The sequence below is a fragment of the Pholcus phalangioides genome, unplaced genomic scaffold (assembly GCF_987345545.1).
Source record: "Pholcus phalangioides strain wild (caught in Gottingen) unplaced genomic scaffold, Ppha-v1.0 ptg000017l_1, whole genome shotgun sequence".
NCBI lineage: Eukaryota > Metazoa > Arthropoda > Arachnida > Araneae > Pholcidae > Pholcus > Pholcus phalangioides.
Window position 1 is genome coordinate 21,439,151 of NW_028301610.1, and position 282,299 is coordinate 21,721,449.

The following is a 282,299-nucleotide window of genomic DNA, read 5'->3' on the forward strand; positions in this document are numbered from 1 at the left end:
ACGTGGCAGTCCATGGCCTACTATCGGCATGAAGGTAAACATTGCACTTACATTATGTATAAACACGTGTGTGTCCAGACATTTTTTATGTAAAAACATTGCACATATTTATTATAAGAGCTTATTTTAACTGTTTGAGGTGCATGATGACCCACCATGGGTTTCCCACCAGCAATCCACTAAGCCCTTCATGTTACATAGCAAGGTTTCATTTGATCTCACCCTTTCAATTTTTAAACATAATTTATGTACAAAGTTGTATATCCTATTATGTATTGGGGAATTGTAACAATGTTTTGAAGAATTGTCTGTATATGTTGGAGATGCTCGAACTTTGTTTGCTTTGGCTACCATTAATCTTAGTTTATTGCAAATGTTGGATACTAAACATTCATTCTCATAGATTAGATGAGCTAAATGGAAAAATCAGTAGACTGCAAAATACTTTTGTATTATTTGATCAACTGTTTTGGATTTGAATAAGCAGAGCAAAAAATGTAAAATTTGCACTGTAAACCAATGCTCTGTTACAAAAGCGACGGTATATTTCTTCAATTTCTAAACATGCAGAAAAAAAGACAGAAAACACAATACACCAGTGTATTTTGTATTATGTTGGCGATGAATAGGTTAGAGCGATAAATAGATGCTCAGTTTTTAGTATTAAATTCCTAAACAAAACCTGTTTGCTCCAATGGGAAAACTACATTATCTTATTTCAATTTTATTTTTGTATTTATTCAGTATTTAATATAGATTGATATCAGTCTTCTGAATGTATTATGTTATCCTTATCGAATCTAGCTTTTCCCAGCATGCTGAGAATGGACCAGACTTTCACATTCAATAATCTGGTGTACTTCGATTTTTACATCTTTTTTGTTTTTCTCTGGCTTTTTTCACGATTTGTTACACTCCGAATTTTGTTTCATGCTACGTTGTTTATCTCGCTGAATAAAATTACCATGATGTACCTTGGAAGCAAGGATTTATAGCAATCTTTTCAGTAGACAGGTTGCATACTCAGTAAAAGTCAGAGTAGTCTCCACACACTGTGTGGTATCGAAGTCTCTTCTTGTTGAATCCTTTTTATGTATTTGACCATGTTCTAATATCAGTTACTTGAGTTTGTACATCGTTGCATTAGATGATCTTCACAGTAACTACACTAGCAGGTGGAGGAAATGCATAGAATGGTTTTATTAATTCTCATTCTATGTTTATCCAGCTACCTGCTGGTACTTCGTGTATTCATTTGTTTTTGGTACCACTTTATTTTTTTTTCTAATGATTTTTCGGATTCTGAGGGGAAAGTATAAACAATGATAGTCAGAAGTTTTCTTTCATTTCTTCATACTGTACAGTTAATCTTCCTGTTTTAGAACTTGTCCAGTATTTTATTACATACTGTGTTTAAGTGAATTTCCAAAAATGTTATGTGGCAGGTACAAAGTGATTTACCTATTGCAAACGGAAACAACACTTCAAGTATATTGTGACGAACGGGTTGTCACACAAACTCAAAACATTTAACACAATTCAATCATTTAACTTGGAATTTATAAATTTTGACTAATTATCACTGTGCAAGTCTACTAGTTCGTACTTCCAATCCATGGAGATCAGTTCATCACAATGTTTAGCTCGGGTGTCTGCTCCGCATCGACAGCTCCTTTATTTCCTTGAGCCTTAAACACTGGACTGACATAGTAATCCAACCTGCAACTTGACACGGATTGGTTAAAAAACATGAAGTTCATGTTTTCAACCAATGATTTCTTTCATCGAGGTTATTTTCAACATTTTCATAAATTCTGTAAATATGTATACCTTTTTGATGTTCAATTTTGCCTCTCGAGTTACTGTGTTTAAAATTATAGGTCTCAAAGTGTTTTGGCTCCGGGTCCTCTGAATTCATTATGAGGGCCCTTTTAATTTATCAAAAGCACAGCATTACTACTGAAGCTGGAAAGTATCTCATAGTTCTAAATGCAGCAGCACCGATTTCAGTAGCCAGTGCTCTTTAACGATTTTTTTGGTAGTTTCTTTATAGGTAGTTATTTTCTCAAACTGGTCAGTAGCTACACAGCAAGAAGCTCGGAGGGGCCAAATGCAGCCTGCGGGCCTTGAGTTGAAGATCCCTATCTGTTCAGTATGTACCTGGTTTTAAATGGAATTTGATGAAAGTTGAAGTAAAGAGAGCTACCCGATAACTCAGAGATCGTAACTCTCCAGGTGGAGTTGAAGAACAACCAGTAAAGCAAGTAAGTGGCAAGAGAAAGAATGAGATCTCTCACCGCTGATTTGAATAGCTAGCTGCTGTAGAAATAGCCCACCGACTGGGACCATGAGCCCAACGAAGGTAAAGGTTAAACCCCTATTTAATGGATAAAAAACCTTGTTATAACATATTTTTTGAACTATTTAAAATTTTTATTTCTTGTCACGCAAAACTACAATCCGATTAGACTTTCCAGGAATTGATCTTCAGCCCTTCTTTACAGACAAACAAAAAAGATAGGAATCTGTTCCTACAATAAAGCCATTCAGAATATATGTGGGAAGGTTTCAATGGCCTATTGGTATACACCAATACCATAAAACATGGTGGTGTCTGCATATTTACATTTCAGTAAAGAAATAATGTTACTTTTTTCAAGTTTGTGCTGTCTTGACAAGTAAAGAATGGTGGGCCACATCTGAAGAGAAAACATTTTTCGATTAGCAAAGAAATGACAATTTCGACAAATTGATAAAAATGTTGGAAGTATCAAGCAGTTTTCCCATACATCCTGACTTTATTATTTTTTTAAATTGTTGCTAGAAATAAGTTGTAAATGTAACCCTTTCAAGTAAGTAGCCTTTAAAATTTGTCATTTTGAGTGTGTGTGTGTGTGTATGCTTTTGATCAATTTGATTCTGATTTAACGAATAAAATTATTGATTTCTTCCTATTTGTTAAATTGGGGTGCAACTGTAAATTTTAAATTCTCTGGAATAAATGTTTTAAAAAATATACAAGAATATTCTCTCTGAAAGGGCTACAAGAATAAATATTTCCATCTTAACATTTTTTGAATTATATCTAAAAAATATGTTTAGGAATAAATTTAAAAAACCAATTAATAGTAACCTGATTAGATTAGTAAAAAAACTTTATCTTCGATTTTTCTGCGACTATATAAAACATTTAAGTCGAACATCACCATTCTCAAAGGAGACAGAACTGTTCATAATGGGCACTAACTCACAATAGTAATCAATTTTTACATTCTAGATTAAGATACATTTTTGCAGCATCTCTAAAACATTCATGATTTGCTGTCTCTAATTGTGAAATGTATTAAAATCTGTCAAACTGACAGTATAGTTGTGGAAGCAATTTTTTTAAACTCGACAAAAACTCAAAAAGCTTCTATTAACTTCACTCTTGACTAATGAAGTGAAAATCATTTTTGAAGGTGTATGTAAAAGAATGTAAGTAAGCAAAACCAACATGGCTCAATTGAACAACTTTACAAAGAAATATGAGCGATACAGAATTTTAATGTATGCTCATTGAAGAAGAAAAGTTTTGTATCCTCTTACAATGATAATGATTTTAGGAATAGCTTCCTTTGTAAATAAACTTTGGTTTTATTTTTTACTTTCAAGATTTCCAAAATCTTCATAATAATAACTTTTGAAACCTCTCACTATGATTTCGAGAATATTATCTAACAAATTTGTCATGAGGTGATTATGCCAAAAATTGTTTTGTTTTAAATGTCTCAAGCAATAAAAACTGAATTAAATATTTCATAATACAGTTGAAACCTGTATAAAATGAAAAAAACAAACTATTTTCTATTTTAGACAAGTGTTTGTTTTATAAAGGTGCACACAAAAATATCTACAGTGAATTATAATCCCTTATACATTTGAAATTTTATATATAATTTGCTAATTGTTAAAATTTAATACAAAACATTTTCCTGAATATCAAAATAATAAAAAATTACTTTTGTCAGAAGGAAAATTTTTTAATACTTAAAATAAAAAATTAAGAAATTATATAATTTTTTAAAAATAGTCACAATGAGATCCAAGCAATAACGTTTGTGAAAGAAAGATTCTACATATCTCTGTAACAATTAAATTTTGCTTTTCTTTAGCCTCTATTGACCTGCTGTTTCTTTGTGTTTAAATTCGAGACTTGTTTCTTGCAGCTGTTGACCATCTCTACACTGAATAAAACGCTAACACTGAGAATAATAGTCTTCCTCCCCTATTCCTCTCCCGAACTAATTTAAAAATAGAAATTATCAAAATTTTTCTAAGAAATGAGCGTTTTTTTAACTAAAAGTTATCACTTTCATCATAAATGAAATGCTAAACAGGCTTTCACTAAATTTTGAGTAGTAAAAATCTGCTTCCATTCAAATCAAATCCCTTACTTCCAGAACCAGTTGAGATATAATAGTAAACATAGTTTTTCCAAGAAGTAAACGAGTTCCCTAACAAAAGGGGGATTTGTATGACTTAATTTTTACCCATTCAAAGAACAAAACAGAAACTTTCACTCAGCCAAAAATTCTTTCTATATCAGCAGGTTTATTTATCTGAAAATAGAACTAAATATGCCTTCTGTTTCCACGTTAGACAGTTTCCATCTCAAAGAGGTTTCTCATGATTGAAAAAGCATTAATTATCTAAAAGACTATTTCTCTGTTTCGTTCAAGACAAGTTTCCATCTCATACAGTGTGTCCTAGTTTAACTATATAAACAAAACTATATATTTTTAAATAATGAAAAATAACTATTCTCCAATTTTTACATCCAGGAGAATATTCTTGCCTCATATCTCTAATTTCAACAAATATTAATCTTTTTAGCACTTACTATGGATGGGGTGGTTCATCTCCGACCGCAGGTCTCCACTGTTACAATATATGAGAAAGTTTAACTTTTTCGAAAAAGCTAGGATATGCAGAACACCTCTACAGATGATGTATGAAAAATATGGAATCGGAAAATCTGCCACTTACAATCATCAGAAAAAAAAATTGTCTTTTCAGATCTCAGCAAAGCTTTTAAAAAATGTTTTAAGAATACATATAGGGATTTTTTTCTTTTACGAAAACTATTGTCAGTAATAAATTCTGAATTTTAACATTTGGGTGCTTAAATTATGTCTCTTATTTTCAATTCATCGATTCTGAGTTTTCATTAGTTCTCTAATGAAAGGAATTGTTTAATTTTAAATGGGAATTATTTCTTTCATAAATTTCAAATTGTCTTCAGTTCAAAATTTTTGTTTTTGTTAGTTTACAAATAATCAAAAAGTGTCTATATGTACAGTCAGTCCTCCGTATTCACAGGGATTATGTTCTAGGAGTGACCACGAATACGGGAAATCCGCGAATAACCGAAACCATAATTTTTTCTTGTATATCTTGTTTATTAAACAGCATGAGAAGAACAGGGTAACGCAAAGGTGTAAGGGAATGTTAAAGAGGGTGCAGCGATTTTTGGCGATGTTTTCTGAAAGAACATTGTGATTTATGTTCGCTGTTTCTTCTTCATATCATCAAGTATGTTGGAATATGATGACAAGGCTTCCTCTACCAATTTTTCTACATGTGAAGAGGGTACCATAGAGGTATCATGTCATGAAAACAATCTATTGCTGATTTGAACGTGTGAAGCCCTTCCACTATGTTACTCAAGGTGAGCTTGTCCTCTTCTTGATTTTCTTCATGTGGTACAGTTTCAGGAGCAGTCAGCTGCATTAATTCCTCTTCAGTCAATGCCTCTGAATTTCTATTAATTAGCTGTTCAACTTTTATATCCATATCATTAAACCCTTCTCCACCCACCAGTTTCGTTAACATGACTGTCTTTTAGTCTCTTCAGTTGGCTCTGTAGAAATGGTTGTGTCCTTTATCGCACATTGTGGCCAAAGGTTAATCCAACCTGAGGTGACTGTTTCTCTCTTTGGAACTGCCACGGCTCTAGTGATGACAGTAATGTAATTAGCAAGCCATCCTAAACATGCCAACTCAAATTTTGTAAACAAAACACATGGATGACGATTTCTGAATATTGTGAAAAGAATAAAAAATTTCCAATAAAGGAAAAAACTACCGCGAATACGGGGGGGGGGGGGGGCGGCAACCGTATATATTTTTGTATGGATATTTTCCAACACCTTTGTATATTTTGTAATAATGATGCCCAATTTCCCTCTCCCACAAAATATATAAAATGAGGCTAGAGGAGCCCAAAATTATGTATTAAGATACCTCTGGTCCCACTATTATTTTTGCACCGGGCCCCACATCTGGTAAGGGTAGCCCTGTAAGATGCTAAATCCTACAAAAACACTATTAGAATGGACAATATACAAAGAATACAGTACTTTAAAATGTATAATCAAGAACATCAGGACTTGACAAATTAAAATAAAATTATGCTGAATTCAAATTTTGTAAGAGCCATGCACATTTTTTTCAGAGAAAAATGGTCCAGAAAACCTTAGACTTTTTGAGGACTTAATGACTCATTTCCATGTTTGTAAACACACATATATCCTGAATTTCATGTTCTCAGACCAGGGTTGGGGTTTTGGACAGGACACGCGGGATAAACTGTCCAAAACTGTCTGAAACCTCCAAGTTTCAAAATGTTATGTGGAAACCTTTTGGATTTTTTGTTTTTTTTCATGATACTAACATATTACAAAAAATACTAGCAGAAAATTAAACTAAATCAAAAATATTTCAAAAAGGTGTCATTTGTTTTTTTTCCTAAGTAAACTTTCACCAAATTGATGGTTTTAAGTTGGAAATCTGATAGTAAATTAATATCACGTATATAACTGTTTAAATATAAACACTGTTTTCAGTTTTTTAGTTTGTCATAAATGTTAGTTCTACTGCACATCTTATTTTTCATGTATGATTATGAAGCAGGTACTGTATTTAGTACAGTGATTGTCAAAAACCCTGCCAAATCTCTCCAAACACTTTTCTATAAAAAATATATTATACTGAAGGTACCAAATACGCATAGTCACAGTTAAATAATCATTGCATTATTGTGAAACTCAACATAAATATTATTTTTTATTAGATAGCAATATAATGATGTGAATATATATATCAATGGTGTAGTGTTTATTTGATACAAATTGTTCTGTTTTGACTTTTCAAACTTTTTTTTTAAATTTTAAATAGATCTTTCTATTTTACATTCTCAATTTTTAAAAACTAATTATAAATAAAGGAAAATATATCTGAAGAAAATGAGGCCACTATGTAGCACCTACTCATGACTAACAAAACACAATTTCACAAACACTGATTACGCCTATATGATGATAAAAGACTTCAAGACCAAAATTTTTGTTAAATTTAAATTGCTGCGGTTATGAGACTAGGAGCTAATATTTTACCGAATAAATTCAAGCTATATTTACAATTCTATCATTCAATACTATCAATACAATAGAATTGTACAATTCATACAATTGCAATTCTATCATTCAATACGAAAAACACTGGAAGAAGGCTTATCAAAAGACTGACTTTGACACATTGTTTTTTTTATTTTCATGTTGCCAAGTTATGCATGAATTGAAAGAATGTTTTCAAATTTTGTTATCTTAGAAATCATTTTGGCACAGATAGGGCAGCTAAATTAGTTATGTGTTATATCGAATGTTAAAAGGTGCAGCTGCGCTTGATTATTAGTGCTCGATTATTACGTAAGTTTAATTTCATTCTGTAGTCATATCTATTGTTTTTTTCTGATTTCCATGCAACAACTTTTTATCCCATTCTTGTATCTTTTATGTTTTCATAAATCTGATATCTAACCTCAAGACAGTTCAGTTTCAATTGCTTGATAACCTGATATCAGTCATATAACCCTTTGCACATACTGTTTTGAATTTCAAAATTTTATATTTAATGTAATTTTAATATTATAATATAATTTGTATAATATAAAGTTTATTATTTGATTATAGAAGTTACCTCTTCATCAAATTGCAAAGTTTTTCACTTAGTTATAAATATAAGGTTTTGGACAGATTAGGACAGTTTTGGACAGTACGATTTTATATTTTACCGTACTATCCAAAATCTTGCCAACTCTGGTAAATATTGTTTATGCCTATTCATGCCTTAAAAATACAGAAGACAACTGAATGCTATTGGGTAGCATCAGAACTACCAAACTTAGAATAGGCCTATGTATCCAACGGCTTTGTAATGCAAACTGTTGTTTCACCTATTTGCACCATAATTTTGAATGATGAATGCTAGTTACTGTCCAAGACCATGAAGAGTAATAAATACAAAATTATTTTATTTTCAACCAGCAGAAGTTTTTAATGACTACTATAATTATTGAACCCTCAAACTAAGCAAATGAAAAACTAATAAATCAAATGGTCCACATACACCTCGTCCCCAAATAACCTTTAAAGCGATACAATTTCTGCTTTGGCAGAATCATTAATTGTAATCTCTAACATTTGTAATATTTGGCAATATATCAAGGATTCCCTGCTCAATTAAAATCAATTACATAAATTTTGTTGATAGAATTTGTGGTAAAAGTAGAACAAACCCGAACAAGTAGGACATTTTTCTGAAAAGTAGGACGAGTGGGAGCCCTGAAAATGGGTGCTTGTTGCACACCTCTTGTCAGTTTAATTTCTGACCTCACAGCAAAAAATCATGGCTCTTAATTAATATTCTTGTACTGAAATGGGTATTCTACTACCTCTCTAATATTTGGTCTAACTTTTTGAAACACCCTGTATTGTTTTCAAATAAAAAAAAACATTCAGAAAGTGACAAAAAATTAATAAAATGAAAAATAATTTACACTCTTCATGTTTCCTCTTCGTTTCCAACCCTTTGCATATACTGTTTTGAATTTAAAAATTTTATTATATTTAATGTAATTAATAATATAATATAATTTATATAATATAAAGTTTAATTTATTATAGAAGTTACCTCTTTATCAAATTGTAAAGTTTTTCACTTGCAGTTATAAATAGGAGGTTTTGGACAGTTTAGGACAGGAGGGTTTTGGACAGTACGGTAAAAACCAAGGTAAATACCGTGGTTTTTACCATACCGTCCAAAACCTTGCCAACCCTGTCTCAGACTACAATTTAGGAATCAAACATTTTAAGGACAAACACCAATTTTTTGAAACAGCGATCGTGGAGTCATTTTCAGTATATAATGTTTATCTTGGAGCCCCATGTAGGCCTCTTTTTTTATTTCTCCGTCATATTTACTCATTCAATTAATCTCCCTCGAGCGGCCGCGGAGCTCTTAGGAATACACGGAGCACCGGTTGAGAACCACTGCTTTAGAGGCATAGTGACCCAACGCATATTATTATTTTTAAGAGTTAGTATCATGAAAACAAGTACCTTTCCGTCACACCCCCCCCCCCCTCAGATTCAAAGTAAAATTTAACATTTTTCAAGCCATTAAAAGTATCCTACCTAAATAAGCACATCTCCTTCCGATAAAAGAAAAGAGAGACAATAACTATAACATACACATAAAAATTTCGCATTGAACATTTCATTCATAAACTTCAATGTGAATTGTAAAAATCACAGAGATTGATTATTTAATAATATTTATTCACTAGAAATGTCTAACAAACCCAATGGATTGACGCGTTTTCTTCTCTTTTCAAAAATAGTAAACAAAGCCCATAATCCCTCGCGTACTTTCCCACAATCCTTCATGACGGAACCTTTCACGTGAAGGATTCTGGGATATCTGCTTAATTTTCACTGATGTGTGTGTAGGCACTAGGCAGGTAAGTTTACAGGCACTGATGCTTATTTCGGTTGCCTTGGGTAAGATAAGTGAGTATTTATTGTCTATTTTACAAATTTATAGAATAGTTTTCTTTCCTCTGCACGTGTTTTGATAATTGTAAACAATAATAGTTATTTCGATAAACACATGATGTCTCTGGAATGGGTTCGTACCTAGAGAAGGATTTAGGGTTTTTTCGCCCTTTTCTAATTTTCTTGACCACTCATTCTTCAAATTCGATGCCCCGGGCAATATCTCGCTTAGAATACCCCGTAAAAATGCCCTTGAATTTAAGTCGTTCCTCCATGCTTGCACAATGCCGTCTTAACGCATGCATGGCCGGGGGGGGGGGGGGGCCTCATGTGAAAAAGGGCCTCACAAAAATGAGAACCGGTTGAAATTTTCAAGAACTTGGTACGTAGAGCCTCCTCAGAAAAAGCATTTGGCCCGGGGCCCATAATGCTCTTAAGACAGCACTGTGCTTTCACACTGTCTAGAGGGCAGTGGTTCTTTACCTTGGGAAGCCCAAGGTTCTGTTGATTCCTTTTTTGCGAGTGAAAGGCCCGGTCACCAGTGATGTAACTAGCCATTCCTGTGCAAGAATTTGTATTTAGGCCCATTGTGGGCCCTGTGCGGGTGCACCTGTTGGTCACATACGACTAATGAAAAAAAAATGAGGAAAAATGAAACTGTATCACTCTCGTGGCTTGGTTCGACTAATGTCTCCCTGGTGGTCGAGAAATACTGGTCTAGGTCACTTTTTGGGGGGATTCCCATGCTTTAGGTCACCCTTTTGGTTATCGCAGTCTTTTTGGTTACTTATTGATCAGGTTCATTGCTCTCTAGGTCATCCTATTGACTGTTCAGGTGCTCGCACATGCTCTCTTTTGTTCACCCATGTCCTTGCACACTTTGTTCACTCACTGACCTGGTTTCTCGCTCTTTGGGCAAAGGCAGATTTATGGTGGGTTATAAAAATTTTGCTGCCTTCCTCTCATTCTGATCATTTTCTTGGTCGCTCATTCGCTAAGTTTCTCCATACTTACTGTCTTGTGTTATTGCCCACTGAGCTTCCTGTAAATATGCTACTGTTTGCACTTGATTTTTAAAAATATATAATATGTGAATTTGAGATATTTTGTGTATTTTTTAGGATTATCTTGTTGTGATATTTTGTGTGGGTCACTGAGTACTTAATTTTAGTTTTATATTTGGATTTTATTTTTTGGGCACAAAGCAAAACAAGGACGGCTTGATCAAAGTCAAAAAAGATCTTTCAACAAGATATTGTAATAATGGGGAAACTGCAGTTATGCAGCTAACCTTTGCCAATATTTCAGTTTAAAAGTTTTTATTTTTCACATTTAGAAACATTTAAACCAGCGGTTCTCAACATTTTTGACTTGCGGAGTCCTTTTTAGTATATAATTTCTATGGCGGAGCCCTATTTGACTCGAGGAACCCTTTTTTGTACATAATGTTTATGGCAGAACCTTGTAGGCCTCTCTTATTTACTTATCTATCAAATTTACTAATTCATTTTATTTTCCTCGAGTCGCCACGGAGCACCAAGGGCTCCATGGAGCACCAGTTGAGAACCGCTGATTTAAATAACAGTTTTGCATAAATATGTTCAGAAGCACCAAAAAAACCTTTAAGAGGGATATTTTTTAAACTTTTATTTAACACGCACAACTTATATTTTGTTCTGATACAAAAGAATTACCTCAACAGTGTTTCCACAAAAAACTAAGAAAGACAGAATAAAAAATCTGAATATGAAATTGCAACAACCATGCATATGACCCAGGTTCCAATCTGCGGAGTTGGTACAAAGGTACACAATAAAAGAAACAAATTCTGTATTTATAATGTTGAAAAAATTAAACGATGGAGGTGGATTTGGAAAATTCTACTAGGGTTCCCAACTATTATTACAAAATCTGAATATAAAGAGCCAACTGTAATCGGAACAGTCTGTATCACCATTGTGTTCATTAGTTTCTTCCCTTCTCAGACAGAATAACAGTATGTTTACTTTCAGGTAAAAAAAATTATCCCAAAAAAATATCCCAAAATCTGCAGAACAATTATAGCTGCTACCAGAACAATCTGAAAGAATTTTTAGAAAAGTGCAGCAAACACTGTTATGGGAATCTTTACCACAGAATATTTCCAATCAGCCGAGGTCTCGTTGCAGAATAATGCAGAACATTCTGCTTTGGGAGGGGTCTTGATTATTTTTGTGATCCTATAACTGATAGCTGACTGTGTGCTAATTTTTTTTTCTTTTCTATTTCTTAGAAGCCTTGATTGTATTTTTCTACTACAGACTTGCCAGTCAATGTCAATTGAGAGATAAGTACCCCAAACTTTTATATCACTTTTCTTGTTTGCATTTCGGTTTTACCATATCGATTGTAACGTGTAGACTGCACACAGTAATTTTAGATATTAATTTTGTTTGTGATTTTTTCCCCTTTATATTTTTGCATTATATGTTGACACTCATATTTTTGTGTTTCACTATGTAACTCATTTAATTTTTGACTTATACTCGCCATACCTGGAAAAACATTTTCTTTCGTTTACTAATGTGCCAAAAACTTAGTTGTCTTGGTATTTTACTGTCACAATAATTCTAATACATTGGTGATATTAAATATTTTCTTGGGTTTAAACTAGTTGTCACATGATCGATTTTGACCAATTACGTGACTTGGCTGGAACCCTTTGGGTTGGGAGGTCAAGTTCTCTTCTGCCAAACTGCTTGTTTTCTTTGAAATTTAGTTTAAAATTAATATTATGTAATATACTAGTTTTATTGCCACGTTCTTAGAGGGCAGAGGCATATGGGTGAATTTTGTGTTTTTGTATTGTGAATGGCTTTCGATTCGATAATCTTGGGGTTGATTTAAACTTTTCCTTTGAAAAATTTAAACTTAAGCTATTGCATAGGCAGATGTTATTCTGATTTTAATCATAGATAAACATATATTGTATTCTCTTGCGTTACATGGCATATTGTAAAACTGGAAGGATTTCAGGTTGAGGTCTCTAGTTTGTTCTCAGTATGCTGAGAAAAGCAAAGTTCAAAAGAATCACAATACAATACACATTTAGCCAATTCAATGAATTTTTAAAATAAAGATATTTAAGAATTTTTTTCAGAATTTGTTATTGAAATTTCCAGGCATTCTAATCTTCACTGTATCCTGGCGTGCTGGCTAATACAGTATTTTTCCCCCTGCACTCATTTACTATGTCACACTCACATTATCTCACTTATCATACACATGACTAACACTATCGTGCCAAATGTGGTGCCTTGGTTACGTTTATTTTCTCTCTGCTTGCTTGCTCTGATTGGTTTTTACTATCTTGTTTGCCAACCTGGCCTTCTGCTTAGTGGAATAAAAATAGGAATTTAAGAAATTGAGGGGGGGGGGGCACAAGATATATATTTATAAATGAAATGTAATTGTGGATCAATTTGAAGGTGTAGTGGGGGAGATTGGGTTTACAATAAATATATATATGGTCTATCCGCCTGGGGTAGTGACTACATTACTAACTTATATCCTTTTGTCACTTTGCACAAAAGAATAATTAGTGATAATTAATGATTATTGTACTCCCTCACTAAAACTTTTCCATTCTCTAAATATATTACCACTTCGACATCTCTTTCTTTAAATCAATAGTTATTTTATATAAAAAACAACATTCGTTACCCTTTGAACACCTTTCGTTCTTCTGCAAGAATCAACTCCACCTATTTACTCCCTAGAACCTTTAAAAACGATTGGTAAGAAACATTTTTCATCTTATCCCTAAATTCTATAACTCTTTGCCTAATCAACTCCTTAACAATAATACTTCATTATTAGTTTTAAAAAAAAAATTTAAATGCTACCTGTTTTCAATAAATAATATTGAAGATTTTTTTTTTTGGATGAATTTCCCACCTATAACTTTTCTTTTCCCTTACTACATTTGGATTTACTTTACAATGTAAATTAACTTTTCCCCCCTTATTTTTTTTTCTCTATAATCGAAATATCACCACATGCCTGCGGCCACCATGACCTATCATGTTATATTTGGTTTTTTCTTTTTACTTTCCGTTCACTCATGTTCTGTCACTTATTTTTTATCTATTTTTATGTTTATAAGTTTCATATCAAATTTTAAATTGTGATTGCCAGTAAGGGCTATTTGGCTCCTTGGTAATTTTTTTTTCTCCCCTTTTTTCTGTATTCCTCATTTCTGACTAATAAAGTATTGTATTTGAATATACATAGGTTCACTTGCATCCAGCGCCAATAGTAAATGTCCTGATATCACCAGAGGATTGCTGGATCATGATGCATTTGCTGTATGGAATTTCAGATCCGTGAGGGGTGTGAGCCCGTCGTCCCTGCACTACAGCGCGAGCCATCATAATGAAATAAAAGTGAAAACGTATCCACCCTTTGTGAGGATTCACTCGGTAGAGCTTTTCACTCGAATCACATATGATTTACATCTACAAAATAGTGTAACCAGTTAGGGGCTGTTCAAGTGTTACGTAAGCAAATTTTTAGCCTTTTTTGACCCCCCCCCCCCCCCCGTCAGCAAAATTTCGTCATCAGCTCTGCCCCTCTGAATCCTAACTCATATTTTCATAAAGGGTGGTTGATGAGGTAAGCATTGTCCAAACTCCCCCTCGTCATCAAAAGTCAGCAAATCGGGAAACCCCCCCCCCCAAATCAATGATGACGTATTACTTGAATGGCCCCTTACCTCATATATTGCATGAAGCATTGTATTGCAAGAAAAAAATTCTCTGCAATTGTTATAGCTATGGCAATTTTACAATTTTCTTTTTTTACTTTTTATTTGCATGTTGGTGTGTTAATGATTCGATGAAATATTCTCTGCATTGTTGAATTTTGTCATTTCTCTTTCGTGCGGGTGCTGCTGCTGTACATTCTGGTCTGTCTCATTTCGGCATGATACTTATTTCATTGTTTTTGGCTCCTCTATGATCGCAAAAGTAATATTTTGTCCAAACGCCAGTGAAAGAAATTTAATCCAGTTCTCTGCTTTCTTTCTGCTGTCCTCATCGTTATGAAGGTTCATTGTAACCCCATAAATCAAAGTTGTTCTTTCTATATTCCTGTCTGATTTCCCCCCCCCCCCACATATAATGTATATCTTTCTGCTATATACAGTTGAAGGTGAAACAGAAATCTATTGTAATCCCTCTGTTATTTACTATACTGTTTTTCTCTTGTTTATTTTTTCTAAAATGTGTGAACAAGTCAACCAATTTTATCGCCAATATGCCAAAAAGAGATCCAAATCTCTTGCCAAAAGTCTGTACATGAAAAAATTTTAAACCCAGCGGAATTTATTTTTCTAGTAATTTCATTTCCCATGTTCATGATTTTTTAAATGATTAGTACAAATGTGTCTTCCATTCAATTGATATGAAGCATGTATGGGGCTGAAATGCACATTTGATTATTTCAGATTATATTTTGGTTGGATTATTTACAGCGGTAGGAAAAGAAGGATGCGAAAAACAGTTGAGTGCAAAAAAAACTTTTCTCCCTGTATATTGTTTTGTTGGATTGCAACCTTTATGCAATTTAAAGTCTTGGCACCTATACTTCCATTTCATTTTTTTTCTTTTTAATTTCATTTTATGAAATTTTGTAGTTCTTTTTTCTGACCTTGTACTTGTTTTCTTGCTCTCATCAGATTTCTGTTCTGTTTCATAAATTGTTGGTATCGTAGCTGAGTTGGTTATATCACCCTATAGGGAGATTGTGGGTTCGAACCCCACCAATGCCTTGACTATGAAGCAGAGCTTTTACTTTTTCCCTTGTCTTTTGTTTAGCCTTTCCAGTTATTCATGACTAAAACTTAATATACCTGTGATGCATGTGATGATTGCTTTTTTCCCTGTACTTGGTGAGAACCTCCCCTACACACTAGTCTCGTTTATATCTGCAGTGTCTCTTCACAGAATCTGGGTTTTTAATCCCTGCAGGTGGTACAATGGTTGATCAGTTGAAGTTGGTTTTACTATTTCAAGCCATGAATATGAGCTGATCTCCCATTTAGAAGTGTGTCCACAGAGAGCAGATTCAAACCACTATTTTTGAATCTAAAGACATCACAGACTTGACATGTAACATGACACCCAAACAAAAATAAATATTTTAAGGACATTTTTTTGGTTTTTGTGCAACATTTCCTAGCGTGCACCAATTCCATGGGAGGAGATAAAGGTTTTTATGATTTTCGAGTCGTCACATAGCTGACTTTTTACTATTGTAACAAAAATGGAATACCTAGCCATTCATCCTTGATCATTGCTAAATTCGCTAGCAAGTAGTAAAAAAAACCCAATTCATATATATGTTATATCTATGTATAAAATTGATTTTCTGTGTGTTTGTATGTTCTCTATACAAATCCACAGTTTTATTTAGCCAAATTTTGCATATATATCAAATGGGACCCAACTTGAACGATAGGCTACTTTAAAATTTCGTCAGAGTAGGGCAAGTGCCCCAAATGGGCAAAAAACTGTCGGGCAACAATGGTTTTTGAGCCTCAACAATCACTTCCTGAATGGTTACCGTGGTTCCCTAGCAATGTGTTTCAGACGTGTATATGCCTGTACAATGGTTTGTCCCTTCTCTAATCCTGTTAGTATATGTATAATAATTTATGCCTTAACAATGCACACAATAACATTCATTTCAACTTTTTATATCTTCTCAAGAATGAAAAATAATGTCTCTGTATTGTCTTTTGATATTCAACTGCATAAATTCATATAGATTAGGATGTTTTGAAAGTAATTATGGGCCCATAAAGTACATTGAAGAAATTCCACAGCTTTAATTAAACATTTTTGGAAGCTGAAACAGGCAGATGGATAACTTGAAGTTCAAGGGGGGATCGAAATACTTAGCACCCCTTAAAAAAGTAAAAAAAATATATTCATTTCTACGTTACTTTAAATCTAGATTTGTTTATTTCGTAACTCGTGCAGGAAGTCGCCATATTGGTTAAGTTAGACACAGTTTTTATGTTCCTCAAGCAAAGAGGGAGATATCACGTGATCCAAAAAGCCTCATTGAAGAAAACCTGGGCAGCGCTGGGTGTTATAGCTAGTATATATATAAAATGGTTGAGAACAGTCTTTGTCATCATTGTAACTAATGTTTTATGGTTTGATTTTTCCTATATTTTTCCTTTCAAAAATATAAGATACAGGAGCAGTTTCTAATTTAATTGAGAGTTTAACAAAGCGTGGCAATTATCATTAATAAGCCAATTGATTAATTACATAAAACTGTACTTAAAAAGATTAGTGATAAAACTTCAAAATTACGCCAAAAACTTGGCAAGATAAAAAAAAAAGTAAAATCGCATGATTTTTGTAAGTGCAGAGAAGACATAATAAACCACATGGAATTTTCGTTTCATTCTCCTTTACTACACCCTTACATACACTCTGGACCAGGATGCTACTCCTCAAGAGCCAGAAAGATTTACAGAGAACTTGTTTCTAAATATTTCACCTTCAAATGAGGAGCTTATTTTCAAAAGGGAACGTTTCCATTTTTTTCCCGAAATACACTTTTTAGCAGTTTATGAATATTTGGGATAAGCTCTGTCAGATTTATGCGACTGGAATTATTCAAACTGGAATATTTTTGGTAGAAATTACAATGCAAAGTTAGTCATTTCTATCAAAAGGAAACATATCTACACTTCAATTTTTTTCATCTCCCCGATAATGGACACCCATGGAACTGGAAATCCTCTAATCAGAAGTGTGTTAATGGATAGTAAGATACATTGAGTCCTGTCAATGTAATTTAAAATTGTGTCCATCAGTGGAGGTGTCCGATATGGGAGGTTCCACTGTAGAATGATCAAGTTTCTTATGCTAATGATGAGAGGGCAGTGATGGTACCTTCCTGGGCTAGTTAAAACCTTCTGAAATCAACAAGTGATGTCAAAAATTCTAATTTTTCAGTCTTGACCAGCTCAAATTTTAATCAAAAGGTAACATTTCCACTAGTTTTTGAAATTCAAATGTGGACATTTTACATTAGCATTTCCACAAATTATTTACGTTGACATAAACGTTTTTCATTTACGTTTTTTCAATATTCAAATGTGGATCTCTCTTGAATGTTGATCAAGAAACATGATACTTTAAATGTTTATTTCACTCCCTCTTATGTTACCTATTGGGCTATTTTCCACTTTTGTAAAGCAAATGTATTCCAACAGAAATACGTTTTTACTTCTACTGTAAATTTAGCGAAAGTAGGAATGTTCCCTTTTGAATATAAGCTCCTTGTATCTAAATCATGTTTCGCTTTATGGTATTATTAAATAAAATCTAAATATAATTATAATTTAATTATTAAAAATATCTAATCTAAATTAAATATTAATTTATAAGACATTACAAATCAACATTTCGGCTTTTTGAGGTAAACTTCATATGCCTTATAATTCCCCACAGGGGTGTGCACCTTCAATCTTTTATGACAAGCCACCCGTGTAGGCAATTGTATAATTACAGGGCCACTAAAGCCCCGTTTACATGTGCAAGGTTGGGGGTCACTTTGGTGGTAATTACCGGCATGGCAACTTTTTCCCCCTCATAAGGAAAAAAAGGTGGGAGAGAAGCTCATCACAAAAAAAGCCCATCTTTCTTGGGGTGGATTGGAGGTCGACACCGACCTTCTCTCCCATAATCCTTTGCGCAGCATAAACAACCGTCAGCTGCTTCCGTCGGCCATCTTTACATTTGAAGATCCTTCCATCTTTCTTTTTTTTTGACAGATGGAAGGATGGTGAGGTCAAAGAGTTGTTATCAATTTATGAAGTGTACTCTGTGGAAGGAAAATTTGACGGTACAGTTCGAGATAGTGAGCTGTATCGTTGAATTGCTGAAGAGTTGTCCACGGAAGGTATCACAAAATCCGCTCTTCAAGTTTGCAACAAAATAAAATGCGTGAAAAGGCAATACAGAAATACGCGGGACAATCTCCGTAGAAGCGGTGCTGACGCCATTTCAAACAATTTGAAGAGATGGATCGCGTCATGGGGTGTCTGGATAGCACAACACCCGTGATATTTCAGGACCTGGGACTGCAAGAAGCTGATCCAAGTGTGTGTTAAATTATATCTTTTTAAAAAAATTTAGAGTGTAGAAAGAAATTGAATAACATTATTACCTGTCATACGAAGTTTCACATAATATAATTATAATTATGGTCGCATATTGAGTAATTCAAACTTTACATTGCAAAACATGCCATGATAAATTTTATTTAAAAAGTTGTCATGCTTATATGACAATGTTTTGTGACTGGTAGAATGTGCTTTAAAGTTTTAAAATTTGTTAGAAAATTTCGTTATCTTTTCCATGAAATATTTTTCTTAACATTCAAAACTACTTGACTCATAATTTATAATATACCTCCCTGTGCTCATTTTCTTGTGTAAAAAGAAAAAAAAAAACTTGCAATAATAGGTGCTGTTTGTTAATGTGAATTTCAAAAATTGTTTACGGTTTCATTTATTTCTTCAGATTTAGATATATCCAAAGATTCAGTGATAGGTGGATCTGAACTCGAGGAGTCTATTTTGTCAGAGGACAATGAGTAAGTGCAAGTAATCTTACAAATGCCTTTGAATTGTTGATAAATTGATATTGTAACATACAATTTCAAGGTAATTTTATATCATACTAGATCGGGAATATATAGGCCTGGTAAGGGTTTTTTCATCTCTATGTAAACTCGCTCACTACTGTGGCGTAAGCACTTTATAGTAGCAGACATTTGAGCAAAGCGACAAATATATGAATGAATTTCACAAAAATGGCTGCTTGCCCTATGCCTGTGAGATAAAATGTATACGACAGAAGGAAATTAGCGAGACCTCTAGCAAATTGTTCCTGTCGGCAGGCCCATCGGAAGGGGGGGGGGAACCCTGGCTTTCAAAAATAATATATACAGGCATATATAATATGAACAATATTCACAGACCGGGCCTGCTGCCTGTCTTTAAATGAAATACATGTGCAAGGGTCTCACAGACCCAACCCATGCACTATGCTGTTCTCAAGAACTGTCTGAAGAACATCGTGGGCCCAATAATTTTTCTCTAGCCTGACCTGGCTAATTCTTGAAAATTAAACTTATTTTCCAGAGATCCCTCTGTCATGCTCGGGTGGGCACATACATTGAGACGACACTGGCTGGTTAAAATACTTACCGTTTAAGATGTGGAATCTGGTGCGATGAGACTGACAGAGCACTTTGATAACTGCCCACGTTCAGTAAGGTCAAACAGACTGTTATGCACTTCCACTATTACTTAACCATACATGTACCTCGTCCACATTCCTCTACTGAATCTCTAATGAATTGATGCATGCTGGAATGTGCATGTAACTGTTGTGACTAATGTGAAGTTTGTTACTGCGTAATAATTATGTATAATGGTGTCATCTGCCATAAATTTTTTCCAGTTGAAAGAGTGTACTGATTAAATAATTGTATTGTTGAGACTTTCTGCTGTGTGACGAGAGCACTCTCACACTGAAACCTGCCCAGATTAAGAGATAGATACTCAATTGCGCTAGTGGCAGTTGCAATCAGAAAAGAGAAAATGTGAAGGAATTATTAGATCAGTTCCCGACGAAGGGTTAATACATGGTGAGTGAAAGAAAATCAGAAGACAATATGAAATTATCAAAACTTATGTCAGCTACCGTGGAAATGAGCCCTAAAAGCAGTTTACACAAGTTATGATAAAATGGGTGGCAACAGCCGGTGGTGTGGGTGTTTCTCCAGAGCTCCAATTTACCAACTTATTTATTTCTTTTTTTTTGTGTTTATTTGTTTATTTTTTTTCGATATTATTTGAAAAATTACTAGTGTGAGATTCAGAATGATAACATACACATAGTGAGGTGAAATTTTAATGAATTACTTAATATTAACATAAGAGCTCTGATCAACCATCATAAACAAGAGCGTTCGTTATGGCGAATGATTCGTGTGGTACAACGATTATGATTTCTGATGACAAAATCCAGTGCAGTAAATGTAAGAACACTTTCCATTACAGTTGTGAAAATCTGCTTCGAAAACCCCGAAGAGATCGCCTCACAAATTGGATCTGTCTTAAATGTAAAGAATCGCCCAAACTTACTGCGAACGATCTGACTGTACAATGGAACCAAACAACTGCATCTCAAAATACTGAAGGACCATTGTCCGTTGACGACATTCAAACCGTGTTTCCATTCGACGTCGAAAGCTTACCGGAAGAGGTGAAAAATGTGGTTACCGTAATCAACGAGGCATTCCAATCTCACATCAAATCGTTAAAGACATTCATATGTAATCAATTCAGAGAACTCAGTGATCAAAACAAAATGTACCAGCTTCAAATAACCGATATGCATGAAAAACAGCAAGGATTATCCTCTGAGAATTCTCGGCTAAAATCTGATGTTAAGAAACTACAAATTGAAATCGGTGAACTTCAGCAATACTCCTGTCGATGCAACTTTGAAGTCCAGGGGCTTCCTGAGACAGAAAATGAAGATATAAATACTCTGAAAGAGAACTTGGTGAATTTAATTGAACCGGATCTGATGGAAAATATTACTGTGATACACAGAGTGCCTACCGTGAAAAAGGACAAAATCAAGCCCACTATCATTCAATTTGACAAAAAATCCAATCGAGACTATTTTCTGAGAACGGCCAAGTCCAAGAAATTGCTTGCCTCATTAGTGGACAGCAGACTTAGACCTACATCGATATATTTCAATGAACACTTGTGCCCGTATATGAAAAATGTGTTTTATCACTCTAGAATGCATAAAGAAGAGACTGGATTTAAACATTGTTGGATCCCTGACGGTAGGATTTACATGCGTAAATCAGATGATTCCAGGGTGTTCAGAATCGCCCATGTGGATGATTTAACACACGTTAACTGATTTCTAATATGAATCAAAATTTCAAATTTAACACCCTGGAAGATCTACAAAAATTTTTAACCGTCAACAGTGATAGTTCCAACTATTTTTATATCGCAGTATAATTCTGATTTCAATATAATACATTTAAATATAAGAATATAAGAAGAATATATTAAGAGCTAACTTTGATAATTTTGTAATTTACATAGATAGCTGCCTCCACTATATAAACGTTATAGTCCTTTCAGAGGTTTGGATATTCGATGAGGAAATTGAACTTTATAATATACCAGGTTTTAATCTATTTTCATGTTGCAGAATCTATAATAAATCAGGTGGTATATTGGTGTATAAGTCCTTGGTTTACGACAAATTAACATCCGTCACAATGCAAACAGAGGAAGTAATTGGTGTCCATCAGCCCTCACTAAAATTAACTCTCCTTTGTTTGTATAGATCTCATTCATTCACCATCTCAAACTTCGTTGAAGAACTGGATTCAATGTTAAATACCATTAAAACGGAAAATATTATATTAATCGGTGACATCAATATAGATATACTTAATCCTGCTTCAAATGACGAATCAAATTACATGGATATATTGTCAGGATATGGATTTTTACCACTGATCAATGATGTAACGAGACACACATCTGGTACTTGTATCGATCACATATATTTACGTAATTCATTTAACATTATTGGATATTACTCGTCCATAATCGAAACTGATATTACCGATCACTACCCGATTGTTTGTAAGTTACAATTTGATTCTCCTAACTTAAATAAATCGAATACAGTCGTGCAAGCAATGAAAAGGAAAGTTATTAACTACACTGCTATGACATATCTTTAAAATTACAAATTTAAAACTGATAATTCGCATAGTGGACTTGTTTTCGATCACTTTTTTTCTACTTTACACACTATTGTTCAGAATCACTCAAGATATGTGAGTAATGCTTCTATAAAAAATTATGGGAAACCGTAGGTTACCAACGAAATTCGTTGTTTAATAAAAAATAAACAAAAACTGTATCTGAAAACTAAATACCCTTATGACATTTCAGTTGAATCAGCTTACAGAAATGTAACATCACTAACTAAATCAAAAATTAGAATTGCCAAGAAAAACTACTACTCAACCAAATTTACTAAGTGTCAGAATAATGCTGAACGCTGGAAATTTGTTAATCACATACTGGGTGCAAAACAAAAAACAAATATTCTCCCTGATAATCTTGAACCTCAAAACCTGGTTAATCAATTCAATTCACATTTTATTAATGTCTCATCAAACAGAGGAGTTTCGGATGGTGCTCATGAACAATATATTCAAAACATCAATAACTCCATTTTTCTCTTTCCCTCAGATATTGCTGAAGTAAAAAAAATCATAAATAATTTAAAAACTTCAGTTACATCTTCTGATTCAATTAATGCAAAAGTTTGGAAACATAATAATGTTCCAGATAATGTTCTACATATATTTTCCAGGCTTATCAATGATAGTTTAGAAAATGGAATTTTTCCGGATTCATTAAAACATGCCGTCATAACCCCAATCTACAAAGCAGGCGACAAAAATGACTTGAACAATTATAGACCCGTTTCAGTTCTTTGTGCAGCATCAAAAATTATCGAAACAATTATGAGAGACAGACTTTTTTCATATTTAAATGTGCATAATTTCTTTTCAAACAACCAACATGGTTTTCTTCTAAATAGAAACTGCACTTCTTTTAACTATATTATTGATAATATAGACAAATCAAAGAAAACAATAGCTATCTTCCTGGATATACGAAAATGTTTCGACAGCATTGACCATAACATTTTACTTAATAAACTTCAACTGTATGGAATTAGAGGTAATGCACATAGCCTATTTAAATCATACTTTAAGAATAGGATCCAAAGAGCTAAATGTGGCAAATATATTAGTACTCTGATAAGAAAGGAATTCCTCAAGGATCTACTTTAGGGCCACTACTTTTTATTATATTTATCAACGATTTCTGTAACCTTGATTTAGTTGCTAAAATTATAACATTCGCTGATGATACTGCATTACTTTATTCAGCAATAGATCATCAATCTTTAACAAACACCATAAATCATGACTTAATTAAAGTTCGCAATTGGTTTTCTGCAAAAAATCTTGAAATTAATGTATCGAAAACAAAATATGAGCTTTTCTTTGCATAACAATACAGAAATTAGATACAATATTATTTTTCATAGCCAAAACTGCCCATGTAACTTTACGTTCGCATGTTCATCTTTAGAACAAGTATCTTCATTAAAGTATCTTGGCGTACATATAGACAACCTAAAATGGAAAACACATGCAATCAAAACTTCGATACACCCTATACAAATTCTATTACCTTAAGCAATATGTAAATCAACCTTTTGTACTGTCCTTTTATTATGCCGTTATTCATTCACATATATTATATGACCTGACTGTATGGGGAAGTGATTACATAAGCACTTTACGCCCCATTATTCAAATGCAAAAAAAAAAATAAGAGCACTTACTAATGATTATTCCACTCCTTCACACGAACTTTTTCTAAACCTAAATATATTACCCCATCGTTATCTATATTTTCACAGATCGATAATTCTTCTACATAAAAATCAACTCTATTTACCCTTCAATACTTCAAGAACATCGAGTAGATTTAGCAATACATTATCTATAAAACTTATTCGTAAAACAGTAAAGAGAAATCACTTTACGTTTCTTGTTCCGAAATTTTACAACAATCTGCCATCTGACATTCTTGACTGCACTTCAATATTTGTATTAAAAAAACATCTCAAACAATATTTGCTCTCTATAAATGATATTGAAAGTTATTTTTAATATGCAATTGATATTTTTTAATTGCTATTTATATTTTTTCCCTATTGAGCTCTCGCAAAAAAGGAAAAAACATTACCCCATCACTCAAAAAATTTCTGAATCGCACCTTCCGTTGTTGCCATTATTTATCTTAATACTAATTATTTGCTTCATTTATAATTTATTTTATTTATATTAATAAAACAAATCAATAATCTTAATTCAAATCAATGTAATATTGTGTCTGCGTATATGTGTGTGTATGTATGTCATATTCATTAGATGATTTCTCTGTCTTGCGTTTTTTCATTGTTTTTTTTTAATTATTAGTTTATTATTAATATTTACTATTCGTGTTTGAAAATTAACTTAATAATAATCGTGCCCACCAGTATGGATCAACAACGATCCCTTGGATGGATTTTTTCTTCGTTTTGCCAATGTAAGTTTAAAAAAAAAAAAAAGTTATTAGGTAACTTAATAATTAATTGAAAACTAACTTTTCTGAATTTGAATTTTCATCGTAGTCATGTAATCAAATTTTACAAGAAAGCTTTACTGGCTATAGTGCATGATGTATTGCATTAGGATTCAAAATGCATTGCATAAACTTCATTTCACATTTTTAAATGATAGGCAAAGGACTGCAAATGAAGGCTTGGAGCAGCTCCCTAGCACGTCACAGGAATCAAATACTTTGAGCGTAGCCAGTGGAAATGAGAGAGGTATATCTTTAGTTATTAATTCTGTATAGCTGTTTCATATTAATAACATGTTATTGTCAAGTGTGAAAAGTATATGAAAGATTTCAGCAGGACCACGACTGTGGCTTTTGTGGGGGAGGGGAGCAAACATGATTTTGCTGGTCATTTTTCAGTGGTAAGAGCAGCAAAATTGTTTGTCCCATGAAATAATAAATGGTATTTTTGTTTCCTTGTGATAAAACACATGGTTGACCGGGCGATGCCAAACAAATGAGCGAGATTTCTTAATTCCCCTGAACTTCCCAGCCTTGCCAGAGTAACAGCTACTCGTCTTTCAACAGATAATAGTGTCCTGGTGAGGGTTTTCTTCACCAGTGCTGGCCACAGCTTAGCACAAAGAAACTGGAATGTTGACCTAATAAAAAGAAAAAGGAGTTGAAAAAATATAAATTACACAAATGGAAATATTATTACAAGCACACAATGTAGATCTTCTGTTAAACTATTAAAATAATTGTGAACTGATACAAAAAGGAGGTTATTACTATTAAGCAGAGCCAAGGAGTGGACAGGTTGTAGTTGTTCTTCCCCCCCCCCCCAAAATCAAGTGTCAAAAAAATTAAATGTTTTTGTAAATCTGAAAGCTATTGAATATATGGACCACCCCTTAAAAATTTATTTCTCCACTTATGACTCAAAAAGTGTAACACCACCAAAAAAGTATATGGCCAAAATATATCTTAGCCAATTTGCAGAAGTTTATTTTTAGCTGTATAAAGTAAAATATTGCTCAATCGCTATTTGAGATTTCTTGACAAGAAGAATGCAGGAAAAAGTACTTGATGTTGAAGTTTATGATACTCATTTACTTGTATACCTATGTGAAATACACCAATATTAGCGAATCAAATTTTTCAAAATTTTTCTTAGTCGTAGTCTCCAGGGGGTACAGTGAACCATGTTACACTACTATCCTTAAACAGTATATCAATTTGTAAATATTATGATTTCAATTATTAATATCTGACAACAAATTTCCAAATACCATATTATTTGTAGATTTTAAACACTCTTCTATCTTGAACTAGTATTTAATGAAGTATAGTTTGATTGTCAAAAGGAACTACTCAATTACCAGTTTAAAAATCTTAATTTACCAATTTAAAAACAAAAGGACCAGTTAAAAGGGCACAATTTTTTCCTGCATGTCTTTAAAAAACAGTTTCATCGTTTATTCTGGTCTCATGTGAATTGTTGAACATTGTGACTATAGTAATTTAAATAACTTATTCAGAAATGCACATTTAAAAACATTATTCTTCCTATGTACCCATACAAAAAAGTTATTCAACCTTCTTGAAACTATATAAATAGTACATTTATGTACACTTCAAACCTGTATTTGTGTTGAAAATTTCTATTTCCAGAACATGTGTGTGGGGCACAGTAACACACATTTTTGGTTTAAAAAATACTTTTTCATACAAATGCTGTTCCAATTCATGGGTAAATATAAGTAATAGCGAGATATTCATGATTTTTTTTCATACATGCATAAATTTCAGAGAAAGAAAATAAGAACTTCAAAAGTGGGCAACTGTTCCCCATCTTCCCCTAGTATTTCATATATGCTGGCTTATTCATTTCCTGTTCAAAAATTAACAGGGGAGGGGGCGCAGCTCAAGCAATTTTTCTGCATATATTTCGGTCCTTAACAAATTATTTGAAATTAGCAGAAATTGATTAATGCATATATAGGTTTACTTCAATATTTTAATTCTTCCACAAAATTATTTAATGTTTTTTTTTAAATTTTCATTGGTGGGGGGGGGCGTGAAGCAGACTAAAAGTGCAAATATTTTTTTACGTTAGTAAAAAATATTTTTGTTTCACAACACGCTGAACAACACAGCGTCAAAAAATATATACAATGAAAAAGAGGATTATGTTACGCTCAGAATGAAAGTTATACATATGGTATCCACATATATTTCATAAGTTTTAACAGTATTAAAAAATTAAATTTTTTACCTTTCAATTCTAAAATTCTCCTTCTAGTTCAGGTCTGTCCACGAATTGAGAACTATTTCTTCCCACCAGACCAAGCTTCGGATTTTGGCCCACATTGCTCTTTGTGGGAAGGCTAATGTAAGTGAAACTGCTAAAGTGATTTTTTGTGAAATTCGTGTGTTTCTTGTAACAAGTGTATCATATTTTTTTTGACATAAATTGCTGAAAAGTTGAAAAATATGATTATTTAACCATCATACTTGCACAGTGCTATTTACAGTCTTCCCGAATGCTATTGTCTCAGGTATAGATGTGGCGGCAGAGTCAGCGTGAGCGAGGTAAGAAAACAATCCCATAGATATGTACTGTAGAATGTGACCTGCCATGCAGAAGCGTCGACATGAAGATTGGGAGGGGGCTGAAAGTTGCTGGTTGTCCCATATATACAGGACTAAAGCTTGTATACAGGAGTGGGAGGGTATATTGCATTGTTTTTCTGAAATTATTGGGGGGGGGGGAAGCCAGCCCTCTTACAAAATTTACTGGGGTGTGCTCAAATGTCCTCGGCCCTTAGGTTCCGGCACTTATGCTGCCATGTAGATAGAGTTTTTTCCAACTTTTTTGCCCATGACCATGGTTTCTTTTCGTGGATACTTTGAGACCTTATTGATAATTTATTAACCTGTTTTGAACAGAAAGGCTTGTGGATAATTAATGTTTTTATTATCAATTATTTGCAATCCTCTTTAAGACAAACTGTCTAAAGCAGAAACGGAAGGCATATTTAGTCTATTTTTAGATTAAGAAACTTAGTAAAATGGAATGAATTTTTGGCCAAGTGCAAGTTTTTTTCCTTTGGATGTAAGTTGTTAGACGCCCAGTGCCCAAAAACCCAAATTAAGAAGTCGTTGCCCAGTGTCTCCTGATGCCAACAACAAAAATTTGACATTTTTAAGTGCAATATGTGCTGAGATATTTGAATTCGAAAAATAGAGTAAAGTTGGGGAAAAACTGCATTAAATGTGGGACAAACAGTTTACCTCAACTTTCCTCTATTTTTCAAATTCAAATATCTCAGCGAATATTAATAATCCACTTGGAAACATAAAAATTTCTTTGTTGGCCTGAAGAAAGACTGAGAAACTTTGTAATTGGGTTTTTGGGCTCAGGGGCGTCCGTGTGAAATTTAACATTATTTTAATAACTATACAACCCCTTGTAACATGAAAGACTTATCTGAGTTCTACATGTTATTTTGTTACTTTTCTAATTTCAAGTATGTCTAGGATCAAATGGTTCGCCAGTAAAATGCTGTGTGTGGTGTTACTTGTGCACCCTTTATAAGTAGGCATTGCTGGGAGTTCCCCCCCCTCTTCTGCTATGATGCATTACCCGTAAAGACAGTGTTGTTTCTCTTTTTTATGTTTTAAATTGATTTTTTCTTTTTTAGTTGAAATGTGCTGCAGACCATCTCTGGTATCTAGGATATTTAAAGCTTGGTGGTCGGCCAACCTGTTTATTTCTTTGCGAAACAATTGATCTGAGGGGCAACATCATAAAGGTCAGTGAACTGTATTTTTTCTCTTTTGGAACAAACATTATTTTAAAATATTTTTGTTTTATTGTATTTTTGTGTTTGACTTTGTTGTTATTGTCAGAGAACGATCAAGGAAATCCTCGAGCCAGACTAATTTATTTCCATTTCTAAATCCCTTCCCAGATACCCCTTTTTTCTCTTTCAGAAAGATTTCGAGCCATTTTATGTAAAATGAATTATTAAACTAAAAGAAAATACTTTTGAAAAAAAGTCTCCTACTTGAATGGTTTCATTGTATACGGTAAGACTTTTAACTATCCAGCTAGAGCCCATATGCAGGAGATAAGTGGAAGAAAAGAGAACGTATACACCTGTGCATCTGCTGGAACTGTACAGCCTAGGCATTCTAGGAACATATTTTTTACATATGCATGTGTGTGAGAGAAATGAGCTGACTATATCACATATTGCACCACCTCACCAGGGCCGGTACTAGAAATTTTGCTGACCTTTAGATATGACTATCTGGAAAAAATTCTCTTTCTTCACGTTCTCTACGTTAATGCAGTGGCTTCCCTGGGTAGTGGTGGGTCACATTGATAATTTAGAGCAGTAGTTCTCAAACTTTTACCACCTGTGGCTCGCTTACCATGACATTTATCAGCAGCTTTCTAGAATAATTTAAAAAAAACATTTCAAATGACAGCAATTATCAATGTAATCAGAAACCTGAACCTGAAAAACCAGATGTCGCCATCACTTAAGCAATTTTGAACCTTACTGAAGGATGGAGGCAACCAGAAAAGATTTGGTCCGACTTATCTGTAGAGACTGGCGGTACTTTTTGGAAGTGGCGAAAAGGAGGTATATTGAGATCAATCGACCATTGAATAGCATTTAAAAAGTATTTTATTAACTTGTGCTTATTTACCTACCCGCGCTTTTCTTTCAAAATGATTCCAATGTGTAAATATCTGCAGGAGTGAAAAGAATGTCATAACAAGTCTCATAAGATATGCCACCCCTGTAAACATGCTGCCTCATGACTAGTGCTGGTGCTGCATCTCACTCATTTTTTTTTACAATGGCTCAGGAACCCAGCTGCATAGTACAGGGCTTGACAAATTCGAGAAACATCTAGGCACCAACAAATTATTTTAGGATCCAAGCTTATTTCTTTTGCTGGAGATAGTAATATATACAGGGCGGTTATAAAAAAACTATCCCGACATATGGGCCCCTAACTATCATACCATTCACAGAAACTGAATGAAATTTTGGCATAAGGTATTTTGTTGTATGCGCTCAAGAATGATATTTAAAACAACAGTGTCACTCTAACAGTTACGGTTACAGTGAGGTGAGAAAATTTCGAAAATATCAAATGGCAACACCAAGTTTTTTGTATTGGAATGCGATCTCCATACTGAAAAACACTAAATAGCGTTGGAATGGCACCTGTAGCACGAAAATCCCCGGAGCTTGGACTAAAAGGACTTTACACCAGAGCATTAATGTTTGTTTCATTCGTCACACCGTTTCTTCGGGCTGAGATCCCATCCTGATTAGTCCTCCACAAGGTCATGTGGAAAATTTCTGAAACACAATAAAATGCTTTATTTTATGCTGCTTCTCTGTCCTTATTGGTTGTCCTCACTTTTAGCCTATCTACCGCCGGTGATTTTCATGTTACAGTTGCCGTTTGAACGCTATTTAGGATTTTTCACAATGGCGATCACATTCCAATACAAAAAACTTGGTGTTGCCATTTGATATTTTCTCACTGTAACCGTAACTGTTAGAGTGACACTGTTGTTTTCCATATCATTCTTGAGCGCATACATCAAAATACCTTATGCCAAAATTTCATTGTTTCTGTGAATGGTATGATAGTTAGGGGCCCCATATGTCGGGATAGTTTTTTTTATAATCACCCTGTATATATATAGATAAATAGGTGCCCCAATGTCAATTTTTTAACGGCTATGGGGACCTGGCACGTGGATTTGTCATTCTCTGACATAGTGTAAAATAAAAACGTTCGGTTTTGATCTTTTAAATTCGCCATCCAATTCTAAAGTTATTTATCTCAGCCTTTGATCAGTATTTGTCATTTTTACTGTGTTTCTTAAGTGTTTTAAGAAAATTACTTTGAAATTTTGGGCAGTTTTTAGAATGAATTAAACGATTCTCTATAGAAAATTGTGTTTTGGCTAACGAACATTATTTTGGAAATGAAATATTTGTTAGCCGTGGTATTACTGTATTTTGTTTATAAATAAGTAGATTATTTATTCCAAAATCCATTCCATCTAAAATTACCAATGAATTAGCTGCCTTCTCTTCAATAAGTCATCTTGGTATCTGGTTTTAAAATGATTTAGTATCATAAATATTTCTATGTTTCTATCATCAGCGTTTGACAGACTTTTGTGGTTGATTTAGAAATTTCATTTCATTATTTCATGATATGAACAGTTATAAATCACAAACCAGTTATCTAAACATCAGTAAATCTACTGTAAGAGTTAAAATCTTCAAAATAATTTTTGTTATTTTTCATAACCTGAAAGTTTAAATTAAGAAAATCTCTCAAAACTAGACTTCGTGACTTCTGCTTGAACGTTGACTTTATACTGCAGTAGACTCTTGATAATCTGGCCATACACTAGTACAGCCCATCCAGTAATCCTGCATTTTTAAGTGAGTATAGAAAGCATAGAAAAAGAAAAACATGTCTGTGTATGCAGAAGTTTATACTATGTGAGTAGGATTTTACAATTAACTCCCAGTAATCCAGCACACCGTGGTCTGATATGTGCCGTGTTAGTGAGAGAGTGTTGTACTTATTAATCATTGTTCAGTGGGTTCAAATTATTCTATCAAATATATTTACAGTTTGAATGTTAGACAACATTTTTTCAAATTTTCTTCTGATTCAGTGCCCCTTTTCGAGCTGCGACCCGTGGTGTTTCTTCCCTAAGTCATTTTTGCTTTCTCCATAATGCTTCCATTTACTGTCATAATTTTAAATTGCAGATTTATCTTGTATCAGTAATTAGTGTGTTTGGATCCCAGTTCAGGAATATTGGATGTATTTGTGTAATTTATCTAAACTCTAGCTTCACTTCCATCAATGACAGGAATGCTGAAACTCTACCACCAGACTTGGCCCTTTGCAAGATCTCTTCTAGCCCTGCTTCGTCATATAGCCTCAAACACTTCTGTGTTTATTTGAATTTTTAAAAAGTTTTTTTTTTGGGTTTAATGCTGAATTTTTTTTTTATTGGACAATGAGACAATTTTATTGAGTGTTACCCCATACCGACCCTGCGAGAAGATCCAGGGGACTCATTTGTAGTCACTGTTTTTTGTGAATGAATATCTTCAGTTTCGCGTACGATCGATTCTGATGATTGCATGTCAGTAATAACCGCCGATTAGCAAATTTTGTTGGAACGTTGTCATCTTGAGGTATTGTTGAATTTAATTTGAACTACTGAGATTGTATATTAATTCTCGTGTTTGTCATGATATATATCTGTGTGGAGATGAAGTTGATGAGCAATCCATCTAGGCCAAAAACAAAACCAGTTTCTCTTGTATGGCCCGGCACCTAGGCTCACCAGAGCCAACCAGCCAAGAGTTTCGAGGCAGAATACAAGTACTAGAAAGCAGCGCCCCCCCCCCCCTAGAGGCAATCCTCAAGCGGCTCCGAACAGATACTGTGATCTGAATGCATATTTTTAATGTAAATAAAGCGACCTGGGAAATTGCTTACACAGATTGCTGGAGGCCACAAAGCAGAATGTTTAGCACTGTTCTGTGACGAGCCCTCAGCTGACTGGAAATGTTCTGCGGTAAACCCCCCCCCCCCCCAATACATGTAAGTGTTCTTTGCACTTTTTCTTAAATTTCTTCCAAATTGTTCTGCAGTAGCGCTAATTGTTCTGCGACGCACGTCACAGATTTTGGCACGTTCTGCTTTGGGGGCTGGGGGGTGTGACAGAGAGTGCCTTTGGCCGGTGTTTGCACTCATGGGCTACTCCTGGGCTTGCCTTGGGTAGGAGGGCTGCAGGTTTCTTTAAGGACAGTGGCAGATAGTGTGCTCAGGCCTCATGGCTTGGAGCCCCAGTTGTAAAGATCGAGGACTGAGGACGCTGGAGGTTTGGCATTCAGGCCTTTTGACCCAGTGCACTCAGTTCTCTCCAGCATGACCAAACCCCTCTGGGTGCTTGTATCCCCAACAAGACATAGCCTGGGTCATATCTGGCTCTATAAATTTCTCTTGTGTAAGTAGTGGGTTTAATTAATGTTATCTCTCACTTGAAATTCAGTTCTTTGTCTAAAAATGAGTTAGTTGTTTCAAGGATTGCGCAGAGGTACATTAACCATTAAAGTACTTAACCTTTAACAGCACTAGTTTGAGTCATTTTAAAAATGTAATCATTAATATTATCTACAAAGAACTTATTGTAGAGACCACTAAAATATACCAAGGTCCGTGATTTGTCTAAGGTGCGATGATTATCATGATGTCCTGATACACGATAAGACAACTTCGATTGAGGGAAATATCTGTTTCCCTCAACACTGTATAATGTTGTATACAGTGCCGTCTTGACACATGGGCCCACTCGGGCCTTACAAAAATGAGAACCGGTTTAAATTTTTGAGATTTTGCCAAGTAGGGCATCAGAAAAATCACTTGGCCCAAGGGCCCATGATGCTCTTAAGACGGTCCTGGTTTTATAACTTCATGTTTGCTGCTAAATGTTTCTATCGTGATGATTTCTAACCAAAATTCCATAAATGGTTTTGTGTACTTGAATGTTGGGTCAGCTCAAGAATTGCTTTTCTGTTAGTTCGTCTGCTGTGTGACTAGCACTGTCGATAACTCTAGTTGGGACCTATCAAAATGTGCCATAGTGACTAGCCTGGACAAAATATCACTGTGAAAGGTGAAATGATAGACCTTGGTGAAAAAAATCTGCTTAGTTTCTTGTTCAGAAATGTTTTCTGGTGAATTTTGTCAATCAATATGGAAATTAGGTTTATGATTGTAAAATGTAAAAATAATTTATTGAAGGTAATTGAATTGCTTGTGGTGAAGAAATTGTTTCATTTTAATTTTTTTTCTGATGATATAGGATACATCATTACAACAACAGTAAATTTTATTGTATGACTAAACAGAGTATTGTTCTGTCATTAGAATCTGAACTACTTAGTCAGGGCTTGACAAGTGCCAGATCGACTGAAAAATTGGTATTGACTCCTAAAATTCTCTTTCTGTAGTTATTAACCATTTTCACGTACAAGCTTTTGGCAAAAAATTTGGATGATCTGTTTGAAAAATCACGATAAATCTGGCAATGTTGTCCTAACCTAATTGGATGTTAGAAAAAGCAAGAAGGGGAAAAGAAAAGGAAGGAATAATAGAAAATGAAAACAGTATAAATAGATCAGAGAAGTATAACTGTAGATTTCTCTCTTCACTCTCAACATACGTGTTTTCTTTCCTTCTTACATATAAAAGATACATCTGTGAGGGGAAAAAAGAAACTAACACAGGAGTATTGAAAAAATAAGTGAATAAGGGGGGGGGGAACTTAAGTTTGTAAAGGGTTACAGCGATGAGAGGAAAGAAAACAAAACTGGATTGAATTTATTCCACTGGCATGTGGATGAAATATTTCATCCGTGATTGTAAAGGGGCAGGGTTGTTTGGTTTAAACCATGTTGGTGTAAACCTTGGTTGTAACCAAGGGTTTTTTTTCAAAAAAATCAAATAAAAGTTGCCTAAATATCATTTTTTTTCCTTGAAAAATATCATATTGGTTCATTATTAGCCAAAATGTTTCATTTTTACCACATTTTATATCCTTGGGGTACATTCTGATGGTATATCTTTAGCAAATTCATGAATAAGGATTGCATCACACATCTAAATGTAGTGTATTATCTCACAGGGTTTCTTTTTCCCTTCACAAAGAAGCAGCTACAGTAGTGACACCATCATGCTAGGGACAGGTGGTCGTATAGTCCAATAAAGACACCAGCTGTCCTTAAAGGACAAAGACTAGTGACAAAGACTACATTACCTCACATACATTTTAATTTTCTTTCCCATAAGAAGTAGCACATCTCCTACTGTATATCTCCCAGTCTTAATATTCAATAGTTGTTTTTTTTATACTTTCACACACACGCTGTTAAGCCCAGTTAATCAAGGTTCTACTGTATAGTAGTAACAGATTTATGAAAAATAATCAGCTATATACAGCGTGATTATAATTTAAGTTTTGATTCCAAAACTATACAATAAGTACTGATTAGAATGACTTGAAGATTTGCATGGATACTCCTGGAGCAATGGAAATTTCTTTCGCAAAAGGAAAAAAAGTGCAAGTAGATGATGCTGTACTTGGCCAGCAGTATAATCCATTTTGTGCAACCACATCATTTCGGCACTTCCACAGCATCAGTGTGTGGATAGAACTTCTATCAAGATGCACATTGCAATACCAGCAAAGCAGCTGCTGAAGACCCATTTTGACAATAACAGGATGGCACGACACCTGGCTGGCCGTCAGTTCACTTGACCTTAACCCTTGCAACTTCTGGCTGTGGGAGTACCTCAAAGTGTTATAAACAGTGGTCAGATTGCAAACTTTGGTGAATTGCAATCTCCAGCGCATTCCCTATATGTTAGAAGTTTTTCAGGAATATTAACGGGGCGGGGGGGGGGCACATTTGGTTTAATAAAGCTGAATTACAAGCACATCCACATTATGACCATGGCATACTCCGATTCTGTTGTTGAACAAGAATTTTTGTGCTTTCAACCTCATAGCCAGAACATGCGGTGGACAACATATTTAACATTTCTTAAGTAAGTTGTAGTTATTTGTTCAATTACTTCGTTTTTTGTGATGTTTCCATGAATTGCGAAATGCTATAATTAAGGTATCATTCTGCCATGACTGGTTTCCATTCTGCGGGCAAATTTCCCACATGTTGGATGTCATTAATTTTACATTTTTAAGTATTTTTTCCCATTTATTAAATAAAATTGCATTTTTTCAGGATTATTCATGTCAATTTTCAAGTCATTCTGACAATCATTCTTTTTTTACAGTGTTTTGAAATCAGAACCTTAGTTATAATCACCCCGTATATCGTAAATCATTGCTAATTAATCTGCATTATTTATGCTTCATTAAATACATTATATTCACCTAATTTTTATTACTTTTTGCAAAATAGCTTCCTAATTAAGCATACTGAAAGTAACTGAAGAAAAATCTTTATATATTATATGATTAATAATAACATTAAAAGAATTTTCAAACACAGTAATCCATTGAGTTAAGCAAAAAATAATTAAATTGCAAAAGTTGGTTTTTGTTAAAATGTAATAAATATTTATTGATTAATTAAATATTAGAATAGTGTTAATTATAATAAACATTTTATTCTAATTAATTATTAGAAGTTTGAATTATTTTTCAGAAATTTCATTGTTTTTAATGTTAATACTATTTAAAACAAAAAAACGGTTTAAACCAAAAAAACGGTTTAAACCAAAAAAAACCTGGTTTAAACCAAAAAAACAGGTTTTATTAACAACCCTGTGAGTATGAGAAGAGCACAAAATGTTTGAAATTTATATTGGCATATTTACCAACATGAAAAAGGGTTACATGTCCTGGGGCTGGATTCTCCCCTTGTCCTTAGCAAGGTTTTTCTCCTTAAGCCCGCTGTTTGTCCTTAATAAAGGAAAGGAGAGAAAATTCTGTATTTTCCGCTCTCTTTTCCTTAAATAGGGAAAACTTTTTCCTTAGGGGCCGTTCAAGTGTTACGTAAGCAAATTTTTAGCCATTTTTGACCCCCCCCCCTTGTCAGCAATAGTAAGCAAAACGCTGACCCCCTTCCCCGTTGTCAGCAAAATTTTGTCATCAGTACTGCCCCTCTGAATCCTAATGGAAATTGGTGGGATAAGAGACGTGCATAGGGGGGCTCGGGGGCCCCCCTCCAACGATCAAAAATTAATTTTTTTAATGCAAAAAATAATAATTTTTTTTAAAATTGAAGTTTCGGAAGAAAATACATTTAAATGTTATTATAATCAATTTCTGTTAATTTCAATGTTATTTGAAGGCAATGAACTCAAAATTTATCTTTAATAAATTCATTGTGACCCGCCCTCTAAGCCATATAATGATAAATTGCATAAAGACCCTTGGCCCGCGAACCAAATATGGCCCTGGGGGTTATCTGATGTGACCTGCCCTCTTCAAACCTAATTTTATAAAAATGAACTAAGCGGCACATCTATAAATCGCTTAAATGTCCCGTGGTACAATTCCAGAACACTTATTCCGATCCGTGGCACATTTAGAGATCCCTTGAGTGACGTGACGTAATTTTAGAGCACTTAAGTGGCTTTCCCCAGTGCGGTTCTACATCACTCAAATTAACAGCGGCACCTTCTCAGATTATTTAAGTGATGCGTGGCACAGTTCCAGAGCACTTGGATCCGCGAAAAATTTAGAGATCACTAAAGTGGCTTTGTGTAGGGCACTTATCAATAGGGGGGATGTTACTTCAAGTGCCCACAAACTGTCAAAAGTTTTTTCTCATTTTTGGCACGCAGAGTAAGATGCCATTAAAAATATTTCATATTTTCATAAAGGGTGGTTGATGACGTGAGCATTATCAAACCCCCCCCCCCCCCCATCGATGATGACGTAATACTTGAACAGCCCCTTACTCAAGGGCAAAGATGGCGCTAGTGAAGGAGTGAGGAGATGCTCTCCTTAAGCTTGAGGGCAACTACATTTCTTGTAATGGCGGCGGCGATGCGTGCTCTAATGGAAGATATATTCACATTCAAACAATTGTTTTAGTGTTTTTCAATGCTATTAATTCTTGATATATGCATTTAAGATGATGCAAGGAATTTAGGTTAACAAAAAATACAGTAAGGTGGGTATGTGAGGAGCTGCAGCTGAGATGACAAGACATGCTGTTGAGTGGAAGGTAAGTTAACGTGTGTTTTATTTTTATTAATATGTTTTATTTTTCGTAATATTTTTCGTCATGACATATCACTCACTTTGCATGTTAATATACATTAAATTAGTCAAAATTTTTGGGAAATCCTACTGACTGACCTCGTCATAAAATATGTGCTGATCACATGACGATCTATGTGTGTGTAAGATATATTCGTAAATAATAAATTCCCTTCATAAATAGGAACAGCATGTATTATAGTGATATATTATGTTTGGCCTACCGATAATGGCGCATCTTATATTTGTCTTATTAATGCTCATTTTCGGGCCGTCTTAATGACGTGAAACAGTTCAAGGCTCTCTGAACCCTATTATGAAAATGCCAATCGTATATTTTGGGGGTAAAAGTTGACATGCAAATGTGATACATACACTTGCTATGTGCAAAAGTGCTTAAAAATACCTGCATAAAAATATAATGCATCCTAAAAAAACTACATGCCACCTAGTCAGACCCCACTGCATATTTTGTTAAAAATTTATTTTTTAATTCAATGCAAAATGAGTCAAATTCTATATTTAATTCGCATACTTTCCTTAATTGCTGCAGGTTCTATATGTATCATGATTTTGAATTTTTTTAATGGTTGCATATATAACATAGCTTATTGAGCACTTTATTAATGTATTGCGTGAGTAATTCTGTGGTGTTTGGTCAGAACATAACTCAAAAATCACATTTTTGAGATATGAGCATTTTCATTGCGATTTAAAAATCAAAAATAAATCATACACACAAATACAAATAAAAATATTATACATCAAGATGTTTAGCTGTACGCACATGTTTGCGCATTTATCTCACTTCTAATTAGTTATAATTAGCAAGACTTTCTTTTAGATCAAAAAAACATTTTTTGGAGATATCATGTTCTGACCAAAAACACCACAGAATTAATTTTTATGAGTGAAACTTCAGTTTGAGTGGTATTAATGATAATATTTTGTACTACAGAGCATGAAGAGTCTGGTGTATTCTAAAGGAAATGACAAGCAGATCTTGTATGATTTTTGCAAATTTCTTTAAAGGTAAGTCTAATTTTTCTACATTTTGTTTGTAATTTTCCTGTATCTGACCATTTATAATTTTGTAACATTGAACTCACATAGGAAATAGCATTTTAAAGTTAAGTGTAATTTAGTTCTTGAAATAATGTGTATTTTATTGAGAAGCATGCATTAAGGCGACTGACTACGTGTGAGGTACTTTTTCAAAAACGTCATTTTGGATGAAATGCTTCTGTTTTTAATTTGAATGTGGAATAAAACTAAAAGACATGTTTTTTAACATATGTGAACATGAGAAAATGTTTTTCATTAATATTTGGGGAAAAAAATGTATATTGCCTAGAGTAATTATACGTCTAAAATTAGCATAATTTCAGTATTTATGCAAAACATTGTTTGTGAAATACTACTACTTATATCAACTTGTTATGACACAGTACGTTGCTACAATATTTTTCTGTTCAATGAACTAAAAGTTTTGAAATACAAAAAAATTTTAAAATTTTAAGATATGGTTTACGTGAAAAAAACTTTATTTAAAAAACTCAATATTTTAAATTCAAAATATCATGTAAATCAAAAAGTTTCAGAGATATTGTTTAGATCCTAGTTCATTGCATACTCATAGCTGTACAGAACCCCCGTAAAAAATTTATATCTTGTAAAGTTTTGTAGGCATCAGTTTTGCAGCAGACAAGAATGATGTAAATCAGTAAATGCATTAACAAAAATGTTTCACATACACTCCTAACATTCATAATTCTCCACATTTGTATGACAGAACTTCCTTTGCTTTAAATATCTCTAATTTTGACTTTCTTGCCCTTTTTTTTTTTCTTCTGGTCATTTTTGCCAGTGTTGCATGATATCTCGAACATGTCACACACGCATCGCCCAACCCAGAGTAAATAGACACTAGTTCATCAACTAGAATTCCTAGGTTTCAAGTACAGACAATATGCCTACATAGCCAGAATTAAAACGCAGAACTGCAATAGTCCCCAAAAGCATTGTTTGCAGTTCGATAAAAGTGTCCCTAGAGGCAAAATTGTCCAAATTACACTGTTGTTCTGCAGCGTACCATGCAAGCACTTCGAAACAGAGATTGTGCACAAGGACTCGTATATGTTGGCTTTATTGCATTTTTATGATGTCATTAGAGAGGCCAGCAGAAGATTTATCAGTAATTTTATGTCATTCATATGCAGCTTTCTGATGCTTACACCAACTGTCAGGTCCTCTTGGACATTGTCCACTCATGCTCTTTATCACCGGAGCAACAATGAAAAAATACAGCTGTAACTGTAGACTACTAATAAACCGCACATGTACCTCGTCCATATTCCTTTGCGGGTATTATAAAGAACTGGTACATGTTGGAATGTACGTGTAGTGAAACCTGATGTGGAGTTTGTTTCTGTGTTTATGCTTAGCGCTGCTATCTGCCCCTAGTTTTTCTAACTATGATTGAAGTGTAATGATTAAGTAATTGTATTGTTGTAGGCCTGTTTGCTCTCTGTGGCGAGACTTTTTTAATGGGAAGATTGGCTCACATTTGCACCTCAAAGTTAGGAGCCACAAGAAACCAACTTCAGCCGACCACCACTGTGACAATGATGGGGTTCGAACCCGGTTGCTCATGATACGAGTTTGTCACTATGACCACTCGACCACCACAGATGCTGTAACTGCATATTTTTTAAATTTCCCACATTGCTACAAATAGCAATACCATAGTAATTTTGTAGTTTATCAATAAGTTTATCGGTTAATTTACCTTTACCACTCAGTCCTTTCATGGTTTTCTTCAGTTAACTCAAACGTGCACCAACCATCTTCTGAACATGGCCAATGTATTCCAATTTAGGAATGTTAGTTTTGTGTTAAGGAAGGAAACTATTCATCCATTTTCCAACACATGCGAATCATGTTAAATTCCTTACAGGAATGTGTATATGTGGTTCAGTAGTGCCTTGATAACTCAACACTCTTATAGGATCGAGAAAATTGCCCATTTAAGCAGGTGTCAAGTTAGCAAGGTTTCCATTTTATCTCGCCTTCAATGATTTTTAAAAACTGTTTATGTATGTACCTGTTTATAATTATTGTGAATAGGTATCTTTAATTAGGCAGAGAAATCATATTTTGATTGTCTGAAGATCTTTTATCTCTAAATGAGCAGTGCAATTGTCTAAAATAAGCAAAAACTTGCTCTTTCTCATTTAAAGTGAGTTTGGTCTAGCTTTCCCAAACATCTCCTGCTCAAAAGGTTTCAGAAATCATTCACCCTACCCAAAGATGTGAGAGAATCTTTGACACATAATCAATTGTTGAATGAACATTGAAAAAAAGTTATTGAAACACACAAGTGAGTAATTTTTTGTAAAATTTTTCGAACTGAGCAACAAATGAGCAATTTCTAGAAACTACACAGAAAGAAAATATGAGAGGAATGTGTGTGAAGTGCATATGGTTGTTAGTAGTGTTCCATCACTATGGATACATTGAAATATTATTTGCAACTATTTAAAATATTTTTAGGTTTTTGACTTTGCTGAAGTGAGGGAGTTGTCAACAGAAATGTAATTTCTTCATTTTTATGACGTAGAACTCAGTGCTCATGAATTGTGCTGATGGATTTAATCCATGAATTCCTCAAGTAAGTTGAACCTTCATTTTTAACTCTGTCATTTTTATGACACACACACAAAACTTACAATATTCATTAATTTATCGGTTAAAATGCTGAATGAATTGACCTTTCAGTGCTGACTTGGAAGTTGATCATCATGTATATTCATACGTAGCACGATCATATATGTGCATGCGAAATGCTTTTGATGATACTGTATACAAGTGTATCTAATTAATTTATTCATGAGTAGTAAATACATTGGTCACAAGTTGGCACTCAGGTTTGTATGTCGCTGCAGCACATGATTTTCACAACAGCGACTACACTAGCAGGTGAAGGAAATACATAGAATAGTTTTATTAATTCTCATTCTATGTTTATCTTGCCATCTGCTGTTACTTTGCTCATTTGTTTACGTCGAGTAAGTGTTTATATGATGATAAAAAAAATTATATACAGGGTGCGTAAGTAACAAAGCATATGGTATTTTACTGACAAATCAATGTTGATCCTGGAGGCATATTTCCAGTTGGAAGTATCCAAATAATGTGTAGTACTCAGATATGTCAGTCATGTTGCAAGGTGTTGTATAAATATTAAGATGAAAATATTAGCTTTTTTATATGGATACCCTATGCTCAAGAACCGAATTACAAAGTTGTTGCTCTGACTTTCCTGATACAAAAAAAATCCATGTTTCTAACTAATATTCGCTGAGATATTTGAATTCAAAAAATAAAGCAGAGTTTGGGGGAAAAAATAGCATTAGAAATGGGTAAACCATTTTACCCACATTCAATATCCTTTTTCCCTTTATTGCATGTTACATGGAAAAGATCAGGGCCTGTTTCTGACATGGGCAAATGGTGCACGTGCTCAGGGTCCTAATATTTGCTGCCTTTTGCGTTTTAGGGAATGGTATGAATAGTAAATATTTAGCGGCAGAATAATATAAATTTTCTGAAAATTCATCACAACTATAAGTAAAATTGGGGTTGTAATCAAATAAAATTACTGGTAATTTTAAACTAATATTAAACTTTCAATTACATTTTAATATAAATTGTATAAAGATTTTTATTGCCATGATAAGGACAATCAATTTTAACAATGATATACTGTATTATATTTTAATAATCACAATCAATTTTTTTCAACACTTGTTACAATTTTACATTTAATTAAGAAAATGTCTCGACCATTATTTACTCTCGACTAGTAATGCACATAAAATCTGACCTAATTTCTTATTTTTCCTCTTTAGATGTTCTTAGCTCAATAGGCATCTTGTCTAGGTATATCCTTCAGTTAGTGAACTTGAGTAATTCATGCTCACTTCCGGTTTATTGCAGTAGGATTCTATTTTCAGTTTCATGTTTTCCTTATCCTAGAAATTCACCCTGACATAATCTTTCAAAGAAAGGGATAGACACCAAACAAAATAAAATATAATCCGTAAATTTTTAATTTATGGGAAAAAATTTCAAGTAATATAATTTTTTAAAATGAGTCTGATTTACTTAGATTTACACCGATATTCGATCGAATACCTAGGCATTATTTGGCTGAATACAGAATAATAGCCGAATATTTGTTCCATATCTATTAGGCACAACCCACATGCCCCCTTCTCCTGCATATGTCTGTGTGAAAGAAGACTATATTTAAGGTGCCTCAAAACTTCATTTGTCAAGGTCCCTAATTTATGAGGAACACACACACAGGCTGTGGAAAAATATATCTGCTATATATTTCACTCTCAGAGTATAAACACTAAGAGTCACTTGAAGCTTTAAGCTTTAATTAAATCTTTTAATTATTGGGTAATAATAACCTTTTATCATGTGTGATAAAGCCAGATTACTTAAGTGATTTGTGGCAGAGTTCCAGAGCACTCAAGTGGCCCGTAACATATTTTTAGAACACTTAAACAGTCCAGACACATTTCTGGATCACTCGAAGGATCTGCGAAACATTTAGAGATCACTTAAATGGCTCTATAGAAGACATATCAATAGTTCAGTTGCCGGCAAACTGGAAAAAAGTTGTTCTTGTTTCTGGCACACCCAGTAAAGGTGTCATTAAGAATATTTCATATTTTTATAAAGGGTGGTTGATGATGTAAGCATCTTCCAATCCCCCCTCCCCCTTGTCATCATAAGTCAGCAAACTAGAAACCCCATTCCTCCATCAATGCTGACAATATGAGTTTATAATGCATTTTAAAGGCAGAAAAAGAGGGTGGCCCAAAGTTGTAACCCGCAGGGGTACAAGATTGTGCCACATGAAAAAAATTCGTCCTTCCTTATCAAACATAAAGGGTTTTTTTTTCCGACACATCATTCAATAGGTGAGGGATGTAGGTATAATGAATAAAACATTCAGCAAATAAGTAAATTGAAGTAGATACTCTTTAAAAAGTGGCACAAAGTTGCATCATTTTACAGTATCAAATCTCATCGTGGGCCCCTCCCCTATGGGATCAAAGCCCCAGGCTGTGGGCACATGTGTTAAGACGACCCTAGCTCAATTGGGCTGTTTTGCTTCATTTGTGAAAGTAGTCACATTTTCTTCCTAACATATTTCACTTAGTTTCATTTCTTTGCTTCATGTCTGAATTTTTCATTGCGGTTTATGACCCTTTCCCCAGCAGCTTGTCATGGTTTCACCTGCGGCCCCTTGTAATATCTCAGGGCCGCAAAGGGGCCATAGGTTGAGAAACACTGTCCTAGATTACACAGCACCTGGTAATAAATCAAATATTTTTTAAACTTTCTATGGGGGTCGTAAATACAAGTGGTGGCTCGTAGCTAAAATTAGTGGAGGTGCTGCTCCAGAAAAATTTTAGCCTTTGTTTTAAAATTGGGTAAAAAGAAACACACAACACACGCGGAGTAAAAAAACTACTTTCCACCAGAGCGCGCCAGGGTTGGCATTGCAGGAGCGATGGTGCTGCAGCCTCGTGTGGAGCTTTCTATGTGTGCACAACAGTCAAACACCATGCTGCTGGCAGTGTGAAGTGTACAGTTCCATACAAAGATTTTTGTATCTTTTTCATAAACTGGGGATGGCTACTGACACTAAGCTTAAGGATTATATATTGTACAAGTATAAAGAACTCATATTAAATGTTATCAATAATATCAAGTGGAAATAGGAGGTGCTGCAGTTCCACAGTGCCTATATGTGAGCCGCCACTGGTAAATACCTAAATTATACCTTAAGTCACTTCAAATCCTGACTATAAGTGGGACAACAATTTTCTTCACAAATGTTTTGATTACAGATGATATATTTTTTTGTCAATTAAAAGCCACTTTATACAGGTTGATCCAAAAGTCATGCAACCCGTTACAAAATTAATTCTACTGATTTCTCAAATTCTACTGATTGTAGACATAGTTTTTTCATAGAGGGCAGCACTATACTGTTCACGATCTAAAATATTTTTTTTTAATTTTCTATGTGTGCACTAATACTCTCAGTAGCTTTGTTTGTTGTATGATCAAGATGGTTTTTTTGTCAGAAGCAAATTTTTATGATTGAACAATATTTTTCAACTCATTTGTTAGAAGCCGTTATTGAAGTGTTCAAAAATAAACTCCCAAATGTTTTGTGCCCAATAAGACAACAATTTTCCGATTGGTGTCCCGTTTTCGAGAAACTAGAAATGTTGAAGACCATAGGCTAAGTGAGCATTTGTCTCTACTGAGCCAGCATGGAATGCATGAAAAAAAAAACTAAATGGCAAAGTCACGTTCAAAAAGTGTAAGGAAGTTGGTGTCACAGATGAATATGTCATATGGGACTGCTCAGAGCCCTGAAGAAAGGAGTTTAAAACCTTGTCTCTTGTGGTTGTTCAGGATTTGAAAGCTCCTGGTCAGATCAAATTTTTGAGTTATTGTTGATGGCTCAGATTCTTCATGGACAAAAATGGTATGGATAATCTTGATTCTGTGTTCTTTACAGATGAAGTCTGGTTCCGTCATACAGGTTCTGTAAACAGCCGAAGCAGCAGAATTTGGTGCACTGAAAATCTGAACATCTATCATGAAAAGCCTCTGTATTCGACCAGGGCCGGATTAACCACTAAGCAAAATAAGCAGGTGCTTAGGACATCAAGAGAAAAAAGGCACCAAAAAAAGTATCTAAAATGTTTTTTTTTTTTTGTAAATTTTTTTTCCAACATCCGGCAGAAAATCCAAGCATTTTCGATTGTATAGTTGAAGATATTTTTTAATGAATATCTTCAACTATATTTATGCCATTCTTTCATTAAAAGAAATGGCATAAATACAGAAAAATGTATGATATTGCAAACTAGAGATCACGTTAATGCTTAGTTTTTAGAATGAGATTTCGTGCAATTTCTATAGTTAGCTTGAGCCATTTTAACCTCATCATGGGGGGCCCTTTGACAAATTGATTTTTCTGAGGGCCCTTTCTACCAGCTAAAAATTCTTGCTTACCAATTTGCATACTAACTCTTGCAAATTGTAAACAAAACTACTTGTCACAAGGTCCTCGGTTTGTATCTGGGGGAGACCCACGCAATAATAAAACAAATTATCATTCCCAACTAATATGATAATTGTTAAATCAATACAAAAATGACAAATTTATGAGTAAGCCAAGTTCTACAGACTAAGGATGTGAATTTAAAAATGCTCAAATCTGAGTCATTAGCGGACCGACTGCATGGTTTCAATCTTATAGTTAATTATTATTACCCGTGCAAGACAGTTTCGGTACCTCTTTGTCGTGTAAGTCACTCCAGTAAAATAACCCCAAAAACTTGCTGTGTTCTCAGATGAAATCCGTCAAAAATTGTCGCCTGGCAGTTCAGTGGTTAAGGAGCTAGCCTCTGATTGTGTAAGTCTGGGTTCGAATCTTGGCTCTTCGACGTCTACTAACACTAACAAATTTCCTAGACAGATCTTACGGATCTCTTGAGAGTGTGTGAAGATCACGTTAAAAAAAACCATAGGTTTTTCTGTGAATCATTGTCTAGTACACTCATTGTTTGAAATTTTGCATAAAAACATTATTTTTTTTGCTTCTGCATAGGACACAGAGCTAGAGCCACCTTTTTGTGGTTCGATCTAGAACTCCTAGAATATAGGTATGAAGACACTTTAGTTCGATCCACTGTAGAAGTAAAAGAAATGCTAACAGACTGCAACTCGAAAATGCATCTGAAAGAACAGCACCCAATGATTATAGTTCACCAAAAATAATTTAATATCAACCATCCCAAAATTCAGTGGTTGAGTTTGAAGCTCTTTTGTGAAATCCTAACAAGCAGTCGATAGAAAATATCTTTAAATGATTTTAAAATATTTTGAAAAGAAAGTCTAAAAATTTAAGGTCTGTGTTTTTGGTAAATTTAAAAGAAAAATTCCAAAGCTTTCAAAGATGTCTCAGAAATAAACAAAAATGATTCAAGAGATATCAGTGACTTGCAAGTTGAAAGTCTCTCCTCCCTTTTTTTTTTCTATGTCCATGCTTGAAAAATATTTAAATCATAATTCTTCCTTAGAGTATTTCTAAAATATAAAATTTCATTTAATACTTTTTTTCCCTTTATAGATTTGATATCGAGTAATATATACTTTTAGGATCTGGCCCTGTATTCGACCAAAATCAGTGTGTGTGTGGTGCACTTACCCTGAGAAAATACAAATACAAAATCAACGCCACAACAGGCAAAATGCCCAATGAGGTGGCTGATAAAAAGATGGATGTAATAATATTTCAAAAATACAGCAACTCGATAAAAAATACACAATTACAAACAATATATATATATATGATAGAATATTATATACAATGCCCATAAAGAATACTTATGGTTGGATAACTTCTCGATTTACCCCAACATGTTTATCGTATTTCTTTTTAAATGTGTCAATTGTATTCAAATTTACTACCCCGCGGGTAAGCTATTCCATTTATTAACAATCCTATTAGAGAAAAATTCCCTGTGGCACTATAATTGTCCCTCACCAATCGATACTGGTGTAATATATGGTATATATATAACTACTGATAATATGATACTGGTGTAATATATGGTATATATATAACTACTGATAACATGATACTGGTATATATAACTGTTTCTTCTACATTACACAGGGTGCCAAAATGTGTGTGCTTGCCCAGCACCACCTAGAGATAGAAGGCCTTCGCAGTCTGCTTGTGACGTCAGTAGGTAGTCCATTGTCCCTCAGAATATTCAGTTTAAAAAAATCCCTGCTCATGCTAGTATCATCCATACTGGTTTGTCAGTATCATCATTGTGAGGAAAAGAAATGATCGGGCTCAGAATTGGCAATATCTATGCCCCACATACAATCACTATGTGGTATTTGTGAGCCAATCAAGAAGATTCTACGCCAAAATAAGAAGAAACGAAATAGTATGCTGTGTTTCAAAATATGGCAAACTTATAGGTAGTCAGATGACATTTATGGCAAACAGTGGAGAGGCCTTCTATCTCTAGGAGGTGCTGGCTTGCCCCATTTGAGAAAGTATCTAGTTGCAGCCCTAGATAGATGGCACCACCTACTGAACGTAAAACACGCTGAATGCTGATCGCACACACACAATCACACTCGAGTTTCACCTACACAAATCTGACATATCTCCCATATTCGGGGTGAAAATATGTAAGTTAAATGGTGACAGATCAGAGTGGTGGACCATCAGGGAAGGAAAATAGTCATTTTACCAAGAAATCGCTTTTCAAGGATTTATATGAATAGGGAATCGGAAGATAAGTGTCAGAGAGAATTTCATTAGCTTTAAATTTAATCAGAAGATATTATTGCAAGAGCTAAGATTTTTTAAAGAAATGGAAAATCAATCAGAAGTGAATTAATAAATCAATCTATTAGTAAATGGATGTGTGCCTCTAAGTTAATTACAGTGGATTCTGCTTATAACGTTTTTAAAGAAAATGTAAGCAGGAAAACACTTTAAACAGGAAATCTTAATAAGAATTATTTAGAGTTGGGACGAGAGACGAAAATAAGTCATACTAAGTAAGCATAAATTAATAGGTGGAAAAACATTCTAAATGGGAATGTTATAAGCGGGATCGACTATATATTTGTTTTAGATTTATTACATGCATTAAATTTCACATTTTCAATCCTCAGAGGCTTTTCCTACTAGTAGACAATGAAAGTAAATGAACCTTTGAAAAGAGTGGCCAGAAACTTAGCAAAAAGAATACACGTTTGCATTCACGCAAATGGCTCACATTTTTTTTTTTACAATCTACACACACACACACAAACATATATATATATATATATATACAACATATACTTTTGACCTCAAGGGACATGAATGTCCTTCCAGTAGGTGTCTATAAGGGTTTCTCTGTTGATAATTTTTTTTTAGCAACAGCCTATCATGGTTTGGTTGATAATTTTTCAATATGAAGTATATTTTTTTTATTTTTGTATTTATGAAACAAAGAAATTTTATATACAGATGGATTGTTATACTACGTAGTTGCATTGTTGTTGTAATATAAATTCTAGACTGGTATTCATAGAAAATGTGAATATATTGTTATTGGACCTTATGTCATTGTTTGTATGATTGATAGCATGATATAGATTAATTATTTTTGGAGCGGTGTATCTATAACTCTTTTGGAATGTTTTATTTGTTTTCAGCACTTCATATAAATTATTAAATCTAGATGAGGTTCTATTTTGTTTTGTTTCTAACCAATTATTGTTTGAGAATGAAAATTTTATTAGTCTATAGACATAGTTAGCTTATGACATTCTTTTGGTGGTGTTTGTTATTTGGGATCTTGTTATATAAATTATCTTATCTAATTTTTGTATATTTGTTTGATATGCACCTCCCCAAGCATCGCATGCACTTTGTTTTTGTATCCACAAATGTTGTTTCATTCGATAGAATTTGCAAAAAAATATTTTAGAATGGGTTGCGTGACTTTTTGGTTCACCCTGTATAAAACAAGTTTGAATAACCCATTACTGGCAATTCCTTCAATCATAGGTGGAGATAGACTTGGAAGTCTGAGGGGCAAGGTCATTTTTGCTGGGGGGGGGCGATGCTCCCAACCCCTGTATCTCCGCTCATGCCTTCAATAATAACCTTCTAATTAAGAAAGTATATTACCGATATGGTTAGTTTTCCTTCATCTTCCGTGAGGTTGAAATTTTTGTTTCCCGGTTAATCCATTTCCAGGATAATCAAGGTTCTACCATAGCCCGTAAAGTTATTAAAAGTATTTGGAGGGCTCACAAATATTGGGGGGAGCCCATGGGCCGGATACTAGATTGCGCCTGTGGGTTCTACTGAACTAAATTCCGTGATTTCGTGCGACTCCGAACAAAAATAGTAAACATATCCCATAATCCTTCACGTGGTTTCCCATAATCCTTCATGACGGGACACTTCACGTGGTCGTGAAGGATCTTGGGATATGTTTTCATTTTTCGCCGGTAAGTGCGGATGAGATAAGTGTGTAAATTTTTTTTAATTTTATAATACAACGTTTTTCAATTTGATTGTTCTTTAGATTGTTCAATTTCTATTCGCAAAATATTTTTCATGTCGCGCATCAATTCTTATGAAGTTTCTGGTACGGAATCAGAATTTGTGTTTGAAAATATTTTAGGCCTACCCTGTGAGGCTTTTATATAATCTATTTATTTATCTAATTTAAGTTATTCCCATAAAATTTAATTTCTTTTAGTTTATGTGGTGAAATACCTAAACTTCCAGCGGCTGAATTAAGATTTGAATCGATTTTCTCAATTTTTTTCCTTTTATTTCCCCATCTGATCCTTCTGTTTAGATCAGTGTTTCCCAACCTTTTTAGGCCATTTTGATCATGGCCACCCCCATCCTGGAGCAGGACCCCTTGGCTTTGCTGGCCCCTCTGTAGTTGATTTATAGTGTGAAAAAAATGATAATAGTACCAGTCCCAACCTGTCCTCTGAAATCCTTATGTCCCCCGTCAGGGCTGTAATAAGAACTTTTGTCAGGAGAGGATTCTTCCAGGGCCGTCTTGAGAGGATTCTGGGCAAAGTGATTTTTCTGAGGCCCCTTCCCCTGACTAGAAATGACTGCCTACCAATTAATATGCTTACTCTCAAAAATTTGAACCATGTCTCATTTTTATGAGGCTCCTTTGCACTTGAGGCCCCATGCATTAAGGGGACACTGGACCTCCTTCCCGAAAAAACTTCATAGTTTCATAACAAAGTTGTTTTTTTTAATGTAAAAACTTTTTTTTTGCTTTGCATCCTTTGCCAATCAGGGGCTTTGCATTCCTAAATTTTGCCACTCTGGAGCTTTGCACCCAACTTTTTCCCTGTTACTTGTAATTGTTATTCAAAAAGTACTCTCATGTTGAACAAGTCGAAATGGTCATTTATTTGGTCAAAAGCAGTGATTCTCTTGACCAGGAGACATCTTGAGGAGCCGTGAGCTTGGAAGAAAAAACTAGTTTTTATATTGCTATATACAGAATATTTTATAAAGGTCCATGGCCTTCATTTCATTAACACAAGGTGTCCATGGACTTCATCTTACTCACTGAAACTGTCCATGGAACGTAAAACATTAAAAACACTTGGTCAAACCTCTCCCAAAGAAAATTAAAAAAGGAAAGAAAGAAATTGTTTGAAAAGTATAAATTTGAATTGGTATTAAAAAATGGGAGTACTGAAAATTCCACACACAAGCCTCAATAGAAAAACTCATTCTTGAATAGGTTCCACATTGGAAATCAGTTTAGAAACCATAAATTCACGAGGAAAAAGAATTCATTTTTTCTAGATTTGACCATGTCCATATAAACAACATTGAAACTGAAATGAAAAAATTAAATTTTATTCTTTAAAAACAGGCAATTTAAACAATTTAAATTTATGGCACGAGTTTGCTGAAATCAATTAAATTTGTTTTGTAAACTAAGTTTGGAATCACACGTTCAGGGGAAAAAAATCGCTTTGATGTAAGAATTTTTTTTTCTTCTAATTAATAAAGGCCTGTTTACACATGTTAAGGGATTTAGTAGTTAATTAAATTTTAAGTTGTCAAGTACTTTAAAATGTAGGCATATGCAGATAAGGACAATTTACACTCTGTTTAGTTGGCGAGTGATTAATATATATACTTGTGTATAAGCCAGTCCCTTCACTTCAGAACCACCAAAACTGCAATAAATTGAAAACCCATGTATGAGTAGACCCCCAAAATCAGCGCATTTTAGAGGGAAAGAAACGACGTATATTTTCATGCTTAATTAAAAGTTACAATGAAAAATGATTCAAACTTTCTAATCCATTTCTCCTTTTGATTTTTCAAGCTTTACATCGAAGAAGCTGAGTCATCATAAAACGTGGCATCTATGTCTTCATCTTCGACTGTGCTATCATCGCTGTCGTCACTTTTGAAGAGGAGGGTGCCATATTCAGTTCTGTCCATCTTGTTGCTGATACAACACTTTTTAAGGGATTTGATGATTATTTTGGTGGAAACAATTCCACACCTCATGTACCCACTGGCACACTAGGCCGATGTCAGGATTCGTTAAGGTACTGCTTTTTGTTCTTTCTTTACCTTCGAAATCATTCATTCGGTTCATAAATTCCTTGAATAATCTTTGAAAGGCTAGTTGACGCTCACGTGTAGTGACTGTAAAGTCCACCCCCGGGGAATCAAAGCCAACAACGTTTTCGATTCTTTTGCTTTGGTTTTAACATCATTGGTTCTGCAGTGCAGTATTTGAATATAGATACAAAAATCACTCTACTGATTAGTAATACCATCTAAAGTAGTGTAATGATGTCGCAGATCTTTAAGCTAGCCATGCGAAGTGATATATGGCTTTATGATTTGTTTGATGAAGTGGGGAGGAGGAGGGTCGATATTTTCTTTATAAAAACTGACCAGTGTACACAACTGGATCCATAGGTGGAGATTGACTTGGAAGTCTGGGGGAGCACGATGATGATGTCAGCTCATATATACATTAGATCATCGACTCCACCTTTGATGCTGGGGGGGGGGGGCAATGTCCCCCACCCCCGTATCTCCACCCATAAGCAGATCCCTCCTCTCCAAATTAACAAATTAAAAATTTTGTCAACAAAAAAAGCTTATCTTGTACACGAGTATATGCGGTAAGTGATTTAGGGAAAAACTTTATTATATCTTTTGGTTAAGTAGACCTAGGTGCATGCACCAGTGCCCTTCTATGAAAATCATCTAATCAACGTTTACTAAATCCACTTAACGTGTGGATAAATTTTGGAAACTTGCCAAATTAAATTTAATTAACTACTAAATCACTTAATGTGTGTAAACGGGCCCTAAAACTGCTGTTCATAATCGGGAACATTGATCGTTAAAGGTTAAATAAAGTCAAATGAGACTTGAAAGCAGCAGCCTACTGTTTCATAATGTCAACAAGCTCCTGCCAGTGCATCTGAACTTGAGTTTACATGCTAATGGGAGTTAAATTAATGGGACTGTCGGCTTCAGGCCATATTTGTTATTTTGTCTTCATCTAATTTATTTTTCAATCTTTCCTTTATTTTCTGTTTAATCTCACTTTGCAAAATTTTACATTGCTTTTTCTGACCTCGTACTTGTTTCCTTGCTCTCACCAGGTTTCTGTTCTGCTTCATAAATTGTTGGTATTGTGGCTGAGTTGGTTAAAGCGCCCTTTTATAGGGAGATCGTGGGTTCGAATCCCACCGATGCCTTAACTGTGAAGCAGAGCTTTCACTTTTTCCCTTGTCTTTTGTTTGACCTTCCCAGCTAAGATTTTGCAAGCAGGGTTGTGCCAAATTTGGCAATTATTTTTTGTCGCCAACTGATTGCTTTGTCTATTTCAATATCTCATACTCTAATATCTCAGTGAATATTGCACTTAAAGCATGTAATTTTTTTTTGTTGGCATCAGGAGAGACAAGGCAACAACTTTCTAGTTGGGTTTTGGGGCACACAGGGACGGTGTAAAAAGTTAATTTCTTTTATTTTAACCCTAGAAACTAAAAAAAAATAAGCTGATAAAAACTGCATCTTAACTGCCTTTACCCTACATCTCTGAGACGTAGAGTTAGTATTCTAGGGTTAATAGCTATACAACCCCTTGCAACATGAATGACATATCTGAGTACTATATGTTATTTGGAAACTTTTTCTAATTGGAGATATACCTCTAGGAGCAACGGTACCAGGGCCGTCTTAAGATCATCATGGGCTCCTGGGCTAAGTGATTTTTCTGAGACTCTACCTGGCAAATTCTCGAAAAATGCAACTACTTTGCATTTTTCTGAGGCCCCTCTTCTCTTGAGATCCCCGGACCATGCCCGGGTGAACCCATGCGTTAAGACGGCATTGAACGGTTCGCCAGTAAAATGCCATACCCCCATCGTTTGCTATGCTCCCTGTATATGAATTGGAATTATCATCATGCCCCCATCTTTCATTATCGTTACCCCTCCGCCTTTCATGTCTATCTCTACCTATGCTTCGTTAGTTCCAGAAAAAAGTACCTAATTTCTTTTGTGTCTGCCATTTCAATTAAAGAATTTTATTCTATATCTTTTTATTCTATTCTTAAGAAGTATCTATTAATTATATTTAAAAAACACACAACTATAAATCCGGACTTTAAAAATCTATTGCCCAGGGCATGTAAAAACTTTGACTGGGCATGTATTTTTTTCGGCTATATGCCCGAACAGTTAACAGAATTAAACACACATTCATTTTTTTATTTTTTCCATCAGCAGTACTGTCCCAACACGCTTGAAATTCCACAGAATTCGTTAAGAAGTCATGATGAAACATGTAGCTATTCCATGAACAGTGATCAATTTCCTACGGCTCAAATATTTTTGAGACCCTGTGTTGCCATGGACCTCAAATCCTGTGATTGGGCTGGCTCCGAAACCAGAATTTTCCACAGGCCTTTCTCTGTGGTAAACCTATATAAAACGGAACGTCAAGAGATTAATTATTTTCCGTTTTAGACTGGTTTTCATTTTATAAAGGTGCACACAAAAATATATGCAGTGATTGAATCCTTTTGTGAAATTTGAATTTTGAGAATGTCAACTACTATAAACCAACGAGTATTACACAGAAACATGCATATTATTCTGAATTTTTTCATGTTTTGAATTGTTACACATTTGAAATTTTATTTTTGATGCACTAACAGTTAAGCTTCAGTATAAAATGTTCTCCTTAATATAAGCAATAGAATGAAAAATTTTGTCAAAAATGAAATTTTTTTTTATTTAAAATAAAAAATTGAGAAATTGTGTACGAACTTAAAAATAGTGAGAATGAGATCAACAACCAATAACGTTTTTGAAAGAAAGATTCTACATCTCTCTGCAACACTTGAATCTTGCTTTTTATTGCATCTATGAACTCCATTTTTGAGTTTGATCGCCAATGATTGTAGCACGCATGAGTGATAAGAAGGGGCTAGACCACTGTACAGAGCCACCACTCTACAGCAGCACCAACCTTTTGTGTCCTGGTGAGCTAGGGATGTTCAATTTGTGTGCCTGTTAAGTAAAAATATCTATTCAACTATATTCTGGGAAGCCGCGGATCGATCAGGACAAGGGAACTGGAGTGACAAAAGTTTGAGAACCAGTGCTCTACAGGATTTTGTTTCAACATTACCCCAAATGTTTCTGTAATTTTAAGTTTTTAAGTTTTCTTTTCTGTAATTTTAGTATGAAATAAAAGTATGCTTACATCTCCCTTTTATGCATACTTTTATGTATATTGTTAGTAAAGATTTTAACTAAAACTTTCTTAAAGTTTAAAAAAGTTTATAAAATGAAACTTCATATAAGCGAGTATTTGTTAAAAAATCAATAAGCACAATATAAAATTAGTCAGTACCAATGGTGTATTAACAGAGGCCTTAGCGGGCAGCGCGTTCAGAAGGACAATAGCCAAAAAAATTAATAGAATGGGAGAAGGGCAACAAAATTTGTATGACCCTAAAGATATTCGCCTCTGCCGAGACAGTGATGGACTAAGTCAGTGAGTGACCTAGACAGTTTGCAAGCACATGAGTGTAGAAAAGAGTTACTTAAGGGCTTAAGCACAAGCATGGGAATGACCAAAAGAGTGACCTAGAGAGTGGGAAGCATGTATGATAAAAAAAATGAACTCCACCCCTGAACTCTAGGGATGCACTAATTCCAGTCCATGAAAGCAATCATTTTTGTAGCATTATTGAGCCCCTGGGCCGAGCAATGCACTAAGACCCCCCCCCCCCAACACTAGGTGAACAAAATTTATGGTAACTACCATGTGCTATCAGCTAGGCTACTCATACATCAAGGATCTCCTGGGCAGTCCTCAGGTTCTGGTTCAGAAGGGGCATTTGCTCTTGTGGTTTCCATTATTATCTGTTATCTATCCAATGGACCCATGTCATCTTAAGAAAAACAGCATATCTCAGTGTTTCTTGATCTTTTTTGCCCATGGCCCCCTTTGAACCATATTTTCTTCTTATGGCTCCCCTTGTTTTATTCAGGAGGCCCATCCACCTTTATCCGGGTGCAAAGGTGGAGATATGATTTCACCTCTCTCCTCCTGTTCTAGCCGAACTTCCCCCCCCCCCTAGAGTATAGCCAACACCTTCTAGAGCAAGAAGCCTTCGCCTGCGATTTTTTGATGCTGTGGCCATCATGCTTCGGCCTGTTTTTTCCCCATTGGTAGCTGTTTGTCGTTGTCCCTGATCGCCATATTGACAGCCGTTTGCATGCACGTGTGCACAGTTTTTAATGATAAATTTTTATTTTAAAAATTTATTTTATTCTTTTCTTGGCAAGGTAATAAACAATATTGTTGCATAAGTAATTTAAAAAGAATAGTTGAAAAAAACAACAGCTAATCTGGCCACCAGCGAGCTTCAGTGAAGGAAGTACAGGTCTATCTGTGCAGCTGCATATAAAATCACACAGGTGAGTTCATTTTTTACTATTACATGAAATGCATTAATGAATATTCTTTAATATTATTATAACGAACATTGTTAATCTCATAATCCCAATTTTCATAAACTCAGTGCTATACATAGGGATAGGGCTTTATTAAGTTAATTGATAATATTGGTGCTGTGCTATTTGAATCATTTTTTAATGTTATCTTTCAACGTAAGAAACTTTTAACGAATAAACAGTTGGAGGGAATTTAGAAGAAAAAAAAATTCAGAAAATATATTTCATGCCCCCTTCCCTGGAGCTGGGTTTCTATGATAAAATTTTTAGTGGATCCCACTGTAATATTTCTCATTGGAGCCTTTGATGGAACTTCAAATAATTACGTGAAAGGAAATATTTTATTTCATGCCCCCCTCCTCCTGAAACTGGGTCCATTGGTAAGACCTGCTTGGGTCAAAGCAATGAGAATTCTAAATTTTTTTAATGTTAGAATTTCAACTAAATACATTCACAAATTTAGAAAAAGTTCAAAAGTCTAATGATACTTTTATTTCATGTCAATAGGTGTGTATGACTTGGACAGTATCATGGGATCATGTGAATTTGCTGAACACCCAAGAAGAGCGAGAACTGGAGCTTGCATTGATTGTAACTACCAACCAAACAACAGTCTTGAATGATGTCTTCCATGGGACTTGCCTCGTGCCATATTGCTTCCAACCAAGTCAAGATGTGTGTGTGGGGGGACATAAACAGTGCATGTTGTGAAACATTTTCATTAAATATAATTAACAATATAAAGTAGCACGCATTTGAAATACAGTGAGCTGAACAGTGTTTCGCCGCATCCAAATATCTAATGAGAGCCTTTTGTGCTTATACAATGTCACTACAGGTGCATTCTTATCCCAAAATGTGAATGACCTCAATATTCCTGCATATTTTGAAAGTACAGTTGAACCCCCATTGTAGCACCCCCTGTTGTAGTGCTAACTCTGCTTGCCACCAGAAATTTTCAGTGAACACATCTTCTATATTCGGATTATAATGTAAAAAACATAGGGATTATAATGCAATGTAGAACTAAAATAATTTCAAAGGTAAGTGTAAAATATGTCTCTCTTAAGTTTTTTATCAAGAAATATTCAAGTAATGATGTACAGTTTTTAAAATTTCATGAATTTTTTCTTCTTAAAATTGAATGTGTGTTGAAATATTTATAGAATAACACTAATAAGGCAAAGATACAGTGTTTCATTATAAACTTGTGAATTTATGTAATGAAGCCTCTCTGAAACACTATTCCAACCATTAACCGATATAACGCCAAAATTCTTTGGGACGGGTCATGGCATTATAACTGGGCTCGATTTTATTATATTAAAGAAATGCCTATTTATTTTTCCACACACACACACATATAAATTAACAAATTTCTCTGACTTTATTAGAAACACCAAAAGGCAATATTTCAACTATACATAAATTCTTCACATAGAACAACTTAAAATATTCAAAAGTAATTATTATATTGTTGATATAAATGTGGGAGTAGTGTATAATCATAGAGTATTAAATAGAATTTTGCCCTATGTCTATAAATTTGGTCAGATACATATTTTGCCTGTCTTGAACATATATGGCTCGTTGCTTCATAATGTAATTCTTAAAATTGATCCACGTTTGGATGCTATTGGCTTTATTGTTATAGCCATCGCAACTGATAATTGCATTAATAACAAAATAGTGGATTTGTCCATTAGTCCCCATATAAATTTCTATGTTCATCCTTGCCCTTCAACATACGGGGCCAGACCATTTTTTCCCTGATAGTGCATCTGATTAAAAATATCAGAAAAGCTGGCTGTATTAAAAAATTGTGGTGTTTTTTTTTTTTCCAAATATATATAGAGAGAGAGAATTTTGCCTTGCCTATAAATTTCGTGAGGTTCATGTTTTGCCCTTCTTGAACATAGATCACATGTTGCTTCATAATATAGTTCTTAAAATTAATCTACGTTTGTCAGTGATTGGTACAGAAAGTGCATTTTCGAAATAGACTTGCAATGCGTTATGATAAACAACTTTGGGTTCTTTAGAAATTACAAAATACTGTGTTGATGAATTCGGTTTTCCATGTTTTAACTTAAAAATATATACAAATACTTATTCAGAAGCCAGGTTTTGGAAATATAGACAAGTACTAATAATATTTCTTTGAGGTAAGTTTTAGTATGTGGGAGGGGGGTAATTTTCTGTGGAGTTTTTTCTAACGTAATTTCTAAAGAACCTTCGAATAAAAATGCACTTTTAAAGGAAAATTATAGTAAAAATATTTTATGCAAAAAGGAAGCTGGTGACGTTTTTTTAAAAAAGCAATATTTTTGAAATATATTTTTACTACTTAAATCACATCTTAGCATAGAATTCATGAATCTGTGTATGAATGAGAATCGTACAATCATCCATATCCAATTCCTAGTGGAAGGGGCAAAGCAACGTATATTTATTTCATAAAAAGTTAGTTCCTTTTACATATTTATTTTTTTTATAAATGACTGAAAATATATATTGCATATGTGATGAAAAATAAGGGATATTATATAGTTGAATTGTGGTCTCAAAATTTTCTTTTGGTATTCAATGGATATTTTTTTTTTTAAATCAACAGAAATTAAGTTTTGAAAAATTAATGCTTTTGGGGAAGTTTGAGGTCAAAGGGTAAAATTTTTCAAATATTGTCAAGTTTTTATTAAAACTCTGACCATAATTGATACTTGAAAATAATGAATTATAAGTATAAACTTGTCTATTCGAGTGCTCAATTCTTTACTAAAAATCAGCCTTTTTTCTATAACATAGAGAAAATATATAGCAACGTGGGTCAAATATATAACACATCTGCGCTAGTGTGTGGTGCTGCTGGAAAACGATCTTACAGGGAAGATTGGTTTCGTAGGATGGATCTCAATGACGTCACGAATCTTGGGGGTCAGGCTTTCTGCTCTAGAAGGTATTGGTATAGCCCTCTTAGCCCCCTCCCATTCTCCACTCCTATGTCTAGGGTGGGGGGACTTTCTAATTATTAGATTGAAATTTTTTTTGTAAATTTATAGATAAAAATTTTGTAAATAAGGTCAGACCCCTGGCTTCATCTTCGACCCTGGGCTTCAGTAAGCTTTTATCTTGTGGAAGTTCTATGCAAGGCTGTCTGATCATCATGGGGGCCCCCAACGATAAAAATGTTATAGGATTCATACTTAGCTGGAAAAGATAAGTCTTACATATTTACCCACTTATGCCTACTCTCGAAAATCAGAGGCGTCAGAAGTGTTTCAGACCTGCGGGTACTCGACTTGGTCTTTATGTTGAAGGTTTTGATTTCTGAATTAATTCTGGGGGTACTTAAACCAGTGATACAAAATACTGTGGGTGCTCAAACACCCACTGCACCGCTGGCTGCAACGCCATCACTCCATGGACATAAGGTTCTCAGACTATGCCTGGATGAGCCTGTATCCTGGCCTATAGCCCTGGTTCTATGGGCATTTGGTTCTGCTGTATTGTGAAAGTAGTCACCACAAGGGGAGCCCCAGGTGAGAACCACCGCTGTACGTGTGCTTATTTCATGTATCGCGGATATTTCCCTACATATTTTCAAATAAAATATGTATTTGGTAAATAAAAGCATGAAAATACGTTCCATCTCAGAAGCCCTTTGCGACCCAAGTTTGGGGTCAGTGACCCATAGTTCGAGAACCGTGGCTGTAACGTACAACCTGTATAACCTATTTTGAAAGCGCCTGTGATTCAAGTTTCAGTTTCGACCATAGGCGCCGGAACCTGGGGGCTGCGGTAGTTTGAGCCCCCAACCAATGCATTTTATGTGTGGGATCCTAATAACCACTTCGGGCATGAATCTTGTAAGCAGGGCTGTAAAATGCATTCCTGTTGCTATTCAAGTGGTTTTAGAGCAAGGGTGCTCAACCTTTTGAAGAGTGCGGGCCACTTCGTTCGTTTGAAAACGCGTCTCGGGCCACTTAAGTGATCTGAAACAGTGTCCGGGTGACTCAAGTGACCAGTGAATGTGTTCATTCAATGAAAGAATATAAAATATTCATTATACATCCCAAGGGCTCTAAATCGCTGCACGAGATATGTTAATGGTCTTTCCTGGGGTAGGATGTAGACTTGAATTTTTCTTTTCTACGTATGCTGAATTATATTTGCCAGGCCCGGAGAGGGAGGGGGGGGGTTAGTATTTCTTACCTGTACATTTGCTGCGGGTCACTTGAGTGGTTTGGGAATGTGTTGTGGGTCACTTTAGTGCAGTGGTCCTCAAACTGTTGTCACTCGAGTTTCCCTTGCCCTAGATATGTTATTGCCAAAGCCCTAAGTGCGGCCAATTCGTGATGGCTACTTCTGGAATTGGTCAAGAGTTATGGCCAAAGTCTGAATCGCAGAAATGATTCGGATTTTGTCTGGTCATTTCGCGAAGTGGCAGGGGATCCCTAGCCAAAGCTCGATGTGCCGATGTAACACGGCCCGGTAGGAGCCACATAATTTTTTTTTTAAATCTCCATCGTGACACGTCGATATATAGCAGCTGTATTGGATTAGCTCCATGTGACGAGGAAAAAAAAGTGAAACTGGAGAGAAAAAAAAATTAAAATAATTATATAAGCATATAGTTTTTTCCAGTTTTTTCTGTCAAATTTTGGAGGGAAAAAATTGTTACCGCATCGTGACTGCAGTTTGATGAGTTATAACTAACGTGGACATAATTATCACGGAAAAATACACCAACTTGACGATGATCCCGGATCATGTGATCGGACTTTGGCCAGGGATCACCGGCCACTTCACGAACTGGCCGGACGATATCCGAAATTCGGACATTAACCGGGTCAATATTTAACGAAATTGGCTAATTCATGAAGTTTCGGCCCAGTCGTGGATTGACCAATTTCAGGGCTTTGGCAGTAACATATATATAATATTAAGAAATAAGTGGCAACAGGGATGGAGCTGATAGACAAAAAAATCGGCATTTAGCGGAGTATGCAAGATAAAAGAAGATTACATTACAGTTTCAAACAGGAAATTTAAATTTTCTTGAGTTGACAGCTAAGACGGTTTAGTAGATATTGTGCATTCGTAAAAGAACCAATTCAAAGCGCACACACACACAACAATACTTCCAGCTTGGCGCGATGTCCCTGACAAAGGTTGGCGACTCCCCAAGGAGCAGCGAACTATCTGAAAAGAGTTTTCTTTCTTCACGTCTGTTACTTTAAGAGTGGTTCCCAAAGTGTGGATCGTGACCCCTGTGGAGGGGTGGATCACACTGATGGTTTAGGGACGTAGTTCTCAAACTTTCACCACCCGTGGCATCCTTGCCGTGACAACGTTTATCAGCGGCTTTCCAAAATAGTCTAAAAATGAACCACTTCAAAGCACTAAATAAGCAATCCCCCCTAGGAGCCACGGCACACACGTTGAGAAACACTGGTCTAATCCCATAGAAAAGGCACAGACAATAAATAACCCAAAAATTTAAGGTGTTCTTCGTCGGAGACAAACTTATCTCTAATATAGTGTCGACGTTTCTTTCGATATTTTGGGCTGTCAAATTAAAAGGGACTAAGTCGGGTCATAACGAGCAAAATATAATATTTTTTGAAGCATCGTGAAGATCGCTGCAGAAAAATGACATAAAGCTAGTGGCATTTCATGACACCTTGTTTGCAAGAGGAGTCTGTGTCTGACGATTCCAATAACAGATAGAACAACAGATATAGGTATGCAGCAGTGGTTCTCAAACTTTCCTCGGACGCTGCTTTCTTTCCATAGTAAACGTTCACCCACGGCTCCCCAGAATAGTCTAACAAAGAACCACTTTGAAGCAACGAACTACACATACGAATATCGCAAGCTCACCGCGACTCCTGACTCCCGTAGGAGCCGCGATGTGCACTTTGAGAACCTCTGGTTTTCAAAACGAGCAGTCAACAAATTCCTGAGCCGAAACAGCACTACACTGGAGATACGTCTATCTCTAATAGGTATGGTGTTGGCCGAAAGGAGCATTTGTCGGAAGATGAACCAGGAGTGACAAACGTGCTGAGTGATTCGTTCAAAACGAAAGTCAATTGGGAAAATGTTGATAAAAAGTGAAAAGATATCCTTTTTTTACAAAGAAGAGAAGGAACCAAATTTTAGAAACCAGCTCCAGTTAAGACCTGAACCCGAAGAACCAGATTAGTACCAGTTGCACCCAGGTTCCCATCTCTTACGCGATTTCGAACTTTCCCGGAGGATGGATGCAACCGGAAAGTGCAGAATAGGAAATCTATTGAGAGGAATCGAACATATTGAATAGTTTCAAAAATATTGCGTTTACTTGCGCTTATTTATCCATTCGAGCTTTTCCCTCAAAATGATTTCGACGTGTAAAAATCTGCGAGAGAGTGAAAAAACACCGTCATAACAAATCTGTCATAAGAAAACGCCGATCTAGATGGCTGCCTCGTCGCTTCATGCCTAGCGCCGGCCCTGTTCCCTGGCTGACCAAGCATCTAGATGCCGCCTGCCTCGTAATGATATTTTACGCTATGATTTTCGCTTGATATGGTACTTCTCGCTTCTTACGGGCCCCCGATTAACCACTTTGCTTGGGGCCGCATGGTGATATATTAATACCGTCTTGAGTAGTAGTAATGATGGCCAGGGCCGCAACTAGGAGGGAGCAGGTGGGTCTCGTGCCCCGGGCGCTGGACTCGTGGGGGCGCAAATTTCATTTTGAAACCTCTCCAACATTACAGGGGGGGGGGGAGGCGTCAAAATGCGCGCTTGCCCCGGGTGACCAAGCATCTAGTTGTGGCCCTGGTGATGGCCCCACCACGATTGTTGTCATTCTCTCCATAAATTAATTATAGTAATTATTTCTCTCTATAAATTAATTATAGATAGGCCCATGAAAGATCCTAGTCTATGGGACCCTGCTGCAGGTTGTGGAGACCACGATAGTAGTAGTAGACTGGTGGTTTTCAGAAAGTTCTCCGCAAGAGGTTGCCCACGGTAGCTGTTTTCATCTTTTGGTAGCTCAAGGCCCGGTCAATTTGATTTTTTTAAGTGTGAAGGCCAAATCATACGCACGACGAACGAGAAGTAAATGGGAAATATTTAAAAGGTGAATCATATGCACTTGAATCGTGGGCCCTTGCATTAAGATGGCACTGCCGGTACTGGACCGTGGCCCGGCGGCTGAGAAACACTGCTCTACGGGATGCGTTTCGATACACGACCGAAATTAATAACGGAAATGCGAATGAGTTCCTCGATGTTCGAAGAAAGGGGTCCCCGGGTAAATACCGATTGAAAAATTTCTAGCCAGAAACGAAACTTATTTGGAAATCGCGTTTTCAAAAGAAAAGCAAAAAAACTCGCTAATTCTCTCCTTAAAAATAAATCGTAGCCAAATATTGAAGGAGAACGTGAAAATAGGAGCCAAGACATAGAAGCTTATCTATAAAAACAGGCCATTTAATAAATATAATCTCTGTCTTCCAACATAAATTCAGTAAAAGACAGTATTTTTAAAAATTTAATTCAAAATTATGGAAATCCAAAAATTAATTACGGAAAAATATAAAATTTTAAATTACAAAGTAGAATATTATCGAATAGTTTCGTTTTTTATTCGAGATTGGCTTCTCTAGAAGCTGTAGAATTAAGATCTGATGTTTCTTAAGGCCAGTGGTTATCAAAGTGTGTGTCACGGCTCTTAGGGACTTCACAATGAGCCGAGGATAATATGTATACATAGTTGCCGGTACCTGGGGGCTGAGGCTATTTGAGCCCCCCCCCCCAACCCCAATAATTGATGAATATAAAATGCATAACGCACCACTCCCCCTCCTGCACAAAGGCTTGAGTCCCGTATATACGGCACAACTGGCAACTTTCAGCCCCTTGCCTCTGAATATTTTCTTCATTTCTGCACTTGTGTATGCACCTACATGGTGATTAGTGTGCAGAAAATGGCCATGGTGAGACCAAAACGATCAGTGTAAATCAGGGGTTCTTAGCCTATTTTCGCGACCAAACTTGGGTCTCGGGGGCTTTCGAGATGGGTCACTCAAATTCACTGCCAGCCAGGGGTTCTTGAGCTGAGCAATGACCCAAACTTGATCCGCAGGGTTTTCCTAGATGAGTCACGAATCCATCGTCATCTGTATGGCGAAGGAGCCATGGATGTCGAAAGTTCAAGAACCATTGCCATGTAGATTGATACTTTTTTCCGGTAAAACTTCTCTTTGAAGGGCCACCTTTCTATCAGGGCCGTCTTAAGAGCATCATGTCCCCACCCCCATGCAAAATGGTTTTTCTCAGGGGCTCACGTACCTGACTATAAGAGCATTATAAGGGAAGGGGGCAATTTGAGAATGAAGTTTTTTATTAAGGTTTGGAAACTTTACAGAACTCCCACCATTTTTATACCAGTGCAAATTTATTTACAAAAATTCTTCGACTTTCATTATTCTGTTCTAATGTTTACTTTGGAAGGGAGTTTGAGCGAGGGTTCTTAACGTTTTGTGTTCCGTGAAAAATTTATGCCAGTTCGATGAAATGAAGAAAATTCCAGGATCTCTCCCTTTGCAAAAAATATTCCGTACATAGCAATGTAAAAACAATAAATTAATTGTTTTCTCACATCCAAGCTCACGGACCCCCAGAATTCTCTCCAAAGTCCCTTGGTTAAAAACCATTGCTTTTGACTTAATAAATGACCATTTTTTGGCTCCCTCAAAATGAATAAAGGAGTTGCAATTTTTGTTATTCAAAAGTAAAGTAACTAGGGAAAGGGACAGGAGAATTTAAGGATGCAAAACAAAAAACATTTCTTTTATGTAAAAATCAAACATATGTTAAAAGAAGTTCCCCGTGGGAAGGGGGGGGGGCGGGACCCCGTGAGATGACTTTTTTTTCCTCTTTCAGATATGTTCCATGGGAGAAAACAGAGGAAGAAAGAAACTGATGAGATGCGGTGGATATTTTATTTGAGAGAAACACTAAGGATAAATTTGACACTGCGTGTATTCATAATAAAACTAAGTGAAATCTCGATATAACGATATTCTGTGGACGAAGAAAAATATCATAGTAGAGCTGTTATTGTTAAATTGAAAGACTTTGACATTAAATACCGACCACCAGGGCCGCAACTGGAGGCTTGATCACTGAGAGGCAAGCACAAATTTTATCACCCCCATTTAATGTTCAACGAGACATTAAAGGTGAAGTTTGCGCCACCTTCTGGTCCGGGGCAAGAGATCCACTTGTTCCCCTCACCCCACTTACGGCCCTGTGATCACGGACCATCGGAAACTTCCATACTATAAAATGATTTACTGCACAGCCCTTTTGTGTATTACACAGAAAGTAGCTTCGCGGCAATTTAATAAAAATTCATTCACTCAGCATTTTTTGTCCTTCCCGAAAGAGGTTTTTTTTTTTATTGCAAAAATAAACCATTATCTCGGGGCGGGGGGGCGCGTGAAAAATCCTGGCCTAGGGGCTCGGCGCTAGCATGTGGAGGCCATGGGGGACGGGACACCTGATAAAAGTTCTAGTTATGGCCCTGACGGGAAGACATGACATCAGGATTTCAAGATTCTTTGGTAGGGCATGGCTCCAAAAAAGTTCGGAACCACTGGTTTAGAATAACTCTGTGGAATATTATTCTCCACTATATATAATGTTGTATATATTATTCGTCAAGGAAGTGTCCTTGGCCCCATACTTTTTTCACTTTTTGTCGATAAACTCGATCAGGGTATCGATGGGATTGCAAGCAAATTCGCAGATAACGTGAAGCTAATGGGGGTTAATCGGGAATCAAAGCGATAGGGAGTTGCTCCAGACCAACTTAAACAGGATTGCAGCATGGGCAAATGAATGGAGCATGGCATTTAGCGTTGATAAGTGCATGGTCGCTCATTTTGGTTCGAACAACCCACGGTTCTCTTACGAGTTGAATGGTGTCACTATCCCGGATGCAACTAGGGTCACCGATTTGGGAATTATCATTGACGAGCGGCTTAGGTTTTCTGAACATTGTTCAGCGGTGGTCAAAAAAGCGAATAGAATGCTCGGTTTCATTTTCAAAAAGGTCTCTTCGTGTTCTCCTAAAGTCATTCTTCCGCTTTTTCGAGGCTTAGTTCGTCCTGGACTGTAAGGTTTCGGAGACCATACCTACAGAGGGACATTGACTTGGTTGAAGGGATGCAGAGAAGAGCTACGCGTGTCCTTATTGGCACACGGGGATTGAGTTATGCAAACACCAAACATGGCCCCCGCTCTGTCCCTTGTGGGATATAAGCAGGCTACCTTGCGGCTGGGCCATGCTGGAAAAAAGAAAAAGCCCCGTTAGCCACCAAGACCACGGGCCGACCTCCAATCCACGCAAAGGACTACAGACACTAACACCAAACATGGCCCAGCTCTGAGGCAGATTACCTAGCGACTGGGCCATGCTGGAAAAACTCTCTTGATGTCCGGGCCCGGCAGGCATCCCCGGCTCGTAAGCCACAGGACCCAATCCCGCCGAGGCCCCCATCGCCTCCGACTCACGGCAATCACACCCCCCAAAGTCCCCGGAAACCCCCGCCAAGGAGCCCGGGCGAATCGCCCGCAAGAGGCCAACAAAAACATCCCGAGCCATCCGCCTTCATCACTGTACTCTGTCCCCAACAATCAGCCAATCTGCAAGGGATTGAGTTATGAAGAAAGACTTCATTTTTTGAATATGTTTACATTGGATGAACGCAGGTGTCGGGGAGATATGATCGAAGTGTTCAAAATTTTCAACGGGATGGATAGGATGGACCATGAACTTTTAGTACACCACACCGCCAATCGACTGCTTTTACGAGGGGACACCAGTATCGATTTGTTAGGGACAATGCGAGGTTATGGTGTCGCAGGGAATTTTTCTCTAATAGGGTTATTAATAAATGGAATAGCTTACCCCAGGAGGTAGTAAATTGTAACACAATTGACACGTTTAAAAAGATAAACATGTTGGAGTAAATCGAGAAGCTATCCATACTTATAATAAGACAACCATAATATTCTTTATGGGCATTGTATCGTGTATATATTGGTTATAATTTTTGTGATTGTGTTGCTGTAACTGGGTTGCTGTATTTTTGAAATATGACATCCATATTTGTTATGGGCATCTTTTTCTCAGCCACCTCGTTGGGCATTTTGCCTGTTTTGGCGTTGTATTTGTATTGGTTCTCAACCTTTTTTACGCCTAACTAAAGCAGAGCCACCTAAGGGGTGTGCGACAGGTGCGGTCACACCGAGCCAAAGGTTTGGGAGACCACGCACAGACAAAAAATACATATATATCAAAAAATACATTTTTTTTGTAGAAAACAAGGTGCCTGAGCTTCAACTCATTTTTTTCTGGAATTACTTCTTCCATCAATTCTAAAATTATTTCTTTCATCAAATCCTAATATCCACCCATTCTGTTTCAGTAATTTTGGAATTTGATCGATGCTGAGATTTATTATTTCATTAATTATGAATTTTCATCAATTTAGGGATTTTTTCTTTGACTATTCTGAATTTTCATTGACGCTAAATTTATTTCTCATTCTTAATTCATCAATTTCAAATTATCATTAGTTCGCAGGTCATTATGTCCTAGTTTCCATCAGTTTCGAAATAATATCAAAAGCATTGACTCATAACCAGGGGTCCTTGGAGAGACTTTAGAGCAGTCTTTCCCAATCGGAGTGCCCTGTTATCGGCTAATGGGTGGCGCGAGATATTATGGAGATAAACCAAAAAAATATTACTGTTATTACTGTCCACTTAAATTAGGTCTAATTAATAACTCTCATGCACAACAGATTGTGATTTTTGTCGATTGATTTCGAGATGAATTAATTTATATTGTCTATTTAGATCATTCGAGACCTCCACCTCAACATGCCAATCTCATCATCTTGCCCCACAAGTCTTCTCACTTCCTTTGAAATCCCAAGCTGCGGTCTCCGACCCACATGTGCTACTGGGCGCACGTGCAATTTTCCTCCCTGGTCATTGAGTTCAGCTATCCATTTTTAGTCAAATGGCTTGTACGTCACATCGACTTGATAGCTGTCTTCATAGGGAGAACGACGCGAGTGATTTGATAATTGCGAGCACGGGGGTCACTACTATTAATCTTTGCTCATTTTTCCGACACAACTCTGCCTCTTTTGAGGTAACGGAAGTAAGTTGCTTTGCATCAGTCCGGGGTTGTGAGCGGTTCTATCTGCTTGCATATGGCATTACGGCCAATCCCTCCCGAACATTTCGGTGGTTAGATCAGCACCTCTTAGGGATAGGCCTATCTCTAGGAGGTGCTGGTTAGATTTAGTACGCTCGTTTCCTCACGAATATTCCCGAAACTTCGACAGAACAATCTATAAAAGCATACAAGTTCTCCCGCCGCTTCTAGTTGATTTCTTAGCGGTGATTCACAAGCCCGTTCACATGTGCAATAAAACATCCCGGGAAGTTCCCGGTAACGGGGATTTTCGCTACAAACCATTCACATGACGTTAAGTTTATGCCGGTAATCCCCCTCTTTTTTCCGGAAGTCCTCACTGGTTACGTAGGTTGAACGGAAGTGTGGTTCAAGATGGCTGACTAAGGAGCTTATACTAGTTTTCATGGCGCAAAGGATTACGGGAGAGAAGGTCGAGACTCTTAATGCAGCTTTGGGCTACAGTGTTCTGCTATATATCAGGACAGTGAACACTATATATTCTAGAAACCTTGGGTAATGGGCAAGCCCAAGGATTGTGCAGTCTCTTCACTAACTGGTCATCTGCAGTTCTGGGAGGAGACTCATGAATGGCCTCTTGGAGGGAACGTATGAAGGGAAAAACAAGGGAGCAAAATTGTATGTTCATTAGTCCATGTCTGTGTAGAGAGAAAAATTTTTGACAAATCCGGTAAACAAAACTTCTGGTTCAAAACAAAATTTTCCTGGTCAGATTTAACACAATTTTGCAAGTAAAGTGCACCATAACCTTCTGCTAGTATTATTAAGCGGAGAAAAAAAGGGAAAATAAAGCTATCAAGATGGTAAAATAGAGTCGTTTTTCGTCTTGACCCAATTTAATGGGTCACGACAATGGGATTTTTTTTTTGGTCATTTTCAGATGAGAAGGAAAAAGGGGGGATGATAGAATGAAATATATATAATGTGTATATATATATATATATTAGTAATTGTTAAAGGGGGGGGGGGGAGTATGGCAGAGGGAGATGGAAAATTTTACGTGAGACAAATCAAAAATAGCATTTTTCATCGCTCTTGCATACCGTTTCAGTGGGCATGAAAAAATGAATTGCCATGGCTGAGAATTTCTCTGCCCCGAGGGTCAAATATGTGGTTCCAAGAATATCAGAATTATTTATTTATGAAAAAATCAACGAAATTAAAATGGTGAAGAAATATTTTTGACTTGGTTAACCCATTTGCATCATTCGAAAAAGTGTAAAATTGGCCCATATCACCAAAATTTTTTTTATTGTATAAAGTTAGAAATATTTCAAAATTACTTACACTTTAATCACTATCGTCATTTTCAGAAGATATCGCAATAATACGTCTACGTTTTATAGGTCTAATTACTTCTTCACTACTATTTGAATCAAACTCCTCCATTTTTATCAATTTTTTATTATTGCTTTTACCCGGAAAAATACTTTAATCCATTTGCAATCATCTCTTTCCACTAACTGCGTGCATAGGCGGAGATACACTTAGAAGTCTGGGGGGGGGGGCGGGACACGATGATGTTAATTCATATATACATAAGATCAGTCAACTCCACCTTTGACACTGGGGGGCAATGCCTCCCACGCCCCTGTATCTCGGGCCCATGACTACGTGCTATGGCCATGCGCTCTAGTGTTTTGTTCTTAGAGGCCGTTCAAGTATTACGTCATCATCGATAGGGGAGGAGGGGGGTTTCCGATTTGCTGACTTTTGATGACAAGGAGGCGGGGTTTGGTTAATGCTTACGTTATCAACCACTCTTTATGAAAATATGAGTTAGGATTCAGAGGGGCAGAGCTGATGACGAAATTTTGGTGACAATGGGGGGGAGGGGAGGTCAAGAATGGCTAAAAATTTGCTTACGTAGTACTTGAACGGCCCCTTATGCATAAAAAACTAGCGCGCATATATGCGCTTTGGTGATAGTGGCCAGGAAATTTCCGCGCATATATGCGCTTATGATGCAAATGGGTTAAACAAAAATATATTGAATTCCAGAATATTATTAATTTACTTACACGATTTTTAAGCGAATTAAATGAGAGAAATTTTGAGTCCCCCCCCCCCCCCCCAAATCACTCTTCTCTGTTCCACGTCATCTAGCGAGATAAATCTGGAAAAAAACTAGTTTAGATTTTTTTTTTCGCTTTACCGCCTGGGTTAGAGAAATATATGGCCTCTAGAACAAGCCTTTTTTTGTCATAGATAAATCGCTGATGCAAGAAAGTCGCGTGGGCAGAAAGTTTGAAGAAAAATCCCAAATCAGATGGTCGTAGCAGCGGCATCTGTTATTCGTTAATAGTACGAAACCTGAGTTATCACATTTTCGAATAAAAATCATTATAACAGAGAAATTCATCAATATAATAAAATAAGAAATTGAAGAAAATAAGAAAAAACAAGATTGAATTTTATCTATCATTTTTCGTTGAAGTTATAAGAGTTCTCAATAATGTTTTAATTATGGATTTCATGAATGTACATTTAGAAAAGTCACTTTCTCATATAGGCCGTTCTTGTTTGAATTGTAACGGTCCTGTATCGTATCGTATCGTACGAGGGCTGTAATTTTGAGCAAAAAAATTAGTACGAATTTTTCAATTACAGAATTAAATATAATTGTCTATTATTCCTAATTGTAGGCTTATGAAAATAGAAAACCCATCAGAGCAAGTGATTAACAAACAATAAATTCGGAAAACCATTGTCAGCACACAATGACTATTCACTCAAGGTTTCTAGAATATATATAGGTCACAATGAATTTAGAGAAATTTTGAGTTCTTAGCCTTCAAGTATGGAGCATTAAAATCGATTATAATAGCATATGAAGGTGTTTTTAAAATTTTAATTTTTTTACAAAAATATTTTTTGCAACAAAAATAAGTTTTTGATCTGGAGGGGGGCATGCAGGAGGCTTGTGCCCCCAATCTACTTAAAAGTCATGATTTAATTCACATTTGCACCATGGGCGGAGATGTGGGGGATGCCCCCCTCCCCCAGCATCAAAGGTGGAGTCGACTGATCTAATGTATGACATCATCATCGTTCCCCCCCAGCAATAATGACCTTGCCCCCCCCCCCCCAGACTTCCAAGTCAATCTGCGCCTATGATTTGCACCGGTAGATGGTACAGCTGGATAGAGAGGGTATGTAAAGCGAAAACCGCATTCTAGCACATCGGAAAGCCAAGGATGGTTCGAGATAACGAAGCCTTGTGACTAGGGTTACCAATCGTAGGAGGAGTCCTTTTTTATGTCATTTCAAACATCCTCCTACGTTTCGGAAAATTCTCCTTTTTGTCCTCCTTTTCAGATTTTTCATTTTTTCTAGGGGGAAATTTTTTTTCTCCACTTTGAAACATGTATTTCTTCATTGATACGAGTGTTTTTTTTCTCCACACGCATTCACCAATAGCCGTCGAAAATCCGAGGAATTTTTGTTTCTGCCTTTTTGTAGCGGTTCTGTTTCAGAGTTAGGAAAACTGACTGACTGAATGAAAATGAGCTTCTTCGAGAGTGACAAGCTTCGTGGCGTGTCCGGAACTCTTTTTCATCTCATAAATGTACGGCTCCTTGGGAAAAATTATTGGTGTCCGGTTTTATTTGTCAGAATAGTGATGCCATCTATTGGGAAAATTTGGACAAGTGACGTCATTAAGGATGCGTACTCCGATGTCCTCCTCTTTCTCAGTCTTCGCGTGGATCTCGTAAACTTACTAGTGACAGAAAAAAAAAAAAAACCCCACAAGATCGTGGTTTTAATTATCATAATATTGTAGTGGGAATTATTGTAAACCAAGAACAGCGGCTAAACACGACTTTTCACTGAAAAAATTCGTACTAGCGAGGGAAGCGGTGCATTTGCGCAGGGCCGTAACTAGAGGAGGAAGAGGCAACAGGCGGAGTGTAAAAATTTAGGGGGGTTTTTAGTAGGAACAAAGGACACCATTACAAAATTATCGAATTTGAAAGTTATGGTCGTGGCTGAATCATGTTTGCCCAAGGCGGCAAAAATCCTAGATACGGCCCTGCACTCAGGGCCGTATTTATGTTTTTGCCGCCTGTGGGCTATACAAATTTTGCCGCCCCCTCCCATTTCATTCTAACTTTTTTCTACTCCACCCCCTCCCTCCATCCCATTACTAATAAATCATAAGCAAACAGAAGACAAAAAAGTGGTAATGCATAAGGTTTGCGCCTAAATTGTATTTTTCTATCCATAATGATTGCCATATAACAGGGGTTGGGGGGTGCTCAACCTCCGGGCCGCATTTGGCCTGCGTTTTCGCCAAGGGGTTCCATTCGGCCTGCAGATAGTTAATGCAGATAGTTAATTCCTGAAGAAAGTTATCAATACACACAACACGATGGCTACACCACTTTCTTGCCTCATCGCCAGTTTCTTTCAGTTACACCTGCCAGTGGAAAACCATATCGCCTGTTATCTGGCACGCAGACTGAGAAGGGTTGTGCACCCCAGCTATTTAAAAACGATAAGAATATTTTTACGTTTTCTTAATGCTAGCTTTTAATTCTAGAAAATTATTTTCTTATGAGTAAATTACAGTATACCCCCCCCCCATATCTTCCTTTTCACCTTTTCCAGGTATTAAGCAAAATCCCTTTTTTTTTTAATGGATAAAATATAATATAACCAGAGCAACACCTAGAATGGAAAATTCAATCCGTCGCTTCCGGAGCCGAAATTCATTTTGCCGCCCGCCCTCTCCATGTATTTTTTAAAAACTCATAAAGAGTAAATAAACTGAGCGACCTTCCCTGGTCCAGCACTCGGGACACCCGGCCCTCCTGCCTTTCATTAGTTTTGGCCCTATATATAACTAACCAATAAAATCTGATAAATTAAAAAAAAAAGTAGTTACCTCACTTTTATTGGTACTATCTTCATAAAAGCTTTCTTCTGTGGACAAAAGAATCCCGTGAGCAAAAGAATCTATTAAATCGTCATAATTAATTTTTTTTGTTATCCCTGATTCTATTGACAAAATCGCCAACCAATTTAGGCTGTCGTTCAACATTGACGTTCGTTGATAGTTCTTCATTGCAGAAAAAGATCTTTCTGCGGAACAATTTGTCGCCGGTATTGTTAAAAAAATTCTCAAGGCTATGTTGACGTATGGATAAAGATCTAAGTCCATTTCCACAAAGGAGCTGGAAAAGTCCAAGAAAAGTCTGTGGTCGTTCTCTGTCAGAGCTTCTCAGAGAAGTGAAACATTCATTTTCGAATTCTTCCGGCAAATCATCTTCACAATATCTTTGCTTGTCCTGCAATCGTTTTTCGCTCCAAGTTCATTCCCGATATAAGGAAACTGAATCTGGAACTTATAATTCGTCGTATATTTTCTTGCGCTGAGTCAGCTCAGCTATTAGTCTGTCAACAATAACTAAAAAGGTATTTCCTTGAAGTTGTCTCGCCCATTAAACTCAATTTCATTCTCTCGAATCTCATCAAGTTTTCTTTCTTTTTTCCGTCTGGCTCAATCTTCATATTCACAAATGACTGACTTTACGGGAGCTTTTATCTCATAAGTGTCAAATTCTGGTGTGATACTTCTAAGATATTCACAGAGAGAACTGTACACTTTGGCTATAATGGAAAGGTGGATCTGAGTAGTTTTAATAGTCTTATTGGCACTGTTTTAGCGATCCAATAAATCGCCCCATAAGATTGATAGGATGGTGGTTTCCAATCGTTGCATTTGCTTCAGATACCCCGAGGCTTCGTTTCGTGTGATGGGTTTTTCTGCGTCATCATTCGTGATGAGAGTAAGAGCTTCTATTACTTCATTCCAATCTTTGTTCAGGCTTTTACAAGCATCATGACGAGCTGACCAACGAGTTTTGAATCTTCAAACTCATGTTTTCTTTTTTTTATTAGACTTTTCTGGAGAATGTCCCATCTTTTGATAGAGCATGAAAAAAAAAATTATACAGATTTTGTAGTAGCAAGAAAAAGTTATTGCTTTCTTGGCAGCAACTAGCAGCATGCTTCCCGACCAAACTTAATGAGTGGGCTGCGCAATGTGTGTAGACAGCTGTGGGACTGACCTCGCGTATTCTCATCTGCAAACCACTGTATTTCCCGGACATATTAGAGGCATTATCGTATGATTGGCCTCTACAGTTTTTAATGTTGATATCATGGTCTACCAACACGGTGATCACAGCTTCAAAAAGTGCTTCTGATCCATGTCCAACGGATGGAAGGAAACAAAGAAATCTTTCTGTGGGATTCTCCTGAACATATCGGATAATGACCGCCAGTTCATCGATGTGAGTCATGATGTGTGCTTGAATCAACAATAACTGAAAAGTGTTTTGCAGCCTTTACCTCTTCAACTACTATTTGTTTCGTTACTTTCTCTGCCATAAGTCTAATAAACTGGTCATATGTAGTGTGAGAGAGGTATGAAGTATGGCCTTGTCCTGGATTACCATACTTAGCAATGTGCTAAAAAGGGCTCGGGGCGATTCTCATCATTTTTTGTCTTTTCACTCTATAAATTCACTACAGAAGGGGCCCACAAAATATCCTAGCCTATGGCGGAAGGGGGGGGGGCATGAACACCGTAGAGCCCTAAAAGAGCTAACATGGAAGGGTATGAGAACATTAAATGGAAAAATATCGTAGAAGTTTTATTTATACAATTGTAAGTAGCTCTAACGAAAATTAGCTTATAAATCATTTTTACAAGTAATTTCGTCATTAACGTCAACTGCATTCTCTCAGCATGTATCGATATTAAAATACGCATGTGTAAAAATCAAGTAGCTAAGGAACCTGTAGTTCCTCCCCCCCCCCCCCCCACAGGTTTACCAAAATACCTATACACTCGTACGTGGAATAACATGATTAAGTTTACTGTACCATCAGTTTAGCGTTCTTTGCCTCCAATAGCAATTTCTTTCTTAGTCCCGATTCATCGAAAAATATTGCATTACAAAAAAATATATATTTTCAAGATTAAGGGAGACAGAAGACCATAAGACAAAAAATTATCATTATTTTAATTTATAATGTTCACTAGAAGCATTAATAAACAGCGTTTTTATAACTTTGGTGATTTTGATAATTTTTGGTATAAACACAAATATTTATCTCCCATTTTCAAGTTAAACTGTTTCTCCTTAATTTTTTCACAATTTTAGCAACAATCGGGGATTTTGCTGAGTTATGACAAACGTTTTTAAAGACAGTTGGTGACGTCCCGTATTTTACAGTAATCGGGTCATTTGAATGGTTTTTTTTTCGTCAAATTTGTGTTTACTGCAATTTTTAGCAATCTTTTATTTCTCCATCCTCATCCTCCACCCCCTTTTTACAGTAATTATCAAATTTGTCGTAAGTTGCATTTTGGGCTACAAATTAGTGATTTCCCGTATTTAGGATAGCAATTCCCCGCATTTTCCTACATGAGGTAAAATTAACCTAAGTATGAAGATACAATTTTTATTTGTGAATCCATGTGAATATTACTACAATATCAATTATAATAATTGAATTATTTTCCATCCAGTTAGAATTTAATTATCAAGGCTGCCTGCGGACCGCCTACGCCATCGTCGTGAACCACAGGTTGAGAAACGCTGCCATAGGCTAAAAATTTTATGTTGTCTATGGGTCAGAGGCCTCACCCCCCCCCCCTCAATATTTGTCACCATCCCCGTAATACCGTTTTTAAACATCTATACAGATATTCGTTTTGAGTGCCCCTCCTCCACAAATATTTCAAATAACTTTACGCTTATGCGAATTACTATACGTCAACGGTTCTCAAACTGGATAGCGAGCTTCCCCCCTCCCCTCCGCGGAGTTACGTTAATGAAATGGGAATATAAATATGAAACCATGCATATTCGAAAACAAATTAAGAAAAAAACAAAACCACTTGATTTGATGGCAGTGCAGTCACCGTTTTATTTTGGATGAAGTTAATTGCTGCAGGAGGAGAGGGGAAATCACCGATGAAGTTCTTAAGGGGAGGGGCCACGCTTAAAAAGGAGTTTGGGGAACCCCCTGATATACATAAATACTACTACAACAAAATAGGATCGCTTAAAATATCAAGTAAAGAAATACATATATATAAACACAAATATTACAAATCAGATTAAAGAATTTTTTTAGCACAAAAAACATACAAATACAATACGTAATAACAAACTAACATTACCGCTTAAGGCAGCTACAATATAGTGTGCTAAATAAAAAGCAACGAAGATGAATTATGAAAGCACATTATATATATATATTCAAGAGGTCCTATTGAACCACTTCGTTTTTAAACCAGACTCGCACAAAGTTTTTTGGTCGGGAGCCATATTGCATGCAAAATTACTTTTACGGGACCTATAACGTCTACGTGTCAATGAAAAACACTGATAAATGCAATTGGAGTGTGTTTGATTGGTACTGAAATACTTTCTGCGTACTTGGTTATAGTCCAGCAACAAAATCAATAGTGTGTGGCGTCATCTCTCGCCCCCTTACGCCCATTTCTCTAAAAGTGAATCACATAATTTCTGTACGTTATCTTTAACCGCACGTCCTAAAGTGAATTTTAAAATAATTAAATACTTTTCAAAATTGTTTTGTGGACCGAATAAAATTCTCGAAGGGGCCCGCCAGTGGTTAGTGCAGTGCACTCGTGTGGTTTAAATGTTTGCATAACTTGTGAATATACAGCGTGTCCCACAATCGCCTGACGGTTTTCAAAATAAGAATAGCTAGAAAACGGTGACAGATATTACAGTCATTTTTGCGGAATGTAAATGTGCGAAGTCGGGAATTTCAACTACGTCATTCATGTTTCAAGGGGTTTAAATAAAAAAAAAAAAAAAACTGTTTATATGAACACACACCCTGTGTCCAAAAACCCAATTAGAAAATTGTTGTTTTGTCTCTTCTGATGCCAACAAAGAAATTTCCACGTTTCTGAAATCTTTACACAATGATCAAAAATGAGCCACGTTTAAAATCAGTGACAAAATGATTCACGAAACTTCATATGGTTTCCAAAACTTGATATGCTCATCAGTAGAGCACGGGTTATATGCACTAAAAAGGTGATAAAATACACTCTAACAAAGTGATGAAATATGCACTTAAAAATGCTAAAATATGCACTAAAAATGTTAAAATATGCACTTTAAAATGTTAAAATATGCACTTTAAAATGTTAAAATATGCACTTTAAAATGTTAAAATATGCACTTTAAAATGTTAAAATATGCACTTTAAAATGTTAAAATATGCACTTTAAAATGTTAAAATATGCATTCAAACCCAAAAAATCATGAAAAAGTTAAAAATGCTTAAAAATGAGAAATATACATTTAAAAAATTATCATGCAAAAAAAGCAGATATGCTTTTAAATTAATATTTTCTATTTCTTAGTGCATATTTCATTTACAAAAAATATCCTCCACATATACCTGCATATGCAAAAAATTTCTACATATTTTTTTTATTTAGGCTATTTTAATTCCTAGTTTGTTGTAGCTGCTCAGTAACGAAATACTAGTAACAAAAGAATTTCAACACTTTTTCTAAAAAAATTGAACGCTTTTAACATATCTCCAGAAATAGCCTTAATAACAGAACACTTGGTACTTGGAAAATACGAACATCTCTATTAATTCCCTAAATTCCACCTGCGGCAGAAAAACCGATGTTATACAGTCAGGCCCCCCCCCTTAACGGACACCTCTCAAATGCGGTCACCCTTCTTTTACGGCGAAATAATATTTTCCCCCTTGTATGTTAGAAGTATGCATTTAAAATCCCTGGTCAACGGCCACCTCTTTTACGAACGAATTTCTTTATCCTGGCGGTGAACACAAAAAAGAGAGGTTTTACTGTATTATTAGCAATATTTATTTGAAAGATTATTTAAGCGTAATAACTTTTTTTATAAACTTCCAAAAATATGTACTTATTCTGAAAATTCTTCGATTTTATGCATTTATATGCACAAATGCTAAAGAAGGCTAAAATATGCAAATGCATATGCACATATGCATTTGCATATAATCTGGGCTCTACTCGGTAAATTTCTCTCTCTCTCTCTCCTCCAGAAAATTTTCCATAATTTCACTTCTACAGGTCTGAATAATCAAATTTATTGTATTAAATTGATTCTAAATACGAATGAATATAGGATTTATTGAGTTGTAGTTACTTTTTTTATATTAGAATTAGAAACGAAATGAGCAATAACTTACAGTAATAAATACAGTACCGTATTTCTTGGAAGTAGCACCACATGAACGCATGGGACGGGAAAAAAGAACCATCAAAATGTGACACACTTTGTTTATGAACTTAACATAAGACTGGCATCCGTCGCACATTTCTGATACAAAATTTTTTTAATGCTCATTTTTAATTTCAGAAATGCTTGCCAAAGTAATGATTGTCAAATGCTTGTCCATTTTAAAAATGCTACTCGGTTAATTGACCGTTGAATACCACGTAATGCAATAAGCCAATCTCTTGGAAATTGTATTTTTTGAAACGAAAATTAACATACATACGCGTCGCATCTCTCTCAGTATAAGCACCACCAGTCTCTTTTGAAAAAAAAATCACGTTTTTTCAAAACGTAAGCAACGCGATGCTCGTTCCATGAAATAACGGGGTTAATATAACATTGCAATTAAAATACTGTGCATGTGTAAAAATGTCCATTTTCGTCTATATTGAGATACCGCTATTAATTTGCTGTATTTTCGTTACACTCTATATATTCCTATACGTAAATAGAACATCAAATCCTATTTCAATAAATAACAGCGATATATATATTCACTTTAAAAACACTTCAAACGGCTCTCTTAGAAAATTTCCCTTTTGGCACATGGCACCAAATATCTCCGATATACAGAAATATTTCAAACTGCAAATGTAAAATGTAAACTGTTCACCTGTCGTGTTTGTTCCACATCTGAAAAGCCAGTAAGACAGGACAATATAAAGATCGCAGAGAAAACACAATTTAACTGTATTAAGACCAGGATGTGTGCGAGTCAATTTCATGTGGCTTTGCACCCAAAATGAGACTAAAATACAAGAAATATTCCTTTTTCAATTTAATTTTTTTGAAAGAATACTAGTTCAAACTTTTTCAATTTATCGATGCATCGTGTAAAAATTATTACTTATTGAATACAAGTATTACAGAGAAATCAAAATTACCTAAGATTGAAAATTGTGGCGATTGTTCATAAATTATCATTAAAGAAAGCTCTAATAAAATACAAAACTTATCAGAAATGAGTAGCTGTATTTGACATTTGCTTACTTTATTTTCGTCAGGAAAGCGTGTAATGATGAGGAGCTTTTTTCCGTTTCCCTTGTTGGTAATCCTGCGTTTTAAACCCGAATGTAGTTTTGTAATACTGTACTCTATACAATTCGTAAAAATGTGGGTTCTGCCAAACTCCACATTTGTTCCCCCCCCTTTTTTTTGTTTTCCAGAAAATGTCACATGAGGAGAGCTGTCCTTATTGCCACTTTACACTGTTTTATCCCTGTTTACCCCTAGCCTGTTTGCCCAAATGGTTAAATATAGCCCAAAGACTTTCACCAAAGCCCGACCGGCACCAATAAAAGAATATTTATTGCAGTGTTTTAGTGACATCATAGAGGATATTTTTCCCCCTCGTATTCAGAAAACCTGCGTTGTAGAATGTTCTGTCTTTTTACTTTGAAAGAGAGCCGAAATTAAGCTATGAGATGTTTTTGGTGGTCAGCTGGAAAGGCTGCCTCTGATCACGGAAAGAACCAATACTCCCTATCTATAGGGGGTGTTGAAAGAGTACCCCCTTCATTTTTTTCTTCCAGACCATTGTACCAACACCTTCCAAAGAATCCCCCCATAGGGGATGTTGGCTGAACTGTGTCTTTTTTCCAACACCTTTTGTGTTTCTGAAATGAGTTCGGTTTTGTTTCGCTGGACGCCTACTCACCCTCCCACCTGACAATACTATTTGGGAAGGCCACACACTGTAAATAGGAAGAGGTTAGGCAATCATTTATTCTTTTACTTCAACAGCAGTCTGTGTGGAAAAAACAAACAAATAAAAATAAACAAAATAAGGTTTAATAATTACATATTATTTACAATAGAAATGACACATGGCACTTCCACACTTTGCCGGGAGACGCTTCTGATTGAGACGCAAGTAGTTAAGAAGCACTATGTTAACAAGATAATAACAAATCGATGCTGCTGCTATCTAGAAAGAAAATATTTGAATTAAAACTTCGAACCTGCCGTAATCAGTTCACTAATAGTTTGCAGACAGATGCCAGCGATCATTCTTTCAATCATAAAGTATCTGATGACCATACCAGCCGTAAACCGGGTCATAATCCCCGTTTTTCTTGTATTTTTAATGAAGCTTCTTGAATTTTTGTTCTCCACTGATATCAAATATGACTAATAATAAATGAAAGAAAAAGTCATCTCACATTTTTGGAACGTTGAATTATTTTCTGTATTTGAGAATCTATTTTACGAAGCTGGCCATATTTCCTCTAGAAAAACACGGGAAATTTAGTTCGTAAATACGGGAAAATTCCAGGCATTGCCAAATGTCGCCAAACAGTCGACAAATAACGGTGAATTTGTCAATTATGGTACAAAACACCCAAAACTTTCTAAAATGAGGTAAATACCTGTTTTCAATCCCCAAGTTTGAAAAGATTTTCAGAATTAATTCGTTTTTTTATGGTGATTCAATAATTCCGAATACTTAGTTTCTCCTTATATATTTTTCCAGTGTCGTAATGAAAATAAATCTGGAGGCGTTATTGTTTTTGCAAAAAAATCACTCAATTTCAGTCAAATAACCCTTGTAACAATGCAAACCGCTGAATACGTTGTAATTTATAGTGATCTCTTAAAATTGTTGGTTTTTAGTGCATATAGATCTCATGCATTCTCCTCTGACTGTTTTGTATCTGAAATTAGTCCGATTTTACAAACACTTTAATACCGATTGTTGTCCTGATTGGTGATATGAATACAGATTTATTGAATGTTAATGATAACGTTGTCATTGAATATCTTGATTTTCTCTATGGTATTGGTTTCCAATGTTTCATCAATAACATAACCAGATCATATTCTAATGGCAATGGATCATGTATTGACCACGTTTTCATTAGAATGAGCAGAAACATGTGTTAAATCATTTATCTTCCGATCTAGTTTAACTGATCATTATGCAATTGGTTGCAAATTAAATTTTATTAACAATACTTACAATTCCAACAAATTGAGAAAGAAATTTGTCTCTGTTGATTACCAAAATATTACTGCTTACTTCAGAAATTATGAATTTTCATATATAGAAAGTGATCCCAATTGTGACTCTTTCCTTAAAACTCTTGAAATTATCACTATGAATCATACCGAGTGCTTTGATAAACCGAAAAAAAAATAGTTGGGTTACAAAAGAGGGTTTGGATCTTGTAAAACTAAAACAAAGTCTCTATTTGAAATGTAAAAAATTTCCATTTGATGTCTTGGTGAACATTGCCTATAAATCGGTTACTTCTCGTGTTAAAATGAAAGTTACTGAAGCAAAAAATAACTTTTTTCTACATGAATTTAATAAATGCCATACATCACAACAACAATGGAAATTTGTAAATAAAATATTAGGTACCGATGGGTCAAAACAATCATTGCCTATGGGAAGGGATCCAATTTTAACTTTAAATAATATTAATACCCACTTCATTATGATGTCAAGTGGAAATAACTCTTCATATCAAAATTATGTTCCTACCTATTCAATTAACAATAACCCTCAATCTATGTTTTTTTCTGAAATAAGTTATATTGTCGTCTCGAATATTATATTTGATATATCTCGAGGTAAAAATTGCTCTAACATTATTAATTCAAAGATACTAAGAGTGCTTCCAAATAATGTGGTTTCTTATATGACTCAACTCTTTAATGATTGCATTAAATACTCTATTTTTCCTGATGTTTTAAAAATTGCAAATGTTACTCCAGTTTACAAATCAGGAGATGTGAATGTTTTTAACAATTATAGAGCAATATATGTTCTTCCAACATTTTCGAAAGTGTTTGAGACCATCATAAAAAACCGAGTATTTGACTTCCTCAACAAAGCAAAATTCTTTTCTGATAATCAGCATGGGTTTCTACCTAAAAAAAAATACTGAAAAAGCATTATTAACTTTTAGTCAATTTGTCTATGAAAACGTTGATAAATCCCACAAAGTAATAGCTATATTCTTGGATATAAGAAAAGCTTTTGATTCAATAAATCACGATATTCTTCTTTCGAAAATGTACTCAATAGGCATCAGGAGTGGCGCACACGATTTGATGAAATCATACTTGGAAAATAGAATCCAAAAAGTCAGATGTTCAAGTTTCTACAGTTCTCCTTTATTAATTAAAAGGGGAGTCCCTCAGGACTCGGTTTTAGGCCCCTTATTGTTTCAAATATTCATAAATGACTTTTGTGACATTGATATTTTTGATGTATTATCTGCTTCGCTGATGATACGGTGGTCATGTATCCAAGTAATGATCCACTAGAGGTATTGAAGCAAAAAATAAATGACGATCTTTTAAAAATTCGGAATTGGTTTTTTATTAATAATCTGGAAATTAATATTGAAAAGAGCAAATACATGAAATTTTCCGTAAGAGATAATTCTCCTGACCCTATTCAATTGATATACCATACTAACCAATGTAATTTCACTTCATGCTCATGTAACTGTCTTAAAGCTGTCAAGAGTATTAAATATCTCGGTCTCTATTTCGATAATAATTTAAAATGGAAATCACACGTAAACTTTCTACATAATAAATTGAGATACATGATTTTCAAGTTTTTTCATCTCAAAAGTCACGTCAATAAAGTGTTCATCAGAAATTTGTATTTTTCGTGGTTTCAGTCACACATATATTACGGTCTTTGTATATATGGTGGAGATTACAATAGTAATATTCGTCCTATAATTAATCTACAAAAGAAAGTAGTTAGACTAATATATAATGACTATAACACCCAGTCTAATATTCTTTTTCGTAATGCTAATGTTTTAACTGTTCGCCAGTTGTACTTGCTTAAAGTTGCAATTACTCTGTATAAAAAACAGTACCATTTGCCCATGCGCACTAAAGTAAGTCCACGCAGACCAAATTGTAGTTTTTCTATACCACATGCACATAAAGATATTTTGCAAAAACACTTCATTTTCATAGCACCAAGGTTTTTCAATTCAATACCATATGAAATGCAAATACTAATCTGCCTCATTTCAAAAGAAAGCTTAAAGAATATCTTCATTCAATAAATGATATTGAAATTTATTTTCACATAGTTCAGTAACTGCAAAACTTTTATTAATCTAACTTTTAATGTCTAATTGAAGTAGCATTCCGAAAGCCAGTCACAATATGTACATGTATATAAATTTCTCCCCCCCCCCTTTTTTTTTCTTTTTTATTTTAACATAATGATTTATTATTTAATTTCAGGATACTTGTACTACTAATTAACTTGTTTTGTATTCATGATTATTTGTGTGTTTGAACTTATATATATGTATTTTTTTCCCATGAAAAGGTTATATCAGTTTTTGATTTTTTTTTCATGATTATAACCCCAGTATTGGCAGCCACTTGCCTCTTGGGTAGTGTAATTTTTCTGAGGATGTAACTGTTATTTAATAAAATAACATGAAATGAAATGAAAAATATTAGGTTGTTCGGAAAGTAATTTCGTTTTTTCCAACAGAGGACTTAATTGTATTTTTTCACAGCCAACTTCACACTTAAGCCGCATAATCATTATATATTTTGACAGCTGATATAGCAAGGCTTACTTGTGAAAAAGTGTTCGATCGATTCTACGCAGTAGTTTTTGGTTGGTGCCCTTTCAAATATGGAAAGTGAAAAGCAGCATTTTCGGCATATTTTACTTTTTTACTATAGAAAAGGTAAAAATGCTATTCAAGCAAGAAAAAAAATTATCCGATGGGTATGGAGAAGATGTATTGACAGAACGCCAGTGCCAAAACTGGTTTGCAAAATTTCGATCCGGCAATTTTGATGTTGAAAATGCACCACGTTCTGGAACGGCCAGTTGAAGCTGATGAAGTCACAATAAAGGCATTAATTGATGCAAACCGGACAACACAACGATCAATTCTGAAGTGTACTGTCATCAGCTGGACAAATTGAATGATTCACTTAAACAGAAAAGGGCAAAATTGATCAATAGAAAAGGTGTAGTGTTCCACCAAGATAATGCGAGACCTCATACAAGTTTGTTAACTCGCCAAAAGCTTTTACAGCTTGAATGGGATAATACTGCCACACCCACCATATTCTCTAGATCTGGCACCTTCTGATTATTATTTGTTCCGGTCTCTACAAAATTTTTTAGACTGTAAAACCTTTACTTCAAATGAGGAGGTCAAAAATCACCTGGATCAGTTTTTTGCCAGCAAAGAAGAGGCAAAAGGTATTGGACCAGAATGGCTAAAATATATAATTCAATACAATATATTCAACCTAATATATATAATTGATTCAAATTTATTTTTTCCCATCCCCCCCCCCCCCAGGTGAAGGAAAAAGGCTGCTACTGGAACATTTTCACATTTGTTTACATTTTCACTTGTGCTCTCAATGTGTTTACACACTGCAAAATATAAAAGAGGTTTTTGGTGAAATTCACAGTCCCCTCTCCATGTCTATGTTTTATTTCAAAAATCAACGTTACTTTCAACGCTAAGATGTTGAATTAAATTTATCAAATGAATTCGCAGCTACCTGACAAATGTGAAAAGCAGCAAGCTGTTGGCAAAAGCAAAAATGTCAAAAACATAATACTCTGTATGGTTCATGTATATTGAGAACGAGGGGGCAGCCCCTAAGCTTTTGTTTATATACATAAATTTTTAAAATTTTTGAACACTAAAAATCCACACGACACCACGAGCTGTCGCTCTTTTTGGGCCATATCTTGAAAACGGGAATATTCGGAAAAATCGGGGGAACAGACATGGCCTGGGGCCGTAATACCAGAAACAAGAATGAACTTTATCGCATGCAGTGACGGATTAAAGTCGGTCGAGGCCCCGAGCTCAAAAGAAAATATTGGGCCCCTTCAATTAGAAAAAAGTGTGAAGTTTGGGTTTTTTGGGGCCGTTTAGAAGTCGGGACCCTGGACGCGCGCCCGGTGTGGCCACCGTTAAATCCGCCTCTAATCACATGGGGGCAAACGTTCATTTTGGTTTGGCTATGGGAACCCATATCCTACAGTGGCGCCTCTTAGGCCGAAATCTTTGGTGGGCACCCAGGTCAGATTTTTCCCGGGCTCTCAATAGTAAATTTATAGTGGGAAAAAAATGAGAATAATCCCGAGCTAGAGCTCTATAAGCTCCACCCAGAAATTTTCTAAGAGCGGTCAAATAAAGGCAAAGAAAGTTTAGGTTCTCACTTGTTCGAGGTCTGAAGCCAACTATCTTAAAGCATGGGCTCATTCGGGCACGGCCCGGAGGCCTCAAGAGAAGAGGAGCTTCAAAAAAATGAGAATTGTTTAAAATTTTCTAGGCCCTAAGTAGGGCCTTAAAAAAATCACTGGGCCCGGGTGCCCATGATGCTCTTAAGAAGGCCCCTTCTGAAGCACCTGAAGACCCTCACACTTCCTTAATTTCTGCCTTGGGAACTTTGGGGTTGATATTTTGGCGTTAGCAAGCTGACATAATTAAGAACAGTGAAATTAATCTTGGACAGACACACACAACAACAACACAGGACAGTATGATCTATTTTCAATGGTTAACTAATAATGATGCGCGGCTTTAAGATTATGTAACTAAAGTAGATTATGTATCTATGTAATTACATTACATGATTATGCATCTAGATATCATTATATTGCTGTTGCATGAAGCCATATCGTTTGTGCAGATTCAGTTAAATGTTTACTTTCCATTAGCACAATCAAGTGCAAAGATTACGGAAACAAAACCACTGACAAATCAGAACAGAAGCGTAAAAGATTATCAGAACCATAATTGATCTATCGGTATCCCAAATATCGCTATAATAGCAGTCGGTTATTTCGTAAATACGAAATTTACGTATCCCTAACCATATTATTTATGGATTTTGAACACTGCGAGGCAAGACTCATTTGTTTACCTTTGAAATGATATTCAGATGCTTAATGTCTCGAACAGAAATTGTGAGTTCATATGCATTGGTATGTTCAATATTGCATGCTGATCACCGGTACTTGCGCGTCTTTTTTTATAGAATAGTTATTTTTGAACTATGCCCGGGCATGTCGAAGCTAGAGGTGGAAGACCGCAACGGTTCTGACGTGCAAATTGAGTTACTTAAATGATATGGAATCACACCGCGGGTCACTAAAGTGGTAATGTGTCGCTTAGTTTACTTTCATAAAATTAGTTTTGAGGTCACGCGGGTCACATCAGATGAATCGGATGGCCAAATTTCACGAGTAATATAAATTGAGCACGTATGTTTTATTTCGAAAGCGCTATCTATCGAGCTATTTGTGAACTTCAAAAGTATGGTAATTGCTTCGAATATTTAAGTAAAATGAAACGCTTTTTTATGTAAAAACGTTATTTTATAAAATGAAATAAATAATTCAAAGTATATAATAGTTTTTTAGTCAGCGTTCTTATTTCAATGAAGTATTTTAAATCAATACTTTCTTTCTTGATAATTTCTTCATTCAAATACGACAAACCACTAGTTCAACTTATAATGGATGGCGCCTTTTATTAATTGAAAGGCTTCTCGTTCGCAGTAAAACCATTTGTTTGCCTAGAGCAGCGGTTCCCAATCTGTTTCACGCATTACAGTTTTCGGAAAACTTAAAAAGAAATGGTAATATGTTGAATTAAATTAAATGGTCTATTTTTTTTCTCATTATTTAGCTTTTTCATTTTTGAAGTAAGCAAACAAATTAACACAAAGATTGGGGGAAAAAAAATTAATGTGATACTTCCGACTGTATTGAATTACAAAGTTTTGAAAAATTAAGCTCAAAAGAGGATCAATACAAACTCAAATCCGGAGCTGCGTTCATTTTGCTTCTATATTTATTTTTTATACGAAGACGGTACTTTCGTCGACTTGGATAGAAAAAACATTCACACCCTTTGACGTGACTTATGACTGTGCTCTCTACATCGTCTGGCATGTCCTGTATTCTTCGAGACACCGTGTTATTTGACAGAGGTATAAAGCTCTATAAGAGCACTTTCCTCTGCAAACATGCATCTGACAGCATATTTTCACCAATAGTGGGATTTTTTTCCTCGTCTCGCAATACGATAGCTAATGGGGGTTTCGGTAGCTTTGGCAGAATCACTTTTGGAAGATTCAAAATATGTTTTCACGTTTGCAGGTGCACGGTGTTGCATTTTGGTGTTTCAGTCCGCTTCCGCACAGATTAGTTTTTAGCCACTGATCCATAGCGCAAATCGCATTAGTAGGTGCTTGGAAGAAAAGTTGACGCAGAAAATTGTGGGAATAACACGCACAAGCCTCAATATAAACGCCCACAACAAAGGTTAAATAAAAACACGAATTAATTCTTCGCTTTTATGCACAGCCCGGAATGTGTCAACGCTAAAATCTAAAACACCGAAGAAAAGTGAGCCGAGAGGAAGGATTTCACGAATCCCGATCATAGGTTGGGGGGGGGGGGGTGTCCGAATCTTCAAGCGGACACAACCCCTCTATTATAGAAGATATTATTGATAGGGAGGCCAATATATTACAACTGGCAATATTAGTAAAAACCTCTACCTACTTTTAAAAATAATTTTTAATGTTTTTTAATAATTTTTTTTCAAATGGATGGCCGCCATTACCATTTTCTTTTCGCGTACCCCCTAACGGCCTCTCGCGTACCCCTGGTTGGGAACCGCTGGCCTTGAGAGTGAGACACTAGATCAGTGAGTGACCAAACGAATGACTTATAGGGTTTGCAAGCATGCGAGTGAACAAAATGGCATGCAAGTAGCACGTGAGGGATCAAAAGAGTGACCAAGAGAGTGAACTAGAGATTAAACGACCAGTTCAGTGAGTGACCAAAAGACTGACATAGAACATGCAAGCATGTAAGTGACCAAAACAGCGTGTAAGCATGTGAATGACCCAAAGAGTGACCTAGAGAGTGAGGGACTACGTCAGTAAGTGACAAAAAAGAGTGACCTAGAGAGATCGAGCGACCACGTCAGTCAGTATTACTGACTCAGTAACAAAAAGCCAGACCAAGAACGTGTGCAAGCATGTAAGTGACCAAAACAGTGTGTAAGCATGTGAATAACCATAAGAGTGACTTGTGGACAGTCAAGGTCAAAGGGCTGCCCGCGAGCCACATGTGGTCCTCGAAGCTTTTTGCAGTGGCCCGTCGACGGTTTACGTAGTTACAGAATTTATGGAAATGCTGGAAAAGAACATCAATGAAAAAATACCTTTTGCAAAATTTGTGAAAGAAGTAATTTTTTTCAAGTTTCCTTGTAGACATATTTTCAGAATTAATAAAAAATTATTTTATAATTAATGAAGATTCACATTTGATGAAAATATCATCTCAAAATATATAAAATCCTCAAATAATATAGGCCCTCCAGGGAGCCCCTGGGCTCCGTTAGGCCCACCCGTTTAAACGCAACTTGTATGAAACTAGATACCGCATTTTGTCTTGTTGGCCATCCGGCGTCATGGAAATTTTTTTTTTAGGCCCGCAATGCTGAAAGGTTGAAGACTATAGATATGAGTGCCGTGGGTCACTTAAGTGATTTGTAAATGCGCCGCATGTCACTTTACTGTTCTATAACTGAGCCGCAGGTCACTGAAGTGATCTGTGAAAGTTCCGCGGGTAGTTTGAATGAGCTGTAACGGTTCCGCGGGTTACTCGAATGATCTAAAAATGTTCCGCGGGACATTTAATTGATCTGCAACTGTGCCACGGGTCACTCAATGGGTCTGAATGTGCCACCTCCGCAATCATGTGGTATGCAGCCCGTTGGCTCCCACTAATACAGCGGCTCCGATTCTCGGGTTCGCCCGACCCTTCGGCATCCTGCTTCCATAGCACTCGGCTTGAGTGACCGTAGCGTGACGTGTGCCGGGTTGCATTACCGCGGGGTTGTTGCGAACCTCCGAGTAATGAATAGCACAGTCCACGGTGGAAATCTGCGAGGGAAGAACACGACGCGACTACTATGGCTGCTCGGGGCAAGTCTCTACCTAGACTAAACGAAAGCTGGTTGATTCTTTCATGTGCTTGTGTCAGAGTCTGTACCATGCAAATCTTTCAAGCGGCTTTGGTGCCATGCATGTTAATGTGCAGGTGCAATTCTAGAGCTAACACATGCCGCATTCCAATCCCGCAGGGAGACTAGCGCTATTGTTAGGCATGTCCGTCGCTGTATGGGGAGACGAATTCGGTGATCACGCTGATGAACGTAATCTCGGCAAAAGTAAAAAAGTAAAGTCTCGTAAGTCTCCGCGAAGAGTGAAAAGAATCGACGACAAGAGGGATTCGAACGGCTGAGGCCCCTTGCTACTGCCCCTGCATTCTTCTAGGTCAGTGGTTCTCAACTGATCCGGCCAATGGCCCCCGGAAGGGGGGGGGGGGTTCGAATTTGCTGACTGTAAATGACAAGGTGGGTGTTCAAATGATGATTGTGTGAGCAATAGAGGTAGGAAAATATGAAATTGGGTTATATGTTGGGCTGGTATATGTGAAATGTTGGTATATATATTTGGTTGGTAGATATGAAATGATAAATACCGGAAATCATATATGTAAATTGGACGGCCTTATACTCAGTGCCGTCTTACCACATGGGCCTCAAGAGAAAAGGGGCCTCACAAAAATGAAATGTGGTTGGAATTTCCGAGAATGCACCACGTAGGGTCTCAGAAAAATCATTTGGCCCGGGGGCCCATGATGCTCTTAAGACGGCCTTGCTTATACTTCTGCAATTAGGTAGTGGGGCCCCAGAACATAAGTCGGCCTGGGGGCCTGCCTCATGATGCTCTTAAGTTTTAAAGACATGGGTTATAGCAAGATCGGGGTAGGACGGGGCAGGGTCATGGTGACAATCTAGGAGTCCGCAAATTTTAGGGGGCGGGGGTTGCTTCCAAGTTTTCCTTTGGGGAGCCACACTGGTAGATCGATTTTTTTTTCAATGGATTAAGTTCCATAAAATCAAAAAATGTATTTCAAAAAAAAAAATGCCGAATCTCTGAAGTAATACCGCACTATTGCGAAAATTGGCTTCATGTGTGTTCTGTCAACCTTATAGCTAGATGGCTATCTCTAGCTATAGATATAACGCTGGTTCTGTTCATTCCCAGAACCACTCGAAAAAGGATCGACATAACTACAGGTTTGTGTCAGAGGTCCTCAGTCTTTGTAAACCATGTACCACAGTGGTCATCGGCTGAAGTTGATTTTCAACTTCGAGCCGTGAATGCGAGTCGAGCTCACGTTAAAAGTCTCGCCACTGAGAGGAACAGGCCTACAACGGTTCAAATATTCAGTCTCACTACGCTTCGCTCCCAATTTTAAATATTGATGTCAGCACTGCAATATCAGGCACAACACCTTATACGCACTAAGACTGTAAGGCACACACTCACATTCCCGGCACAACTCATTCGGTAGTAAGTTCCTCATGGCGATAGACCGGAGTTGTGCTCGGTTTGAAAAAAAGTCTTTGTAAACGTCACAACTATTGAAATATCGGTAACAATTCGACGGACCACTTACATCCGTGATTTTTAAAAATTGGAGGGGTTGGACCATTGATTGCTGTAGAAATTTAAAAAAAAAACAAGTGTATATACGTATTATAGTACAGTCGAATCCCGTTATAACGAACTGCAAGAGACCGGTGAAATCACTTCGTAATAACGAAATTTCATTATAAAGGAATTCCAGTTTTTTTACATTGCTCGTATGTGAACTTATCTGAGGAATTAGAAAAGTATTCGTTGAAACGAGAATCGACTGTATATACATATCGCGAGAGACTGCTGACACTTCAAATTCGTGAATGGGGGGATGGGAGTTGATACTTTCTATTTTTATACTCACCAAGAGGTTGGCGCGCTAACCCCTCGATGTGGGAATCCCTGGGATAGCAATCTTATTTCTGTGGTCATGTCGCCGTTTCTGTTGCACCCTCGTCAGGAAAGTTTCTGACGAGGATGATCCGGGTATCGAACTCGCGACACCTCTAAACATCCTACGGCAGTGGTTCTCAACCTTATCGAGCCCGCGGCCCGTTTTCATTCATTTTTGAGAGTCGAAAGACCGGTCAAATACATAGCTAACGGGAAAATGAATAAGGGAAAAATGAAACGGTGATCAACTCGCTGCCCGGTATGAATGAGATCAGGGCCCACCAACAACAAACATATGGCCCCCGCTCTGTCCCTTGCGGGATATAAGCAGTTCACCTTGCGGCATATGCTATGCTGGAAAAACTCTTCCAGTATCCGGGCTCAAGTGGGCATCGCCGACTGGCAAGCCGCAGGTTTCACCCCCACGCCACTCCGCTGCTGTCTCTTCTGGCTAGAAGTCTGATAGCTGAAACGAGAGCATAAAAAACATGCATACATACAAAAATCTGCGATAGTACAAACCGACTTAGTGAAAGATAAAGCAAATATTGATATATCTGATTCCACAGGACAGTATGACAGTTTCACAGTTCCAAGGAATGGAAGGGACCGAATGTGATGACTAGAGCCCGGATTATATGCACTAAAAAAGTGACGCGCGAAATATGCTCTAAAAATATGCAAATATGCACTTAAAAATGTCAAAATATGCACTTAAAATTAGTCAATTAAATGATCTGAGTGATCTGAATGTGCCATGGGTTACTTAAGGAATCTGGTTTTATATATGCCCTCTCTCTTTCTTATTTCATATTTACGAAACTAAGTTCGAGGTCACAGGTAACATCAGATGACTACGAGGGCCACATTTCGCCCGCGGGCTATGGGTTGGGGATGTATGTTGCAACAGACAAGTGGGACTCAGACCACTAAGTAGTCATGCACCAGGGCCCTTGGGCAAAGTGATTTTTCTTCTACCAATTAATATGCTTAGTGTCGAAAATTTGATTCAGATCTCATTTTCGTGAAACCTCTTAGCACTTGTCACCCCGCCCCCCCCCCCCCCGGGCCCTGCTCGCCTATAATTACTTATTTCAATTATTTTAATTTCGTGCATTATAAATTTGCCGGAATAAATTTTTGAGAATCCTCTAATATAGGCCCCTCGTTTTTTTTGTACAAAATTGGGTTTGAGGGGACAAGCCACATCAGATAACCTTCAGGGCCACATTTGGTCCGCGGGTCAAGGTTTTACCATATAAGGGTTGGTCGCAATGGATTCTCGTTGCAGGTCGACCCGATTTTAAACTTTTTTTTTAAGCCATTTAAATTTTTATCTCTATTCGATTGAATTATTAAGTATACTTCATTTTTATTTGATTAATTGCTCCTCTGTTGATGATGCCCGATTTATCCTGGAGAGCTGCGATTGGAAATTTTCATGCAATTGCTATATTAAGTGCTAGTGCGTCAAAAAATTTGAAGCACCGACTTTTTCCAGAAAAAATAAGCCGATTTGTTTGGTTTTTTTGTCTCTCGTCTTGAGCTGCGTTGAGGGATGTATTATACAGAGCCTGCTGCTTCGTGGTGGAATCGAGAGCAACCCGGGTCCCAATGATCTACCGAAAGGAAAAAATCTGAGTCAACCCAGAGTCGATGATATTTTCAGACCTAGCAACAACCTCGAAAGAACACCACCTTCTCCTCATGGTTTCGAAAAATGCTTCCGTCGCACTTCAGAGAATGGCGAATTTTCGGATCATTCGTGTTCGGGCGTCCAAGGTATGAATCACTCTGCTGATTTCTCTGAAATAAAGTCACTACTCATTCTCATAACAACAATATGCTCAAGGCGTTAAATGATCGCTTTGTGGATTTTGAAAATAGACTATCTGATGTGTGTTGACAATTGGATGAAGCCAGGTCCGAACGTGCTGAAGCAAAGAGATCCACAGAACTACTTGACAAGAAAATTACAGTACTACAGCAGCGAGCCGACAATTCGGAAAATTACAGTCGTCGCAATAATTTAATTTTTCGTGGACTCTGTCTCGACGAGAAGTCTACTGCACCAGAATGCACCAATTCTGTGATCAGTTTTATTCAAAATTCACTCGAACTTTCAGCAGATGACTTACTGATTGATAACGCTCATGTGATCCCGCCGAGATCCCGGAAGGGTTCGGACAACTCACGCTATCCTGTTATAGTGCGTTTTGTTCGGCGTGTTGATAGAGACAATGTGCTTAATTCTTTTCGAATCAGGAGAAATACAATCAATCGTGCTGATGATCGTCGGGGTAGGGATCTGGAGTTTGTGCCAGTGGTGGACGGTGTCTCAATTTCCGAGGATTTTGAATTTTTTACGCGTAAAAAACGGTCAAATCTAATCCCATTCATGACCACCTAATCATTCACCCCTTTTACATTTGATTTGCAAGCGAACGAGTTGATGAAGATTAGTGTTGATTCTGTTTCTTCTCAGCCAACTAATAATTGACTAAATTGTGTGTGTATGATTTCCCAACCCGATTCACGCTCTAAGAATTCGTTTTTGCCACGTGAAGACATTAATGTAAGTCATTCAAATTTTAATATTTCCTCTCATGTTCGTTTGAATTGTATAAAAAAGTTTTCTTCGCCAGCGTGTTGCTTAAATGATGAGCTGCCGATACAGCACAATAGTTCTGTTAATTTTGCCTCAACTTGTACCCCTTGTATTTCTCGTCCATACTTTTGTGCTTTGAATAGTAATTTTATTGTGTGTAATAATGATCGGTCGAGACTTGCCTCTCTCTCACCCCGTACGCCTGGACGGAGTGTGGTCTCGGTTGACAAGGGGGGGGGGGGGTCACGGTTCGGGCTTTCTAATTTATAATGTGTCAGGTATAAAAGGCAAAGATTTTTACTTCGACTTCTGCAATAACAAAACTTGACGCCCTATTCTTGTGTGAGACGTGGCATACTCATGAGATTTCCTCTCGATTCACCAGATACTCCATGAATTTGCTGTGAAACCACCTTCCCTGGGCAGACCCAGCGGTGGTTTTATATTCTGTTTTGCCAAAAACAAAATAACAATTAATTTGATCATACTAAAAAATCGTTTTTTCATTTTGCTATGTGATGACTACCTGAACTTGAAAAATTGTCTTTTCGCTTTCATTTACTTTCCACCTGACCCAAGTTTTGACCTAGAATTTATGGATTTTTTTTATCTGTGATTTCTAAGCACTTGGAGGAATATGTGCACGTTGTAATGGCTGGTGATTTCAATGCAAGGGTGGGAACAAAGCGTGATTTCGCGATCTTTCGTTGTGATGAAACTTTGACACGAAACTCAATGGACAAAATCACAAACTACAGGGGTCAGAAGTGTTATGACCGGGCTATACAAAATAATTTAATATTACTGAACGGTTTATCGCCTTCGGATCGGGAGGGTAGTTATACATTCTATAGTAATAGTGGTGATGCAAGTTTTATAGACTTATTTTTCGTGTCGGAATCTGTATTTCTGGACTATATATTGGACTTTGAGGTTATGAATTTCCCATTTTCTGAGCACTTGCCAATATTTGCTAAATTCTGTTTCCCGGCCAACTTGACTTCCGACGATTGTATTACACTACCAGCAAGAGGTACGTGGGCCGAGGAAAATAATAACACTTTCGTAATTAATATTAATTCCTTTCTTTCTAACATAAATTTATCCGAAATTAATTATGCTTTATTTTATAACTGTATTATCCTATCTGCTGTAGAAGCAGGAATGGTTCGCCGGGAAACTCGCTTAACTCGCAAAAAAATTCATAAAATTTCAACAAGCAAACCATGGTTCGACAGTGTTTTTCTCTTCGTAAAGAAGTTATTGGTGCATATCGTTCTTTACGCCATAATTTCAGTCCCGAATTCGCATACAAAATACGTGCTTGCCCCGGTTGACCAAGCATTTAGTTTCGCCCTGTACAATCACGCGGATATGTTAAAAAAATAATAAAATTAAACAAAATTCCGAAATGTGTGCGTATATATATATGTTTATGAAATAGCTCACTGAGTTAGGGAGGGGCCCAGACACGGCCGTAGCGTGCCTTCTCGGGCCTTCGGCAGACTTTTTCTTGGAGCCTCGTGAAAGGGTTATCATTATGCGAAATAAGGGTGGTAGGGAATTTTGTGGGAGCTCATTCGGCTCAGGGCCCCAAGACACTGCTCCGGTTGCCTCAGCTAGCTACAAGCCTGGACCCAGAAAATTTATTAGAGAACCACCCTTCTCTCCCCTTGAGCTTCGGCCCTGATTTAATGCATTTTTTTCGAGGAGTCGGCATTTTATGAATTCTAATAGAGAGGCCCGTGAAAGATCCCAACCTATGGGGTGGGGGGAACCCTGATGCAGGGTGTGAGAGACCATGGTAGTAGTAGACTGATGGTGTTCATAAAGTTGTCCGCATTAAGAGCTTTACGGCATCAATTTTCAACTTTTGGGAGCCAGAGGTTAATTTGATTTTTCAAGTGGAAGTCCAGGTCATACGCACGAAGAATGAGACGTATTAAATGGGAAAAACTTGAACGGTGAATCATCCGTGAATCGGTACTCATGGGCCGTTTTAAGAGCAGTATGCCCCATCGGGCAAAGTGATTTTTCCGAGACCCCCAACTTACTAGAAAGGCCTCTGCTTACCAATTTACATACTTAATCTCAAAATTCTACCCAGATCTCCTTATCACGAGACCCCTCTCTGCACTTGAGCCTCCTGAGCAAAGGGCCCATGTATTAAGATGGCACTCCCAGTACTGGGCCACGGCCCGGTGGTTGAGAAACACTGCTCTACAGGATGTGTTTCGAAACAAAATACCTGAACTGCAAATGGGTCCCTCGATCTGGGAATATACCGCGAGTAACTTGAGCAACAGGAAACTGTTCCGAAGGCCACTTACATCTTGCGGACTGGTGCAGCGAGCCGTCTGAGTGATCTAGGAAATGTGCTGCGGATCCCCGCGTAAGTGCCGATTGAAAAATTCCACCAAACAAACGAAGCTTATTTGGCAATAGGGTTTTCATAAGGCCGGTATTACACTATAAAAGTTATTTGTCAAAGATCATTTCCAAAATAAGTTTGATAGTGTTTCTTTTACCAAAGTCAGCCTCCTCATCCAATATTTGAAAAAAGATTAACGCTGATGCTTTCTATATGCTGCAGTTTCAATTGCTCAAGTTTACATACTATGTACTTTGCGAGTTGATAAAGTAATAATAAAATGAGTGGTAGGTATCAACTGGATATCCAAGTTTTCGTCTCGATGAATTGAATTTCTCTAGTTCAATGAAGAAACAGAAACAAACGTTTGGATGCGGTTATCGGTTATAACGAATTTAATTCCGTCCTAGTGAACCTGCGATACAATAATAAAATAATGTTGAAAATATATCGTTATATAACGAATGGGCATATTTATATCTATGGGATGTAAGGGGTCATCTTATTTTTTTTTTTTTTAATTGGACAAAACAGAACGTTACAAAAGAAAGACAGATGACAAGACAAAAATACATAATAAATAAACAAAAATGCATAAAAAATAAACAAAAATGGACATACATATACATCCACTCTGTGACCCTCAAGGGACTACTTGTCCTTCCACACAGAAGGTCGAATAATTTGTAAGCAACCTTCATTATTGTTCTATTATCATAAACAGTAATAATTTATGCTCGTGTACACGCACAATGATTGGATTTTTGTAACGTCACAAAAATATGTTGAACAAAATTTCGAATTAAAACAAAAATTATATCTTGTTCATAGTATTATCTCTTCGAATTTTGATTAGTGTTCATGCAAATTGTTGAAAATATAGGTATTTATGATATAGATATCTCTATGTACAAAAATTAAACACATGTATTATAAAAATTGGAAAAAAATATTTTTCAATGTAAATATTTCTATTGTATTAGTGTTTCAAAGACAATGTTAATTCTTCAAGTAATACATCACCAATCGTGTGGGGGGTTCACATTTGCTGACTTTTAATGACAAGATGGAAGGGGGTGTTCAAATGATGATTGTGGGAGCAATAGAGGTAGGAAAATATAAAATTGGGTTATATGTTGGGCTGGTATATATATTTGGTTGGTAGATATGAAATGATAAATACTGTACTTTCGGAAATCATATGTAAATTGGAAGGCCTTTTATATACTCAGTGGCGTCTTACCACACGGGCCGGGGTTCTCAAGAGAAAAGGGGCCTCACAAAAATGAAATGTGGTTGGAATTTCCGAGAATTCACATAAGTCATCAGAAAAATCATTTGGCCCGGGGGACCATGATGCTCTTAAGACGTCCCTGCTTATACTTCTGGTACTTTTGCAATTAGGTAGTGGGGCCCCAGAACATCACTCGGCCTGGGGGCCTGCCTCATGATGCTCTTAAGTTTTAAAGACATGGGTTATAGCAAGATCGGGGTAGGACGGGGCAGGGTCATGGTGACAATCTAGGTGTTCGCCAGTTTTAGGGGGAGAGGTTGTTTCCAAGTTTCCTTTGGGGAGCCATACTGGTGGAACGATTTTTTTTCAGTGGATTAAGTTCCATAAAATCAAAAGTTGTATTTCAAGAAAAAAGCACGAATCTCTGAAGTAATACCGCACTATTGCGAAAATTGGCTTCATGTGTGTTCTGTCAACCTTATAGCTAGATGGCTATCTCTAGCTATAGATATAACGCTGGTTCTGTTCATTCCCAGAACCACTCGAAAAAGGATCGACATAACTACAGGTTTGTGTCAGAGGTCCTCAGTCTTTGTAAACCATGTACCACAGTGGTCATCGGCTGAAGTTGATTTTCAACTTCAGCCGAAATGCACATATTCATGCACATATTTTTTGAAAGGTTAATGAGAGAGAGAGTTTATATGCTAATGGTTTTTCCCTTTGAAGTTGACAGTATTTAAGTTGACAGGAACTTAATTCCTGGTCCCGCGGCACAATTTTTGATGGCCGTTCTGCCGGTCTTAGCAGTGGGCACAAGAAGTACTTGGTCTATTTTGTTGTGTAAAAGTGTGTGTGTAGCTGTATGTGTAAAAATTTAAGTCAAAATCGGGACTCTAAGCTCATTTAACAGATTATTGCAGGCAAAATGTCATATTCACAACTGAACATCTCTCGGGGAGACTTTAGGTTAGCAATTATCCTCAGCATGAAGGGGGGTGTATTTCTTCGCCATGGTTTTTATATTAAATGCAGTTTAAAACGAAAAAATTGGAAAAAGGCATAAATGAATAATGAAACGTGTATTTACAATATATACAATTTGTACATTTACCACGGGCGAAAGAGAACATTCTGCGGCCGTCCATACCTGAGGATGACCGCTGGATTATAATTATAATTAATTATAATAATTATAATGGATTATAATCCACAATTTCAGATAGATGTCGATACTCTGAATTTCTGATGATTTCATATTGAGACTCTGCGAGTTTCCTAATGTGATCAAGATAAGTATTCGTGCATAGATCCCTTCTCAGATCCAACGGGCTCTTGTAAATTTTCGATAGCTTTTGTTTCGAAGATTTGAAGTTTGTGAACATTTTTCTTTGTGTCGAAGGCCCAAACTGGGGCAGCATAGGTGATAATAGGTCTAATTACTGAGTTGTACAAGTACATATTGTTTTTCAGTGAGAGGCCGCTCTTGGGGAAAAATGATTTTATTGAGCATGCCTATAGGTTCTTCGTTGCTAATTGTACAATTAAAAAAATACAGAAAAAATAATCCCACTGATGTGTTTAAGGAATTCACCAATCAATAATAATACACTTGAATTAGCCAACCAGTATTCCACCAATTTTAACTTGAATTGAGACCACCAATAAAAAGATCACAAAGTTATAAAAACAAGTAAAAATTCCATAATTCGAAAAGCATAAGACGATACAGTTCTGCACAGGAATACAGGATTTTATTAAATGTCAAAAATTTCATTTCCAAAATAGTTGCATTTATTAACGACAGATGGCGCTAAACTTGTTATATTATAATATTCAGGGCTATTTCCATTCCATCCATGTATGTTGGCGTTTATTGAAAAAACTTAGGTCTATATATAAGATATCACCCGTATACAAGGAATGTTGTCCATAAAAGGCTGTTTTTGACTATATATTTTCCTGGGTTCTTGTTTATTTGCAGTGTTATATCTGGTTATTTTTTTGGTTAAGCCCGTTTTTTTGGTTTGTTATATCCACAGTGTATGTTATAAGCAGGGTATGTTATAACAGAGATAAAAATGTATAGACGTGAATGTGGGAGAAATTTTAAGGATTTCACAACCGTATTTTTTACCCACCGGTATAAGTGTATCCGACTGTATATGCAACTTTTTTGAATTTCGGAAAATGTTGCTATAAAAAGCATTTGCAAAATAAGGTTAAATTAATAGAAAATAGATACTTTTTTTTTTAATGCGAAATTTTTGATTTAAACCGTTTCATTTATACGAGTTGTTCTTGTTTGTGTGTGTGAACGAAAGTGAAATTTTTTATTTGGAATTCCTTATTGTATGAATAAATGCGAAACTTCTGACCTGAATTTTCTTTCGCGAAATAAATGCGAAATTTCTGATTAAAAAAAATTTTTTTGGGGAAATTTACGTATTCCTATTGATGATACATTTATTTCATTATCATCTGAGATGATTGACGGTGAGCCAATACATTACATGAGGTGTAAAATCTTTTATCCAACATTGCCTCTTCATCGATGTTTGCTGAAAGAGTTACGCTGATGCACTTCCTAAGACGCCTTCATATACTATTAAGGAGTATATACTGTTAAGGTGTATTAAGGAGTTCTAGCACTTCCTATCCTGCACTGTGGAGTATTAACTGTTCAAAAACCTGTTCTCCGTCACCTTCTCCTCTCACTTGCCACTCCCTTCTCTGGGGAGAAACAAAAAGATTCTCTTCAGGTTTGTATTTCTTGGATTAAAAAAAACGTGTTTTCAACAATAAATGCGATAGAATATCGGGAACGTATCTAGGCTGGGCAACCTGGGCGGGCACTGTCCCAGGGCTCCGAGCCGAATGGGGCCCACAAAAATTTACGCTTACCAGGGGTCTGTTCATCCAAAATTTTGGTCCGTTTTCAGGACCCTTCACAAAATTCCGGATCAGAAAAACGAACTCTTCAGAAATAATGAATCCATAAATTTGAAATTTCATTTCTTTTGCGATACATCAACTAGATTATTTCGCTTCCTACAAAATTACTTATTTCTCACAAAATTGATGACACATTTCACAAAAATAAAGAAAATTTTAACAAAAACAGGACCCTGCAAAAATGTCTGGGCAGACCCTTGCTTATCCCAAATGGAAGTCTGCCCCGGGCCTCGTAAAGGCACAATAAGTCCTTATAGGAAAATGAGTTTTATGTCACCCGCGGCTCACTTATCCAGTCCATGGTTCTCCTGCTGCTCCCCAGAATAGTTAAGCAGTGCCGTCTTAAGGCATGGACCCACCCGGGCACCTCACAAAAATGGGATCTGGTTGAGATTTTCGACAATTTGCCCGGTAGGGCCTCAGAAAAATTATTTGGCCAGGAGCCCATGATGCTCTTAAGACGGCCCTGTAGTTAAGTGGTGTTTTCAATTATAAAAGTACCAATTCAAAGCAAAAAGAGGCACAAAAATGAATATCTTCATCTCGCCGGGATGCCCCTAGAAGCCACGGCGCACACTTTGAAAAACCCTGTCGTATCACATCACTGGAGTTGAAGGTTCACATTAATGATACATTTATTTAATTATCATCTTAGGTGGTGGAGATTAAATTAATCTATTATATCATGGGTGGCCAACTTCTTTCTATTCGAGGGCCAATATAATGTTCAGTTGCTACGTCCATTCCGATCTATATGCCACGGTCCATGGTAAAAGCACGGAGACAAGGTGAGATGGTAAAAGTCCGAAAAATGATGCAAAAACGTTTTTATTTGGGATTCATTACCACAAGTCAAAGCTCGTTTTTGTTCAGTCAATAAACCACACGACGGACATTAAGCTCGAATCTGCCTCGGCTGGCTCTCGATTCGGGAATTATTTCCGTCTCGCCCAGTCAGATTTGTACTGAGTAGGATGGCGCCGTCCAATTCACTGTTACCTGAATATCCTTAGGGGTGGAACAGGGATGTGATCATGCAATCTCCATGTAGTGTCACTTCCGGATATTTAACAATTTACTACGAAGCTCAAAGGTTACCTACCGTGCTCCTCACACATAACAACTAAATCTGTGCTTTCATCATACGTATATATATATGGGATTTTTTTTCTAAGTAATACCAACCTAGTTATTTCTTTTGCCTGTTCTCTGTTCCAATGTGGCCGTCTTGAGATTACAGGAACGAATTTTCGAAAATCTCGGAGGTTTCCGTGGTCCTCGTAGTCAATAGAGACGTGCGTTTTGCTTTTAAATAATGAACAAAAATTTCATGTTTCCATGAGTAAGGTTGACCCCTGATTCAGTACGGGGGCGGGGTCTCTATGCGGTGCATTATTTTGGCCCTCGGGCAAAATAATGTTCTGAGGCCCCCGTACTTTTAGCTAGAAGCAACATCTTACGTATTTACTTACTCTCGCAAATCATGGTACCAGATCTCATCATACAGGACCCCCATTGACATCAAGTGCAGGGCCATTCCTCCGGTTAAGACAGGGGTTCTTAACCTATGGGTCGCGACCCAGACTTGGGTAGCAGAGGTTTCGGAGACGGGTCGTTGTCCAAATCCGCTAACATGCAAGGGGTATGGGTCCTGACCCAGACTCGATTGACAGGGGCTTCTGTGAGATGGGTCGTAAAAACCCACTTACAGTCCTGTCCTGTTATAAATGCATTTATTGTGTCACTGGTTTCACTGATTTCAAAAAATTATGTGCCATGGGTCAAGAAGAATCTCAGCATTGCCTTATTCGAATCTTTTCCACCCATTATTACCTTATTTCTTTATCTCCCTCGGGACCACTCCTGGATAGGGCCCATGCGTTAGGATGCACTTGGTTCTATGCAGGGGCAATTTAGCAGCATCAGACGGGGCTGGAACTACGGGGAGGTTAACTCGGTATTTTATTTGCACTCATATATTTCACATTAATAGTGCGTTCGACCGGGCCCCTTCCACTCACCAAAATAAATCACCGGCCGCGGACTTCCAAAGGCTATTAACCGATGCTCTAGCATCCACAGTATTTTGTGACACGGGTCTAAGCAGGGCCGAAACTAAGGGGGAGCAGGCAGGTCTGGTGCCCTTGGTTCTGGACTAATGGGGGCACCGATTTTACCATTAAACTGCTCTTTCTACATTATAAGGGAGTGCCAAAATGTATGCTTGTCTCGGCTAAGTATCTAGTTACGGCCCTGGGTCTGAGCAGCCCCAGAATTAATTCAGAAATCGAAACTTCTGAAATAATGATCAAGTGGAGCCCCCACAGGTCTAAAACATTTTCGACGCTTGTGCGACCCTTTGTGGCTCCCTTTCACCTTGATTTTCACCTGTGATGCCCTTATACTATATCATGACCGCAAGGGGGGCCCCAGGTTGAAGAACACCAAAAAAGAAAACACTTTAGTGATCTGTGAATGCGCCGCTGGTCACTTACGTAATCTGAGAATGTACCACAGACAACTTGAGTGATCTAGAACCGCACCGCAGGTCACTAGAGTGATCTGTAAATGTTACCTAAGTAATGTAAAAATTATTAAGTGAGTGGAGTTGCACCGGGGGTCACTTAACTGGTAATGTATCGCTTAGTTTATTTTTACAAAATCAGTTTTAAGGCCACGTGCAGTGGGCCATTTAAGTGGTCTGGGAATGTGCCACGGACCACTTGAGTTATGTGGAACTTCACCGTGGGTTCACTTAGGTTATCTGTAAATGTTCCCTAGATCAATTAAGAAGTCTTTTCATGTTTTGTGGGTCACTTAAATGATCTGGGAATGTGTCGCGGACCACTTAAGCGATGCGGAATTGCACTGCGGGTCACTTGAGTGGTAATGTGCCGCGGATCATTTAAGTGATCTTGGAATGTGCAGTGCTCAACCTGGATCATGGCCAGCCTTGCGGCAATTACTGGAAAACGAAACCAAGTTGCCTATAGGCAGTATTGTTATCCAAGCGACAATTATAGGAAAACGAAACCAAGTTGCATATAGGCAGTATTGTTAGCCCAGCCAAAGTTATACGAAAACGAAACCAAGTTGCCTATAGGCAGCATTCTCAGTCCAGGAGGCAATTATAGAAAAGTGAAACCAAGTTGCCTATAGGCAATATTGTCAATTCAGCGGCAATAATAGGAAAACGAAACCAAGTTGCCTATAGGCAGTATTCTCAGTCCAGCAGCTATTATAGGAGTACGAAACCAAGTTGCCTATAGGCAGTATTGTTAGCCCAGCGAAAATTATACGAAAACGAAACCAAGTTGCCTATAGGCAGTACTCTCAGTCCAGCGGCAATTATAGAAAAACGAAACCAAGTTGCCTATAGGCAGCATTCTCAGTCCAGCGAACATTATAGAAAAACAAATCCAAGCTGCCTATGGGCAGCATTGTCAGTCCAGCGGCAATTATAGGAAAACGAAACCACGTTGAACTGCATAGGATATTACCTGTGGTGGATGGAAGGATCCCGTACTAGTCACATTGTTTTCCACTCTCAGTCAGGGTGCCCTTACCACATGCGGGACCCACAGCGGAAATTACTAGCGGAAGTGGGCCTTCGCCCTTATTTAATATACTCTATGGGAGAGGGAGAATCGAAAATTCAGAATAAATGAAAGAAATAATTCCAACACCCATGAAAATCAAGTATTAGTGGCACTAAATTTAAGTATTAGTACTTGAAGAACCAGTGCCGTCTTAACGTATGGGCCCATCAAATGACGCATTTACGGGGGCGCTTTGCGGGCTCAGGGTGGCAAGTTCAGAGGGCTGGCAAATTTGAGGAATGATTGGTTAAGAAAATTGATAAAGTGGGAAAAGGACGGCAAAGGTCAGGCAAAGACCTTTACCCCGTCTACTCTTCTCGGTTCGGTGGCTTCATGTCGCTGTTGGAGTAACAATGGGTCCAGATCATTTAAGCGACACTCGGTGCAGTTGCACGTCACGTGTGTGGCCAACCACATATTCTCAGATCACTTGAGTGTGTGCGGCAAATTTATAGATCGCTCAAGTGACCCGCGGCACATTGTGCCACGGGTAGCTTGAGCAATCTGTCATTCAGATCCACTGAGTGACCCGTGGCACAGTTCCAGATCAGTTTAAGTGTCCCACGGAACATTTTTAGATCATTCGAGTAACCAGCGGCGCCGTTACAGCTCATTCAAACTACTAAAAAAATTTTTTTTGAATAATTCTGAAATTATGTCTAAAAATAAACTTGAAATTTCTTCTTTCACAAATTTTGCAAAAGGCATTTTTTCATTGATGTTGTTTTCCAGCATTTCCATAAATTCTGTAACTACGTAAACCGTCGACGGGCCACTGTAAAAAAACTTCGAGGGCCACATGTGGCTCACGTGCAAACCCTTTGACCTTGACTGTCCACAAGTCACTCTTATGGTTATTCACATGCTTACACGCTGTTTTAGTCACTTAAAAAATTGCACGTTCTAGGTCAGTCTTTTGGTCACTCGCTGACGTGGTCGCTTGATCTCCAGGTCACTCCCACACTTTTTGAACACTTACTGACACGGCCCCTCTCGCTCTCCAGGCCACTCTTTTGGTCATTCACATACTTATACACTGTTTTGGTGGCTCTTTTGATCCCTTGATCTCAAGCTCACTCGCCGTCAGCTTCTTTGCTCTGTTGGTCACTCTTTTGATCCCTCACGCGCTACTTGCATACCATTTTGTTCACTCGCATGCTTGCAAACCCTGTAAGTCATTCACAGGGCCGCAACTAGGGGGGGGGGGTCTCTCGTGCCACGGGCGCTGGACCAAAGGGGGCACCGAATTCACTATTGGACTGCTCGTTTAACATATAAAAAGGCGGAGGGCTTCAATTACCAAAAGTTATAGGAAGGAAATGCATAGAAAGGGAAAAAGGAAAATAGAAGTTCCACTTTTTTTTTACAGTGACAATTATAAGAAAAGGACTCAAACTGGATCATTTGATCATTTTTGTCGCACCACGGTCATTTTCTGCACACGAGGGCTAATTAGACCGGGACCTACAATTTATTGCCGATTCCGAACGGCAGGCTTGTTTTTTATACTCGTCGAGAGGTTGGTGCGCTAACCCCTCGATGGAGGACTCCCTGCGGTAGCAATTTTTTGCTGCGGTCAAGTCGCCGTTTTTTTTTTTGTTTTTTTTTGTTGTACCCCTGTGTCAGGAAAGTTTTCGGACAAGGACGAACCGGATATCGAACTCGCGACACCTCTACACATCCTTTGGTACTTGAGGCGAGTATCTTATCGACCGGGCTACCGCTCAAACTGGAACGAAGGAGTTCGTCCAGTTTCTTTGATGAACAATGGCTCCCTATCCTTTTCTCATAGCGCAAACACAACGATTTCTAGAAAGAAGACAGGAGCTGATGGGGGGTGATTGCTTTCAAGATACCGATCGTCATTAATATAACATATAAAGGTATTTTCTTTCGAAATTTTAATTTTTTTTTTAATGTTTTGTATTAAAAGAATAAAATTTTGATTGTCTGGGGGAGGCATAGAGGACTCGCCTCCCGCCCCGTGTTCGTTTCTGATTCCGCCAATATGCGTAAGGAGGTAGGTTGCAGAGCTGACGAAGTTTTGCTGACTGTTGCTGATCTGGGGTCAAAAATGGCTCAAAATTTGCTGACGTAATACTTGAACGGCCCAAATGACATTGTTGAGAGTATACATACACTTAGAAACTAGATCCAATTCAGCAAAACCAACACTTGTTTTGAAAAATCGGCAGCCTTTATATACCCTAAAACCATTAAAATTTCCTTAAGAACTTTTTTTTTGTGAATGTAATTTTGGAGGACGCAAAAAAAATGTTTTCTCTTCGGGACGTAAAATGTTCAAGTACATTGACATACCGGTCGGACACATTCAGCACTCTCCAGCACGGACCAACTCAGCTGAGTAAATGGCTTATATCCTTAGCGGGACCGAGCTAGGTCCCTGCCTGGTACTTCCGGGTAATACTATATTCAGTGTAACCACACATATTAATCGCTATGTTTTGGTGTTTTTGTACTTGCGCTGATTTTCAGGTGAACACCAGATCATTTCTTGACTTTGGGGTTGTATCTGTCACTCGGAAATACTAGAAACAATGTTCTCTGTCCCACCTACAACATTTGAGGAGTGTGGCTGTTTGGGGATGGCGTGGGGCTCCGGCCGATGTGGATCCTGTGGCCGGGCCTGGATGCCGGTAGGATTTTTTTTCCAGCATAGCCCAGCCGAATGGTGAAACGCTTATATCTCGCAAGGGACAGAGTGGGGGCCATGTTTGGTGTTAGTGGTGGTACTCCCGGGTACTTCCAGGTCATTTCAGTGGCCCGCGGAAAATTTACAGATCACCTAATCGACTCGCAGCACATTCATGGATCACTCAAGCGATCGGAAGCACATTTGGAGATCACTTAAGGTATCCGACTACCTTTCTTGTCACTTTTCTTTAAAATGGTACTGGAGTGTAACATTTTTTGATAGAAAGTGTCTCGAAATGGTGAAAACTGCGATAAATTTTGGTCTACCTATGACATTTTCTATGAAAACGTCGTTTTTATGTCAAATTTTAGGCAAAATTCATATGATATTCGAAACACGATTGCAAAAAATTTTATCAATGAAATGCTTTGTGATTTTCACAGTGCATTTAGCTAGTACTGTTGCAGGTTATGATGCAAAATTTAAAGGATTGCGGGATATGCTCATAAGTTACACCAAAATATGTTTAAGTACGTGTGAATTTTTTGAAATTTCATCCTATATTTTGTCTATAAAACACTGTAATTCAAAAAATATATGCGAAAAACCTTAGACTTTGATTCATAACCTCAACAATATATAGCAAAATATCACATTAAAATTTCGTAAGGATGCAATGAATAGATTTTTGCAAATCATGTCACAAACTCAAGTAAAATGTCAAAAAAATAGCATTCTTCGTGAAACACGTTTAAATTTTTTATTCGCGTATTACTTCTATGTAAAAACGTAACACTAAAGTGAACGTAACTTTGATTCTCAAAACAAGGCATGTTTTGGAATTGCAACAAACAGGGCTTTTATAAAAACTAATAAAATGAAAATCTATATTTTCTTCCAAAATGACGTTTTCAACGTTGTCGGATACCTTAAGTGGCCCATGACACGTTTTCAAACCAATGAAGTGACCCGCACTCTCCAAATGGTTGAGCACCGTTGCCGTAAGGGGTGCTCTCTGTTCGATGATAAGTATAAGCAGTGCTCCTGACTGGGAAAAGGTTGAAAAACCGTGTTGTAGGGGGTCACTCAAGTATTACGTCCTGAAACTGCGCCGTGGGTCACTTAAGTGATATATGTTTGTGCCGCGGGTTGCTTAAGCACTATGGAACTGTGCCGTGGTAATTTGTAAATATGACACAGTTCACTGAAGCGATATGCGGCTGTACCATGGGACACTCAAGTGAGCTAAAAAATGTGCCTTGGATGATCTGGAAATGTGTCGTAGACACTCAAGTGCTATGGAATTGTGTCACGCATCACTCAAGTGATCCGTAATTATGTCGCAAATCACTTAAGTAATCTGGGAATGTGCCGCGGGTAACTTGACTGATGTGGAGCCGCACCGGGGGCCGCTCAAGTGCTCTAAAACTTTGCCACATGCCACTCAAGGGATCTCTAAAGATGATGTATTTGTGTAGACCTCTGGGCTTGCTTCTTTGTGAATTTGCCACTCGATATGGTCCAGTGTGATGTGGTCGTTTATAAGAGTGACGTCAGGAGACGCTGTTTTTCCATCGTGGCAGTATGTGATTCCTCCGTCATTGAGTATTGTTAGATTAGAGCAGCGGTTCTCAACCGGTGCTCCACGGGGCCCTTGGGGCTCCGTGTGCACTTCCCAGGGGCTCCGCAGCAGCTCTAGGAAAGTAAAATAAATCAGTGAATTTGATTAATAAATAAATAGAAAGACACCCGCCGGGTTCCGCCCACATATAAGTTATACTATACTAAAAAAGGCTCCTCGAGACAAACGGGGCTCCGCCGTAGAAATTATACGTTGAAAAGGGCTCCGCGAGTCAGAAAATGTTGAGAACCGCTGGATTAGAGGCGGAGATTTATGAAAGGGCCCGTGAAAAATCTGAAAAAAAGAAAGGAAACCTTTGTTTTGGAAACTTTGGTTTAAAGCCTAGGGGCCCCTTATGCAGAATGTGGGCGGCCATGCTTATAACATTTATTCGTTTTGTCTGTCCACATTATTTCAGTTGCCAACAGGTTTCGTTTTCCACATTTTACGTCCCGTTACAAAAATTTCGAAAAAAAATTGCAAAATGTGGTCCTCGGAGTCATCTGATGTGGCCCGTGACCTCAAACTTAATTTTGTAAAACAGAACTAAGCACATAACCAAATTCCTTAAGTGACCCCCGGCGAATTTCCAGAGCACGCAAGTAACCCACCACCTAAAGTGACCCCAAACTAGACTTTACACGGGACCTTCCAAAGTCAATTTATAGCATGAAAAAACAAAAAAATATAAGTACGTTTTCAGGCCCAGGGCTGAAGCCCTGTCGGCCCCATCTTTGTGGGGGCCACGAAGTGACCAGCAGCAGATTTCACGATAGTTTAAGTGACCCGAGGCGCATTTATAGTGAGGCTTAATAGAGCCATTGTACATTCGCAGACCACTCAAGTGCCCCACGGCTTATTTATAAATTAAGTGACCTGGGGCATTGTTTCAAATCACTTAAGTGGCTCGCATTTTTACGCCACTCAAGTGACCCACGGCGCACTTCCAGATCACTTAATTGACCCGTGGCATATTTCCCAGACAACTTCCGCAACACATTTCCTTACCACTCAAGTGAATCGCGGCACATTTACCGATAACTTAATTAACCTGGGCTATGTTTCAGATTTTCACATTCTGAAATATTCTGGCGGCACATTCCCAGGATTGCTTGAGTGGCCTGCGGCACATTAACAGATCACTTGTATGGCCCGTGACACGTTTGTTTCAATGGCCCTCTGAGTCATCAGATGTGGCCAACGTCCTAAAACATAATTCTGTGAAAATAAACTAAGTGTACCATACCGTATATCACGCAAGTGATCCGTGGTGCAGTTGCACATCACTTAATTATGCTGAAATGGCCCTGCTCCAGGATGTGGGGGTCATGGCTGTAACCAGGAGCGGCTTAAGCGCATAGGCGGAGATAGGCTTGGAGGTCTGGGAGGGGCACGTTCATTACTGCTGGGGGGGGGGGCACGATGATGATGTCAATTCATATATACATTTTACATACCACCTTTGAAGCTGGGGGCAATGCTCTCCCCCTCCGCCTATCTCCGCCCATGCTTAAGCGAGGGTGTAAGTGATGCGGTGCACCCGGGCGGCAGGTTGTAAGGAGCGGCAGCCTAAGCTTTTGTTTTTTCTATATACGTATAAATTTTAAAACAGCTTCATTTCTTGTGGTGGACATGCCCACTTTTGCAGGGTCATGCTGGAGGGTCCTGGATCTTATATATGTCACGGTAAAAGCCCGTAGTTACCAAGGCGAGTTGGTAAAAGCCCGAAATACGCTTGTAAACGTTTTCATTTCGGACTTTTACCAAGTCAAATCAAAGCCCGTTTTTAATGAATCAGTTAACCATCAATGAACTTCTTCGTTCCTGACTCTTACTAATTTGTTGATAATTGTAATTATTCAATAATAACAATTAATTAATAATTGGCTAATAAATTAATGAACTACTATGAACTTACCTGTTTCGACGCTAGCTATGTTAGCAATTAATTGATTTCGTACTTTTCGAAGTAAATTAATTTACTGCGAACAATAAAAGCAAGTTTCAATAAACGTATATTAAATAATTATAAATTAATTGATTAATAAGCGTCATTGATTCATTAAATAAAGGGGGCTGCTACTGTTAAAGTAATAAGTAAGTAAATCAAGTGGCAGGAGGGGCTAATGATGGTTAATTGATTCATCTAAAACGGGCTTGGATTGGTAACGTCCGAAATGAAAACGATTACAAGCGTATTTTGGGCTTTTACCAACTCGCCTTGGTAAAATTTAGATCTTCACGGTAAATCCTAGGTTTTACCATCTTCGGGTTTTTACCGTAACGTATACACGACGGTATTTCGACATAATCAGCAAGGATACCCTATTTTTAAAGCGCCATCTATCGAGCGCTACTTTGTAAACATTCAATACAATAATTAATATTAATAATTATTTTAATACAATATACATGAACTTGAAAAGTTTTTATTAAATAAAACAAATAATTCAAAATATGTAAAAATTTTCGTTGACTGAATTTTTTCAACAAGGTATTTAAATTAATACTTGGTCCTTTTTATACATGTGAGGAATCTCTGGAACTACATAGTAAGTGACTTTAACTATGTCAGGCTCGTAGACGGGCCAATGGCTCAACCCGGAGACTAATGATTCTGCAAAGAAAGATGGGCCAAGCTGTACGCAGGGCCGTCTCACCAGCATCAGGGCCCCCACCTGGCTGGAGATGTGTCCGTTATACCAAATATATACATACTTATTCTACAAAAACATAGCATCAGATTTCATTATCATGGGGCTTTCTACTCGCTGAAGGGCCCCCGAGCTGTGTCCGGGTGGGCCTATGTGTCAAGTCTTCTCCCCAGACTGTGTTCAAGTGGGTTCTATTGTTAAGACGGCTTCATAGGCAGTTTTATGTCATTCTGAAAGAAGTCGCACTTTTCCCCACCATATTTCACTTAAACACTTTTATTTTTTTGCATCTGAATTTTTGTTCACGGCTGTAGGCAGGTCTCTTTTACAGCCTGTCAAGCCTACCTTCCAACTGGATTCTTCCCTGTGTTCAAGGGCAGTCTTAAGATCATCATAGCCCATGGGCACAAATGGGCTCTCCTTCTCGTTAACTAGACAGAAACATGGCACCCACGAATTGGGTGGGAGCCTGATAGGGGCCCCAGACCTTTGGCCCGGGACAATAATGCTATAAATTCACTATTAAAAGTCTGCCAAAGATCCAGTGGCCCTGCTACAGGATGTCAGGGCCGACCAGAAATATGTCTGCCTACCACTTAATACGCATACTCTCGAGAACTGTAACTACATCTCAACATCATGAGCCCCCCCCTCGGCATTTGCGGACCCATGCCTTAAGACGGCACTGCCATGGTCCCTCTCACATATATCATGGCTGCAATTTCAGAACCAGTATAGCAAATTTTTAGGGTAAAGGGGCGGCCGTTCAAGTATAACGTAAGCATTTTTGACCCCCCCCCCCCTTGTCAGCAAAAGTAAGCAAAACTCTGACACCCCGTCAGCATTGCCTCCTACTTCCTAACCCATATTGGTGGGGATCAGAAACGTAAGCGGGAAGGGGCACGGGGGGCTCGTGTGCTTCCCCCGCCCCCAAGACGAAAAAAAGTATTTTTTGATGTAAAAAATATATCTTAAAAAAATAAACATTTCGAAAGATACCTTTTTATATGTAATTATAGTCGATTTCTGTTAATTTCAATGATATTTGAAGTGTAAGAACTCAAAATTTCTCTTTAAGAAATTCATTGCGACCCACCCTTTAAGCCATATATGGTAAACCCTTGACCGGCGGACCAAATGTGGCCCTGAAGTTTATGTGATGTGGCTTCCCCCCCCCCCCAACCCAATTTCGTAAAAATGAACTAAGCGACACATTTACAGATCACTTAAATGACCGTGGTACAATTGCAGAGCATTTAAAAGTGACCGGTGGCTCATTCAAAGATCACTTAAGTAACCCGCGACACATTCAAAGATCACTTAAGTAACCCGCGACACAGTTCCAGAACACTTGAACGATCCGTGGCACATTTAGAAATCCCTTGAGTGACGTGGCAGAATTTCAGAGCACTTAAGCACCCCCCCCCCCTTCCCAGTGTGGTTCTACACAGGGCCGGACTTGTGCAGGTGCGAAAGGCGCGGTCGCACCGAGCCGCAAAAAAAAATGAAATTGTTTTTTGCCTCGGTTAAATAAACAGTAATTTGTTTTAAAATTTAATTTTTTTCCGTAAAATACTAATTTTGGTTGGAAAAAAAAAATCTGATTTCCGATCCCACATAATTGTTCAGGAAACTGAGGGAATAGCTTAAGGCAAAAAGTAGGGTCTGGTTTTCGCTCAGAAGGAGCTACAATGTGGTGATTCAAGTAGCAGTATACTGCACATCAATCTAAACCTTTTACAAAGCCGCTCTCGTTCAGAAATTTCGTAGCCCTCCAGGGAATTTTAGGCAGTTATTTCTTTTCTTTTCAAATGTGTTAGCAATTTAGAAATACATTTTGAATTTCGTTTTTGGTATTTCTAATTCTATTAAAAAATAAATTATTGTTAATACCAAGTAATTTTTTAAAAAGTTCATTTTTGTGAGTGGCGGTAGAAAAAACTGACCTGACGTGGCCTCATGATATTAATTTCTCACCACACTTTAACATGTTTAGTTTATGAAAAAGGTGAAATTAGCTGCTAATATCTGCTACTCCGCTGATCCCAGCGAATTTTCTTGAACATGCCATAGCTGAGACTTGCCTATACAAAAGCGGAATAGATTTGAATTTGAGAAAATTTCTTTAAAAATAATAGATTATTGCTCTGATAACCGCAGATTATTTGAGCTTTAACATTGAAAAATGAAAAACATGCCTCAGATTTCTTTTTTTTGTCTTTTTTTAGTTTCAAACTCAGGGTGCTCCACTCTGAAAAAAAAATAAATAAAACATTTTTAACGAAATACTTATAAAGGATCATAGCAGCAAGGATTTTAAGCAGCAATGCACCGATTTAGAAAACCGCTTAAAGAAATGAACACAGAATGAAGTTTTTTAAATGCTTAAATTAAGTAAAATTTGAAGGATGTAGAGAAAACGCAAAAAGAATGAATTGCAAGACTCGAATTGCCTTAACAAACGTTCACATTTTTTGCAAAGTACTGTACACAGAAGTAATCGGTGGCGAACACATATCAGAATTTAATGGGACTAAGAGAATAAAAATGAAGGAAAATGACCGATTCATCAGGGAAACAGCGCAAATACATCAAAAACGTAAATAAATTCGAAAAAATTCTTGGAAAAATTCTCAAGATGCATCAAGTAATAATCTTTTTATGATCCATTCATATTTAGCATAAGGAAACAAGAAAAAACGCAAAACGTCTTCAATAATCCATTGATTATAATGATGATGATACTATTAAGGACACCGCTAAAACTAACAGCTCGCCTGTAAAGTGCCATACGCCCTGTTACCCATGCAGCCTGCATAAACACGTAAAAAAAGTTTGAGACGAAATACAGTAGACTCTCGTTATGACGGAAAAATATCGTTTTAATGAAAACTTTTATAATCCCCCCAGAAAAGTTTACATAGGAACAATATAAAAATCTGGAATTCCTTTGTAACGAAATTTCATTATTACGAAGTGATTTCTCCGGTCACTTTGGAGTTCATTATAATGGGGTTTGATTGTATTCCCCCAAATGAAAAATCTGGCATCTTTGCACTAACGTAATTGAACTTCAGTAATTTGATCTGAAAACAGTCTTTTTCACTTTTACAAATTTAGGAAGGAAACAAAAGGAAGAAAGGGTGGGGAGAAAAAAAAACAAAGAAAAATGGCTCAAAATCCCACTTGTGCGCAATGGCATTCGCGCCTCACTCCCACAGTTTTATGACAAAATTTCACATTTATGAGACGTTTGACTATACGGTCACGATTAATCTCTCTCTATATATATAGCTTTCAATATTAAAATATTTCATTTATACGAAGCACAATTTCATTATTTGACATTTTCATTTTGACTCGAACTCCAAATCTTTGGCATTTAGACATCATTTCCAACTATCAAATCCACGCAGTTTTTGCAGATTGTGAAAACGCGTCGCTGAATTGGTTTTGCATGTATATTTGCGTATTATCAGCACTAAAAACCATAAATTTTAGGTTGACAGATACAAAGAGACGCATTGAGCCGGTTATGGACATTTCAAAGTGAAGCCTTACGTGAGAATTTATTGCACTTTTCTTAGAAATCAGCAGAAGCAGTGAGTCTCTAATAAACGGATTTAAATTGCTTTAAATGTAGTCATACGCCCTTTTAAAATTTATTTTCTAATGTCCACAACATTGTTCTTGCAGGATAGGAAAATTGCATTGAAATTATTTGGGATGTTGTAGGGCTTAAGTAGTAGGGCAGTCAATAGGAAGCATTACAGTATCGATTAAAAAACTCTAAAGATGTGATGTGAATCTTAGAGGAAGTCCCAATCCATTATCTGCCTGGATTGAATATAGAAACCAATCAGCAAACCAAATGACGTTAAGACCGTCTTAAATATGTTTAAAATTTCGTTTTTCTTGTTAAATTGAAAGGAATAGCATATGAACACTTGCGATTGAAACAACCGTAATTTTATGCAATTACAGTTTCTTAAGTTAATACAGCAAATGTAGTTTTAAAAAATTAAAATTCGAAAATTCGGAATGCATGAAAACGATGGGGTTTTTTTACAAGCTTTCATTTTTCATCCATCGACTTCTTGGATTTCTTCTACAAAATTTTCTGTTTTTACAGTTACTTCGTTTTGCCTAAACCTTTTCTATAGTTTGTGTCAGGGCCTACCGTCACCCCCAAGTCGTAAAACCATCCAGGTTATACATGAACAACTTATTTTATTTCCTTCCTCATATTAATGTTACTTGAATAGGGGAAAAATTGAGAAAAAGATATTCTATACATTTTGTTTGAAATTAAATTTTTTTAGTCAGAGTGACTAAAAAAATTTAATTTCACAAACTTCTTCATGGCCCCCGTATCAGCAGCCATGGCTCCCCTTTTGTGAGATTTTCATCCGTGCCCCCCCCCCCCTGGAATATCCTAGGGCTCCCGGTTGAGAACCACTGCTCTAAACTGTCATCATCACCATCTGATTTCTGAATTTCTGAATCATCCTTTCATATATGTGTGTGTGTGTGTGTGTATACACGTGTGAAGGTTCTTATTTTTTATTATTTTGTTGCTTCGTGCTTAAACTTGGTAAGTACCTTGGTAGAAAAGAATTTCAAAAGGCAGGAGAACTTTTATTATCCGGGGTAATGATGAGGAAGAACATGGGAAAACGAAAGCCACAGTTATACTACCAGGAATAAGAAAACTAGACTTGACAAACCCCACGAGCCAGGTCGTAATGACGACTAGAAAACTGGTACATTGGCACCTAAAATTTTTATACGCAATTGCTAAATTGGAGTTTAAGAGTTATATTATCCCGAAAAGTCGAGAGAACATTATTTCGAACCACTTTTCTTGAGCAAAAACTACGCTCGGGTCTTAAGGAATTTGGCTGGTGTCTAACATTTATTTTTCAAACATTGGTCAAACATAACAGTAATCACAAAATAGTTTGAATAAAACGCATATCAATATATTTTGCTTGTTAAAAATAAATATTCATTGTATTCTCTAATGTTTTTCATGTCAAACAATCACATTTGAATTAAAGCAAAAATACACAAAAACTACTTCGTATCCAATACCCGTAGTTTTGTACCAGGCCCGATTTCTGCATCGAATATGGCATTTGTTGGAGCGTTTATAATTTTCGACATTAAATTTAGATAGCATTTACTTCATTCCTTTAGAAGCCAAATACTCTTGACCTATTTGGGCGGAGGGCTCTAAATGCTCACTTTTCCCAAGGCCCCTACAAGTCGAAGGTCATGGCTGCCAGTAAAGCAATAAAATTTGGGTTTGTCCTTTGAATAGTTTATTTTTCTGATATTCGGTTTCTCCCTCTATTAGAGACCGCTGTTTACGTAAAAATAGTTTAAATAGTGTACATATAATCATAACTTCAATAATAATGCTGCTTCTAATTACCAAATAAAATATTATTCTCAACATTATGTTATCTGAGCAATAATTTCATGCTCGGCTATCCATAGTTTTGGAAATTTCGTAACTCGGTTGATCAGCTTCCCAGAAAATCCACCTCCTGAATAATTGAGATTCTACTGTATGTAAATTCTGATATCTGCCCTTGTTTCCATCGATGATGGTCGTAAAAGCTTTAGGCCTCTGGAATATCTGAGTAAACGTTTTATGCATTCTCGAAATGCCCCCAAAATTAGAGAAACTCCTTTAGAGCAGCGGTTCTCAACCTTTGAAAGCCCGCGGCCCGGTCAATCTAATTTTCCAAGTTTAAGGCTCAGTCATACACACGACTAATGGGGAGTAAATGGAAAAACTTGAACGAAATTACTCGCGGCCCGGTATGAATGATGTCGGTGCCCGTTACTGGAAAGGACGAGATGCGGAGATGCCATTATGGTTGACTACACAAATTGGTGAACACTCAACGATGTCATGGATTAAATGAAATGAGACTGTATGTGGACGTTTCTTTCTCCTCTCATCCATACACCATCGTTTTCGATATCGTTGATTTTTTACAGAAAAATGCCTCACATCTTCGTGTAGAACCATTTATCGGCTACCACCTTTTGTTTACTACTTAGAAGAGGTTTTCGGCACACACAGGTCCAGTGAACTATTCTTCTGTGAACCTTTCGGCCATCTAGACGCTTTTCATTCTGTGTTTGTGTTCTGATGCTAGTCTGTCTGGACACCATAAAAATGTAACATTGTGCTGGTGTTGCCTGAAGGAGGAGTGAGGATTAGAGAATACAATGAATATTTATTTTTAACAAGCAAAATATATTCATATGCGTTTTATTCAAACTATTTTGTGATTACTGTTATGTTTGGCCAATGTTTGAAAAATAAATGTTAGACACCAGCCAAATTCCTTAAGATCCGAGCATAGTTTTTGCTCAAGAAAAGTGGTTCGAAATAATGTTCTCTCGACTTTTAGGGATTTAATATAACTCTTAAACACCAATTTAGCAATTGCATATAAAAATTTTTAGGTGCCAATGTACCAGTTTTCTAGTCGTCATTACGACCTGGCGCGTGGGGTTTGTCAAGTCTAGTTTGGTTATTCTTGGTGGTTTAACCGTGGCTTTCGTTTATCCACGTTCTTCTTCCTCATCATTACCCCGGATAATAAAGGTTCTCCTGCCTTTTGAAATTCTTTTCTACCAAGGTACTTACCAAGTTTAAGCACGAAGCAACAAAATAATAAAAAAATAAACCTTCCTCATTCAATACAAATACGGTAAACCCTCGCTACAACGATACTCGATATAATGATAAATCCCCCTACAACGATACGTTCTCGAATCTTGTTTGGCATTGTCTATAGTGTAATGTTAAACTCTTCTCCATACAGCGATATACAGGGCAAAAACTACGAGGGAGCAGGCGAGTCTGGTGCCCCGGGTGCCGTAGCCGAGGGGCGCCTTTACACCTCCTCCAACTCAACATAATAAGGGGGAGGGTGCGAAAATTCGTGTCTGCCCCGAGATGACCAAGCATCTCGTTGCGGTCTTGTATACTTTAATATGATAAATCCTTCTATAATGATATTTTTTCATGATATTTCGAAACCGCTCTCTTCTCCAACAACATTTTTTTATATTTCACTCAAAATCACATTCTTTTTTGAAGTGTCAATGAAGTTGACGATTTAACTCTTTGTTACTCTGAAAAGCTCTTCAGTTAACTTGAGGAATAACATGCAGAGAACGATCTTAGCTCAATTAATATCTGGATTAAAAACAATAAACATTTCTTTTACAATTACACAATTAAATTACTCATTTCTTGGATAATGAACTTATTGTGGATATTTTGATTTTTAAAATTTAAACTGACAAGTTTGCAAAATACATGGATTATTTTTAAATGAAATAGATACAGGTGCTGTGCGTTAGATCACATGTCATGAGCAAAAATATTTATCTTCCCACTTAAATATTTTTCTGCAATCATTGTTGGTATGACTAGTGCAGGGCTAGTAAAATCGGAAAAAGCTTAGACGCCAAGATTTTATGTCCCGTCAAAAAAAAATCCACCCGAAATAATGTATTTTTTTTTACTTCTCCGCGATTTTGGGACCCTTTTCCCGTGCTGGCAGACATACTAACAATTTCCAATAGTTTTATGCTGTTTTCAGACTTCGTTTCAGTTATCGTAAGTAAAAAAAAATTAAGCGCCAATGTCAACCTTTTAGTCGTTATGGTGACCGTGTGCATGGGATTTTTCAAGCCCTGGACTCGGGGGCGGCTAAAGCGACGGTGCAAGGAGTGCACCCGGACGTGCAGGTTGTTAGGGGCGGCATCTTGAACTTTCATCGGACAAAAAAAATTTTAAAAATTTCCAACAGTAAAAATTCGCATGACGTCACGCTTTACAACGAAGGTGTTGATGTAACTTGCGAAAAAAGACAGGGCCTAGGACAGTACGTATCACCAGAAATAAAAATGCACTATCACAAGAGGCAAACAGTAATTTTTCCGGAAGTCAAATAAGGCAAAAGAAATAATTCGTGTTCTCACTTGCCCGGTCCATGAAGCATCAGAAACGTATTTGAAATAAATTTCTTTATAAAAATCGCCTCGTTATACATCAACTTTACAGCATAAGTGTATGTAATGGTGGCCCATCAGTAAGTGCTGTTTTGTGAATTATCTGGTATAAATGGTAAAATAACGAGAGAGAAAAAGACAACTCTATTTTGAAAACGCATTTTCTTCTTTTGAAGAAAATGCGGAAAATATGGTCAAGCGCATTTTCTCGGCGGAGAATTGTGTGCGGCTTTCTCCTAAAAACAAAATAGGTTTATCCCAAGGTCTCCTAGGATACAGTTCAGTCAGCCTCCCGCCAGGGTCATCTTTATGGGCGACACATAACGCTTTGCACCCGGACGGTGGGTAAGCTCGAGCCGCCCCTACCTGGACTAGCAGCATTATTACTTCCCACGTAACAGCATTGTATGAATTCAGCTAAATGTGATTCAAGAAGATTCCAGATGTGTTTTATTTCCTATTTCACAGATCGTTACGCTAATAAATTTGTAAATTCTGGAAAATTCGAAACTGACTAATACTAATTACAGTGGTTCTCAAAGGGTGCGTCGCGATAAACTGCGACATTGATGAGTTCTTGTTCTGTTCTTTCGAAAAGTTCTTTTTTAAACGATTATCATTTCTTACCATACTATTCTGGAGAGCCACGGTTAAATGTTATCATGGCAAGGGAGCCGCGGGTGACCAAAGTTTGAGAACTACTGACTTATTAGGTAAGTTTGAATAAGGTTTGACAAATATAGAAAAAAACAATCAAATATTCACAACTATAGCCAAAATACTCGTACGTGACTTGCAAAGTTCGTAAGTCGAGGAATGGCTAATTATTTTTTTGGGGGGGGGCGCAAAATTATTTTTCGCACCGGGCCGCGAAGTTCCTAAGCCCGGCCCTGGTTCTACGTCACTCAAGTTACCGCGGAACATTCCCCAGATTACTTAAGTGATCCCCGACATAATTACGGGCGGCCCGGAAACATTTGCTGAGCACTTGAAGGATCCGTGAAACATTTAGAGATCACTAAAGTGGCTCAACAGGGGACTTGTCAATAGGGAAAATGTTAGTTCAGGTGCCCAATAACTGTCGAAAAGTTTTTTTTGTTTTTGGTGCACCGAATAAGATGCCATTAAGAATATTTCTTATTCTCATAAAGGGTGGTTGACGTAAGCATCATCCAAACCCCTCTCCCCCCCTTGTCGTCAAAAGTCAGCAAATCGGAAACCCCCTTCCCCCCCATCGATGCTTACGTAATACTTGAATGACCCCAAAAGAAAAATATATAATAATGAGAATCATCCCGGTGCCCAAAGCTGTGGACCTATCAGCTCTACCCTCATGGCCCCCACATCCTGTGGCAGAGCGCTTATACTGGAATCTTCGATGGGCCCCCAAACCAGACATTTTACGGGCCTTTCTACAGTGACTTTATAGCATTAAAAAAAAAAAAAATTATGGTAATTGCCGCGGTCTCCAGGGCTGGAGCCCTGTCAACCCCACCGTTATGGCGAGGGGGGGGGGCATGCTGAAAACCAATGATGTTGAGAAATATATGTGGTCCTGGTTTTTCTATGAAGGGACATTTCAGCAACATCGGCAAGGATACTTTAAATAATAAAGTGCCATCTATCGAGCTATTTTGCCATCTTTATATATGTTAATTTTTTTTCAAACTATGTAAAATGCAACTTGTTTTTTAAATTTAAAGATATAAAAACGTTTTTTTATGAATTAAAATAAATGATTCAAGGTACATAATGATTAAAAAAAACTTTAACTATTTCAATGAAGTATTTTTAATCAATACTCAAATATGACTGTAACATTTATGAAATCTCACTTGTACATCTTATTTTGTCTGGTAGTGCAAGTCCTCTCAACTCTTGAGAGGGCTTCGTGAAAGTTAGTCTTCATCAAGTGATATAGAGCGCCAGATCAATTAAAAATTTATTTCTAGATCTACATCTCCTTCATCCTGGGATTCACTACTAGCGTGAAACATTGATTAGACATTATTTAACTCATTAATTCAATCCCCATTTTTTTTTTTTACGTTACATAGCTCCCAGTCTCATTACCCTTCCGTTTGTGCTATCCAGCCATTACGCAGGATCGGTCAATCACCATTATTTTGATCTCAATCAATCGTGGTTTATTTTATTAAACAAAATATAACATATTTTCAATCATTATTTTCTATTATCAATCACTTGATAAACATTTCAGAACATACATATTTTCTTTAAATATGAAAAAAATGCTGAATATTATAGTAATTAAATTTCTTACCATTATAAATAAAAACTGTCAAACCCAAAATATACACATCTCATGCATTTCCTATAATTCAATCATTATCCAACAATAATTCAATATAACTTGTAATACTTATAAAATCATACATTTTACTTATATCAATATTCTAGATAATTCAAAAAAGGCTATTTACATATAACTAATTATTTTTAAGTCCAAATAATATTTATATTACATACAGAATTTCTCTGAATACTTACTTCCAATTTTTAGTAGCTTTCAGAATTCTTTTCTGTATTGATTAATCAATATATTCTTAGGTCTGACATGAATCAGTCTCTCATCTTCATTATGCATCGCTATTTCACTAAGGCAGCGGTTCTCAACCTTTTTTGACTCGCGGAGCCCTTTATAGTAAAAAAATTCTATGGCGGAGCCCTGTAGGCCAATTTTTTAATTATTCACCAAAGTTACTGATTTATTTTTACTATTTAAAAATATTTATAATAATTTTTTTTTTAATTTTACTGTTTTTTTTATTTTCCTAGAGTGGCCGCGGAGCCCCTGGAGAGTGCACAAGGAGCCCTAAGGGCTCCGCGGAGCACCAGTTGAGAACCGCTGCACTAAGGTGTGACAAATTTGAATTATACCCAGTTTAGCATAAAAATTCCTCCTTGAAGTCCTCTTTAAAGTTAGTCTTGAAGTGGGAGCACGGCCACTCTACAGAAAATTTTTAGCGTGAAGAAACGAAATAACAGTGAGAATCATCCTGCGCCCCAAGCAGGGCCGTCTTAAGAGCATCATGGGGCCCCCGGGCCAAGTGATTTTTCTGAGATCCTACCTGGAAAACTCCCGAAAAACTTCAACCACTTCCCGTTCTTCTGAGGGCCGTGCCCGGATGGGCCAATGCGTCAAGACAGCACTGGCCCCAAGGCTGGAGCTATGTCAGCCCCGCAACCTCATGGTCTCGCATCCTGGAGCAGGGCACCAAGCTAGACTTTTCACGGGGACCCTTCCATAGCGAATTCATAGCATGAAAAAACAAAAATTGATGGTAATTGTCTAGCGCCCCAGGGCTGCAGCCCTGTCAATACCTACAGGGACGCAACTAGGGGGTGGGCAGGCGGGTGCGGGCGCTGAACCAAAGGGGGGCGCCGAATTCACTATTGGACTGCTCGTTTAACATATAAAAAGGCGGAGGGCTTCAATTGCCAAAAGTTATATGAAGGAAATGCATATAAAGGGAAAAAAGAAAGTAGAAGTTCCACTTTTTTTTACAGTAACGATTATAAGAAAATGACGTTTTTTAGGACACACAAACTGGAACAAAGGCGTTTGTCCAGTTTCTTTGATGTTCCCTTAAGCCGGGTTTTCCTAGGAGTAGAACTTTTGCGCCGTGTGCAGCGTGAAAATGCTGATTGGTTAAAAACCTGATTATTCAGGTTTTTTGGACCAATCAGCGTTTCTACGCTGCGCTCACTGTAGAAACCTGCTCCTAGGGAAACCCGGCTTTAGCTCTACCCTATGAGAATGGGGTGCAGAACAGTCTGGTCTTCCCTCAAAGAACTTTTTCCTTCTTTTTTTTTTTGTAGTGCGACTTTCAAGTAGCTGTCATGATTGCCGGCACCTTTTAGGAAAATTAAAGTGCTCTCTCATGTTTGCCCAAAAACCTCCCGTAGCTATATGGGTGTGTGTGTGTGTGTGTTTTTTGTTATACATATAGTCCGTCGTTACTATAATGGAAATATTGTTAAGTAAAATACTACTTTATAATTTTTTTTGTTGCATTCATTTTATTTGTGAATAAGTGTGCAAATTTGAATTTCATCATGAGTAAAAGACAAGGAACTTTGTTCAGTTTTGGAGTTAAAAAATCCCGTATCGAAAGTGAAACTAAAAATAACACTGATTTTCCAGAGTTAAGCCAGCAGGACGGTCATAACGAGGCAAAAATAGCTAGTATCACTCAGAAAAAAAAGTCAGCGTTCATCCGTAAATACAATGACGATTATTTGAAATTTGGTTTCATTCTTTGCCCTGACACCGACCAATTAACAAGACCTCAATGTGTTATTTGTGCTACTGTTTTGGCAAACGAAGCCATGAAACCATCGCGTCTCATCCGACATCTCAGCACGAAACATCCTGATTTTGCGAACAAACCTATTGACCTGTTCATGCGCAAAAAAGGGGCTCTTCAAGCAGAAAAGATAATTATTTCTCGAACTTCAACGACTGACGATTCACTACTAACGACATCGTATTTGATATCGTTACAAATAGCCAAATGCAGAAAACCGTATGCTATTGGCGAAGAACTCATCTAGCCTTCTTTAATTACTGCTTGCCGAGAAGTGTTAAGGCCGGTTTGGGGAAAAGAGGGAGTGTCTGCGATAAGATGGTGTCGTGTAGACGGAAAAAATCGACGGTCAAGTGGTTCAAGGTCGCGTCAAAAAATCTGGTGGCCGAGCAATAGTTTCCGTGAAATCCTACGATAAAAGGGTGCGTGTAAACGCGTTTCCGTTTTGTCGTCAGTTTTTTCCCTCCTCGCACCCTTTTTTATGGAATGAATTTTCGTGCACAGTCGATCCCGGTCATAACGTCCTCATTTATAACGTTTTCGCGCTTGATGCAAATAATTTTGGGGGGGTCTAGGTGATTCTCATTAAGATTTCCCGTTAAAAGCGTTTTCCCGCTTACAACGTTTCCTCATGGCGGTTTTTTGAAAAACGTTATAAGCGGGATCCACTGTGTTTTATTTTAATTTCCTGAATTTATTTTTCCCAGTCAGACTTATTTATAACGATCGCGGTTTCAATGACAATTTTTCTATAGCAACAATTCTTGGCGGAATGACTAATTCCCATACAGAAGAATTTTCATGAACGTTGCTTACAACGTCGAAGAAATTCAACGCCCTCGGTTACAACGATTCATTTTCTTGTCACTCTTTCTTTTGTTTTTATGGCATGTCTTTTTAAGAAAATTCTCCATTTTTCCCAATTTTCGATAATTCTACCTACAATCGGTTATATTTTTAGCAAAAATTGGCGATGTCTCGTATTTATGATCCCAATTCACCGTACTGTTCTAGATAAATTATGTCGCTCAATTAGTCGCTAGAATCGAGAGTATGGCGAGTGAAAATAACTTAATATCAACGCATTGTTTCATTCACAGGCAAAACCTGGCTTCTAAAAAAATGATTCCTGAACTTAACGAAGTCCTGTTGCAATCTATTAAAATAGTTAATTTCATAAAAAACAGTGCTTTGAATACTAGATTGTTGAGAGTATTGTGTGATGAGATGGGCACCGATCACAAAAATCGACTTTTTCATTCGGCAGTTCGTTGGCTGTCCCGAGGTAAAGTTCTGAAGAGGATATATGAAGTTCGAAAGGAAGTTGAATTGTTCCTTATTGGTAAAAAAAGTGATATGTACCACTTGTTTCAAGATAAGAAGTGGATTGGCATACCTCAGCGACATATTTTCTTCCATAAATGAGTTGAATTTGAAACTTCAAGGGTCAGAAACAACGATGTTTCATTCTTGGTTGAATCATTTAAAAAGAAACTCAAACTCTGGCTGAAAATGATTGGTGAAAATAATTACGAAATGTTTCAGTCATACTCGGATTATGTTATGGAAGAAGATGGCTTGCATTCAAGCACCTTGATTCCAGATGTTATTGAATCGCATTTAAAGATGTTGCTACTGTCGTTTGAAAAATATTATCCGGAACACGAGGACCCAAGGGAAAAATACGCATGGATCCTTTTCTTGAATACAAAACAGCAGTCCTTTCTTATCAAGAAACCCTTGAACTAATTGGATTGTCATCCAACAAAGGATTTGAAAGTACTTATAATTCTACTAGCCTTGCAAAATTCTGGATAAAAGTAAAAAACGAATTTCCAAATTTGCATGAGGTGACGATGATTCTTTGTTTTTCTGCACGTATCTTTGTGAAACGGCTTTTCTACTATAACTGTGCTGAAAACAAAACAGAGAAATCGTTTACAACTTTCTGACTGTCTCCGTTTGGCTGTTACTTCGATTCAGCCCAGGATTAACGACTAGATAACGGGCAGAAAACAACAGCAAAGGTCTCATTAGTGTCATAATCCATGGTAAGTCACTGTTTTTGAAGTTCTAATTTTTGCTAAACTGAAGTAATTCGTTTTTAAATTGAAATATTAATTTGTGCTGGTAGCAATCTAACCCATAGGATCCTATGTTATACCCGTAGCTTCTACCGCCCACTTGGAACTTTCCATCGGCCCCAAGGAGGTGTTAACGCCCACGTTGGGAATCACTGGTCTAAACCCCATAGTTTCCCAGCCTTTTTGTCCCTTCTCGCTCCCTTCAGAAATTTTTTTCCCATCGCCCCTTCATCAGAAATTTTTTTCTCCCATCGGCCCTCAACGCAATCTAACCCATAGGATTCTATGCTATACCCGTAGCTTCTATCAACCCCCCCCCCCCCCCCTGGAACATTCCATCGCTCACGTTGGGAATCACTGATCTAAACCATAGTTTCCCGAACTTTTTGTTTCATCGACTCCTTCATCATTATTTTTTTTCTCTCATCGTCCCCCACTCAGGTGAACCCATAGGATCCTGTGTTAAATCTGCAGCTTCTATCGCCCCCTGGCCCATTCCATTGCCCATCAGGGGGACGATATTGCCCACTTTGGGAAATACTGGTCTAAACCATAGTTTCCCAAATTTCTGGTTCCATCACCACCTTCAGAAATTGTTTCTTCTCATCGCCTCGCCCCGCCCCAATTCAAGTCAACCCATGGGATCCTTTACTACAGCTGTTCTCAACCTTTTTTGACTCGCGGAGCCCTTTCTGGTCTATAAAATTCTCTTGCGTAGTCCCCATAAGCCTATTTTTTATTTATTTATCAAAGTTACTGATTTTTATTCATATTATATTTATAATTATTACTTTTTTCAAATTTACTGGTTTTTTAATTTTATTTTCCTCGAACGGTCGCGGAGCCCCTCGGGAATGCACACGGAGCACCGGTTGAGAACCGCTGCTTAACTAAATCCAAAGCCATTTACTCAGCTGAGTTGGTCTGTGCTGGAGAGGGCTGAATGTGGCCGACCGGGTCGCCCTCGAGATACATTCGATGGCTCCCCGCTCCGGTACATCCAACCCTCTATCCATGGCCCCCACAAGGGGTGGGCTGACAAGGCTCCAGCCCTGGGGCCCGGGACGATTTCCCCCATTTTTTTGCTTTTTCACGCTATAAATTCATCATAAAGGGGCCCCGTGAAAATGTGGTTGGGGGGCCCCGCAAAAGATCCCAGCCCCTGGGCCATGCCTCTATCCTCCCTTATCCATATTGAGGGCCCCTATCGCGTCCCGTCCCATTAAGCTGGCATAGCAGCAGGCGGCGCCCCTGTGGGCCACTCGTTCCGACTTGTAAGATATGATGAAATTCTGCCATCCGGATTCTTACCAAGCGGTGAACCCCCGATGCTGCGCATGCGCACCACCCAGCGAAGCCCCCCCACCTCTGCATGTGGGTCCCCACCGCATGCCCCCCCCCTCACTATTCATCAAGTTGTATTTTCTACAATTATATACAAAAGCCGATGCTGGCACCCATATTAGCGAGGCTCGTGAGGTGTTTTGCTGCCGTTCGATCGTTCTTCTTCCGGGGATTCTGACATTTCATGTGTTTTCCGCCCCGCGACAGCATGCCACCTCAGGGCGCAAAAAAGATCGTATTCCATACCAATGTTGTTTTAAATAGTCAGATCTGGCCCTCCCGGGGCCCGCTGGAGAAGTCTCCAAAATGTCACAAACTGCCTCGCGAGCATTCGCCACCTCGGGGCGCAGTTTTTCGTATGTGCAGTCAATCCTCCACCCAGCGCCGTCTTAACGCATGGGACCACCCGGGCCTCAAGGATAGAGGTGCCTCAGAAAAACGAGAAGTGGTTGAATTTTTCGAAAATTGGCCAGGTAGAGCCTCAGAAAAATCACTTGGCCCGGGGGTATTCTGACTGTATTCAGAATCGCATACATCTCTGCTTGGAATACCAAGGTCTCGTTATTGAGTTTATGGGCCCATTTGTGTATAATTTCCTGTTTCTCGATGATGACGAGTGCTGCCGCCGTGCCCTCGTCCATTCTAGATCCGTTAATCGCTTTTTGTTGCTCCTGTTTCAGAGAGATTTGTCCCTGCTGCAGTGATGGTAACCTCTCCTCCAGAAAAATTTTCCTTTTGACTAAATTTTTCCCACGAATTCCAAAAATGTACTGCCATCTGGCGGGGAAAATACGAATCAAGTAATTTTACAATAGAAAAGTATTTTACTGCATTAATTTCTTTATTTTTTCAAAAAATCCTTTTGTTTGATGAACTCTCAAAATTTCCCATAAATGCTAAGAAATTTCCCCCTTGGACAAATTTTGGCCAATTTTTCCCTCGAAAATGGGAAATTTCCCACGAGTTACCATCACTGCCCTGCTGGGTACTGGCAGCTGGGTGGGCCGACCACAGAGTAATAATACTATGTATTAAGAAAGTATGTAGTAAGAGTAATACTACTTTATATCTTAAGTCTATGGGGCCGACCATCCTGTGGCCTTTTGCTCGATTTGTGAGGGCGTGACTATTCCGCTTCTTCTCTCCAGTCTGGTGGGTCTTTTAAGCCTGGGCAGCAGTCCCACCTTGGCTTCATACTCTGTCCAGAGACTTAGGGGAGGAAGACCCGTGATCGTCTGAAGGGCGTTGGTAGGTGTCGTGGAATACGCTTTCGTAATGTAAGAAGCCCCTTTGCGTAGAATCCAGCTTCTTTTTAGCTTGTTGGGACAGTTTTTTCCCCAGACTGGTGCCGCGTATGTTAGGATTCTTTGGATGACTGATGTATAATATTCTCCACATTCTGCTGTTTATTCCCCAGTTGCTGCCCGCACAGCTGAGTAGAGTGGGGAGAATTCTGTTGGCCTTGTCTCCTTGTTGCTGAATGTGGTCCACAAACGACATCTTTCTTACTGAGGTATTGAAGTACCTTAGTTCTCTTCATTAATGAGCCATTCATTCTGAGCGACATGGGGTTTTTGGAGGAGATCCATAAAAATTTATATTTTTCTGTTGCCATCTGTAATCCGTGTGCCTCCATCCAGTTATGAATCGTGTCGAGGACCCCCCATAGCCCTTTTCTTTGGTATGATCCGATATCAACACTGCAATATGATACGTTGTGTTATGAACTTATGATCTTCTCCAGTGTTTTTCCGATAGTTGGAAGAAGATGTATGTCCCGTAGATCCTTATCTTTCTCGAGGATTAGGAAAATTTCCCCCAACTTGAAATGCTGAGAGAATACACTCAGTTGTAGACATTTGTTGAACATAGCGTGAAGGAAGGCTTATTATTGATTTGGTCGTGCCCCGGTGCTTTCTTGTCATTAAAGCAATTAATAATTCCAGAGATTTCTGGTTTCGAAATCGGCCTTTCCCTCATTGTATTGTTCCTGGAGGCATTCAAAAGTTGTTCGAGATCGGGTTCCCTGCATGTGTTGCTTGCGGGAAACATCCTCTCCAGTTGGCGTTTTGCTGCGTCCATTATCGTGAGATTTTCTCCCTCCTCCATCATAAGTTGGGCTGGTCTTGCTCTTCTTTTTACTGTGCCTTTATAAGTTGCACCATATGGGTCCTATGCTTCCGTGTAAAACTTTTTCCATTGGTCTCGTTTGGCTTTTTTTATCGCTTTTGTGTAAGCTGCTCTAGTTCTGCGGAATGTTTCCTTGGCCCAGATTTTTTCCTTGGCTATGTCGTACCGTTTTTTGCAGGCCTTTTCCTCATTTCGAGATCTTGGCTCCACCATGGCGTGCGATCTTCTTCTATCTCTCTGGAGACAGAGTTCATTTTCAGTATTGGCCCTGTTGAATTTTTGTGTCAGCCCCTTCACCTGTGGTTTAAGCTTTTTGAGAAAGTTTTCGATCCGCCTTCTTGAGTTTGAGAATTTTGTTATTGATTCTGTTTTGGGGTAGACCTGGGCTTGCTTCTTTGTGAATTTTCCACTCGATGTGTTCCAGTGTGGTGTGTTCGTTTATAAGGGTGACGTCAGGACGTTTTTCCATCGTGGCAGTATGGGATTCCTCCGTCATTGAGTATTGTTAGATTAGATCTTATAAAATCCAGGAGTTTTGAGCCTCTGGGTTTTGTTTTCTTGTATCCAAGCACCGTACAGGGGCCGTTGAGGTCTGCACAGATGATGGTTGGTGTGGTGCCAGCTCTTCTCATTACTGTGTGGAGTTCATTTGTGGTGTCGTTTAGTTTATCGTATGGGGACGAGTAAGCTGATGTAAATATATGACCAAGCATCTACATGCGGTCCTGCTCCCCCCTGGACCCTTCTATCGTCACTGGGGGCAATATTGCCCACTTTGGGAAACACTAGTCTAAACCATAGTTTCCTAACTTTTTGTCCCATCGCCCCCCAACTCAAGTGAACCCATAGGATCCTGTGTTAAATCCGAAATAAATGCGAAAATTCACGAAATAAATGCGAAATTTTCCAATTTTGACGAATAAATGGAAAAATTTGAATTTTTACTACTTTACTGTGAAATCATGATAATTTAAATTTTATCGTTAATTTTCCGTGTATTTCCAAGCTATAATGTTGACACCTTAAAAGAATACGAACTAAATACGAAAATAAAGGATCTAGTATCGGACTCCGTGCGTTACATGAATGCGTGCTTCAAATTATCAAAAACACTTCTTGGTGACAACATTTTGCACTACCAATGCTGCTGCTGAATCAGACATGCACTACTAATGTTGGGCGCATAAAGTGAATCTTGTGGGTGACACATTCATTGAAGAATTCAAAGAATTTAATTCTGTTGTGGCCAAGACGAAGATAACTTTTTTACACTGAAGAAAAATGAGCAGTGCGTATTTAAGCTACCAAAAAGAAAAAAGAAGTTTCACTGTATAAGTAGGCTATTACTGGCAGAAAAATTCTTCTGACGCCTGCCGTAGCCAGGCAGAATTCGTGGTTCAAAGGTGTCGTTCATCTCAGCGAATATCATATAATTGCTGCTTTTCTCAATAAATATGAAGACGATTACTTACTCCAGCACATAAGTCTCTTAAAAATAAGTTTTGACAATGAAATTCTAGCTCCTAAAATACGGGTTCAGTTGAACTTTCGTTTCCGCGTTCTGTAGGAAAATTATGCTAATCGACAATTTGAAAGGATCAAACTTTCCATTCGCGCATGTTTTATGGAGTAAGTTAGTAGATCTGAAATCTTTTGGGCTCAAATTTCAAGGGCGTTTTTACGAAAAAATAAAAAATATACAAATGAGTACAGTAGAGTCTCGCTTATCCGACATAAACGGGCCGGCAGAACGTCGGATAATACGGAGGTGTTAAGGAAAAGCCTATTATACGTCAAATAGGTTATAATTTTGCACATTACGAACCTAATAATCATGTTCACAGAAAAACAACAGAAAAAATCAAGTGAGAAAATGAACTTACAGTTACAGAATATTTTGAAGTTAAATACAGTACTTAAAAAAGTTCAGGCCTGGATGATTTAAAAATATTTTTGATCGTAGTCTGCTTTCCTGACGAGTGCCGTTTCTCCGCTGCCAAATCTCGTCATCTTTGCAGCATCATTATGTCGATTTCTGTAGCTTCTTGTTGCTCAATGTATTTTATTGCAGTTTCTAGAGCCTTAAATCCGTCGTTATGTGAAATTCTGAAAGCTCAATAGTCTGTGCTTGATCATTTTCTTTTTTGGGGTGGGAGACGTCCGATAATACGGAAGGTCGGATAAACGAGATTCTACTGTATGTTGGAATTGATGAACGACATAGTATTCTGCTGAAGACACATTTTTATTTCATTTCATACCGTGCACCGCCCAGGCTCTATCGATTTTTGCCATTGCCCCGGATTAGGGGGCTGGGCGGTGTCGGGTGCTTTATTATGCATATAAAATACATGAATATAAAAACACATTAAAAAAAAAGTATATACAGATTTAAATATTTCTATTTTACAATGAGCTCTTCTGATGTCTTTGTAGCTCTATTGAGCTTGAGCCCTTTGTTGTTCTCTGTGGCCAAGCGCCAGGTCCTGAACCACGTTTTCCCTCATTGGCTTGTTGGCTCGGGTGAGCCTCCTCCGTGGCCAGGCCAGATCCTGGACCACGTCATCCTTCGTTGGCTTTGCTGAAGACACAGCAGCAGAAAAAGAGTTAAAATAAATTGACTTTACACATGACATTCCAACTAGTGTCGTCTTAATGCATGGGTCCGACCGAGCACGGCCCAGAAACCTCAAGTGCAGAGGGGCGTCATGAAAATGAGATCTAGTTCGGATTATCGAGAGTAAGCATTTCTAGTAAGGTGGGGGAAGGGAGATCTCAGAAAAATCATTTTAGCCGAGGGCCTATGATATGCTATTTTTTTCAAATATATTATTTTACTTATTTTTTTAATTTTTATTTTTTGCAAAAAAATAAATTCATTTTTTGTGAAAAAAATACGAAATTTCTGACCTGATTTTTTCTTTTTTTTTTGCGAATAAAGGCGAAATTTCGGATTTTTTTTTTTGCGAAATTTACGTATCCCTATACATCATGGATGTACTAATATAGTCGAATCCCGTTATAAGAAACGCCAAGAGACCGGAGGAATCACTTCGTTACAACGAAATTTCGTTATAAAGGAATTCCAGGTTATCTAGCATTGTTCCTATGTAAACTTAATTGGGGGATTAGAAAAGTGTTTGTTAAAACGAAATTTTCGCTATAACGGTATTCGTTAAAACGGGATTCGACCATCGAGGAGAAATAAAGTATTTTCCTCTAAGGATTCGACTGTAATTACGAACAAATATCTCTATTTATAAACAAATCCCATAATTCCACAGTTGTGTTTTGCGCATGTGCAAGCTTTCGCAAAGTGAAAAGTTATGGAGAAGAATGGGTAGTGTCGCGCCATTATTTTCGTCCTTGCGTCCTGCTCGTGGTGAGTTCGCTAATTTATTTAGATATTTATTTAATTGGGATTCAATTTTTTTATGTTTCTTTTCTTTATAAGTTTAGTTTATATCATTTGTAGGGCATTCATGAGCCACACAGGTTTTATTTATGATTATGCCGACCGTTATCTATTCTTGACCACTGTTTCCTCACGCTTGCCGGCCTAGGCTATAGCATGCTTAGCCCCCTCCAGGGCCGGATTGGCCCTAAGCACTTGAACAGTTATGGTGCCCAGTCTCAAATAGGATTTCGTTATGTGAATACACCCCTGTTGTTCTACATATCTCCCACCCAATACCCAAGGAATCCGACCAGGCATCTTCAACCCGTTGCTCCCTGAAACACCCTGAGTGCTCGATGCTTGTGTCAGATTTTGTGCTCGTGAGCACTTGATCAACGTTGCAAATAAACACCTTGTACAAGTTGCATTGTAGGGTTGGAAATCATCCTGATTTCATGCATTGGTATGTCAAACTTGTTGTAAGGGTGCTCTTTTGATGATAGGCAAGTGCGTAGCGGGGGGGGGGGGACTTTGGGACTCTGCTCTCCGAAATGTGAGAAAATGACGCAAAAAAAAAAGCCAAATCTATTCTATCATTTGCCCCCCCCCCGAACGAAATTTCTGGCTACTGGCCTGATGATAGGTATATTCAGTGCTCTCGTGACTTAAAAAATTGTAGACAATTTTTTAGCACCAATTTTCTCATTGTTTTAGCGGTGTCAATTGTGCTTCTGTAAGTGGTGCTAATGTGTGCCGAGTTCAATTCTGTGGATACGATAATGTGGTGAGTTCACTATCATGTTGAAATCTGAGCCATCATTGACATTTTAACATCTGTGGGTTTTAGATGCTGCCATATAATTAGAACATTCTCTTGATCGCTTAAGTGATAATGGTTTCTATTGTGCTCTATTTATGTGTTGATAGGTTTCATCCCTAAGTTTAATTCCAAGAGATTTTTTGATCATTACCTTTAGCTGCAAGTCTGGCTTTTTATTTTTACATGGTGTTTGTATTTTAATGTTATCACTCATGTGGAACAAAAATGATCAAAGATCAACTTCTTGACTTTTGGTCTTTTTATCTGTTTTGAATGACCTTTTGTGAAATCATGTGGTGCTTACCCTGATCAGTCAAAACATTGCGCACGTTTTTGTCTGTTGACCTGCTTGAATTCAATTCCTACTTTCTCTTGTTCCCTGGGAATTTCTGTTCTATTGCATAAATTGGTGGCACTATGGCTTAGTAGGTCGAAGCACTTGTCTAGTAAACAAGAAATCGTGGGTTCGATTCCCACCAGTGCCTTGATTATGTAACAGATTATTTTTCCTTGTCTCTTGGTTAGCTTTCGCTCTCATTAATTTACTTTAATAGCCTATATGGTAAAACCTAGGGCTTGATAAATACCAGGTGCCATGGTGACTGGAAGACTAAAAATAGCAACTCTCACTAAAAAAACTGTCATTTTTATAACTTGCACCAGAATTTCCTGTAAAATACTGATCACATGGTCCCCCCCCGCCGATGATTTCCTGGTAAAACAAATAAATTTCACGTTTTAATATTTCTTAGCCGCTGGGAAACATATTTTCACTTGATAAAATGCTGAGGTTATATTCTAAACTTTTGTGAAGTCATTTTTTAAAATAAAAAAATTTAAATACTGAATTTTTAAAAATTCAAAATTTTGAGGTGTAATTTTCATCCTTAGGTACAAACAGGGTTGGGTTTTGACATCAACATGTTTAACTATCACAAATTTTATTTCTTATCAATTGCATAAAAAATTACCATAAATTAGTAACAGTAATTTCAATTTATAATTTTTTTAAAAAATGAATAATCCACCTAGTAATAATAAGCTTTTGTAGAAAAAACTGATGGTAGCACTACACATAACAAGCATTACACAGAAACAAACTTTACCTTAGGTTCACAACGCAGGCACACACACTCCAACATGTACCAATTTGTTAGAAGTTCTGCAGAGGAATATGAACGAGTTGCATGTCTGGTTTAGTAGTGTGAGAAGGCCCATACTGTCATGTGGAGTTGGGGCAGCTTCTTTTTTAAAAATTCAACAGATTTTAACATGAAGCTCTCTGGGTTTCAGGGTTTTTAAAGGTTCTTGAATTTGCAGAACTCTAAAAGAAACTTTAACGGAACCATAGAATATACCAGTTAGAAATCTTTGCTTTAGTGGTGATACTCTTATTGGTCTCTGCAATCCAAGCTGCAGGACCTGGGGCTCGACCATCTACTTGTCCCGATTCTATAGACTCAGCGATTTCTCGTTATGAACGATAAAAGGGAAATTTTTGTGACCATATTCTTTGTGAACAATAATGCGGATCGTGTGGGAAGGACAATTGTAAACGAGAGCCAGGGGCTGAATTCTTTCCTTGTCCGCTGTTTGTCCTTAATTAAGGAAAAAAGAAAAAATTCGGTATTCTCCGCTCGCTTTTCCTTAAATAAGGAACTTTCTTTCCTTTGTTAAGAACAAAGATGGTGCTAGTGAAGGAGTGAGAAGACCCTCTCATTAATGTCGAGGACAACTGCATTTTCCGTAATGGCGGCGGCGATGTGTGTGTTTTGATGGAAGTATTCTTTGATTCAAAATTATTTTCGTGTTTTTCGATGTTATTAATGCTTGATGTATGCATTTAAGATGATACAAGGAGTTTAGATTAACAAAAAATACAGAAAGGCGGCCATGCGAGGAGTTGGCGCTGAGATGAATACAATACTTGCTGTTGAGCGGAAGGTTTGTTGACATGATGAAACCGATTTTTTTAATATTTTTCTTAACATGACATTTCACTCACTTTGGATGTTAATGTACATTAAATAGTCAAAGTTTTTGGGAGGAAAAAAATCCTATTTACCGACCTCGTCGTAAAATGTGTGGGCTTCTGATCGCAAGATGATCGTATATGTAAGTTATATTCATAAATAATAAATTAGTTCATAAATATGAATAATATATATGTATTATAATAACAATAAATATGTATAATATTTTCGGGCTGTCGTAATGACGTAAAGGAGTTCAAAATTTTCTAAGCTCTATTTCTGAAAATGCCAGAGGGTATGCATTCTGAAATGCCACGTCTGACATGCAAACATGATACAGACGTGCAATGTGCAGAAACGCTTAAAAATACCTGCATGAATATATAATGCATTCTAAAAAACGTGCCACTCATTCAGACCTCCCTGTATATTTTCGGCAAAAATAATTTTTTTAATTCAATGCAAAATGGGTGTCAAATGCTATATTTAATTCACATATTTTCTTTAATTGCTGCAGGTTCTAGGAGTATCGTGATTTTGAATTATTTTTTAATGATTGCATGTGTTACATAACTTATTAAGCACTTTATTTATGTGAAACATTAGTAATTGTTATGAGTGAAATTTCTGTCTGAGTGGTATTAATGTTGATATTTTGTACTACAGAGCATTGAGAGTTTGGTGTATTCTGGAGGAGATGACAAGACAAGCAGATATTGTAAGAATTTTGCACATTTCTTTAAAGGCAAGTCAAATTTTTCTACATTTTATTAGGACATTATATCTCCAACCAATTATAATTTTGTAATATTGAACTCGCATAGGAAATATTATATTGTTTAATGTAATTTAGTTCATGAAATAATGTGTATTTCATTTAAGAAGCATATATTAAATCAGTTTCCCAAACATTTTTGTTCTGTCACCCCCCCTTCTTCAGAAATTTTTTCCTCCAGAACCTTCAGTTCTTGGCATTTCGCTGACTAAATTTTACCACCGAAACTTACGCTTCTCTCAAAGTAAAATTTTAGAACTTGGACAGTTTACAGTTTATACACATTACTTGTTTAGCTAAGCAGCAGAAAGAAATGGTGAAATGCTGTATCCAGGAGGAAAAACTTTATCTATTTCAGAATTTAATTGCTTACAAATATTTATTAGGGTTTTTGTTTTTTTAATCACAGTTCTAATAAATGCTATGCTCCTTCTTATCATTTGGGAACAGTGTTTCTCAACTAGAGGTGTTTGAACTCTTAAAAATTAAATGAACAGGTCAGTTATTTTCCATGTTTCATAAATCAAAAGTCTTCTGCATGTCATTCTGATGCCAGCTGATTGATTACAGATGTTTTTAATATTATTCCAACAATAGCAATTATTTTGTTTTGTTGTTCATCTGTCACCATTAAATTACTGCTGAGCTCTCTTAGTGATAGGGTGGTTGCAGACAGATTGAAAAATATCCAATATTATAAGTTCTATATGAAATCTTTCGATTTACTCACTAATTCAATATATTTCAATTTGTCATTTGTATTAAACAATGCATCTAAAATTGGTTTGTATAATTGCCATCATTGGCGTACGCAAAGGGGGGTTTTGGGGTTCTAACCCTCCCAGCCAAGATTATAGTGTTATTTTGCAGGAAGAAACGTAAATTCCCGCCCTTCAGAAGAGAAAAAAATCTGAAAACTCCCCTCGAGAAAATTCTTTGTATACCTATGAGATTGCCACGTTTTTTTATGAACTTGTTCAAATCACTGGAACAGATAAATTTAAGGATTCTTCAGAACATCTTTTTCCCCACAATATATAAACATGTCATAATAAATCATAAGCAATAAATTCTTGACATTAATGGGTCTATAGAGAAATTTGAGAAAACCATAATCCTCTATACTATTGGTGACCTCCTTATTAGGGAGGCGCACAGTAACAAGTGTTCAATATAATTGCTCAAATGGTATAATTTACTTGAGGATAGGTAATTTACTATTCATTGTCTGGGGTGCGTTTTGTTCTATTTAAAAGAATATATATGTCTATTCAAGAACCTCAGTATGATATTCGGAGAGCACAAAAATTCAAGCACTTGCCTTAAACTTTCAGTAGGTCTATAAGGAAGATGATGGTTGGACATATCAAACATGCAACAGTGGTCACAGCGATGGTTACTGAATTTGGTTTTCTGTGGTTCTTAACTTTGAGGCTCTTTCGGTGTTTGTATATAACACTCAAATACGCTCAACGCATGTGGTTTAGTAGTATAGTGGAACCTTGATAACGATACCCTTATATGATCAAGAAAATATCCACTTAAGCAGGTGTTAAGTTACGGAGGTTGTATTTCATCTCACCTTCAATGATTTTTAAAAACTATGTATGCATATGTACCCGTGTATAATTAAAATATTCTAGACATTGCATATCGTCTACAAATCCATAAAATCGTTTGATCTGCAACTTTCTATGAAAATGTTCTTTATTGTGAATAACCTTGAATTAGGCAGAAAAATCATGTTTTGATTGCTGGAAGATCTTTTATTTCTAAATGAGCAGTGCTAAGCAAAACTTCCCTCTTTTCACTCAAACTTTTTGGTTTATCTTTCCCAAACATCTTTTGCTCAAAAGTTTCAGAAAGCATTCACTTTAACCAAAGATGTGTGAGAGAATCTTTGACGCATAATCAATTGTTGAATAATCATTGAAAAAAAAAAACAATTTTTTTGTGAGCAATTTTGTAAAGTTTTCAAACGAATCAACAAATGGGCAATTTCTAGAAATTACGCAGAAGAAAAATGCGCAAGGAATGTGTACGAAGTGCATGTACGCTTGAGTAGTAGTAGTGTTCCATCTCTGTGGATACATTGAAATATTTTTGGTAACTATTTAAAATGTTTTTTAGGTTCTTGACTTTGTTGAAGTGCAGGAGTTACAAAAATTAAGACATTACATTCCTGTTGAAGGACTCTGTGCTTATGAAGTGTGCAGATGGGTTTAATCCATGAATTTCTCAAACAAGTTGAACATTTTTCATTTTTAACTCTGGCATTTTTATGACACACACACACAAGGCTCACAATATTGATTCATTTATCTATTTACCCCCCTCTATTTCAGGTTAAAATGCTGAATGAAATGACAAAAGTGACCTATCAGTGCTGACTTGAAAGTTTTTCATTATCATACACAGCACAAGCATATATGTGCATGCGAAATGCTTTTGATACTATTGTACACACATGTATCTAATAAATTTATTCATTAGCAGTAAATGGATGTTTTATTTGTTTGTGATTGTAATTTGTAGTTAGAAAAAATGTGTATGTATATATGTTAAATTATTGCAAGTTCTTTTTTATTGCAATGAATTGGGAGGGAGAATCAGTTGTATAGAAAACTCAAACGTATTTTTAATAACTAGATGGAATCAAAAAATATTTTACTCAATCCAAATTAATTATAATTTTTTTGCAGCTGAAATAATGAAATGAGCAGTTATAAATAATCTTAATCTAATAACTTCTGTGCAACATTATATCATGCAATTACATATTTGATCACTACTGCAAAATAGCAAACAAGCTGATCCTGCCTAAGAAAAATCCCTGTTAAATACATTTTCCTGAATGAAAAATCCCTCTTTTCTCGAAGAATGTAGTTTTCCCCAACTGACGCGCTGATATTGTATAAGCTTTAATTGATACACCTATTAAATGGGATCCAATGTACTCTGCATTTGTTTAAGAAAACGATATCATGCCCCCCCCCCCCACAAGGGTGGGGCTAGGGACAATTAATGGGTTTTTTTTTTTGTTCACGCTATAAATTCACTGTAGAAACCCATGAAGTCTGGTTTGGGGTCCTGCTCAAGGATGCGGAAGCCCTGTAGGAGACATGAATTCAAATCTCTCTAACATTGGCATTAAATTCAGAGACTGAAAATGTTGATTCCCCCCCCCCCCCCCCCCCCCATGATTGAGCATGAAAACTGCTACATCAACCTCTAACTTGTTATGTCATGAAGAAGCTGTGTTATATTTTTGTTTATTAATATAATTTAGGTGTTTCGTTGTTTGCCTTGGGTTTTTACATCATAAAAGAAACTCAAAATTTTGCTTAAAAAAATCTGAGTAATTTATTTATTCCAATATATTCTCTATAGATTCTTTTTTTTTTAAATAAAAAATTTTTACTAAAAACTTATTTTAATTTGTGAACCTTTTTAGGCTTATGAAAAATGCTATGAGAAAAGTGTGCAAGGAATTGCATCCGATGTTGGATCATAGGTCGGAACTGAAGACACCGCTGACAGTTGAGAGAAAGGTAAGCTTCGTTGTTGTGGTGTTTTAAGTCATTTTGAATGAATGTTTTTTATTAAGAATGGAAGAATCAAGTGCTTAACATAACTTAAGCCTATTTAGGCCTATACATTTTTATGTTCACGATGTTTTCAGATAATTTTGATTTTTCATTAAAAAAACACTAGGCTTTCTGAATAAAATTATTTTAAACTCATGCACAAAATGTGTAATCCTGTGCAGTGCCGTCTTAATGCATGTAGGGCCCCATGGGTGGAGATAGGAGGGCATTGTCCCCAGCGTTAATATTGGAGTCGACAGATCTAATGTATATATGAATTAACATCTTCGTGCCCCCACCCTGACTTCCAAGTTTATCTCTGCCTATGGCACGGCATAAGTGGCCTCCAAAGAGAGATTTGGTGCTATGATTCTATTTGGTGCATAGAAATTTATAAGCTGCATGTTCTTTTCAGTGCATTAGGGGTTCCAGAATATAACTGCCTGAGGACCCAAGGGTGGGGCTGAATTGGCCCAGGACAATTTCTATCATTTTTCATTCTTTTACATTCTAATTTCACCTTTTTTGGAGAGGCTCGACAAAGACCCGAGTGTAGGGGTCCTACTGCAGAATTGGGGGCAGGGGCAAATGGACCCATGGTGTTCTTGAGACAACCCCAGACCTATGATTCCAAAATTTTGCAGGGCAGCTAAGAAATTGCCTATTTTTTCCCATTTGTCAAGCCTTGCCTGCGTGTGTATATATGTGCAAAAATTAGTAAGTACCCGAGACGAGTTTACAATATTCTGTTTACGTCACCCTTTGTCCATCACAGTTGTTCCAATATTCACCTAATGCTGTGAATAGTTGTAATATTCACTTAATGGTTTACCTATTCTTGTAAGTACTGAAGTAACTGCACACTGCATGGATAATAATATTCGCTTGTATGCCCCTCTCACTTATGTATTTTTTTTCTTGTACTTTTGCGGTATTTTTTTTCTTGTACTTTTGCGCTATGGGAATGAGTGAGAGATAACTGTATACAGTCTAGGCTCATTATAATGACCCCATTTGATAGCAACCATTTTTGTGCTTTCTCAGACTTCAATTTAGTAACCACACTTATAAAATTTTAGGTGCCTGAGATTTATGAAGCCCTTACAAATTGATTTATTAGTAAATATATAAATGTGTGCCTACCTTAATTATGTTTTAGATTTATTCCATGTGTTAAGTTCCATATGTTAAATTCTCAGTATTAATGGGTTTCTTTGCAAGCTTTCTCTACTACTGAACCAGGCATGCACCTCATCTATATTCCTCTGCGGAATTTCTAATGAATTGGTACATGTTGGAATGTGTGTATGTGTAGCAAACCCAACGTGAAGTTTGTTTCTGTGTGATGTTTGTTGTGTATAAGTGCTTCCATCTGCCATCAATTTTTCTAACTATGAGTGAAATGTAATGATTGAATAATTGTATTGTTGTAGGCCTGTTGCTGTCTGTGGTGAAACTTTTTAACAGGCGGCTCGCATTCACACCTTGAAGTTGGAAACCACAAAAAAACTTCAGCCAACCACCAATATGGTGACGGTGAGGCTCGAACCTGGGTCCTTGCAATGTGAATCTGGCACTATAACCACTCGACCACCATAGCAGTAAAAAGTGATGCCAACAGCACACTGTGTGTTCATGTGGTCACCCTCCCAAGTACTAACCGTGCCCGATGCTGCTTAACTTCAATGATCGGACGAGAACCAGCGTTTTCAGCATGGTATGGCCATTGGCAGCTTTCTCTACCAGTAGACAATAAAAGTAAAAGAACCTGTTATAAGCTGGTAAATTAACCTTTCCTTCAATGAAACTTTAGATTGAACATGTTTTTTAGGAATGAATTATTTGATTCACAGGGATAACAGTGAATGAGGGGGTGGATCATAATTTAATTTTCTTCGAGAGAGACCCACTTTCCCTTAAAAAGGACTGGATAACCTGGATCCCAAGTAAATTAAATTGCGGAGACATCTTTGAATGTGTGTATATTTGGGCAGACATTATGGGTAAGAGGAAAACTTTAATACTGAAAGTCGTTGCAGCCAAAAATAACGCCAAGTGTAAGCAAAGGTGCCAATTAATACTAAAATCACTGAAAAATTGTCAATCATTAAACAGGAAGCCCTGCTGCAATCCTTTAAAATGAATTCTGGGGGAGTGAACATGCAATACATGACAAAAATGTGAGATTATAGTCATAATTATCATATAATTTGTTTAAAATCAAGGATAAGATTTATATAAAAAATGAAGCTTCAAGGAGGCTTGGTTGAAAAAAAAGGACATTTTCATTAGTCTGGCCTTCAAAATTACATTAAAATATAGGTCATATGGTCACCATAATCATCCAGTGGTCTTTCTCTGTCAAATTTTCTGAACCTTTCAATTCACTAATGAACAGAGAATTTGGTAAGACAGTGAAACTGAGTTTAATTACTCTTATGGGTGCCAACTTGGCTAGCAACCCAATGCATAATGTAGGGAAATAATCCACAAATCAGGATTGGCAAGGTTTTGTACAGTACGGTAAAAACCACAGTATTTACCGGGTTTTTACCGTACTGTCCTAAACCTCCTATTTATAACTATAAGTGGAAAACTTTGCAATTTGTTAAAGAGGTAACTTCTATAATCAAAAACTTTATATTATATAAATTATATTATTAATTACATTAAATATAATAAAATTTTGAAATTCAAAACAGTATGTGCAAAGGGTTATGTGACTGATATCAGGTTATCAAACAATTGAAAACAACTGTCTTGAGGTTAAATATTAGATTTATGGAAACATGAGAGATACAAGAATGGGATAGAAATTTGGCACATGAAAATTAGAAAAAGCAATAGATATGACTACAGAATGAAATTAAACTTACGTAATAATCGAGCACTAATAATGAAGCGCAGCTGCGGCTTTTAACATTTGATAACACATAACTAATTTAGCTGCCCTATCTGTGCCAAGATGATTTCTAAGATAACAAAATTAGAAAATATTCTTTCAATTGATGCATAACTTGGGGGACATGAAAATAAAAAAATAATGTGTTAAAGACAGTCTTTTGATAAGCCTTCTTCCAGTGTTTTTCGTATTGCTGGCCCCCATATGATAGAATTGTAAATATAGTTTGAATTTATGCGGTGAAATATTAGCTCCTAGCCTCATAAAAACAGAAATTTAAATTTAACAAAAACTTTGGGTCTTGAAGTCTTTTATCATCATATAGGCGTAATCAGTGTTTGAAATTGTGTTCTGTTAGTTATGAGTAGGTGCTGCATAGTGGACACATTTTCTTCAGATATTTTCCTTTATTTATAATTTGTATTTTACATTCTCAATTTTTAAAAACCAAGTTAACTTGAAAATTTAAAGAAAAAGTTTGAAAAGTCAAAATAGAACAATTTGCATCAAATAAAAACTATACCATTGATATATATTCACATCATTATATATTGCTATCTAATAAATAATAATATTTATGTTGAGTTTCACAATAATGCAATGATTATAACTGTGACTATGCCTTTTTGGTACCTTCAATATAATGTATTTTTTAAAGAAAAGTTTTTGGAGAGATTAGGCAGGATTTTGGACAATCACTGTCCTAAATACAGTACCTGCTTCATAATCATACATTGGTTGCGAGATCGACATATTATCTTTCTGCAAGATGTTTATACCAGTATTATCTTTCCTACAGATCTTTTTTGTGCTACACGATCACGACTCACCGTTTTTTCTCTACTGTTCCCGTACCGAAAAAAACATCGCCGGATCATCTATTGCTGATCTGTTGTCCTCAACTTCCAGACGCAAGCCATGTTGTTCTTTCATGCTCACAGGTCGGCGCGCCTCCCCACACTCAAAGTGGAATCTCTCCTCACCTGATGCTCTCACCTGGAACCGGTTCTCTCCCAAACACGGGGGCGTTCCCCGGCTGCTATATAAACGAATTTCTACAGTATGTTACATGTTGCGAGATCGACATATTATCTTTCCGCAAGATGTTTATACCAGTATTATTTTTCCTACAGGTTAGTTTATTTTTCTTATATATCAATCGCGGTATTCTATTTGGTTTTCTTAAGTTTTTTAATTTAAGTTCACTCTTGTCGATCTCGCATCCTTTATCTGAATTTCTCATGTACTTTGTTTTTTGTTCTTCCCACAGCTCCATTACCTATCACATGTCTGTTTTTGTCTTGGCCTACCTTAGTCATTTTTTGTTTAGGGTTGTTCCTCTCGATAAGCAGTTCTTTGGCCTACCTACCCACCTGTTTCTACTGCTTTTGCTCTCCGGTGATATCGAGTCACACCCCGGCTCAAGGGTCACCCATTTGCCCAAAGCTTCCCAAATTCAAACACGATCACGTTCCCTGTCTGACCCTTCGAAAGCACCAGACAATCCTCCCCCCTCCGATTCCTCCATCCTTCTCAATATCCAGGATACCCAGCTTGCCATACTAAACCAACTCAAGCTCCTATCCCAAAAGCAAGATTCCTTTAGTGTCCAACTCAATGGATTATCTGAACGTCTGAGTGCAGTAGAGGACAAATTTTTACCTATTGAGGATCTCCAACAACAAGTCTCCGACCTCTCCTCTGACCTCGCCAAACTTCGTTCTTCTCTCGCCTCAAAGGTTATCGACCTAGAAGACCTCTGACGTCGGTCAAACCTAATTTTTCGCTGCATACCGGAGGAGACCTCAGACATTGAATCCACCACGACCCTCGAATCTAAAATACTTAAGTACTGTTCAGACCTCCTAGAACTTGAAATTTCCGACATCGACCGATGTCACAGAATTGGCTCTAAAAGAATCCCAGGTCCCAGACTTTCAATTATTAAATTTAATAAATTCAAAACCAAAACTGAAATCCTTAAAAATTCATTTAAATTAAAAAACACTAGCATCTCAATTTCAGAGGACTTTTCACCTGAGACACGCAGGCTACGTGGACAAATCTGGGGGGCCTCCCAAAAATACTGTGAGTCCGGTCTGAAAGTTAAACTTTTTCATAACTTTGCTCTTATCAATAACATCAAATACATCTGGGATCCCAGCCTTAATGATATTATCCCGCTTTCCCAAACCCCTCCCAGCATTACTCCTCCTTCTGACCTTTCCCTACCTTCACCTCCTCTCCCTTTAGTCCCCACCCCTCGAAACCTCACTCCTCCTTAATCTCCCATTCTCCTCAAATCAGAAATAATCTCTTCAGAATCGGAACAGTTAATACAAGAAGCATAATTAACAAAATATCTTCCTTCGAATCCATCCTACTAGCTCATAATCCCAACTTTCTTGCGATTACAGAGACTTGGTTGCACAGTAATATCAGCAACACAGAATTTCTACCACTGAATTTCTCTGCCTTTCGTAAAGATAGAAACACACGTGGAGGAGGCGTTGCCCTTGTTTTCAACAGTTCTATACCCCTAATTGAAATCCCTCTTGAATCAAATATTGAAATTGTCGCTGCCGAATGGCACCATCACAACTGCACTCCCATCGCAATTTTCTCCCTTTACATACCCCCTGCCTCGGACCCTCACTACTTCATTGAACTTGAAACAATACTGGACCGATTTCATAATTCTCATCTTTTAATTTTAGCCGGTGACTGGAATCTACCCGGTATTGATTGGCATAAAATGCAGTCCCTCTCGGGAAACCATGGTATTAACAATAGAGTTCTCGACATTTTCCTAAAATTTAACCTCGTCCAAACCATCTTGGAACCCACAAGAATATCCAATCACTCAATCTCCACATTAGACCTAATCGCAGTTTCCAACAAAATTATGGTTTCCAATTTTTCAGTTTTTGATGACTGTTCCGATCACAAAATCCCTTTTTTAGATTTCTTCCTTCATCATACCATCCCTCCCTCCCTTTTTTCGCGCCAGAAAACTTAACTTCAACAAGGCCAACTACCCCCTCATGCAAAATATCCTTCGTACCCACTTTCCTGACTTTATCTCCTCTTCCAACAATATTCAACGTCTCTGGAGTAAATTCAAAGCTGTTATCGATAAATGTAAAGCCACTGTTCCTACCAAATGCTCTTCATCTAAAAGCTTCTTTAACCCTTGGATCAACCGTGACATTATCCATCTCAAAAGAAGAATTCGACGTGACGTCTCTAAACTCAAATTTAACGATTCCTCTACTCAGAAACAAAATCTCGATCTCCACCCGTAACCTCAAAGACCTTATTTCTCGCCACAAATCCAACTACTTATCCCACTCATTGCCTTCCTATCTCAAAACTAATCCCTCAAAATTTTGGAATTTTCTTCGCCCCAAATCAGCAGGTACCTCCTCACTCAAAACTTCCAACTTGGATCTAACCTCTCCCCTCGATCTTGCCTCCGAATTTAACCGGGCCTTCTCTTCTGTTTTTTCCTCTGATCCTTCACCCCCCCCCCAATACGTCTTTTTCGATTCACTTCATAACTCCTGTCCCATTTCCTTTTCTAAAGCCGGTCTCCTGAATCTCTAAAAAAATTAAAACCCCACTCTACTGGCCCAGATGGGATCCCCAACCATATCCTAAAATTCTGTGCCAATGAAATTTGCAACTATCTCCTCATTATATTCAACGTCTCACTGAATACTTCTAACCTACCCAATGACTGGAAAATTAATAAGATAATTCCTATCCATAAATCTGGCTCACTCTCCCACCCTCTCAACTTTAGACCTATTGCAATCGCCTCCTCTTGCTGCAAGCTCTTTGAGCACATAATTGCCAAGAATATCCGTACCCACCTCGATTCGATTAACTTTTTCTTCCCTAACCAACATGGTTTTCGATCATCATTATCAGTATCTACCCAATTAACACTTTTCATACATGACTCCATTGATAAAAACCTCCAATCCGACATAATTTTTCTAGATTTTTCCAAAGCATTTGACAGGGTGCCCCATAATAAACTTCTACTAAAACTTTCATACCTTGGACTAAATGTTCAACTGCTGAAATGGGTGGAGGCCTTCCTTATTAACCGTAGCCAGTTTGTCTCGTACAAGAGCCAGAACTCTCCTTTTCTTCATGTCAAATCTGGCACGTCCCAGGGCTCGGTCCTCTCACCTTTATTATTTTTAATTTCCATAAATGATCTACCCGACTCCATAAACTGCCGCATTAGACTCTTCGCTGATGACTGTGTCATCTATAAAACAGTGTGCAATCTTTCTGACCAAGAATCTCTCCAACACAACCTTAATATTATTTCCAAATGGTGCTCAACCTGGGAATTACCCCTCAATTTCTCAAAAACTGTTTTTATGAAAGTGACCCGTAAAAGAATCCCTCACGAATTCCCCTATTCTATAAACGACTCTTTGATCTCTGAGGTTTCCCAATATAAATACCTGGGCATTATAATCTCTTCCAATCTCCGCTGGAACCTTCACGTTGATTATATCTTTAATAAATGTCTCCAAAAACTGTTTTTCCTTCGCCGTAACCTAAAATACTCCACTCGTCATGTCCGTCACTTGTGCTACCAAACATATATTCTCCCTGCCCTCTCCTATGCCTGTGAAGCCTGGGACCCCCACACCCAAACCAACATGGACAAATTAGAATCTATCCAAAATAAGTCCACTCGTTTCATTTTCAACTGTTGGTCTTCACATGTCTCTATAACGGAACTCAAGCGACAACTCAATATCCAACCGCTCTCCTTCTCTTCGACTTATCTCTCGTTTAACTTTTCTTTACAAACTCCTCCATGGGGTTTTTAATATTGACACATCCAATATTCTAATCCAACCTTCACATTTCTCTGTTAGACTCAATCATTCGAAAAAATTACAGCCCATCTTTGCCTCTTCGGATTGTTGCAAATTTAGCTTTTTCCCAAGAACTATTATCGACTGGAACAACCTACCATTAAATATTGTAGATTGCCCTACGATTTCTGAATTTTCGCGTACCATCAATCGACACTTTTGCCATATATAATTCCGCATCCTCTTGTGTAGGCCTCGGCCAAACAATATTGTATAAATAAATAAATACATGAAAAATAAGATGTGAAGTAGAAATGACATTTATAACAAACTGAAAAATTGAAAACAGTGTTTATTCAAACAGTTATATACGTGATATTAATTTACGATCAGATTTCCAACTTAAAACCATCAATTAGGTGAAACAATTTACTTAAAAAAAAACAAACAAATGACACCTTTTTGAAATATTTTTCATTTAGTTTTATTTTCTGCTAGTATTTTTTTTAATATGTTAGTATCATGAAAAAAAACAAAAAATCCAAAAAGTTTCCACATAACATTTTGTAACTTGGAGGTTTCGGACACTTTTGGACAGTTTTAGACAGTTTATCCCGCGTGTCCCGTCGAAAACCCCAACTCTGCCACAAATATATCCACACATGCATTGATGAAATTGAATGGACATTACACTGGTACTGCAGAAATTTAAAAAAACAAATCGCGAAAATGACAAATTAAAATTCACCTAAAAAATAAATTCTGCAGGGTTTGAAGTTGCCAGGCCTTGGCCCAACAGAAGTAGTTTAACACTGTGAACAATGGAGGAGGATTGGTGATGAAACATTACTGTAAGTAAAATATGCAGCAGCACCATGCACGATGTGTGAAAGCAAAATGAGAAAGTTCAGCAATGCAATAGTGCTAAGAACATTCCGTTCAATTGCTAACATACCTGCATGTGACTATGCAAATGAGACATAAGATGAAACGTAGTGAAATTGGGACAGCTATAACTATGGATGTGATTTCGCTTTTATTTTGTCATGACCCCTTATCCTCAACTATAAATAATAATATAAAAAAATGAATAAGAAATGCAAATACAAATGCAACACCACAACAGGCAAAATGCCCAACGAAGTGGCTGAGAAAAAGATGCCCATAACAGATATGGATGTCATATATTTCAAAAATAAAGCAACCCAATTAAAAATGTAATTAGAAACATTATAAACAATATATACAATGCAGCAGCTTACCGAAATGCAAATGTATTGGAATATTTGTGAATCAATTAATGATAGCAGGGCCCACCATCACTAGTCATTATTGTCAACTTGATGCAGTTAAACAGCATTTGGATTAAATCTGAGAAAAATGAAAGTATTTTTTAGTGAATTAATAAATCTTTTCTCAGATGGCAATATGTCATAAGTCACTTTTCCCAAAAAATTGAGATGTTTGCATTCTGGCAAAATTTTCTCTCATTCAGTTTATGAGGAAACAATGGAGGCAAACTGTAATACATCAAAAACTCACAGTATCGCATTTTGGCAAAATATTGTTTACAAATTTGTCATAGTTAAATTTTGACAAAGTGACATAAAATTTTGTCATCTGAGCATAGAAATGATAGCAGGGCCCAGCTTCACCTGCTTATGCCTCTTCGTGGAGACAAGGCGGTGGCTCATGTTCTGGGTAGGAGGAGATATCTCTGTGAATCAACTAAATAATTTATTTCTAAAAACATGTTCTATCCAAAGGTTCATTTACTTTCATTGTCTACTAGTAGGAAAAGTTTGCGGAGAAGCCCATTAACAATGAGAATTTAGCATAAGGAATTTAGCACGTGTAATAAATCTAAAACAGTCAATTGTATATCCAGACAAAGCGGTTAGCGGTCATGAGACCATTGAGGCGGATACTGTTTACCACAAAACGAAGAACATCTTTGGTTTGGCTTTGAGACTGGAACTAAAACTAAACTCTTCCCCCCCCCCCAACTCTTAACGAAGATCTTTCTTATACTGTATTGCTCGCTGACTCTCACACAGAAGCATGTTCAGTTTGTCTGGTTCTTATTTGTGTCTTATATTTGTATCTTAGTAATTTGTGCTAAAATGTTTAATAAATTCATGTTATGTATACGCCAAGGCTTCAGTGGTGACTCTCAAATGAACAGAACCTTCTGAATAAACTTTCTGGTCGTATCTCCAAGCTCTGGATTATTTTCCCTTTGCTTCCATTGGACTGATGGGATCTTCTCACGGTGAGATACTGTTTTCGCTAATCTTCCGGCCTTTATATACACTCATTGCCATAAAAATTTGCGCACCAAGAAATAATTGTGGGATCGAAACGAAAGTTAGCCTGAAGGTACATGTCGAGCAGATATGCAAATGATTAGAAATGCAACGTGATTGCACATTGCGTAATGCCACTAGAGGGCGTTGAACTTCGTTCTCCTTGGAGTATAAAATAGGTAAGCAGAGCTTGCTGGAGTGTATTTAATCGTTTGCAAAGGAAATGCTGAGGTAGACATGCCGTTACGCCGCCGTCGAAGACCATATGAGCAGTTGTCACGGTTCGATAGGGGAAGAATCATCGGGATGATGGAAGCTGGGTGGTCAGCTCGGCGAGTAGCTCGTCAACTAGGCCGTTCTGATTTTACTGCGACCAGGTGTTGGGACCAGTGAACAGAAGAGACGTCATTTACACGGCGACCAGGTTCAGGACACCCTCGACAGACCAGTCGTCGAGAAGACCGTCACATCATCCGAAACGCACGCTTAGAGCCAACTGCCTCATTGGCCGCTATCCAGACACAGGCAGCAGCTTCACTACGGGCCCCTGTGTCTTCCTGAACCATCGCAAGGCGCCTGGCTGAAGGACATCTGGTATCGCGGTGCCCATTACGTGTGCTGCCAATGACACCCAACCACCAACGCCTCCGTTTGGAGTGGTGTCGAGCACGACGGGATTGGACTGCAATGGAATGGAACCAGGTCGTCTTCAGCGACGAATCGAGATTTAACTTGAGCAGTGATGGCAATCGTGTTCGTGTGTGGAGGCCCCGTGGTGAACGCTTAAATCCTGCCTTCGCTTTACAGCGACACACCGCTCCCACAGCTGGTGTCATGGTATGGGGTGCCATTGCTTACGATACACGGTCACCCCTAATATTGATCCATGGCACAATGACAGCCCAGCGGTACGTCCATAACATCCTTCAGCCACATGTGTTGCCACTCATGGCAGGGCTCCCAGGAGCCATTTTTCAACAAGACAATGCTAGGTCACACACAGCAAGGATGTCACAAGACTGCCTCCGCCACATTACCACCCTTCCCTGGCCTGCTCTATCCCCAGATTCGTCACCAATCGAGCATATCTGGGATCATTTGGGACGGCAAGTTGGACACCCTACGAGGTTGGTCCAACTGGAGGCGCATTTACAGCAACTGTGGAACGAGATGTCTCAGGACATCATACGGAACTTGTATGCCTCAATGCCCGCTCGTATCGCATCGTGCATTCGCGCTAGAGGGGGTCCAACAGAGTACTAAAACTTCTGTTCATCTGTACTTTTTTCTGCAATAAATGATCCTTTTTCTTAGATTTTCTAATCACTTACTTATATCAACGTAGTACTTACATGTGTAAAATTTTGTTTCATTTTGACGACTTCTTCTGGGTGCGCAAATTTTTATGGCAATGAGTATATATATTTTTTCTTTTAAAATTCTAATTGTTCGCATGAAATAATTTTAGTTGGAATTTTATCCTAATTTTTCTCCATCTATTTTATTATTGTTGTTACGAGATGGATGATGGCACGGATCCCATGGTGGTCGCAAGAGTATCTTGTAAACTACCTCCAATGGTGAATAAATAATATTGCTTTATGGTTTATGCAAGTAGAAGCTAATTTCGCAGTAGCACAAATAACTTCCAATGTAACGAAATATAACACTGTTTTAGCAGCTGTAGATGCTGACTTACTTCCTTCGGTTTCAGACTTGGTACTTAATCCACCAGCCGAAAACAAATATGAAGCACTTAAACAAAGGCTTATCGCTGAATTTACAGTTTCTAAATCTATACAAATCCACAAACTGTTGTCTGAATTGACTCTTGGGGATAAGAAACCATCCTCTCTACTGAGACAAATGAGAGCGCTGGCAGGAAATTCAGTAACTGAAGATTTTCTAAAAACTATTTGGATGGAAAGGTTACCTTTGAACTCTCAGGCCATATTATCAGCGTCAACTGATTTAATTGAGTTGGCCACACTAGCCGATAAAATTTCCGAGATACGACCAATACCGAGTATTTCCGTGATTTTTTCACAGCCAGGCCCTTCATCAGATTCTGTGAAATGTGCGTGTACGTGTAGTGAAACCTGACGAAGTTTTTTGTTTCTCTGTAATGCTTGTTATGTGTAGTGCTGCCATCTGCCACCATTTTTTCAAATTATGAGTGAAGTGTTATGATTGAATGCTTTATCGTTGTAGGACTGTTGCTCTCTGTGGCGAGACTTTTTTAAAGGGGAGATCAGCTCGCATTTGCGCGTTGAAGTTGGGAACCACAGAAAACCAACTTCAGCCGACCACCACTGTGGGGTTCAAACCTGGATCCTTGCATCGCGAGTCCGTCACAATGTGATAGATAGTTCAGAAAAATTTCAAATGGACTTCAATTTGTTAAGGAACTTGTTTAAGATTATTCATTCAAACATTTTTTTAAAAATGTTAACGTTTCAGTGAAAAATTACACCTTATATTGCCGATTTTTGTCCTGCTCCATTTTTGGAATTTCTGCTCCAAAAATGGATGTTTGCTGCTCCGAAATGGACGTGTGGCACTTGCACCCCTGATACATTAATGTGTGCCTTCAGCTGTTAATTAAAGTGGATCCTGCTTATAACGTTTTTCAAAAATTGTCATAAAAAACATTGTGAATAGGAAAACACTTTAAACAGGAAATCTCTATGAGAATTACTTATTGTTAGGACCACGTAAATAAGTTCTACTAAGTGGAAAAACATACTAAACAGGAGAAACATTATAAGCGGGATCAACTGTATATTTGTTTTAGATTTATTACATGTGCGAAGTTCCATACATTAAGTTCTCAGTGCTAATGAGCTTTTTTGCAAGCTTTTCCTACTAGTAGACAATGAAAGTAAATGAACCTTTGGATAGAACATGTTTTTAGAGATGAATTACTTGATTCACAGATACCTTCTTTTCTTACCCAGAATATGACCCACCGCTCAGTCTCAATGAAGAAATATAAGCAGGTGATCAAAGACCTGGGGCATGTTGGAAGAAAATTCATAGGGATACCAGTGAATTATGGGGGGGGGGGGCATAATGTTTTTCAAGGTAAATTTTTTTTCAGAAGGACCCATTTTCACTCAAAAAGGACCCAGATTTTGCAAATAACATGGGTCCCGGGACCCAGGTAAATTAAAGTCCAGTGGCATCTCTGTTACATAATACAAATACAAGGCCACAGTAGGCAAAATGTCTAACAAGGTGGCTGAGAAAAGGATGTTCATAACAAATATGGATCTCATATGCAGGGTGTTCTGTTTATTGGCCGACAAACTCAAAGGGTTGTTAGTAGGCATAGAATAGATTGTAATTGCCTGGTAATTAAATGGTAATTGCCTTTGTTAAATTACATTCGAAAGCTAGTTTGTGGGAAGGGATAGAGTTTTGAAGAGAGAAATCAATGAATGGGATATTGTGATGAGAACGACCTTCAAAGGTATAGGTATCAATAATTTGGATTCAGTTAGAGGTTGTGATAAGATTGAGGTGGAGCTGAAGTGAATAGTAGTTCTTGTTGCTAATAAATTGGTTTGAACCAGATTAAGCTTATAGTCTGTTGATTCTGTGGTTACCAGACAGTGATTTCATATTTTTCCAGTCGATTCCTGGGAGGTTCCAGTCTCCAGAGATAAGAAGGGGATGTGTATTAAAGAAACTTTCAAGGATTGATTCAAGTTGAACAAATAAGTGAAAATCAGAAGCTGGCGGTAAGTAGAAAATAAGGCCAGTGGGAAACAGTTAGGTTGGCGCCATTCAGCTCCAACGATTTCTAGGTCAGAATTTAAAGGGATTTCAGTAAGGGGAATAGAATTATTGAAGATTACCATGACACTCCTTTTCTGAGAGTTTCCTTTTTTAGAAAGCATTGAAATTAGCTACTTTTTTGGATTCCATTATGTAGAGTTGTGATGTTTCAGCTTGAACATGAGTTTGAAGGTTACTATTTGGTCCGAGCTTGATAGGTGGACAACACCATTGCGGACCTGAATGAATACAATATGTTTGGTTAACTTGAAGCCATCAAGAAAGCACAGCACGCGGATTGTGTGGGAACTATGTATACTTAGATTTTTTTGACATTTAAAAATATTTTGCAACATTTTTTGCATGTTTATTAACAATTATTACAAAAATCACTACTCAATACCAGGAGGGGGGGGGGGGACAAGCAGTGTATAGTACTCAAGAGTTTTAGACTAGGGGGCAAATCCACACTTTAATTACACTGTTGCACCCCAAAATGGCTGGTTGCCACGGCTGACTAAGTGTCTCAATCGTGCATACTTGTTTGAGGAATAAAAAAATACTCTGCAGTTCTATCCATATCTCAATTCAACTCTTCAAATTGTGTTTGCCTGTCCAATTCACAAGTTATAGTCTGGCTACGATAATGAAGATGAAATCAAGATTGCTGTGTAGAAAAAAAACCTTGAAGCTCAACCTGTTTGAATGAAGTTGATAAAACAGATAGGACCTTAACACGTATAGAAACAAGGTTCTAGTCTGCCACTTCAGTCTATTCTTAGAGTCCAAATATTTAAGATTTAAGAATCGCTCTGAATCTGTAGTTCTTATCTTCTGGTATGCTAGATAATCAAAAATTTTCACCTCAAAATTCATCTGTTCAATGTGTAAGAATACTATCATTCATAGTTTTGTATAAAAGAGAGAATATTTGCTGTCCTGATCAAATATAAATCTTGATATGTTTTTTTTTAAATAAGTATTGTATTACATGCAGCTTTTGGGAGGGATAATACTTGATGAATCTGATTTTTTAGAAAATATTTGGTTATTTTATGGTTGGGGAAAAAGTTATCTGATAGTGAAATCTTTCAGTCCAATATTGTAGGAAACCTGCAGTAGTATGTCTCTTATCCAGAAAAACAAATTATTTTTTACATGTGCACATTGAACGTTATGTGTAAGCTGGTTGGGTGTATGTGAGGTCAGTGACCAAGGGTTAAGTGCAAATAATTTGTGAAGTAAGTAATTTGATTTATGTGAAATTATGTGTAAAAAAAATTCCTTTTTACTTATAAATTTTTAGCTGTTTATCAGTTTCAAAGTCTTTATTTCAGCTTTTTTTAAAGCTTACTAGAATATTTACTCATATTCTAAATATTCTCTATATATCCAAATTGGGCTTACCAACCCCCCCCCCCCCATTTTGGTCAAGAGAGGTTGTACGGAAAATCTGTATGCTGTCTAGTTCAAAATAGGTGGTGCCATCTGCAAATCTCAAATTTATGATGAAAAAGTGGATGATTCCCCCCCCCCCTCAAAAAAAAAGGAATTTTTATTATTTTTCAGTATCAAACACTTAATTGGTTGCTTGGTTTTAGTTTTTAAAGGCCTATTTTAATTTCCTGAAAAAAAAAAAGAATAGCAATAGTTGAAGTGTTCGGCTTGTCTAACATATCACAAAATATTCACAGGGGCTGTGAGCAATGTTTCGTCAATTTCTTTTTAACCTTCATGATTTTTTTGTGTGCAAGATAAAACAATATGCTATACATGTCTCCATTGAATTTAGTTTTTTGCATTTGTGGCTGTGTGCATGTATAGCTGAGGGGAGAACATTAGTCATGAGTTTGATGCCTACTAGTGCATATCTGAATCTTCCCTAATTAAAGGCGCAACAGAAAAGGCACCAGGATGACCAGATTGCTACCATAGGAGGTCCACCACACTGAGTGGTTAGTGCAACTTCTTCATGAGAGACATGGACGAAATAAAAATTGTAGAACATCATATGGAAACAATAATTATATATCCTGGTCTAATAAGCGCTAATGTACAAAAATGACCGTGATATTACATAAATGGTTGAATGACAGTTGGGGTGACTAGTTCAGGATGCATGTAAAGTTTTTGCATTAAGTAATAAGAGAAAATTTGCCAATCTTATTTTTTGTGCTGTTCTAAAAAGTTACATGTAATTTGTGTTGCATTCAAAGTGATTGGTGATTAGCTATGTTACACAACAGAGGTTTTCAAATTGTGAGATGTGTGCACATTTTGGGGGAAGAACAAAAATTTTCAAATTAGCTATTTCGGTGCTAAGCTTTGGGAGCTGCATGCAGGAATTGTTTCATAACAGAAAGTTTGATAGCTGGTGTTCTGCACAGTTATTGTTATGCACCAATAGGTTTTAACCAGTGAGTTTCTGTGCACTCTTTGTTTTCAGACGTTTTATTCACAGAAATCTCTTCCTTTTCACATAGATGATTTCCGCCCTGAAGACAGTGATGAAGACAATGAAGAAACAATTGACAAAGAAGGAGCTGTAGGAGATGAAGAAATTAAATTATTGCAAGAGGAGAGCATGCTTCCGCTTAAAGATTTGCTTGAGACTTTACCCAAAGAAATATTGGAGAAACCAGCACCTCTTCTGGACAGCTGTTCAAATCATTCCGAGAGTGAAGAGAGTTCCAGTGACGAAACTGATGAAAGGGTAATGATTTTTAAGCTGTTTTTTTTTCTCAGATTTCCTTTCCCCCCCCCCCCTCCTCCTAGCTGGTACATAATAGTACACTATGCAGAGTTACCAATTGCCACGAATTGTTTGTAGTTTCTATGGATGGCCGCAATAAACTATATACGGAGCTACAGGAGATACTCTCAATACTATGGAAATAGGTTTTTAAAAAAATCAAGTCTAGGTTTCTTTCGGTGTTTTAGTTATTTTTATTCTTATTTTTTAAAAATTGCATCAATCTTTACCATAAAGGTGAATTTGTATATGTATGTGAGAGAGTTCGAAAGAAGACAAACTCGGAGCTGATCTGTTTTGCCTGTGTGCGGAAGGCAATCTGTAAAGCCGCGTCTAAACCTTCTGCTCTACCATAGGCCCAAGCACACAAAAATTTGTTTTTCGTCAAAACTGCCTCGCAATAAAAACAGGTTTTTGAGTGGTTTAAGGTGGAGTGGACAGGTTTTTTGTGGTGGGTCCAGACCCGGCTTCATTCGTATGGTGCATGGTCTTGCATCATGAAACCAGCAGAACTTGTATCGGAAAGAATGTTTCATCATACTTGCGGTAAGAGCTCTGATACGAAGAATACCCCCCCCCCCCCAATTATAGCGACCATTCCATTACAACAACTGGTAGGATAATTCTCAAATGTTTTCATACAGCTACCATGTATGTTTTCCTTTTGATATAAACAACCCTCCTTTATACAGTCGATTCCTGTTTTAACGAATGCTGTTGTAGCAAAAATCTTGTTTTAACAAAAACTTTTCTAATCCCTCAGATAAGTTTACATAGGAACAATGTAAAAATCTGGATTTCCTATATAACAAAATTTTGTTATTACGAAGTGATTTTTCCGGTCTCTTGGAGTTTGTTATAACGGGATTTGACTGTTTTGGGAGGGTTAGTGACAAAGAAAGAGCTGTAAGAGATGAAAAAAGAAGAAAATAAATTATTGCAAGAGGAAAGCTTGCTTCAGTTTGAAGATTTGCTTGAGGCTGATATAACAACCTTCCCAATATAATGTCCATTTTCTACGGAATGAAGGGGGATCGTTATAGAGAGCGTTGACTGTTATTTCCTGAATTTCAACCCTGATTGTGAAAATCCTTACTTTTGGGGGGCAAAGTTTATTCTCAAAGAATTTACCCACTCGAAACCAAAAACTGGGTTTTCAGAAAAATCAATTTTTTACCAACCCTGCTTTAACACTAGAACCGCGGCATGTTCAGTATACCTAGAACCGCGGACTGGGTCAAATTGACCCAAACTGTGAAAGAACAGTGTTTCATAGCAAAAACAGGAATTTATTTTCGGTTTCTGGGTTTTTCCCTACTCTTATTCAATGTTGTTTAATTGCGTATTCATAATGGAAAACTATATTTGTTTATGAATATAAAATAAGTCTTCAAAATTAGCTAGAAAATGATGTAATTCAGTAAAAATAAGATTTAGTATATATTATTTACATTGCTCAGTACAAAAACTTTTTCAGTAATCCCATAATATGACAAAGATGTAAAATAAGCGTGTCAAATTAAGTATGAGAATGTCTATAATATGATTCTGTCAAATAAGTATTGATTTCTTACTGATAAGTGGAATTTATGATGAGCCCTAAAGCAGAATGTGCCGAAATCTGTGACGCACGTCGCAGAACAATTATCGCTACTGCAGAACAATTTGGAAGAATTTTAAGAAAAAGTGCAAAAAGCACTATTACATGTATGGGGATTTTTACCGCAGAACATTTCCAGTCAGCCGAGGGCTCGTTGCAGAACAGTACTAAACATTCTGCTTTGGGGATGATGAGCAGTTTGGAGCAATTTTTTTTCATTATTCTTGCACATTCATCGCATGTTGAAGTTGCACATCGCATGTAAAAATTAAGTTTTGTTTCCACATTTTTATGTTACCTGACATCAGACTTGTTTATTTTTATTTACTACTATCATTATTTTATTGTTTTGATCGCTCACAAACAGTTACATGACCAAGAGCGCACGAACGTTTCCTTCAGCGCAAGGTCAACACGTATGATGAACGCAGCTCTTCAATAAGATTTTAGAGGAACTGCTTTCGAAAAATAGTGCTCGCCTTCTGTACTGCTCTATACAAAATACAGGAATATTTTTATAGTGAGATCCAGGATGTTGTAGAAAATGTCTGTGATGCCACCTTCACCGAACATTTTTTGGGCATTTGATCGCTACAACTACAATCGTTACACTTTGTTGAATTATAGTGTGAAATAGTTTCTATGTGTGGAAGCTTTTTGGGGCTACTACTGCCAGATGAAGTGTGCTGAGTAATGAAAAACTTATATCGTTCTTTCCTTGATAAATTGTCATTGTGGCATCTATGATCCAAACTGCAGTTTCACTATCTTTATTGCGTCAGATAATATTGCTCTTCGATTTCGTCTTACCATCTTTACTAAGCTCATATTTTTTGGCTTTTAGCATTGGATCCAGCTTCAGTGTAGTGAAAAAAGGTGTCGTTGAGGCATTTCTGCCCTTGTTCTCAAATGGCTTGATCAGTTGCATCATTATGTGCTCTGAAAGAGAGATTCGTTGGACGCTGATACTTCCCAAGGTTTGGAAATTCGAGCAAAACGTATTTGGTTGCAAGCCAAAATTTTATTCTTTTTCCGTGACATCATTTTGCCTACAGAAATTTCAACTACATGTTTTTTTTAGAGTTAAGATTTTACTCTCTCGAAATCTTTCTTGAGTCCCGTCAGAATTCCAGGTATTCAAGTTTACATAGGAAAAAAATTATTTAGCTCCACTTGTGTGCCATTCCCTTCATTGAGAAAAAAAATAATTTGCTCTGACAATGAATTGGCCTTGACCTTGAAAAGACCTTTATTCTTCACTATCTTCATTTACAAATACTTTTAGAAAGGGTAACCACTTCCACAAAAATTCTACACCCCTTTTTTCCTATAGAATATTATGTTGGGTCAAAATGACCCAAACCGCAGTTCTAGGTATAAGTGCTTATAGCCCTGAAACACGAAATGTGAAGATAATAAAATTTTCGTGAGTTAATATTCATATGATATCATGAAAAGTCACAAAATTTTTTAACATCTGTGCCTAAGTTTTCGAGATAAATGAAAACGAAGTTCGATTTGGGTCAAATTGACCCACTCCGCTGTCCTAGTGTTAAAGTAGCCTATCGTTCACGTCGGGCCTTGTTTGGTATGTATGTAAAATTTGGGGATGATCAGTCTAAAGTTGTATATTTGTATAAGGAACATACAGGTAGACAAAGAAATCAATTTTATATAGATTCACACATGTATTATTCAAAAATCAAATGCATTTTCTTTTATCAATTCTAACTCTCTGAGATAAAGCATTCAGATTGTTTATAATAATACTTGTATGTATTTAAAGTGTAAAAATCAGGATTTGGATAATGGAATGAAAAAAGGATGAAGATGATGAAGAATTTGAAGTTCCTAGCAGTGAAGCTGATGAACCAGATGATGAAGAGACTCTATTAGAGCAAGAAGAAAAAGAAAAAGACGTTGATTATTCTTGTGAAATAAAACTCCAAGAAGAAAGTAAGTTATTAAGATATGTGAAGATTGTTCTGAGTTTGCAATTGATCAAAATGTGTTTAATTTTTGGATTTAAAAAAGTTTGTTAGCTATACATTATTTTTTCCTTCAGTTTTATCAAAAACTTCTTTGCGTAAATAAATACAAATTAGTAGCTCCCATTGCTGTACGTCAAGAAACATTCATATATGTACGTATATTCATTCACACAAATCTGAGTTTCTGATTGAGATTTTGATTAAATTGTCTGTCTCAAAAATCATCTGATTTTAACAGGTGAAGTGCCAATAGAGGAACTTTTCAAAAAATATGAGGATGCTTTTGGTAGCGAATGTGAAATATCTGGGCTTGAAGACATGTCTGAAGATGATGATGGTATTTGCTATTTTATTCCTTTTTTTTTTCTTTTCTTTACTCTCTCGTTGTTTGGTTTAAACCAATGCTGGTTTTAACCAAATGGTTTTTGTTTCTTCTAAAAATCAAATAAAAGTGGTCTAAATATAATTTTTTTTTCCTTAAAAAATATTATATTGGTTCATTGTTAGTCAAAAAATTTCATTTTTACCATATTTTCTATTCTTGAGGTACATTCTGATGGTTTATCTTTAAATGGTATGTGTTTTTCCCCTTCAAAAAGTCTCATAAAAGTGGCCCGAATATACACAAGTGAAAAATTGGAACAGACAAACGAAACAGAACAAACTGAAAGAGTAAATGGAATAGTGAAGTCTTTCTGAAGGAGAAACCCCACATTGTCCCAAAAGCAAATATGTTTCTGATAAGCCAAAGATATTCATTATTTTATTATCCATTTCCCCTGACATTTTTTGCGAAACAAGCTATGGAAGTCAAAAACATGAGAAAAAGGCAAAATTGAGATATACAAAAAAAAAAAAAAAATCGCTAGAAAAACCATGAAAAATATCAGTTACACAAAATTCACGAGCACTACCTAATAATATGTGTTCCATTAAAGGTTACTATGATAGGAAATTCATCTTTTAAATGGAAATGTCACAAGAGTGAAACAAAGATCATTGACTAGCATTTCAAAAAACATGGGTAAAGTTTGAATCCCATGAAGGAAGTCAAACCTTGTTAGTACGTCACCCATGTAACGCTTCACTCCCTTTACTGAGTGACTTTTTGGAAATCCAAATTGTTCCCTATGGGGTTCTAATGTTATTAAACTCCTGAGAGTTGTGGTTTTTATGCAGCTTTTACTGGAAAAGCAAGTGTCCATAACAGAAAATCAGTTTTTTTGTCTGTTTTTTTAGAGGAAAAAAAATTTTAGTTTATGGGGCGAATTCAATATTTTTGGCTGCTTTTTGACGTTTGAAGCAAATCTTTGCTGGATAATTGTCGAGCATCTGTAAGCCTGATGTTCACTACAGAAAAAAAAAATCACGAAGTGTGTATTTTTCTAGTATTCATTCACTAGAATACTGTCCGCTCTCATCATACTGTCAGAATGTTCTTGAAAAATTTAAAAAAAAAAAAAGTTTGTTAACCATTAAAAACAAAACAGCTATAGGGGTTGAATACGAAAAATCAGCAATGACAAAAGTTGTATTCACAAACATCATGGTTCGTACGGTCCTTGAAAACCTTGAAAAGTCCTTGAAAGAAATTTCTTTTAAGAATTCTGAGAGTCCTTGAAAAAAAAACCCCAGTGTTTTCCGAAATAGTTTGTGCCACTTTTTTTTTTACTCCGTCAATGACGTCCTTAAAAAAGTGCAAAGCACAGGGAAAAAGCCTTAGCAGCCAATAACCCTGGATAATTTTATTTAAAGCACGTTTTTTTCCCCCATTATTCTTAAGCCGATGTTGAGAACATCGCTTCAAGCATCCTACTCTGGACCGTTTCCGGTGATCAACAGAAAAGAAAAGAACTTTAAAGTTCTGAGAGATGGAAAACCAACAAATTTATGTATTGATCGAATCAAACCTGCATTCACAGTGAATGAGGATGCTACAACTACAACTACAATTTCAAATACAGAGTGTCCCAAAATTAATGTGCTTCCGAAACCATCAGACCGCTTCACGCGTCCCGGAAGTCAGGTGCGCTATCCTGTGAGATTCAAAAATGTTGTCAGACTGTGTCGTTAGTCACTTGGAAGGGGGGGGGGGGTACTGAGATGGACACTTTTTACCGCAAAACGAAGAACATCTTTGGTTTTGAGACCAACTAAAACTAAACTCTCTTTCCCCCCCCCCCAACTCTTAACGAAGATTTTTCTTATATTGTATCACTCACTGAGTCACACACAGAAGCATGTTTAGTTTGTCTAATTCTTAGTTGTGTCTTGGTAATTTGTGCTAAAATGTTTAATAAATTTGTGTTATGTGTACGCGAAGGCTTCAATCATCTTGGGAGGGATTAAAACACTTGGAGGTCCTAAGCACTTGAATGGTTTTGATGCCCCCTGTATCGAAAAAGTATATAGGCCTATTACCGGATATCAAATTTATAAAGAAAAAAGAAGCATTTAATGAAATTTTATATTGCAGAAGTAAAACTAATCTATGATTTCAATATTTCTAAGCACACACAGACATAAAAAAATTAAACACTCCTTGTTTTTTTTCTTCTCGGGGGGGGGGGGGGTTTACGTTTTTTCCTGTAACATAGCACTATCTCGGCTGGGGGGGGGGGGGGGGCTTTGCACACGCCAATGCTCTTGGATCATTTTTGTTTATTATTTTTCAGACATCTTTGAAAGATTTTGGAATTCTTCTTTCACATTTCCAAAAAGATGGACCATAAATTTTTAGACTTTAAATTTTTCAAATATTTTGAAAAAAGATATTTCTCCCATTGACTGCTTGTTACGATTTCACAAAAAGGCTTCTAACGCAACCACTGAATCTTGGCATGGCTGATATTACATTATTTTTGGTGAACCATTATCATTGGGTACCTGTTCTTTCAGATGCATTTTCAAGTTGCAATTTATTAACATTTCTTTTAATTTTACAGTAAATCGAATTAAAGCTTTTTTATACCTATATTCTAGGAGTTCTAGATCAAACCATAAAAGGGTAGCTTTTCTCTAGGTTGTGTAGCTCATGCGGATGAAAAAAAAATTAAAGAAAATTAATGTTTTTATGCAAAATTTCAAACTTGAGCGTACTGGACAGTGATTCACAGAGAAACCAGTGATTTTTTTTACGTGATTCTCACTTACTCCTAAGATTTCTGTAATATCTGTCCACAAATTTTTTAGTGTTAGCAGACACCGAAGAACAGGGATTCGAACCCAGACGTGCACAATCAGAGGCTAGCTCCCTAACCCCTGTACTGCCAGAAGACAATTTTTGATGCATTTCATCTGTGGGAAAAAAGCAGCGAGTTTTCAGGGTTATTTTACTGGTGGGACTTATTCGCCAGAGAGGCACGAAATGTCTCACACAGGTAATTATTATTAACTTCAAGATGAAACCATGCAGTCGATCTGCTAATGACTCAAAGATTTGAGCATTTTTTAGTTTACTACCTCATTCTGTAGAACTTGGCTTACTCTTAAATGTCATTTTTTCTATTGATTTAGTATTCATCTTATTGATTGGGAATGATAATGATTTGTTTTATTAATGCGTGGGGGTCTCACCCGGAAACAACCCGAGGATCTCGTGAAAAGTAGATCTGTTTACAATTTGCGTGAGTTAGTATGCAAATTGGTAGGCAGAAATTTTTAGCTGGTAGAGAGCCCATCAGTTTGTTAAAGGACCCCCATGATGCTGTTAAAATAACTCAAGCTAAATTTTTTAGAAATCTCAAAATCTGATTCAAAAATTTCTCTTGATGCCCTAAGCACGTGCTTATTTTGCTTAATGGTTAATCTGGCCCTGGGATTTCTTATTATTTGATTTTTTTTTACTTAATTATTTGATATTAATGAATTCTTACATCCAATCACTTGTAGAAGAGATTCAATTCTTTCTCTCCAAGTATGGAAGTTATCGTTAAACACAGGGATTTTCACCTGCCTAATGCTGCTCCCAATATCCTCCATATCTAAGCCAGCCATGCTGTCGGCCATCTTGATTCAGTCAGCATAATGTCCAAGATTTTTCAAGGCTCTGGGCCCATAACCATTTCTTGAGTTCATTTCCAGTCCAATGACTTACAGCAGAGTAATATTGATGGATAACATGTTTATTTCTTGGATAAAGTGCACAAGATAAGCCAGATAATAGATTAAGATAATAAATGGTAATAAAAATAGCCAGACTAAATTCTACTAAACCTCCTATCCAGGGCCGGATTAAGACGTTTGAAGGCCCTAAGACGGGTGATTTTGGTGCTCGTCCCCCCCCCCCCCATCATAGGTATATATTAGTAAAAATATATTTCACGCAATATTGGAACTATCAATGAAATGATAGTTCAATCATTTCAAATAGTTCAATCTAATCAAACCATGAAATATTTTTTTTTCCAAAGTAATGAACATCTGAGCCAAAATTTGTAATATGAATATTTCTAAATATGCACTTTATTTATTGAAATGTTTTCTTTTCTTTGGCGCAAAATCCTTGATTAAGTCTTCGAAACCAATGCTCTGCAACACATCTGTTTCTATGCACAGTAAAGATAGAGCATCGAGCCTACCTTGTTGCATAATTGTTAAGATTTTTAATTGAGAAAATTAACACTCGGCAGAGCAATTCGTAATCATCAATGTTAAAAATGTCCCGAAACCGGTTTCAACATTCGGAAAAGCTCACTCAATATTGTCTTCTACAAGTATTTTATATAGTTCCGATTGTGAGTGAATTTTGTTTTTACAGTATTTGTTCCATTGAATCTATGCCGCACATAAGAATGGAATTAGTGTAGCTCAGCTGCTAAGTTCTCATTCAAGTTCTGTGGATTGGTATCAATCAGTTTTGATTTTCATATAAAAAATTTGTATGAAAATTAATCAAATTTTTTTAACAAAGCGTTGCTCAAATGATTAGTTCAAGCATTCACCGTCAGTCGAAAATCGCTTCACCCATCATATCTGACATTATGAAAAGTAGAATGAGAAGCAAATTATAATAAATTAAAATAAATGTGTAAATGTAATGATGATAATAACTGTTTATCATGTAAATTATTTGGTAGGTCATTTCAGTTCTAATTAAAGACAAAACAAATAATCGAACGTGGTATTTTAAAGTATCGTCTTTATGTAAAGGGTTAAATTATGTTTCTGTACATAATATTTTAGATAAGTGACCACATGTTGAAAATTATTTTAATCAATATTTTGATCCAATTTTTCATCATGGAGAATGAATACAAATTGATTGAGCAGAAATGGATGAAAAACTAATTTTCAAATTGAGTCTGGCGGGTGTTTAGAAGACAAGCCCGAAATTTACTACCTCCATGGTGAAAAGCAGTTTTCATGTGTTCGGGAAGTTCCTAGTAGGTCATCCAAACACCCTCTTTTAGACAATTCCCCACAGTTTTCTAAAGGAAACAAGCAACACCATGAAGATTGAAAGTAGTTTCGGAATCAGCAGTAGTGGGAACTCTGCGCCAATTGCGCCGCACTGCTGCAAAACTAATATCTTGCGCCATCCTGCTCCAATAGTGTATTTTCGTATTTTTCTGCGCCAAATAGCGAATTTTGCTTCAGTATGCCCGGAATTTCGGAAAGGGCGGAAAAAAAATTTTGCTCCTGCTTGCTATGAAACGATTCTTTCCGAGAAGAGCGTGTTTTATTCCACTATACCTAAACTATTGCCTTAAATTATCGGCCCCTCATCGGGCTTTCCATCGTGAAACCCCGATATTGTCCGTGATCGTCAAACTGAAGATGGTTTGCAATGTCTTTCAGCGTCAAAGTGCAAATGCGAGTGTTTCCGTTTAAAAAAAAAGTCGCCACTGGAAGCAGCAGAAATTACTGTAGTCGATCGTCATTGTGTTAAATCCTGATGTTTCGTGAAAAAAAATTTCATTCCGGGAGTAAAAAGCGCATGTCCGCCAAATTACAAATGTTAGTTTAGAAACTTTGGCGAATAACGAGCGTTAAATCGTCAATATTGCCAAATAACGAGTGTCAGATCGCCAATTTTGCCAAATAACGAGTGTCGGGTAGCCAATCTCGCCAGATAATGAGTGCTGAATCGCCAAACATTGTGTTGATTCTTCCGAAATTCTCTCCCATTTTGCAACAAAATCTTTCCAAGTATAAAAAAATTGAAAACTTATAAAAATGTTTTAGCTCATTTGAAGTGCTGCTGTTCAAGGCAGCAAATAGTGCCCTCAGTAAGCAAAAATCATCTTAAATAGACTGGTGTAAAAAATTTTATGACAGCCGCTCTTTCAAACAAGGTGTCAGAAGCCTAAAACACCAAAAACAAAAATCAAGCTGACGAAAAGAAGTTTGATATCAAAAGACAGTGCAGTTTTATTTTGAAAAGGGTTGAGGGTTAACGAAAATATTCTTGTTAATTTCACTGTTCTAATTTATAAATATCTGCTCCGAATCCCATATTTTACTGCTCCAAATCCTGAATTTGCTGCTCCAAAACTGCTCCGATTCCTGAATTTTGCTGCTCCAAATCCTGAATCTTGCTGCTCCAAAGTGGACTTAGTCACTTCCCACCCCTGGAATCAGTGACTAACCTAAAAATAACCGATTTTCTAAAAAAACTACAAGATCCAAGTGAATAATATGACGATGCCAATTTATATGTATGCATGTATGTTAGATCAGCGAGAGGCATATCTCCACCCAAGATTTGATAAATATGTTCAGTATATCAAATTTCTCTTTCAATGAGCGGGAAGCCTCGACTGCTTAATACTTCATCTATTCCTATATTTGTTTACAGCTAGCGAATGCACGTGAAATGAATAAAATATTTCTTATAGCATCAATTAATATTACAAAGTTACCAATACTGCATTTGTTAAGAATGGTTAGAATTTCAAAATATTCCAGTAAACATTCCTGATTAACTTATCAAAAATTGTAATCTATTCCCAGGCCTAATATATACATTTCGCCGGTGCAAAATAAATATTCATTGCACCTAGTGCCGTCTTAACGCATGGGCCTACCCGGGTGCCTCAAGAAATGGGTTCTCAGGTAGGGCCTCGGAAAAATCCCTTGACCCGGGGGACCATGATGCTCTTAAGACAGCCCTGGTTCTAACCTCTCTTTAGAAGAAAAAAAAATGAAAAGCCCTCCCTCGAGAAAATTGTGCATATGTAGCCGACTTTAAATAAGTCGGCTACATGTTTAATGTACATAGAAATATACGCACAGGAGTTTTCACATAGGAATGCATTGAAGTGACATCGTGCCCCCCCCCCTCCAGAGTTTCTAGTCTTATCTGTGCCAATGTTCATAGGTGGTTCAACTGAGTTGTGTCGGTGAATGTCTCCTGAATACGAAATCAAGTATCTACTCTCAATGATTTAAGTGAGTCTCCATGACATCCCCCTCACACACACACACAATGATAGCATGGTCTCGGGACAAATATTTTTTTTTACACTATAAATTTGCCCACCAAAGTACTCAGTCTAGGGCGACCTATGTCCAGGATGGGGGGGGGGCACCATTAGTGAGCATCGAGACGCTCGCTCAGAGAAAGAAAAAATTTTATTCTTTCATGAAATGTGCCTTCTGACTTTTTTCCCCCAGATGAGAAGAGAATTTTTAGAGGGGGGGGAGGACCACAGAGCAGTGAATGACCAAAAGATTGATTTTGAGAGTTTCTAAGCATAGGAGTGACCAGGTCAGTGAACGACTGTAAGATTGACCAGAAAAGTGTGGAAGCGAGTGAGTAGCACACCAAGAGCCCCTAGTAGTCCTTCAAGTAAGTTATGTGTATAAAAGATATTTCATGCAAGGAAGGAGAAGGGGAAAGAAGTCCCAAAAAATATTTTCTCGTTCCCAAACTAAACTATCCTGAACAGGGACGAAATTTGAAATTTTTCTGGTAATTGATTAAAAATATATATAAATGCTGTATATACTCGTGTATAAGCCGACCCCTCCCCCCTCTTCAGGGCCACCAAAATCACAATAAATTGAAAACCCATGTATAAGCAGCTAACCCCAAAAAAACCATGCATTTTAGAGAAAAAGAATTCTTATATTTTCATGCAAAATTAATAGCTTGCGGAAATTTACAATAAGAAAATGATTTGAACTTTTTAATCCCTTTCTTCTGAGTCTCCAATCGTAATCCATCAGATCATCATAGGGGGTGTGGCATCTTCATTTTTATCCTCATCTGGGCTGTCATCGCCATTGTCACTTTCAAAGAGGATATCTTCTTCAGTTCCGTCCATCGCATTGCTGATGCAACACTTTTTGAAGGATCGGATGATAATTTCGGCGGAAACAGAATTCCACGCTTCATGTATCCATTGGCACACTAGGCCAGTGTCAGCTTTCTTCAAGGCACCACTTTTTTGGAGTTTCTTTATGATTGGAACTCATCATCAATTTTTTTTTTTTTTTTTTAAATTTCAAAAAGAAATTGAAGTCTTTGCTTTTCCTGCAGTATTTTACTTTGCCGCTGTGATGGTAGACTGGTCATAGTGACGGATTCACATCGCGAGGACCCGGTTTCAAACCCTACCGTCGCCACACTGGTGGTCCACTAAAGTTGGTTTTTTGTGGTTCTCCCAACTTCATGGCACAAATGTGAGCCGATCTTCCTATTAAAAAGTCTCGCCGCAAAGAGCAAAAGGCCTACAATGGTATACTATTCGATCAATTACTGATATAAGAAAACAGTCCAGCATGGCTCATTTTGTCGAATGAGAAAAGCAGGGTTCGCACATCCTTACAAACTCCTTAAATACTCCTAACTTTTCATTTCCTTCTGGAAGGGCCCTTATAACTCCTTACTTTTTGCAGCCACGCCTGAAAAAGTCTTTTTTTTTTTCTCTCTCTCTGAAGGGATGATCTTTCTTAGAATAGGCATTCCCCATGGTGATGAATAGCAAGCGTTGCCTAGAAAAATAAGAGGAAGCTTCCCCCGAATATAAGGAGGAAGAAAAGAGAAAAAAAAACGCTCTCTCCCTTTATAATAGGAAATGTGAAAGCAGGGGATGGTATTGGAACATCCAATGGTTGTGCATACCTGCCAACCGGTACGATTTTGTCGTATTTAGTAAATTAATACGATTATACGCTTTTGCTTCTAAAAATACGATTTTTTACCGAATCGCTAGTTTTGACGTGTTTTCCTGAATATGTCGCAAATTGGTCAGCGTTGGAAATCGATGGTCCGTAGAACGACATCACTCCGCTGAACCAGTAGCCGAAAATTCCCCCATGCCCAGTGGTGAGAAAGTTTTTACTAAATGCGGCGAAACGATGTCTCGAACCTCCTATATTACGCAGTATATTGCGTGCAGACCTCGCAGCTTTCCTATTTTTCCTATTTTCCTAATTTCGCCGCAATAGTCTTTTTTTTACTGCAATTCTCTCCTACTATTCCTATTTTATCCCTCCTTCCCATTTGCTTACAGCCAATATCTCACTACGAAAATTCCGAGAAACCGCGAAATGTCATTGCTTTCCGCAGTTTTTTTTGACGTGTTTTATTCACATTACAACTCGCTGCTGAAAAGAAATGAGTTACATAATGACGTTACGCATTTGCGTTTTCCAAGCGTGGCGCATCGGCTCAGGACGGCTATATAGTATATGACCCTGACGTCATATACTCTATCGGCTGCATGCTCCGGTTTAAAGGGAAGATCGCTGAAACACGCGGCACACGACGCTTAACTCCTCCAGAAGCAGTCTGCCAATCACGCCTGACGTAAAGCGCTGTCGTGAGCCGTATTGCGCTCTGTAGGAAAACAGTCGTACTGCTTTTCATATTGATGAATAGACGGCGTGTCGCGCTGGGTGATTCACGTTGCGCGCGGCATAGAAAACCGGCTTTTAAAAGTGACAGCCCGAGCCACGTCTGGTTTTACAGGGGGGGGGGGGACGAGCCGATCAGCCGCTATTACTGAACCCACTTTTTTTAGCTTCAGAAAATAACTTTCGGGTATCTTTATGTTAGGGGTCATTCAAGTATTACGTCAACATGGATGGGGGATTTTCGATTTGCTGACTTGCTGACGTGGAGGGGGGGGGGGTTGGATGATTCTTACGTCATCAACCACCCTTTATAAAAAATATGAAATATTCTTAATGGCGTCTTACTCGGTGCGCGAAAAACGAGTAAAACTTTTCGCTAGTTTGTGGGCACCTGAACTAACATTCTCCCTATTGAGTCCCCTACAGAGCCACTCTAGTGATCTTCAAATACTTAGCGGATCCAAATGCTCTGGAGCTGTGCCGCGCGTCATATAAGTGATCCGTGATTATGCCGCAGATCACTTAAGTAATCTGGGAATGTGCCGCGGATAACTTGAGTGATGTAGAACCGCACTGGTGGCAGGACCAATGCTCTAAAACTTTGTCACATGTCACTCAAGGGATCACTTAATGTGCCACAGATCGCTTAAATGGTCTGGAATTGTGCCACGAGTCACTTAAGCGATCTGTAAATGTGTCACTTGGTTCATTGTTACAAAAATAGATTTAGGGACAGGCCACATTTGGTCCACACAGGCGGAATGCTTACCACGGGTCAAGGGCTTAGAGAGGTAGGGTCGCAATGAATTTTTTGAGCAATTTTGGGTTCTTAGCCTTCAAATACAAAAATATTTTGTGGATTAAAAAAATAAATTTTTGATCATCTGGGGGGAAGCCCCCAATTCAGATTCAGATTCCACCAATAAGCGTTAGGAGGAAGGGGGCAGAGCGCTGACAGGGGGAGGGTGAGAGTTTTGCTGACTTTTTCTGACAAGAGGGGAAGAGTCAAAAATTGTTGAAAATTTGCTGTCGTAATACTTGAACAGCCCCTTATTTAAAGCATACATGTACTCAACACATGGCCTAAATGTGGCCTGTCTCAAGTGGCTCGTGGCAAATTCTTACTTCAATTGAGCGGCCCGCGGCACATTCCCAGATTGTTTGAGAGTGATTTCCGGGGGTGGGGGGGAGGCTTTCTTTCAAACCAAGCACAACTAGGGTCTATTACCATCTATGGGCAATTTACTATCAAGGAAGTTGTGCTGGAAGTGTGTGTGTGCCTAGAGTTGCTGCAAATATAAATAATTTTGTAAGTAAAATCTTTGTTAGTTGTGGTTTTTATTTTGAATAATTGGAGGGGGAATGAATATCACTTTTAGAATTTTTATAATTTATGTGATGCTGTTATGAGTTATATTTTTGACTAATACTTGAAGGTTTTAGAACACTTTGGTGACGACAGAAAGCATGTATGTGGATTGATTATTTTATGAATTCTTATGATGCTGGGTAACAAATCAAAACTTGTAATTTTTGAACCACTTCTACATCTATATTTTTGAGAAGAGGGAAAGTTTGTTTGCAAATTAAAAATAAATTTGCATATGTGCCCCGCCCCTTTTTTGCCGTAAAACTTGTAAGTTATGAAGTTTGCCATGACTCCTTAAAAACCGCTTGAAACTCCTTAAAAAGTCCTTAAAAACTCCTTACTTTTCATTTTGAAAATTTTGTATGAACCCTGAAAAGGTCACAGAAAAGTCACCAAATTCTACTTTTAGTATTTGGTAGAGACACTGAAAAGAAATGTGTTAATCATTCAAGTATTATGATTAAAAAATAATTCTATACATGTTTAAGACAGGGTTGTCAAATTTGCTCCCTGTGTAGATACCCATTTCCCCCCCCCCCAGGCTGGGTTTTTTAGCCTAAAAAACCCGGGTTTTTTGGGGGAAAATGGGTTTTTTTAGGGAATGTTGTTTGTTTTCGAAGAAAATGTGTTACTTTCAGGTTAAAATTTTAGTTTGAGCTTAGTTTATGTATTCCAAAAATTGCTGCATAGTGTAGTGTTTAGAATATGTATATTTTGAAATATTTTTTAATGATTTTTTAGGAACAAAAATGTGATGATAAATAATTTCTTGGAATCACAAACACCCTTTTTATAATTCTTCTACCTTTTTTATGTAAGCATTTAGGTATGAGATCCACATATTAAAATATTTTACAAGAAATCACAAACAGAAAATTGTAACCATGGACCTTCGTTTAAAAAATATACCTGATATATGTGATAAGCATACCTACAGAAATTTATTTATAATACACAATAATTTTTCACACACACAAATCTTTGTATAAATAAATTGAAGCATCTGTGAAGAAGCGAACCAATGTATGTAAACTGAATTTTCATTCAAAAAATATTTACATGTTTTTGCAATACTTTATAAGTTTTATACAGGTACATCAGACTTTCATAACTGAAATATCAAGAGACAAAAATAACATTATTTTATAGTGAAAAGAAAATAACTGTGGGATTCTTAAACTGAACATTGGCAACGAACATCTTCAATTGAAACAGAACAAAAAGTATAGTTTTTCTTATGTGAAAATAACACCTAAGCAGAAAATAAGCCTTAGCTTGATTTTTCAATATGCTGGTAATATAAGCCCGACCCAGAAAATTTGCCTGTTAAAATCATCAGCCAGATGAAGGCATTCTGTAGGTCTGTTGCTATACATGACAGGTTTCTTGTATAAAGTGAAATTAATATATAATAATGTTATTGACATTTATGTTGAATGATAATTCAAGTTATTCTGTGGTTTTAAGTTCCCAAAAATGGCTAATTTGGACAAGTGGAAAACACCTCCAGAGTAATGAATCCTCAGAATGACTTATCTCCTCCTCTTAGCCAGATCATTTTTTAATTATCACTGCTCCTTTAAAAATATTTCAGAATTTAATTTAATGAAGTAGGGATATTCTTTAACAGTGAGGAATTTAAGAAAAAAAGAAGCATGAGAGACTTTAGCTCCTGAAAGTTTGGGTTCAATTACATAAAAAAAAAACTGTGGTTCTGGTTACACAGCTGAAAGGTTTTATTTTTGATTTATCAGGACACTTTTGGTTACATTTTCTGCGGGGTCTGAAAAATTTGGAAAAAAAAAAAATTCAGGCACCATTCTGATTTCTCAGAATTTTCAATATCTCCAAATTCATTTGTTTCACCACAAACAATTTTCTTGCTGCAGTTCTGCATACAACTCAAAGTTCAGATATAATTACACTGAAGTGGGTGTGTTTGTGTGTGAACAAGTATTCCCTTACTTATAATCATGGTCAATTTTATTGATCAAATACATAGTTTAACATTCACCAAAAATGTATACTTAGACATAATATAAGATGTACACATAAAGGATGTGCATTAGGTGGGTCAAAAAAAAAATTTTTATTTGGAAATCGCTATAGTGCGGAAAAGTAGCCTCCTTTAATAAAAAGAAAAATGACGTAAAAAAATTTAAAATCGATTGACATCTTGCATCGTACTTGAAGTTTATGAAAATTGAAAAAATTGAACATTTTTCATAAATTTTTTTCATATTACTTAAAATTTGATGATCGATGTGCAAAAGTTTCTTATGCTTATTTTATGGTTCAATAAAGTAAAATAAATTAAAACATCATTGATATTGCAATGTTTATCGGTCGCACAATGTGTTCGAAAAACTGGAATTGACAAAATTTTTGCAAGTTTCATTGTACAGCTCTTTGCATGCTTTGTCAGAACAAAATGACCCAGAATTTACCATGAAGAGGTGGCTGCACATTGAGTTTCACCTACACTCTATCCAATCAACCATTCAAAGTAGGAGAGTGTATGTACTTTACATTATAGTTACCAAAATTGACTAGAATTTACTGGTTTACAGTTTCTTCTATTGTTTCTTTTCCAAGTGTTCACGTTTAAAGTCTAACTTCTGCACAATGAAACTTGCAAAAATTTAGTCAATTCCAGTTTTTCGAACACATTGAGCGACTGATAAACATTGAAATATCAATGATGTTTTAATTTATTTTACTTTATTGAACCATAAAATAAGCATGACAAACTTTTGCATGTCGATCGTAAAATTTTAAGTAATATTAAAAAATTAAGAAAAATGTTCAATTTTCATAATCTTCAAGTACTATGCGCGACCGGAAGATATCAACTGATCTTAAAATTTTTTATGTTGTTTTTCTTCTTATTAAAAGAGGCAACTTTTCCTCACTATAGCAATTTGAAAATGAAACTTCATTTTTTTTCAACCCACCCTGTTGTACATACATGTTTAAGTTACATATTTTGAAATTGTGGAAAAAGAAAATTCAATTTTCCTCCCATTTTGCCCAAAAATCCCGCCTGGGCTGTAAGTGAACAATTATTCTCTTATTTTATTATTCCCAATTTTATTAATCAAATACATAGTTTAACATGCACTAAAAATATATATTTAGGCATAATGTAAGATATACAAATACAAATACAACGCCACAACAGGCAAATTGCCCAACAAGGTGGCTGACTTAAGAACATCATGGATCCCCGAGCCCCTACCTACTAATGCTACACCACACATGCACCCCCCCCCCCGCGGAACCCCCCAATGAATCGGTACATGCGGGAATGTACATGTAGTGCAACCTGACGTAAAGTTTGTTTCTGTGTAATGCTTGTTATGTGTAGTGCTGCCATCTGCCCCCAGTTTTACTAACTATGAGTGAAGTGTTATGGTTTAATGATTTACCGTTGTAGGACTGTTGCTCTCTGTGGCGAGACTTTTTAACGGGGAGATCGGCTCGCATTTGCGCCTTGAAGTTGGGAACCACAGAAAACCAACTTCAGCCGACCACGATGTACACCAAGATGTACACATGTTTAAATTAGATATTTTGTGGTTGCGGAAAAAGAAAATTCAATTTTGCCCAAAAAAACCTGGGTGTTTTACAACCCTGGTTTAAGATGTAAACAAGTGAACTAACCAGTATTCAGATTCCAATTGGGGGGTAACAAAGCCCTTGGGCTGGGGGAATTGTATTTCATGACCGCCATCTTGGATTAAAATTAACAAAATATAGTATATACAGACCTAACAACTCTCCCGATTTAGGCGGGAGACTCCGGATTTTTCATCCTTCTTCCCGCTCTCCGGATTTGTTAAAATTTCTCCAGATTTTGACAGAAAATTAGATTTTACGTGAGCTTTCACGTTGTCGTGACGTCAATAATTACCGTCGCATTAGCGAAAACACCTATTGAGGATATTTGCATCGAGCAGCCTTAAAAAAGTCTGTGACCACATTTAAGCAACTGGCAAAGACGTGACTTTGTTTACGTAGCGTTTATCAGCGGGAAGCCCTTGGTTGCCAAAATTCCTGTATAATCGTCATTGTATTCCATTAACAGCTGTGCTGTAAACACGTTTTTTCATCCACAGCTTTGTAATCTGAATTTTTTTAAATTGTTTCTTCTGATTAAACATCTTCAGAAAGAAAATATAAAACTTTAAGCTATATAAAGCTTTTAAGAGTTCATATACCCAAGATTATCAATCACTGATAGCATCCACAAAAGGAAACATTTATGTTATGTGAACAGTATATAAGATTTCTCTATACAGATTTCTCTGTCCTGCATGGAAAGACTGACATGGAATTATATTCTGCTCAGGGGCAATGCCGGACGTGCCTTGGGGGGGGGGGAAGAAATGTAACTTTTCTTAAATTGGTTAAAAAAAAAGAAAAACTCAATTTTTTTTTTTTTTGATAGAGTCTATGAGTGTCGGGGGGGGGGGGGTCCCCTCACGGGAGAATCTCCGGATTTCTGTATTTCAAAAGTTGGCACGTCTGCATATTATACTTCTCTCCTCGTCTTGGACAGAGGGGTACTTCTGACAAGAGCATATTGAGGCACCATCTATCAGTGGTCACTTGCGCCCCATTCTTTATGGTTGGTATTATAATCACAAATCCCATTATAATTAACTTGAAAAGATCAAAAAACTATCTGATCCAATGAGAGATTATTTAAAAAGGAACCAAATATTTTATTTGTTATAAGCTATATTTGCTACAGCAGTGTTTAACCAAATTTTTAGGATAGTAGAATGTTGTAAATTGTTTGGGTAACACACACACGCACAGGTGCAGTGTTGTCCAAAAAAGTAATTTTAAGAAGAGTTATTTTCCTCTTTTCCAAAATTTTTTAAGGAGTAAATTTGTAAAAAGCTGGATGGTTTTTCAAAATGAAAGATCTTGAGCTAGGAAAAGCAATGCATGCATATTTATTTCTATTTTGCCATTAATAGGGTAAACAGAATTAGAAAAATAATTTAACTCAAATGGTGTTTCTGAAATTTGAATCTCTCATGATTGCACCACAATTAGTTTTTTTCTTATTTGTGCATTGCTATTCATTTAATATTTTAGTTTAGTTGTTTGACTGCTATGACATTGTCTATCTACAAAATTTGAATATTTTATTTATTATTATTTTTTTAACTTTTCAGATTCGTTTTGCTTTTGAACTTGATGATATGAGCATTGAAATGAACAAGAAAAGGAATCGAACTGATGCGAAAGATACCAAGACCTTATCCAAGTTGAAAATAAAGTGAGTTTTCCAATGATTTATAGAGTCATTAAAAATGATTTAAGGGCGCGGTAGCCCGGTCGATAAGATGCTCGCCTAAAGTACCAAAGGATGTTTACAGGTGTCGCGAGTTCGATACCCAGTTCGTCCTTGTCAGAAAACTTTCCTGACACAGGGGTACAACAAAAAACGGCGATTTGACCGCAGCAAAAATTGCTACCGCAGGGAGTCCCCCATCGAGGGGTTAGCGCACCAACCTCTCGATGAGTATGAAAAACAAGCCTGCCGTTCGGAATCGGCAATAAATTGTAGGTCCCGGTCTAATTAGCCCTGGTGTGCAGAAAATGACCGTGGTGCGACAAAAATGATTTAAAAAACTTGATAAAGTAGAACCTCTATATTTCTAGACTCTATAATCGTGAGAAAAAAAATTCTGCCTTTACTGTACTAAATCATTGGTTCCCAACCAAAGTATCTCTTAAATTCTAATGTTCCCCCTTCAGGGCCGTAACTAGAATTTTTGTCAGGAGAAGTGACCCCCCCACCCCCTCAGTAAAACTTTGTAGTTCCATAACAAAGGTTTTTGTTATGTATACCCTTGTTTTTTCTTGTTTTACACAAAACTTTAGTCAGAGAAACAGTAGTTTTGATGCCTTTTTTGTGCACACGCACTACAGATATGATTGCAGCATGAATTTTACAGAGTTGCCAGTGTGTGATATGGCTTCCCTCTGCACCATGTTGTAACCAGAAAAAATCTGATAAAATTTATTATATTTTATAATGAAATTTAATATTAATTTTCAAATTTTTTTCAGTGAATTTAATGTACTATCATGTAAAACGTATCATTAAGGCATATTATCAGATTATTTGAAATCAAAAATTTAATGACAGTGAATAAACGCAAATAATAATAATTACGGTATTTAGCGTAAGTACAATAAAAATATGGCTAAATAAGTGCAAATAATAATAAATATGTATAAAGATTGCAACGATTGAAGATTGAAAAAAAACACGTGAGAATGAAATAGGACGAGCCGTTAATGCCAAAAGGCGCAGTGACACGATTGGCTGGTGGGGAACTGACTTATCAGTTTGTCATATTTGGCAAGAAATCATACTTTTTCATCATTGAAACAAGTCGCCAAGATGACTTTGTGTTGCTGTCTTTTAAGACAGAACTCTGTCGGGAAACCTCATGACCATGTACTCTGTATTTTACGGAACAAAATTACATAGAACTCTGAGAAAATTTTAAATTTCCCGTTATCACGTCATTTCTAGTAAAAGTCATTTAGTGGATTTTCGTCTCTGAGAGAAATTGGGTGCATTCAATACCACTCTGCTGTTGTTACATTACGCATGCTCAACCCATGGCCCGCAGGCCAATTTGGCACTCAGAGTGATCTGATTTGACCTGCGACCTCAAACTTAATTTTGTAAAAATTTACAGATCAGTTGAGTAACCCGCCGTACAGTTCCAGTGCACACTTAAACGGTCAGTGGCACAGCACTTAAGTGACTCGTGGGACATTTACAGAGCACTTGAATGACTCTTGGCACAGTTTAATATTACTCAAGGGACCAGCGACACATACACAGTTCACTTGAGCAACCTACGACATAGTTCTAGAACACTTTTGAGTGGACCCGACATATTTCCAGATCATTTAATTATCCGCGGCACATTTTATATCACTTAAGTGGCCCGTGATACAATTCCACAACACTCAAGTTTCCCGCGACACATTTATAAACCACTCAAGTAACTCACGACGTATTAACAGATCAATTAAGTGATGTGCGGCACAGTTCCAGAGTAATTAAGGGATGTGTGGCATAGTTTCATAGCACTTGAACGGCCTGCGATGCAGTTTCACATCACTCAAGTTACCCGTGGCCTAGCTCTAGATCACTCAAGTGGCCTCCGAGGCATATTTCGACATGAACTAAGTGCCTCGTGACACATTTTCAAATAAAGTGGCCACTCTTCCCCCAAAGGTTGAGCACCATTGCATAAGGGTAATTGAAGCGAGGGGGTCCATGGAAAAATTCCAGTTGGTCCATGTAAGCTTGGAAGTGAAAACATTTTCGTCATTATTCTTATCAGTGGTGTTTTAACAATAAGAGAGACACTAGATCAATGGACCCCAGCGGCGAACAGTTGGTCTGGTGCCACGGACCAGTGGGGATGAAAATTTCATCCTTTAACCTCACCTTCAACATTATAAGGGGGTGCCCAAGCATTTAGTTGCGACTCTGCCTAGGGCTGTAGCCAGAAATTAATTTCGGAGGGGGGGGGGGTGACAAAAAGTAGAACAACAGACGATTGTACCATGTTATTACATATATATTGGCCTTTTCTTACATTTTGAGGGGGGATGGAACCAACCTCACCCCCTTCCTCGCTGCGGCATTGATGGACAATTGAAGAGGCTTTTATTGATTCACAAATTTTTTTCTCGAAAATTTGCAATTTTCATTTTTCATAACTGCACAATTTGCAGTCAGTCTCATAAATTTTTAAGTACGTATTTTTTTCCATTCATTCTAAAATTTCAACAATTGGGTTATTGGAATTAGCGCTCACATTAGCTTTTAATCACGTATATCCTCTTTTATCAATTCTGAATTTTTATAATTTTTTATTTATTTTGTATGTTCATATTTTTAATTCGAAGTTTTCTTTTATCATTACTGTGTATGCTTACTAATGTGCAACATTGAAAAAAAGTGCAGAACCGCTGACATATATAAGAACAACAGTTCTGGGATTCAAGCCCCACAAGCAGAAGCCTACGCAAAGAGGTGCTCAGAAGACCATGCCTTCCCCCCAAAAGTTATAAAAAAATTTAATATTTTGGTCAAAAACAATTTTAAAAAATATCGAAAGAAAATACCCTTTATATTATGCTTTGGGGTTTTGCAATTAAAGTATAGGAAATATTACGCAAATAAATTGTGAGCTGTTCAAAATCTTCTCTCTGCTTTCACGTTTTACCTAATTTTTGTGCTTTAATCACTATAATTATTAGAGGAATGATGGCTTGGAGATGGGAAAACAATCACCTCATTTTTTTTTATATTTCTATGTACTAATTATTATTTGGGAGAGTTCGTGGCCTTCATTTCATGGGTACTGTGGGTTCACGGAACACCCTGTTATAAGCACACAATGTAAGAAATATCCTTATCCATTGGCATTTCATCAAGAACAGAACTACTACCATGGTCCATCAGATAACTTGGATAGATCCCCTTAGACATTTTGAAAACCCAGAAAGCACAAAATTTGGTAAATTTTTTCTTGCTGTAGATATTTTTAATCTAGTGAGTTTAGCCCCGACTGTAGGTGTGTTATTGTTGAAGTCAGGTCTGAAAGGGTAATAGCATTCTTTTTTTAATAGGCTACCATTCCTGTCAGAAAGCGATACACGAATTCCTTTGTATTTCTAAAATTCAATGTCATTTTAAATATCTTTCCACTTCTTGAATATCATCAAAATTCAAGAACCAAGATCTGGTGAATATAAACAAATTAAAACAGTAATGAAAAATAGGCATCAGATATATGTGTAGAAAAAATTTAAAGCTCTAACACTCTTATAGAAGCACCCCCCCCCACTCTAAATCCTAGCAAGTCTTGAGAGTTCAATGGAAATTTCACATCATTTTTGTAAACAAATCACAAAATAAATTTAAACTGAAGTATTTTATTGATGAAAAAAATATATATCAGCTAACATTCATTTACAATGTATACGACTGCAGCCACTATGCACATACAAAGGACTTTTGATCATTTTCGCTTTCTCAGCATAAAAGTGTCAAACATCTGTTGTTGATGTCTTTTTTGGTGATTGTTTCCTCTCCAGAACTGAAACTAACGAATCTCTGATATCATCTAGTGTTTTGTGAAGAGAGACTCCCGCTTTCATTTTATCTGGAAAGAGAATGAAAACAATTGTAACAATTAATAACACAAATACAAACTCTACGGCCACAACAGGCAAATTGCCTAAGTGAGCTGATGCTGGGAATAGGGTTTTAACTCAAGCAAGGGTGAGCAAACTGACAGTGTTTCAAAAGAGATGGGCTATTTCTAAAAAGATGGCAGAACAGGTGAAACAATCTCATTTTCCCTTTAGCAATGCATGGAACAAAAGAAAAATGCTAAATGGCCAAAATTCTACTTACACAATACAGTAGACGTGGTTTATTGGAATCATGTATAATGTTATCATTTGGTATTGGTTTAACCATATCTTTTTCCCCTCCCCAAATTATCATTGTCTGCAAACTATGTAGGAGATTAGGAAGTGTAATACTCCCCTTCCTGACAAACATTTCTGTACTCTGGATAATGATTTTTGCTTGCACATGAAATTGATAGGCTATCTGATTATTATTAGCAGCTATAATCCCCGTACGTGTGCAGCTGCTTTTGCAATTAACTTCCACCAATGGAGGCAAACAAATGTATGATCAAAAAGAAACTTCAGTTCCCTGTTAATTGTCCAGATTCAGTTTTTGTTTGAAAAACTTTCTCAAGGGAGCTATGGAACACACGGTACATGAATTAAACACCTGATGACTGAATTAAAAAAATTTTTTAGCTTAAAGGGAAAAAAAAACCCCAAGCATGATTTTTCCTCGAAACAGTCCTAAATAATGTTTTTCTTTTTTTCAGAGACATAATGACTTCTCATGTTGCAAGACACACTGCAATGAAATCAGAAAATTTTGAGTCACCCTTAGAAAAACTAAATTTAAATCCTCCTGCTTAAAATTAAAACTCCCTTTTAGCAATCACATGAATTTCAGACGGAAATACCAATTTTACAGTTGCCATGTCGACTAGGATTTATGAAGCCTTGAGCTATGGGGGAAAGCGAAACAGAGTTGGTCAAACAGGACTTTTGGTCAGCATATTGGCTTCTGGGGTTCTTTTGGCTATAGTTATCAATTGGTTATTGTTATGAGAAACCCAGTCCTTATGTGATCACATTAACCAAGTTTTTGGCTACAAATTTGGATGACTACAGTTGAACAAGCAGACCAAAATTTAAAATGGTTTTCTCACTGTAATCATTTAAAATCAAAACTTCATTTCATTTTATATAAATTCTACAACCTGAAATTATATATGTGAACCAATCTTTTTTTATTAATATTTATTTATTTCAATGTTCCACACAGACTTGCTTTATGGTCTGCCAATCTGGGAAAGTGATGACTTAACCAATATTGCTCCCATTATTTCTTTACAAAAGAAAAAGGTTATTAGAATTTTGATAAACAACTACATAGGGTACAATGATTTAAATCAGCTTGATTTAAATTCTGTTTTTCCTTTTCATAACTTATATTGAAGTGAAAGTAACCTAGTATATATGGTATACATGTTATTGAAATGTGAAGTTCTTGATTAAAATAAGCATAGAAGATCTTTGGGATAAAATATAGACTTAAACTTAATCCCTAGATATAGAACAGCTTTCTTTCTGCACTTTTTCTAGATTTTGTACATGGAAAAAAATTGTAGAGAAATATAGGGAGTTAAACTTAGCACTTAAAGAGTTCCCCTGATTAAAAAACAAACTATTTTTTGTATAAAGCCTTGAGTTCTGCATACTAATTGCTGATTCAAAATAATAGATATGTTGTTCCAACATAAATACCGTTGGACTTTACATTTTAATACAAAAAGTGGAAAAGGTGTAGTGTTTGTCTATTTTTTTTAACAAAAACTCATTAAATATGTGAAACAATGAAAATGTGTAAATTACTAAGCAACATCATGCAAGTTGGAAACACATCATAATAAATGCATCCATCTATAGCGGAAGAAACAATCTTATCAACAGAATGATTTTATTTAGTTGATGCCGAATAGAAGTTCAGAAGTGTAATGATTAACGTATGGAATTTCGCACATGTAATAAATCTAAAACAAACATACAGTTGATCCCACTTATAACGTTTCTCCCATTTAGAATGTTTTCCCACTTGATACAACTTATTTTCATGGTCCTAACAATAAGTAATTCTCATTGCAATTTCCTGTTTAAAGTGTTTTCCTATTTATTACGTTTTTTTATGACGGTTTTTGAAAATCGTTATAAGCAGGATTCACTTTAATTAACAGTTGAATGCACACATTTATATATTTACTAATAATCAATGTATGGATTCCCTTCTGATTGATTTTACGTTTTTTTTTTAAATATCTTAGCATTTTCAATATCTTCTGATCAAATTTAAAGCAAATCAGATTCTCTCTCTTCTCCAGACACTTATCTTCTCATTCCCTATTCATACTTTGGTTATCCTGCTAAAATGATTTTATTTTCCTTCCCTGATGGTCCACAACTCTGATCTGTCACCATTTAACTGCCACATATTTTAACACCTGAATGTGGGTGCTATGTCAGATTTGTGTTGAAGAAACTTAACAGTGTGCTTATGTGTGCGTGCCCAGCATTTGGAGTGTTTTGTGTTCAGTAGGTGGTGCTATCTATCTAGCGCCACAACTAGATACTTTCTCAAACGGGGCAAGTACACATTTTGGCACACCCATATAATATAGAAGAAGCAGTTATAAAGTGTGAATTTGGTGCGCCGCTCTAGTCCAGGACACTAGGCCCGCCTGCCTCTCCCAGTTGCGGCCCTGTATCTATTCTCCAATCTGGTAATGCATGCATTTGAAGTTCAATGTATGCATATTTGTGTTGTAGGTCTGTGTGATCGCCATGGCAACCAGAAGCTTTTTCAAAGGAATAGCCAACTCCAAATGTGAGATCTTTAGAAAATCACATTTTTAGTCAATTACCATTGCGCAATCGCAAGTTCCAAACACGAATTTTCACAAAAAGCAAAATTTGGGGGGGAAGTTATAAGGGGCCTCTTCCTTCCCCCCCCCCCTCCCAGAGATCAAAAATTAAAAATATTTTTGTAGAGAATTAAAATATTGGAATAAAATAATTTATTTTATACTATCTGTGAAGAATTAGATCCTTGTGCCCCCTCCAATTCTGCTTACACACCCATGATTTTTGCGATGCGAAATGGTGACTACTGCATAGCAGCTAGATGACAAAACTGGATATTCAAGGTAGAGTTTTTACAGATTCAGTTTCTTTCCACGGTATCGGGAAGGTTTTACAATTTGAACGGGTGTTCCAATCCTTTATGATAAAAAAAAAAAATGTGCATTCACAATATTGTAGGAACAAGACGAATTTACGCCGTATAAACGCGGTCTTTGAATGCTGGCCGATAACCACGAAAGTCCCATTATTTCCCATATATAGCAGGAAGGGAGAAAATTTGCAGGGTAATAAAAATCCGAAATTTGAAACTTCTGTACATGGTCCCTCATTCAGAGATGCAACCAAAAATATCCCTCATCTTCAACAACCCACAAGTATATCAATACAGTAGTGTACAAAGTAGTAAAACCAGTTTTTCAAGGTCGAGGGATCATGATACACGTTAAAAAAAAGTTGGGAGCTTTTTCCTCTCTCTACTTTTTTCTTCCAAGAACTAAGAAAATGAACGCATCCCGGAGGACGTGTGAATAAAATTTTTACACTTCCTTTTCCGAAATTCCGAGTATTTGACGCGTTATAATGCGTCAATGGCGTCTCTGCCAGTCAGGGACACTGCTGCCAAATGTGGGGGGGGGGGCACTTGTAGCTTAAGCGAGGCTACAAGGGGTGCGGTGCACCTGAGCAGCAGGTTGTAAGGGACGGCAGCCTAAGCTTTAGTTAGACATCAAAAAATTTTAAAACCTCGAATATTAAAAATTCACATGACCAGAGGCAAATTTACAGTTTAACTGACTGTGGGCTACAAAAATTTAGCCACTTTCCACTCATCCTTGTCAAATTTTCTTGACCATTTCTTTCTTAAATTTGCAGGGCTATATCCTAGTATCAGCCAGTACTTCTCAACCTGTAAACATACCCGTTTCTTACTTTTTTCAGGGATGCTTGCAAACTCAAGGCCACTATTTTTGGTCACTCGCTGACTCAGTCCCTCTCTCCCTGGGCAGAGGCGGATGTACATTTTTGTCAATTTCGGAGTCGTCCTCCCATTATACTAATTTTCTTGTGACTATTTATTTCTTGAATTTGCTGTCCTGGGCCTGCTAAGCCCCTCTGTAAATACGGCTCTGGGGCCATTCAAGTATTACGTACGCAAATTTTCAGCCATTTTTGACCCCCCGCCCCCTGTCAGCAGCTTAGAATATTTCATATCTTCAAAAAGGGGTGGTTGATGACATAAGCAACCTTCAACCTCCCCCCCCCTCCTTGTCATCAAAAGTAGGCAAATCCGAAACCCCTCTCCCCTCAATGCTGACGTAATACTTGAATGACCCCTCTGCAAATGATATATCGTGCTTTTAAGACAGACCTTTCTGATATATTTGTTGAGAAAACTTTAAGATAGAGCTTAGGGACAGTGATACCAGAACAAGAATGTACTCTATCGCCCTTTGTGATAGAGTACATTCTTATTTGATGTCATCGAGTAATTTTACTGAATGTCAAATGATGAATTCAAATTCTGATTCTTAGTAGTCCGATCTCTGTACAACAAAAACGGCTTAAAAATAATTTTTTAAATAAAAGTTACCTCGTTATATTTTCTATTTATAAAGTGTCAGCAACGATGACTCATCAACAAGAGCTGAAATGTGAATTGAGTTATCTGGCAAAATTCCATACCTCGGAGCCATACTATCATATGTGGTTCCGAGGTACAGAATTAAGAACAGTATAATGATTTGACTCTTGCCTCCTGCAGCGGGAGTCTTCTTTAGGTGTGGCACATGAGGCTTTGCATCCGGATGGCATTTAAGCTTGAGCCGGCCCTAGTGGAGGCCATGCTTCTATTATTTCTAAAATAACATTGATTTTTAGATTGTTTGTCTCGGTAGTTTTCATGTCTAGCATTTCTGAAGAAAAAAAGAAAGAATTGAATGTAGAAAAATTTAGGTGTGTTAATTAGCATGTTAATGGCTCATTGCTGCCAACATAAAATATTAAACAGAGGTATAAGCTCAACAAATACAAAAGATGCATTAAAGGGGGAAAAAACGACAAGTCATATCACTTGCAATTTCTTACCTCTCTGCTTTGATAAGAGAATTATTGTTGTGTCCCAAGTAACTTTCCTAGTGCTGCACTTGAAACATTCTGGAATTTTCAAGTAATATTATTTCAGCAGGAATTCATCTTTCTGCTACCGTGACTTTTGCAACATCTCTGGCCAGTGCATCTGCTGATCTATGACACAAAGGGCTCCTTACACATTCTTTCTTTTATGTCATTCTGATGCTTTTGATAGAAATATTTTGACTGCCTTACCAAAGATTAAAATCTAAAAAAAACCAACAAAAATCATGCATTTCAAAAACACAGAACAGCCAGAACTGGGGTGGGGAGGGCAAAGGGGAAAACAAATTCAAAGGGGCAGCAAATTTTTGGTGGAAACAAAAACACAGGTGTAAAATCATATATCAAATTCTAAAGTGGCGGGAGCAGAAAAATCACATTTGGTCCTCTCCCCCACAAAAATCGCAGTTAACCCTCACAGTGACAATCCCGAGATTGATCTGCTTTATTTCGGTCATCCCAAAATATCTCAATTTCTTAACAGCTTTTATTTCTAATGTGACAGTTGCAATGCCGACCAGGAAAATTTGAAAAACTACTTAAAGGGTTAAGGCCTGGCATAACTTCACTCTTCACTTATTTTAAAGTTATTTGACTCACTGACAGTTTGTTTGATTGTGGGGTGAACAAAAAATATTTTTGTCTCCTGGAGAGTAACAAAAAATATGCCAATTGCAATAACAGCTTTATAATATTCGAATACTGCATTCTCCTGCACACCAGGAAACAGTAACTGATACCAGCATGCAGAGAATATTCATATTTTCCACCATGCTTGGCAAATTTTAGTGACCAATTCCTGATATAGCATCTGTTCTCAACAGAATTACAAAAATTACCTGTATAATTCAAAAGTGACCTTTCTTCAGTATCGGAAAGCGTCAAACAATGTACAGAATTTAGTATCTGCATTTCGTATTAAAGGTTGATAATTGAAGTAGATCAATATGTAAATGTTAAATTTTCATTATCACTATCAAATTCTTCAATGTTTCCTATAGTGGGAAAACCATTACTTTATTCCAATTAGCTCATTTGTTCAATATAAATTGATATCAGTCTTTTGAATATATCACGTTATCCTCATTGAACCTTGGTTTAAAACACATGCCGGGAATGGAGACTCCAACATTCAAAAAACTTCCCCGATTTGCCTGGAATGACAGTTAAAATACTGGGAATACTGTTATTTTGATAGCAGTAACAGAGTCGTCTTAACGCACGGGACTACCCCAGTGTGTGTGTGGGATCATAGCGCTCCTTCTTGGTGCCCCAGGGCTGACATTTTCTTGGAAGGCCCCCTAGGCCTTAAAAGGGAAAATATTATGCAAAATAAATGTACATTATTTGTGAGGCCAACTTTTGGCTCAAGGCCCCCTGGTCTCACCAAACCCACTGCCCCTGTAGGACTGGGGTCCTGGAGAGCGGCATGAATGTGACATTTGGTTTAAATTTGACAGTAAACAAGGTTATTGCTGGGCAACAATTTCTAGCCAGATGGAGGAAAAATTGTTTGCATGGAGGGCCGTCACAAGTGTTCGATAAATTAATTTTTGGTCAGCTTGGGGAGGGGCAAGGCCAGGGCTCAACTAGATACTTTGTCAACCGGGGCAAGCAGGCATTTTAGCACGCCAATGTAGAAATAGTTAGAGGGTGAATTTGGAACCCCTTTCCTGGTCCGAGCTCCCGGGGCACTCGACCAGCTCCCCCATCCCTGGGCACGTCCCCCTACACTGTGTACGCCCCTGGCTAGCAAATTTAATGAGTCGTGTAATGATTTCCCGGATTTAACGAATTTTTTTTACGTAGCTTTCAGTCAGATGATTGCGAAGAATATTTTGTGTCGCATACTTTTACATTCTGAATGCACTAACAGTAGCCGATGTTGGCAGTTTATTTTGGTCATTGAACGACATATTTACAAAAAAAATAAATCCTCAATTAAAAAAAACCGCAAAAAGTGAGGGAAAAGTGGCGGATAGATCAGCGTATATGAACAAAATGAAATTTTGACGCCAACCATGCACTGCCAGTTTTTTCACCAAATTGCTTTCAGCCGGCAACCTATTCATTTTTGTTGCATCATCAACAGCCAATCGTTGATCAACAGGGTTGATAGAGGCAGTAATAATCCGATGCGGTGCTCGTGGTAATAAAAGTAATGAATCAAGTAGAGCGCATGCTCAAAAAAATGCGAGCAAATAGTGGTATCGCCATCGCGCATGCGTGGAGCTGATGATCAAAAGTAGTGTTTCTGTGACTATATGCTATATTGTTTTACCTCAAATTTTGCCAACACCACTTATAGAACAAGGCCTCCGCACAAAGCTCATGACGTCACTGAAGAAGGCCATTCACCTATTGCCATTGGATATAGCAGGTCAACGCATGCGATATATTTCCTTTTTTTTTGCAGTATATCCAATGGCAATAGGGGAAATGGCCTTCATTGATGTCACAAGCTTCGTGCCGAGGCCTTTTCTATAGGTGGTGTTGGCTTTGCACCCCCCCACCCCCACCACCCTAGTTCTGTTCCTTTTCTCCAACAGTGGTTCATGTACTGTAGAAAAAATATTTAGGTCGGATAAACCATGGTTTTTAAATAGGGGACATTCAGGTATTATATCAGCATCAGTGGAGGTTTGGAATTTGCTGACTTGATGATGGCGGGGGTTCGACTTGGCACATCACGCCAAATGATTCTATCATTTTGTAGGAGGACAAGCCACGCGTGAAAGCTCAGTCACTAACAATCTATTCTTGATGCACAATTGTTTTACCAAAAAGAATTGAATAAAACTTTCCTGATGTGACATGATGTAGCAAAGTCTCATCTCATGGTTAGAGGACTGTTCTTTTTTCCATTTCCTTTTATGTGACTTCTGTTTCATACTTGAAAAATATTATAGCATATATCCTTTAAGTACTTTTTCTATTCAAGAATGCTTCCTCTTTTGATAAGCAGAACCTTGAATGACAAAGGTCTTACTGTAATTTTTTTAGTGTTTAATTTCAAAGTTGATTGTAATTTTTATTTTTTGGTGATGCTGCCAAGTTTTGATACTTAATGTTTTGCCAGAAATTGTTTCCACCTGTTGAACCTCTTGCTTTGATATTTCAGGCATGGTGACACTTTGTGTGCAGTGTTCAAAAGTTCGCATTTAGATCCCTTGTCGGATCCTCCACCAGCTTCAAACTTGAATTATGTTCCTCAAGTGGCAAGGAGCTCATTCAGTGGCTCCAATTCATTCACTAGTTCAGCCCCTTCTGCCTCATCTGTCGAAGAAGACTAAGTTGATGTGTTCCTTTATGTGCAAGATGGATACATCCAAAGAGATAGGGACCCAAAGCTGTGAGTATAGCTAAATTACTGACATATTTTTTGCTTGAATAAGAAATATATTTTAGCCCGCTTATATAACAAAATCAGGTACTACAAAGTATCAGTTATAACGAATTTTCATTTATGAATATATTTGTTATAACTAGATTGTTTGCAAGAATTAAGTTTTTTTTCACTGGATTAAGTTCCATAAAAATCAAAAGATGTTCAAAATATGAAGAAGTACTGTATTATTCCAAGAACTTGCTACAGATGTGATTTGTAGACATTGCCATCTAGCTATAACATGACAATCTTTAGCTATAGATAGTGCTGGTTCTGTTCATTTCCAGAACCGCTCAAATGAAGAGAGGTACACATAACCACATTTTCGTTTATGCCAGAGTTTCTCAGTCTTGGTATATCCCAGGACCATTAAAATATTAGTAACCAGGGGTCTGTCCAGCCAGATTTTGGGTCTGGAAAATGGACCCTTCACAAAATAAAAGTTAATGAAACCATTTATTTGGAATTTCATTTCTTTTGTGATAGATTAATTAGATTACTTCGCTTCCTACAAAAGTACTTACTTTTCACAAAATAAATGATACTTTCCACTAAAATAAGAAAAATTTTCCCAGAAGCAGGCTCCTACGAAAAAAGTCTAGACAGACTCCTGGTAACAATTGGATGGACCACTTACAGCCATGATTCTGAAACTTTTGTCATCTTCAGCTCTGTTGTTTCAGTCAACGTTTACTTGGCTCCCCAGAATATTATAAGTACTGAACAGGTACACATCAATATTGACAGCTTGCTTGTCTTAATGTCCCTAGTCTGGCGGTACCTCTAGAACAGGGGTGCATAACCCCCCAGCCCGCGGGCGAAATGCAGCCCACCCAGGGGCTCCATCTGGCCTGCTAAATATACCATCATAATCAAGATCATTTTGCTAAAATTTTGTGGTTTTCTAAAAGTCTAAAAGTATTTTTATGAGACCAGATATATAACATATTCAAATATTTTTCTCGTACAGATTTCAACATGGATCTCATGGGAAATGTGTTCACTGTGTTCCTGTTGAGGTGAGATGAATTTCTATGTCTGATATTTTATTGTAGTAGCATTTCTCTCTCTGCAGATTCAAGTATTTACCATCTTGCTGTATCAGTTTTCAAAATATGAAGACTGATGCAGCACCAGTATAACACAAAACAAGCATGAATTTTGACAACATAAATGCTTTAGGGACCACACATATACTCAGAACACATATTCCAGCATGTACTGATTTGTGAGGAATTGTAGTAGTATGACTGATATTTTTTTTATGCTGTCATGCTCACAAGTGGATACAGGACCTGCGACAGATGAAGGGGGCGAACCACAGAGGGCATGTGTATAGTGAAGGGGGGTTCATCTTCACCACCTTTCCTATGCTATCTATACACATTTTTCAGCGAACGAGGATAGGGCGATTGCCCCGTTTGTTTCCCCCCTCCTTGTATCTGCTTATTGCCATGCTTCACTGATTTGATATAGGTGATTAGAATAAAAACAAATAACCATGCAATCTTTTTTTGTGTTTGCAGCCATATAATGAGGGATATTTAAAAGAGCACAACATATAGCATTTGTCGTTCCATTCATATCTTTGGAAGTTGACTGGAGGTGCTGATAAGTAAGTTTTTTTTATACAAGGAAACTTATAAGGATGGCTTGTAATTAATTTAAAGGTGAGGGTTATTTAAGGTAAAATAATTTTTAATTACTTGGGAATACATGAAAAGTTTCTTTGGATTATAATGTTTTTGAACTTGTAGGTTACAAAGGCTGGTTGAAAAAGAAAAAGACCGATTTACTACTCACAAACTACATTAGTTGGAACCTAGCTTGGTGGTCTTATTTTAAGTGTTTCCCCTCCCTTGATGATTTGCATGCACTTAGCTCACAGTGTTTGTCATACAACATAATGCTGTTGTTGTTGCAACATACAGCTGTTGATGACATTGGTGGTGGGTCCAGCCACTTTAACCCCCACCCCATAGTAATTTTCATGATCCCAAAAATGTATGAATATACAGGGTGTACATAAATGAATATCCCAACTTTGCAGGGCTATTGAAAGAAAACTAAACGAAGTACAAACTTGTTCATTGGAAATCAAAAATAACAGTTGAAAGTTAAAATTTGACACAGTTATAAGTGTTCAATGTGAGCCCCTTTAGTAACACGGAGGATATCGGGGAGGTACGATTCCCACACTCTTTTCAGCATGTCTGGCATGGTGGTTTGAAAGGCTGCAGATATGCGTGTCTTAAGTTCTAAGTTCGTTAGCGTCATTTGGTAGCTGTGGAACAAGCACCTGAAATTTTGATGCAGCTCCAGAAAAAAATCTCACGGAGTGATGTCTGTGCTGTGAGGCCATTGATGAAGAGCAATAGGGGTGCTCGGCAACCAATTCGCCATTCTGCCGATTTGTCATTTAAAAACCCATGAACAACTAAGTGCCAATGGGGTGGTGCACCATCCTGCTGTAGAATGAAATCACCTGATTCTTCTAACTGTGGCGAGAAATGAATCACTTACGTTAAACTTGCAGCATTCAATCTGATGGCCTCGTGTCACCATCTATCCCAATCTTCATGAACTTTCAACTGTTATTTTTGATTTCCGATGAACAAGTTTGTACTTTGTTTAGTTTTCTTTCAATAGCCCTGCAAAGTTGGGATATTTATTTATGTACACCCCATATAATGCAATGTTCGCCATCCCTTACCCTGTCAGACCTGCCAACACGGATTTGGTGGGAGACTCCGGATTTTTCATCCATCTTCCCGCTGTCCAGATTTGTTAAAATTTCTCTGGATTTTTGCAGAAAATTAGATTTTACACGAGCTTTTACGTAGTCGTCACGTCAATGACTGCTGTCATCATTAGGGGAAAAAACCCATAGAGGACAGCCGTGGTCATTCCCATCAAGCAGCCGTAAAAAAAGTCTTGTTGACCGCATTTAAGCAAATGGCAAAGACGTGACTTTGTTTACGTAGCGTTTTTATCGGCAATCATTTATCAGGGGCATGACCTTGGTTGCTGAAATTCCTGTATAATCGTTATTGTATTCCGTTAACAGCCGTGCGGTAAACACAAGTTTTTTCGTTAGCAGCTTTGTATTAAGAAATTTTTTAATTGTTTCTCTCCTCCGATTAAATATGTCTTCAGAAAGAAAATATATAAAACTAAGCTATATAAAGGTAAATATAAAGTTTTTAAGAGTTCATAAATCCAAGATTATCAATCACTGATAGTATCCATGAAAGTAAACTTATGTTTTACGAACAGCATATGTCGATGTGATTTCTATATTCGGCTCGGGGGGGGGGGGGGCAATGAAACTTTTTCTTAATTGATGAAAAAAAAAATTTTTTTTAATTTTTTTTTATCGAGTTTATGAGTGCCGGAGGGGTGGGGTACCCCCCTTCGGGAGAATCTCCAGATTTCTGGATTCTAAAAGTCAGCACGTCTGCCCTGTGTAAAATTCTTTGTTTTTAAATTGTATGTATACATAAGGCGTCAAACAATCCTGGTTCTCCCTCCAATGTTTCCTTCGCATCATCTTGCTTGTCCAGTGATAAGCAAAATCACTTGGCCAGCAGCTTCAATTTCATTCATTGGGGGGGGGGGGGAAATAACCTAAGTTATACAGAGCCAAAGGCGTACACGAAGAGGTAATGGTGGGGGCATGTGCCTATGAGGTGCCAAAACAATCAAAAATTGAAAATATTCTGGGAAAAAAATTAATATATGAAAATAGAATACCTTTGTACGTTATCTTAATTTCTGTTGATTTAAAATCTTTTTGAAGGTTGGTAACTCTTAATTTTTTAGGAAGTGATTTCATGTGCCCTCTTCCAATTCAAATGTCAAACCTGCGTAGGTTCCTGTATGAAGCATAAGCATGTCTGTATGGTAGGGACGTTATATATAAAATAATGTGTTAGGCAACAGCATAAAGGCATGTAGTAATTTCTAACGTTATTCGTCAGTGATGAAAACTTCTCACAAAAGCAGATAATTTTTTTTGTGAAAACATAATTTTATGTAGTATCCAGTTTTTATTCAACAGAAAAAATGTTTGAACTATAACTAAAATGTTCTTGCCTGTGGTGTCTTTGGTATCATGCAGATTTATTTTATAAATCTGACACTGGTGTGGTGGTGCTTTTTAGTTGAATTTTCTTTTTTTTTTAATCTAACTAAAAAATTCTTAAAATTTCCATATATGATCTGTTTTATTTGTAGAGGAAAATTTGTGGCATTAAAAAATGTCAGTTGCAAAATACAAGATGGCTGTAAAGAACATCTCCCATGGCCAAAAGGTATCTGCACAAAATGCCAGCCCAGTGCTGTCACTCTGAACAGACAGGTGAGGAAGATTTCACATTATAAAGCAGTAGTTTGGGTCATAAACTTTAATTTTATGAAGGAGGATACATAATTTTTGGAGGATGGTGTAAGCAGTCTGCAAAATTTTTTCACGTATGCAGGGGACCATCTAGCCGAAATTCTGGGCTGTTTTCCGGACCCTTCACGAAATACAAATTAGCAAAATCATAAATTTAGCATTCATTTCTTTTGTGATAAAATAATCAGATTGTTTAGCTTTCCACAAAATTACTTACTTTCACAAAATGAATGACCATTTTCACAAAAACAGAACTCTTAAAAAAAAAGTGGTCAGATCCTTATATGTTGAGTACCTAATTCATCAAAGCGTTTTGATGTAATGCCACAGTGTTATATTGCTTTTAGTGAAGAAGTAAGAAATGATTATTTATGTAAGAGACATTACAACAGTATATCCTTCAGAAAACTCTCTTAAAGGTACTTTGATGAAACATAAAAACTCCTTTTCAAAGATGTACATGTCTTTGAAGACATGAAAGCAGATTTCAAACCCGTGAAGACTATTGAAAACCATATCAGTTTACATATTTCTTATTCATTATAGCCTTACAGGCACGTTGACAATGTCGTGTTCGAGAATCCATATCTGGTAGAGAGGTTTCTTAACTACTGGCGCCGTACTGGTAATCAGCGAATAGGTTTCCTCTATGGCAGATACGAGCACCATAAAGATGTTCCTCTTGGAATTAAAGCTACAGCGGAAGTTATATACGAACCTCCACAAGTAAGTAAACTTAATATACAGTTTAGCATAGTTTGCATCTTCAATCCTGATTTTTTTTTTAAATACTTTGTATAGATGTATGAATATGCAATTTATATTGCTATCAAAAGTTTTTCTGTTTTTTCGTAATTTATTACAGTAAAATCTCTTTAATGGCGAAACTGAAAGAGCCAAAGAAATTGCAGTGAACTTCGCTCAAGTTCCCTTTTAACATGTTTAGGAAGTCTCATTTCTCGATTCCCAATTCTATTTCTCGTATCAAAATATTTCTCATTTAAGAAGTACTCATTTCAGTTTATGAGAGCACTATTGTTGGGAGAATAAAGGTCAGTGGCTGTACAGGAAATAGTATGATACCCTTACTATATTTCCTGTAAAATCATAATTTAAAAAAAAAAAAGTTTTTTTAAATTTGAATTAACTGACTGCTTATTAACTAAATAAATCTTGTTAATCATTAAGAATATATTTTTTCACCTAATCACTCAAATTTAATTCAGTAATTAATGAATGAACTTGCAAACAAACTAACTAACTACAGGCAAGAAATGTGAGCACCAGAAATTGATGTTTATTTAACACGAAAGGCTGTTAAGCCTGAGATCCTGAGTTAACTTGGATAATCGATCTCTGGATGGATTTCTCTTATAGAGTGCTTATATTTTCATAAGCCTCCTCCCCTTTTAAAGTAAATCCCTTGTAGAAATAAATTACTTTTTGGGTGAGGTAATACACATGAGAACAACATAATTTTGGGATCATTTACATTGTAGTTTCTCGCGTATTAAATCCCTGGTGGCAACTGTATCAAATATGGTGCATGTTCTGCATGTATTTCAAACATATTAACAAGATTGTTTCTTGTACAATTGATGAGTGCATTTAATGTGTTTCCGACTTGCATTATGTCGCTTAATAATTTACATATTTTTTATTCTTTCACAGATTTAATGAATTTTGGTAAAAACGAGCAATTTTTAGATTTTTTCACTTTTTGTAATAAAATTAGAATTCATATTAAAATTATGCAACAGTATTTATGTTGGTACAACATCATCTTAACTTATAATAGGGCAAAAGAGAGAGAGAGAGTGTGTGTGAGAGAGAGAGAGAGTTTATTCAAAAACTAATTTCTTTTTCGAGATCAGGGGAACCCTAATGTCCCATTGTAATGCATTGCAAACGCGTTTATTACAGTTGTATCTGAGTTTAGCTCCCTATATCTTTCAGCATTTTTTTCATATGCACAAAATGTAGAAATAATAGAACAGCTATCTTTCTGCACTGTATTTAGGGATTAGGTGCAAGTCTATATTTACCAGATCCATATAAAGATCCATTTAAATTTACTATTTAAATCAATGATTTTTGAAAAAAAAAATCAAGTGATTTTAAATTGTGGTTATAATTATGATTTATGTAAATCCTGTACCCTGAATATAGTCAAATAAATTCATGCATGAATTTGTAGATTATTGTACATCAACAAACACAAAGATATCTCCTGAAAATAAGCCCTAATGTATTTTTTGGAGCAAAAATTAAGACATTGTTCTTATTTTTGGAAAAACATTATTAAATTCTCTTCTTAAATACTATTTGCATGAAATTTATATCAAAGATTTATGCATCATACATCATTTATACCTGCAGTGTTGAACATAATTTCAATTTAAGGCAACAAAAATTTTGTTTTGAACTTGATTGTCATTGACTCTCACAGGATGCATCCAGGGATTTATTATGTCTGTTGCCCGATGAAAGAAGCGACTTGGTTGATAGCATTGCTAAGAAGCTTGGCTTGGTTAAGGTGGGTTGGATATTTACAGATCTTATTGCAGAGGATGTGCAGATAGGAACTGTCAAAGATTTACGGAATGCTGTAAGTATTTTAATGATTTCATATAAGTTAGCTTTGATCACTAATCAATTATTTTTTTAATGCTATGTTTGTAACGAAATCTTGAACTGGGAAGTTCTGTATTCACAACACCGTTGCTAAAAAGAAACAATTTTTTTGTAGTTAGTAACTTCAGATTTTGAGTAACATGAAAATATCTCAGATTTTGGTCTTTCTTTTTCCAGTCATCATATTTTCTGAGTGCTCAAGAATGCATAATGGCGAGTCATTTTCAAAATGAGCATCCAAACAAGTGCAGATTATCCCCGGATAGGTATTTTGGCTTAAAATTTGTCACAATTAGTGTCACAGGTTTGTGTTTATCCTCTTTCAAACATTTCTACTTTTCAAAACATTTTTTTTTAGCGTTATACTTATTATCATTGATTGTTTTTGCTTTTGATCTTTTGACAAATGTTATTTCATCGAAAAAATTTACCAAATCAATTGCTGGTGAAATATTTTTTACATTTCTACAGTTTAGCTCAAAAATGTTTTTTGTTGAATTAATTTTAACCCACCTTTGGGCATAACTGATCTAAGGCTTGAATTAAACTATAAAAGTTATTTAATAAAACTTCAGAAATGTAACCAATAAGCACATCGGTTTCATCCGAGTGAATATAACTAATAAAATAGGCTTATTGGTTATTTTTTCACGTTTAGTAAAAGGGCTTTATCAAACTTTTATAGTGTAATCCCGGCCTAAAAGGCATAGCCTTCACGCATTTTCCTCTTCTCTCCTAGAAAGCACTGGCATCAGCGCTATCGAGTAGCTGTCTCTTATCTATTCAGGTTTGAGTGCCTAACAGTCAGTTTGCTCAAAACTTTATTGAACAGGGGTGATAACCAAAGTGATCTGCTACTCTCATTGCTCCTGATTATGCACCATTTTGAAATTTAAGTATTTAACCCTCTAGTGTACGGGTTGGGTCTATGAGGCCCATGCACATGTATTTCTATCATTTACTGACAAGTGACTGGAACAATTTTCTTGCATAACGTGGGAAAAAATTCATTTATAGTTATTGGGACTTGGGATAATGCTATTAAATTTTTTTTTTGCACATTCTGAAAACATTTAACCAAAATTAATATTTTGTCCTTGTAAGTTATTTTTATCAAGCTGCAGGACTATATAGGAGGGTAGAAGGTGTTCTCCCCCTGTTGACAAACATTTCTGTACTTAATGTCATTATCAGTCCATAGTTTTCGCTGTGATCCATGTGCAGAAGTGGGATTATTTTGCAATGGTTTCCCTATAATGAAGGCAACTGTATGACAAAAAAAAAAGAAGTAATTTCTTCCAGTTCTTGATTAGTTTCTTTCACATGGCCGGATTTAAATTTCTTTTTCTGAGAGTTTCTCAAGGGATCTATTTTATCTATCTATCTGAAACGTATTGTGTACATTAAAAAAAAATATCGTAATTTTGTGATATACATTACACAATTTCACTCTAATGCCTCACGTGGATGATTAATAAAAATGCAAAATATTAGCTTATGGGAAAAAAAGAGGTCCTGTTTTAAGATAGAATAAGAAAAATTGAATGATTGAACATTTTGGAACAAATTATGTGGGAAAGAAAAACAGGACAACTGTTTTACCAATACCGGTATCCTGATGGAGGAGTTTATAGAATAATGATCATGCGAGTTTCACTAAAATAAAATATTCATTAGAATAAAATTGATAAACATAACATAATTTGAAGATGGCTGTTGCGCATGTTCTTTCCGCGGTGACAGCAAGCGGAAGTGTGTGTATATGGGAAGTTTCTCGCGTAGCAAGCTTACATCTTGCCAAACATCTGTGGCTTGGCGGCATATGCTACACCTGTTTGCTGTATGTCCTATTCAAGCAAACTGGGTCTATGGTCACTGTACTTGTGAACAGGATTTTTTCAGATACAGTTATCATTCAATTATTGTTATCAGAAACTCCAAGTCCCTACGTGATCACATTACGTGGCATAGACTGTATTTTGTTGTCTTTTTTTTTTTTTGTAACACAAGAGCATGTCAGTTTCATAATTTATGCAACATACTGGTACAGAATATTGTGATATATATTCTTGATAAAATAAAGAATTGTCCATAAAACTGAAATGCTTTATTTTTTCATGTACATGGTTATGGATAATTAATTCTTCCTTGTACCTAATCCATTTTTGTGAATACTGTGTAATAATGTTTCTCATTCAAATTACAGGCGATATGGATAACCATGTTCATATGGAGGGCTATCAGGTATCAAATCAGTGTATGGCTCTTGTGCGAGACAAATGCTTGGTTCCAACACTAGATGCTCCACAACTTGGTTATGTCAAAGAATCTACAAATGAGCAGTATGTTCCTGATGTATTTTAGAAGGTAATTAATACAGTTTTCTTGACCAACTAATTTTTTTAAGTAGGAATGACAGTTTAGTCTAAAACACGGTAGGACATCTCTCTTAACTGGCCTTTCTTTTTAAAAGATGTTTTCCTAAACCAGCATTTAAAAAATCCAGTTCATTACTTGATGTTGCGAGTGATCTTTGTTGCATGTGTGCACTGCAATTCATGATATGTTATTCCTTATTGGCTCTATAAAACATGACTTCAAATTCTATTTTTTGGACCAGTTACTAGCACCTGAGTGGCATGGTGGTAAGATGCTCGTCTACCATCGTGAAGGTTGCTATCACGGTCCAGGGTTTGAATCCGAGGGAGGATATAGATAAGATATTTTCCCTAACAAACTTGAAGTGACCACCGATAGACAGAGCCTTCATTTCCAACCCATCTCATTAATGGCAGTAAATTGCAATATAGCGATATGGCCAGAATTGGTGTTTCGTGAAGTAGTTACTCCCAAACTGCAGGGTGTGGTTCTGCAACAACATTAACACATACTTATCTCTTACATTATAGGTATTTTCTTTTTATAATAATTTGAATTATTTTTTTATTTTAATAATCTAGTCACATCATAACTGTTAGGTAGACCATCTACATAGGTTATCCAGAAAGTTACGACCGATTGTGCAGCATATGATGTCTTCATCATTCAAGATTGTCCATTTTCTGTAACTATTCTCTTTAATCTTCTGTGAGTATTGCTCACAAAAATTTATTTTTGCAGATTTCGTGCTAATTTAAAATGAACTCTGATTAAAAATCCCACCAACTGTGAAGTGTAGGTTAGTTATCCATAGTTGTGTCCCTACGCCAGGTAGATTGACGAGATCAGAAAAGTGGCTGGAGGCAACTGGATGGCTAAAGCATCAGACAGTGAAATGGAAAAATGTAGAGGAGACCTTCATCCAGCAGTGGAATGAAAATGGTTGATGATGATGAGGAATGCAGTAGAACTTCTCTTTCTGAGCATATTTCATTCCATAAACATGCTCGCAATTCCAAACACTTGTACATCAAAGCAAATATTCCCTGTGAAAATCATGGAAACTCAAATGATTCACTCCACATGTCAGCTGTGATTCCTTTCAGTGATAATGTTTGTTTAGATGATTTGTTTGTTTTAGGTTTTTTTCATTATACTGTATATTATTGTATTATATCTTTACTTCATATTTCATATCAAAACAGGGTTCACACATCCTTACAAACTCCTAACTTTTCATTTCCCTCTGGAAGGGCCCTTATAACTCCTTACTTTTTGCAGCCACGCCTGAAAAAGTCCTTTTTTTTTTTCTCTGAAGGATTGATCTTTCTTAGAATAGGCATTCCCCATGGTGATGAATAGCATTGCCTAGGAAAATAAGAGGAAGCTTCCCCTGAATATAAAGAGGAAGAAAAGAGAAAAAAAAAACGCTCTCTCCCTTTGTAATAGGAAATGTGAAAGCAGGGGATGGGATTGGAACATCCAATGGTGGTGCATACCTGCCAACTGTTACGATTTTGTCGTATTTAGTAAATTAATACGATTATACGCTTTTGCTTCTAAAAATATTATTGTTTACCGAATCGCTAGTTTTGACGTGTTTTCCTGCCTATGTCGCAAACTGGTCAGCGTTGGAAATCGATGGTCTGTAGAACGACATCACTCCGCTGAACCAGTAGCCAAAAATTCCCCCATGCCCAGTGGTGAGAAAAGTTTTTTTAAGTTTTTACTTATGCGGCAAAACGATGTCTCGAACCTCCTATATTACGAAGTATACTGAGTGCAGACCTCGCAGCTTTCCTATTTTTCCTACTATTTTCCTACTTTCGCCGCAATCGTCTTTTTTTTTACTGCAATTCTCTCCTACTATTCCTATTTTATCCCTCCTTCCCATTTGCTTACAGCCAATATCTCACTACGAAAATTCCGAGAAACCGCAAAATGTCTCTGCTTTCCGCAGTTTTATTCACATTACAACTCGCTACTGAAAAAGAAGAAAGTAAAAAAAATTTCAGTTCCACTGGAGTAAGGGACGACGACAAGCGTATCTTTTCACCGCCGCGCCTTAAAGTGCTAAAAACTGAAGTCCAGTGGGGAAAGCGAATCTGTTTCGCAGATTGGTTGCCGTAAATAAAAAGGCAAAAAAAAAGAGGAGCAGGCTCTATCCACACACAAGAGATTCTATGAGAGACAATGGGTTTATCTCTCCCGGGATCCCGTAACGAGCATTCATCCCTGAAGCCAGGTTTTCCTAGGAGTAGGCTTTTTGCGCCGCGTGAAGCTAACTGGATCATTTCGTGTCGGCGGAAATGAGTTACATAATGACGTTACGCATTAGCGATTTCCAAGCGTGGCGCATCGGCTCAGGACGGCTATATAGTATATGACCCTGGCGTCATATACTCTATCGGCTGCATGCTCCGGTTTAAAGGGAAGAGACACAACACGAAAATGAAGGGAAGATCGCTGTGAAACGCGCGGCACACAACGCTTAACTCCTCCAGAAGCAGTCTGCCAATCACGCCCGACGTAAAGTGCTGTCGTGAGCCGTATTGTGCTTTGTAGGAAAACAGTCTTACTGCTTTTCATATTGATGAAGAGACGGTGTGTCGCGCTGGGTGATTCACGTTGTGCGCGGCATAGAAAACCTGCTAGTAAACCCGGCTTTTAAAAGAGACTGCCCAAGCCACGTCTTGTTTTACAGGAGGGGAGGATCAGCCGCTATAGCTGAACCCACTTTTTTTAACCTTCAGAAAATAACTTTCGGATATCTTTATGTTAGGGGTCATTCAAGTATTACGTCAGCATGGATGGGGGATTTTCGATTTGCTGACTTGATGAGGGGGGGGGGGTTGGATTATTCTTACGTCAAATCAACCACCCTTTATAAAAAATATGAAATATTCTTAATGGTGTCTTACTCAGTGCGCGAAAAACTAGTAAAACTTTTCACTAGTTTGTGGGCACCCGAACTAACATTCTCCCTATTGAGTCCCCTACAGAGCCACTCTAGTGATCTTCAAATACTTAGCGGATCCAAATGCTCTGGAGCTCTGCCGCGCGTCATATAAGTGATCCGTGATTATGCCGCAGATCACTTAAGTAATCTGGAAATGTGCCGCGGATAACTTGAGTGACGTAGAACCGCACTGGTGGCAGGACCAATGCTCTAAAACTTTGTCGCATGTCACTCAAGGGATCGCTTAATGTGCCACAGATCGCTTAAATGGTCTGGAATTGTGCCACGAGTCACTTAAGCGATCTGTAAATGTGTCACTTGGTTCATTGTTACAAAAATAGATTTAGGGACAGGCCACATCATAACGCCATGGCCACATTTGGTCCGCACAGACCGAATGTTTACCGCGGGTCAAGGGTTACCAAGGGCTTAGAGAGGTAGGATCGCAATGAATTTCTTGAGCAATTTTGGGTTCTTAGCCTTCAAATATTATTGAAATTAACAAAAATTGATTATAATAACATTCAAAGATATTTTGTTTCGATATTGTAAAAAATATTTTTACAATTCTTTTAAAAAATATTTTGTGGATTAAAAAAATAAATTTTTGATCATCTGGGGGGAAGCCCCCAATTCAGATTCAGATTCCACCAATAAGCGTTAGGAGGAAGGGAGCAGAGCGCTGACAGGGGAGGGGGAGAGTTTTCCTGACTTTTTCTGACGAGGAGTGAGTCAAAAATTACTGAAAATTTGCTGACATAATACTTGAACAGCCCCTTATTTTAAAGCATACATGTGCTCAACACATGGCCTAAATGTGGCCTGCCTCAAGTGGCTCGTGGCAAATTCTTACTTCAATTGAGCGGCCCGCAGCACATTCCCAGATTGTTTGAGTGAGTGATTTCCGGGGGGAGGGGGGGGGGCTTTTTTTCTTTCTTTCAAACCAAGCACAACTCAGGTCTATTACCATCTATGGGCAATTTACTATCTAGGAAGTTGTGCTGGAAGTGTGTGTGTGTGCCTAGAGTTGCTGCAAATATAAATAATTTTGTAAGAAAAATCTTTGTTGGCTGTGGTTTTTATTTTGAATAATTGGAGGGGGAATGAATATCACTTTTAGAATTTTTATAATTTATGTGATGCTGTTATGAGTTATATTTTTGACTAATGCTTGAAGGTTTTAGAACACTTTGGTGACGGCAGAAAGCATGTATGTGGATTGATTATTTTATGAATTCTTATGATGCTGGGTAACAAATCAAAACTTGTAATTTTTGAACCACTTCTACATCTATATTTTTGAGAAGAGGGAAAGTTTGTTTGCAAATTAAAAATAAATTTGCATATGTGCCCCGCCCCTTTTTTGCTGTAAAAGTTGTAAGTTATGAAGTTTGCCATGACTCCTTAAAAAGTCCTTAAAAACTCCTTACATTTCATTTTGAAAATTTTGTATGCAAAAGCTTGAGTATTTTTTAAATGGTAGAAAGGGCATTACTTTCGAATTCTTGCTTGCATTGACTTGCAACAGGAAGATGAGAGAGTCTTTCATGGGCTTATGCTATAAATGGGGGGAACGGGACGTAACTATTGACAGTTTTCATATATATTTTTAAATTTGACCTTTTATGAATTAAAATATTGACAAAAAAGTCTGGTTCTGAACTCATTAAGATGGCCTTACACTGAATTGAGAGAAAAATGAACAGTTTTGTAGTTGTGATCACATGGCATTAGTCAGACAAAGCGAATATGCTAAGCTGCTCATAAGAGTTGAAGGATTTTGACTTGAAATATCGTACAATAATCTTACTTATCCTAATTTATATCTATAACATGACATTATTTATACCTTACAGGACAAAGATGGCTATGGGCATGAGATTTCCCGTCTAGCAAGGCCGCTTCCCATTGAATATTTGCTTGTTGATGTTCCTGCCTTCACACCAGTTGAACCACAGTTCGCATTTTATGCAGACTCGAATATACAGCCTTTTCCGGTTGAGAACAGATTGATTGATGAACAAGTGCAAGTAAGTAATATGTGGATTTTTTGAAAATTCCTTTCCTCTGCTTTTTTGTTATCATTTAATAAATAAAAAATTGCTGATATTTATGGGCTCTTGGTAATTTAATTTTTTTATTCAAAATTTTATTTCATTATTTTGAAGGTTTTGATTTTATGCTGAATTCTTTGATAGTTAGAGATTTACACTTTATTGTTATATAAACTGAAGAGCCAAAAAAGCTGGTACAGGCATGCGTATGCAAATAAAGAGATATGGAACCAATCGGAGTACGCGCTGCGGTCGGCAACGCCTATATAACACAACAAGTGTCTGGCATAGTTGTTAGATCGGTTACTGCTGCTACAATGGCAGGTTATCGAGATTTAAGTGAGTTTGAATGTGGTGTTATAGTCGGCGCACGAGAGATGGGACATAGCATCTCAGAGGTAACGATGAAATTTGGATTTTCACGTACGACCATTTCACGAGTGTACCGTGTATATCAGGAATCCGGTAAAAATTAAATCTATGACATCGCTGTGGCCGGAAAAAGATCATGCAAGAACGGGACCAACGATGACTGATGAGAATCATTAAACGTGACAGACATGCAACCCTTCCACAAATTGCTGCAGATTTCTATGCTGGGTTATCAACAAGTGTCAGCGTGCGAACCATTCAACGAAACATAATCGATATGGGCTTTCGATATGGCCCACTCGTGTACCCTTGATGACTGCACGACACAAAGCTTTACGCCTCACCTGGGCCCGACAACACCGTGTTGAGGACTGGAAACACGTTGCCTGGTCTGACGAGTCTCGGTTCCAATTGCTTCGAGCTGATGGACGTGTACGGGTATGGAGACAACCTCATGAATCCATGGACCCTACATGTCAACAGGGGACTGTTCAAGCAGGTGGAGGCTCTGTGATGGTATGGGGCATGTGCAGTTGGCGTGATATGGGACCCCTGATACGTCTAGATACAACTCTGACAGGTGACAGGTACGTAAGCATCCTGTCTGATCACCTGCACCCATTCATGTCCATTGTGCATTCCGACGGACTTGGGCAATTTCAGCAGGACAATGCACTACCCCACACGTCCAGAATTGTTACAAAGTGGCTCCAAGAACACTCTTCTGACTTTAGACACTTCCGCTGGCCACCTAAATCCCCAGACATGAACATTATTGAACATATCTGGGATGCCTTGCAACGTGCTGTTCAGAAGAGATCTCCACCCCCTCTTACTCCTACGGATTTATGGTGTCAATTACCTCCAGCATTACTTCAGACATTAGTCGAGTCCATGCCACGTCATGTTGCAGCACTTCTGCGGGCTCGCGGGGCCCTACACAATATTAGGCAGGTGTACCAGTTTTTTTGGCTCTTCAGTGTATTTGTTAATACAGTTAGACCTTATTAATTATTAATGGGTCACCTGGATCACGTGTCACTCCACTTTTTGGATCACTTTTCCTCATTCCTGTGGCCGCCTTATTTAACTCCTGATAATGCGTCTTCACACTCTGCTTAAGGGGTCACTTTTATGCAAGTACCCTTTATAAATTTTCATGCAAAATTTATATAAAGGGTACTTCCAAATCTTATTTTATGTTATCTTATTTTGTATGTGTGTGTTTTTTACACCATAAATTTATAACATGGTGGCACGCCAAAAGTCTTTCCTGCCTTTAGGCCCAAATCTAAGATAAGAGAAAGTACAACATGGTCTTATGTTTTTCTAAAATAGTGAACTAAGCATACTCTAATAATTAGTGTGAAAATCATGAAAATAATTTCATTGTTTAAGGATAATATTTTGATCGGTATTGCAACCCAGAAAAGGCAGTTTCCAAAACAGAAAGCCAGAAATGATTTCAATCATTAAAAAATGAATACAAAAGCTTATTAATTAAGAATCTTAAAAGAATGAGGGCAAATCGTTTTTTGTACTCCTTTTGTGTGTTTTTTTATTAACTTGTATAGTAATTTTAATTATTCCTGGCCTAATAAGTTTATTTTTTAATTTCTTTCAATAAATTTGATGGCCTTGAACTATTATTTTATTATTAGAGCAGTTTTTGGCATGAAACTGAAAAAAAATTGACTGCAATCAAAAGGACCTTACCTTAGGCTTTGCAAAATTTCTCATGATTTTGGAATGGGGAGAAAAATTAAGATAAAGTAGTATGAATTAATATAATTGAATTGAATCTATAAATTTCCAAAGTTGAGCTCGTTTGACTAATGCAGACCTGCCAATTCTCCCAATTTAGGCGGGAGACTCCGGATTTTTCATCCTTCCTCCCGCTCTCCGGATTTGTTAAAATTTCTCTAGATTTTGGCAAAAAATTAGATTTTACGCAAGCTTTCACGTGGTCGTGGCGTCAATGATTACTATCATCATTAGGTAAAACACCCATAGAGGACAGCGTAGTCATTTCCATCAAGCAGCCTTAAAAAAAGTCTCTGTGACCGCATTTAAGCAACTAGTAAAGACGCGACTTCGTTTTCGTAGCGTTTATCAGCAATCATTTATCAGGGGCATGACCTTAGTTGCCGAAATCCCTGTATAATCGTTATTATATTCCATTAACAGCCATGCTGTAAACACGTTTTTTCGTCTGCAGCTTTGTAATTTGAATTTTTTAAAATTGTTTCTTCGCTTCCGATTAAACATCTTCAGAAAGAAAATATAAAACTTTAAGCTATATAAAGCTTTTAAGAGTTCGTATACCCAAAATTATCAATCACTGATAGCATCCATGAAAGGAAACACTTATACTTTATGAACAGTATGTAGATGTGATTTCTCTGCATGGAAAGACCGACATGGAATTATATTCTGCTCAGGGGCAATGCAGAACCTGCTTTGGGGGGGGGGGGGTATGTAACTTTTTATTTAAAAAAATATTTTTTTTTTCGAAAACTTTTTTTATGAATTTTTTTTTTGATTGAGTCTATGAGTGCAGGCCCCCCCCCCCCCCCACTCAGGAGAATCTCCGGATTTCTAGATTTCAGAAGTTGGCACGTCTGTATATAGGAAATTGGAGCGATTTTTGACTTACCTGTTATCTTTCGGAAAACTACATATAGATTGCCGTTCTTATGTTCATTTTACCAACGTCATACCTGCAATAAAATTTTGGATACCGAGACATATATCTAATAAATATAACCCCTCAAGCTGTGCAGAGAATTTTATTTGGTTCTAAAAAGCACCTTTTTGATAATTTTAGAGATTAGCCTAAAAAAAACCATTAACAAGCGACCTAACCTAGCGTCCCCACATGAGTAAACGAAATGGCATCTGGGTGAGAAAAGATGGCTTCTCACTCAATGCTAGCAGCCAATCTCAGGCCAGTGTAACATGACAGCCTCCGAGTCAAGTTTTTAATACTAAATCTTAATATCAAATGAGAATTCTTACCTTCAGACCCCTGGGACCGCTTAACTACCGGAAACCACAGAAGGTCTTGCTAGCGTTCCGGTATGGGCTAGTTTGTCCGCTTAGTCTTTCTGCTGGAGGGTGGGGTCTTCCAGTCACTAGACAAGACTGCATGTCATGCTGCTAATGTCTCATCAAAATTAATCAGTCGTCTATATTGTTTTAATTTATGATTCCTTAATACTGTAGGTTCCTCCCGACAGAGGTGTCACCTGGTCTCATTGGTCAAACTCTGGCAAGTTCAACTATGGCAATGCCGCCTCAAACTGAACTTGCTTGTATCACATTTTGCACGCCTCCCTTTTGGAAAATGCTTAAATATGGTTTATTCAAGTCGAATCTCAATTTCGGGTTTCTGGCATCACTGACGACAAAACGAAATTTCACAACGTCATCACTGTATTGGATAACAGTGTATTGCTTTCCGTTAGTGACATTGTTCGCAACCCTCCAGACGAAGGTACTTATGAAACGTTGAAAGGTCGTATAATCAACCAATATGCCGAATCCGAAAATTCTCGATTACGCTCTCTCCTTCAGGACTTCCAGCTTGGTGATAAGAAATCTTCTCAGCTATTGCAGCAAATGAAGGATCTAGCTCAAGATCATGTTTTGAGATTGTTGTTTTTACATCGACTGCCGGTCAACATGCAGCAAATCTTGTCGGCCAGCAAGGATTAACTGACAGAGTTGGCATTAGTGGCTGACAAAATTGCCTAAGTCACCGATTTTTCACCAGTTATCGCTGCTGCTTCTACCAACACAGTCATTCAAAACCTCGAAAAGAAACTGGAAGCTCTTACCGAACAAATTGAGTTCTTGTCGTGAGGGCCTTCACTGACAAACTTTCAGCACCGAAGTAGTTCAAACTCAAGAAACAGAAACAGTTCACAAAACAGTGTTTCCCCCGAATGTCTCTGTTGGTATCATAGATGTTTTACTGCAAAGGCTCGCAAGTGCATCAGCCCCTGTAATTTTTTGGGAAACGTGCAGGCTCATCAGAACCAGCGGCATCTGATGTTAGCCACTTCAACTGCCGCTTATTCATTCCGGATCGTAACACTGGGTTGCATTTCCTGGGTATTGTTCGCCCATCTTCAAGTCCTTGGGCAATTCCCATTCATCTCGTGAAGAAAAAAATATCGGTCCTGTCGTGTCTGTGGTGACTTCCGTAGACTCAACGCTGTTACAATACCAGACCTTTATCCACTGCCACACATCCAAGATTTTGGCATGGAGCTCAGTGGAAAGAAAATTTCTCCAAACTGGACCTTGTGAGAGCGTACAATCAAATTCCTGTCAACGAAAAGTATGTTCAAAAAACAGCTTTCATCACTCCATTAGGACTCTTCGAATATATTCGCATGACCTACGGTTTAAGAAATGCGGGCCAGAATTTCCAACAAGTTAAGATGAAGTTGTTCGTGGTCTCAATTGCTATGTTTACTTTGATGACATTCTAGTGGCTAGCGAAGACGAAACCACACATCTGCAGGACTTGCGTAAAATTTGTGAACGTCTCAACAAGTATCGCATTATTCTCAACGTCAGTAATTGTGTGTTTGGCCAAACCGAATTGCCGTTCCTTGGTTACCTCATATCTTCGATAGGTATATCACAATTACCTGATGAGGTTAGTGCTATCACCGAGTATCCAAAGCCTACCACTGTGTACGATTTGAGGTGCTTCTTGGCTCTCATAAATTTTTACCATAGGTTTTTGGACCAAGCAGCCGAAAAGCAATCTGCACTCCACGACCTGGTGAAAAGTAAGAAGAAAAAAGGACAAGACTCCTATTGCTTGGACTCCTGCAACTGAAAAGGATTTTCAGACTTGTAAGGACATGATTGCTAATTCTGCAATGTTGGCTTACCCTAAGCAAGATGCCGAACTGGTTCTTATGACCGATGCCTCAGACACAAGTCTTGGAGCGGTGCTGAATCAAAAGCACTCCACTTCAGTTGAGCCCATTGCTTTCTTCTCTCGCAAGTTTACTGCAACGGAAAAGAACTACAGTGTTTATGACCGAGAATTGCTGGGAATCTATTCTGCTGTTTAACACTTGTCATTTCTTGGAGGGCAGGCAGTTCACCATATTCTGTGACCATAAGCCTCTGACCTATGCCTTCTGCCAGAAGACAGACAAGTGCTCTCCCAGGCAGCTATGACAACTTGAATACATATCCTAATTTTCCACTAACATACAGCACATTTCTGGTGAGCAAAACAGTATTGCTGATGCATTTTCTCACATGGTAGTCATAAACGTAAAGTGTTTGTAATTTGTGTTAATTGCATTTTTAATTGGGTTGCTGTATTTTTGAAACATATGACAACCATATTTTTATGAGCATCTTTTTATCAGCCACCTCGTTGGGCATTTTGCCTGTTGTGGCGTTGTATTTGTATTTGTATTTGTATTTGTAAAAATGCCCGGTAATATTGACTATCACCTGATGGCACAGGAACAGCAACGTGATGAAAGTTTGCATTCATTACAGCTTGACAGTTCCGGACTAGACATGAAACCGTTTGCTCTTTCTTCTGATGGTCCTGATCTTCAATGTGACATCGCAATTGGCGTTATTCAACCTCTTGTACCAGAAAGCTTTCGAAAAGCTGTTTTCCACTCTATACATTCGCTGTCACACTCAAGTGATTGTGCTACAACAAAGTAGGTGAAAAGCAGATTCATATAGCCATCTTTGGAAAAAGACTGCATGCATTTTGCTAAATGTTGCATGACTTGTCAGAAGAGCAAGGTCAGCAGACATGTCAAGTCACTACTCAGACAGTTCCTATTATCCAAATCTCGGTTCAGGAACATCCACATTGACATCGTTGATCCTTTGCCACCTTCACAAGGCTACACGTACTGTCTCACATGCGTTTACAGATTTACTCGGTGGCCTGAGGTGTTTCCTATGGTTAATCAAACTGCTGAATCTGTTTCTGAAGTTTTCTTTGCAGGATGGATTTCATGATTCGGTGTCTCAGAGGTTGTTACTACTGACCGTGGTGCACAATTCTAATCTGAGCTGTTCCTTTCTTTCACTCGTCTACTGGGCACGGAGAGAACAAAAACCACTGCATACCATCCAGCTGCTAACGAGATGATTGAGCGATTCCACAGACAGCTAAAGGCTTCCATCATGTGTCTTCAGACCAGTAGCTGGACAAAAGCATTGCCATCCGTCTTACTTGGAATCAGCTGCAGCCTCAAGGAAGATGTTGGAGCCAGTCCTGCAGAACTCGTCTATGGTGAGACGTTACATTTACCAGGGGAATTCTTGCACTCTTCTAAGATCTTTCCACGAGCTGACCAAAACCGTAAACCTTCTTTCCCTCAAAGATGGAGGATGGTGAGTCTACTCTTTCTTACCCCTTCATGGTATTGTACACGTTAAGGCACATAGCTGCCGATGCCTGACAGTCCAGTGGTTAGGAAACTAGCCTCTGACCGTGCAGGTTTGGGTTCGAATCCTGATTTGAACTACTAGCACTAACAAATTTCCTAGACAGATCATGCTGATCCCTTGGGAATACATAAGGATCACGTTATTAAATCTAATTTAAAAAATATTAAAATTAAATTAAATTTTACTTTGCGCGCGCCACTGAACATGTGGCTTGACACATCTGTTGACAGCCTTCGAGACGCTCCTGATAGGGCATTTAATGACTTTGAAGGCATTAACAAATTTCTTTTTTTAGAATTCAAAGTCACTAAACTCTTTCTTGACTTGTATATAAGAATGTTAAACAATACTAAACATCATTATATGACTATTATCATTACTATCTATTAACATTCGCTGAGTCAGGTCACTAGAATGTGTATGCTTCTGCATTACAGGACATCCATCGCAATAGTGAGTAGCCACTAGTAAGTGGAGGAAATGCATAGGATAGCTTTTCATTCTCATTCTATGCTTATCCAGCCACTTGCTGGTACTTTACTCAGCTTGTCTACAGGCCTTATTTCTGTGTCAAGTATGTTTAAATTCATAACAAAAAACAAAATAAAAAATTCACAAATTTTCCCACTGAAAAGTGGACTTGTCCTCTCAGCCCATGCCCATGAATTCCCAATTCAGACAAATTACACTGAATTCTCAATGCTCGTGGCTGTCAGGCACTGTTCTTTTGATGTTATGTTGATGGTGCTCGCATGTCATCTGTATTCCATTTTTGAATTATAACAGCTATCATAAACAATACATATAAATGAGTCGCAGATAACCCAATTAAGCTATTTAGATTTCGTAAAGAACATCCGGTTCCATCAGGAATGATCATGACATAAGTTAACACTAAAGTTTGCAAGACATGAGCCCTTTTTTCTAGCAAAGTGTAAGACCCTGTCTAATAAGATCTCCAGGTGCTATTCTAGTCTGTATTGAACATGACAGGAATTTCCATGTAGAAGAAATGGATATTAAATCTAAACACAATAAAACCAAGACACAACCACATCAAATAATAATCATATAATCATGAATGTAAAAATCCCACGCAAAAATACATGACGTATGCATCTGGAAACAAAAATAAACATAAGCTGTTCTTGCCATGGTTCTGATGCCAAACAGTCTACCAGTTCACAGCTATCGATCAGTTTCATTTGTTGAAATTGTGGCGGAGAATTTCAACTCTAGTCTCTCATGAGAACGTTTGGCGTTCAAATTTCTCAGTGGTCCATACACAATCTTGGACTGCTGACAGAGAGGCTCTGGTTCTGCACAGTCTCCACGAGCCCACCACTATTAGTCAACTTTCTTTTTTGTTGTTGGTGGTGTGGAATCGAGTAAAGCGATTGGTGCTGTTGACACCCGAATGTCTTCGACAATGGCGGTTTGCATTCGTTCCACCAGAGTCATGTCATTCATACTTGCACAGAGGTCGATCAAGGTCTTACCAGCACTGGCCTTGAGAAGTATATCATGGAGCAGCTTTCCATCAAAATATGTACTTGGAAGACACACCTCCCGTGATATAGGGATCCCACACACTTCATTTGCAAACATTGCATTTTCAACTCCCTGCATAAATAAAGATGCCAGGAGCACTCCGTGGGCAGTCATCACAGGCAAATGGAGCTTTTCTATTCTGCAAATGTCATCACCACAACGACGAGGATCAACAGCCTGGACTAGAAATGCCAAGAGTTCGAACTGCTGAAGAAAGACACACTGCGGATTGGTGAGAATGTATCTAAGAATGGTACATAACATCATGAATTTTTTTGGCACATAATTTCTATCCGACATTAGACAAGTGTTACTTCTCATGCAAGTAAGAAATGCTTTTAATTTAATGTCACTAAGTTCAGCATCGAACCACAGTCTGTTGATTGATGGGACGGGCCAATCCATAGCTATTGGCTGTACAATCTCAGCTTTCACAAACTTGTCGTCGTTCCTCCAGATTCATTCTCTGATGACCGTGGCTGAAAGGGGATCAGCAACGCTGCTGTATCGATCCTCATGCTGGTAATTAAAGAGCAATGCGTACGCTCTCTGTCGAAGTGACCGGAAGAACATTCCAGGACAAGGTAGTTGCGAATTAGTGATGTCTTCAAAACCAACCGGAACCAAATAGTCACCTGTTGACAGAACTCGATAAATTGCTGGATCTGAGAGTCCGTTCCGATGACACTCATGGGTGTATTGCATTACCTCGACAGGGACAGATGGCTTCTCCAAGGACAGGTCTTTCAGGGACTTGAGTTTCTTCTGTAACAGCAGGTTATCGGTGGTGCTGCACATGCGCTTCATACCACGAGGTGTGACAGTCGCCAAACACTGATCGTTAGAAGACGTTGATTCAATGCTACCAATATCACATTTTATAGAAAATATTTGCGACAAAGTATCACTATTGCATTCAATTGGCAGTTGATGGTATCTGGTCTCATCTAAATCAACAGCCGCTGCCGCTTCCCCAACACTGGGTGGATTTGTCGCTGTCTTTGTGGTCTGTTAAGGCTCACGAAGAGAATAGTGCAGGACGGCTTCCTTGAATTTCTCTTTCACCTCCAACTTGCCATCACCAAAAACCATTTTGGAGATCAGGTCCAGATCATCGACGGATCGCAAAAGACGGACGTAATTAACAACGGCTTTGATGACGACAAAATCCGACTGGCCTTTCTTCATCTCGCTGCATAACCTTCTATGAAATTCTGTCAAATCTTTGGCAGACATGATGCGATTCTCGAGAAGCGAGGCCACGATGAGGATTCTGGCTCGTTTCAGGTTTAAAGCCCTCTCAATTTTATCCATGACGAATTCTACAGCCTGCGCAGGGCCATCGTGGGTCATCTGTAACCTCCCCGATGAAAATAATCTGGGAGGATCAAACTCCAGGTATTCTGGATCATCTGATATCACTCCTTGGCATTAATGTTTCTTGACAAACTTCATGACCTCTAGATTGTGGTCGTTCACTTACTGGACGACATTCACTCCCAGCCATTTTAGCACGATCCTCAGACCCCCCTACAGGCCGTTCGGTCGCACCCAAAGCTGTTTAGGTGGGGGGGGGGGTGTTGAGTGACAAGTGTTCCTGAACTTGTTTCATCTTCTCCTTGATGGATGCTTGTTCATGTTGCCAGTCTTTAATGTGGATGGAGTCAGACATCCCGTCAAAGAAGACAGTCACTTCGGTGTTGTTTTTCCGCAGAGTTTCGGTGAAGAATTTCAAAAAACACACCATTTTCGAAGCCACTGGCCACCGCATATCCAATCACCGAGCCATCCTCCATACAGTCTCAGAAGGCTCCACTCACCAACCATGACCAAATGGGAGGAACGCCTGCTGCCGATGGCACTGTTCGCACTAGATGCGCTAAAACTTTTTGCTGGACTGCCGAATTAACAAATTCACGGGAACGCACGACTTTGCATGGTTTTTTTGTATATCTTTGCGGAGATCGGAGGACGCCATGTCTGCATTGTTGATAAGCTAACAACGTAAATAAACAATCAAATCTTCATTGACTTTTGAGGTCGCTATGACTAATTAGGTCCTTTTAACAAAATTTAATTATCGCATCTTCTGCAAGGCTTTCTTTCACTCCAGATAGCGATCAATTACATATCTGTTGCCACTGAGCTATAAGTAAACTGGAGTGAAGACTCCCTATATGCAATAATACAGACGTGCGCGAGCCCCCGCCAAGGAATACAAAAGTGGGTGTGACGGAGCGAAATAGGCAAAACATTGCTTATTTCAGCATGTAAACAATGGGGGAATCTTCCATCTTCAGCATTTTTTTCCGTTGTTTTCATATTTCATTAGTATAGTTGTCCATCTGCACATATAGAAATGGTGATATCGTGTTCTGCCTATAATTGCACCAACCGATGGGGAAAATTGAAGGAAGATGGAAATAAACTTCAGTTTCATAAGTGCACATGGTTTTATATTAAAAGATGGATTTATTTCTATACTACAATTGTAAAATTATATGCATGTAGATTTCATTTCACATTCAATTTTTGTTTTATGAGCATAATTCAAAATAACGAATTAATATCACATGAATTTTAAACTTCAAAATATATTTTGAAATCGTGAAGAAATTGCTTATAACTATTTGGGTTAGAATTTTTATGACGGAAAAACTGACGAAATATGCTTCATTAAAAATTGCATTTATGTCCTAAAAAAACAAAATGCCTTTAAAGAACTAAAATTATCCCTTGTAAATTAAAGAAACAAAGGACCTAAACTTTTCTATTTCTAGTAAAAACAATGGTGGAGAAATAATGTGAGAATGAGGAGTAGTAAAATGCAATTAATATTATTTACATCATCAGTTTTTGCGTAAATATGAAAAGCGAAATACGCAAAATCATAATCATTACAAAGTGTTAATTATGATTATAATATCTAATTATATTGTCAATGTATTATAATTATCAAACAATTATCACATTGTTACGCTGCTATTACAAGCAATGATTGATTGATTGATTCTATTGCTTTCTTGAAGCCTGGTAATGAATACACTTTTTTTTAAAATAAAGGTTTCCTCTTCGAAACCCAGAAGTTCTTAAACAATGGGTGGACGCTGTGAAAAGAAAGTCTTGGCATCCTACTAAAGCATCGGTTCTTTGTGCTGAACATTTCACAACTGACAGCTACAAGTCTTCTTCTCAATGCTATTTGAAAGATGATGCTGTTCCTACTATATTTGATTTTCCACAGCCGTTGCAGAAGCGACGCGATCACTTATTGAACGCCCTCCATCAGTAAGATATTAAGTTGGTATTTTTTCCTTGTTTAAGTGTTTTTCAATTTTTAAGTACAATCGGCCTCACTTAAATGGTTATCAACAGCTCTGGCACATAATATTTGATTAACCACTGTATTCTGTTATGTGGCGAACAATCAAATAGCCATTGTGCACCGTAGTACACAGCTTTTATATTGAAAAAAATATGTATATAATAATTATATATGGCATATATAGTTATAAATATATATATAATTTTCAAAATTTTTGGTAAATTCTGTTTTTCACCTAGAAATTCTATGGTGTTTGGTCAGAACATGATATCTCCAAAAAATGGCTTTTTTGATATAAAAGTAAGTTTTGCTAAATGTAACTAGTTATAAGTGAGATAAATGCACAAATGTGTGCATGCGGCTAAACAACATGCTTGTGTATGATATTTTTATTTTTATTTGTGTATATGCTTTATTTTTTATTTTTAAATGACAAAGAAAATGCTTATATATTAAAAATGTAATTTTGGAGTTGTGTTCTGACCAAACACCACAGAATTAGAAACTAATTTTTTGCAAACTATAATGGAAAATTACAGTAAAACCTCTCAACAACGGCCACTAACTGGACCATCCGAAATAAATTAAGTTGTCTTTCCAGGGCATTTTTATGTTTAGTGCGATAGCTGAAGATGTTCTTATGAAAAGAACATTGACACATCCCTCCCAAAATATTTATACCCTGGATATTTCTATTCATTTGCTATTTACGAAGTATATTTTTCGGATTGACCCATCCCTTGAAGTAGGGAGTGCCACATAAAGCTTTTCTAGTAATCTGACAGCTTGTATATTCCCCCTTGTGATTAGTGTTGACAGCATGTCTTCTGTTGTCCCCTATAATCTGTTTTTTTTTTCTCTCCACTGCTTTCAACACCCATCTAGCATTTATATCCAGGAAAAGAAAGCATACACACATAATCTTCCCATAGAATTTGGGGGGGGGGGACTGCCTTGAAAATTATTTTTCTCATTGCGCTATGCATATTTTTTCAACTCTGCGTCAAGTGATCATTCGGAAATAAATTGGATTAAACTGATCGGAGACTAATTTGGTTTCAACAAAATGTGGCAGTAGTTCGGAGGTGGCCATTATGCTATGGCGTCGATAGCCATCGCTATCAGATGAAGCCGGAGAGTTGCAATTTCCTGCCCAATATAATATAATAATAAGAGAAAAGGGGACTTTAGCCATTTAAATGTACAAAACATGCTCTTTGCCTCCATCATCAACACTCCTTAATTTTATGGCCACTTACTTAAGGGGCCCCTTCAAAGATTGCGTAATAGCCGCTCCGTATTCTTCTTTTCTCTCTCTCCCCTATAATACTGAAACCTATCTCTTCATCATTGTAATTGCCACCTGCAGGCAATTGACTTTACGACTTTATTTCTTTTATTTTACGCATCCCTTCCTGGGAATATGTGCCTTTTCTGACTTTCTTGCTTCCTCTCTTCTTTTCTTTTCCTTCTCTTTTTTTCTTGTGCAAATACCCCCACAGAAAAAAATGTCTTCCTCCCATATGCTTCGAAAGATCGTAGGGGGGTGAACCTTGACCAATGATGTTAATATTAATACTAATTTGTACCTACGTAATCCTCATCACCCAATGGAAGGATCTGTCTTTGAAGCTGGACTACCAATTGAAAAAGGGGGTTGGTACCCCTCAAAACTTTACTTTTGGAATCTTTGAAAAATTAAGGTAGATTGATTAGTGCAAGCTAGAAATCAAGTTGAGAAAAGATGTAGCACTTAGAATTTGTTTTTTTGACATGGTAATCGATTTCCCATCAGGAGCGGTGATCATCCGTGACAAAAGGGATGGAGGAAAGGTAGGAAAGAAATTCTTACCACATTTTAAGTAAATTATGGAGGTTTAATTGTACCTAAATTATGAGGAATTAACAGGGGGCAGATGGCGAAATTAGGTATAAAGAGTGATTAAAAGAGAGTTATTCCAATATCAAGTTAAAATTATTATAATTGAACATATAGTATTCTGTCTATGTATTTATGCAGATTTATGCGTGGAAATGGTTTTTTTTAATTGACTTTTTATTTGTGTAAGTATAACTCGTTCTTTTCATATGATCTTAAATATTAAATGCTATTGAAATTTGACTGATTCTTTCTTTTCATGAGTCATCGTTTTATTCTAAATGTATATTTGACCACTAGGAGCCTGGGTTAATCTAGATAATTACATATATATATATATATTCTTCCAGTGGTTCAATATAACAATTAGGAGAGGTTTTACTGTATATGAAATTAATATTTTAATTAGGATTTTTTTTCCAGATTTCTAAAAGGTTGAAAACTGCTGTTCCCCATCGTGAAAACATGGCAGAAACTGATGAATCAGCTGGCCAAAATGAATTTGAAGCAGCTACTACAGCATTATCGGAACTGGCTACAGTCGCTTTGTCCATGGAGGATAGCACTAATTTTCCAGGCCAGATTAGTTCTGAAGTGCCAAAGTCAGGTACTCCTACCAAAGCTGAACTGAGGCGCAAAGTAAAACTTCTCCAGCAAAGATTGAAATGGAGGGACAACAAAATATTAGATCTCACATCAATTTTAACAACGGCGCAAAAAGTGTGTGGAATGCCCACGCAAACTGCTACATTGTTGAAAGACACTTTTGGAGATGTCCCATTTCAACTCTTAGTACATCAGCTGAGGAATAAAAATGTGAAACCAAGTGGGAGACGATACACATCGTGTATGAAAGAATTGGCTCTCACATTATATTTTTATTCTCCTCGTTCTTATAATTATTTGCGAAGAAAGTTTACCCTTCCCCACCCAGCGATGTTGAGATCATGGGTGAGCTCTACCAAATGTTACCCAGGTTTCATGAGTGAAGCTTTTTCATATGTTGAAAATGTTGCACAAGGATGCACTCCCCTGGATTGTGCCCTAATAATTGACTCTCTGTCTATTAGGAAGCAAATTACGTGGGACAAAAGCAGGCACAAATACTCTGGTTATGTTGAATGTGCTGGGTTAGTGGATGGCCAAGAGCATTGCCTAGCTTCCGAGGCATTGGTTTTTGTCATTGTGTCTTTCACCAAGAACTTCAAAGTACCGATTGCCTACTTTTTTGTAGATAAGATCAATTCTGATGTTTTATGCCAATTGATAAATGTTAGTCTGGCAAAACTTCACGACATCAATGTCAAAATATGGTCAATTACAGCTGATGGTGCTTCGTGCAATGTTCGTGCTTTTCAGCATTTGGGTTGCAAATTTGGTTGTGGCACTTCAGTTGAAGACTACCAAACATACTTCTTGCATCCAAGCAATCGGGCGCCTGTGTATGTAGTGTTTGACCCGTGCCATATGCTGAAATTAGCAAGAAACACATTGGAAGAGAAGCAGTTGACCTTAGAAACTGGAAATTTACATTGGCTTTACATCAAAGCCTTGAATTCTCTTCAAGATGAAGTAGGATTCAAGTTTGCTAATAAGCTTGGTGGTGCCCATGTAAATTTTCGAAATAAGATCATGAATGTTTCTTTGGCTGCTCAGACATTGAGCAGTGGAACTGCTGATGCAATGGAAGTTTTGTTGCATTCAAAAAATGCATCATTCCTTGGATCAGAAGCCACTATTGAATTCATCAGAGTAATTGACCGCTTATTTGATTTGTTAAATTGCAGGAATCCTTTTGGTAAAGGATTTAAATCTCCTTTATCTCTTAGTAATCAAGTGTGGTGGAATGGTATATTTTCTGATAGCATTGATTATTTGTCTTAAATAACATTGGAAAAAGTTGAAATTTTGAAAACTCCTGAATATGCCTGGTATACAACAAATTGTTAAAAAGCTTAAAAATTTACAAATCATTGTAAATTTTTAGTATTTTTAATAATTCAATGCCTATTTTAATTGTTCAGCCAGAATGCATTGTGAAAATTGTGTACCACTTGATATAAATTGTGTTGTTTAACCTCTGGAAACAGTTTCTTCTAACAAATTCTAATGAAAATAGGTTTTGCCAATACCATATAAATAATTGGGAAACAGTTTCATTACTGATGATCAGTTACAGTTTCTGTAAGTCAAAAAATTCTACAGTGATGCTGATTCCAGAACAGAGGAATAATGAACCGGGTATCAAACTCCCGACACGTCTAAACATCCTTCAGTACTTTATGCAAGTATCTTATCGGCATGGGCTACTGTGCCCAATTTTGCTTATCATTCATTCTAATGCTATCAAGGAAATATACTTCCATCAACAACAACGCAATCTGAACCTCCCCATACTTTCCATACTCTTAATGATGACAAAAAATGTTTGCTGTCCCCTTCATTGATCATTTTCTGCACACAAGGGCTAATTAGATTGAGATTTACAATTTATTGCCAATTCTGAACAGTAACCTTTTTCATGCTCATCGAGAGGTTGGTGCATTAACCTTCTGATGTGGTACTTGTGTTTTTCTGTTATCATGTCGGATTATCTTGTGTACCCCCTGTGTCAGGAAAGTTTTCTGACAATAATAAACTGGATATTGAACTTGTGACACCTTTGGTACTTTAGGCAAGTATCTTATTGACCTGGGCTATTGTGCCCCTGCTGTCCCCTTCACTCTGAAACTTGGGTGCTGAGGTTATTTGAGCTCCCCGCCTCCCAAAAAAGTCACAAAAAATTCAAAATTTTTCTTGTAGATAATATGATACGAAGCCGTGCCAGTGGAATGTTAAAGCGAGTGAATCGCTAGAAGAAATAGTTTAGTTCTGCAGCTCTCCGAAGAGGGCGATGTCAGTGAGCGTTTATGGCTTTCCTACAGATATTTTTTATTGTCCTGTACAATTTTTTGTGACTTACATGTTCTTCCATATCAACTCCCCAATTAATGAATACACAATGCCCTGTTTTCTTCGTGTTGGCACCTCTGGTCTCCCTTGAGCTTCAACTGCATAATTATGAAAATGTCAGTTTAATACAATTTTTTTTTTTTTGGATAGTTTCAAGTTCATTTAAATTCTAATGTATCGCCTGTGAAATAGTCTTTTATTGAAATTTTGGGCCACCACCTGGTCATTTTCCAAAATGTGTTGATTACTGCTGAGCTATGTATGTAATATTACAGTGTCTTAATTAGAGGAAAAGGTGTTAGTTTCTGGCACCCCTGTTTTGCAATGTGAGAAAAAATGGCATTATTATTACTAGTCATGAGGAAAATAAATCTAATGAAAATGTTGAAGAATTTCTTATATGCTGTGAATAATTGCATATGTTGGAGGGAAAAATGTCCCTTCTAATTTAGAGTTTTTGTATAAAATACTAGACAAAAGTTTGCATTGTAACTAAGTAATTATTTGATAGCAAACATATATAAGTGCTCTTGTGCATTGTGATTTTAATATTCCAAATTATTCTATGTGGATCTGTTTGTAAATTGTTTATTGAAAAACTTGTATGTGTGCATTGCTGTATATATAATGTTGGAAAAAAATATTAAAAATCGGTTTTTTTCCTCTAATTTTTATTTTATTTCTTGCATTGAAAGTTCTTTTTAATTAATTCGCGAAAAATTCGCTGCTAGTGAAGTGGAAGCCTTCACGAAAATGCAAAACATAATGTTAGAAATGTATATTGTTGTTTTTATAAAAAAATAGTTCCTCTTAAGTTTTTGAAAAAAAGGTATTTTTCTTGTACGAAAGGAAGTATTCATTTTTATAAAAAAAATTTAAGATAAATAATGCATAATTATTGGCCGAAAAGTGAAAAAAAAACAATATACAGGTCTCGTATTTGGAATTGCCCCATTGGATTAACATGTTCAGGAAATGTTTTGTCTATCTCGCTCAAAAAGGGTGACGCGGTCGCGTAGGGCGACCTAGTCTTTTAAAAGCATTCAACAGTATTTTCTCCCATTGACGGCTTTTTAGAATTTCCCGAACCGGCTTCAGGAGGAACCACTGAACCTTAGCATGGCCACAATATTATCCACAAGTACTGTACCTTAGTTAATCGCCATCATCGGGTGCCTTTTCTTTTTTGATATATTTTCTGAGTTCGCTTGCAATCTAGATCTGGAAGCATTGCTTTTGCTTCTACGGTAGGTCAAACTACGCAGTTGATCCACTTATGATCCATATACGAGTATACTCGCAGATTTGCACGTATTGAGTTCTCCTTATGTCCTTGTTCTGCATAATTTGGCTCACTCGGCGCCTTTTCGACGCATGGGATAACCTGGCCATGCCTCAGGGAAGTGCCGAGAGGATCTCGTGACAATTATATCTATAGTTACAATTTTCAAGAGTAAGTATGCAAATTGGAAGGCAGGTAGATGGGGGACCTCGAAAAAATTGCTTTTGCCCGGGGGCGCATCAAAAGCGTACACAGGATCGACCTTTCGAGGAGCACAAGGAATCTTCCCAGTGAAATTTTGAGTTACTAACTTAAAAAAAAAAGCGTTTTGAATTAAGATATTGATTTGATAGCATATAAAAGTATTTTCTTTCGATATTTTAATTCGTTTTACAAAAATATTTTCAATTTTTTAATCGTCATATGGAGGGTACGGAGGGGGTGATGGGAAACGACCTCCTCTCCCAAGAGCCGAAAAATTTGTCTGTCCCTGAAAATACGGGATGGCCAAACGAATTTACACAATTCGCCGCCCCGTCACAACGTCCTGGATCCGCGCCTGAATGCGTTGGCCTTACTTTATGGGAAATTTTGTGACATCTGATTCCAAAAACTCAGCATTAACGTGAACTCTAGTTTTCAATAAGAACTCTAATTTCAATATTGTTGCTGTGGAAATAGCATATGCGTCTCATCTTGCGTCAAAGAGGAAATTTATCCCTTTAAGCGGCAATTAGAAATCACTGAACCCCCTTCCAAAATTCCGGTTTTTTTTTTTTTTTAATAAAGTAGGTTTTCTTTCGATTTTCAGCTGGTGTAAACTATAGGAGGTATAGAAATAAGTTTTCCATTGAGAAATCATTTTTACAAAATATCTGGGCTTGTCAATGCTAAAATGAGAGGTTTTTATGAAAACGAGATATCTCACCATATCCGCTTAAAAGGTAAAGATACTTTTATTTCTAATACGATCTTCGAGAATATTCTACCGAATGTACCGAAAAAGCCAAGATGGAACTTATGTAAGAGTGAGATATAGAACCTATATACAGTAGATCGTCGGGGGGAAAACCCTAAGGACGTCCCACTGTATATGCTCTATCACACTCTCACATACTTTACTCTGCCGCCTGGCAGTCGAGTAGTTAGGGAAGCTAGGCTTTCACTGTGTAGGTCTGGGTTCGAATCCCGGTTCGGGCATGGATGTTTACTAACAAATTCCCTGGATGGATCATGCTGATCTCTTGGGAATGCGTAAGAATCACATTATTTAAAAAAAAATCCAACTTTTTTTACCCCCTTCAAATAATTAGCCACATAAAGGTTTTATAACTTCCAATTAGGAAGTTGTTGCTCTGTCTTTTCTGAACCCAGCAAAGAAAAATTCCATGTTTCCAAGAGTGCAATATTGACTGATATATGTGAATTCAAAAACCGGAGAGAAGTGTTGTCCGTTAGTTTATGCTGTTCTTTCCCAAATTTCCTCCGTTTTTTTAAATTCAAATATCTCAGTGAATACAGCACTTAGAAACACGGAATTTCTTTTGTTGGCCTGAGGAGATCTAGTAATGTGCCGCGGGCCGATTGAGTGACCTAAAAGTATCTCGGGTCACTTAAGTGATCTGAAAGTGTGCAGCACTTCTTTAATTTTTACAAAATTAGATTTGAGGGTGCGGGCCACATTGGGCCACAGGCCATTGGTTGATATTTACAGACCATCGATTTGAAACATGACAGCAACAGAAAGTTAAGTTTATTAATCTCAACCTAGAGAGTAAATTACACACAACACACGTAGACTAACTCATAGGAGGTGAAACTATAAATCTGCCTAGAGAGCAAAGGACTAGGTCAGTGAATGACCTAGAGTGTTTTCAGGCATGAGAGTGACCAAATGATTGACTTATAGAGCAAGGAACCAGGTATGTAAGCGACTAAAAAAAGTGACAGAGAAAGCGCACAAGAGAGCTTGTGAATGAACAAGACGGTGTGGAAGCATGTGACCAGAATTATAACCTAGAGAGCGAGGGACCAGGTTGGTGAATGACCAACCTGGCATATGCAAGCATGTGAATGACCAAAAAAGTGACCGGAAAAGTTAGAGGCCAGATCAATAACTTAAAGAATGAGGGACCAAAAGACTGACATAGGGAGAGTGAAAGACCTAGAGAACGTGTGAACATGGAAATGACCTTAGTTGGTCCCTCGTTAACCAAAAAATGACTATGGAAGTGATCAAAAGAGTGATTTAGAGGAAGAGGCGTTCTCTTCTAACGGTGGGAGCTAAGTGCGTTGTAGACTAGGGAGGAAAATTTGAGGAATGCGACTCACGATATAATTCCAGATCCTTTGAGCATCTCGCGCTCATTTACAGATCACTTAGGGCCGTATTCCCCGACATGGTTTAAACTAGAGTCGAAATTTTTTGATAAGAGATCCACACGGATTGGTTAAATTCAGGTTTTTAACCAATCTATGTTGATCCCTTATCCGAAAATTGTGACTACAGTTTGAACCATGCCGGTGAATACGGCCCTTAAGTATTCCGCAGCACATTAACAGAAAACTTGTGTAGCTTGCTGCAGATTTACAGATCTCTTAATTGGCGTGCGGCGCATTTACGTACTACTTAAGTGGCCTGCAGCAAATTTTCATATCACTCAAGTGCCTGTGGCACGTTTAAAGATCAATTAATTGCTCAGGTCTATCGCCATGGGCAATTTACTACCTCGTAGGTTGTGCCGGAAGTGTAAGTGTTTGTAACAGTCTGAATGCGTATCCAGTGTTGTGTATGATTTTCAGTGCTGCCATCTATACTTCAGAAGTGAATGATGTGCGGTGAGTGAATATTTGTACTGTGTGTAGGTCTGTGGCGAGAATGTGACGGCTCGCATTCGCCTGCGAAGTTGGGAACCACAAAAAACCAAGTTCAGCCGACCACCACAGTGGGGCTCGAATCCGGGTCCCCGCGTTGCAAGTTCGTCACTATGACCACTTGACCACCACCGAGTTGGACTACTGTAGTCTACGGCAGCTGGTGTTGGAAATAGCTCTCTAGGAATTCGACTTTTTTTTTTCGGCATTGCATTTTTTTTTTTTTTTTGACGACTTGCCCAGTATCCGCGGCATCAAACTCGCGTATACTCTTGGTTCGGAACAGTGTGTTTCTCTTATGGGCAAGTGTCCAGGAACCCACAAATTCTGAGGGGCCCCAAAATTGGCTGTCTTCTGTGTTTTAGACACGGGCCACATGTAGTGGCGGATTGAGAAAAAATCTCTGCCAGTGCGGGATTTATTTTTGGTGCCCCCGACCACGATTTTTCGACGACAAAGCTTTGCGGCCCTAACTAGAGAGCGAATGACCAGATCAGTAAATGACCAAAAGAGTGACTTAGTAGCAGAGTGTTTACCAACACGGGAAAGTCACGAAATGAGAAAAAGGGCACGGAAGTCCCGAAAAAGTCACAAAATATGAGTGAAAGTCACGGATTTGAAGGTCACTCTTGGGAGCAATATTGGTTTTCCATAGAAAGGACATGATCTTCCCCCCACATCATGGAGCAGGGCTGTTGGATTTTTGGCGGGTCCGCAAGCCGGAGTTTTCACTGGGGCGGGTCCCTGGCATTAGAGCTGCAGCCCTGTCAGCCCCATCCTTGTGGGGGACAGTGAAAGAGCACCAATTTTTCCTCCGCAAAAGATTTTTTTTTAATTATCATCCATTTTTTTTATTTATTTTGATTGCGTCGATCTTTACAGACTAGCTATAGCGAACGACGAAATCGTAAAGTATACGCATGCGACAGAATGAGAGAGTTCAAGAGAAGACCGACATCGGACTCGTTCGCCATTAATTGTGTTGTGACATATAACTTTTAGGCCGAATTAAAGTGTGCGTCGCGGCTCCTAGGAGTGTTGTGGCGAGCTGAAAATATTGATTTGTGCGCCTATTCATGCTTTGAAGTGGTTCTTTAATATCGGGAAAAAAACTGCCAAACTTCTTGGAAAGCCGCCGATGAACCATGAATTACGCAAGGGAGGCAGCTGACAAAAGAGAACCTTTGGAATATTGTAACAAGCGTGCGATCTAGACCAGAGGTCTTTAACCTTTTTTCAGTCGCGAGCACTGCCTGTTTCCATCATCAAAAGAAGAGCACTCTTATGTCATGTTTGACATACGAATGCATGAAATACGGATGATTTTAATAATTGAATGTAATTCGCACAAGGTTTTTAAATGAACTGTTGATCAAGTGCTCGCGAGCACCAAATCGGACACGAGCATCGAGCACTCTGGGTGCTTCGGGGACTCACGAGCAACGGATTGAAGTCTGATCTAGACGGACATCTAAGCATGACGATAAAGCAAATAACAAGCGTCTAATATTGAACTTCGAAAAATGTGAATAGGAAAAGGAATATGGGAAATCCGTCCTTCGAAAGAGCCCTTGGTTGGTCTAGTGCATTGTTCCTCAACCACCGGGCCCTGGCATCCGCCAAACGGGGCTGTGAGTGGTTTATTTGTTTAATTTTTACCCATTTATTTCCCATTAATCTTGTGTATGCCCAGGCCTTCCAATCAAGAAAAAAAAAATCAACCGTGACGTGGGATTCCAAATGTTGAGAAACACTGGTCTAGTGGTCCTACATCTTGCAGTAGGTCCCCCTAAGCTGAGATCTTTGACGGGCTCAGGCCAAATTGTTCACGGGCCCCGTGTGTACTGACGTATTAGGTAAGTTTGAATGAGGTTTGACAAATATCGACACAAACAACCAAATATTCACAACTATGGACAAAATACTTCTGTTCGTGACTTGCAAAGTTCGTAAGTCGAGGAGTGGCTAATTATGATTTCGCGAGGGGGAGGGGGTGCAAAATTATTTTTCGCACCGGGCTGCGAAATTCCTAAGCCCTGCCCTGGTTCTACATTACTCAAGTTACCGCGAAACATTCCCCAGATTACTTAAGTGATGCCCGGCATAATTACGGGCATCCCCGGAAACTTTTCCTGAGCACTTGAAGGATCCGTGAAACATTTAGAGATCACTAAAGTGGCTCAACAGGGGAATTATCAATAGGGAGAATGTTATCTCAGGTGCCCAATAACTGTCGAAAGGTTTTTTTTTTCGTTTTTGGCGCACCGAATAAGATGCCATTAAGAATATTTCTTATCTTCATAAAGGATGGTTGATGACGTAAGCATCATCCAACACCCCCCCCCCCCTTGTCATCAAAAGTCAGCAAATCGGAAACCCCCTCCCCCACATAGATGCTTACGTAATACTTGAAAAGGAAAATCTATCTATATATATATAAAATTGATTTTCTGTGTGTCTGTGTGTGTGTGTGTGTGTGTGTGTGTGTGTGTGTGTATGTTCTCTATACAAATCTACAATTTTAGATCGATCGTCGCCAAATTTTGCATATATACCAAATGGGACCCGACTTGAACGATAGGCTACTTTAAAATTTCGTTAGACCAGGGCAAATGCCCCAAATGGGCAAAAAACTGTCCGGCAACAATGGTTTTTGGGCCTCAACAATCACTTTCCGAACGTTTACTTTGGTTACCGTGGTTCCCTAGCGATGAGTTTCAGACGTGTTTATGTCTTTACAATGGTTTGTCACTTCTTTAATGCTGCCAGTTATGTATAATAGTTTATGCCTTTATAATGGTTTGCCACATTTTCAATACTCTCAGTAATGAGGCTTTTTGAATAGACGTCATAATCATCACCATCATCGCTTTGAGGGTCAGGAAAAGGGTGATCCTCATAGAAATCACTATTAAAATTGCCGATTTAACTGCATAAATACGGAAATTTAGTGGGGGGGGGGGGGTTCCCTGCCACATCAATAATTTTAAAAATTAAATTGAATTCTCGATTTTTGAAATATGGAATTCACTTGGAGATACGAAGCCCAGAAAATTAAAAATATGAATAATTTGCCGGATCTACTTTTGAGTTGGATATCCATGTAATAACATTGATTTCAACTTTTTATTTATATCTTCTCAAGCATGAAAATTAAGTTCTCCGTATTGTCTTTTGATATTTATTTGCATAAATTCATATAGTTTAGGATGTTTTTAAAATTAGTTATGGGCCCCGTAAAGTGCATCGAAAAAATTCCACAGCTTTAATTAAGCATTTTTGGAAGCTCAAACAGGCAGAAATAGATAACTTGAAGTTCAGGGGGAGGGAATCGAAATACCTAACACCCATAAAAAAAAGGAGGGGGGGACTATTCATTTCTACGTTTCTTTAAATTTAGATTTATCTCTTTCATGAGTCGCGCAGGACGTCGCCATATTGGTTAACTTAGACACGGTTTGCATGTCCCTCAAAGAAAGAGGGAGATATCGCATGATCCAAAAAGCCTCATTGAAGAAAACCCGGGCAGCGCCGGGTATTGTAGCTAGTATATAATAATGAGAATCATCCCGGTGCCCAAAGCTGGGGACCTGTCGGCTCTACCCTCATGGCCCCACATCCTGTAGCAGAGCGCTTATACTGGAATCTTTGATGGCCCCCAAAAACCAGACATTTTACGGGCTTTTCTACAGTGAATTTATAGCATAAAAAAACCAAAAAAAAAAAATTATGGCAATTGTCGCGGGCCCCAGGGCTGGAGCCCTGTCAACCCCACCCTTATGGCGGGGAGGGGGCATGCTGAAGATCAATGATGTTAAGAAATATGTGGTCCTGGTTTCTGTTCAGGGACATTTCAGCAACATCAGCAAAGGTACTTTGTTATTTAAAGTGCCATCTACCGAGCTATTTTGCCAGCTTTATATATGTTAATTTTTTTTCAAACTATGTAAAATGCAACTTCTTTTTGAAATTTAAAGATATAGAAACTTTTTTTATGAATTAAAATAAATGATTCAAGGTGCATAATAACTAAAAAAAAACTTTAATTATTTCAATAAAGTATTTTTAATTAATATTCAAAAATGACTGTATTTGGTATAATATCACATTCGTGCGACTTAATTTGTATCTTAGCGCGAATCCTCTCATCTCCTGAGAGGTCGTCGTAGGCCATTTTCTAAGACATTTAAACCGGTGGGTACTAGACAAAAAGGGCACTCGAAGCGGAGTCAGCTCCAGTGTGTTCCGTACAAATGACATAGCATGTAAAAATTTCAGTTTAATAAAATTTTTAATACTTTTATTAGTTAATAAAAGTATTAAACAATGAAATTATTAAACACATTAATTAATTATAACACTCTTTGTTTCTGTGTTAATGCATAACATGTAAAACAAGGAGGGTGATGTACAAACTTGAAAAAAAATATAGCAAGAAATCTAAACAGTTTACAGAGCGAGCTGCAATCAAAAATTTATGCACAATGACACATTGTGTTGGCATTGATTCAAAACAATATAAAAAACATATGTGAGGTAGGAAATTATTGCATGTATAAAATTCGTGTGCGACAGGTTTAAGTGTGGCCTCGTACCTTATAACATTTTCAAGTTCTTTTTTAAAAGCGTTATAAGCGGGATCACTGTATATATGTTACGGTAAATGTGATAAATATTGTTATTACACATATTAACCTGTTATTATGCATACACACCAAGCATTCTGGTAAGTTTGATAAATTTCCTTAAATTTATAACTTTTACTGGCGATTATGCATAATACCGAAGCGTCGCGCGTCATTGGTAAACATCAATTCATACATGTATTGTATCATTATATCGGGGTGCGATTGTAAAACTTGTTATCATTACATCGGAGTCCGACTATAGTCATCACACACTAGATTTATTTGGAATATTTTTCGTATTCATCTAGTGCACCAATTACACTTGTATATTATGCATAATCACAGATAAAGGCAATAAATTTCAAGTATTTACCAACGCAGATTATTTACGTTTTAAGTATTTACCAATTAAATTTACCAACGACGCTTGGGATCGATGCATATTCGCCAGTAAAAGTGATAAATTTAATCAAACTTACCAAGACGGTTGGTAAGTATGCATAATAACCGGTTACTATGCAAGTAACCGACTTATCACATTTATCGTATATATAGGTTACTGCCAATTTCGTTAAATATTGACCCGACCAATGCCTGAAATTCGGACATTGGACAGCCGGTTCGCGAAGTGGCGAAAAACAAATGAATGGAAAACAGTACACTAGACAAGTGTAAGAGATATACTTATCTTTATATTATACTATACTCTCTCTTATCTGTAAGTATTACAGATAATAGACAATAGAGTAGGTACGAAGTAGATTTCTCTTTTCACCCTCATCTACCTGTTCTCTCGCTCTTAGATGTAAATAGTAGTAGAAGGATACATCACGGAGGTAAAAAGAACTACATTTTTTTCTCTTAGGGTTGCGACAAATCTTCGCGGTGATGAGGAGAGAGGAAAGAAAACAGAACTTTTCTGAATTTATTCCACTGGCGTTTGGACGCAGTTTTACGTCCTTGATCGTAAAGTGGTTAAATTTCACTTTTATTTCTCTCGTCACATGGAGTCAATCCAATATAGCTTCGATATATATAGACATGTATCTCACGTTGGCGATTGAAAAAAATGGATTTCTCTCCTACCGGGCCGTCTTGTATCACTACATCGAGCTCTGGCCAGGGATCTCCAGTCGCTTCGCGAAATGGCCGGAAATCCCTGTTCAAAGCTGGATGGCAGCATTACGCATATATATAATAAGCATTACACAGAAACAAACTTCAAGTTAGATTCACAACACAAACACTCACATTCCGGCATGTACCAATTCGTTAGAAATTCCGTAGGGGAATGAGTACGAGCTGCATGCACGGTTGAGTAGTAGTAATCTATTTCTTGCATTGTATTTTATTGCCACCATAGCAGCTGGCATAGATATGATGTTGGAACTGGCAAAAGTGCGTTAATTGCTTTTTTCATTATATTAGGACACTCAGTTTCTCTGTTAGACTCTCTCTCAGTCCGAGCCAAAAAGTAACAACCGACGCACAGTGGTGCATTTTGCGAAAATCGTGGCCAAAACCCTAAAAAAAAGTTTTGCCGTTCGACCCATATTTTTTCACAGAGGGAGAGTGAATAACCCCCGGCTTCTCGACGTATGTTTTTTTTCGTTCATCACCTATTAGTTTTCGCTCAGAAGGAGCTACAATGTGGTGATTCAAGTGGCAGTATACTGCACATCCATCTAAACCTTTTACAAAGCCGCTCTCGTTCAGAAATTTCGTAACCCTCCAGGGAGTTTTAGGCAGTTATTTCTTTTCTTTCACGTGAGTTAGCAATTTAGAAATACATTTTGAATTTCGTTTTTGATATTTTTATTAAAAAATAAATTATTTTTAATACCACGTCATTTTTTAAAAAAGTTCATTTTTGTGAGTGGCGGTAGAAACAAGTGACCTGATGTGACCTCCTGAAATTCATTTCCCAACATACTTTAAGATGTTTAATTTATGAAAAAGGTGAAATTAGCTGCTAATATCTGCTACTCCGCTGACCCCAGCGACTTCTCTTCAACATGCCATAGCTGAGGCTTGCCTATACAAAGGCGGAATAGATTTGAATTTGAGAAAATTTCTTTAAAAATGGCAGATTATTGCTCTGATAACCGCAGATTATTTGAGCTTTAACATTGAAAGCTGCAAAACATGCCTCAGACTTTTTTTTTTTTGTGTGTTTTTTAGTTTCACACTCAAGGTGCTTCACTGAAAAAAATTTAGATTTTTAACGAAATACTTATATATAAAGGACCATAGCTCAAATTTTAGGCAGCAATGCACCGATTTAGAAAATCGCTTAGAGAAATGAACACAGAATGAAGTTTTTTAAATGCTTAAATTAAGTAAAATTTGAAGGGTGTAGAGAAAACGCAAAAAGAATGAATTGCAAGACTCGACTGGCCTTAACAAACGTTCTCATTTTCTGCGAAGGACTGTACACAGAAGTAATCGGTGGCGAACACATAGAATTTAATGGGACTAATAAGAGAATAAAAAAAAGGAAAATGACTGATTCATTAGGGAAACTGTAAATAGTACATCAAAAACTTAAATAAATTCGAAAAAATTCTTGCAAAAATTCTCAAGATGTGCGATGCATCAATTAATAATTTTTTATGATCCATTCATATTTAGCATAAGTAAACAACGAAGAAAAAAATTTAAGATTATATATATATACCGCAAAACGTCTTCAATAATCCAAAACTAGTTTTGACTAGATTTTTGATCGATCGTCCCCAAATTTTGCATATATACCAAATGGGACCCGACTTGAACGATAGGCTACTTTAAAACTTCGTCAGAGCAGGGCAAATGCCCCAAATGAGCAAAAAAACTGTCGGGCAAGAATGGTTTTTGGGCCTCAACAATCACTTTCCGAGCGTTTACTTTGGTTACCGTGGCTCCCTAGCAATGCGTTTAAGACGTGTATATGCCTTTACAATGGTTTGTCATTTCTTCAACGCTGTCAGTATATGTATAATATTTATGCCTTTGTAATGATTTGCCACTTTTTCAATCCTCCTAGTAATGAGACTTTTTTAATAGATGCCATAATCATCATCAGCATCACTTTGAGGCTCAGGCAAAGGATGATCCCCATTGAAATCAGTGTTAAAATTGCCGATTTTACTGTGGCAATGCGAAAATTTAGTGGGGTTTTCCACTACATCAATAATTTTAAAAATTGTATTGAATTCTCGATTTTTGAAATATTGAGTTCGCTTAGACATATACGAAGCCCAGGAAAATAAGTATGAAGTAATCAGCCGGACCTACTTTTGAGTTGGATATTCATGCAATAACATTGATTTCAACTTTTTATTTATATCTTCTCAAGCGTGAAAATTAATGACCATGTATTGTCTTAATATTCAACTGCATAAATTCATATAGTTTAGGTTGTTTTAAAATTAATTATGGGCCAGTAAAAAGTACATCGAAAAAATTCCACAGCTTTAATGAAGCATTTTTGGAAGCTAAAACAGGCAGAGATGGATAACTTGAAGTTCGGGGGGGGGGGGATCGAAATACTTAGCGCCCCTTAAAAAAGGGGAAAAAAAACAAATCTAGATTTGTTTATTTCATGAGTCGCGCAGGAAGTCGCCATATTGGTTAACTCAGACACGGTTTACATGTCCCTCAAAGAAAGAGGGAGATATCACGTGATCCAAAAAGCCTCATTGAAGAAAACCCGGGCAGCGCCAGGTATTATAGCTATATAGTATACATATAAAATTGATTTTCTGTATGTCTGTTTGTGTATATGTTTTCTCTACAAATCCACAATTTTAGATCGATAGTTACCAATTTTACATGTACTCGTAAACGAAACAGGACCCGACTTGAACGATAGGCTTCTATAAAAGTTCGTTAAAACAGGTCACATGCCTGAAATTGTCGGGCCATAATGGTTTTTGGGCCTCAACAATGACTTTCGGAATGTTTACTTTGTTCACCGCGGTTCCCAAGCAATGCGCCTCAGACATGTTTATTTCTTTACAATGGTTTGTGACTTCTTCAGTGCTCCCAGTATGTTGAGAAAACCTGGGCAACGCCGGGTATTATAGCCAGTTGTTAATAAATCATAATTATGATCATAATATTATTATGATACACATTAATATATAGTAGTAGTGACCATAAGATTTTACATCCAGACTACGACCAGAAACATTTTTCCATCCATTACAAACTTTTTATTATAAATTTCTGTGTTTAAATTACGTTTTATGCTTATTTTAACTTCCTGGTTTTACTTCTTTTGAATTCTTAATCAATTTTTTTATGCAGCATTTCTATGTTATTAGTTTTTTAATGCATCTCAGCAATAATCTTACATGTTACTGCAATTCAAATGTCATATATATGATGACATATCGTGAACAAATCCATGCTACGTTTTTTATCACAATTCTATCAATAGCCATAATACAAACATATCATTTTTTATCCATTTCACATCCTTAAAATCTTTTTAATCATATAATCTGCTCCCTGCCGTTAAAAAAGCATAATATTTATTGTTCCAAACTGTTTTCAAGAATATGCAACGGATTTCAAGGCGAGTAAAGAGTTTTGGCCACGTTTTCCATTAAACGCACCACTGTACGACGCCTCACTCTTGGTGAACTTACCTTTGAGTGTGAAATTGGCGCAAAGATCAATAAATTCACCTCGTTCGCAAGCAGTGCGAAAAAAAAATTGTTTTCTCCTGCTCAATCAAATGGTGAGACAACGAACCCAATTGAGATTCTCAGTAGCAAGCGATGGAAAGTACATATCTATTGCATCTTCCAATCTTGATAAGCGTTCCCAAATGAGGTCTTTCAGCTTATCCAAAGGTGTGTGATGTTACTCTCGCTATTACTACGAAGGTTTCGACAACTGGCTGATGCGAAAAAATAAATCTAAGAAAGAAAATTCAACTGGCCTTGCGGGGAATCGAACCCACGTCTTCTCACTTGCCTTGTGAGAGCCTTAGACCACTAAACTACAAAGCCAACAAATCCTCTTTCCTTGGAGCTTGTGTGCGCTGAACCAACACCATCTATATCGGAAAGTCCCCACGCGAAGCTTTGATGTCACTGAAGAAGTTCATTTCACCTGTAGTCATTAGATATAGCAGGCCGCGACGCTTGCGGAATCTTTACGTTTCTTGGAGTATATCCAATGACTACAGGTGAAATGGACTTCTCCAGTGACGTCACGAGCTTCGCGCGGAGACTTGCTGCTATATATATGGTGTTGGCTGAACGGGGCCCTACATGGCCAGCCAGATCTAACTCAGGCCAAAGCTCACATTGCTGACACTGACACCAGATGGCGACATATCTGATGCGTGTGTCATGCATGAGAGTAATTAATTCCGCTTAATTTATTTTAAGACCTTAAGTTCATTAATATTTTCTTATCTCCATAATATATAGCGGCACCCTATGGCGCCGGGGCACACCGGTTGGGAAACACTTTTTAATTGCATCTACGAACAGTCGCACCAACCGAAAGTTTCGGACATTGCGCGCGTGTTATGAAAATTTATTACCTGGAAAATATATAAATAATGAAAAAGTATTTTTATTCCTACTTTAATACCTTTTAAAAAAGTAAGGAACATCCTAGAATCTAGTTTCAAAAGACAAATGGTCGAATTTTGTGAGATTTTAATTTCATCAAAAAAAAAATAATAATGAAATCAAAAATTGTCAAATATGCCATTTCTCACATTGCTCGTAATTACCACCTTTTGTTGTTTTGTCCCACTAGATGGCACTTTATGATCTTCGTTAACGAAAAACGTTTAAAACGTCATTTTGGGAAAAAACATCGATTTTTATTCTTTTTTTTCATGAAATATCCCCCTTTTTTCGAGATTGCACAACAGGCCTTGTTTTGTTTTTATGGCGCTTAGAAGTTACGTCCACTTTAAAGTTGCGTTTTTGCGTACAAGTAATTTGTAAATAAAAATTTTTAACGTGTTTTACGAAGAATGCTATTTTTTGACATTTTAGTCATGCATGAGAGTAATTAATTCCGCTTAATTTATTTTAAGACCTCATAAGTGGGTTAATATTTTTTATCTCCAAAATATCTCGTGGCATCCTAGAGTGCTGGGGCACACCGGTTGAGAAACACTGCTCTAGTCCATACATGCTCAATAGGGTGGAACGAAAAAGGGTGTTTTTTCACTTTTTTTGGAAATTGATGTTGCCTTAGTGTTCAAAAGATGCCTTTCTAGGTTTTAAGAAGTTATACCAAAAAATCTAGGAAAATATTTTAAGGGGTGTCACGACCCCTGAAGTCGAATTTTCAAAAATGACTTCAAAAATACTTCATTCAAATGCAAATAAAATACTAAAAATTTCGTGTCAATCGGTTAATTTGCTCTTTCATAATAAAAGAAGAAATGCTGAATTATAGTATAAACGTATACTAGAAAAAAAACACTTTGAACACGATTTTCTCAGATTGCAGTTTTTGAGCTCATCCGTAAGATTAAAAGAAAACTACTGCCCGAAAATTCTGAAATTTTGCAGAAATGTTTATTCAATATGTGTTAGTAAAATGAACCTCGAACTTGAATATCAGACGTTTCGTTAGAATTTTATGAATTTTTAAAGTTTGAGAAAATACATAAATTTCAAAAATCCAAATTCAACATTTTTTTAAAAAATACTTTCCACCAGTCAATTGCTATATCCGAGGTTCATTTTACTAACACATGTCGAATAAACATTTCTACAAAATTTCAGAATTTTTGGATCAGTAGTTTTTTCTTTAATCTCACGGATGAGCTCAGAAACTGCATTCTGAGAAAATCGAGTTCAAAGTGTTTTTCTTGTATACATTTACACTATAATTCATTATTTCTTTCTTTTATTATGAAAGAACAAATTAACCCATTGACATGAAATTTTTAGTATTTCATTTGCTATTGAATGCAGTATTTTTTGAAGTCATGTTTGAAAATTCGACTTCAGGGATCGTGACACCCCTTAATATCTTGAGGTTCCTCACAGACCCTGTAGGTCGAGCAGAAACTTTTCTAAGTACACATTATAAAAATATTTTCAAACATAAACGAAGTTGATGATTTTTAAAAAGTATTTTTAAAAAAAGAAAAACATTTAATTTAAAAGTTATTCAGTACATGAGAGGCAAAACTTAATATATATATATATATAACCCAGAAAAAATACTCACAAGTTAAGAGTTCCATGTATAAGTTATAACTGACAAGCATATATTTGCTTATTTGCAGCTGTCATGGCAGTTGAAAGGAGAATTTTTCAAGCTCTCCGAATATAGTGATTGATAGAGGGAGATGAAAATAAACCCTTTTTTTGGGTGTGGGAACAAAACTATAATCATGCTCCAAATTTAAAAAAAAAAACATAGTTTGACGATATAGGTGTGAGGAGAATGCTCTATTGCTTCCTCTGTTATCACACTGTTATTACATTTCACTTTTTTGCAAAATAGTCCGTTTTTTTTTTCCAAACGATGGAAAAGTACTCTATGATTTTATTCTGGCTTGAATGAAGCCTTCACGACTCTCGGTTGTTGATACAGCAAGAAATGCTTCAGTTACGAGTCGTAGTTCAATTGTTTGTGTGTGACACGGAAAATTCGGTATAGATGGAAAAGCAGGTTCAGATCATTTTTCTTTTTTTTTGGTCTATTTCCTGATTTTTCATGATAGGTGGTTCAATCACTCTCACTTGAACCCATGAAATTAGTTCCGGATAGTCCTTAACAGAAAAGTTTATTTTCGGAACATGGAATGTGCGAATTTCTGCTTCTGATAATTCTTCATTTCTAATTTTCATATTGAAATTATTGGTCTATTGTCATATTTGGCTTCTCTTTCGTCAATAACCCAACACTTCCAGCACAGCATTCGCAATAATTGCAGCTGATCGATCAGACACACCAGTTCTATCATAAGCAAGAGGAACATTTGGTAATTCAGTTCTCATCTGAGAGGATGATGGTAGAACTTCAAAAGCAAATGAAGTACGTGCTTCGGCACCGATTGATGGACCAGCTTCAGTACTGGTAGATGGAAATGCTAACTTCAACGGCAAACTGTGTTTTGGCTCATATAGATCACTTTTCTCAGAATCGTTGGATATAGATGAGTTTTCTGAGGTTGATGAACTAGTTTCCGTCGTTTCTTCTTGAGATGACTTCAATTGGGATACCATTTTCATTTTTCTTTGTTCATTTTTTTTCAATTTCTTCGTTCTTAAGACATCTACTCGACCAATGGTCATCTTGCGTGTACTTCTTTGATCTTGCAAGAAATCTCGCTCTAAATTTGGGACCTTATTCAACTTGTTACACGTAGTCTTCAAAATCACATTTGCATGCTGTAATGTCGAACAATTTCCGTGATTCGCACTGAAAACATTCCAAAAGTTCAACTTAAAAGTTTGAGAATCTTTCCTTGCTTTCATATTTTTCTGAAGATTCTTGTATTTACAGTAAAAGTCTGAAAATTTTGCATATCTGTCGGTAAGAAACCGTAGGAATTGAAACAGTTTTCCAAATATGCTCTGTCTTTGGCACGATAATTTCAAGAATGTTTGCGATAGCTGGATCTTTTCTTGATTGTTGCGCCTTCATACTGCGTCAGCAAATAACTAAGCTTAACATCACCATAGGTGGGCGAGACCCGAGAATCCCACTCTTTAGGATTTCCTAAAATTTCACAACGATAAAAGCTTCTGGTCATCATTTTGACTGCTATACACTCTCTCAGTTAAGGGGTAAGATTGCAAATGAATACTGAAAACAAGGGAAAACATCGAGTTCACTGAACGAATCACGTGTTCAGGGAAATAGGAAAGCCTCCTCCACGGTGTCATGTTACAGAATTCCACGCGTGCATAAAACTTTAGGGGCGATGAGGAACCTCAAGAAGTTTGAATTTTGGGGAAAAAAAATGAGGAATGACATTTTTCCACATAAAGGCATATTTTAAATTCTATTACAATGGCAATTTCGAAAGTTTTTTTTCGCTCCACCCTAATGCTCAACCCATGGCCCGCGAGACAAATGTGGTGGAGTCATTTGATACGGCCCATAACCTCAAACTTTATTTTGTAAAAATGAACTATGATGACTAAAAATGAATTGAAGCAACACATAACAAAATTCTTTAAGTGACATATTTCAGAGATCATTTAAGTCACTCGCGGCACAATTACATTCCAATTAAGTGAGGTGTGGTGCACTTTCTTTCAAATCGAGCACAACTCAGGTCTGTCACCATCTACGGGCAATTTACTACCTAGTGAGTTGTGCAGGAAGTGTACCTAAACAGTCTGAGTGCGTATGTAGCTTTGTTTGATTTTTCAGTGCTGCCATCTATTTTCAAGAAGTGAAGTCAGTGAAACAGTGCACTGAAAGACTGCGGTGGAACAGTGCACCACCACAGTCGCTGTGGTGGTGCACTGTTCCATATCACTCAAGTGTCTCATGGCACATTCTTACTTCACTAGTGACCCATGACACTTCTCGAGATCATATAAGTGACCCTATGGCATTTTCCCAGACCACTTGAGTGACACACAACACATTCCAAAACCAATTAAATGTGCTGCGGCAAAATTCCAAATCATTTGAGTAGCTCGCGGCACCTTTACAGATAGCTTATGTTCTTCAAAACAATAAGCATCCCTGCTCTAGTTCTTGCTTAATCGTATTAATCTTTTCTCTAGCTCCCACTCATTCTCTCCTCGTTTTCCTATGATGGCCGCTGGGCTTTGGCAATGCTGCCTATAGGCAACTTGTTTTCGTTTTCCTATAATTGCCGCTATACTGATAAGTAGAGACTAGTAGCCTCTCAACTTCAGGAATGCGCCACACGCCACAGTGCGTGAATTAAGGAAGGCAAGGTCGTGTCTCCAGTGGTGTAGATGATAGCATGCTTGCCCGGTATGCAAGAGGGCCTGGGTTCGAGTCCCGGCGGAGACAAGATGACTTTTCTTTCCGAATTCACCTCAGCATACTATCCAGAAAATAAAATGTTTCTTTGATAACTTGGTTTCGGTTTCCTATAATTGCCGCTATACTGATAATGCTGTCTATAAGGCAAGTCTCGATTCATCCTTTATATAGGGAACTTGGTTTAGTTCTCCTATAATTGCCGCTGGACTGAGAATGCTGTCTGTAGGCAACTTGGTTTGTTGGGCTGGCAATGTTGGTTATATATATATATACACACATATATATATGTATGCAACTTGGTTTCGTTTTCGTATAATTGCCACTAGGCTGGAAATGTTTCGTATAGGCAACGTGGTTTTTTTTTTATTATAATTGCCACTGGGTTGGCAATGTTGCTTACAAGTATTTATTTTTTTCAAATATTAACAATATTCTTTCCTCCCCCATATACATGGTGTCCTTTAAGTCTCGATTCGGCCTTTTTCTCATCAACCTGTAAAATGTTATTTTAATCGCGTGTTTCTCAATCTTATTTCTTGTGTCTGACCAGTGCTGTCTTAACGAAAGCCCCCCATCGTCCCTCCAACGGGCACGCCCTGGCGCTTAAGAGAAGAGGAGCCTCTCAAAAATGGGATCTTTATCAAATTTTCGATATTGAGCGTATGTATTTGCCAGTGAGGGCCTCAGAAAAATCATTTAGCCCTAGGACCCTTTTGAAACGACCCTGGCAATGTAATGTACAGGGTGCATAGGTAACAAGACGTATGGTATTTTACTGACAAACCACGTTCACCCTACAGCAGCATAACTCAACCGGTGCTCCGCGTGCATTCCCCAGGGGCTCAGCGGAAGCTCGAGGAAAGTAAAAAAAACAGTGCATTTGAAAATATATATATAAATATTTGAACATTACTTTTAAGACAAGGGCTCTGCTTTTAATGACCTAAAGACGAAACGACGTTTCATCTTTAGGTCATAAAAATCAGAGCCCTACTTATGAGAAATTGGATGAACGCACACAAAAATGTCCTTGTGCTTGTTTTCGTGAAACTCTTAAAATTTTTGATATTTCAAGTGCTAAATATTTCATCTTTCAACTACTCAAATCCTTATGCCGGCATTAAAATATCTGCCAACCAATCAAAAATCAATCAAATCTGTATGTTAACGTTACTGAAATAGGGGGAAAATTTTGTTTGAAATTCAATTTTTTTTTGGTCACTCTTTTAAAAAATTTCTTCATGGCCCACTTATCAGCAGCCATGGCTCCCCTTTTGCGATATTTTCCTCCATGCCCTCCCCCTTGGAATATCCTGGAGTCCCCGGTTGAGAAACGCTGCTCTAACCTGTCATCTACAGGTTATCATCTACATCCATCTGATTTCTGAATCATCCTTTTTCATATATATGTATACACAACTCCTTCAGGCAACACCAGCACAATGTTACATTTTTATGGTGTCCAGATATGGTTTCTGATCCCCAATGTAGATGGCTATTCGTCTTTAATTGCATGAAAACGATGGGGGTTTTTTTTACAAGCTTTCATTTTTCACCCATCTACTTCTTGGATTTCTTCTACAAAATTTTCTGTTTTTACAGTACTCCGTTTTGCTTAAACCTTTTCTATAGTTTGTGTCAGGGCCTACCGTCACCCCCAAGTCGTAAAACCATCCAGGTTATACATGAACAACTTATTTTATTTCCTTCCTCATATTAATGTTACTTGAATAGGGGAAAAATTGAGAAAAAGATATTCTATACATTTTGTTTGAAATTAAATTTTTTTAGTCAGAGTGACTAAAAAAATTTAATTTCACAAACTTCTTCATGGCCCTTCTTCTTCATCAGCAGCCATGGCTCCCCTTTTGTGAGATTGTCATCCGTGGTCCCCCCTGGAATATCCTAGGGCCCCCTGAGGCCATATGGCTCCCGGTTGGGAACCACAGCTCTAAACTGTCATCATCACTATCTGATTTCTGAATCATCCTTCCATATATATATATATATATACACAACTCCTTCAGGCAACAGCAGCACAATGTTAAATTTTTATGGTGTCCAGACAGACTAGCAACAGGACACAAACACAGAATAAAAAACGTCTAGATGGCCGAAAGTTTCACAGAAGAATAGTTCACTGGACCTGTGTGTGCCGAAAACCTCCTCTAAGTAGTAAACAAATGGTAGTAGCCGATAAATGGTTGTACACGAAGATGTGAGACATTTTTCTGTAAAAAATCAACGATATCGAAAAGGATGGTGTATGGATGAGAGGAGAAAGAAACGTCCACATACAGTCATTTCATTTAATCCATGACATCGTTGAGTGTTCTCATACCAATTTGTGTAGTCAATGATAATGGCATCTCCGCATCTCGTCCTTTCTCCTTGTACTCCAACAAACTCAACTGGAAGCAGATCACAAAATAGCTTCGCCGTCCATTACTTAATTTCGGTAAGTGCTATCTCAGCTGCTCCACTCTATAGCAGTGTTTCTCAACCGAAGGGCCGTGACCCAGTAACGGGCACCGACATCATTTATGCCGGGTCGCGAGTAATTTCGCCGTTCAAGTTTTTCCATTTACTCCCCATTAGTCGTGTGTATGAATGAGCCTTCCACTTGGAATATTAGATTGACCCGGCCGCGGGCTTTCAAAGGTTGAGAACCGTTGCTAAAAGTTTTACTCGGATATTCTTGAGGCCTAAAGCTTTTACGACTATCATCGATGGAAACAAGGACAGTCCACCTCCAGATCCAGGAGGAGGACTTTCTGGGAAGCGGATCAACCGAGTTACAAAATTTCCAAAACTACGGATAGCCGAGCATGAAATTATTGCTCAGATAACGCGTAATGTTGAGAATAATATTTTATTTGTTGATCAGAAGCAACATTATTATTGAAGTTATGATTATTATGTACGTTATTCTAACTATTTTTACGTAAACAGTGGTCTCTAATAGAGAGAAACCGAAGATATCAGGAAAATAAATTATTCCAAGGACAACATCTATGAAACCCAAATTTTATGGCTTTACTGGCAGCCAGGACCTTCGACTTGTAGAGGCCTTGGGAAAGTGAGCATTTAGAGCACCCCGCCCAAATAGGTCAAAAGTATTTGGCTTCTAAAGGAATAAAGTAAATGCTATCTAAATTTAAGGTGGAAAATTATAAAGGCTCCAACAAATGCCATATTCGATGCAGAAATCGGGCCTGGTACAAAGCTATGTATTGCATACAAAGTAGTTTTTGTGTATTTTTGCTTTCATTTAAATGTGATTGTTTGACATGAAGAACATTAGAGAATACAATGAATATTTATTTTAAACTGGCAAAATATATTGATATGCGTTTTATTCGAACTATTTTGTGATTACTGTTATGTTTGGCCAATGTTTGAAAAATAAATGTTAGACACCAGCCAAATTCCTTAAGATCTTAGTTTTTGCTCAAGAAAAGTGGTTCGAAATAATGTTCTCTCGACTTTTCGGGATTTAATATAACTCTTAAACTCCAATTTAGCAATTGCGTATAAAAATTTTTAGGTGCCAATGTACCAGTTTTCTAGTCGTCATTACGACCTGGTTTGTCAAGTCTAGTTTGGTTATTCTTGGTGGTTTAACCGTGGCTTTCGCTTATCCACGTTCTTCTTCCTCATCATTACCCCGGATAATAAAGGTTCTGCTGTTGCGTTTGAAATTCTCTACTACCAAGTTACTTACTTACCAAGTTTAAGCACGAAGCAACAAAATAATAAAAAATAAAGATTCCTCATTCAATACAAATACGGTAAAACCTCGCTACAACGATACTCGATATCATGATAAATCCCCTACAACGATATGTTCTCGAATCTTGTTTGGCATTGTCTATAGTGTAATGTTAAACTCTTCTCCATACAGCGATATACAGGGCAAAAACTACGAGGGAGCAGGCGAGTCTGGTGCACCGGGTGCCGTAGCCGAGGGGCGCCTTTACACCTCCTCCAACTCAACATAATAAGGGGGAGGGTGCGAAAATTCGTGTCTGCCCCGAGATGACCAAGCATCTCGTTGCGGTCTTGTATACTTTAATATGATAAATCCTTCTATAATGATATTTTTTCATGATATTTCGAAACCGCTCTCTTCTCCAACAACATTTTTTTATATTTCACTCAAAATCACATTCTTTTTTGAAGTGTCAATGAAGTTGACGATTTAACTCTTTGTTACTCTGAAAAGCTCTTCAGTTAACTTGAGGAATAACATGCAGAGAACGATCTTAGCTCAATTAATATCTGGATTAAAAACAATAAACATTTCTTTTACAATTACACCTGAATTAAATTACTCATTTCTTGGATAATGAACTTATTGTGGATATTTTGATTTTTAGAATTTAAACTGACACGTTTGCAAAATACATGGATTATTTTTAAATGGAATAGATACAGGTGCTGTGCATTAGATCAGATGTCATAAGCAAAAATATTTATCTTCCCACTTGAATATGTACTTTTCTGCAATCATTGTTGGTGTGACTAGTACAGGGCAAGAAAAATAGTCCCGACATAATCCGCCCGAAATAGTGTATTTTTTTTACTTCTCCGCGATTTAAAGACCCCCTTTCCGTGCTGGCAGACATGCTAACAATTTCCAATAGCTTTATGCTGTTCTCAGACTTCGTTTCAGTTATCGTAAGTAAAAGCGCCAATGTAAGTAAAGCGTAAGTAAAGCGCGTAAATTAAGCGCCAATGTCAACCTTTTAGTCGTTATGGTGACCGTGAGCATGGGATTTTTCAAGCCCTGGACTCGGGGGTGGCTTAAGCGAGGGTGCAAGGGGTGTGCCCGGGCGTGCAGGTTGTTAGGGGCGGCATCTTGAACTTTCATTGAATACAAAAAAATTCCAACAGTAAAAATTCGCATGACGTCTCGCTTTACAACGAAGGTGTTGATGTAACTTGCGAAAAAAGACAGGGCCTAGGACAGTACGTATTACCAGAAATAAAAATGCACTATCACAAGAGGCAAACAGTAATTTTTCCGGAAGTCAAATAAGGCAAAAGAAATAATTCGTCTTCTCACTTGCCCGGTCCATGAAGCATCAGAAACGCCATTGAAATAAATTTCTTTATAAAAATCGCCTCGTTATACATCAACTTTAAAGCATAAGTGTATGTAATGGTGGCCCATCAGTAAGTGCTGTTTCGTGAATTATCTGGTATAAATGGTAAAATAACGAGAGAGAAAAAGACAACAACTCCATTTTGAAAACGTATTTTCTTCAAAAGTGGGAAATATGGTCAAGCGCATTTTCTCGGCGGAGAATTGTGTGCGGCTTTCTCCTAAAAACAAAATAGGTTTATCCCAAGGTCTCCTAAGATACAGCTCAGTCAGTCAGAGCCTCTGCAATCCAGCGGCTCCCCCTCTTGCCCAGCGCCCGGGACAGTAGACCCAAGCTTCCCGCCATTAATCAAGTCCTGCCGGTACGGAGGTGGCCAGCTGAAGTTTATTATCTAGGGATTTGAAGCCTCAAGGCACAAATTGTTGCCCGGTCCTTACCCGTGGGTCCCTTGCTCATAAGCCTATGTTTCCTTTACCCCCCCCCCCCCGATTTATCAGCGCATCAATTGACCTAATAATAACTTACCCCAGGCTCTGTCACCCCTTGACTTCCTTTAACCACTCTACTACTTCCTCTATCCTCGTCCCAAAGACCCGCTGTCCCCTCACTTAATGATTAACCGCTGCTCTCTTGCCCCAGCCCTCATTAACCCACTGGTTTATTGCTTGCTCCCAATGGTCATATACCTGTGGGTCCCTTACCAACCGACCGCTCATTTCTCAAATTTGCCGTCCTGCGATATAGGCAACTTAGTCTCCGCCCCTGTAAATGCACCTCTGTCTCTAAATCACTCTTTTGGTCCCTCACTCTCTAGGTCACTTTTTTGGTAACTACAATGCTCAAACACCCTGTAGGTAACAGTTTTAGACTTTTGGCCACTCCCATGCTCACAGACCTTGCCACTCACTCTGTAGGTCACTCTTTTGGCCACTCCCGCGTTCACACACCCTGTAGGTCACTCACTTTCCAGATCCCTCTTTTGGTCATTTATTTTCTTGCTCAGTGTTCGGTCACTCAACTGCTTGCACACTCTTTAAGTAATTCTTTTATCGCTCACTCCCATGCTCACACACTCTCTAGGCCACTGTTTTGGTCGCCCAACCCGACCGGGTCCCTCATTATCTAGGTTACTCTTTTGATCGTTCACATGTATGCACACTGTTTTTGTGCACACTGTTTTGGTGATTTCGGGAAATGAATAGCCTCTAATGCTCAACCCTTGGCCCGCATGTGGCCCTCAGTGTCATCTGAAGTGGCCGTGACCTCAAACCTGATTTACTAAAAATTATGTGTTGTGCGTTTCCAGATCACTTGAGTGACCCCCCCCCTCCCGGCATATTCACAGAACACTGGTGTCCCGCGACATATTTAGAAATCACAGCGTCACAATTCGAGAGCACTTTAATGACAAGCAACACGTTTAGAGATCACTTAAGTGACCTGCTGCACAATTTTGGATTACTCAATCGGCCCGTAGCACATTTCCAGATTACTTAAGTGACTTGCGGCATAGTTTCGGATCACTTAAGGGACTCGTGGCAGGGCCGTCTTAAAAGCATCACGGGCCCCAGGGCCAAGTAGTTTTTCTGATTCCCTACCAGGTAAATTCTAGAAAATTTCAACCAAATCTCATTTTTGTTCTTGAGGCCCCGGGCCGTGCCAGGGTGGGCCCATGCGTTAATACGGCACTCACTCGTGGCACAGTTTTTGATCGCTTAAGTCACTTACGGCACGATTCCAGATCGCTTAAGTCACTTACGGCACGATTCCAGATCGCTTAAGTCACTTACGGCACGATTCCAGATCGCTTAAGTCACTTACGGCACGATTCCAGATCACTTAGAGATCTGTGGAATCGATTTCGGATCGCTCATTCTTCTATTACTGCCGGATTGGTAAAATTGCCGAGGGGCAACATAGTTTCGTTTTCCTATTATTGCTGCCGCGTCTTGTATCGCTTTATAAGGGACTCTTTCTTTTAAACCGAGCACAACTCTGGTCTATCACCATGGGCAATAATTTACTGCCTAATGAGTTGTGCCGGAAGTGTAAGTGTGTGTACCTAACAGTCTGAGTGCATTCATAGTGTTGTCTGATTTTTCGGTGCTGCCATCTATATTTCAGATATGAAGTGTGATGATTGAATATTTGTACCATCGTAGCTCTGTCTTTTTAACGGAGACACCCGCTCGCATTCGCGCCTCCCAAGTTGGGAACCACAGAAAATCACCATCAGCCGACCACCAGTGTGGCGCAGTGAGGTTTGAACCCGCAGCGGCAACCTTCATACCCACAGGCGAAAAAACCATAAATCATACATGCTCAACCCATAGCCGGTGGGTCAAATATGGCCCGTGAACTCAAAATTAATTTTGTAAAAATGAACTGAGCAGCACATCACCAGATTACTTAAGAATCCTGCGGTACATTCCCAGGCCACTTACGTTACCCGCGACACATTCCTAGACAGCTCAAGTGACACACGGCACATTTACAAATTAATTAAGTTACCTGGCGCAATATTCTAAATCACTTAATTGACCCACGGCACAATTTTAGTTCACTTATTTCACCCACGGCACAATTTTAGTTTACTTAATTGACCCACGGCACATTTTTAGTTCACTTAATTGACCAGCGACACACTTACAGATCATTCAAGTGACGAGCGGCACTTCCCCAGACCACTTAAATGAGCTACACCGGGCCGCAACGAGAGAGTAGCAGGCGGGTCTGGTGCTCCGGGCACTGGACCGGAAGGATAGCCGAATTTACCCTTCTGCTTCTACTGCTTCGTCTACATGCAATTGGTGCCAAAATTCCGGCCAGCCTCGGGTGACACCACCAAACCAAACATGGCGCCTGCTCTGTCTCTTGCGGAATTACCTTGAGGCTCGGCCATGCTGGAAAAACACTCCCGACTCAGCAGGCATTTCGATTCAAGAGCCACGGGTGACAAAGTATCTAGTTGCGACCTCGGAGCCATGGCACATTTACAGATCACTTCAGTGGCCCGCGGCACATTCTTACCTCTATTCAGGGCCATCTTAAGAGCATCATGGGCCCACGGCCAAGTGGTTTTTCTGAGGCCCCACATGGTAAATTCTAGAAAATTTCAACAGGATCTCATTTTTGTGAGGCCCCTCTTCTCTTGAGGCTCCCGGGCCGTGCCCAGATGGGCCCATGCGTTAAGACAGTTCTGCCTCTATTTAGTGACCCACGGCACATTTTCAGTTCACTTAATTGACCCACTGCACATTTACAGATCATTCAAATGACGAGTGGCACTTTTCCAGACCACTTAAATGAGCCACGCCGAGCCGCAACTAGAGTGGAGCCGGCGGGTCTGGTGCCCCGGGCACTGGACCGTAAGGGGAGCCGAATTTACCCTTTGACTGCTTCTCCTAACATGCAATTGGCACAAAAATTCCGGGTGTCAAAGTATCTAGTTGAGTCTCCGGAGCCACGGCGCATTTTCAAATCGCTTGAGTGGCCCGCGACACGTTTTCAAACCAATGAAGCGGCCAGCACTCGAGCACCCGTGCGTCAGATGAACGTAGCTGCTTCATATATTTAGTTCAACACTGCGTGTGTAAGTATTGGAAAAAAAAATCGTTAAAAATCTAATACGGAGTAAATGTTCAGATAAAAAATATTTTGGTGTTTAGCGATATTCGGGGCATCCGCTCAGAAAATTTGGTGAATTTTCGTTAATTAGAAATGTAGATAAAAATTCATTAAAAAAAACCGCGTTTCTATGCGTTGCGTTTCGATATGAAAGGGTCACGTGATGTCGACGAGTTTCCTTACGTAGAGAGAAAGTCGGAAAGGAAAAGTGTTACGACGGCAGGAAGAAAATGGTGAAGTGTCTGTTTTTTGTGCCGTCGTTAAAGCTTGCTCTCAGGAAGAAATACTCCCAGAATCCTTTGCGCTTGATTCCGTGAGGGTTACCACAATAGGTTGCTTATCGCTTGAAAATTTACCGCCAAGATGGTTTTTGGTAGCTGCTTAGGGAAAACTTCCGCGAAATTCCAGCTTGCGGCCCGGAATGGAGCTCACTGTTTTGTATTTTAATACAATATCAATCAAAGGGCCCATTTCGAAGATGAAGGGCCCTAGTTTTTATCTTTAGGACAGTGCCAGAAAATATTTTATTAGCTCCGCATTGTGAATGCTAACCGCCGGGGAAGGGCGAAGGCGGTTTGAAATGCATCTTTTTTTTTTAAACACAATCTCTGCCCAAGAGTCCGGACCCAGGATGAGCCCCGGTTTTATTTCTATGAAGGGTTGTGGAAAATATTACTTTATTCGAGGGACCCACTTGATAATTTTTGTCGCATCACGGTCATTTTCTGCACACTTAGACCGGGACCTACAATTTATTGATGATTCTGAAAGCCTTTTTTTTTAATACTCACAGAGAGGTTGGTGCGCTAACCCCTCGATGTGGGACTCCTTGTGGTAGCAGTCCTTTTCTGTGTCATGTCACCGTTTCGAGGGCCCCCACCTTGCGAATGCTATAACAATGCTTGAGGGCCCCACGTTTTTTACCGTAATTTCGGCCAAAGTGTCCGGTTCCGGGATAGGCCCAGTTTGATTCGTATGGGCGGTTCCAGAAAATAATATTTTATTATCGGGGGTCCCCACATTATCCGACAGAGTTTAAAGTTGGGGGCCCTGGAATAAATCTCTTTTTTTTTCTTAACACATTCTTGGACAATTGATCCGGTTCCAGAAAAGGGCCCTAATTCCATTCGTATGTACAGTAGCAGCTAATAATATTTTAATCGAGGACCCCCCCCCCCCCCTATTGGGAAGGCTGACAAGGTTCGAGCTTAGGGGCCCCGAAATGAATCCTATTATTTTATTTTTCACAGTGTCGGCCCAAGGGTTTATTACCAGGATATAGGCACCAATTTAACTGTTATGAACAGTATGAGAAAACAACATTTTATTACAGCGGGTCCCCAGATTGCGCATGGTGACAAAGTCGGAGAGTTTGCAAGCACGTGAGTGAGCAAAAGAGTGACACCAAAACAGTGTGCAAGCATGTGGAGGTTAAAAGAGTGATACCAAAACAGTGTGCAAGCATGTGAAGGTTAAAAGAGTGACACCAAAACAGTGTGCAAGCATGTGAAGGTTAAAAGAGTGACTTACGGCGCGCACATAGTGCGGTGATCAAGAGGTACGGGAGTGTGTAAGAGAGACTAGTGACGAAAACAATTGTATTGTTTTGTTCTACACCGAGGCAAAGGAGAGAAAGAGGCCACTCAACGAGGTACGCGATTTGAACAAACCTGTTTGTTTTCACCTGGATCTGATGATTTTCGCTATCCGCTGATTGGTCCGCTTCTCTCTTTTTTTTCTTTCCCTCTTCTGTGGAGGGATAATCATCATCCCGCCCTTACATTTCAGAACACCTCCGGTCATTTTCTTTATCCTCCTGCTCCTTTACTATGTGCGGACATTTCTTCCTCCACCCCTATGCATTTTCTTCTTCCTAGTCGGAATTCTTGTAACTTGTACTTCTTCGCCTCACTATGAACGCAGTCTTGGTTTTCATCTCGATCTGCTAATTTCTGCTACGTGCCGATTGGTCTGTTTCTCTCTTTTTTTCCTTTCTTTCTTTAAGAAAAAGAGCTTCTGCTAAGAGATCATCATCATCATCATCATCATCACACCCTTACGTTTCGGAACCCCTTTGGTCATTATTTCTTTCTCCTCTACTATGTGTGGGCATCTCTACCACTATGCGATTTTTTCTTCGCAGTCACACTTCTTGCATCGCGTACCTATTTGTTCCAGTATGTGCGCTGCCTAAGGCCGAACACATAGTGAGGCGACCACGAGGTACGGGAGTGCATAATAGCAACTAGCAACGAAAACAATTGTATTCTTTTGTTTTAAACCCCACATACTCGAGAGGAAGAGAAAGAAGCACTCAAAGAGGTGCGGGATTCGAACAACCGTGTTTTTGTTTTCACCTCGGGGTGGTGATTTTCGCTATCTGCTGATATTGGTCCGTTTCTCCTCTTTCCCCTCCCTCTTCGGCGGAGGCACATCATCATCATCACACATTTCAGAACGGACGTATGCGTGGTCGTCTCTTCCTCCAGCCTACGCATTTTTTTCTTCCTAGTCGATTTTCGTCTAGCTTATCTCTTCGCTCCACTGTGAACGCAGCCTTAGTTTAGTGTGAGCATCGAAATGACTAAAAGAATAACTTAGAGATGCCGGAATATTTACAATGGGGGAGAGGTCGAGCGGTTATAGCACGTGGTGGCAAGTTCAAGGAAAGAGTAGTCAAGAAAATTACACTAAAATAGGAAAAGGGGGGCGGCAAAATTCGTATAGCCCACAAGCGGTAAAACCATAAATGCGCCCCCCTGGCTTCAATATAAAAAAAATACGTACAGTAGAGTCTCGTTTATGTGACCTTCGCTTATCTGACGTCCCAACGGAAAAAAAAAAGATTGAGCACCAACTGTTGAGCCTCTCAGAATTTCACATAACGATGGAGTTTAAGGCACTAGAAACTGCAATTAAATACATTGAGCAACAAGAAGCAGCATAATGATGCTGTAAGGATGGCGAGACTTGCGGCACTCGTCAGGGAAGCAGACTACGATCAAAAGTTTCTTTAAAATCATCACAGAACTGAATTTTTCAAGTACTGCATATATATTTAACTTCAGAATATTCTGTAACTGTAAGTTAATTTTTTCTGTCGTTTTATTATGAAACATGCTTATTAGGTCCGTAATGTATAAAATTATAGCAGAGTTTGACATTTAATAGGCTTTTTCCTAACACCACCTTTTTCATCCGACATTTTCGCTTATTCGACGTTCTGCCGGCCCGTTTATGTCGGATAAGCGCGACTACTGCATTTGAAGACACGCGTCACCTCTTTCTGAAAACTTGAGTATTCATATCGAAATGAATAGAAAGGTTTCGAAACTCAAAACAAAGCAATATTTATGTAAATAACAGGTGTCTTGTAGGACACGTAATCACTACTTCCAAGCACTTCCTTCGCATCTAAACAACAAAACGAGAAATAAAATTTAAGAAATTTTTTTTAACTTCGCAATACGTTCGGATGATGGTAGTACAGATTGTTTCTCTGAATGTTTTGTGTTGCTTTCAAATAGAATATAAATTATACTGGGTGTCCTATAAGTCCTAATTCGGTCTTTATCTCATCAACCGTTCGTCGTAGAGGTATAGTTTTAACTTAAAAAATAGTCAAAACATGTTCAAAAATCACGTCTTACCATTTTTATACGGTTGTTCTGTTCTCAAACTTCGGATCAGAATGTTGTTGTCCTTTCTCTCCTGAGGCCAACATAAAAAATTATACGTTTCTAAGTGCAATATTCGTTGAGATATTTGAATTCAAAAATTTGAGAAAAGTTGGAAAAGTAGCACTGGGATTGTCAATCAGTTTGATAAGATTTTATATGAATTAACATCATCATGTTATGTTCACAACAGCAGCGGCCCCGACATGAAAAAAAAATTGGAGAAGGGACAGAAAGATGATGGTCGTCCCGTATATGCGGAACTCAGTGCGCGTATGCAGGAGGGGGAGGGTGCATTGCATCGTTTTTTCAGAAATTATTGGGGGGGGGGCGCCTCAAATGGTCTCATCCCCTAGGTTCCGGCGCCTATATGCACAACACATACAAGTACATTCCAACGTGTACCAATTCGTTAGAGTGGGGTGCTGAACGTTTTGAAAAGTGCGGGGCACTTCATTGGTTTGAAAACGTGCCGCGGGCCACATAACTGCTCTGTAAATGTGCCATGGGTCACTTAAGTGGTCTGGGAATGTGTTGCCGTCCACCAGAGTAGTTTGGAAAGTGACATGGGTCCCTTAAATGATCTGGAAATGTGTCACGGGTCCCTTAAGTGGTCTGAAAATGAAATGTGCCGCGGGTCATTTCACTGATGTCGCAATGTGCCGTGAGTCAATTAAGTGGTCTAGAGCAGTGCCTCAGGTCATCATTATACTTTACTCAATTCACTTCTGAAATATAAACTCCAATTCAAAAAATTAGAATATAGTGAAAAATGTATGTTTGATGTTTTAAAATAAATTATATCTCGAAAAAAAAACAGTGCTCTGAAGACTTGGAAATATCATATATTATTAATTAAATCCCATGATTCTAAGTGCGATATTCACAGAGATATTCGGAAAACGGCGGAAATTTGGGAAAGAACAGCGTTAAATGCGGAAAAACCGTTTTACCAGCATTTAACGCTGTTCTTTTCAAAATTTCCGCCGTTTTTCGAATATATGTGAATATCGCACTTAGAAACATGGGATTTCTTTTGTTGGGCTTAGAAAAGACTGGGCAAAAACTTTCTAACTGGGCGTTGGAGCACAGGGGGGACCGTATAAAAATTTAGATTTTTTTTTTAATTTTGTTACACACTGTATTTTCACTCTCAAAACTGGTACAGGGTAATTTTTGAACGCCCGTTGAGCATTTTTTAAATTGGAATCATACCTCAACAATGGACGGTTGATGTGTTAAATCCCGTGCTAGCACTTACAGGACACCCTGTATATTGTGACCCACACGACTGCTTACAGCAAAGGCAACAGGTGCGATGAGAATTACACGTGTCTTAACGAACGAAATTGAATAGAATAAATTATTTCTTCAGATATTTCTAACTCATTATTCATGCAATCAATTTCCAGAAACAAACAACAGGTGGTAAGAGGTTCATCGTGTATATAAGCCAAAGCAACCAATACCAGAGTATCATTTGACAAAATCGAATCATCTGCTTTTCCTGATAAGAAGTCAACAGTTCCAGGTCTTGTTCAATCCAAGACAACTATCTCTATTCAAGGTAATTCGTTTCCATTGTTTTCTATTGTTATGCTATGCAATTATTGAAATACAGTGAAACTCAATTTATAACGACCTCGGTTGTAATGGCACCTCGGCTATAACGTCAATAATTGGTAGTATGGGCTGACTTCCATATAGAATAATGTTAATGAACCTTGCTTATAACGTCGAGGAAAAGCAACCACCTCGGATATAACGAAAACCTTTTCGCGAACTTTGTTTCCGCATCAATCAGGTCCATATCACAAGGGTTGTCTCATGGCGCGCCGAGTCGGTACCAGCTGACGGAACCGGTCAATTGTCATTGGCTACCCTGGTATTTCAAGGTCGAGCTCTAGTTAAATATTTGCACACCGATCGAATCCTAGTGCTATGGAAGAAACAGCTACAGTCAGCCCTCGGTATACGAAATTAATTCGTTCTTGAAGTCCGTTCGTAAACCAAATTTTTTTTAATGAAATTTCCCGTTTTCTCTCTTACTTTCAATGAGGCTTACTTGAACTTTTGATAATAAGTTGTCATAATTATCATAAAAAATAATTTATGTCATAATTAGGGATACGTAAATTTCGTATTTACGAAATAACCGCGATAAATGCGAAATTTTACGAAATAAATGCGACAAATGCGAAATTTGCCAACTTTGACGAATAAATGCTGAAATTTGATTTTTTTTTACTACTTTTTCACGAAATCTAGGTAATTTACACTTTTTGAAGTGAAAAAGTAATTTTGCTCAGTACTTGTGAGCGTGCTTGAAAGGGAAACCACAAGCACTTTTCCCCTTTGACGTTGTGTAATAAATACAGTCGAGTTCGGTTATAACATAGCCCCTAGATGTAATGACCGACGTGTTGTCATAAGGGAGATATTGAAATTAGATTACTTAGCAATGGCATATATGCATCATTGAGATTATCGTGGAAAAAATAAGCTTATGCCTCATATAATTGAAATATAATGTAGCATGAATATAGTTTTTGATTGGTATGTGAAAATTTTGGAAATTTATTTGGAAAAAGAGATAATAGACAACATGCACACATTTTTTGAAATGTTAATGATTTTTTTGAGCTAATGGTTTTTCCCTTTGAAGTTGACGGTATTGTACAATTAAAAAATATAGAAAAAATAATCCCACTGATGTTCATTAATTCACCAATTAATAATACACTTGAATTGGCCACCAATTTCAACTTGAATTGAGAGTACCAATGAAAAGATCACAAAGTTATAAAAACAAGTAAAAATTCCATAATTCCGAAAAGCATAGACGGTACAGTTCTGCACAGGAGAAGACAGGATTTTATTCAACGTCAAAAGTTTCATTGCCAAAACAGATACATTTATTATCGACAGATGGCGCTAAAGTTTGCCAATTATAATATTCAGTGCTGTCTGTTGGTAAGGCAGTGTAACTATTCCATCCATTTATTTTCCCGTTTATTGAAAAAATTTAGGGCAAGATATCCCATGTATACAAGGAATGCTGTCCATAAAAGGCTGTTTTTGACTATATATTTTCCTGGGTTCTTGTTTTTTTTTTTGCAGGGTTATATCTGGATTATTTTTTTTGGTTTTAAGCCCGTTTTTTTTGGCTTGTTATATCCACAAGTGTATGTTTTAAGCAGGGTATGTTATAACAGAGATAAAAATGTATAGACGTGAATGTGGGAGAAATTTTAAGGATTTCACAACCGTATTTTTTATCCACCGGTTATGTTATAAGTGCATCCGACTGTATATGCAACTTTTTTGAATTTCGGAAAATGAATGCTATAAAAAGCATTTGAAAAATAAGGTTAAATTAATAGAAAATAGATACTTTTTTTTTAATGCGAAATTTTTGATTTAAACCGTTTCATTTATTCGAGTTGTTGTTTTTGTGTGTGTGTGTGTGTAAAAGTGAAATTTTTCATTTGAATTCGTTATTGTGAATAAATGCGAAATTTCTGGTCTGAATTTTTTTTTGCGAAATAAATGCGAAATTTCTGATTAAAAAAACTTTTTTTTGCGAAATTTACGTATCTCTAATCATAATTGATAATATAGTCATATAAACATATTCATTTCACATATTTGTCAAACATATTCATTTCACGTATTTGTCAAACATATTCATTTCACATATTTGTCAAACATATTCATTTCACATATTTGTCAAACATATTCATTTCACATATTTGTCAAACATATTCATTTCACATATTTGTCAAACATATTCATTTCACATATTTGTCAAACATATTCGTTTTGTTTGGTGAATTATAAATTTTCATCCATTGCGTCATATGTACTTCCAGCGATTGGCAATTTTTCAGCAATTTTATCGATAGTTTGCAACTTTACTTGCCTTTGAAATTTTTTTATGGCTATGATTGAGAACTTAACTTGCATTTGACAATGTTTGTGGAGATAATTTGTGATATCCTGTATAGATCCCGATTTTCTATTTCCCGTATTTTCATGAAGAAAATATGGTCAGCCTAGGTCAAGGGCGTAGCGGGGGTGGGGGGGAATTGGGGGTCTGGTCCCCTCCCCTCCCCCCCGAAATGTGAGAAAATTAAATTAACTGTGGGGGAGTTAAGTTAACCAACCTCACTCCAATTTACTTCGCTCATTTATTTAAGATGAATAATTTCTTAATGTATTTTTATAGTATTAGGACTAGCAGATCCATCAAGCATAATTGCTATTGAAAATTTATCTCCTTGTTTACCCAATGTATTATTTTTATTTTTCTCACTAATATTATACCAAGAAACCCACATAGAAAATGATTCTAATGCAATTCCTTTAATTTTTAAAGGAGTCGAATATTCAATTGTAAAATCTCCAGATCTAGAATTCAAAATCAAATAACCCATTTATTATTCGACAAAATTCTCATTATAATTACTAGGCTCTTGAGTGAATGAATACAATATATCTACAGGCGATTTATTTTTATTCCTTTCAGTTTTATATATCTCATACAGAAATATCCACATTTATTTGATGTTGGTTTCTGTAAAAAACTAGAATTATAAGATTTAAGATATCTAACTATATTATCTGGAATTATTACATTGTTAAATTTTATATTATCATATTCATATTCACCAAAAGGATCAAAATATTCAACAAAATTGTATTTAGGGTCATTATAGTAGCACACCCAATGAGTTCCAGGTCCCGTAACATATATCTAAATTAACAATACTATTTTCTAATTTTCTTATCTTTTTAGGTAACAAATCAGAAGGGAAGACGCCTCTAAATCCTTTTTCGTTTCTCATGTTTTTTTCTATTGTTATGTTCGAAATTCCCAGTTTTGATATGGGTCCTTTCCAACTCGTTTTCTTTTTATCACATCCAGATCCAATAGCTTTCTTTGTTACTTTATTTCCAATTACATAAGCACTACCAGCTAAAGCTGCAGGACCAGCAATTTTAGCAGCTGCTATTAATGCAGGAATTGGAAATGGTAATATGCCACCATTTTTATTTGAGTTTTACTGATTTTAATTCTTTTACCATTATTAATTTGATTCAGTTGAGTATTTGTCAAATACATTTCATAGTTAGGTGCTTTGGATTTATCTTATTTGTAATGAAATTTCTTCTTTATTTTTGTATGCGCTATTCAATTTATTTCTTTGTCCATCACTGAGATGAACTTTTGCTTTTATATAATTACTCATTTATTTAAAGTAAAAATTGTTTATAATATCGCTTCACATCTTCATTAGTCATTTTATTATTTTTCAATAAAATATCTAATAATTCAACTATATTTTTATGCAATTTTTTACTTTTATTTTCTTTACAAAGTTTTTGAGTCAATGATTTTAAAACATCTAATTTATTTAATCCCTCACCAGTGTAATAGTTACCTTCTTTGAGAGTTTTCAAAGCTTTAATATATCGTCTCACCTGTTCTATTTTATTATTATATTTTTCTATTGTAACCTCTAAGTTTTGTTTTCTTTCCTCTTTTGCATTTTCATATTCCTTAATTTTAGGTCCTTTTTTCCTTCCAAACTCTCTGTTTTTGTCATTTGCTTTTTTTATTATTTCGTCCAACTTTTCATCAGTTTTATTTATCAATTCTGTGGGTAATTTGAAATCTAGTTTTTTAATGAAATTCACATCCAACCCTTTATTCAAGTTAATTTGAATAGGTGAAAACATTCTTTCAAAGCTCGGACTGTAATTTTCTTCATATTCTAATTCTGAAATGACCCTAGAAGATTCCAATTGAGGTATATTTTAAATTACTTTTCTTAATTCACCTAATGCTTCGGTTTTATGTACTTCCTGTTCTTTAATTTTTTCAATAACAGGTTTATGAAATTCAGTTAAAACTTCTTGAATACCTAACTTTTCTTTTAATCTTTTCTCATTTCAGCTTGTAATTTTACATTTTTTAAATCATCCTTTAATTTAATTTCTAACGTTTTAATCTTATCGTTCTCTATTTGAATCATGTATTTACTTGATAAATTTGCTTACAAGTAAAAATAATTTGTTTATAAATAAATGATTACGATAAACGGTTACACAGAACCTGAGGAGTTCCAAGATCAAAATCAAAATCCTTTACTACCCGTACATCCATTCAGACTTTTAATTGCAGGAGCTTCAGAATCAGGGAAAACAAATTTACTATTGAATTTAGTTTATGACTATTTGAATTTTGATAATTTATATGTTAAGGATATATATGAACCTAAATATTCAATGTTACAAGAAAATTATTCCATGTTTGAAGGAATAGAAAGAGAAGATATACTAAAATGTAAACATTTAAAAAATAAAAATACTTTATTGAATCTATTTGATAAGTTTAATAAAGAAACATAATTTTCTTCAGATTTGAATGATTTTATTACTGTTGTTGATTTAGATCTATCAAATAAAAATCTCGTAATTTTTTATGATTGTGTAACTGAAAAAGATCAGCGAACTATAGAAGATTTATTCATCAGAGGTAGAAAGAAAAATGCATCGATTATATATCTATCTCAATCTTATTATTATTCTCCTATAAACATTACAAATAACTGTAATTACTTTATATTTTTCAAGCTTCAACCAAGAGAGATTCAGCAAATCATGAGAGAAATTGATGGTAATTTAACTAAAGTAGAATTTACTAAATTATACAAAAAATCTGTTCAAAAACCATATGACTTTTTCATGTTAGATTTAGTAAATCCAAGTATGAGATATCGAAGAAATTTTGAATTTAAATAAATGGAAGAAAAGCTGGAAGGTTATTTATACGTTTATAGAAAAAGCTATATTAAGTTTTATGGCGATATCAGTATATCTTTATCGGTCGGTAAGTTTTTATTTTCTGCTTCAAGTTTATCTGCTTTCGTACTCTTACCTCATTGAGTGTAGTTGCTGGAGTAATCGGGATAATAGACAAGTCGTTAAAATTGTCAGAAAGGAAAGAAGAATATAAATACTCATACAAGTTTTATAGACACCTACTGAATTCTTTGAAAGCTAAAACAATTACAGAAGAACAAGTATTAATAAAAGAAAAAGAATTCTTGAAAGATTTAAAATATTTTCCACTTGAAAAATACTTAAAAAAGAAAGGATTAAACAGTTACTAAGTTTTACATATTGGTTAATAAAAGAGATATATATTTAAAGAAATTAAAGGATCTGGATATATAGGTGTCGTAGGTGGTGATTTAGTAGGATGGATGCAAGATAAATTAAATCCACCTGAAATACATTTGCCAGGCTATCAATATTGTGGATCATTTACAAAATTACAAAAACGTTTAGTCCGAGGAGATCCGGGAATAAACAGAGTTGATAAAGCTTGTAAAAAACATGATATTGCTTACAGTAAAACAAATGAAACTAAAGAAAGACATATTGCAGATCAAGAATTAATCAATGATTTAAATGCGATTGAAAATCCAACCATAGGTGAAAGAATTTCTAGAGGAATAATTAAACCAATAATAAAAACTAAGAAAAAATTTGGTATGGGTGCTAATTATATATACTGTGTAAAATGTAAAATTCATACAGAAACTGCAGATTTACAAGAAGTAACTTCTAAAAATAACAAACCTATGGTGAAAGGCATTTGCGCAATTTGTGGATCTAAAAAGAGTTCTTTTTTAAAAAAACGAATCTCGTAAAAGAAGTATATTATAATCCTGAAACAGGTTATTGTGGTATAAATCGAAAGAAAACGAATTTAAATCAGAAAGAAATAACGGACTTCTTACATCAACAAGACGTTTATACTAAATATAAGCCTTTAATTCGTAAATTTAAAAGACGTAGGACTTATGCATCTCATATTGACGATCAATGGCAAGCAGATTTGTTATTCATGAAACAATTTAGTAAACATAACAATGGTATCAATTATATTTTAACAGTTATAGACGTATTTAGCAAATATGCTTGGGGTGTTCCAGTTAAAAGAGAAACAGGTGAAGAAGTAACCAATGCTTTCAAAAAAATATTTAAAGAAAGAATCCCAGAAAAGATTCAAACCGATAAGGGATTAGAATTTGTTAATAAAGATACTCAAAAATTATTTAAAGATAATAATATTCATTGGTTCACAACTGAAAATATTGAAATTAAATGTGGTGTAGTTGAAAGGTTTAATCAGACAATAAATAATAAAATTAGAAGATATTTAGCTGCTAATGATACTAAAAAATATATATATGTATTAGATAAAATATTAAAAAATTATAATAATTCATATCATAGATCTATAAAAATGACACCTGTTGAAGCTAGTGAAAATGAATTGGAAGTTTATTGTAATTTGTATACTACTAGAAAAATAAATAAACCAAAATTTAAAATTGGTGATGAGGTTAGAATTTCAAAATATAAGAAAGCATTTACCAGAGGATATAAACCTACATTTACAGATGAAATATTCATAATATCAGAAGTATTGAAAACTGATCCAATTACGTATAGAATTAAGGATTTGAATGATGAAGAAATCAAAGGTACTTATTACGAAAAAGAGTTGGTTAAATATAATCAAGAAGTATTATAAGATTGAGAAAATAATAAAAAAAGAAAGGTAATAAATTATTTATAAAGTGGTTAAATTTTCCAGATTCTTATAACAGTTGGATATACGAGAAACATATATACAATGGATAGTTTTCAGCCATTTATAAATTTTGAAAATACATAAATGAAGAAAGATTTAATGATATAGTAATTATACATGAAATACCTTACGAAAATAGAATAAATTTTGATTTAATAGATAAACAAAGATTTAAAATAAGAATAAAATAATTTGAAAAAATGTTTAAGATGTTAATTTACTAAGTTTTTCAATATCATTTATAAATCTATCAAGTGAATAATTTTCATGTAATCTTATTCCATTACAATTTGAATCTTTCTTTTTCTGTTTTAGACCTAAATATTAACTTATATAATGCAGATTCATTTATTGTATGATTTTGTAAATTAACATTAAATTTATGGGGGGGGGGGGAGTGAATCGCCCCCTCGTTATATATCGGAATTATTTAATAAAATCTTCAATGTACTAAAGCAACCGTTAAAGCATAAATTATCTAATAAATAAATGTGTTTGAAAAAAATATAACTAAGGTTTTAAATCCAAATATAAGTTTATTCAATTAACAGATTTTCCAAAAACATTTGGATTAGAAGAAATAGCAAAAGGTTATTTTCCTCATTATTTTAATAAAGAATGTAATCAAAACTATATAGGTAAGTATCCTGAAAAACATTACTATGGATGAAATCAAAAGAAAGAAAAGAATTCTTGAAATGGTATGAAACCATTAAAGATGAAATGTTTGCTTTTCAAAAAGAATTCGTTAAATACTGTAGATCAGATGTTGATATTCTAAGAAGAGGATGCTTGGAATTGAGAAGATTATTCTTAGAAATTGCTAATATAGATCCATTCAAATATGTAACTCTAGCAGGTGTATGCATGGCAATTTATAGAAATAAATTCCTAAAAAAAGATACAATTGCTATTGATGATGATACAATTCAAAAAGATAAATACAGTAAAACATCTATTGCTTGGTTAGATTATCTATCTAAAAATAATAATATAAATATCCAACATGCATTAAATGGTGGAAAGAAAAAATTGAAATTAGGTAAGAAAACTTATAAAGTAGATGGATTTTATGATAACATTGTATTTAAATTTCATAGATGTCATTGGCATGGATGTCCTAAATGCTACAGAGAATCGACTATAAATGAACAGAATCAAATATGTATGAAAGATTTATATAAGAGAACTAAAGGGATTCAAAAGAAGATTTTGAAAGCTGGATATGAACTGATTGTTACATGGGAATGTGATTTTAATAATAATAAGGAAATTAAGAAATATATAAAAAATGAATGGAATAGAGATTTTTTAGAACCTTTAAATCCTAGAGATGCTTTTTATGGTGGTAGGTGTGAGCCAACGAAACTGAAATATGAATATATGAAATAAATTTGGCAATTAAAAAACTATATAAGATTTTAAAAATATATGAGGTTTGCAATTTTGAAAACAAAACTAACGAATTATTCAAATATTATGTTAAAATGTTTCTGAAAATCAAACTAGAAACAGATGATAAATGGTCTGAAAACTTTAAAAGTGAAAAGGAATATAAGAGAACAGTTAAAAAGAAATTAGGTATAAAATTGAAAAAAATGGAAAAGAATCCAGGTATAAGATTTATAAGTAAGATATGTTTGAACTCATTGTGGGGTAAGTTTGGACAGAGAAAAAATATGAAAAAGACTCAATATGTAATGGAGTTAGAAGAGTTTTATAAAATAATAACAGACAATATTAAAGAATTGAACGTGATTTTTATGAATGATGATTGTGTAGAAATGAATTATTAAATGAAAGATGAATATGTTCAAAATAATTTTAATACTAACGTTTATATAGCAGCTTTTACTACTAGCTCTGCTAGAATTAGATTGTATAAAATGCTTGATAAATTATGTGATAAGGTAATTTATTATGATACCGATAGTATAGTTTATATAGATGATGGAACTAATAAAATTCAAACTGGGTGCATGTTAGGAGAATGGACTGATGAATTAGGAGATGATAAATATATGAAATCTTGGATAGCTGGAGCCTCTAAAGATTATGGATATATACTAAATGATGAAACTGTAAAAGGAAAAGTTAAAGGATTCAAAATGAGTGATGAGAATGAAAACATTTTGAATTTTAACGATAGAATGAAAGTAATTACAGGTGAAACAGACTATTTAGAAATATCAAATAATCAGTTCAAAATCCAAAAAGATAGAAACATAATAGTAGATACACTGAATAAGAAATACATGTTTGGATTTGATAAAAGAAGAATTTTAGATAATTTTAATACAGTTCCATTTGGCTTTAAAAAAATGGTTTGAATATAAATAATGATGATTATAAATATTCAAGGGTTTATACTACCACGTCGTAAGATAGCAAGAGAGATAAGTTCGGTGCATTCGAAACTGAATATTGGTGAATGAAACGATATCAGTATTTACACCTGATTGTGAATTAGATGAACAAGAATTAAGTATTGTACGCAGGTGTTTTTTAGATGTGCATGGTTTGAGATTTAAAAGATATCCAAATAGTAAAGAATTGTGGACTAATAATTGTGAGGTGAAAAACTATATTAAAAATTTATATGAATTGTATGATGAAACATTTGCGTATAAAGGAGGAGTTATACTGTAGAAAAAGAGATCTTCGAAGAGTTAAATATTCCATCTATTGATCTTGAAATATCTAAATGTCCAAGAGTTTTAGGACCTGGATGCTCTATGTATAGATGTGTGCATTATAAAAATTGCATTTCAAAAAATAAAAACTTATAAATGGATTTACTAGGTGACCTTAGAGCTTTATACCGTTCTTCAGATAAAAAATATAGTAACGAAATATCTCATATGGCTCATTTTTGTGATGATTTGATTCATATGTATAGAGATGATTATAAATTTTCAGATATTCTAACAATGGTTTATAAATATTTAAAAAAGATAAAAAGAATAATTGATAAAAAAGAAAAGAATGAAGAAATTAAAAAGAAAGGATTAGAAATATTGAATGAGTTTGTGAGTTATTGAAATTTTAAATTCTCATCAGCTGTATTTAGAAGCCTTTAAAAAAATGAAATATAATAAATGGAAGAATTCAACTGTATCAGATCATTTCCTGACACCTATAAATTAAGAGATTTAAATCCAGTTAAATATAAATTGATATCTTTGAGAAAAATCCAAACTAAAAATGGAGATTCAACGATTGCAAAGTTAGAAGTTGATGATGCAGAAAAAGAATATTTTAAAAAAAAATGTCATGGTAAACTAGCAGATAAAACAATTAAGAAAATTAATAAAGGTAATCATATTTTCAATTTGAAAGGTAAAATAGATGATAAATATTATGATTATGAATTGGAATAATCCTTTGAATCTTTATTAAACAATTTTTGAATCTTTTTTTTAAACAATTTTGCAAAGTATGAATTTAAAATCGTTAGTTTTGCATTGATTTTCATCATTAAATCCTTCATTTTAACACTTTTTAATTCAAAGCTATTCATGAATGTTCAAAGAAATATTCGATTTTCATCAAAATAGACTGTTTTTGATAGTGTGAAAATTGATGATTTTGAGAGTTTTTGATTTTTATTTTCGAAATTGCTTAAAATTGACAATTCTATAGTAAAAAGAGGTATATAGAGTGTTAAAAACACCTTAAAATCACTAAAAACATTCAAAAATGTTTTGGGTCGAAAATGCAAAAAACGCTTGATTTTGAGGTTTTAGGGCTGTTTTGATGTGTACCATAGTACTCCCTATATACTACTTATATATATAGAATATGAAACAATACTACTTATATACTACTTATGAAATATAGTCTAAACTAGTTTAGGATTATTGAAGACGTTTTGCGTTTTTTCTTCGTTGTTTCCTTATACTAAATATGAATGGATCATAAAAAGATTATTATTTGATGCATCACATCTTGAGAATTTTTCCAAGAATTTTTTCGAATTTATTTAAGTTTTTGATGTATTTGCGCTGTTTCCCTGATGAATCGGTCATTTTCCTTCATTTTTATTCTCTTAGTCCCATTAAATTCTGATATGTGTTCGCCACCGATTACTTCTGTTTACAGTAATTTGCAAAAAAATGTGAACGTTTGTTAAGGCAATTCGAGTCTTGCAATTCATTCTTTTTGCGTTTTCTCTACACCCTTAAAATTTTACTTAATTTAAGCATTTAAAAAACTTCATTCTGTGTTCATTTCTTTAAGCGATTTTTTAAATCGGTGCATTGCTGCTTAAAATCCTTGCTGCTATGATCCTTTATAAGTATTTCGTTAAAAATCTAAATTTTTTTCAGAGTGAAGCACCTTGAGTTTGAAACTAAAAAAGACAAAAAAAATCTGAGGCATGTTTTTCATTTTTCAGTGTTAAAGCCCAAATAATCTGTGGTTATCAGAGCAATAATCTGCCATTTTTAAAGAAATTTTCTCAAATTCAAATCTATTCCGCCTTTGTATAGGCAAGCCTCAGCTATAGCATGTTGAAGAAAAGTTGCTGGGGTCAGCGGAGTAACAGATATTAGCAGCTAATTTCACCTTTTTCATAAACTAAACATGTTAAAGTATGTTGAGAAATAAATTTCAGGAGGTCATATCAGGTCTTTTTTTTTCTACCGAAAAAAAATGAACTTGTTTTAAAAATGACTTGGTATTAACAATAATTTATTTTTTTAATAAAAATATCAAAAACAATTCAAAAAATGTATTTCTAAATTGCTAACTCACGTGAAAGAAAAGAAATAACTGCCTAAAACTCCCTGGAGGGTTACGAAATTTCTGAACGAGAGCGGCTTTGTAAAAGGTTTAGATGGATGTGCAGTATACTGCCACTTGAATCACCACATTGGAGCTCCTTCTGAGCGAAAACTAAGAGGTAATGAACGAAAACAAACATACGTCGAGAGAAGCCGGGGTTTATTCCCTCTTCATCTGTGAAAAAAATCAGGGTCGAATGGCAAAACTTTTTTTTTGGGGTTTTATCCACGATTTTCGCAAAACGCACCACTGTACGACGGACGCTTGATAAGATAAAGGCCGCAATAGCACTTAGGGGCCATTCAAGTATTTACCATTTTTTACCCCCCCCCCCCCCTGTCAGCAAAAGTCAGCAAAACACTGACCCTTGTCAGCAAACTTTCATCAGCAGCTTAGAATATTTCATATCTTCAAAAAGGGTGGTTGATGACGTAAGCAACCTTCAAACCCCCCCCCTCCCCCCTTGTCATCAAAAGTCAGCAAATCCGAAACCCCCTCCCCCCCTCGATGCTGACGTAATACTTGAATGACCCCTTACAGGATACTCTGTATAGTCATGGTTTCAATGACGTTTTTCTGAGAAATTCCAAAGATTAGACTTGACCACATATAGGGAATGTTAAACTGTTGTGCTATTTATACTTAACATGCAACGTCAAACGTGACGACTTGCTCATGACCACTATGCGGAACAATTTCCATATAATTGTGCCCTTCCCGATTTTTTTTTTCCATAAAAAATGTCCGGTTTTTTTTGTTTTTTTTTATTCATGCTTTAATTTCCAGTCTAAACTAGAAGAAACGAAGATAGCGTTATAATTTATAAATTGCGTTATAATGAATATTACTATAAGTCAGGGGCGGCTCGAGCCTAGCTGCCGTCCGCGTGAGAAGCATCATGCGCCTGCCCTAAAGGCGACCCTGACAGAAGGCTGACAGGGCTCCAGCATATAGAGGACCTCGAAATAAATCTGATTTTTCTCCGACCACTCAAGTGACGCACGGCGCATTTCCAAACCACTTAAGTGACCCGAAATACATTCCGAAACCACTTAAGTGACTCGAATCACATTTCCAGGCCACTTGAATGGCCAGCGGCATATTTATAGATCACTTATGTGGCCCGCGACTCGTTTTCAAACCAATGAAGTGGCCTGCACTCATGACAAAACGTTGAGCACTCATGATATATATATATAGCGTATATATCAAGTTTTTCAGTGGAATACGTGCACCAAAACGGGCGCTACATAGGTCGGAGTAGTTTGAGGGTATACTGACACTACTCAAACCTATATGGTATAACCCGTTTTGATGGACGTATTCTGTTGAAACTTGGCATATACGCTATACGGACCGTGGGAGGGAAAAAAGTGCAATAAAAACTCGACTTTTTCAGCTAGTGATCGAAAATTGAACTTTTTGTATTGCATCAATCTCTCTCCCATGGTCTCGTTAAGATATCCTGAAAATTTAGCTGTACTCGATTGAGTAATTTTTTGAGGAGAAAACATTCAGCGTACGGGAATTTTAATTATACAAACATATCCTGCATGCTAATTTTTCATCTCTGAGTATCATGTATATAAAATAATTTTCTTTTCAGATTTTGTGAATACCGTGAAGAATTTTGAAGGTAGACGTGATTATTGCCAAGGTATGTATGCCATTTAAAGAATTTTTTAATTATTTAGAAACTAAACTCGCGTAGAAATGCAGGTTTTTGAATTCTTTTTTTTTAGATTTCGGATGTAACGCGTGAAATTTTATAAATTTTATCCATTAATTCCGTCTTTTAATGCAATGACTTCGGAGTTTTTATTGAATTATGTCATCGAAACTAGGTGGACTATGTGGTGTTTATCGGTCGTTTTATTTTGCAGGTTCCTGGAGCCAAAGCATGGAATACGATCTCACAGATCCATCTCCAAAAGTAAGGTTCTGTAAGATTATTACAGATCATTTGAGGAACCCGCGAAATATTTACATTTAGGTGACCCCCGCAACACATTCCCAGACCACTTAAATGAGACGCGGCACCGTTTTAGACCACTTAAGTGACCCGCGGCACATTCACAGACCACTTGAGTGGCTCTCGCCACATTTACAGATCACTTATGCGGTCATTTACAGACAACTTGAGTTACCCACTGCACTTTTTCACGCCACTTAAGTGATCAGCGGCACATTTACAGATCATTTAATTGGCAAGCAACACATTCAAAGACCACTTAGGTGACCCGCGGCGTATTTGCAGATCATTTAAGTGACCTGTGTCACATTTAAAGATCACTTAATCGAACTACGGTACTTTCCCCGACTACTTAAGTGACCCGCAGCACATTTGCAGATCATTTAAGTTACTTGTGGTATATTTACAGATTACTTATGTGATCCGCGACACGTTTTCTAACCAATGACGTGGCCCACACTCTTCAAAACGTTGAGCACCCCTGGTAAAAAAATATTGTCACACACCATCTTAGAAGCCATTCAAATAAAAACAATATTTCTGGAAAAAAAGCGAAAAAAATTTAAATTTTTATACAGAGTGTCCTGTAAGTGCAAATGCGGCCTTCATCTTATCAACCGTCCGTCGTAGAGGTATAGTTTCAATTCAAAAAATGCTCAAAAGGAGTTCAAAAATTACCCTGTATAAGTTTTGAAGTGAAAATACAGTGTGTCACAAAATAAGAAATCTGAATTTTTATACCCCCTTCTCTAACTTCCAATTAGAAAGATGCAATATTCAGTAAGATATTTTAATTCAAAAATCGGAGTAAAGTTATAAAAGAACAGCATAAATAAGGAGAAAGGAGCGTTGTCCATTAGTTTTTGCTGTTCTTTCATAAATTTACTCCCATTTTTGAATTCAAATATCTCAGCGAATATTGCAACTTAGAAACATGAATTTTTTTTTTTCTGTTGGCCTCGGGAAAGGCATGGGAACAACTTTCTAATTGTAAGTTGGAGGACAAGGGGACCGTATAAAAATTTAGATTTTTTTATTTTGTTACACACTGTATTTTCACTCTCAAAACTGGCACGGGGTAATTTTTGAGCCCCTTTTGAGCATTTTTTAAATTGTAATCATACCTCTACGACGGACTGTTGGCGAGATAAAGGCTGCATTATCACTTACAGGACACCCTGTATATCAATGTTTCTCAACCGCCGGGCCCTGATATTATTCATACCGGCCTGCGAGTGATTAGCCGTTTCATTTTTCCTCATTCATTTTTCGTTGGACGTGTCCGGACCTTCAACTCACAAAAATGAATGAAACCGGGCCGCAGGCTTGAAAAGGTTGAGAACCACAGCTGTATATGGCTTCGGGGTTCTATGTATAAGTGATGTTTAATAGATATTAAATAAACCTACATTGAAACTGGACTTGCGGTTATTTTCGCAGTTATAAATTAAGCAAATTTTGACGTTTCTCAGTTCGTTTTTACAGATGATCTTGTTGATCGCCAGGGAACAGTATCTCTTTAGTCGAACCCCCCTCATTATTTTAAACGGAAAAATATTGAACTTGACGCCCTTTCTGGTCTAGCACTCGGGCAGGGCCGCAACTACACTGCTCAAAACAATTAGGGGAGCAAACAAAAAAGTGAAGAAAACCGTGCGAGGCAGCCACGTATTGGCATACAATGGATAGTACACGCGTATCAATGCGCAATACAAAAAAAGACGTAAAAAAATTTGGAATTAAGCTTTAATTCTTTGAAAATATAGAAAAAACATGAAAAGATGATTTAGGGCAACAATTTGGTTACATGTAAACGATAAAAAAAAGTACTGTTTAGACATGATGCATGAGTTTTAATAGGGCGTGTGGTCTCCTCGACCAGCTAAGACTGCTGCACACCTGTTTGCCATGGATGCGATGAGGTTATCGATCAGACTTTGGGGAATACTGTTCCACTCCTCAAGAAGTGCAATCTGCAAGTCTCGGACAGTAACAGGCGGCCTTGGTCGCGCAGCAATGCGTCGTCAGGAGAGCACGCTGGCCATTCCATACGCTGTATTGCTTCAGCTTCAAGCATGTTCTCCACCAGACGAGCTCTATGCGGTCGGGCATTATCATCCTGGAAAACAAAGGAATCTCCAATGGCTCCAGCGTAAGGGATGACATGAGGTCGCAGTATCTCGTCTGCATACCTTCGGGCCGTCAAAGTACCATTCTGAATGATATGCAGGTCCGTACGTCCGCTCTATGCTGATTACACCCCATACCATCCAACCAGCTCGTCTGTATTGTGACCTTTCACGAACGAATGCGGGGTTATTTCGAGTGCCCCTGTCCCTCCATACCAGAACACGTCGGGTGTCACACTCCAGACTGAATCGGGACTCGTCTGTAAACAGCACTTGGCTCCAATCATGTTGCTCCGAATCTCGATGTTCAGCAGCCCATCTTCTTCGGGCCGCACGGTGGCGTGGGGTCAACGGAATGCAGACCATTGGCCTACGTGCATAGAGCCCTCCCTCATGAAGCCGATTACGTACTGTTTGGCTGGACACCCTTCGTCCTGTTGCCAAGAGCAACCGTCTTTGCAGCTGCGTAGCATTCTCTGTTCTGTTTCGACGGGCTGTTAACCGTATATACCGGTCATCAGTTGCTGCAGTGGCGCGTGGCCGACCTTGCCCTGGTCGACGTCTAACATTTCCTGTTTCTTGGAATCGAGTCCACAGCCTTGCAACAACACTTCTGGCGACTCCAACCAGCGTCCGCGACACTACGTTGTGTTTGCCCGGATTCCAGTCTGCCTATAACACGCCATGCCATGGATTCCGGTAAATCACGTTGTTGAGACATCCTCAAGTCACCTTGTCTCAAAAAAAAATACTGCGCAATCGAATTTCACAGTTACGGCAGTAAAACAGACGTTTCTGCAACATCCCGATTTCTGCCCTTATCTCCTTTTTCTGGTTTTTGACGTCATGAACTTTGATTTGCATATGAAGTTTTCTTCTTCCGTTTCCTGCTAGGCTTTAAATTATGGATGATTCATTTTATGTTACTTATCGGTATACATCTTTGCGTAATTTTGTTAAAACCATGTGCTCCCCTAATTGTTTTGAGCAGTGTAGATGCTTCGTCAGCCGAGCAAGACCGCATTTTGACGCTCCCTTGTTATGTTGAAGGAGAGGTTGATGGGGCCTCCTCTGATCCAGCGCCCGGGACACCATACCAACCTGCTCCCCTCCCTAGCTGCAGCCTTGCCTGGTACAATGGTGAACAGCTGAAGTTTATTTTCGGGGGTTTGAAGCTTCAGGCGCAAATATGTCCTTTATTTACCAATGGGGTCTCTTGTCTTAATGACCATGAACCTATGTCATGACCCCCACAAGGGTGGGTTGACAGAACCAGGGACAATTACCATTTTTTTGTTTTTTCATGCTATGAATTACTATAGCAAGACCCGTGAAAAGTCGGGTTTGGGGGACCTCTCTAAAGATTCCAGCATAGGGGCCCTGCTTCAGGATCTGAAGGCCATGACCTATGCATTTCTTACCCCTGGCCTCTTTCATTCACTCAAGCATCGATTGTCCTGATACAGTCGAATCCCGTTATAACGAGCTCCAAGAGACCGGAGAAATCACTTCGTTATAAAAGAATTCCAAGTTTTAGTATTGTTCCTATGTAAAATTATCTGGAGGATTAGAAAAGTGTTCGTTAAAACGAGATTTTCGCTATAACGGCATTCGTAAAAACGGGATTCGACTTTAGTAATATGGTAATATACGCTCGGCTCTCTCACTCTCATTACTTACGAAGTCTTGCACAATGATCATATACCCAAGGCACAACTGGAAACAAAAATTTACTCTATCACCAGTGGCCAGTATCCATTTTGGCGGCCCCTCTCGCCGTCATTTTTAACGGAAAAAGAGTAAATCCCGAATTTAACGCTGTTTTTTTCCTAAATTTTCTTCATTTTTCGAATTCGAAAATATCATCTGAATATTGCACTTAAAAACGTGGAATATTTTTTTTTTTGCCTTAAGAGAGACATTGCAACATCTAACTGGGTTTTTGGGCATACGGAGACTATATAAAAAGTTAATTTTTTTTTATTTTAATAACTATACAATTCCTTGAACTTGAAACGTGAATGACATACATGAGTACTACATGTAATTTGGAAACCCCTTTCTAATTGGAATTATACCTCTAGAGGATCAACGGTTCGCCTGTAAAATGCCATACATCCTATGCAAAAAAAAGTAGAAACTTTAAAAATGAATAAAAACCGGAAAAAAATAAAAAACGGTTTGCACAGGGTTAGCATCGCTAAGTCACGGGAATGTTTTTAAGACAGGAAAAAAAACCCTAAAAAAACAGCCGATAGGTGGCACTGACGTACACTATACATTATAAAAGATTTTTTTTCACTTTTTTTTCAGAATGATCCTAAATTTATGGCATCGAGATCGCAGCAAATTAGGTTCCTCCGTCTTCGACAAATGGAAATGAAATATACTACAAACCATTGTTGAAGACGAAAAGCTGACATGTTAGAAGACTCCCACCACTAAACCACCTTGGCAAGGGAAATCGCCGCTTGGACCAGCGTGATCACGTGCTTTCCGCCTTCGACAAATGACAATGGCATTTATTAGATTTGTCGAAGGCGGAATATACAATATTATGTATATTCCTATTGATGAACGAACCCCTTGCAATATTCTTGTTACAGAAATATGATAATTATTGAGTTATTTTTTCTCATAACTCTTACATGTATTGTATCATTATATCGGGGTATGATCGCAAAATTTGTTATTATATCGGGGTCCGACTATATTTATCACACATACTAGACTCATTTGGAATTTTTTTTTTCATATTTATCAATTACACTAGGGTGTTATGCATAATCACCGGTAAAAGTGATAAATTTAAACTATTAATCAAAATAACCAGGTAGGCTGGGGGGGATTTTGTATTATCATCTGTAAAAATGATAATTCTTTCAGTATCCATTTATGAAATTTACTAAAATTGCCGGTAAAAGTGATAAATTTATCAAACTTACGGAGGCGATTGTATACTAAAGCATTTTAAACCCCTTGCCTCTTTAGCCCGCTTCGTCTTTTATTGACGTTATAATGATCTTGGCCAATGAGCGTAAACCCATGTTAAGATCCCATGTATAGGATGGAAATTGGTAACTCCTGACTTGGTTCTTCAATGGATAATAGATTCGAATTAAGACTTGTCGAATCAGAGGCTGTTGTGCGAACGACTCGGCTGCGTAGGCGGCTATAATTCTTTAAATTTGACATTTTTTTTTCTTATACAATGTCTTTGAAGTTACTTTTGTGTTTCTTTCCTTTTCTGGGAGTGAAACTTTTCAGAGGAAATTCACCATATAAATTCCCCCTCCCAAAATTATGTTTCTCTAGTCATGGAATATTTCATATTTAGTTGAAAATGGCTTTGACTGACAATTATTGATTTCAGAGTTGTGCTATTATTTTGCATATTTTATTCATGTAAGTTATACATTTATGAGAAATATTGTGTTATAGAAATTCATTGGTATTGTATCGGCATATCGTGTGACAATAATGATTGTTAAAATGTAGAGTAAGATGTCTGATGGTAATATGGCCATCTTGGTAATATACACTGTCTTTCTCAAAAAACTCTGTCTCGAAAAATGGAAAAAAAATCCTTGCATTTACTGTACTAAATTAATGCATTTTTACCTGTCTGTCTCGAAGTAATTTTCGAAAAACGTTCTATCTTGAAGACCAAGCCACGATGATAGTAAAAAGAAAACTCGGAAATTCCTTTTCTTTTGCGTAAATCTGGATTTTTTCCGGAGATGAAAGAAATTGATTAGAAAGGATTATTATTATTATAACCCACTATGTCGATGGATCTTGTCAATCATCGGCGGATTATATGATTGACGGGGAACGGGGTGAATGCCATGTATTTCAGTGATGAAAGATCAGATCTGGCTTTTGGGGGGGATAATATGCAATGGAAAACTATTATAGCGACACATTTTTGTAATCCCCAATAATTACATAGATAGGAATGATCATTTTTTAAACATTTGGAGTTCGAGTTGAAGTGAAAACGTCGAGTAATTGAAGTTTTTGCCCCTCATAAATGACGTGTTGTCTCCTTTATAACCCACGTCCTGGTCTGTGAGGGACTCGGGTCATTTGAATCACATGAGAAGAGCTCGAGAAAGGCATTGACACTGAACTGCATTTTTTCTTCGTCCAGCTAGTCTTTCGTTTAATGTTGAATAAAAAGCGTAAGGGGAATTTCCCACAAAAGTGACCATCATTGTATGTGGGTGAGTTCACCGAACATTTCAAAGTTCCGCACCCCAGTAACAAATAATCTCTCTCAATGTTCAATCATTGCTGCTCATGTAACATCACGTGACAAGCAAGGGCGTCGGAAATGTTTCGAAACTGTGGGTGCTCGTCTTTATTTTTATATCAGAAATTTTAATTTCTGAATCAATTCTGGGGGTGCTCGGATCCATGTCACAAATTACCGTGGGTGCTTGAGCACCCACAGCACCCCCGGCTCCGACGCCACTGGTGACAAGCAAACATTTGGCATGTTCCGGGAAAAAAAACCTACATGGGGACAATTGCTAAAAACTTCCTTTTCATTTCATCTTCACGTTTTTGCTCAAGTTGGAATTTTTCGCTCCTCTGAGACCACGATTTCAGTTTGTGCTGAATAATTTAATCTTCATATTCACTATAGATGGTGTTGTTTGGCACACAGGGGAGGGGGAGAGTGCACACTAAGTCTGCACACCAAACGTTTGACGTACGGATCTCCCGGTGAGAAACATAAAAAAAGCCGTTCGGAATCGGGTGCGACCTGTATAAGTAACGGTCGTCCTACTGTGCAGAAAATGAAGGTGGTGGAGGAAAAAAAAGGACTAAATTGGCATGTTTTTCGTTACTCTGAAGCTATGTATAACTAGGATGACCAAATTAGCTTGACAAAATTAACATTTTTACTAAAACGACGAAATAGCCGGATATTATGAAAAAAATAATTCAGTCCCGTAAAATATGGGACATGGCCATTCTATGCCATTCACAAATACACAGTATACATATTTTTAGACACTTTTTACCTACTACAAATTTCTATTTTTGTTCCGCAGAGAGAATGCGGAATTTTGGGACACCCTGTATATTGAAGAAATATTAAAAATTTGTTAAGGGTTCCGCATAATAGTCTCGTAATCATCAAGGGTTCCGCGTGAGCTTTTAGTTGGAAAACCCTGTCCTGAGTCATGGAATACTGTATTTCATATTTAGTTGAAAATGACTGATTTACAGAGTTGTGCAATTTTCCATATTTTATTCATGTAAGTTATGTGTCATGTCTGTCTTCCACAGCACTGTTCGAGATGAATGATCCGGAAATATTCCTTAGGCCGCTCAAGTGAAGTAAGAACGAGCCCCGGGCCACTTAAGTGAGGTGGAAATGTACCGTGGGCGACTTAAACTCGTTAAATTTTGCCATCGGAGTCATCTATGGCCCGCGACTTCAAAACTAATTTTATGAAGATAAACTAAGCGGCACATTAAAACAGCGGCACATGTCAAACAAATGGTCCGGAAGGTTCTCTTCATCTGATAAATATCGTTTTAGAGTTCCAAACTAGCTTAAGGCTTCAGATGCTTTAGGTACCAAAGCATACTCTAGTGCAGCGGTTCTCAACATTTTCTGACTCGCGGAGCCCTCCGCAGTGTATAATTTCTATGGCGGAGCCCTGTTTAACTCGAGGAGCCCTTTTTAGTATATTTTTTATATGGAGGTACTCTTTAAGCCTTTTTTTGTTTGGTCATTAAATTTATTGATTCATTTTATTATCCTCGAGTGCACACGGAGCCCCAAGGGCTCCGCGGAGCACCGGTTGAGAACCGCTGCTCCAGTGAAAGCTTTTCTTCGTCACTGCTGTCCGCAAGTGATTGTTCACTGTTTTCTTGTATCGTACGAACGATATCGTTGTCTGTTAACGGTTCTGAAACTCACAGAAAAAAAATCGTTCAGCGTCCATTCGGAACAGAAGTTTCTTTTGCGATGAGTTCCCACAAAGGCTGCAAATAGGTGGATGCACTTTCATCAGCTTTATTCAGTGTTTCACAGAATTCTGCTGTAATTAAATTTGGCTTCCAAATTTATCCTTCCATGTAGTAAAATACAACTTTTTGCACATTAAAGAAATTTTGTAAACTGCTAAGTGTGAAAAAATATTAAAAAAAGAGAAAAAAATCAAAGTCTATAAAATTTTTATTTTTCAATAATTTAATGAATAATTTATTCAAAGCTGAAGTTTCGTAAGAAAAAAAACCACCAAAGTGTTGAAGCTACCAAATACTACAAATGTAAACAACAATTTTGCAACATAACCACAGTTGCTTCAATTTTCCTCACCACCACTCCCCCCCCCCCCCAAAAAAAAAAACTACTTGAGTGGGCTTCTAGATTTTAAAGTGATAGAATCCTATCATTTTTGTCTTGAACATGGGGTAATTTTATTTGTGTAATTATTTTTGCAACCTACTTTGAAAATTTTCCTAAACAAAATGAGTTTGATCAAATATCATTTTTGAAAGAAAGTTCTAACTAAAACTAAATTTTTTTAGAAATAAAATAATTGTGGGAGCATATTATTTTACCTTGATATCTTAAATAATGCTCAAAGGAAAACCTATCTTAAAGCAGTTATGTTTGGGAATTCCAAATTATTTTCTACTGAAACTACAGATTCTGCTATACAAGCTCAAAAACCAAATAAAAGTAATCTTTCAGGTTGTTTTAATCATTGTATGAAAAATGCACACCAAAATATAGTATATTTTAACGTTTAAAAGGATAGATGAAAAATACAGCATCCTTTCCAGAAGAGGAAAACGTCAACTACCTCACTTTATTTCTGAAATAAATATTACTTACAATAAAGGGCCTTCAACTCACAATAAATTAATCACCGCAAGAAACACTGTGGCCCTCCGCACACGGAACGATTAATGGACGGGCGAGTCACGAGCGATCGCGGCAAAATTCCAATGATATGGGCGATTATACGATCGGCATCCGCCAATGGGCCGATTTTTCGCCTTGGTACCAGTGCTCTTCCTATTTTCCTGCCACCACTTCCCCCTGCCTTGCGGTATTTTTTCTTCGTTGTTATTCCGTGCGCTACATAATTTTTTTTTCACATATTTTATTTTTCGTTACGTTAAACATGGAAAGTTCAAGGGATTAGAAGCAGGGCCGCAACTAGGGGGGAACAGGTGGCTGTTGTGCCCAGGGCGCTGGACCAGAGGCGCGCAAATTTTATTCTCACACCTCTCCTCCAACATTACAAGTGGGCGCCAAAATGCGCACTTGCCCCGGGTGACCAAACATCTAGTTGCGGCTCTGATTAGAAGGCTCATTTTATTTCATACCGTGCACCGCCCAGGAAGGATATAGAAGGCTATCGTTGTTCTATTTCTACACAAAAAAAAACATTGGGGCCATATCTACATTGAAAGGAACCTGCATAACAGGCTGTTTGTGGTAGCAAGAACTGTAGGAAAGTGATACAATTATGGAATTTTATAGAATGTCCAATGTAGGTCCGGAACTGGGGGGGGGGGCAGAAAAATTTAGGATGTGATAAGTTTCTGGTGGAAAAAAGGAACACCATTATGAAGTCATCAAATTTTAAATTGGCGGGGCGGCAAAAATCTTAGTTACAGCCCTGTCCAAAGAGACATACAAGGAGCTAATGGAAATTATTTCGCCAGCCATAGAAAAACAAAATACTAACATGCGAGAATGCGTGGGTCCACAATCACATTGAATTTAAATTTTATATATTAATTCATATATCGAAATTCGAAAAATGAATAGAAACCATAATTTATTCAAACATGAATTTATTAATTTAAGAAAGGACATAAAAAAAAGACTTTGGTACATAAAAATTCAATATAATATTTCTCCAAGGGGCAAAACAAAACTATGTTGGGAAATTAAAAGTCACATAAAAATAAATTATATATTACACAATTAGGAAAAAAATATTGATACATAAAAATTCACAAATCGGTATAAATTTTCTCCAAGGAGCAGCTAGATACCTTTTTTTTTTTTTTAATAATTCAAAACAGCACACATAAATACATGGACACAAATACACAAAATAAAATAAAGACAACAGAACAAAAGACAAAACATACACTATGCAGCTCTTAGGGACCCATTTGGTCCGTCCTAGAGCTTAATAAATATTATATATAATAAACGGCACGCTCGATTTATATTTATTTCATTTCATTCTTTTTTTTTTTTATTATTATTATAAATATTTCAAATTTTTCCTTGGTTACCTATTTATATTTTCAATAAACCTTTCAAAATTCGTTATAGAGTTTGAGAATGTGAAAATTTCTTTCTTGAGATGTTTATTTATTCTAAGGTCTGATAATTTTTTTCCGAATTTGTTACAAATTGTTGGTCCTAGGTAATTTATACTTTTTTGAACAAGGTATTTATTTGTTTTTGGAGTTATATACAAGAAGTTGTATCTATTTGAGGTTCTATCATTATTAGTTTCAAGAAATAAATTATGGTTTTTAGTCATAAAAATTATCATTTTATACACATAAATTTGTCTTAGATCAAGTATTAAAATTTCTGATTTCAGTAGATCTGGATTATTAAATAACATTACCTTACGTTTTATGCGATTATAGATGTTATTTAAGTTCTTAATATTGTCGTGATAGGCACCTCCCCACACTGTAATAGCGTAAGTTACTCTTGATTGGATCCAGGCGTAGAAAATTGTTTTAAGGAGTTCCGGACTTACAATGTTTCTTAATCTATATAAAGCTGCAATTTTTTTTCTTATCGTATTACAAACATTGTTAGAATGGCTATTCCATTTTAGATCGTCTTGTATAACTACACCTAAATAACTACATTCTCTTACTCTTTCTATGTGACTGCAAGAACAAATTTGGGAGGGGTATTTACAAACGTGTAATCTTAGTGATATTGGAGTTTCTGGTTTAATATCTCTAATTTTTAGACAGATGAATTTTGTTTTTTCTACGTTTGGAAGTAATTTATTTTTTGTTAGCCATGTGTTAATCTGTCTAAGGTCATCTTCAACTTCAGTTATCAAATGAGAAATATTTTTACCTTCAACATATAATACGGTGTCATCCGCGAAAGACACTATTCTACCATGCAAATTTAGAAGGCATAATTCATTTATATATATCAGAAAAAGTGTGGGGCCAAGTACTGTTCCCTGAGGTATTCCTTTTTTTATTTCAAGGTAATCACTTTTTTCATTTTCTATATAGACTGCCTGTATTCGTCCATAACAGTACATCTCGAACCACCGCAATAGTTCACCATGAATTCCGGCATTCTCCATCTTATGTAATAACAGAGATGGATCTACATTATCAAAAGCTCTTTTTAAATCGATAAAAACTGCTATTGAATAATTATTGTTGTTGAAGCTCTGGTTTAGATATTCATTCACTTTTGCGATTGCCATTTCAGTGTTTTTTCCTGTTTGGAAACCGTATTGATTCTCAGCAAAGAAGTTTATACATTTCAAGTAACTAATCAATTTTGTTTTCATACTTTTCTCAACTATTTTTGAAAAAACCGGGAGTGCTGAAATAGGTCTATAATTTGCTGAAAGGTTTTTATCACCTTTTTTAAAAATTGGGTACATGATGGAAACTTTGAGTTCGGGATAGAAAATTCCTTTTATTAGTGAAGTATTTATTAGGTATAGTAACAAGTCATTATGATATCTGGCTATGATTTTGATCACTTTTACTGTTATACCATCATATCCTGTCGCTTTATGTTCATTTAGTTCTGATATTATCTTGTGTAAATCATTGTTTCCAATGCCAGATATCATCATTGAAGATATCCATGCATTGCTATCACAGTTTCGAGAAGCACTTATATTAGAATCCTCACTATCTAAGTTTCGATTTATAAAATCTGCATTAAAGTTTTCAGCCAATTGTTTGTGGTTTGTTGTATCTGGCAGGGTAATTTTCCTATTTTTATTCGTTATATTTTGGTTTATAAATTGCCATTGTTTACGAATATCATTGTTACAATTTAAAAACTTTTTCCTGTAGTATTTGTTTTTCACTATCTTGATCTCTTGTTTCAGAGCTTTTTCGAAATTTTTATATGTATCTTCATAATACTTAACATGGGGGTATTTTTTGTGTTTTTTGTAGAGTTTTCCTTTGATATTTATTTTATTTATTAAATGTTTATTGATCCAATTTTTATCACTTTTTCGTTTTATCGGATTTTTTTGTTTCCCATAGGTTTTTATTCAACGTAATAATGTCGTGGAATCGTTTGTATTTATTACAAATATTATTATCTTCATATACGTTGTTAAGGTTTATATTTACCACAAATTCCTCAAATTTTTTATGATTTATTAATGTTTTATTTATTATTGGGGGAGTTTTGATCTCATTTTTCTTAGAAATGTATCCCAATATTGGAAAGTGATCAGTTATTTTGGTATTATACACAATAAATTTTTGATATGTATTCATTTTTGTTCTATAATAAACGTGATCTATACAAGTGCCCCCATCTCTAGATTCTCTGGTAATTTGATTTATTAATGGGTTAAATCCGTTTATGCACATTGTATCTTTGTAGTAATTGACATCGGTGTTGTGAGCAAGAATATTTATATTACAGTCTCCAATGATTAATATGTTACTTTTTTTTCTGAGGAAGGTATTCAATTCTGAGTTGAACTCGCTTATGGTGAACAGATGTGATCTATAGATCAACATAATATCTAGTTTTATATTATCAATATATACATTTATGACTTCGGCCGTTTTGAATTTCACTAATTTTTCGATAGCACCAAGTTCATGTCTAACAAACATAATAACACCTCCAGATTATTATAATCTCTAAATTTAACAAAATAATCATACTCAGCAAAGCAAACATAATCATTTATATCATATGTGGATATTTCATCTTCCCGAGCCCATATCTCGGTGAGACAGATTACATCAATTTGTACTTCAAGTGATTTTAAAAATATCAGAAATTCGTCAAAGTTTTTGACGATAACCAAGCCTACATTGGGAAATTGCGAAACAAGTAAACAGAAGTGCACCATCTAATATTACACACAAAATGAAAAACATATGTTGGTCATTATCCCATAACTGGACAAGAACTTATCAAAAATAAATGACCCATATAAAGAGATAAACAGGTCTGAAACACATTGTTCAGGGCTCAGCACGGATCATGGCCTCAAAACTAGTGAAAATAGTGACCAAAATATTTAAAAAAGTGACCAAATAGTGACCAAAATGTTTGAAAAGTGACCCAATAGTGACCAAAATAATTTTAGAAAGAGACCAAATGGGCAATGAATTTTGATTATTACCAAATTGAATGAATTTAGTTTTCACTAAACTTTGTATTTCAATGGAGCTCATCGAAATTGCTTTTTTTACATATAGCAGTGTGAAATAAATCAAACTCGAATGCATTCTGCTAACCAGAAAAGTTTTGAATAACTTATCAAATTTATCAACAACTATGTGTGAGAGAGTAACATTACATCCTTTCTAAGTAACAGTAGTAATGCCTTTCCCCCCCCCCATAGGGGCCGTTCAAGTATTACGTCATCACATAGATGGGGGGAGGGGGTTTCCGATTTGCTGACGGGGGGGGGGGTCGAAAATGACTAAAAATTTGCTCATGTAATACTTGAATGGCCCCATATTGCTATCCACAACCCATCTTAAAATCAATTTAAGCAGGAAAAACTTCAAAACGGGAAAAAATTTTCACATTCAAAGAAGGAAAAAAAAATGAAATAACACAAAATTTGATGAGAGAATTTGTCCCATCTACATTCTAGTGGATTTTTCATTATGTTATGCTATGAATGACAGTATACAAAATGTACTCAAACTCTTTTTTTTAACTAAGTACAAATTGATTTACATAATTAGGTTTGTATAACATCTTCCAACAAATTTTAAGAAATTTACTATAATGATTGATTTAAAAAAAAAAACTAAAATTACATTTTTAACAATATTATTTTAAATTATTAAATTAAAATATTACTTAAACTACTGAATTAAATAAATTATTTAAATTAACTAAATTATTTTAATTGTTAGGGGCCGTTCAAGTATTACGTCATCATCGATGGAGGGGGGTGTTTCTGACTTGCTGACTTTTGATGACAAGGGGGGTTTCGATAATGCTTACGTCATCAACCACCCTTTATGAAAATATGAGTTAGGATTCAGAGGGGCAGAGCTGATGACGAAATTTTGCTGACAAGGGGGGGGGGTCAAAAATGGCTAAAAATTTGCTTACGTAATACTTGAACGGCCCCTTATACGTTGAGGGAGGGCAATCCATCCCCCCCCCCCCAACGTCAATGGCAGAGCCTAATGATGTATATCAATTGTCATCTGCCGCATCTCTAAGACCTTCAAGTCTATCTGCACCTATGGCTGGAGGACTGGGAAGGGTGGGTGGGTCTACTCTTTTACAGGCGGAGGAGGCTCCAAAATAATACTGCCCTTGGGTGAGGGAGAAAACAAATCAGTTTTGAAATTGTTTGGTTTTTGAGAGAAAAATTTTTAAATATATATTTTCCTTTTTTTTTACACACAACATACACCCTTGCAAAAAAAACATTTACTACTTTACCCAGAAACAATATAATTTTGCCCCCCCCCCCCCGTAATTTTTAACAGAAAAAGACTCCGCGGTCTTCCCCGGTAAATTTCCCATGAACCTTGTAAGCACCAACGTGGCGACTTTTTTCCTCGCCAACCAATCGCCGTTTTGCGGCGATCAATTCAAGATGGCTGACAAAGGGCACATAAAATTACAAAAAAATATATAATTTATAACATGAATCAACCAAATATGCGGCAATATGCGAAAATCGATAGAAATATATCGGGAAATACGGAAAATTAGGATAAAATGAACACAAAAATCGAATCA

General features: G+C 36.9%; 2 protein-coding genes, 1 non-coding gene and 1 pseudogene across 5 annotated transcripts; 3 read left to right on the forward strand and 1 right to left on the reverse strand.

The window, feature by feature from the left end:
• The first annotated feature begins 39,062 nt into the window (after window positions 1-39,062).
• On the forward strand, window positions 39,063-160,599 carry LOC149072537 (uncharacterized). Of its 3 annotated transcripts, XM_089246104.1 has the most exons (7): window positions 39,063-39,097; window positions 140,328-140,424; window positions 141,894-142,177; window positions 144,162-144,495; window positions 150,367-150,481; window positions 156,779-157,008; window positions 160,434-160,599. In XM_089246104.1, exons 5-7 carry the CDS (start codon window positions 150,466-150,468, stop codon window positions 160,473-160,475), a joined length of 288 nt encoding a protein of 95 aa, XP_089102230.1. In that variant the 5' UTR covers window positions 39,063-39,097; window positions 140,328-140,424; window positions 141,894-142,177; window positions 144,162-144,495; window positions 150,367-150,465; the 3' UTR covers window positions 160,476-160,599. The 3 variants fall into 3 exon arrangements, with proteins under 3 accessions (XP_089102230.1, XP_089102228.1, XP_089102229.1); XM_089246102.1 differs by lacking the exon at window positions 150,367-150,481; XM_089246103.1 differs by lacking the exon at window positions 150,367-150,481 and having other exon boundaries at window positions 160,446-160,599.
• On the forward strand, window positions 134,537-134,610 carry TRNAT-AGU (transfer RNA threonine (anticodon AGU)). The gene has a single exon. It is a non-coding gene; the product is annotated as a tRNA-Thr (tRNA).
• On the reverse strand, window positions 142,073-142,191 carry LOC149072539 (5S ribosomal RNA; annotated as a pseudogene).
• Window positions 160,600-177,016: 16,417 nt separating the features above from the next.
• LOC149072540 (nuclear protein localization protein 4 homolog) lies at window positions 177,017-205,969 on the forward strand. The gene is made up of 11 exons (XM_089246105.1): window positions 177,017-177,104; window positions 189,393-189,623; window positions 190,630-190,678; window positions 191,186-191,274; window positions 193,896-194,019; window positions 194,605-194,784; window positions 196,508-196,666; window positions 196,870-196,996; window positions 198,899-199,059; window positions 203,887-204,060; window positions 204,199-205,969. The coding sequence occupies exons 8-9, from the start codon at window positions 196,903-196,905 to the stop codon at window positions 199,054-199,056; spliced, it is 252 nt and encodes an 83-aa protein (XP_089102231.1). The 5' UTR covers window positions 177,017-177,104; window positions 189,393-189,623; window positions 190,630-190,678; window positions 191,186-191,274; window positions 193,896-194,019; window positions 194,605-194,784; window positions 196,508-196,666; window positions 196,870-196,902; the 3' UTR covers window positions 199,057-199,059; window positions 203,887-204,060; window positions 204,199-205,969.
• Window positions 205,970-282,299: the final 76,330 nt, after the last annotated feature.

What these genes read in the sequence shown, in the direction of transcription:
- LOC149072537 (XM_089246102.1), top strand. Translation starts at nt 142,130, where the DNA reads ATGCTGCTTAACTTCAATGATCGGACGAGAACCAGCGTTTTCAGCATG. An exon ending in GAACCAGCGTTTTCAGCATG is followed by an intron (nt 142,178 to 144,161) that starts GTATGGCCATTG and finishes TCTTTCCTACAG; the next exon opens with ATCTTTTTTGTGCTACACGA. An exon ending in GTGACGAAACTGATGAAAGG is followed by an intron (nt 157,009 to 160,433) that starts GTAATGATTTTT and finishes ATGTATTTAAAG; the next exon opens with TGTAAAAATCAGGATTTGGA.
- LOC149072540 (XM_089246105.1), top strand. Translation starts at nt 196,903, where the DNA reads ATGGCGAGTCATTTTCAAAATGAGCATCCAAACAAGTGCAGATTATCC. An exon ending in TGTCACAATTAGTGTCACAG is followed by an intron (nt 196,997 to 198,898) that starts GTTTGTGTTTAT and finishes TTCAAATTACAG; the next exon opens with GCGATATGGATAACCATGTT.